Raw genomic sequence first — 238637 nt, forward strand, 5'->3', positions numbered from 1 at the left:
TGCCCAAGAAACTACAGTCAGTGGCTTCAGTTAGTGGAGGTGACGAAAGATACTCCTAACTCCTGAATCCAAATGAGTGAGTTTTAAACAGATTCTAGCCCCGTTTGGTTGTTATATAGGGTGAACTTAGTTACACGTGCTACAGTGTATTTTGTAGCCTGCTGTAAATATGGTTACTTTAGCTGTAACAATGGGTATTTTAACATGGGAGTCAGTGGGGATCGACTCACTTTGGGATCCAGCCTCATGTGGCCGTAAGAGGAACTGCAGTCCACTTCTGCACTGGCTTCGTTTTACAGCCCTGGAGGTTGAGGCTTGGACTAAAACGAGCCTCCTCCACTGCAGCAGTATGTAAATATGACAGAGGATAATAGGAAGCTACAGAGCAGCCCAGGGAAATCATAAACAGTGTGTAGGCTATGCTTAAGCGACATCGTTTAATCCCAAATTTGGGCAGCTGAGAAGAGAGAGAGTAAAAGGAGGGGGGCAGACAATGGAGGGGAGAGAAAGGAAAAAAGACAAAGGAGGAGAAGAGCGTGGGATGATAGGGACGGTTAAGACAAGGGGAGCGCACACACACACGCGCGCGGAGGTGTGACGTCAAACTGGAGCGTAGCTGACACGCTCGCCCCCCGGTGCAACTCGCTGACCAGTCTCCCGCTCTCTGCAAATCAACTCCACGCGGGTGCTACTGCACGCCCTTTAAAAAAAAAAAAAAAACAAAACACCGTAGGAGGAGTAAGAGGAGGAGAAGGAGAAAGAGCCAAACCCGGGAGGTCTCACGCGGAGAGAGACGGCTCGCGGGAGGACGACGAACTGGAGGAGGAGGAGGAAGGAGGCTTCGCTCTCTGTCAGCCTCGCGCGCACAGCACGCGGAGGCAGAAGGCATTATTTACTGGACGCTTCCCATGGAGACGCTCTCCGTCTCGCGCGCCGTCCTCTCAGAAAGAAGCGGGTAGGATTGTGACCGAGGGCGGCTCTCTCAGATCTCACAGCCAGGTGTTGCATCCCCCCCCCCCCGTTTCGATGGGGAGGCCTGAGGAGGGTTGAGTGGCTCGCGCTCTCGACTTTAATCTGGAGTCTCGCGCGCAACAACAAGTTGATATTTCTGAGTCGTCGCCGAGTTTCTAAGAGAACAAGATTTTTGGATGTTTTTTCGTGTTTTTTTGCTCCTCTCTGAGTTGCTGACCTCACCGCTGTCTGGATCTGTGTACTCGCGTGTGTGTGTGCATGTGTAGAAGACAGAAGACTGGAATTAATGTGAATATTCGTGCTGCAGGCGCAGATAGGACAGCCATGGCACGGTAAAGCGGACCGAGCTGTGCCAACGACGCACGAGCCATTTGGAAATCTGGTCTCTGTGCCGCGTGCACTCCTCGTGTCCCCGCCTCGTTTTTCCCGCTCCTGGATTGCCGCGGCACCCCGATGGTGCGGACGGTTGGTGGCTCGAGCTTGGACACGCCACCCGGTGATTGTTGTTGTTATTGTTGTTTTGAGACGCTTCTGACGATGCGCGCGGTTCATCTTGGAGATGTTTTTCCTTTCCAGTAGGATTTCTGTGCGGGTTTTTTTCGTTTTTGGAATCGTTCGCGCGACAATGACCTCCAACCCAAGAGAGAAGCACGCGCCCCCAGTTCAGTGCGCACGAGAGGACGTTGTCTCCCCCAAAATCGCCGAGCTCCTTAACGCGCGGGAAGGGTGGGTTACGAGCCTGTAATCAGTGCGGCGAAGACACACACAGACAAACGGGACCAGCGCGCGCGGTGGCAGCTGCCATGGAGCTGTCAGAGGTCCGATGCTCCAGCGCGAGCGAGGAGCTGTACACCATCAACAAGACCCCGAGCAGCAGCAACAACAGCAACAGCAGCGGCAGCGCGCGACCCAAACGGCTGCTGTGGCAGAACGCGGTGCGGCACATCACCGAGCAGCGCTTCATCCACGAGCAGGGCGGGGGAGGGGTGAAGGGCATCGGGCCGGACGAGCCCTACGACCCGAGCCAAGGGGCGCGGAAGCAGTCGGCAGGGCGGACGTCGGTGGGAGACCGGCACAACAACGGCGGGACCAAAGTGTTCCCGGAGCGCGCCAGCAGCGACCTGGGCTTCCTGCAGATCGACTGCGCGCCGAGCAACTCAGACTTCTTCCTGAACTGGGGCTACACGTATCGGGGCGTGATCTTCCCCACGCTGCGCAACTCCTTCAAGTCCCGCGACCTGGAGCGGCTGTACCAGCGCTACTTCCTGGGCCAAAGGCGCAAGTCGGTGGTGGTGATGAACATCCTGGACGTGGTGACCAAGCTCACCCTGCTGGTGCTGCACCTCACCCTGGCCTCCATCCCCATGGACCCCATCAAGGGGACGCTCCTGGGCTTCTTCACGGGCATCGAAGTTGTTATTTGTGCCTTAGTGGTGGTGCGAAAGGACACCACGTCGCACAGCTACCTGCAGTACAGCGGCGTGGTCACCTGGGTGGCAATGGCCACGCAGATCCTGGCGGCAGGGCTGGGCTACGGGCTGCTGGGCGACGGGGTGGGGTACGTTCTCTTCACTCTGTTCGCCACCTACAGCATGCTGCCGCTGCCGCTCACCTGGGCCATCCTGGCCGGCCTGTTCACTTCGGGGCTTCACATCCTGGTCCAGCTGCTCATCTCCAAGAATGTGCAGCTCTCCAGCAACCAGGTGAGCCTTCGACATACCCTGCTTTCACGTCTCCTCCATTCCTCTGCTCTGTCTTCTTTCGTTTGCCCGAAGCAGCTGCTTTATCTTCCTCTTTCTCCTCCCTGAAACTTTATCTTTTTACGGAGCGCTGATATTTACCGGAACTCTCAGCTGTGTGATGATGTTTCACTTTCCAAACCTACAGTCAGTTTATGTGCAGCTGGCACGTGTGTTTTCCCGTCTTTTAGAGCGCACAATTACAGTCGTAGACTCCACGACCAGGTGTGAATTTACCTGAGATGTTTTGTGTCGCCTGTGCTTCCCCGACTCTGGCTCAGGTGGTTTGATTTTTTCGTGTTTTAATAATGAAATGCGTCAGTTTTTGACAGCAGCCTGGTGTGACTGCCTCAGAGTGCTGCAGGTTTCAGCACCAGGAGCTGTCCAACACATACAGACACACACACAGACACACACACACACACAAAGGAGGGCCTGAAATGCAGCTGAGCTCCACATAGGTTTAGCGCCCCCTGCGGGTGAAAACAATAACTTTAATCTTTTTTGGTAAAAATGCATCAAATTCCAGGAGGTCTTTTAGAGTCAGATGCTTCATATGGAAGTGTGCAGGTGAACAGCCGAGAGGGTGATATTTCTAAATGTGCTTGCCTTTGATTGTCAGACTGTCTTATGGCACCATCATCATATATGTCTGAGTCCCTGAAAGCACCAAGAAATGAACACAGAGCTCTCAGAAAGCTTCAAATAACCGCAGCAGTCTGTCAACATCGACTGAAGAGCTGATCATCAGATGTGGAAGTAAACAACGCAAGCTAATGAAGCAGAACACGATTCTGAGCAGTTTTGTTGCTACTTAGTATCTGATTGATGGCGAGAGAGTGAGCGGCATGTTGCTGTAATCCATTAGTGGCCTGTCGTTGAACTTTCCCTCGAGGAGGGAGATGTTACAGCTCAACTATTTGATTTCTCAGCTCGTTTTGTGGAGTCTTTGCTTTACACGGCTCTCGGTTTACAGACTGAAACTTAAATTCTATTTCAGTTCAGTTTGTGTTTGTGTTTATAAGGTAAAGACTCTACAATCTAAGACAGACAACACTAACAATATGAGCATCGACACTGGGGAGGAAGAACTCTGTTTTAGCTATTTGCTGTTACATGTAGGGGGTTGATGAAGAAACGACAAACAATAAACAGAACTATTAATCATAGGCAGGTAAAAATAGGTGCCTCTGTTCTGTCGGAGGTTCCTTCCTCTTAAAAGGGAATTATTTTTTCCCACTTTTTCCCAACTGCTTGCTCATAGGGGGCTGACTGATTGTTGGGATTTTCTTTCTAACTTTGCAGGGTCTTTATCTTACAATATAAAGTATCTTGAGGCGAATGTTGTTGAAAATATGTATGTGAAGTTGAACCAATTTAATTGAATTTAATTAAAAGTTTGGATCTTAAAAGTAGACAGGGTGTCTTCTGAACCCAAACAGGAAGCTGCTTCCGCAGGAGCGGAGCCTGCCTCCTGTTCTGCTTTTGGAAATTTCAAATCAGTTGCTTATTTGTTTGTTGTGACCTATACAGTCAAAAACCTTCAAATCTCAAAGCTGGGTCCATGTTGCTGCAGTAAAGAATCGTTCCAAAATGTCCAGGCTCCACATCCAGTTTGACTCCCAAATGAAATCAATCATAATTTTGGTGAAAAATGTACAGAAATCTGCCCATAACGTTTGGTAATCCTGCTAACAAACAGTCAGACAGATAATCTGAACCACTGAAGCTTCTTGAACCTCTTTGGCAGGATTAAATTGTTATTTTGAGATTTATGCAGGCAAAGGGATAACTTTCTTTTTTAAGTTTAGGGATTTTATGAATTGATGCAAAGCAGTCAGTGAGTGTGTCCTGGTACTGGCGACCAAGTGCTAACCCTGCAGTAATCCACAGTAATGTGCTGAAATGATATAATTGCAAGTTAAACCTTTCACTGCATGGTTTGCACACTAAAATATTTGACTCCCTTTTTTCTTTTATCTCGTTGAAAAGCTCAGGAGGTATCGAGAGTGTTTTCCATTAATCAGAAAGCCAATGATTTCATTCAGAAACTGGCCCTAACATCACTGGTGCCTCTCTACGATAATGTGGTGTATTTCTACTATAATAAATGCAGTGTGAAGAAGTGAATGTGGTTTGTATTGCAGCACTTTGTGTGTTCAGTAAAAAAAAGCTTTTAAATGCAGTCCATTTGTGCTTTGTTTTCTTCCTGTTTGCTGTCACGAGTGAAAGTTCAAGTCAGCGTTGTTATTCATCAGTTGAATTCTGACAACGTGGTTTGTTTGGTGCTAACAGAGTCTGAGGATTGTCGTGTGAGCGCTGAGATAAATTGTTGGGTTGGTCAGAGGTTTTCTTCCACATCCTGCAGACGTCCCTGAACTGTTGGTTTCGGTTTACAGACGACCTGCTCTGCTCGTTTCTAGGCCCATTTTGTCCATTCGTGGACGTCACCCTCCCGCTAGATCAACATTTCTGATTGGCTCCCATCATATTAGGGACATCCATTCAGTATGACATCATACCGAGGCAAGAGTAAAAAAAAAGTCTGAATCCTGAGCTGCTTTTTTGCTCACTTTGATTCAGTTTCCTCGTTATTTGATACTTGGTTTAATATCCATCATTGGAACAGTTTATATATGACAGAAAACCAGGAAAAGCAGAACGCAGAGCTTAAAGTCTCTCGCTTTGGATTTGTAAATGGGAATCATTTTTATGGAGAACTGTCATAAAGTAAGAACGGCATAATTTACATACTTGTTGTTCTTAGAAACCTTTGTGTCAGTCCAGGAGTCATGTTGCTATACTGCAAATAATATGATTTTTGTTTTTATAGCATTGGTTTGACTAATCTGGCCATCATAATAACGCTTTATTTTAGGAATCAGCTGTTTAAAAGTCTGAAAGATGCATAGCTTTTGGAAATTTCATGCAATGTGTTATCAATGTGTTATATTGTTATCACAATAGGTTCCTTTGTAAAAAAAATGTGTGTTTTCTCGAAGTGTGTAGTGAGGAGCAACAACAAACATCAAAGAAGCAAAAACAGAGATGCTGCAGATGGTTGTGTGTGCGCTGGTAGACGCTCTCACCTGAGGTGGATTATTCAGTGAGTTTAACTGCCTGTGATTATGAGTCTTCGGTCTGATGAAAACGTCACACAGCCTCTCAGATGTGTTTTCTTTTGACTTGACGTATTTCTTTTAAGATGAGTGTGAAATGCTCTCGAGTGCTGTGCACATCTCATTTCAGAATTAGCTCCTCACATCAGCAATTAGCTACGAAATATATTTTATAAATCAGCCGTCAGCTCTTTCATGTCTGGCAGATTTCCCAGAGTGACTTGTAATACTTGAAAGGAGCGTAGACGAACATGTGACGGGCAACTCGATGAAGAGCTCTTATACTTGGTCTTGAAATGCATTATTTTAGGGTTATGCAGAAACAAACACACAACATGAAGCCCAAAGCTACAGATCAAAGCGCATACACACAGCGTGTCTCTGGTCTGGAAGGATAATTCAGGTTAATTTATAATGTGTCCACTGTGGCTCTGTGCTCACTTTTCTGTCTTCACCTCTGTTGGAAAGATTTGGGGAAACATGGGACTCCCTGCAGCTCCCAGTAAAACTTGCTTAGACAGTTTATGGAGTCTGACTCAGAGATGAAAACTGAACATACCCCCTGCAGTAGGGCAGGGAGATTAATTGGATTTTAATTTTAATTAAGATTTTGGCTTCCGATAATGAAAACAAGATGATTAGGATAAAACAGTTTTTCCAGTAATTTTTTGCTAAAAATCACAATATTGTCTTGTTATAAGCTGCGGGGGGAGGGGGCTCTGAAAGCTTCACTCACAGTTTATTTCAGCTTGAGCTGTGATGCTGGAAAGAAAGTCATCAAATCTGTAGCCTGTAGGCTTATTGTTACCTTTTATGACTTCGGCTGAGGAGTCATATTTGTTACCCATCGGCTGAAAAAGGCTGCTGGGGTATTGTTGTTACTCTGCTGGTGAGCTGATGAGCGGGTGGCGTGGAAAGCCAAGTTTGTCAATGAGATAACTCGAGAATGAGGCGACATAGGAGCTTCAAATTGATATCCCAGGTTCAACTACTAAACATCTCGGACAAGTTTGAAACTAAGTGACCTCAACCTCAAGGTCAGAGGTCAAGTTTTCTGCTATAACTCAAAGCTACCACAGAAAAGAGTAAAAACTCAGGTCAGAACATCAGCAATCAGCAGAAGTGCTGCTTCACTGACTGCAGCTGGATTCGTTACTATCGATGACTATCGTGCTGTTAGCCACATTCAGCTGTCAAGGACGTATCGTACACAAACTCTGCAGCTTCTTAAAGTTTTTCTGTGTTCAGCAGTCGAAGGGAAACCACTATATTTGAAATAAGGTGATGATTTGCACTTTAAAGTACAATGTGGCACAGTTTGTTAGCTCTCAGCTCAGCAGTTCTCAGTATTGGAAAGAGGATTAATGTTAAACTGTTTTTTATCTTCTTTGTCAGATTCGGGTATTTCAGGCTTTATAAGCATCATTACGTATTTTTGTTGTTGCTTGAGCTCTTTTTAATTTCACATTTTGTTCTCTTGTATAATAAAAACTGAGCTAAACAGTTAGTCGATCATTAAATTGGCTTTTTGTTGCCGATGGTGCGGACCTGCTTTTGTCCATCATTATGAATTCACTAACTGTGTATGTGTGGTTTGGACTCCTTAGCTTGGACAGGTATATATATATATGTGTGTAATTTTCACAGTTTTAGATTTGACTTTAACTTAAATGCTTTGAATCTTTGGCATTTTATGGTGATGATACCATTCAGTGTTTGAATGCTTTAGAGCTCGTTGAATTATCTTTCTCAGGTAATTCTTCGGTGAGCTTCTTTGACCGTTTGTTAGCAGAATACATCTAAATTATAAACAGAGACTTGCATGTATATTTGATCATAGGTGAGGCTTTGCCCAACTTAAAAGGGATTATTGTTCGGATTTGACATAGATATGCATCCTGGAAAGAGTGACATTACCCCAGGAATTACTGGAAATACTGGTTTAGGTGAGGGAGCTACCTGCTTACATGTCACCCACTCGATAGCAGCAAATGCTCTGATGCACTGGAATATTAGCTTTACCATTCCCATACTGGTGCAATCTAGTATCTCACAGGCTTTGTGCTATAGAGCTGGCGGGTTAAAGACTAGCCAGACATCCACCCCTTTCGGTAATGTTTGGCAGATTTTGGGTGCATGTGTGAAAATGGTTTTAAAAACAAATGTAGTATAAATGTAGTCATAAATGACTGCAAATGCATTAGAGACACTGAAATAAAACAAGGTCATCTTTATTTGGTTTGTTCAAAGGCAACAGTAGGAGAATAACAGCCAGATGTTTAAAAAGTCCAGTCGCTGGATGCAGCGCATGGTCTGCATGCGTCTCTGGAATTCTACTGGAGGGATGAACCTACGGCTGGTCGATAGGGAAAAAACTCTTATTGCAATAATGTTTTTAGTATCAGTCGATATCGATAAATATAACCGTATAAATAAAATCACAATTTTTTTTCAGGCATAAGGTTTTTTTCTTTTACTCCTGAGATTTTATTCCAACCACACGATTGGTTCAGCACGGCGCTGTTCTCATTATCATTGGCCTTTTGTGTTGTCTGTCAAAACGTGGATGAAATGAGCTCCATTGACTTTATGTTGATCATGTTTTTTATCACTGTTGAAGGTTTCACCGTCCAGCTTTTCATGGGTCCACAGTCCCCTAAAGAAGGTGTTAGGATACAGGCTGGCACTCAGAACATGACTGTACTGATGTTGCAGTGACCGTAGTGGACCCAACCCACAGCGTAACAGAGCCTCACTGAAGGGTCAAAGATTTCGTTTTCTTAAATTTGTCACTTATAGTAGCTCACAGACTTTTTGGGAATTCTAAGTGCTGCAGCATTAAAGCTCTCTGAGCATGCTCAGTGAGATTCATGTGATCTCGTGTGAGGCCTTATCTTCCCACTGGTGTAAATGGCCTGGTACTTATTGCCAGGGATTGAACCACCAGCCGTCACAGGCTCGACCTCGTGAGCTGCTGAATGCTCGTGCCTCTGTGTGGCTGTGTAGCTGACTAAAGCTGTGCAGCTGGCTGTAGGCTGCACTGACTGGCTGTTGTTGTGTAGCTCAGGGTGCATTTCCCAGCTCCCCCACCCGGCGCGGTTCAGCTGTCGCTCTGCTCGCTACCACCGAACCAGCGAGCTTTTTCTGTGTCGGAGGTCGATAGTTTTAAAGAGGCTGCTGTAAGCTGGATTCAGAGGCTGATGCTATGCTTTGCAGTAATTGATTACAGTTTAATGACTTTTCAATAAAACCTCTGATATTTCATAGACTCAGCAGGCCATGAAAGCTTTTCCATTCACTTCTGTCAATAGGTCATGGTTGCACTAATCACTTATCCCCCTTCAGTAACTCTGGAGCAATACTATAACATGTTTATCACATTATGTTTTTAGCTTGATCCACTGCTTATAAGAAAAACATTTCTTTGATTAACAAGCTTCTTGGGATTTCTAAGAAACCATGAGTTAGAGGTATATCAGACATACTGAGCGGTAGTAAGAAAAAACTGCACAGATTTAGCACTAGCTTTATTTTAGATTCAGCTGAGTGTTACACTAAGGCCAGTAAATTACAAGTGAATAGTCCCTGTGCTCTTATTTTGAAAGTTTAGTCTTTCATTTCCCTGTTAGAAGACTGGGTGGGTGCAGCGGTGCATGTCCTCATCATTCAGCTGCCATCATCGAGTCACTGAACTTATCATTTAAATGATTTTATAGGATCTTTTTGTATATATATGCAAACACATCGCTCCAGCTTTCACTCCCTAACCACCGAAACACAAAACAGAGCGACAGTGACTGTCAATCAGTTATTTAGTCAAAAGTTAATAAAAGATAATGTAGCAATTGTTTTGCCACAATTTATAATGAGAGTCAAATGTTTGATACTTTTTTACGTTTCTTTTATCATTAAGCTAAATTTGTTTGGGTTTCACAATATTTGAAGACATGTTGTCAGATTAGTGAATCAGGAGATCATTCAAAATGCAGACTCACGGGCAAGATGGTATCAACTAAAAACAACCTTTTTATTGAAGGCGAAGTTACCATGGTTACTTCACCTTCACTAAGTAGCAAAAACAAAGTCCAGGAATAAACATCATAGAGAGATGCTGGGAGCGGTGCGCACAGGAAACAGGAACTATGGGAAACAAGCGTTATCAAGACACACAAGGTGATTAGGGAGGTAAAAACACCAGGGAACACAGCTGGGACCAATCAGGGAAAGGAGACGGGAGAAAGTAAATACCATGTCCACGAGACAGAAGACTACCAAAATAAAATAGGAAGAACTCAGGAAGGGAACATCACTGACAGAAACGTAACTACACACAGGGAACAGAGAGGAGACAGGAAAGGAACATTGTAACAGAAACTGAAAGACAAGCACAAAGCAAACTAACAAACACAACAAACTGAAGAACATCAAAAAGACCTGCAGCACACATCATGAAGACTGCAAAAACATGGTGATGAAGAGGTTTTAATAAACCAAACCAAAACTCCTCAATACTCAAGAAAATAATCAAGAAGTTATTTTGTAGCTCTATAAAATAATTTTTGCGTAAAGTTGCAAGCTACAAAATGATGGTAATCTGGATCAAACTTGTTTTTGGTTTTATTTTACTGCCTCATTAAGTGTCTCAGTGATCAAACCTGTGGCTAACAGGCGTTGTTTTTATCACATATTATCTCGCCAAAAGACAAATTAATCGTTTTCTTTACAGGACTTTAAATTGTTCAACCCTCAGATTTCTGCCTCAGTGTAATGAAAGTCTGAGTTACTGACATGCAGGAGTGTTTTTGAAGTTCAATAATGACTTTATTAAGTAGCTTCCACTCATGCTGTGATAAGTCTTAGCTTGTGTCATTATTATAAGTGTTATCTCGCTGGAAAGTCAGCGGGCCGGATGGATTAGTTTAGCGTGGCGAGTTTGTATTAGTTGACCTCTGAGATCGGCGCCTAACATGTTTCGTCTTAACTCGGCTGCAGTGACGTGGTGGCGGTGCAGCTGGATGGACGCAGCAGCAGAGGGAGGATTAGGACGGCTCATACTGAACTCCTGGGGTTAGGAAGACTCGACACGCTGTGAAATTTAACATCCTGAACTCAAGTGGTGCTAATCTGCTCTTATTAATTATGTTTGCGCGAGGATGTTGTGAACAGAATATAAAATCCAGATCAACAATTATACAGAGAGAAGAGACAATAAGGGAATGAGATTGGATGAAGGAAGCTGAGGATTTATCACACTTGCCAGAAGCACAAAGTTAAATAGGTACAAAAACATTTCAGTGGCTTTTGAGGACATTTTGTGAGGTGGCTTGTGGTTATGAGAGCATCTCATCCTTACTGTAGGAAGTAGTCTGGTGGATGGATTTATGATACGTGCTGATTTATGTTAAAGACAAATGAGGACACAAAACTTTGCATATAATAAACTGAATTCTTTTAATGACCAGTAGGGGGCAAATCCTGCAAAAAATCATAATGTATAGAAATCTATGACCCCACCTGTAACTTGATCTCTGACTCGAGTAAACACTTTCCTGACATGTTTATGGTTTCAGTCGCTAGTTTCAAGTCCTTGTGAATAGAACATGATGCTAATTTTTCAAATGATTTTACTAGTTATTTATTACTAGTCTTTAGGGTGGGGCTACCGAGGGATTTAAAAGTCTCCAAAAGTCTCTTTGTCACTATTCACCACTGAATCTTTCTGTCAGACTCAAAACAACTTCCATCGATCCACCCCGGTCTCTTTAGAGTCTCGTTGGGCCCCTGTTGGCCCCACATCCTTTGTGTCCCTCCTGTCGAAGGCTGTGGTATTGACTGCTGCCTTTCCCTTAAAACCTTCACACCGTCATGCCCCATCTTCTCACTGTCTAAACAATATACTCATATCGACTCGTGGCTTTTTTTCCCCCCCGCTGAAAAGACTCCAAGCAGACCCAATTCTGGCTTTCCAATCATGGCTGTATTGACAGCTGCCTTTGTGCAGAGGTCATTTAGTCTTCTTTCTTGCTGTTAAATGAACAGGGGCATCAGTAAATAACAGATTAGCCTGTTCTGGCCAGTGAAGGAGCATGCATGTGAATGATAATGTGTGTGTTTGGGTGTCAGGGAAGAGTTTGCATGGAGCTAAGAGTGTTATAAAACTGTCAATAGCACTGTGTCTTATTTTCTCTGTTCACACACACACAGCGAGAGCTTCGTACCCGCCGATTAGCTGTTCTCCCGCTCGCTGCAGCTTCCTCTTTCAAGGTCAAAGTCAGCTTACCTAGAGCGCCGGCTGCACGGAGGAGATAGAGAAGTTTGGATTTCATACCGAGACAACGTGCATGCATTTTCTATCCCTGAGAGGAGAATTTTTTGTCTGTTTGAACACTCAAAAGGCTTTGAATGTTAACAACCCTTTTCAAAGACATTGGCTTCATCTCTCTCTGCTTTCATTTACATTTTTGATTTTGGGCGTTACGTAAGAAAGCGCTGATCAGGTTTTCTGTGACTGCATCTCGGTGCCACTGGCTGATCACGACCTCATCCGCCGATTTGAGCCAACCCATTTTCTACAACATAAAAACAAAGCGCCAAATAAAAGCTGTTTGGGAAAAAGTGTAATTTCTCACAGCTGCGTCTGCACGTGGAAATAAATCACAGGTTTTACCCCCACGCAGTCATTTTGTATATTACTGTGTGCGCTTGATTGAGGTGGTTATTCATCTGGTGCCAGCGGTGGCTCGTTGGAAGGTTTTGACAGCAGAAGCAGGATCGGCTCTGCCGTCTGTGTCCAGCCTGAAGTCATGAAGTGGTGTATGAATAGCAAGCGAAGTCATCCTCAAATGTCCTTAAACAAAAATGTAAATCTTTGTATTTCCATTACAGAAGACCAGATTATATATATCAATACATATTTATATCAAGATATATAATGTTCATATATTAAAAAGGTACCAAAATGAGCAATATGGATTGCCTTAAAAATCGGGGTGGGTTTAAAATATAGATTTCGCTGATTCAAATCGATTTTAGCTTGAATAAAGTGATATCAAATCATTAAATCCTGAATTTTTAAATATAAATGTATTTTTCCAGAAATGCCACAATCTCAGGTAAAAGCTGACAGAAGTATTTCAACAACCACCAAACAGCTAAAAAAGCAAACGATTAAAGAGCAGGTAAACGGATCCTCACAAAGATGTAAACACAAAGCGTGGATCGTTCACCCGACGGCACGTGCACAGACACGCCGACAGCTCACAGATTCTGTTGCTGCAGGTTTCGTCACTCTCTGACCAAAATTCACTGAACCAGCAGCAAAAGACGATCGAAACTACGCTTCACATTTGATAAACATCATCATAAATTCCCTCTTACTTCGGCTGTTTTGCTTCTACCATGATAAAAAATATAGATATGTACTGATACTGAAATCGAATCAAATCAATTATAGAAATCCGTGACGAGACCCAGCCCTACTTCAAAGCTCCTTTGAAAAGATGTTTATAAAAAGTTATTCTTCCACTTGGAAAACATGGAAGATATTCTGTGGAGTCTTTTCATCCGTTACCTCCATCTTTGTTTTCCCAAAAACAGCCAGGAATGCCCCCTGGCAAGTTTCAGGAAGGTGATGGATATGTTAATGCAGATGTGTGAACTCATTTAATACATATTTAAATGTGTATTATGTGACAAGTTTTTTCACATTTTAAATGCTGTCTGAATTCTATTGTGCCTTAAAAAATTAGCCCATCCCCAACTTGTTGTTAATATACTTTAAGACAGACCTTCCCAAAGTGTGGGGCCCGCCCCCTAGGGGGGGCGCAGAGCCATTGCAGGGGGGGCGCGGCATGAAAAGGGAAAAAAAAACAAAAAAACAAGGCTTGGACACTGCTAGCACGGGCGCTCACACAAACGCAAAGCAGGAGATGAAGCATCGCTGAATATGTTTCCAAACCAACTTCATTCTAAGCCAAAGACTAGAAAATATGGTGAAGCAAATCTTCACCTGCACAAGTGCTGAGGTAGGTCTCCCTGCAGAATTGGTTTTCCCTTCGTCGGGAGCAGCGCTGGGCTGTTTAAATCATGGACAAACAGGATCCCACATTCTTGATTTGTAGTTCACAAACACTTGTTGTAATGACTAACTACTCCTGACATTTTGGAGATGTGAGCTCTTTATACAGTAAAGTTACAGTGGGATACCAATAACATCAGGCTGATCCTGCCACGATTTGTTCAAATCACGGACAAACAGTATCCAACAGTTGTTTATGTTTTTGAACCCATTTTGCAGAGGGATTTTTTGAAAAATGTATTAATAGCAATGTTGAATATTATTACACAGGAAAAAAAAACAACTACATGTAAAATAATCACACCGTGACGCCTCTGCTTTTCTAAATGGAGGGACAGTAACTGCGTGTGTATATGTAAGCGCGTAAAACTGCAGACAGTCAGATTAACAGTATTTTGTCTCTATCTGCCATTCTGCAATTCATCTCATGTAAACAATAACGTGGCGGACAGCTGACGTGAAAAAAGGCACATACCTTTGACGTTGCGTGACGAACTCTGTATTCCTCGTCCACACGTAAACGCAAAAACGGAGGTTTAAAAAAATCTTCGGTGATTCGAAACGCCGTTTACGTGTGGACGAAAGGTCCAAACGCACAGAAACAGCTGCGTTTTCAAAAATACCCGTGTAGGTGCGGACGCAGCGTAAAAGAGTTAGTAGTTTATTTTCTTACTACCTGTAATTTATTGCAGATTACTTGTATTTGTGTTTACTGAATGTTTAGGTGTGAAATAAACCGCAGTGGAGTTTGAAAACAAAACATGGGTGTGTGTGGTTGGAGGATGTGTTTGTGTTTGTGTGGGGGGTGTTAGGTGGGGTGGGGGGGGGATTTTCTTGTAAAACATAGGGGGGCCTAGCAAAAAAAGTTTGGGAACCACTGCTTTAAGATGACTTCTTTTTTATGGATCTTGATGAAATATTTGAGTATGTGAGACTTCTGCGAGCCCCCAGATGCCTCAACACATCGCTGCTCCCAGTTTTAACATTTAGAAACACCCGATAATGTTATCTGAGGATCTGAGCTCATTAATGATGAACATCAACAAATGACTTGCTCCCTGACACAGACTATCCAGTATACACACCGTTTTCCCAGCTGCAGTACAAGATACGTGGCTCACAGTATAGTACATACAGTATAATCTTGCAGGATAACAGTACAGGAGAGTCTCATCACTGTTTCGACTGACGGTAGCTTGCACTGTATGCCAGCAACGCTGCGGTTCAGGGCCTCGTGTCATTAATAACAGTGATGTTATGCAGAGGCCCTTTACCCTCGTAGCTTTTAATACAGTAGATTCCCACAGGCTGAACTTCTGGGCAGAACCTTTGCTTCTCCGAACCCCCGAAGAGATTGACAGTGATGGGCAGCCATGTTGATCCAGACACAATTTCTGCTATGTGGAGTCATAGTGACCTCATAAGTGTTGCTGTCATCTGTCGCTTTCCTCTTTCTTTTGCTTTTGCAGACATTTCCTCCGTGTGCAGTCAGGCGTCTTCAGACTGACTCAGCTCGCTGAAAAATATTTTGGAGGGAGGAGGGGTGTGGGGCAGGCGGGCACAGAGGGACGAATCACTGACTCCAGCCTTCCCCCAGCCACCCCTCGCCTCCCTTTCACCCTCCTCGGTGGTTTCATGTGGTTGATCTCAGACAATCTTGTTGTTACCAGACACTGCACTCAGCCTCTCTTAATATTTGATGAAGGATCAGGGCCATCAGTTGCAGCTTTTTGAGCTTTTAATGGCACAGTTTTCCGGTGGCATTCTTGTGCAGTGACCTTCCAGGCGTTGCTTAAAAATGACTTGAGAAGCAAAAGCTTTTACAGTCTTTCTGTCTCATTGCTCTGTCTGCAATGCTCGCTGAACTCAAGGGTTTCCATCAACTTAGAAAGCAGCAAAAGTAATTACACATGTACTGTTCAAACAAGATGAGGGGACTATTTAAAGTAGGGAAGAGTGTAATTCTTGTAAAATAATTTAAGACGTCCTTAATTTGCATTTTTTGCATGTGGGTCAAGTGTAGGGATGGGTATCGTTTAGATTTTATCCGATACCGGTGCCAAACCGGTACTTTTGAAATGGTGCCGGTGCTTAAACGGTGCTCAAACCGGTGCTTAAAGAATGGAGAACACAAAATTGGTCCAAAAACCTCATGTTCAGCTGTTTTTTTTGTAAAAAGATAACAATGTTAGCCTTTTCTGCAGCTATGGGGCATATATGGTATCACTCTTGGCTGGAAGCAGTGCTTAAACAATGGAAAAAACACAAACTTTGTCCTAAACCTCTCATGTTTAACTGTTTTCCACTTTTTCTTTGGTCATTTTAGCCTTTTTGTCCAGGGTGAAGGGAGCATCTGCCATCAAACAAGAAGACAGCCGCATGTTGCTATGATGATGTTTGCTAGTTCACCTTACATGCATTAATGTAATAACGTGGTTAGCCTACTCAACGTAAATTACACACGAACAACATTAAGCTACTCACGCAGAGAAGAACGGCTGCTGCTGCATCATCATCCTCATCATTTCTGCTACACTGGCAGGGCTAGGGGCCAGGACTCTCCTCTTCGGGTTTTTGGGGGATGTTGCTAACTCCGGGTCCGATAACAGGCACCACACCCGCAGTAGATGTGCTCGGTGTGAGGTCTCGCAGCAAGCTATCAAATACGGCGCATTTCTCGGCTTTTAAAAAAAACGCTATGCGTCGCCAGGTGTTTCATCGGATTTGAGGTGTTACCTCCTTTGACAGTATCACAGTATCAGCTTAAAGCACTTAATCTGTAGCTCTGCTCTAACAGAACGTACGTACCTGGCCCCGCCTACTATCCTCGGAAACGTAAAATGATTGGCTAGAATCTAAAGTGTACCACAGCTCAGGAAAAAAAAGCACCGAAATAAAGCACTGAAATGTGCGCTGCTTTTCGGTCTGGTTACTACCGTTTATGTCAGAACGGTAATAACCAAATAAGTGATGACGTGATGAACCCTGCTGCAGGGTCCAAACTACTCTGTGTTTATTAAGGCTGTCGAGGTTTTAACATGTTTTAATGTTTTGTATCTTTGTTCTGTTTAATCAGAACAAGCCTCTAAATACAGTCAGTGATCGCTGTCTCTCTCGGTTTTTATCATTTTAAAGCTCAGTTTAAAACCTTACGATGTAACTACAGCCCAGCCCACGCAGCAGTATATTAATGACTAACCTCTTTGTGGATGGATCATCTCAGTTGTTCTCCTGACTGAAGTTCGATCCGTTTACAGCATCCTGCCATGCGATTGCATTGCAACCGTCAAGAAGCTGCTTCAAGTATGTGTCAGCAAAGCTTCTGTAAACACCCAGAGTTGGACCAGTAAAGGTCAGAGTTTCTGGGGTAACCCGTACCTCTTTATTTGACAGCAATGTGTGAACATAGTTTTGGAAATTTGCATCACAAGAACCGGTTTATACAGAGAGCAGCACAGCCTTGTAGTTGAGAGACTTTCTAAGAGGTTCAAGGCAGCAGACTAATACGAGCTATAACACATTGCTTTGTCTTTGCTCAGGTTTGTTTAAAGACAGGAAAAAATGAAGACCTTTATGTTTGCTCTGGCTCATTTCCTATAACAAACTTCACTGGAGGCAGTTTTGGCCTCGGCCACCGTTTGTCACCTTGTTGACTCCTCCGGTCTCGTCCTCAGTAAGACCAAATGAAATAGTTTGTCTGGAAGAATTACTGCCCCTGAGTCTTGGTTCGATACGAAGCGATAAAAAAAAAAGACACCTCGTAGCGACTCATTTCCTCCTTTCTCTGCTTTCTGCTCCGGGCTCTTAAACCTATTTTTGTGAACTTTAAGTGCCAGAAGAGTGTCCTGACCTGATAAATCACACTAGCAGCACAGCCAGTTCTGAAAGTGCCGCCAGGGAACATGGGAGGTTTTCATTTTTACTCCATTTCACTGAAGTTTGTTCTTTTTCTAAACTTTCACTGAAATCTAAACTGAAACGTGCCAGTTTTGCTCCAGAGTGTTGCACACCGACCTTCAGAGTTACCTGCGAGTCATTTCTAATTTCTTGCCAAACGCTGAGTCAGCACTCACCCTATTCCTGCCTCCATTATCAGCCAGGCATTCATCTCAATGAAGGCTTCTCTTTGTGTTCCTGCGTCTGAACTGCTGACTGAACCTAATTACTGGTTATTATATCTTGGCTGGTAAATGTAAGGCAGCAATTCTAAAACATTAATTTTAATTAATTTTAAACTCAAAAAGGGTTTTGGACACTAGTTGCAGAGTGTGAGCAGAATGTGCTTTTGTCAGTGTGTCCATGATGCTTTTCTGGTTCTGATCAAAGAGTTTTTCTGACCCCAAACCAGTAGTTTCAAAGTCAACAGAAGGCAGTTCACCTGCAGCTTGCAGAAAGATACAGAAAACTAAAAGCCCCAGTTTGATGCATGCAGTGCTTTACAGCTTCCAGTTTATAGACATGGGTGGAACAATTAGTCATTTTATTGCTTCATGCAAAAAAAGGAAAGAGGAGGCTGTTTGTTTGTGAGGGGCTCAGAGTAGACCTGCTGCTTCTCCACACTGAAAGGAGGCAGCTTTGTTTTGGTCACAACCAACCTGGAGGAGACCCCAGGGTGGACCAGGTCATGCTGCAGAGATGAAGTCTCTCCAACTAGGTCTGGAAAGCCTCGGTGTCTCTCCAGGAGGAGCCGAAGGAAGCAAGCTGCCCCTGTGGCAGGTAAGCAGGAGGACATGGATACAAAATATGATTCAACCTTTGCAATCTTGCCTCTGTACAAGAAACAACAAGAAAGAGCAATATTATGGTTAACGTTTTATTTACATGCCATCTGTATTTAGCTAACTTAACTGGATAATGTGTGTGAATCTTTGGCAAATGAGTGGAAGTGGGATGCCAGACTGCATTTGGAGGTGGCACCTATCGCTGACTCGTCCTGTTAACTACAACAAGCCCGATAAAAGCTACAGGCTGAAGCATTAACAGCAGCACTTGTTCTCTCAACATGGGATGGGCCACGATTGTTAAAAAGGCAGTTTGCTCTGCATGCAACGATCGGAGTTGGGTTTGCTGTCGCTGTGACGCTGACTCGGACAGCTCCACTGGGCGTCGGTGATTTATGTCTGCTCAGTCCGCTTCTGTTTTCTTCTTTGTTTCTTTCCTGGTTCCTAGCGAGCGAGCTAACGTAGCACGGAGGAAGCTAATAGCATAGAGTCAGCAGCTTTTCTTTACATGATAGCAGCAGTTCACCGCTTACCTGCAAACTGCGGTCATGCGAGGGGATGTTGCTGTCAGCTTCTCACTGTTTTATATTTTGTGGCACTGACACAAACAGAAGCTGTTCATCTGCTCGTCAGCTCCTCTCTGTGTGTGTGAGGAGCTGCAGACAGCTACTCACCTCAGTTATGTTGATTTATATTCTGAGATGTATTTCTATTTCAACATCAGGCTGAATGCACCGATATTTCGTTCTGATGTGCTGGTGTATGTCCCAAATCACAATAAAGTGGCTATTCTGCTTTTTTCTATCCTATTTTATTTTAAATTATAATTGTCAAACTTTATTCTTGTACAATTTGTCAGGCAGCAAACACACGCTGGCTGCACTTCGTGGCTCCAAAATGGATATTTGTTGGATCTAAATGCTATTAAAAGTTTTCTCAATCATAAATGTGTTTTTAAAATTCTGCAGATAAAAGCCAGATCCCTGCTCGTCGTGCCCATTAGTTCTCCAAAAAGCATATCTTTCTCCCCTTGAAGGCATCATCCTCAGCTGGCTGTATTTATTTCTCCTGCTGTTCCAAAGCTGGTGTGATATGCATCAACATTTGCCCTGTTTGAGTCTGAGAGCATATTGAGTGAGGTTTTAAGCTCAGAGCGAGGGCGATTTACAGCTTATTCTTCACATCGAGGATGATTTCAGCCAGGATTACCTCCCAGCGGTAATCTATTCATAGCACCGGAGTGGCAGCCAGCATCTCTCGCCGCTCTCCTCTGGGGTCAGCGTTTAACGAGATTAATGTTGGATTACTGTTATCTGTTTGAAATGTGAAAACGGAAGGTGTTCAGAAAGGTGACTCTAAACGACAGACGTGTCCAAAATGAGAGAAGAAGAAAGGAGAAAGAAATGTGATGATAACAGGATACATCGAAACTGATGTGATGCCCGAAAACCGTAGAAGGGAAACATCACAGTGAGACTGTGAGATGTTTGCTTTCCTTTAATTGGTTCTTAGTTGTACGGTGGCCACCAGGGACAAACTTTGCAGAACAAGCAGCTTTTAAATGTTTCTGGAAAAAGCTTGTTGCCGGTGTGGCTGCATCTTGTATTGATTCATCTGTCAAAGATGTTTTTTTCCCAGCATTTGGCCTTTAGCCTGACCCTGAATCTCTGCCTCCACCTCTTCCAGCAGCTCTGACTGACAAAATGTTAAAGTCAGCTCTTTTAAAAAGCTCTTCTGGCATTATCTTAGCATCAGCTGCCCTCCAGGAAAAAATGGAAACCGATCCTGGTGCATTTAAGTTTAACCTGATCGTTGGAGGCTGACTTTCAGTGCAGTAATTTTACTTTTTATTCTGACGTAACACACACCAATGCCTTAGCAACATCCTGGTGGAGATAGTGAGACCGCCAGGGTCACCGTGGATGGTCTGCCCGCCCAGCAAGCGTAGAAGGCGACGGAGGGAAAGAAAGCAGAAGAGGGGATGCCGGTCGGGCTCAGACGCTAGGCTACGCAAACATCCACACCGGCCAGCACTTCCGAGCCTTTTCCTATCGAACGCCAGATCCATCACCCACAAACTTGACGAATTGGAGCTACAGATAGCCAACACAAGCTTTGCACGTAACTGCAGCATTATTCTTATTACGGAGACGTGGCTTCACCCGCTGATTCCCGACGCTGCAGTCGAGTTAGCAGGCCGCACGCTACACCGGCATGACAGAAACAGCAACTCAGGTAAAAGCAGAGGAGGGGGGCTATGTGTTTACGTGCATAACGAGTGGTGTTGTAACAGTAGGATCATTCACACGCACTGTTCTCCTGATTTGGAGGTTCTGGCAGTCTCGTGCAGACCTTTTTACATCCCGAGGAAGTTTACAGTAGTTATTGTGATAGCTGTTTATATACCGCCGGATGCTAACGTTAGCACGGCTCTCAGCCTCTTGCTCAACACCATAAACAAACAACAGCTTGCCCACCCCGATGGGGTTTTTATTGTCGCCGGCGACTTTAACAAAGCGTGCTTCCTAAATTTGTCCAGTTCGTGGACTTTGCTACGAGAGGAGAACACACTTTGGACCATGTCTATTCAAACATCAGGCATGCTTTCAGAGCGACACCCCTCCCCCACCTGGCTGGATCTGACCACCTCTGCATGTCCCTCACCCCCACCTACACCCCCCTGCTGAGAAAAACAAAGCCCCAGACAAAGACAATAAAAACCTGGCCTGAAGGAGCCCTTTCTCAACTGCAGGACTGCTTCTCAACAACTGTATGGGATTTATTCTCCAGCCACAACCTCCAGGAGTACACGGACACTGTACTCTCGTACATCAGGAACTGTGTTGACAATGTCACCGTCAACAAAAGGGTCAGGGTGTTTCCAAATCAAAAACCCTGGATGAATAGCGAAGTGCAATCCCTCCTAAAAAGCCGCAACACTGCCTTCAAGTCAGGGGACAGGGCTGCGTATAGGGCGGCCAGGGCAGACCTGAGTAGAGGCATCAGGAAAGCTAAGGCTGCCTATAGGAGGAGGATTGAAGATCACTTTGCTGACAACGACCCCAGAAAAATGTGGCAGGGGATCAATCACATTACCAACTACAGAAGCAATAACCAGGCAACATCTAGGACTGATGCCTCACTGGCTGAGGATCTAAACCGTTTCTTCGCCCGCTTTGAGACGACCAAGCCCTCAGCTGCCACACCACTTCCACCCGCCCCCAGCACTGGCACACTAACACTCAGGGAGCATCAAGTGAGGTGTGTTCTAAGGTCAGTGAATCCCAGGAAGGCGGCAGGTCCTGATGGAATACATGGAAAGGTTCTCAGAGCATGTGCTGACGAACTGACCGGAGTCTTCACTAAAATCTTCAACCTTTCCTTGTCATCAAACACCGTCCCGCCCTGCCTCAAAACCTCCACCATCATCCCCATCGCCAAGAAGACAGCTGTGGCCAGCCCAAATGACTACAGGCCTGTTGCACTTACGCCTGTAGTGATGAAATGCTTTGAGAGACTGGTCTGTCAGCACATCAGGGCCGGTCTGCCTCCCACTCTGGACCCCCACCAATTTGCCTACAGGAAAAATCGTTCCACCGAGGACGCTATCACCATAGCGCTCCACACTGCGCTGAGTCACCTGGAGCACCGAGGAAGCTATGTGAGAATGCTCTTTCTGGACTTCAGCTCAGCATTCAATCATATCATCCCGGAGATCCTGGTCCAGAAACTGTCTCACCTGGGACTCTCCACCCCCATCTGCCTCTGGATCAAGGACTTCCTGACAAATAGACCACAGTCTGTCATACTCGGCCCCCACCGGTCCAGCACCATCACACTCAGCACCGGGTCTCCACAAGGATGTGTTTTGAGTCCCCTCCTGTTTACGCTCTACACATCCGACTGCTCCCCTACCCATCTCTCAAACACCATCATAAAGTTCGCGGATGACACCACAGTGGTTGGACTCATCTCAAGGGGGGAGGAGTCGGACTACAGAGATGAGGTCAACAGACTGACTGAGTGGTGTTCAGTTAACAACCTCCAACTGAACACCACGAAAACTAAAAAACTTATCTTGGACTTCAGGAAGGGCAGAGCAGACCCGGCCCCACTTTACATTCACGGGAGCTGTGTGGAGAGGGTACACTCCATGAGGTTTCTGGGCGTGCAGATATCTGATGACCTCTCCTGGACTGCAAATACTACAGCGGTGGTTAAAAAGGCCCAGCAGCGTCTCCACTTTCTGAGAGTGCTCAGGAGGAACAACCTGGAGGAGAGGCTGCTGGTGACATTTTACAGAGCCACCATAGAGAGCATCCTAACGTACGGCATAACAACATGGTATGCAGGGTGCTCAGCTGCAGACAGGAAAGTACTGCAGAGGGTCATCAACACAGCCCAGAAGATCACTGGCTGCTCTCTGCCCAGCCTGGAGGTCACTGCAAACTCTCGGTACCTCAGCAGAGCTGGCAATATCATCAAGGACCACTCTCACCCCAGCAACCAACTGTTTGAACTATTACCGTCAGGCCGACGGTACAGGTCACATAAAACCAGGACAAACAGATTCAGGGATAGCTTCTTTCCCAGAGCTATCACCGTAGTAAATAAGCACAAAAACAATTGAACCTATTCCATACCGTCACTGTCATTATATTATGCTGCTATTCATACTGTCATTATATTAATGCTGCTATCCTGTATATATTGTACATACTATTGTTTGAGTACTTACGATTGTTTTTTTTGTACTTTTTATATTTTACATTTATATTTATTATTGAAACTTGCACCAAGGGAGTGGCACTCCAATTTCGTTGTACTCTGTACAATGACAATAAAGGCTATTCTATTCTATTCTATTCTATTCTAACTCGACATAGCAACTGCACTACCCACTGTTGTCACTATGTTTCACATTAACAGAGTGTGCAGGAGTTTTCCATGTTTTGTGGAGGCCCTGCTCTGGATTTGATCAAATTGAGATAGACTTGTTGGTCAGTCCCAGTTTTCTATTTTGTTATCTGGATAATTGTATAATTTTTCTTTTGCATGCTTTTGTCCATGTTAGGCTCTCTCTCCATCTCCCTACACTCATATTTTAAGTGCAAACACACAATAAACACAATTAAAGATGGATTTGACTGATTCATGTATTATTTGGTCGATGTAACTGAGTGGCCTTTGATAGAATTACTGTTTCAGTCTGCCACATTTGTTTCCTTCTTTTGGTTTTTACACAAAGGGCAACCAAAGGCTGCTCAGATATGCAGGTTGCAACTTTTTGGGCTGTTTCTGCCTTACGATTTCTTTTTAAAGTGCGACCTTCTAATACCAATTTTTGCTGATTCCAGTTTTATAATTAAATGACAGCATATACAAACAAAAATCAACTTTCCTTTAATGCACAATATTATTGCTATAACAAAAGAAATGATGAAACTTCTTCAGAGGATCTTCTCTCATTGAAACAACTGAAGATAAAATGTTCTCTTTATGGAAATAGGTATAATAAATGACTGTAAATGAGTTGCTGTACACCCACCTTTACCTGACAGATCTTATCTTACCCAACAAAAGCCAGCTACTTACACCATCTCCAGTATGTTGAACTTCACCAGATAATGGGACAGCAACCCTTCTGGCTTTTTCGCTCATCTGTTTGTATTTTTGCCTTTTATGTCCTTTGATTCTTTGCTAATACCGAGGCTGCTGGCTTGTGGTTGGTTGGCTCTGAGGTTTGGATAGCTTTAGCTTTAGCCTTAGCCACATTGCCCACGGTAGCTTCTTTAAAAATCCCATGTTGTGCTGTGTGAGGGTTTTTTAAGTGTTCCCCCGATGCTTTACTTTGGCAAACTTTCTTCACTCGTGGTAAAAAGCTTCCACACTAACAGCATGTTCCTGCGAGCGTGCACGTCAGTATTTGCTTGCATCACTGTGCGTGTGTAGAACATGCATGAAACTCACGCGCTTGTGGTCGGACATGTAGGCTTACCATCCAGGCAGTAGTCAGGGCTGAGAACAGCCAGTTCCAGTGAATCTCTGGTAGCTGCAGTATAAGCAGGGAGTAACAGGCAAAAACACGTCTGTGTGAGCTATACTGCTGTTAATACTCGTACACATTCTACAGCACAGGCAGTTTAAGAGCTTCAGACTGCAAACTGAGTTTAAAGCTCACAAAATCAAGTTACATCTGTGGGTTTTTTTTTATCGTGGGCTTTGCAGTGACTGTCATGAAGATGAGCAGTGACGAGTTCAGAATATAAGTCTCATAATTACTGATTGTTCCTTTCCCAGTTAGTCTCCTCTTAGCTTCACAATTAAAACCCGAGCTTGTCATGACTGTGAAAGCAGGGAAGTCAGAGTGAATCCAAGCAGAGCGGTCAACATTTGCAGTGACGTTGCAAAGCTCACTGTGAAGTGAGTTCGCCTCTGGGCAGTGTGCAGGTTAACGTGGTATTGCACAACAATGACTGCATGTCACGTCTGATCAGACAGGACAAACCGTCAGTGTTTCAGTGAATAGAAAGAGCGTCACAATCAAACGTTTCATAAGAGGAAAAGAAAATGTGGGAATTGTGTTTCGCTAACTGCTAATCTCCACTCACCAGCAGTGTCTAGCTTTGTGTTTCGCAAAGTTACTGTGTGTTTCAGTGTGCACATCCTTTAGATATGTTTTATTCCAGTCAGAAGGAGCAGCGGCACACAGCACGTGTTTGTTATTGTCTGGTGTGTGTGCTCGGTATCTCCTGGGAGGACTGGTCTTTAGCAGCTACAGTATCACAGACTATTCCTCCTCTCCCTCAGGCTGTTGTGCTCAGGCTGGCGAGCTGCCCTCAGGGATCTGCTGCCCTGACAGTTCAGGGAATAAACCTCGGCTTGGCTTATAGGAGCAAACATAGCTGCCCACTCTGCTAAAAATATGTCTTACATCACGGGGTGTTTGGCTCTCTGTGTAGCTGATCAAATCAGCGTTTTTTCATGTTTTTTCAATGGATGCATTTCCTGTAAAGGTTAACGGGAAGATTCTTGGAAGACCTGTGCATCGGCTACAGAAAAGTATTGATGACTCCTGATTTATCGAGAAGACGGAGGGCAACAGAGGAATAACTGTGGCCTGTCAGTCCGACATATACACACCAGCTCTCGCTGTATTCAGGCTTCAGTCCCTCAGACGTGTTTGCTGCCATAATGGCTGCTTTCTGCTTTTCCTCCTGCTTCTCTCTCTGAGGGGAGAAAGATGTTACAGCCATGAAGTGACATTAAAGAGACGAGCATGCTGCTGTGCTGCAGGCTGAGCTGTAGGGAAATGTCAGGATCACATGCTCAGGAAAGCTTTGCCAAAGGACACAGCATGAGTAAGTACACGAGCATTGGTTTCTCTGAGGCCCTAGAGGTCAGAGGTTGCTGTGGTCACATAATGACTATAATAACTCTGCATTGGGTGAGGTAGTTCCTTTCGTTTAGTTAATTTCTTCCCACGAGGAAGAAATAACTTGATTTTTGAAAGAGGTTAAACTGACCTTTGTTTACGTTGGTGAACTCGTGTGAAGGGCGGAGAAAGAGAAGCCTGATGCAGGTCGAAGAAGTTGAGATGGGTCTGTCACTCCCAGCTCATACTTCACCAACATGCAGGGTAACTGGAGAGGCGGGCTTTAACCTGGAAAACGATCTTTCCTAACCCTGACTGAGTATTCAGTTCAATTCAGTTTTATTTATACAGCCCAAATCACAACAACAGTCGCCTCAAGGCGCTTTATATTGTAAGCTAGAGCCTACAATAATACATACAGAGAAAAACCCAACAATCATATGACCCCCTATGAGCAAGACCTTTGGCGACAGTGGAAAGAAAAAACTCCCTTTTGACAGGAAGAAACCTCTGGCAGAACCAGGCTCAGGGAGGAAATGAAAACAAACAAATCTGTAAGTGAAATGAACCAAAGTGGATTTTTTTGCTGATATTGATCTGCTCATCCATACAATGAGAATGTGCCGACCGCTGAAAATGTGAAATAGTTACGATAAATTAAAATAAAACAGTCTAATTTCCAAAACACGAATCAGTAATTCAGAGGCCGTTATCTGAAGAACTGCTGTGAGAGTGCTTCGGCTCATTAAGGTTTTTTGCATTAATCCTGAGAGTAGACTAACAACTAAAGGCTTCAGATAGATGTAGTGTCATGCAAACAGTATCAGTAATATAATCCTGTCAGAGGAAATGTTCAGAGCTGTAGACGCCAGTGTTTTGGCACAGCTGGATTTTAAAATGACGCATTCCCTTCGTAGCGCGTAGAAGCTGCAGGAGCTGCTCCTTCCTGCCTCTGCAGCCTCCTCTCTGATTAAAATATGCAAACTTAATCCTGCGCTTCGTCATCGGGGTCGTTTCTGATAACACGTTCAGAACATATTGGTGAATATCACAGCTTTTATTGTTGGCTGGTCTAACACACACACGTTCTTTGTCACCTTAGTCATAAGTCCAATTTACACATGCAGCAACAGACAGGCTGTGATACCAGCAGAGCCAAGAAGAGCTGCAGTGAGACTGACGTGGAAACGTGTCTGCCAAACCAGCTCAGTATCTCTGCAAGGTTCTCAGCTGCATAATCCGTCATGTATGCTGAATATACTTTAAATACAGAGATCAAATACAGGAAACAGGGCTAACGTTTTGTCATTTGTTGTGTGATTAGATTCACATTACGGCACGAAGCAGAGAGACGTTTCAGGTGATCACAGGTGAAGAAGAGGTGTCAGAGATGAGAGATCATATCTCCAACATTAAACAGTCCAGTAAAGGCTCTCCCAGCTTTTGTCATTGTTTATGGTTTTACTGGTTAACCCTTTCATGCATGAATTATGACAACCTCAGTCTGGATTTTTTTCGTAAGTATTTTTATTCATCTGTAGGCATGAAAAAAAGATTTTTGAACTTCATTTTTTTAAACATGTACTTTTCAAAGAGTCTTTTACATTTCCACTTAGGTGGACAACATCACCTTTGTGGCAGGGTATGGAGTGACACATCAGTGTGCAAGTATACCATCAACACTGACATCGCGCCACTATGGGTGAAAGGGTTAAAAGTGATGTTGGTTTTGGATTTGCATTTAAGGCTCGCTCTCTTCCACAGCGTGCCTTTTATCCTGTCATCCTCACCCCAAAACGGGTTCAGCAGATCGCTGCTCCTCCCTCAGTCTGGGGTTTCTTCCTGTTAAAAGGGAGCTTTTCTTTCTCACTGTCACCAAGTGCTTGGTTGTTGGGCGTTTCTTACAATATCAAGGTGCTTGAGATGACTGATTAGGTGAATTGAACTGAAGACCAATATCTGTGTGAATAAGTTATAGTCACACCAGCAGACTGTGAGTAGAAATGAGAGTTATCCCAGGTTTAGGTAAATCTTGTCACATGCAGCTCCTTGTATAGATGATAAATAATGATTATTGTAGAATATTTGCAGGAGTAAACACAGCTGTCTGATACACAGTGGGATAGGTCAGCAGAAGCTCCATTCATATTCTTGCCTCACTCCTCGTATCACACGCCAAGCAGACATTCAGTTTGTTAGTTAGGCAGAGCTTCCTGCCTCTCCCTCTGAGATATCAGTGCCCTCACTCACCTCACCATCCTCCTGTGGGATGTATATATAACATATTAGTTTGGAAGTTGAGATGGGTCTGTCATGTAATGTGAGTAAATCATGTGATGAGTAAATCCAAATGCGCATTGTGTGATCGAAACAACAGTTCTTTTTTTAAATATTGTCTCATAATCTACAGAAAGTCAGTAAAAAGAGCTGCAAACTGAAATAACCTAAATTTATTTACTTAACCCTGCAGAGGAGAAATTTCTCATCGGCAGTGTAGTGTGTGTGTGTGTGTGTGTGTGTGTGTGTGTGTGTGTGTGTGTGTGTGTGGATGCTGGTAGGAGGAAACGTCTGCAAGAAATAAAGGTCAAACAAAACTCCTGCCAGATGGAGCGAGGAGAGAGCGAGCACACCCGGCCCTCAGATGTAGTAATGAGTGAAGTGAGCTGAAGAAAACATACACATGAGGACCAAACAGAGTGGGAGGGGCCATCACAATATTGGATTAGAGAGAACCCCCCCCCCCCTCTCAATACACACAGGCATACTGTTTAAAAGAGGCTTTTATTTCACCTCAGATATCCAAAATACACAGAAATAAAAATAAGCTAGTTTAAGAAATAAGTGGGTCTAAAAAAAGAGGTCAACCAGACTAAATTCCACTCAACAAGTTCTTAAGATTTCCCCCTTTTTCATCAGGTGTCGTCCTTATGAGGAAATGAGTTAACCCTGCGTGTGTGATTGATGTGATGAAACTACCAAACTGGTATTTCAGTTGTGCGTCTGCAGTTACACCCCGAGGGATCCAGACGTTCCCTATGAACAAACACTTGGTGACACTGGGGAGGAAAAACTCCCCTTTAACAGGAAAGAGGACAGAGGGAAAGAGGGATCTTTGAGAGGGGAAAATATCTTATTATGATTTGGGTCTCTATTTAAATACAACATCATTTTTTGAATAATATAGAAAATATCTAATTGATGTCTAAGATTGATGTTTATTTGTTTTTTGTTTTTTTGTAACCACATTCGTGCGCAAACCAGCCGACCTCTCGCACGTGCTTCCTTCCCGTTTTCACTCGGATTGTCACAGCTCCCAAGAAGTGAGACAGTTGTCTCTGCTCAGTGACACCACATATTGCCATGGTAATGAGTCAGATGTAGGTCACACGTCACGGGACTCGTATTTGGAGCGCAGGCCCGTGTGGTTTAGGATGGAGTGGACTAAAAGTGGCTGAGAGCGGCGTTTTGACGAACGGAAACGTTGCACCCGTTTCACGATGCCTTCCTGCGTCGGGACGGTCTGAGCTGCTCTTTCATGTCAGTGAGCGAGTCTGAGGACAGCATGAAGGCTGACAGCCTTTATTGTCTTTCCCAGGAGTTAACGTTACCTCGTGGTTTCATATATATTTTGTTCTGCTTGAATTTAATCAGCCCATGTGTGGCTCAGCTTGAACAGCAGTGAAAATGAGCACGCGGCTCTATCACGCCGTGTTACACAAAGGGGACGTCCGCCTACTTAATTTTTGTGACTGCGCAGACTCGTCTGCAGGAAATTTACATTTTCATTACACTTCAAGCAGACTTCAAAGGAAATACAACAGGAATGTGACCCACCCATGGCTGCCTGTGTCCGTGTCTGCAGCAGAATATGATCAAGTGATCTTGTTCTGTTCAGCAGGCTGTTTGGGTTCATGACATCATACAGAGCCTTTTCTTAAATTCGGAAGAAAAAAAAGTGTTTAGAGCAGTTTGAAATCTCTGGTCTTTGCTCACAGCATTACTTATACATTCATGCATTCGTTATCTTACACTTAGTGCAGTAGTTGTAGGCCAAAGTGGATAATCCAAATGCACAGACTCCCCCGCCTTATGTCCAACCCCAGTGGCTGTCCTCGTCATGGTGTTGGGTCCGCGGGGAAGCAGATGCATGTTTTTTGTTCAGGCTGTGCCCGGCCGAGCCTCCTGAATCCAGGGATGGGCACCAGACACTTGCCTGCAAGTTCCCCTAGTGGTTCTGGCTGCAGGAGGAGGCCCCGGTTTTCTGCTTCCAGGCGAGGATATGCAGTGCTGGGTGTTACAGATCACTGGAGTTTCTTGAAATACTCTCTCTCTGTTCCCTCCCTTGAGAACATTTTGCCCTGAGAGATTCTGCCAGGGGCTATCGGCCACAATCCCGCTCCAAGGATGCCAGGGACCTATCCACCACGATAGGCAGTGACTCGTCAGGCGCATCCACACGCACTGACCTCATTATTTGAAACCGTTTAATACAAATAATGTCTAATATGAATCCACCATTAGAACAATGTGTATATGATAGAGTCATTTTCTCTCCCTCTAAATCACCAGCTTCTAACAAAACTGACCCGGGATCTGTCATAATAATCAGTCCTGACCATTAAAGTTCAAGATCCCAGCCCTGCTATGCAAAATAAGACTGTATAATAGAAATGTGAGATATAGATGTTTTGATAATTGCTGCTAATAAACAAAATATGTATGATTTAGTCACAAAAATCTGTTTTTCAGAACCTGCTGCTCGGGCTGTAGCAGCAGATACTTCGGTGAGGTTTCCCACTTGGCAGCAGAGTCAATACGAGAACTCTGCTAGAATAAAAACCCTCACACTCTCTGACTGAATCATCTCACGATCATTTTCTAATTTGTGAAACATGATGCTGGCACCACTTGTGATCTGTGCAGGGCCCAATATTCACTTATGTCAAACAGGCCCTTTGAGCAGCGTGTCTGGCAGTCATGTTATTAAATGAATGGGGAGCAACTGTTAACTTTAATTTCAGTGGTGGCTCTCACACTAAACCCATGTTAGTCTTTGCTACACATCCTCACCACTATGTGTGGGAGATGCAGCCCCCCCCCCCCAAAAAAAAAAAACCCATCAAAAACCCCAAAAGAACAACGATTCCCTTATTTTCCATCCATCCATCTTCATCCGCTTCATCCCCAGCTCATTTCTGCCCTTATTTTCCAATTTCCTTAATTTATTACATCTACTTTGATGTTTGAACACACCTGTTCTTGACCAGACAATGAAAAACAAGGCGCCGCCATCGTTAATCACCTGTGATTAGGGCTGTTTATGACCAAAATCTCATATCCCGATATAAGACATCTATCGTATGATAACGATATAAATCACAAAAATTTTACATTTTCTGTAAATTCTGTGAATCTCGGGCAGCTCGACTTGCGTGAAGTGTTTCCAGCTGGGCGTCATGTAGCTGGAGTCGAGTGTTTTAACCGATGCATGAAGCTATACATTTTTAGACATAAGTTGTAACGGCCGCCGTTTTCTTTGTGAGTATTTATTACACGGCGTGCTGCGGGGAAAAGCCTGTTCTAACGTTTGAGTCTAAGGTTTACTTTTTAGCACCTGACGGCTCTTTTTTGCTTCTCACCCGTAAACACTCTGCATCTTTCACGTGATTCGGTTTATTTTGAAAGGTCTCAACAGGATCTTGAGCTTTATTCTGAAAGGTTTATGTGGAAAATAAACAAGCGGACACGCGATGGTTTTACCGTTGTTGTTGCTAACGGCAGCGCATAAAAACAGGCGCTTGTCCGTCCGTAGTGTGGTTATATTGAATATAAGAGAGAACTTTAAGAAATTAATATAGCCACTACAGTGACCATCAAAACGATGAAAAAATATTGCCGAAAGCAGTTTATTTTGCGACAGCACGAAACAAACGATAGTGTCAGGGTCCTGGGTCTCCTGACCCAGCGTTTCAGTTCTTTGTAATTTTTGTATTATTGTACTTGTGTGAGTTTCTATGGTTTCTAGTTTCGATCCCTTGCCCTTCATGTTTCTCTGTCCCCTCTGTTCTGTGTAAGTCTGTGTCTGCATGTTTGAGTTCCCCTCTGTGTCTCTCGGTTCTTAGAGTCCTCTGCCTTATGGTTTATGTCTGTGTTTCTTAGTTGCAGTCTCCACTGTGTCAAGTTCGCGTCTCTGTGTGATCCTTCCTGTTTTACTTTGAAGGTCCGTGACTTATGTGAATGTGTCCTGCTTTGCTTGTCTCGTCAGTTCTAATTTCCCCCAGCTGTGCTCTCCTTCTGTGTCTCATTCTCCTCGTTACTTCCCAGTGTATTTAGACCCTGTGTTTCTCTGTGTCAGTGTTGCGTCGTACCCTCAACAAGCTGTGTGTGTTTTGCCTCCGTGTTACCAGTGTTTTGTTTCCAGCTCTAGCTCTAGCTCTAGTTCCAGTTCAGTATTCTGCTTCAGTGTTTTAGTCCACCAGCGTTTTTGTTTGTCTTTGGGTGAGTTTAGTTAGTAAGAGGTTTTCCAGCAATAAAGCTGCGCTTTAAGTTGAACTTCTGTGTCTGAGTCCTGCATTTTGGATCCACCACTCCTGCTTGCCCGCCTGCCACACAGCCAACCATGACAGATAGAGTAAAATGATCTGAATCTTGTGCTTCAGTGATACGATCGTGGTGTTATGGGGCTATAACAATGTTTATGGAGGTCTGCAGGAGACTGCTTGTCGGTCCTCCTGTGCTGCTCCATTTACAAAATCCTGGAAACGCTCCTGCTGTTCTGGCTCATTTCTCTCCTGACTGGTACTTTGGGGGCACGACAAACTCAGACTTTGTAATTCTCTTGCAAAATTTCTGTTGATGATCTTTTGAATCTGTGTCTATTTTAGACAAAGGTAGAAGTTAAAATAAGCAAAGTTTTGGAAACAGATGAAATTTTTAATAAGCCAACACCGATGATCATAAAACGATTGCTCTGGGAGCTTTTTCGTAGATTGGCTGGAAATCTCCTTGTTTGATTCTGCTAATTACTGAATCTCGTGCTGTGCAAAACTTGCAGCAGCACCCTTCATCTCTTCAATGATGTTGAAATCAGGTTCTTCGAGTGAGCAGAGGTTTAATTAAACTAAAGCCGCCGTGCCCAGACATATTTGTATCGCTGGAATAGATGCTGAACGTTTGTCCACTGAACAAATACACAAAGCTGTAGTTTTGTTTTTCTGCAAATTTCTGTGCAAACATCAGATGCCGATGAACTGAGGCCGACCTAAACACGTCATATTTCAGATGTAATATCTTTTGACAGGCCTGTGTTGACTGGAGTATGTTCATCATGTCTGCAGAGATCTGCGGATCTGAGTTAATCGTTCGCTGTCCTCTTCCACACGTCTGAGCTGCAGAATAAATCCCTTCATTTGGCTGAGGGGTGCTCTCTGCACAGACCGCCGCCGGCTGCAGGGGGTTTAGCTCGGCCGCTCTCAGCCGCCTGCTCCTCTCGCATGTTTTCATACAGCTGTCATCAGATACTAAAAGCAGGTTAAACTGAGGCCTCCACACCTTGTAAATCTGCCTGTGCTGTCGTGACGTCTTCCTCTGGTATCCGTAAGTCTCCACCATGAATGTAAAATGAGAAGGCCAGCTGCTGAGCAGGAATGTAATTGATAGCTCTGAAATATTGATACGGGGTGGGTGTTTGTGTTTCGCCTCGTGGCAGATCTGGCAGTCTGCCCGCTCCCTCGTCTCGTTGGGTTAAACATCAGCGCTTACTGATTATCCTGCTGATGTGACAAGCTCACACGTTCCCACGCTCATCCTCACCTCACTTCTTCCCTCAGCACGTCACAGATGTACATTTTTGTCTCGTTCTCGGCAGCGTGCGTGTCTTTGTTTGGTCTGTTTTTTGATCTTGGGTCATTATAAACTGTCTCTGCAGAGTCATCCATGGATTGCAATAATGCCTGACTCCACTGTAGAAAGAAGGAACGGCATCTTAACAGTTAAGACACAGTTTTTTAGCATTAGCCTTTATCTTCTTGTCTGCTTCTTGTAGTGTTGCTGTGTTATATTTGTGTCGTATGCCAAGAAGCTTAGTAAAAAGACAACAGCACAATTCAGTTCACTTTCATTACATAACGCCTGCTGCCTCAAGGCGCTTTGTTTTGTAGGATAAAGAACATTGTAACAATCTGACGACCCCTTTAAGCGAGCGCTTGGCGACAGTGGGAAGGAAAAACCAGGACCAGGACCAGGCTCAGGGAGGGGTGGCCTTCTGCCAAGAGAAAACAGCTCGTTTACAGTAACTGTTCATTAAAGTCTTATCAACAAGTGTTAAACCAAACTGAGCGAGGGTGCGAGAGAAGCCGACAGGGATGGCATCATCATCACTCACATCACCAAAGAGAAGCTGTTGGTGTCTACGGAGTGAAATGGCTTCAAACTGCTGATCCTTTACTATAGCTGTAGCTTTGCTACACATCCTCACTTCATCCTAAAATATAAAAAAAAATGGCATTAAAAATAAATAAAAGGAAAAGTAACTACGTTTCACACAGGGCAGGTAAAACCGAAAAAGGACAAGACAAGTCGACACTTATATAGCTTTTGTTGTGCAAACACAACACAGTGATACTAAGAAGGAAAACTGACAGGAAACACAGCATCCACATTTCCATCACTGTCAGCGCTCTTGAACACAAACAGATGAAAACTGCTTCACATGGTGACCATGTGACACCTCCACACTTCTCCTTGGAGCACTGCTGCTAATGCACAGTAGACACAGTTTCTCACACATAGTATTTGTTTTGGCATTTTGTCCCCAAAAGGGAGTGTTGGTCCCCACAAGCATAGCAGCATGGAAGTATAGGAGAGCAGCAGGACAGCCTCACCTGCCATGAACGCTGCAGCCTGCTGTAAGAGGTGAACAGAGGCGTATTGGATCATAATATTTTCCTCGTTCTTTTTCACAGTTTTTCTTGAGGCCTATAAGACTACGAAATTGTCCATCTGTTTTTATATTTGTAAAATTACTCACTGCTTTTCAGTCACAAACACACAGCCAGGGGGAAAGTGAAGGAGAGAAGATCAACTAGAGCAAATGTACAGTTTCATTAAGCTCTCGTTTAAAGTCACAGCAACAGACTGAAATGCACTCCGTCTGTTTTCTCTCTTTTGATGACTTGAAGATTAGTGAAGCTGAACAACACATGCATATTTATTTCCTGAACTCGTGTTGTGTGCACACATGCACGTAGCCTTGCACATCCATATTCCGGGTGCTGGTTTTATACACACATAGATGTGAAAACAGGCAGATTTACTTGTAGACAATCCTCTTATTTTGGAAGTTCCATCACTTTTATCCAGCTGCCCCCATTCCTTACGGTTTTCCGTTTCCCTAAAGCAGGGGTGGGGAACTCCAGGCCTCAAGCGCCGGTGTCCTGCAGGTCTTAGATGTGTTCTTGATCCAGCATTGATTTAAATGGCTAAATTACCTCCTCAACATCTCTTGAAGTTCTCCAGAGGTTTTGCCAAAGGTTTCTTCCTGTTAAAAGGGAGTGTTTATAGAAGGTCATATGATTGTTGGGTTTTTCTCTGTATGTATTATTGTAGAGTCTACCTTACAATATAAAGCACCTTGAGGAGACTGTTGTTGTGATGTTTGGTGCTGTATAAAAAACAATTGGATTGAATTCAGGTGTGTTGACCCAGGGTGATATCTAAAGCCTGCAGGACACCGGCCCTTGAGGCCTGGAGTTCACCTCTGCCCTAAAGGCTGACCAGGTCGCTGTCACAGTGTTCCTCAGTGTCTCTCAGCTGGCCCTCCAGGGAGTCTCTTGTCCCAAAGCTGGATGGACTCGCTTTAACCAAAGCTGATTCCCGTGCACCACAATGGGTGCAGAGGAGAACGAGGACTGTCGTTGCCAGCTGCGGTCCATGAAGGTAGAGTTTAAGACCATTGGCGGAGAAACAGCTGATTTAAATTGCTCGGTTATTTATTTGCCAGTAAATAAAAGATCACAAATAAAACCACATGAACTGAACTGAAAGGCGAGCTCCCAGATTGGACGCCTGTCACAGACATGAGCGGGCCGGTCAAAGACACAGATATGTGTGTTTATTTGTCACGGTGCACGGCCCTTCTCACGGTTAAATCAAATTGAAGACATTATGTTAATTATTACTAATATTAACCCTGCCTGATTATTTTCCATGTAGCTGTTTATAAGCAGCGCCTCTTCCCGGCCCAGCGCTCCTAATGAGGTCTTGTTAAAAACATCCACATCACTGGCATTTCCCTTTAATGAGTGCACCGGCGGTTTCCATGCTGATGCCCTTTATGGCAAACGGGCGCTGCTCTTTTCCAAAACAACATGGATGCCGCCACAGCTGCCGCAGCTTACGGGGGTTTTAATTTTTGTCTCCGTGGGAGGAGCAGAGGCCTTCGGGGGGGGCCGAGCAAGAAATTGAATCAATGCTGAGAGCGTCCTGGGAGAGATTCACAATAACGCACAGTAACACACCGTAATGCTCTGTGAGATACAGTGATAAGCCTCGGGGGAGAAGACTGGCAGAAGGATGGCACTGCATGTGTGTGTGTGTCGCTTAAAGGAAAAAAGCCTTTGATACTCCTACATGTTTTCAGTTTTTAATGTGAAAGTGCCTACAGGAGGTTTTTTCCACACAGGGTTTCCTGCTGCAGTATTTGAAGCGGAGGCGGGTCGAATCAACTGAATTAATGACGAGAAATTTATACAAGTTTTAGCGAATGCAAGCTTAAAGGCTCCTTTTTCCTTAAATGTGGGAGCGTTGGTTTTCTTGGATGCTTGAGCTTCGTTGTGCAGAATGGTGTGCAGCATGTTAAAGCTGCTGAAGATGGAAAGATTCTAGAAATTTAAGGCGGTTTGTGATGATGATCAGGTGGGAAGTCAGTGCTGGTCAACTTATATAAGCAGAGATTTGGAGACCTGAAGTCAGAAAGCACTGAGGTGGATCTGAATTGAAGCCAGAGACAGCTTCACATCCTGTGTTCTGTATTGTTTTCAGAATCAGAATCAGAATCAGAATCAGAATACTTTATTGATCCCTGGGGGAAATTATTTTTTGTTACAGTGCTCCATTTTAAACCAACATTAAGACAAGACAGACAATACGCTAACTAAGAATAGTACAATATATACATATATATACATACATACATACATAAGTCACTTATAAATAAATAGCTGGAAAAGAAACATGTGTAGTTGTAGCAGCAAACAGTGTGTTAAGTGGATGCGTTGTACAGGGAGATGGCCACAGGCAGGAATGATTTCCTGTGTCGTTCAGTGGTGCTTTTCGGTAATCTCAGTCTCTCACTGAACGAGCTCCTGTGACTGACCAACATGTCATGGAGTGGGTGGGAGGTGTTATCCAACATTGTCTTTATCTTGGACAGCATCCGCCTCTCTGACACCACCTTGAGGGAGTCCAGCTCCATCCCCACAACATTGCTGGCCTTACGGATCAGTTTATTAAGTCTGTTGGCATCTGCGACCCTCAGCCTGCTCCCCCAGCATGCAACAGCATAGAGGATCGCACTGGCCACCACAGACTCATAGAAAATCCTCAGCATTTTCTGGCAGATGTTGAAGGACCTCAGTCGCCTCAAAAAATAGAGACGACTCTGGCCCTTCCTGTAAAGTGCTGTGGTGTTTTTAGCCCAGTCCAGTTTATTGTCAATGTGTACTCCAAGGTATTTATAGTCCTCCACAATGTCAACACTGACCCCCTGGATTGAAACAGGGGTCAAGTGTTTCCTGGTCTTCCTGAAGTCCACGATCAGTTCCTTGGTCTTTGCCACGTTGAGCTGCAGATGATTCTGCTCACACCACGTGACAAAGGAGTCGACCACAGCCCGGTACTCTGTCTCATCATCCCTGCTGATGCATCCAACCACCGCAGAGTCATCAGAAAACTTCTGAAGATGGCAGGTCTCTGTGCAGTGGCTGAAGTCTGTGGTGTAGAGGGTGAAGAGGAAGGGGGAGAGGACAGTCCCCTGTGGTGCCCCTGTGTTGCTAATCACCTTGTCAGACACACACTGTGGGAGACGTACATATTGTGGTCTTCCTGTCAGGTAATCAACAATCCAGGACACCAGAGAAGCATCCACCTGCATCGCTGCTAACTTATCACCCAGGAGGGTCGGCCTGATGGTGTTGAAAGCACTGGAAAAGTCAAAAAACATGACCCTCACAGTGCTCGCCGGCTGGTCCAGATGGGTGTAGACACAATTGAGCAGGTAGATGATGGCGTCCTCTGTTCCGAGACGAGGCTGATAAGCGAACTGAAGGGGATCCAGATGTGGTCTTACTGTTAACCTGTTATTACGGGGCAGTATATACATGTTCCCTGATACTGAGCGTAGATTTTTAATAGTGATATTAAGGTATTTTAAGGACTTTTAAGGAGTCTAAGTTAGGCTACTGTTAACATCAGTTTTTACATATAAAACAAGTTACTAAATCTGTAAAGAAGCCTTCAAAATGGTAAAAAAGTCAGAATAGAACCAGGGGAATATATTTCACCCGTTTCTTTTAGTGCGTTTTCTTTAACTTGTTCTTTGTGCTGGAAGTGAACGAGAACAACAGCTCTCCGTCATGGTGGTGGAGCTGCACGTGTGCTCCTTTTGTGTGACACAGTGCGGTGCTACATTAGCGCCTCCTCCCATCACAGCAACCAGTCCTGAAGTCTTTACTGGTGCAAACCCTGAAGCTTCAGAGTTTGACACTAAACTTTGAAGCTCGTCCAGCACACTCAGACTCTTACTTACTTGCTTACAAAGCTCGAGGCAGCTAGTTAAGAGTACAGTACAATGTTTATGTTTTTACCCCTTAATCCTAAAAGGCTGATGCGAAGTTGTCATCGCCTGCTGGGCTTGGCCGGGCGGGTGAGTGGCTAGTTGGCATGGAGACCCAAGTTTATGAATGCACTAACTCAAGAATGGTTTCAAATCGCAGTTACTTTGACATTAAGGTCAAAGGTCAAGATTTCTGATAATCTTGTGAATGTCTTAACTCTGGAATGAGACGATGTAGGAGTTTAGGAGGCTGAGGGGGTACCAGTGGCAGTCACCGGTATATTTGAAATGTATTTTCTGGGAATTTACCATTATTCTTTTAAATGGAGATATTATCTGAATTTCAGGAGCGGGACCACACCTCATTCACGCCCCTTCCAGCCTCAGGCTATATATGCCCTCTTCACCAATACCTGCTGTTCTCATTTTCATGCCCCTCATTAGTACACCTTCATCCTTCATTGCTCATCGTAACTGAGGATGTGGTCCCAGATAGTGACACGTGTTGCTCTGTTTGACCACCGCGTCTCTTACGTTTTAAACAGATCCTTGTTTTAGGTGAAACGTACTTCTGACTGTCCTTCGGGTCTTTTCTGAGCCGGTTTTCCTCTATTTTTGTTCAAGATCAGATTCAGATCAGATCCTTTGCTTTGTTGGATTTAAATTTGACATTGGCGGGGTTGGCAGGGTAATGACCGACTTGGCTATTTACATTCACACATTTGTTTGGTCTAGAAAGGTTCAGGGCTGTAGTGCTAATGTGAAAACCACATCAGCCTCAGTTAACTAAATGACAGTAATTATTCATTGTATATATTATCCAAGGAGGTTAAATGGATGCCAGACATTATTTATTTGGGAATTTACAGTATTCTGCACCACCTCCTCCTTCTGCCAGGCTCTCGTCTCTGTTAACACCAATCCATCCAGATCAATCCAGACGGATGGAGAGGATTTCGGGCAGTTGGGAAAAGCACCCTTATGAAATGTCAACTTGCTCTCTGCAAAGCAACCCTGCTGTGAAAAGCACCAGAAATCAGAAAATCCCCTCTTCATGCTCCATTTTTTCCTCTTGAAATGTGCTCTCACTGCAGCAATTTCACTGCAGAGGAAAACAGCGGCAGAGCACTTCTCTCAGCGACAGAGGACACCGAACTGTCTTTTTGAGGTTTTTATCATCTGTGACACAATTCTGCCTCAAGTGTGGGAGCAAAAGCTCTCAGTCTTTTATTTTTGAAAAAGACAGACAGGCGGGGAGCAATGAAACGGTTTTAAAGCTTTTTGATCACTTTGATTTACAGCGTGCTTTGTGTCAATGAGACTCATCTAAGCTGGAAAGAAACATTTAAATGTGGTGTTGTTCAGATTCCTTTCTCGTTGACCTTCTTCTTCATCTTCCTCTTCTGTCACTGCAACGCTTCTTCACTATGTGCATGTATCTGCAGCTCCACATTCAGCACCCTGTGTCTAATATATCCACTATCAGGTGGGGTGCAGTGGGAGGAGCCAAGTGTGGGGTGATCTGTGGCAGAAAGATATCAACAGGAGGGAAAGGGAAAGGCTTAAAGGGTGGTAGTGAGACGTGCTCTGATGTATGGTTTAGAGATGATGGCACTGATAAAAGGACAAGAGGCTGAGCTGCAGATGTCATGATTTTCATTGAGAGTAACCAGAATGGACGAGATTAGACATGAGTACATCAGAGGTAGGGGTGGGCCGGTGGGATAAACGGTATACGGTAGAAATGATATCAATTTGGCCAACGCTAGAGATTTTGACTATACCGTCCTACCGCGATAGCGCATGTTGATGGTGTCATCAAACTGCGCCTGTTTTGGTCGAAAGCATGGCAGCGGCTGCAAGCATGGAGCTTACAGGTGGGAGGGAGGAGGAGGTGCTCATAAAGAAGACCGGTGCGACGTCGGTCACATGGACCTGGTTTGGGTTTAAGCAGTCGGATGTTGAGCAGAAAAATATCATCTGCATATTATGCCGGTGTTCTGGGAATCTATCCTACCTCACAAACCATCCTACCCCTTGTTTATGCACGTATGCTGCGCATGCGGGTAACTACAGAGCCCCGCAAGGGACATGGGAGAAAAAAATTACGATGAACTTTTGCGAGATCTCGCAAAAGAAACTCGGAATTCACAAAAGTTGAATTCCAACTATGGTGGCAGCTACTTAGTTGTAATATTACTCTTTCTGGGTCACAAAATAAACTTTTAAGATATTTTGAGGCGTGAATGTAGTTGTATAAACGTCAAATATCTGCTCGGTTTACAAGACATCACATATTTGCAAAAGTGCTGCGACGTTTCCGGAGATCTGACACCCACCATGTCGAAGCTAACGGGAGGTCGAGACCTACTACAGCCGGGAGGAACATCGCTCTCCCGGCACATCGTGCCTCGGCGCGGCCTCCGAAGAATGCAGCTAAAAGTTTTGCGAGATCCCGAGTTTGTTTTGCAAGATCTCGCAAAAGTCCATCTTAATTGTTTTTTTCTCCCATGTCCCTTGCGGGGCTCCGTAGGTAACAAAATCCCCAAATTTAAATCATTTTTTTAACCCATTGTGAATATTTCTTATGGTTATGTTAGGGTTTGTATTAGTCACAAGTCGCCGTCAAATTATAATACGGGTAGGACGATTTGCCGAAGTTGGACGGTTTCTCAGACAGTAATAGTGAAGAGAGGATATACAAGTAATTTGTTTTATCACCTTTAAACGGAGCACCTTTTTGGAACATGAGGAAAGCCAAAAACTGCGCTTTCCACAAACACCTGTTCAGTTAAATGGAAAGAAAAAAGTGGCCCTGCACACCAGCAGACTGATATTTTCCAAGCCTTTTCCAAAGGCACTGAGAAAACAAATCAGCGGTGGATATCACAAATGCCATTACCGTGTAGTTGTGGTGCCGTTTCTTAGAGTGGAGAAAAGCGGCTTTAACGATATGATTAAGACACTCGATCCATGTTGCGAGGTACCTGGCTGCGAACATTTTAGCTGAACTGAAACACCCAAAGTAACATTTATTTAAAAAAAAGTTTTGCACAATAAATGTTCTTAAAATTCATTCTGTACTTTTTTGAAGTGTGTTTATTTTTCTGCAATGTATCTGGTATGTGAGGGACAGCTCAGGTTAAATGATTTGGAGTTAAAGTCAGAGAGCCTGAGATGGTTTGGACAATTGCAGAGGAGGGACGGTGGTTATGTTGGACAAAGGACGTGGAGGATGGAGCAGCCAGGCAGGAGGAAGAGAGAAAGACCTCAGAGGAGGTTCGTGGATGTAGTGAAGGAGGACACCGAGGGTTGGAGTGACAGACGAGCATACTGGAGGAAGGGTGAACGTGATGCAGATGGTCCGCTGTGGTCCTAAAGGGAGCTGCCAAAAGAAGAAGAAGATCTGTTAATAAATTAAAGAAGTAAAGGCATCTGTGTTGGTGGACTACACACACTATACATCACATAAACACAAACCTTAGACGACCTCGAGATTGCACAAGAAGCTGGAACCATGCTAACCCTGAAAGGTCGAAGTCATCGCTGATGTTATTGGAATACGTCATTTTGATTATTTTTGAAGAGTCTTTCCAGTCAGGTGACAAAAACAATAATCACAGTGACACACAACAAAGAATCTTTTAATGTCGGGGTCATCCCGATGATGAGCTCAGAGGGCTAAAACCTGTATAGACCGTAGACTATATAGAGAAAAATGTGCCTGCATGATGATGACCTCAGTAAACACGTTCCTGATGATTTACATGTACAGCATGTTTCCATAGTCTAAATCATGTTAAAGCAGATCATAAACCAGGCTAAGGCCTTATGGTGGATGTCTGCCAGCCTCTCAGTCCCATCCAGCCCTGATTTAAAACATCAAAAAAACCCAAAAACTAAATGGCAACAGGCCTCGAAACATAATGTCATTTTCTACATACAGTCCATTATTACGTTATCCTGGAGTTCTGGGCCTTGGAGATGTACCACTTTTTCCAGTTGGTAATTTGTCTGAAGATGTTAAAAGGCACAAATCTCATCAACCTGGCTAATAATATTGATTTATGGATCAGCGGTGTTATCAGTATCCTGCAGGTACTCTACATGGTAATCTTTGTGTGAGGAAATAGAAGCCGTCCTGTGTGACCTTTATAGAGATACTGTAGAGGGTAGCAGATGCTCGAGTCCTGTCCAGACTTGCCCGTGACTATAATTACTCCCCATGTACACAAACCCTCTGAGAGTACAACAAATAAACACTGTGTCATCCAACTGAAGTATGATAAAAAAAACAAAACAGTTCAGGTAGAAATCCTTGTCCTGTTTGAAGAGCTGTTTGTGGAAGTCGGGTGAAAGCTGTGAAGGGTTTTCCTCTGTGAGTGTTTTTAACGTTTGCATCATGTGAAGCTCCAGCAGGTAGGAGGAAGCTGGTCAGGCGGCGGTGAAATCCCTCGTGCTGCTCAGGAACACGCTCGTGTTGCTTACTGTTACATCAGCCCGACGTCCGATGCTTTTAACGGGCCGAGCCCTACATCACTTTATGTGCTCACAGCTGATGAAAGCTTTCAGTGTTTATACTGTCATCTTTCACAGAAATTTCAAAGAAGACGCTTGAGTTTAGTTTAAATGTTACACAGCTGCTCTCTGGATTCCTTTTTTTAATTTAGACTATATTCAAGTCTCCCTTAACGGTAGATTCATTTGTTCAGCGAGTACGCTTTTTGTTTCCATAGTTAAATAAGTTTTTACAATGAAATTACTTCATAAATCTAAATTACAGTCACGCATAATATGAAATATGAAAATTTACAGTTTTGGCTCCCTTTCCAGTTACAGATCATCACATTTCTGTACTCAGAGTTGCTTTTCATATAAAGACTTACAGTGTTCTGAATTTCTGGATTGCTGTTGGGTGTCAGAGCAGAGTGCTTTAAAGTTTGCATGAATCAATATTTTTGTATCAGGATGGATCAAAGACTTTATGTAATGGATGAGAGTTCAGTTAGAGAAGCACGATCAGTTCTGCAGAACTCGTTAACCTTTCCCATTGAGAGAAGATTAACACAATTTCAAATGATTATTATTAATGCATCTCCTGCCAGTCCAAATCAGTTCTCTCTGCTGCCCCCAAGTGGCCAAAAATGAATAATTAGTGCTTTAAGCTAACGTAGGCGAGGATTCCTTCATAGCCAAATCAAGATACTGACTTATCTTGTTATGTAGCCCTAATAAAACATAGACATAACATAATATTTTACAAATCTTTCATTTGAATATGTATTTATATCTCAAACATATTTTATCCAAACATAGTCATGATGTAATTAATGTACATGTCAGACTGGCTTCATTGGTTTAACCTGCACTTAACCTAAAGCTCTTACAGTTCAGAGCTCAGAGTATTTAAAGTGTTTGAAAGAATACAAACGTCTCTGCGAAAACCTAATTTACTGATACATATTACATGTTTGAGTTTATTCTAATGGAACTATCAGTCCTTAGAAGGTCTTCATAGACGGTGAATAGACATCGGTACATGTGAAGCAGGAGTTTGAATGTTCACTCATTCCAGAATTAATGTTTTAGCACCTTTCTTACCTGCTCAAGTACCAGACGGTCTGATTGCTGTTAAATAGATGTCATAGATCATTGACTTGTACTGGTGGTTGAAAGCTCTTTGGTGTAACAGATGATCAGTACCTGTCTGGGCTCACCTGACAAGTGACATATGGTTTAAAACACTAAAGATGAGGCCAGTGAAAGTGCTCAGCTCTTAATGGCTGACATCACTGTGGCTGTCACCAACTTTTACAGTAGTGGCTCTATTTTTGCTTCTGCTCCCTGTAAACAGAAATCATTTGTACACTGTGAGATAAAAGTTGTTTGAATGAGGGATCTCTGACAGACGAGTTATTGTGACTGAAAACTAAACCTGACAGCGCTCCTGCAGTTTTTCTGGACTTCCCCTCACTGATTTGATTTCTTGCCCATGACAGACGTCAGTGTGACGTCAAATCCCTTCAAACTCTCCAGCCTACAAGGCCTTTAAACCATCTCACTGTATGTGCCTCTCTCAGTTTATAACTGCATGAAGTCTCGATGCTGCTCCTGGGTCACATCCAGCTCTAATGGTAAAAATAAGTGACAGACTGTGTAACATATCACCACAAACATAAAGGGAGATTGTGACAGTTTGCAGCACCGTCACAACTCTTCAGATTACACCACGGGGACTGCAGCGAGCAAACAATCCTTTCATCGTGTCACATCACCTCGGGCCATCATATTTTATTGAGTACTATGTATGCATCTTAAAGTACTCTGAGGTCATGGCGTCCTCTGTACAGCTCTTCATATAACTTTTTGCTAAAGTGATTTATTTTAAAAAATGCATTTCAGATAAAGCTGTAAAATGCGTCTCAAAAAGAAAAATATGGACCTGCTGCAAAAAGTTGGCAAGAAAAAAAATCAAATAAGGTGCAAAAAAAGGGAAGTGAGCACAAGATAACCAAGTGGAGAAAAAGACACGGAACAGAAAAACCATAGAAAACCAACTCGATGCGACAGGGACGTCACAGTGTTACTGATTTACTTAAAGCTTTGATCTGAATTCATTTCATTGAGTTTGTCAGTTTCCATGCAGTTCCACATGTTAGCCTTCAGTACCTGTGGACTCGTCAGGCTACGGTGGCACATTTGTAAAGGACCATTTTGTTCTGTGTGAAAATAATCTCATGTGACTTCCAGTGTGATGCCGGTAGGACCCCCTCCCCGATCGCACAGCTGGAGATCAGCAGGGTTCCTCTGTTGAATGTCGGCCTCCACCCCCCCCCCTCTCTCTCTCTCTCTCTCTCTCTCTCTCGTCTATGTATTTCTAGTTATTGTTACAATTAAAAAAATTAAATGGCAGATACCAATGTGCACAACTTCCTTTCAGTGATTTCTTTAGTCACAGTAATTAAAAGTCCCACGTGGTTTTTCCTATGTTGGAAAAACTCAGAGATGGTTGAAAACTTGCATTGCTAAATGTAACCGATCTACTGTGAGACGCATCAGTGATGACGTCACTTATTTCTACAGTCATACACTTTATTTATACTTGGCAGCCGACAGGTCTCGTTTATGAAACGTCCTCACTAATATTGGGATTGAAGTTTCTCCAGGAAAAACTTTTAATGATAAAGTTCTTCTAGTTGTTATTAAGGATTCGATTTTCTCGTTGCAATCTTTTTAATTTGCTTTTCAGCCTCTTATTTTTTAGATGAATAGGGCAAAAAGCTGAAGATTTTCCTCAATGTTGTTGTGTTGAATACAAAGATAATCGATATAAGATGATAGTTTGTATTTTGTGTTACAAACTGCTTTAAAGTCTGTTGTGATTTTTCCCTGATATTTGTTTTGCACTGATTTGAAAAGATGCTCTTTTTTTCTCTTTGATAAATGCTTGATGAAGATCTTACAAATTGAAATGTTTCTTTTCATAAATATTTTTAGAATTAAATATTTAGTTGGAGAAAAATATTGTGCAGATGTTTCCCCCTTTTCAGCCTAATTAATAAAGACATAAAATTGCCTCAGAATATTTGTAAATATAAACAAAGAAGCTTTGAATGTTGGTTCTTGCACTCCAAAATTTGTCAACAAGCAAATCTCCTAATCCTCTCTTTTTGTGTGTTCTAGATAGCAGCTCAGGCTGTGTTGTTCATGTGCATGAACACTGCTGGGATATTCATCAGTTACCTGTCTGACCGTGCTCAGCGTCAGGCCTTCCTCGAGACGCGGCGCTGCATCGAAGCTCGGCTGCGACTCGAGACAGAGAACCAGAGACAGGTGAGCCGCAGACAAGTTTTTTTTGCCTCCTGCAACTTTTCAAGCTTCGGATGATTTGTTAGTCACTGTCTGTGCTGTGTTCTGTTTAATACATTTGCAGCAGTTAAATTTTTCTGTGTGTTTTCACAAGACACTTAAAGAATGAAAGCAAGTTTAGGATGCGTGTTCAGAGCCAGGTTTGAAGATTTGTGTGAGTGCTAGCAGCAGGGCTGTAGGGACAGCTGTTTGCACTCCTTTAGTATCACCACCAGGTCAAAATGCTTGCTTTACAATCTGGATGGACTGGAACACAGTTTGGCTCAGATATTCAGGACACCCAGGATTAAACTCAGGCTGTTTGCTCAGTTTAACGACCTCTGAACTCCTGCATGTCCTCCTGAATCGTCTCTGATGTCTTCCTCTTTCTGTCCTGCCCTGCAGCTCCATTGTCGGTATGCTTTGCCCAACATATCCACTATCCCTCATCTGCACATGTCCAAACCATCTCAGTCTCGGCTCTCTGACTTCATTTCCAAACTGCTCAAACTGTCCCTCTGCTGTACTCATTTCTAATCCCGCGTCTCCGGCCTGTGCTCGAGCTGATGCACACCATCACCACATCAGACAAATTCTGAATCTGTGGTTGAAGTATTGGAAGTGTTGAGAATCCATCATGGTGGTTTATATGCATTCTAAATGTGAGCAAATCGTACCTCAATACCGTCAACATGCTAGCACTTGCTATTGTGTGCATGGCTAGCATGCTAAATGCTCCTTGTAGACTTGTTTAAGTGCTGTTTGCTCAGTGAGAGTTCATACGCCGCTGCTGAAACTATTTCAGGTTGACCCCTGTTTGAACTCCAGTGAGAGATATTGGGCAGTGACCTCTAAATGACCTTCACAAACCACTGGTGCACCACAGCAGCAACGAAATCCTCTAATTTACAGCAGAATGATGTGTGAAGTGCACATTTTCACCCTCTGCTGCTTGATGCTGAAGCTCAGCGTGAGGCGACTTTAAAAAAAGAATCAAAACAAATTATGGATTTTAGCTAACAGGGCCGAGTGTTAGCAGCACCGCTAACGAGTCCTCTGAGAGCAGAAAAACATGGACGCTGCATTGATTCAATGCTGTCACACATACTGTGTCTCTGTGCATGCAGCCCCTGCTCCACACACACTTAACACGCAATCTAATAAGACAACACACGCGCTGTGAGTCAGACAAACAGAAGGCACGCACACATAAGCAAACACACACACACACACACACACACACACACACACACACACACACACACACACAGTGGCAGATAGTGTTGTGTATGCGCTGGAGTGGACAGTGAAGCTCTGAGAAGCCACAGAAAGCTTTTACAGTGGTCATGTTTCCTGGAAGCCTCTGGGCTGGCTGTAATGGAGTAAGCAGGGCCCCGCCCCTGAAAAGAACAGTGTAATGACATCCAATCAGGCTCTGTTATTTCTGTTAATGTGTTCCAGGAACATAGTGGCACATTTCTGGTTACAGCATCTCTCCAGAATACTGTAGGGTCTTCATTATAGCGCTCTTTGAGGCGACTGCTGTTGTGATTTGGTGCTATATAAATAAACCTGAATCGAACTGAACTGAAGATTGGATCATACTGCTGCAAGCAGAAAACCAATATCTATATTTTTAGATAACTCACAAACTTCCTGTTGTTGATCAGTAAACAGTGAACACCGCATAAGGTTTTGAGTTTAGAAGGATTCGTTTTGAATTTTAGGTTACCTTTGGATTAGGGTTCTGTTATTGTTTCCTGTCGCTTCCCTTGTCATTTGTTACGTCAGCGTTGTAGCGTCTGTGCCTTAGCGCTTTGTAAACACTTTCTGGACTTTGTGATTTTCTGGACTTAAAGAATCATTATTCTTTAAGCATTGAGAATGCTTAATGTTCATTCTTGTTTCCTGAGTCTTGCATTAGGGTTCACAAATGTTTAAGACACGCAGATGGTGTTTGCTGACTGGTGCACTGCTAGAGTTTTAGTTTAGCAAACATTGGACAACATCAGATCCTCAAAAATGAAAGCTTAACATTTGGCTGTCTAAAAAATATTTTTCTGTTCCTGACAAGAGTAATGAAAGGATGTTTCCCTGACAGCTGCAGTGTAATAACTCTAAAGAAAAACAGTATTAATGAAGCAGTAATAAGCAGGTTATAATACAGATGAACTCAAAATTAGCCTCCATCCATCCATTCGCTTCCGCTTATCCTTTTCAGGGTCGCGGGGGGCGCTGGAGCCTATCCCAGCTGTCATAGGGCGAGAGGCAGGGTACACCCTGGACAGGTCGCCAGTCTGTCGCAGGGCTAACACACAGGGACAAACAACCATTCGCACTCACATTCACACCTAGTGGCAATTTGGATTATCCAATTAACCTATCCCCACAAGTTGCATGTCTTTGGATGGTGGGAGGAAGCCGGAGTACCCGGAGAGAACCCACGCAAACACGGGGAGAACATGCAAACTCCACACAGAAAGACCCCGGCCTGATGGTGGAATTGAACTCAGGACCTTCTTGCTGTGCGGCAACAGTGCTAACCACCGTGCCACCGTGCTGCCCTATAAATTAGCCTTTACATTGAAAATCCACCACAAGGTCCATGTGGATCTTTGGTACAGTCTGAATGAAGACAGACGTTGTCAGTGAGCTGCTGGAGGGCTTCAGCTTTCAGCTAAAATCAAGCTTCACTAATGACTTTCAAAGCTGATCTGACATTGAGTCCGCTGGCTCTCAGCTGTCCAAACCAGGGTCCCTGTCCAGTGGAGCAAACACTCTGCAGCCCCCTGTCCACACACAAGATTTTAGCATTTCTAACATTTTGTTATGTGTCTGAGATGACTGCGGCATTCTCAATTCATTTACTATTTCAAAACCCCCTTGCTCTTATTTGGAAAGATCAGTCACTGCTAATCAGATAGCCTTCCTTATTTTTTTCCTACTTATCCTCCAGATAATCTCACACCAGCTGCAAGATTATCTGCAGGATAAGGATTAACAGGAGAGGTGGCTGATTATATTGCTCAGTTATTTGCCACAGAGTACTTTGATGAATATATGTCAAAGTCTGTCTCCTGTAAATTTACTTTACCTTTATTAACCGGGTACAAATACTGTAAATGAGCGGCCTTTGTGGAGTTTGCATGTTGTCACTGTGCCTGTGTGGGTCTCCCCAGGTACCTCCCGCCTCCTCCCACAGTCCAAGGTTAGGTTAATTAGTGATGCTAAAATACCTAAATTCAGCATACGTATGCTGTCTTTGGAAATTCCACTTAAGTTGAAAATTTCAGCAGATTTCTTTTGTTTATGTTTAACATGGGAACTAAGATTACTGTCTTGATGGCAAAAGGAGTTAAGAGAGGGAGAAGAGCTGCTGATAGAGTTTCCAAAACATAATGTAGTTAATAGAATTTATATTGTAATATTTTATCCCAGAGTACTGCGACAGGAAGCGGTACTATTTGCTCAAATGGAGCTCCTTGTGTGATTGCAGCAGGAGTTTGGCTGACGTGTGATTGAGCAGCACAGACACATTGCAGGGTTCAAAGGTTCAGTCTGAATTCAGGACGACTCTGTAAAATCCACATTTCTTGCAGTGAGACTCCACCACCAAAGCCCGGGGCGTTTGGTTGCGACGCAGCAGCCGAAGAATTAGCAACGCTTCACTGAAATGTTTGTCTGTCTAGACCTCAATTTGTGGATGCACTGCTCTGCTTTCCAGCACAGACACCAACACAACAAAAACAACAGCACAACAGAGGCGTGCCGAGAGCAGGGGGCGGTGCGTGCTCAACAACACAAGCACCTGCTCTCCTCTTACACATTTCACACTCAGCTGATGGTCACGTCCACAGTGGTGTGTCAGAGAGATGAGCTGTCCAATCAGCTTCTGCTCTCCATCACAAGCTGCAGGATCCCAGTGACTGAAACATAAACAACAATATAGCTGAGATTTTGAGTGATCATGTAGCTGGATGCATGAATTATCAATATGTTATTATTCTTTGCTAAAGATAAGGGGTTCTGTTTTTGTTATGATCCCTTTTTATTTTTGCATCGTATCTCTTCCTGTCATGTGTGAGTGTTTACCTCTGGATACTTCAGCTGCTCTTCAGGTTTGGTTTAGTTAGCTTGTTTTTTTCTGCCACTGCAGCCATAAGCTTGCAAAAAATACTACATAACATTAACAACTGTCAGTGCTTTGCTGTTGGGTCCACTCAGGACTTTCCCCTCTGAACTGTGTCAGGGTGATTAGTTATGTAAATAAAAAGTATTGTTCGGGGTGCTGGTACAGCTCACTGTATGCTGGGAGGCTACAATGTAAAGTATGAGGTGTGTTCTGTGCACCGTTATGCACTGGTTTCACTGGTCCAGCCCACTTATGAGCTAAGACGAGTACGATACCCCAGTTTTAAAAGTTTGTTATCATGAAGACGACAGTTGTAAAGTGTCATAAAAAAGATGAAAAGAAATAAAGAATTGTTGAAGAGTAATTTTTTGATTAAGGTATTAAATCAATGCAACAGGAAGACCACCTGATTAGATGTGAACAGGTTTCCATGACAACAGATGAAACAGTGATTAGCTGGGAGCTTGGATGGATGTGGGTTTCAAAGTGGCTTGCAGATGCACAAACGTGGGGACTGCTAGGATAACATGTACATTATTTTCCATAGAGATGTACCGTTTGGATGTGTATCAGCTAAGCTAACAGCTGATGTGGACTGGCATTTTCCCTCCTCTGGACCAACTTTTTTTATCGTATGTTAAGGTTCAAAATGATTAGAGTTCATGATATTTTGATGGTTTTCTTTATTCTGATTGTGGTGATTTTTATGTTAGAATTTGCTCCGATGCTTGTTTTTACGTATTAGATGACAATCTTTGTATAACCGCTGCTTCATTATTTACATGTCTTTCTACAGCAACGATGGAACTGTTGTCATTGCTGTGATCGCAGCAGAGGACGGTGTCGCTATCTCCCTCTCTCTGTGCGTCTCATTGCTATTATCCAGCCTCAGCCAGCCTCTCTTTGCACTTGTGCTCGGGGTCTGAAGAGGCTCTCCAGGGCTCTCAGACAGCATCATGCAGCTTCACTGAGTGCACATAAGGTTGCATTTTTATTTCTTACTGGAAAACTCATCTGTGAGCCAAGCAGGGAAGAAAAACAAGTGTGCTGTCTTACAGTTGTGACTGCAGAGGAACCGTGCAAGCTGATGACAGCAAATGTTCTCAGAGAATTATAGACGATCTAGTGTAACGTCGAGGTGGGAATCACCAGACACCTCACGATACAATATTAAAACAATACTTGACTCTGTCAATATTAGTGTGATTTGTTACATTTTGCAATATGCTGAGTATTTGGACTAAAATATATTGCAATTTATCACCTTTTTTTTTTTTTACTGCAAATTACATCCTCAAAGTTAAAATGTATCAAAACCTGTTTTATCCAATAAGATAAAGTTACCTCACTTCAGTGTTTTCTTTTTGGTGCCAAATGAGATTATCAAGAATGGCAACATTGTCACTAAAACCAACAAATGTTGCCATAAAACGGAGTCGGTCTGTTATCAGTCTGTGATTGAATGTGGTCAAGCCAGCAATTATACGCAATCTGTTTCTGATAATACAGCAAATACAGTGATAAATCATTGAAAATCACATATCTGCTTCCGTCTAAATAGACAGAAATTGAAATTTAACAGAAATTGACATTTAACTATTACATTTGCACTTCACAGCCTTCCTGTTCTATAGGAATATAAACCAGAATACAACCAGCTGGCAGCCAGTTGAGTCCCCTCATGTTGAGCTCATAGACTGAATCATTCAGACTGATGGAAACATTTGTGCTCATTTATAAATTAAACACCAATTATTTGCAAACCTTTTACAATCTTTCCAAGCGTGACTGCAGCCACTTAGAGAAAGGTCGCCTCCTATCATGCGACCTTGCAGCCCCGTTATTCGTAGTATCCTGGCATATTTGAATGTATCTAATCAAATATAAATATATTTTCCCTCAGCCCGTGTTTCAAGTCGTAGAGTTTTTGGGAACTGTTTGCAGTTGCGGATTAATCCATATTTGGAGCTCTTTGGTGAGTAATTCCAACAGCAGAGTGCTGTATGTGGGGCTGAGTCATAGTGAAGCGCGGTGTGCATTCATGGTAATGAAAGAACATGATGTGCCCACGTGCAACCATCATGTTGTCTTCAAGATTTACAGCTCTTCAAATGGAATATCACTTTAGTCTCTATCACAAATTCATTCCAGTGAAAATCTCACCAGAAGACACACCAGAGAGAATAAAAGGCAGATCGCCGCTCTAATGTCAAAATTCTGTGCAAAATTTCTTTCAACTTGTTTATCAGATTGGGAGCAAAACTAATCTCCCGCCTCGTGCAGATTTCCTCTCGTGTTTTTAAACAGTGAGTCTTTAAGATGTAGAACAGGGCCAGCTGGTTCGTTCGGAGCCTTTCCAGCTATTAGACTTGTCCCTCTGTCATCCCTTTGGCGTAAAATATTCCAAAAAACCTGCAGGGCTTTTGAGCATGTGCATGTCGTGTACTGATGTCACTGTACGTGACGTTCTGGTTGGTTCTAATGTATTCAGTATCTGAAAGAAGCAGTTGCTTGGCTCTGGTGCGGCTCCCCGAGGCCAAAAGAATCCTGAGGGATGCTGCATCGCTCCCACTCCAAATCTGTTTCTGCTTTAGCCAAGTGGCACCGTGTCAGTACAAAAATCACAACACAAACTCTTTTAATTGTGATGTTCCTGCGAGCGCAGAGGCTTTGGAGGATCCTGCTCGAGGAGCTTAGGCTGGCAGAGCTCAAGCCATCTTTTTTAATTCATTTCTCACACACACAGCCCCTCGTGTAATTTCTTTTTAAAGGCTTTATTTCTGTTCCTTCGATAATTTACTGTTGATGTTCTCTCGTTTATTATTGAAACATTTACATACATCAAACATAGTTTTTGAATTTATCCATAAAAAAGGCTGTTTCCACTTTTTAGCTGTAGTTCAAAGCATTTAGTTTAAAAGTGAAACAATCTAAAGTAATGATGTGAAGAGTTTACCTTCCTTCCTGTGTTTCTGGACGTAGATGCTGCTGTACTAGAAGAACTCACACTGATCAGCGTTCATCTCAGTGCAAGCTGACATCAGCTGATGGCTCAGCACTTCCTGTTTTCCATATGTTGCCGTGTAAGGTTGGGGAGATCCCAGGACAAACCTTTGCCTATAAACTGCTGCAGGAGTGTGTTGGACTGTTAGGTTTGAGCTAATAAAACTCAAAGTTGTGGTTCATGGGGTGATGGCCTCGTGCTTTTACGAGGGTTGTTTACAGCAGAGTGTGAAGTGGCTGGAATGAGAATTAGCGCCTTTAAATCCGAGGACCCGGTTCGCTCAGAAAAGACCGTCCACTCTGGATTTGAAGGCTTCAAGTAGAATTCAGATATTTGTTGTTATTCAAGCAGCTGACTGTGAAGCTGAAGCTGTTGATGTACCGGCCTGTGAACAATGCTGGCCTCACCTTTGGTCACGAGCTGTGGGTGGTGACAGAAGAAATAGGAGCGCAGATAGCAGTGTTGGTGAGCTTCTCCTGAGAGGTGACTGGGGTCAGCCGTAGACACAGGGTGAGGAGCTTGATCATTCAGGAGGCTCTGAGTAGCTCCTACTGGGAGGAGACCCCAGGCAGACCCGAGGCATGACAGCTGACAGATGAAGTGTCTCGTCTGTCTTAGGAAAGCATCAGAGTCCTCCTGAAAGACCTGGGGGAGGCATCAGGGGAGAGGAAGATCTGAACACCTCTGCTTAGTCTGCTCCCTGTGGACAAATTAACGGGTGGAAGTGCCAATCACAAAAACAGTTCAATAGTCAATGTTTTTTTAACACATTGTGATTTGTCGGTATATGCAGATGTTATGTTATTGTTCTGTATTGTGTCTTTTTGTCATTTCAAAGCGATGAGATGATTCATTTTTCTCCCCAACAGGAACGACTGGTGTTATCAGTCCTGCCTCGTTTTGTAGTTTTGGAAATGATCAACGACATGACAAATGTAGAGGACGAACACCTCCAGCATCAGTTTCACAGAATCTACATCCACCGCTACGAGAATGTCAGGTGAGGGTCCAACAGCAAAACACCTGTGTGTGCCCCGATTAAAGACATTTGAGAGTTTTTGCTCTTAAGAACAAAACTGTGACATTTACGTAAAATGTGCAAAATCTGACATCACAGAAAATGTCATCCTCATTAAGTATCATAACTTTTAAGAAGTGAGCTGGATATTAAAGTGACATTTCCGTATTTTATTCAGCATTCTTTTCGCAGATGTTAAAGGCTTCACAAACCTCTCCACGACGCTGTCAGCGCAGGAGCTGGTGCGAATGTTGAATGAACTCTTTGCACGCTTCGACCGCCTCGCACATGTAAGAGCTTCTCATCCCAAATGCATATGTGCATATAATCTGATTTTAGTCTTGAGATTTGAATTAATTTATTTTCCCATTAAAAATATTCGCTCATCTGTGCATTAAAGGATTAATAAATCACATTTCTTTAGAGATACCTCTTAGCAGATCCAGGAACAGTGTGTTCTGGATCAGGTTAATAACCTTTACCTAACAGCTGATTACCTGTCTGTGGTTAACTTTTGATTTACTTTCACTTATCTTATGAACCTCCTCTGAAAATGGCCCAAACAGCAACGCCAGCTTGGCCAACATTTGTAATGTTGTGTGTTGACTCATAGCGTTGACTCAGGGTGAGTCTGGATGCCTCACCTCAGCCACGGGCCACATCTGTCAAACACTACATCACCTGATCTTATGACTTATGGCTGATTATGTGGAGACTTTTTGTACGATGGGACTCAAATTTTGTTCAAATATTTGGTAAACTGTGTTAGATAGAACTGTTTAGTGAAAGTCAGCTTTAAAGGCGACCAGTTTAAACTGATAATCTCATAGATCCTATAATGTTCAATCAATATTTAGATTGAAACACTTTTCCCAATATATAGTTTGTGAACACTTGCTTTATGGTTAAGTGAAAGCAAACTCTGAGGATGTCACTGTGGATGAGGGAGGTGTTTTTCCACAGCGTCGCCAGGTGTCGCTCGTGGGGATCATGTGATCGTTGGGGTTCTCTCTTTGTTATTGTAGTATATTAACCTTGCTAAATGCTAAAGAGTTCTATAAATGCAGCTGCAATAAGCTGCATTGTTGTGGCAGACTTGCATCTTGCTAGCTAGCTGGTAAGGAACTGCAAGGATAGCTTCTCAGCTCCTTTACTGCCACCTTCTGGCAATAGAGTGTACCATTCAAGATGCTGGTTAAAAATACATGCACATACACCATAAATGGTAACATAAACTCTTTAATTTTTGCTTCTGTGTGGCAGGCTATCACTAAAAACTATTTTCCCAGTTGTATAAAAATAATTACTGAAAATGAAGCATAAGAATAGACTTTGCAGCTCTTCTTTTTCCACATTGTTTGATTGTGCGTGTATGATTTTGGAGCCCAGAGCTCATCTCTTCTGCGACAGCCTCTCATGGCTGTCGGGACTCATGAAAACTGAATAAAGACGCTCCAGTAGAATAAATATTTATTCAAAACAACACAGTGAATATCTGATTCAACATCCACTGTGTACGACTCAGCTGATATTAGATTGCAGAACATTTCAGACTGTCACGCTTGGGCGGTCGCAATTTCACAGTCAGAGAAGGAATTCAGAGATAACCTGATATGTTTTCTGTGTTTTCCTTTTTTTTCTTAATTTCTACTGATCTTTAATTCTTATTTCAGGTATAGTCATTGCTTAGGTTTTCTGCCTTTATGGTTATGGTGTTTGTCTGTTTCAGGAGCATCACTGTCTACGAATAAAGATCCTTGGAGACTGTTACTACTGTGTGTCTGGTCTGCCGGAGCCTAGGCCGGACCACGCCCACTGCTGCGTGGAAATGGGCCTCAGCATGATCAAAACCATCAGGTGCTGTCTTCTTCTACTGTCCTTTCTTTTTAACAAAGCTCCTTGTTGTAGGGAAAGGCTTTTACTGCAGCTGTCATCAGTTGTTTATGCCTTTAGTTTTACCTTAAATAGGTGAACAGTAGTTCAGTTGATTTCAGATCAGACCACTTGTTTTCCATCAAAGACTCCTGTGTTGCTTTTACAGTATGTTTTTGGTCAGTCCACTGACTCACTGGAAGCTGGAAGCCATGCATGTCCATGCAATAGATTGATCTTCCTGTCTTACTTTGATTTCTCTAAGTAACAGTGCCAGAGCTTTTTAATTTATTTTTTTAAAATTCATTCTGGTTTCTAATTTCGAGAGTGATCACTGGTTTGCAGATTATGCACTAATATGTTGGATATCAGATTGTTCCCTGTACTGTAAAGTCTTTCTTGGATGGCAGGCTTGGATAAATATATGTCTTCCTCATGTAGAAATGCTTTTGTTATCTACCATGGAAAGGATCCTGCGATCATCCACCGCTCTAGGTCTGTTTTATGTTGCATCGCTCCTCGGCACATTCTTCTTTTTCTTGTCTCATCAAGCTTTAAATTTGACGTCTCTTAATGTTGCTGCGATCGCTCTAGTGCATTTGTTTTTTGTTCGTAGCCTGAGGATGGCCTGTTTCACTGGCACAGAGAGCTCTCTACATTAAAAGTGGATCTAATTCCAATATTTTTTAAGAATCTGCACTTTTTGATTGAGTGGTACTGATATAAATAAGCTATAAGTTAGATGTAGTGTTTTAGCTATTTTGTCACTGATTTTTCCTCCCATTTTATAAATGCTGACTTTTGGCCTGGTCGTGATTTATTATGGGATTGAGAGGTATTAGCATGCAGTGCATCTTGGTCTGCCCTAGATTGCCAGGATACAAAACGCCAAAATCGTCATACTGACGTTTCACAACAGGATTTTCTCTAACCAGTGAGGGACATGGGTTAATACACCTTTTAAATAGGTGTGTATAAATACACATGTGACTACGAATACATTTTTAAACCTTCTTCTCTGTAACTTTAAAAGATAAAACATGGTAATAAAAAAAAAGTACGTTTATTTTGGTGCAGCGGGAGAGAAACCCTTTTAAATCAAAGTCGAGTTTGTCTGTTTTTGTATGAATAGAGCAAATTCATGGTGCAATGAATTCATTGTAACTGCAGGAATCATCTTAGAAGAATAAATGTCTTTTACCCCGAGGACTGTCCTAGTATCTGTTCTGCTTGGAAAAGCCTCCCTGCAATATTTGCATGCAGCTGTGTTTCAACACAAAATCAGTATCAAATAATGTACATTTGAATTAACAGATGCATTGCTGAAATGCAAGAAAACATGTTTGTAGTGCTTGTATTGTATTTTGCAACACACAAAAGGGCTTTATAGATCTTTGTATCAGACTGTGAAATGAGTAGTTCATAGGAAAGGAGAAAGAGTCAGTTCTTCTTTGTCTAAAAGGCTCACAGACGCTGGAGTTTGTGCTTTGATTTATTTTATTTCAGTGATCCTCGGTGCTGCTGTAGCGTTTTAACCCCTTGCATTGATATAAGAGTGAGAGAGGAGAGGACTGATGTTCAGAGGAAAGAGACAGATTAGGGTGGATAAGCTGTGAGATTTGTGCTCAGTATCATCATGTCAAGATGGTGAGCTGTGCACACTTTTTGCTGCGACACCAATCAGTTTTGCAAAAGCTGGAATAAGAGGAGATGGGTTTGCTTATATTGTCCAAATAAAGCAGGTTTTTACTTGTTTCTGAGGGATTGTAAAGCATAAAGGTGGGACCACATTGTTCCCGACTCGTCCAATAAACAGAGGAAATACTAACCCCCTTCCTTAAAAGTTGGAACACCTTAAAAAGTGAATAAATGAATGCAACGATTTGCTGGACTTTTGGGAGGGGAATAATATTCCACTGTTATCTGAGAGGAATCCAGCTGCTCAGCTGTCCGTGGTCTTATTTGTCATAAATTTCACTTAATGGTGTTTCTGTTTGTGAAAGGTCTGGACTGCAGCGAGCCATGAAGCTGTGCTGTTGGATTAGCTCCAGTATATGATTTAGCATTGTCTTGTTGAAATGTGCAAGGCCTCTCCTGTGACAGATGCTGTCTGCACGGGCACAACCTGTATGTACCGTTCAGCACTGGTGGTACCTTTCCACATGTTCAACCACCATACCGTCAGAGTTTCAGGCTTTTGAACTGAGTGCTGATGACGAGCTGGACGTAACTCTTTAGTTAGTTCACGATGTTCTTTCAGCTGTTCGTTTTTGGCACCACTTTACTTTTCCAGCCTCTTTTCCAACTTTTTTGCGACATGGTGCTGCCATTAAAGTCAAAATGAACTAATATATTTAATGTAATAGTGAAATGTCTGAGTATAAGCATATATGTTTTATTGTGAATAGAATATGGGTTTATGAGATTTTTCAAAGCATTGCTTTTATTTATGTTTTACACAGAGTCCCAAATTCACAGTCACAGTCGTCAGTAATCAAACACGGTTTTAAACACTGCTGTGTTGCAACTACATGTGGTGATATAATCACACAAAGACGATGTTGGTCGAGTTTACAGAATCCAGCTAATGTTAGCTAAGCTTGCACCAGTTTCCTTCTTTCCTCGTATTTGTTAATGCAGATTCTGGTCACACGTTGCTGAACAAATGCATGAAGGCTGAGAGTAAGCTGACAGATTCTAGTACAGCATCTTGTCATACTGGTTTACAACTTCCTGTTACACAGATTGAGGCGTTGGTTACATTTTTGTGAATTTCAAAAATTGTCAGTCCTCATTGTACATTAAAACTAGGAAGACATGTTAAGCCGTTAGCAGTTAAGGCAGTTGAGGTGGGAATGTTCCAAGGTTTCTGTATCTTTAGGCTATTTTAGCACATCCATCGCAGCTCAGCAGGGGAGCACAATCAGGGAGTACTAGTACAAAGAAACCTCACAGAAAAAAGTCCAAAGTTACGATGTGAAGCTCTCACATGACACCTGGAGGTCTGAACCAAATGTTTGGGAGGATAGAAACAGGAGGCTCCGAAGACAGTTCAGTCTGCAGAAATTCTCTCTCCCTGTTTTGATGTTTATCGCCGTCTTTTGTTGAGGTCAAGACTCAACACAAATCTAAAACTAAAAGTTTGTCTGGTTCACCAAACACTGCCAACGTCTTCTTAGATGGATAGTTTGTTCTATCCATCCATGGCTAACAGTTTTTCTGTTACCTAGACGGTTAGATTTTATTTCGAACATGCAAATATAACTGAAATAACAAGAAAAAAATAAGAAAAAAACTTAAAAACACGTTTTCATGAATATCTCTGTCTACACAATGTCTATGCTCAAAAAGGAGTAGGATGAAGTTTACACTTTTCCTGTTCCTACCCCCTAATTTCAAATTTCATTACTTACAAATTAATATTTAGAATTCGACATATTGTCACCCTCACATTACTCAGTCATTAACAATGTACAGTAGGTGTGTTTACCTCTAAACACTGCTATAGACGAGAAGATGGGATTTTCAAATGAAGGTGTTTACAGCTGAATGCAGGGACAGAAGTGGAGACAGACTGCACTGTTTGTTAGGCACAAAAACACACAAGCGAGTATATCTCCTCTGACCTGCTCCTGTTAGCACTAATCAGCTGTTAGTGCTGATTTGAAACCTCAGCAGGACGTGTTCACAGAATTACCTGAGTCTCTCACAGTCTCGGTCGTTGTGTCCTTGGGTAAGACACTTCACCCGTTGCCTACTGGTGGTGGTCAGAGGGCCCGGTGGCGCCAGTGTCCGGCAGCCTCGCCTCTGTCAGTGCGCCACAGGGTGGCTGTGGCTACAATGTAGCTGCCATCACCAGTGTGTGAATGTGTGTGTGAATGGGTGGATGACTGGATATGTAAAGCGCTTTGGGGTCCTTAGGGACTAGTAAAGCGCTATATAAATACAGGCCATTTACCATTTACCATATAATAAGGTTTATGCCTGCCTGTGTGATACGGCCTGTTTAAGAAGTCTGTGCTCCAGTTTTAGCGAGTGAAATCCTCGTGTGTTACTCGTCTCTGACGTAGCACTAAGTAGCACATCTGTGCATGTCGCCTGTACATCTTATAGATACAGCTTGCTATTAGCCGACAGCCTCATGTCCAAACATATTTCTAATAAAAAAATTAACATGATGGAGCCGAACCACAAACACAGTTTTAAACCCCTTTCAACATGTAAATTAATCAGAACGGGAGCTATATTGAAATGTATTGATTTTTTTGGTATAGTATTTTTTTCTCTCTCTTATTTTCTTTTCTAAATGTACCTGTATATTGTTTACATGTTTGAAATAAATCACCAATCAAACTGTGGTGTCCAGAAACAAAGGATGGTGTCACAGAGGCTACATACATTTTTTTCCATTTAAAATCTGTGATATTTACAAAAACCCTTTAACTGATTAAAGAACAGGAGACCCCCTTACTGCTGCAGACACGAGGTCGAATGTGGTGTGTGCGGAAAACTTACAGATTGGGGATGATCAGGACAAAAGTCTGTGAAGAAGCCCTGCTACTTCCAGATGCCACCCACAGATTTCCATTAAAATCTGTTGTCTTAATTATTATTTACTCTACGTCAGCACTCACAGCGCTTTATACAACGCATCTCATTCACACATTTACACAAGCATTTATTTTCTGCCTCTACGTCAGAGGTGTTGAACTCCAGGCCCCGAGGGCCAGTGTCCTGCAGGTTTTAGATCTCACCCTGGGTCAACACACCTGAATCAAATGATTAGTTCATTATCAGGCCTCTGGAGAACTTTGAGACATGTTGAGGAGGTATTTTAGCCATTTAAATCAGCTGCGTTGGATCAAGGACACATCCAAAACCTGCAGGACACCGGCCCTCGAGGCCTGGAGTTCGACACCTGTGCTCTACGTGCTCTCTTAGACGGCAGCATCTCGGGGGTTCGCTATGTTGCCTGAGGATACTTTGGACTAGAGCAGCCAGGGAATGAACTACCAACCTTTTGATTTGTAGGTGACGTGTATATATATATATATATATATATATATATATATATATATATATATATATATATATATATATATGGAAAGAACTTCCTGGCAGAGTCAACACAGTATCACAGCATCTTCATTCTCCTCCTCCTCTTCGTCGTTAGCTGCAGGTTGTTTGTTAATTTCTACTCCAGGTGTCGTCTAGCAGCTGACTGACTTTAACCACCTGTCACAAACACCCAGGATGCCTTTCACCTCACATTCATTGCGGCTCTTATGAAGCATGAAATAACGCCAGGAGGGAGGAAGAGGCGTGACAGGCCTGTCTGCTCCTCGGAGGCTGTTATCAGCTGCACTCTGTCCTGCTTTTATTGTGTTTCAGGGAAAAATAAAGTACGAAATGAGAAAGTAATTTATTAACAGGTGCGACGAGTCTACAGAAACAGTTTTACCTCTTTTGTTGAAGTGCCACAGATATGCCTGAACTCTTTTGTGTTCGTTTCTTGGTGGACTTGAACGGTGTTTGCCTGGCAGCATTATCTGTCTCCGTGTTCTGTGTTTCTTTAGTTTCACCAAAGGTCAGTTTCATGTATATTAATCTGCTGAATTAATGCCGTCAGTGTTTTTCACAGTACGACCCAAAGTGACCCCTGAAATATTTTTAAATTAATGCCAGACGTGTGCCCCTGAAGTCAATTAGATCAGCTTTTTTAAACTCAAATATACATACCTGCGTGTAATTTTACACTTTTTTCAAAATCATCCATTGTTACCTTCATAACCTTAATTCAGTTTATTCACAGCCTCACAACGCTTTATTTTCATTGTATTTTCATGCTCATGTAAGTGGTCCAGTCCACTTACACACCACATTATATATTATTTTGTATTCTGAAACAGTTAAACATGTTTCAGGTAACTTTTGAAATGTATTTCTGGGAGTATTTGAATGGACTGTGATTGTAAATGGATCTGGGAGTGACTACATGCCTGGTGTGCAGTCAGGGGAAGCCCAAAACATTGTTGAGGGGTGTCAACATTTTTTACATGGGTGAAAAATTCTGGGATAAGATTTGTTGGTTCATCTAAATTCACAGAGCAAATCTTTTAATTTTGTGATTTTTTTTAAAATTCAAGGTACGTACAGTACGGTACATCAGCTACGTCAACAAAGCTAAATCACACGCTGGCATCATCTGTCATGATTTTACATATAATAACACAATAAAAATAATCTGGTCCTCACCAGGTCTGATAATATCACCTGGATGAACAGTAACACACGACAGATTTCACCATCTAATTATTCATATAAGCCAGAATGCAGAAACAGTGCATGAGCTCACAGCATGATTCAGCATCTTCTAGAACAGGGGTGGGCAATTCCAGGCCCCGAGGGCCGGTGTCCTGCAGGTTTTAGATCTCACCTTGGGTCAACACACCTGAATCACATGATTAGTTCATTACCAGGCCTCTGGAGAACTTCAGGACATGTTGAGGAGCTAATTTAGCCATTTAAATCAGCTGTGTTGGTTCAAGGACACATCTAAAACCTGCAGGGACACCGGCCCTCGAGGCCTGGAGTTGCCCACCCCTGTTCTAGAAGCATTTTTAGCGTTAATAGCTGTATGACTGTATCAGTCTCTCACATCGGTGTGGAGGATTTTTTGACGTAACTTCCTTTCATTGAGTTTAGTTAAACTCTCTCAACAGCGTGTCACAGCATTTCAGTCAGATTGAGGTCTTTGAGTGGAGCATTGCAAAACCTTGGTTCGTTTCTTTTTCAGCCACTCTGCTGTAGATTTGTAGATGTGCTGCTTTTCTTGTGATCTTTGCAGTTTGAGACCGATGGCATTTAACTCTAGGGGCTGTGGCGTGCCAAGGTCCTGTTGCTGCAAAACAAGTCCTAAACGTCAGCCCTCCACCACCGTGCTGACCGTTGGTATGGGGTGTTTGGTTAGTGTTCTGCCCTCCCTGTACGCTGATGCCCAGTTTGGCAGATAGATAAACAGTTCTTAAAAAGGAGAGGCAAAGGCTTCCAGTTCTCATTGCAGGGTTTATTTGTCTCCCTAATGAAGGCACTGTAAAAAAGCATATATTTCTCATGCTCCAGTACAGCCAACTTCAGAGCTAATATTTTGTGTGCTGGTATCAACTTGGCCAGACTCCATGAACTTTTCCTATATTTACTAGAGAAACTTGAGTACACAAACCCGCTTCCTCCCCCTAGTGGGGTGGTGGAGCTACTGCACCCAGCAGTGGCAGCACAGTTAGTTTTAAATGTTGTGCTTTACATTATGGATAAACTTCTCCATTTTGGTCTTGTTCTTCCAGAGCACAAACCTTTACAAACCTAAGACTTCCATGTTCTTTTTTCCCGTTCTTTGGGATTTATTGCAGCCGTCAGTAAACCCTGTACTGGCACAAAGCAAAGCTGTACAGCTAATCTTCTCTTTCCACTGTATTAACAAACATGGAGCGGCTAGCCAGTCAGTTGCAACCTCTGTCTGTTGTTTGTTCGTTCTTCTTGCCAAAAATCGGCTAGTTTTCTCCGTTTCTTCTCAGTACATTAGTTTAGCACCGTAGTCCTGATTTATATAAGAGTACTATGCCAAAAATTAACCGCTTTTTTCCCGCTTTCTTCCAGATACGTGAGATCACGGACGAAACACGACATCGACATGCGTATTGGGATCCACTCCGGCTCGGTACTGTGCGGCGTGCTGGGACTCAGGAAGTGGCAGTTCGATGTCTGGTCCTGGGATGTGGACATCGCCAACAAGCTGGAGTCTGGAGGCATCCCAGGGTGAGGAAACGGAAGGAATTTTCTGTGGCTGTTTTTATCTCCAGTTGGATTATTGGCAGTGGACAGACGGAAAATTCACTCACATAAAACATGGCTCCAGAGAAAGCAAACGGATGTTTGGTAAAGATATGTCATGGCCAGAGCCGAGCAGGAGATGCGATTATGCTGAGTCCCTCGGTCATTTATTTTTATCCACCCTCATATAGTTTTTAAAAGGATAGTTTAGTGGCATAATATGGGAATTTTTTAATCTTCACGTTCCTGTTGTTCCTGTTTGACCTTAAAAGGCAGATTATTTCTCTAAGTACTGATTTAACATTTCCTGCAAGCATCTTTTCCCATAAACTTCTATATAATCTGACTCGTTTTTTCACCCGTCACCTCGTGCTGCAAATTATAACGGAAGCAAATTTGTATGTCTATGTCTGTATGTATACATGTCTGTATGTATCGTCTCCTTAACAGGTGGGCCAATCGAGCTCGAGCATCATCATGTATATAGTGATTATTAACATCTATATGTATTAAAAAAGCATTTATTATAAATCCCAGTTCTTTTGATTTTTCACATTCATCACCCTCCTGTGAATGTGATGTTACATTCTACATTAGTGTTTGTTTCATGTCACGTTCATGTTTGTCGCCCATATGTTACGTAATGTTCATCAAATGTGTATCTGAGGTGGAATTTTGTTCCAGTCATCACTAAATGCATCTCCACTGGTTGCTGAGCCTGGTTCTGCCAGAGGTTTCTTCCTGTTGAAAGGGAGTTTTTCCCCCTGTAGGCAAGTGCTTGCTCACAGGTGTGATCTGATCATTGGGATTTTCTCTGTGTTACTGTAGGTGTTGACCTCACAATATAAAAAAGATCCTCAAGAAAAAATCAGTACCTGGTGAAGAAAGTGAAACATTGAACAGCAAATGTTTTTCACAGGAATTATTTATGTCATGGATTCACTTCAGTTCAAATGAATTCTAGTCAAAGCGGTCATCTCAGAGTACATGTAAGGGAAGATCCTGCAATTTTAGCAAGAGAACTCCAATGAGCTGCTCTTGATGTGATGGTGGGAAAGAAGATTTCTAATAGGATGAGGCTCAGGGAGGGGCAGCTTCGATTGGCTGGGTGGGTGAAGGGAAAGAGAAAATGAATAGAGAGACCACAAATAACACACACAATAAAACACAAAGTACAGGAAACAGAAGACAAAAGCAAGACAAAGCCAGAACTGAATTATGGATTTACATCTAATCAGCGACATGATTACATTGTATCTAGGGATACTTCTTTCCCTTTGGGCATGATGTTTTTATATATATATATATATATAGCCATTTTTTATCTTTACTGGATAGTAAGTGCAGGCATTAAGTGGGGAGAGAGCAAGCACGAAGCAAAGGACTGTGGGTCAGACTTGAACCCAGACCACTGTGGCCTGTGGTTACCTTCTCACCCACTGAGCTAAAGTGGCAAAAGATGTTTTAAATATGTATGTTTTTTCTCCATTTCAGGAGGATCCACATCTCTAAGGCAGCTCTGGATTGTTTAAACGGTGACTACGAGGTGGAGGAAGGCCACGGGAAGGACCGCAACGACTTCCTTCGCCGCCACAACATCGAGACGTACCTGATAAAGCAGCCCGAGGAGAGTCTGCTCTCCCTGCCGGAGGACATCATGAAGGAGGCGGCCAGCTCGGCCGACCGTCGAGCCAGCAGCGCTACCTTTAACGAGGCCTCGTGGAGCCCCGAGCTCCCCTTTGACAACATCGTGGGGAAGGAGAACGTAAGTCCCGCCACTGCTTGTAATTCAGGTCATGATGTATGCACTTTATCACCCTGCCAGAGAATGTCTGTCTTTGCAGCAAACTTCTTCTGCAGTGATGATTAAACTGTTATCTTTAATTCTACGTTCGGGGGAGGGGAATGAATTTTATCTGCTCGTTAGCTAATGACATAATGACCCCATTTCTGGGTTCAAATGTTTCCTTATGATGAATGGGAGTCTCGTCTCTTTAATATTCTCCAGTGCTCTGTTTTTTTTTTTTTTTAAACTGGCACAAGCCCACCAGACCTATTTAATTGCCATTCTCAGCCTGGTTTCTTCTCAGCCTGGTAGGACCCAGGTGCTGCTAATTAAATGCCCTTAATTAATTGATCATCAGCAAGTGTAAGCACCTCTATAAAAGCAGTTTGTTGGTCTGGAGCATTCAGGCACGTGCAAACATTACAGCACGAGTGAAAATCCTCGCAAATTCATCCCATAGTCAGATCATGCAATGCTCAGAGACATGCACAAACCTGAGTTTTTTCTTTCTTTTCCTGTCATACAATATTACATTCATGACAGTACAATTAGAAAAGATTGAACAAATATGGCTTGTTTGGAAGTGGAGACGTTTGGCCATAGCACTTCATACAGCACAGACGGTCAGCGCGGCGCTGCAGGGGTATTGATTTGGGCTTGGCCCAAACTGAGTCATGCAACAGGACAATGATCCCGAGCACAGCAGCAATGGCTGAAAAAGAAAATGTTGCGAAGGTCCAGCCAAAGTCCGGACCTCAAGAGAGCTGTGCAAAAATGAAGTGATGCTGCAAAGAAGAGTGGGACAGATTTTATCCACAGAAACTGATCATTTGATCAAGTTATTATCAATAAAGGTTGTTGATTAAGCTATTTAATCATATGGCGTGTCTAGTTTTTCGCAGGACTCCACGTCATATCAAAACTGTACATAAGCTAATCCTTGACAAGTTTTCCAGCGATGTTAGATTCAACGTTAGAGCAGCGACTTTGTAAATCCTCGTTTCATCGACGCCTGAATGCTAAACTTTACTGTAACACCTGTTAGAACAACCACACGCATCTTTTTATTGGAGCTAAACAAATTTGGACTGTTTTCAATTGTCTGTGCTTGTTTTCGTTTTGGAACTGAAGCATTTGGACCCAGAAATGAGTGAAGATGCCAGACGAAGCAAGTAGATGGGAGGAAATAAACTTCTGTTTCATTTTTCCTGATGATATTTGGACGACTAGAATACTCTTGGCCAGCTTGTTTGCTTTAACTGAGTTTCACTGCAGGATGAAGTTTTTTGTCACGGCGGGCGTTTTTTAATTTATTTATTTGTTTTTTGTTTACAGTGCATGGGATCTTCGCAGTTGTTTCGCCTGTTTGTTGGTTGCTTTGTCCTTTTTGGGGGGTTTTGTTTTCCTGGGAGCGAGTGGACAGCTTTCTGCAGAGAAAATGTGTTACTGTGGTAACGCATCACTGCGCGCCAGCCTTCTTTTTATTTTTTATTTTCGGATGACGAGCTTGTGATTGTGTGGCCCATTTTAAACATCCTCCTCATTTCTTCTTCATTTGCTTGCCTGTGACAACAAACCAGCCCCCGGAGGGGTTTTGTGTTTTGTCTAAGACGGTTGAATTTGGAGAGAGTGATTGAAGGTTGAGCTTGTTTCACATTTTCTTTCTTTTTTTTGTTGAACAATGTGGAAGGGAGAGGGAGAAAAACTAACAGCTGATGGATGTTTGTGACAGTTTCAAATGGTGTTCAGAGAGTTTCCTGTCAGGAAATATCTGAAAATATGTTAGAAAAATGTCCTTAAAACATCAGACACAGGCTGATGAATGCATCATTGTTTTTGTTTTTTTTACAGTATCATTTAATGCAGTTTTCTCTGTTTGCACCGTTCACAGATCCTTTTGCCTCTATAAGGAGCTAACACACCGGTTAGATATATAGTCATAGACTGAGGAAGAGAGGCGTGCAACTGCAATGAAACAACATGATGGCGCTGTAAAGTCTGATTGCTGTGTCTTGTGAACACTGTTGGGCATTTACCTTGCAGTATAAAGCCACCTTGAGGTGACTGTTGTTGTGATTTGTGCTGCATTAATGAGCTTGAACTGAATTAAAGGCAGGATTACGTGTTGTGTGCTGCCAGGTTCATGGGCGAAGGCGAGGCTGTGTGGTTCGGGTAAATTGTGAAGATCTTTTTAAAGGAAACTTCTTAATCTGCTCTTGAGTTGCCATCTTCAGGTCTTTGAAAGACGTTTATGCAAGAAAAAAATGAAAGATTTGTTACTTATCTTTTCTTTTAGAAGATTGTGCTGTTTGAGCTATGTTGCATTGTGTTGCATTAGTATGCCTGAGTAAGGCTACCAAATGTTGAGGGCATTACATTTTAAGTGTGCGTGTTAGTCCCCATAGGGAAATAGTTCCTCTGCATTTAACCCATTCACCCAGCGAAGCAGTGGGCAGCCACCAGTGCAGCGCCCGGGGAGCAGTGTGTGGGGACGGTACCTTGCTCAGGGGTACCTCAGGGTAGCCGTTCAGTGGAGTCGAACCTCCGACCTTCCGATCATGGGGCCACCACTCTACCTACTGAGCTATCCCTGCCCTTACATGGACTACGTTGCATATGAAAATGGTGTGATACCTTTTTGATGAATTAAGTACCAGCGTGACCTGCACTGAAACCGAGACGACTCTGCTCTTGTGCTGCTTTAATTGTTGCGACATCATTGGGCTGCTTTTCTCTTTCTCTCGGTGTTTTGTGCTCTGCAGTGATTTGAATCAGGCCTAATTAACCATCAGCTTAACTGAGTTCTTTCCTAAATGAGGTTTTAAAAACACCCCAGATATTTTATGCTGAATGCATGTGCTGTCTATATCCAATAGTACTGATACCTGAGAGCAGAGATGTCTTTGAAAAGTAAATCTGGAATGCTTCGACGACAGGGTCATAAAGTCTCGTCTTTTAATGACTGACAGACACAACAGCGCTCAGCTGTAAACGACTAAAGAGGTGTTGTTGTCACCCTGCTGGGTGGGTGGTGTGGACACCCCGGTTTGTGGTTACTTGAGAACGAGCCAACGTAGGATTTTGAAATTACACCACAGGTGCAGCTACTAAAAATCTCAGATGAGTTAGAATCTCTGTCACCTCGACCTCAGGGTCAAGGTCAGTTTTCCAAAACTCTTGTGAATGTGATACTCCTGAAGGAAGTGTTATCATAGGTGCATCTACTGGGAGGCTGATGGGTAACACTGGGGACCATGCTTGGAGTCTTTCATGATGTGCATGATGTTATTAGGGGGGAGGTTTCAATTTCTGGGAAAAGACGGTAAAAAAGATATTTGCAGCTGAAGGAGTGTGTGTCCATTTCACAGCCTCACCTACACCAGCAGCATCCTTTGTTTTGTCCTCTTTACAGTTCTGCACACTGGAGTAATATTGGGAGGGGGGAGGCAACTCTAAACAGTGGCGTCTTCTGCTCATGCATGACTCTTTTTTTATTCTCAGTCCTGATCCATGGCCTATGTTGTCTGAAAGGATCATAAGCAGGACAATCTGCCTTAAAGTGGAGATTTCAGATTTTTGTATATGACGTGATGGAGAAATGAAAAATTCAGAGCTCTTCTGTGTTGCATTTGAGCTTCACGTGAAAGGTAAAGTAAAAGCGGTGATTAGTGAGCATGAGCATTTCAGCGTTGTGAAACTTGAGCTGTTGGATTTCGTTCTGGCCTTCATCTTGGAGGAGGAGGTGCAGTTATTCTGATGTCTCCTTAGCTTTGAAGTTTACATTTTCTTCACATTTCGTATGTATTTTTCTGTGTATCAGTTTGTGTAACCACTGCTGACTGAGCTGCTGCCCATCTTTGAAGGCTGAAATATTTAAACTTCATTCAGTTCATTTTATGTCAAGTCAAGTCAAGTTTATTTATAGAGCACATTTAAAAACAACCAAGGCTGACCAAAGTGCTGTACAGTAAATACAGATAAAAATACAATAGAACACAATTTCGTAAAACACCTCGCTGATCAAATAAAAAATAAATAAACAAATAAATTAAACCTTTCTAAAAGCCAATGAAAAGAGGTGAGTTTTAAGAGCAGTTTTAAAAGTTTCTAGGCTTTTGGAGAATCTGACGTGAGGAGGTAAACTGTTCCACAGTCTGGGTGCAGCCACAGCAAACGCCCTCTCTCCCTTTGTCTTTAATTTATACCTGGGAACATCTAAAAGCATCAGATCGGCTGACCTCAAAGATCTCCTGGGGCGATAAGTACTAAGGAGTTCTGACAGGTAAGAAGGTGCAGTGCCATTTAAAACCTTAAAAGCCAGCAGTAAGATTTTAAAATCAATCCTAAAAGCAACTGGGAGCCAGTGGAGAGAGCAGAGAACCGGAGTGATGTGGTCTCTTTTTTTTGAACTGGTCAACAGGCGAGCGGCAGCGTTCTGCACCAGTTGAAGGCGATGTAGACAGGAACGATCTAGGCCAGCATAGAGGGAATTACAGTAGTCCAGCCGTGAAGTAATAAAAGCATGGACCACTCTTTCTAGATCGTTCCTCGTCTGTGTTTTATCTTTTTCTTTGTTCTTGTAATTGGAAAGGTTCTGCAGAGTTTCCTTGTAAACACATTTTATTTAGTTACTTCCAGGTGTCTGATGTATCACAGTAAATGAATGTGAGCTTGTTTTGCTGTATTACACCTGACAGTGTGTTAGTGTTAATGTAGATGAGGGTGCTCGGTCTCTGCAGCAGATTAAACTCTGACCGTTGTCTTACGCATACTTGGACGTATCTGCTGTCCTCCCACAAACAAAGACATGTCATCGTGCATGATGATGGGAGGGGGATTAAGAGTGCATTCTCAGGCCACATTAGCATTCCCAGATTGCTTTGATCGGACGAGCTTTTTGTGTCCAGCGCTGCTGGCCGACACCCAGCACCACAAACATGCCGCTTGGCGAGGACTCGTTGTTCCTCCATCACAAAGTGAATGGCACCCTCCTACAGCTTCTGCTCCAGGCCGTCGAGCTTCACGTTTCATCAGGATAACTGGAGAAGGCGAACAGTTAGCCAAACAGTTAGCTTAAGATTTCATGTTAAACACATCACCAAGCCATTTCAAAACCCTGCAGAGATAATAGAGATAATGAAGACTTAATTTAGCATCAAACTTGAAACGTTTAAAAGACATTTATAGAAGTAGGCTGTCGACCGCATGTGATGCATCAGTGTCTGTGTTTTCTCCTTCGTCTCTTTTAGTTTCTTCCTGTTTGGCTTCCTTTGTTTTTATTTACTGCAATTGTTCTCTTCCCTCCTTTGTTATTTGTCTGATTTTCTCTGTGCTGTGTACTCCAAACGTGGTTTTGCTCTGTCATCGTTTTCCTTGTTGGATAGAAAATAGACTTCTTTTCCTGTCCTCCTTCTCTCTTCCCAAATGGTTGCAGCAGATGGCCCCGCCCCTCCCAGAGCCTGGTTCTGACTGAGGTTTCTTCCTGCTAAAAGGGAGTTTTTCCTTCCCACTGTCGCCAAAGTGCTTGCTCATCATATGATTGTTGGGTCTAGCTTACAATCTAAAGCATCTTGAGGCGACTGTTGTTGTGATTTGGGGCTGTATAAATAAAATTAAATTGAGTTGAATAGACTGATTAAAGTTCCCGTGTGCTTGTCTGGCTGGCTGTGATTGAGTGCACTCAAGAACGTTAAACACAAACTTGACAATTTCCTTTTGATTTCATGGACATTCAGGTCATAAATTATACATTACAATTATTATAATACATACTATTATAAATCATAATATGTATTTAAAAGTCCAGTCACAACAGATTGCAGTCTAACACTGTATATTCTACACGTTTTTATGAATACAGCGCTGTTACAACATGCGATGGTAATGCCATATTTTCGCTCCTTATGTGAACAGTGAAATGTGTCTCCGCTCTCAGCGTGTGCCAAATGTGCAGAGCTGCAGTTTGATTGTTTCATCTCCTGCAGCTCCGAGCTGACAGCAAACTCTGCAAACTCGCCTCCTGTGTATATGAGGCTGAATGCAGCAGGAGTTTACAGCGTCTGATGTAAGCGTGTGTTTGGATGCAGAGGAATGGTTTTTCTGAAAAGTGCCACTTGGTTTTTTTTTTTTCTTCTGGCACAATGAAAGCCTGTTAGAGAAGTCAATTCAAACAGTGGCTCTTTGCATATCAAAGGCTCCTCGGAGGAGTTTCAAAGCATCTCTTTAAAAAAAAACACTTTTATTTTCTATTGCGTTGCTTTCCTTGGAGCTCGAGTTCTCACTGCTGGTTTTCTGTGACCCCCGTCCTTCACTCCTATTGGTCTGATTTGGCTGGCACGATACTGGTGCACGCCTGTGTCAGTCAGACAGGAAATAAAGGGACTGCAGTACAACAAGAAGAGTTCAGTTATGTCTTGGCTGCGTCCATTGTTATGACATGAATATTTGAAGGCCGATAATCGGTGTAAACGTGACTCGCCACCGCATGGTCAGCGTTTCTGGAAATTAATCACCGTCTTGTTAAGTGGCCGCTGCTTCTCTGCTGCAGGGAAATAAGTACTGTAGAAATGAGCCGACACAGTCGGATGGCAGTGGTTGACGTAGTCGTGAAATTAAATCAATTAATTAGTGTTTATGGACACTTGTCTTCATTTACTTGAACATTATTCTGTATCAGACCAGTCTAGCATCAATTCATTTGTGTCCATGTGCATGAAGTTAACATTTTCCACTTTTGAAAGGTGAAAACGTCATTTTGCTGCTCACGCGAGAAGCCATGATTCAAGTCCCACACAAGTTCTATATTTTTAAAATGTGTTCTTACTGAAATGAGAGTAAAACTACTGGATTAGATTAGAGATCAAATATAATGAATTTATAAGCTGTTTCATGGGTGAGTGAGGGTTAGTCCTTTCCTCAACAATTAATAAGGCAGAGAAGTAGGAATGCATTTTTCCCAGGAGGAATATAGCACCAGGGATCACACGGTCAGTGAATCAGATGTGATGTGAATCGTATGCTGTGGCTTTAACAACCCAGCTGAACATCTATAGAAGACTTTGGACCAACCACCACCATCAAAACACAGGATATGGGGATAATTTTGGACCAATGGTGTCCATCCCTCTAGCAGTAATTCAGAGAATCCACATGAAGGCCCGACACCTTGTTAAGTGTACTCACACTAGGAGATCTGTAAGTCCAGGAAGTTTGACAACTGCAGCTGCTGCATTTCTTCTGTGTTCTCATCATAAACTTTAAATAAGTCAATAAGGCAACTAAAGTATACTAAAATCTAACTGTCCCGTTAGCTTAGAAGCTCGTTTTTCTTGCTTTAGTAGCCGATATTTAAACAAAAACACTAGAAATACTCAGCCTATGTTTGACTCTTATGCTAAGATTGAATGACTGACTTCTCTCACCTGCAGTAATCTGACTTTATGCTCCTTTTCTTCAGCCAGGACGCTGACAGCAGCTTTCACACTGACATGGGCACTAGGAGCTTCCATTAACTGTACACAGCTGGTTGAAGACATGCAATAACACATAATAGCAGATGATTCACCGATTTCACAGGCAGCTGACTGAAGCAGCAGGTAACAGCTCTGTGCTGATAACTGTTATAAAAACAGGATTTAGTATCTGCGGCCAACCATTATCTTCCAATTATCCTGTGTTTTATTGCGTAAGACACAGATAGCCACTGAAGAAATGACATCATATCCTGTGTGTCACTGTGATTACGGGAGCTATCGTCCATCCGGGACTGATTGCTATCATGAAACTCAGAAGATTCGTCGCGTGCCCTGAAATCGTACTCGGAGCTCCGTGTGGGCTCTGCGCCGACTCAGTGGCTCTGTCTCTACCTCTTTCATGCTTCACTGTGTACCTGCCGGCGCCCGTGATGCACAGCACAGTCGCAGTGCTTTCGCCTCGAAGGAGCTTCTGCGTTTCCTTAGAAGACCCGGTTACTCCGAGTCCCCGCTCTGTGAAATCCAGGCCAGAAAGAAATGGGTTCAGTTTCATGTTTCATTTCAGCTCTGCTCAAGTCTCACGTCTGCATTTGAAATGAAAGGTGGCTCAGCCGACAGGGACGCGCGGCAGCTTGATCTCTTTCTAGACGCTCCTCCCTTGACCTAATTCTCGCTACCTTGTTTGCATGTTCACTTTCAAGGCTCGCCGAAGGCTAGAAGCAGTCTGAGTTTGTGCTCAGTGCTGCTGTAGTGACTTAAGTCATGCCAGTTCAACTACAAAGCAGTGTGCAATCAAAAGTCTGAAGACGACATATTCAGCTTCTCCTTACGTTAAGTCATGTATACACTGCAGTAGCGGTAAATGCTCATTAATAAACATGGACAAAAACTCCATATGAGCAAAAGTGTCATCGTGCTGCTCTAAATGCTCAGGTTTGTTTTCTTTAGTTTCAAAACCACTAAGCTGGTGTCACGAAAGCACCCAGGTCGTGTTTTGATGCTCAGCTCCAGGCGTGAAAACCCAGACTTCAATAATCAGCTGGTGATGCAACAATGGCGACATCCATCTTTCATGTATAAACGATATTTGACTAGGGCACTTTTGTGGGAAAATCCTCTGCTGATTTATGTCTGCCACTTTTATGTTTCAAATTATATAATGCTTTGTGAGAAAGGGCACACCGTCACATCAGTGCCACAAAACAATGGTGTAAAAGGAAGTTTGAATAAGTACAAAGGTCCCTGTTCTGTTGTCATATGTTGGTCTTTGCAGCAGTGTGTTCTGTTATTAATGTGTATACATACATGTAACCCCCGCTGGCTCGATGCAGCCAAACACTGCTCGACGACTAATCACTGTAGCCAGTCCAAAGACGGGAAATGCCAGATTCAGAAGCGGTTGCCCTTTAGGCTGTAGACTTCCTGAGGGATGTGCATGCCAGGAAAAATCACAGCAGCACGGCTCATAGCCCTGCCCCCTCCGAGTTCTTCTCTCATTAGCTGAAGACTAAGGCTCGCTATCTGTATTGTGGAATATGAAGTAATAGATTCAGATTTCAATTTAATTCAATTCATTTGTATTTATACAGCACCAAATCACAACAACAGTCACCCAAAGATGCTTTATATTGTAAGGAAAACCCTACAATAATACATACAGAGAAAAACACTATGAGCAAGCGCTTTGGCGACAGTGAGAAGGAAAAACTCCCTTTTAACAGGAAGAAACCTCTGGCAGAACCAGGCTCAGGGAGGGGCGGGGCCATCTGCTGCGACCGGTTGGGGTGAGAGAAGGAAGAGAGGCAAAGAGACTGGCTGTGGAAGAGATTAATAACAAGTATGATTCAGTGCAGAGATTTCTGATGTGGATTTTTTCTGCGATACTTGTTTTTTACAGAAGAGTGTTTTGTGTTTTGAATGGAGTTTTCACAGGTAGCAGAGGGTCAGCTTCATCCAATTTCTGGAAACAGGTATGCGTAACAAGAGAAGGAAATTCTTTTGTGGCTTTGATCTCTTGATGGTGGAAATCCTTGTTTTAAATATTTAAAATGTTCACAGCTTTCCTTTAAACTTCACAGGGATTCATGTTTGAAACCAGATTCTCCTCTAAAGAGAGGAAACCTAAAGAAAACATCCAGCTCCAGACGCTGATGATAAATTAACTGTGCGATGATGTATTTCAGCTTGTATTCATTTTTTCTGCATAAAGTCTGAGTTTCTACCTAGTGTGTTTTTTTTCATGTATTCTGATGAAGCTGACATTTGCATCTCTCTGGGCTGCATGTGCAAAGATAAAGAGTGGAGTAGTAAAGTGTCTTTTATGCTTGTGAACAGGATGAAAAGAGTGAATCAAGAGAACCTTACCTTTCAAAATAAAACACACAGTTACATTATCAGTGCTGCAGGTTTTCAGCAATCTTGCATTATTATCATTGGAGCTCATCTCTGTTTCATTTCTTTCCGGCTCAGATGTTTGAAGGTTAAGTGATGAACAGGTTTGCCAAGTGACGGCTTGATGTTTTAGTTAGCAGAGGTGTCAAACAAAAGGCCCGGGGGCCAGAATCAGCCCGGCAAAGACTCCAGTCTGGCCCACTGGGGTGCCATTGGAAAATTTTAAACTTTGGACTTTCACTGGTATTTTCAGATGTTTTACAATCTTTGCTACTGAGAAATATACCCCCACCTCGGCTTTAAAAGGCTGACGGACAGCAAGTGGGTTGGTGGGCGGGGCATTCAACTTTGCATACACAGGACTATAGTATTTTCAGGTGACCTCATTGTCAAGGTTAAAGGTCAAGTTTTCTCTTTTAAACATGATCACCTGAGAAAGGATTTTCAAATTAAAACAGCACGAGATAATCATGTTTAAAAAGTCATCCCTGGGCAGCTGTTATGAAGGGGGAAGTATTTAAAGTAAACCCAAAGCAATTCTGTGTCACGCTGTAAACAAAATTTATTTCTGAAGTAAAGTTTGATCTATTTTTCAGCCCCCTGGTACTTGCTGCGTGGTCATCCATCATCCAGGGTCATTTTAGTTTGAAAAAGCACCGATTTAATCAGATGTGGATTCGTGCAGCTCAGAACAGAAACCACGCTCTAGTCTCTTCCTGTAAAGATTTATGTTTATGGGTCAATAAGCCTTTTTATTACTTCTGTGCTGCCTTGTTTATGCATTTTATGGCATTTACACCAAAATCACAGTGTGGACATAAAACACTCCCAAACCCGATCTGAGTTTGTGCTGTAAAGCATCACAGCTGACTCTGTCTCTATTTAACAGACGCATGGAGCATGTCGCATTCAGACATATCGTCTGTATATTTTTCCCACATAAATGAGCTGAGATTAGTCTGAAATTAGCTGATAATAAAGTCTGCATACCGTCACCTCACCTGTCTTGGGCCTGGAGTGCGTAGCTGATGCTCATCAGCCAGTTTCCTCATTATAATGAAACCGCTCCAAATATGTTAATGATTTGACACAAAGGCCATGCGTTTTCATTCATATGCAAAAGATGAATTGTTGAGCTCAAGTTCAGTTTCAGCTCCGATCTCTTCGCTGTGTGCTGAGAGCAAACAGGGCTGAGCTCACAGTCACTGTTCTCCGTTGTGGTTTTTATTATGCAGACAGAACTTTTCCTGATGCTTTTAGTTTGCACCTCATTTCCTCCTACCTGCTAGGTTTAAGTGCAAGCTCTTTTATTTCTGAAAAAACAAATGACATTTCAAGTGACAACTAGAAAAACAGTTCAGTTTGCAGATAAGTAAATAGACTGTCAACAAGTCCACAGTTTTCAAGCTCAAAGGCAGGAATGGGGCCTATCCTCTGGTGAAACTCTCGATGTGCCGCTCGACTAGGGCTGCTCAATTAATCGAATTTTAATCACGATTACGATCTGGGCTTTCAATGATCATTAAAAATGACTGAGCCGATTATTAGCCCCTCCCTCGTGCTTTACTCTCGTGTGGCAAATCGAGCGCACCTCTCTGCATTTCGAACACGCATCACAACAATTAAGAGGACCCAAGGGAAGCTCGGAAAGCTAAGCAGAAGTTAATTTATTTTTTATATTGCAAACATTTGCACTGTTATCAGTATTTGCACACTATTTTATATTATTTTTTAAAGTCATTATTCAATACATTGTTATTGTTAACCCTTTAAATCCCTGTAGAACCTGAACCGCGTAAGCTAGCGCAATAATTTGTTTTGCATATGAAACCGGAGGAGTTGTACTTACATCTGATGCCATCAGCTTGTCCTCGGTCACGGTTTCCTTCCACATAAAGCTTTGCAAAAATTGCATAAAAAGTGCTTGCAGGAACAAAAACATAATATTCCAGAAACACACTTTGCCGATCCGATCAGCTGTTCGTAACACTTCCCACATTGAAAAAGACGTCAACGTGAACTATCACATGTCCGCCATTTCCTGTCCGAAACCGGAAGTGACGTCATTTTCGCGGAAAATGTAGTTTTTTACTTGTAGGCCTTAAAAGACTATACTGGTGTTTTTATAAGTCATGTTTGACTTTTCTGAATAGTTTCTGGGATGCTTAGAACTCGAATTGCACTGCTGGAAATAGTTTATTTTGATGCACCTGCTGTTTCCTTTGCAAATTTGCATCATAGGATTTTTTTTTTCCTGCAGTATATAAAAATAGCTGTATCTCCAAAATAAAACTATGAAGACACTCAAGATAAATTTCCTGTGGTGGGAAACTATTTTTTGCAACTTTTTTGTATTTAAAGTTTTGAGGGATAAACCTCTTAAATTTCTCCAAGTAGAAATATATGTAAAAAAAAACAAAAACGATTTTCAATTTTTTTGTAGTTTATTGCACTTTTTTGCAATTAATGTAGTTACTATGGACTTAATGCATACATATTATTAAAATATGGGCTATAACAGTTGTATAGCAACTTGAAATGCTCCCACAAATGGCACTACAGCATGTAAAAAAAAAAAAAAAAAACATAAGCTCTGGCGGACTTGATTCTATGGTAGGTCTTAAAGGGTTAAATAAATATCGTCAAATAATCGAGATCTCAATTTCAGTGAAAATAATCGTGATTATCATTTTTGCCATAATCGAGCAGCCCTGCGCTCGACGATAACAGCCCAAAGTGTGCGCGTGAGATAAATCAAAGGAAACAATCTGAGCTGTGTGGTGGATCAGAGCCCACTGAAAACACAATCTTGGCTTTTGCCTAGCTGCCCACAACAAAAATCTGAAGGAGATCCGGTGTGCTGTGCAGAGGCACAAGTAGAAGGCGAGGGAACAGGTCACAGAGGGAGCTAAAAATAGCAGCAGAACACAAGATACTCCAGAGGTGCACGAGAGTCAAGATTTTAGTCGGCCTCAAAGCACATTCGTCATTAAACAGAGGACTTCTTCTGAAGCCTGACGCAGTCAGACAGGGTCGATAGTTCAGCTACACTCTCGGCTGAATCCAGGAAAACACAAATAAGAAGGATTGTCGTCACTGTAATCTGAGGTTTACCTCAATACAGGCATTTCACCAATAAAGGCATTTCCAGCAAGAACCTCAAACTTTAAAATACAATTACGTTTTATTTATTATTAATTATAATGAATAATTAATAAAACGTTCACTCTGTGGTTGTGAGACGTGAGAATCTTTCATCTGACAGTAAAAAGTGATCTTGCTTCTCGTGAATCATGAGGCACTGTCTGATAGACCTCTAAATTGCTGTCATTTATAAGCTCCAGGTAGCTCTGATTGGACTCACATTTGCATGTAATGACGGTCAGAGGAGCCCTGACATGAAACACAGAAGAAGAGGCATCCGCTAATGAAGGTGTTTGTTTGAGAACCTTCATTTAGAGACTGAAAACGAACGTTTAATGATCTCTCTGAGCACGATGGATGTCGCGCGTTAATGTGTTGAATGAAGCGAGATGAGGTGAGACGTTGGATCGGTCAGAATTGGTGAGAAATGTTAGAATTTGACTACGTCTCCATCATCATTAATGGCTGCCAGCTCCACAGGTTTCAAACACTTCAAAGGGTAATTTGTAATATGTGGCTACTTAATAATGATGGGTAGCTAATGTCAATGGGCCTGAGAAAATGACTCTGATCCTCATGTGTGACCTTCATCGCTTTTACCTTTGGAGCCAACATGTCGTCTACGTCAGGATGGGCTGTACAGCTGAGAAAGAGTCAAAGTGGAGGCTGAGGTCATCGATAGAGAAAAAACACCAAAGGAGGACATGTGAGGAAGAGGTTAATTTCCTTTTTCCTACGAGCGATCCTTGATCCTTGTTACAATGACACTCAACAGCTTGTCACTGTAAGCTGCTGCAGTTTTACCCTTGAAGGAGGGAACTTAACTGTAGCCTTGAGTTTGTAACAATTTTTAAACCTCTGGGGACAATTTAATTTGTACCTTGATGCAAGGATACTGTTACGACCCCCTCTGCTAGGCGATAGGAGGGGAGAAACATACACAAGCCCTCTCATGAAATCAGAGTAAATAAGGGGTTTTATTACGAACATTGAACTGAAAACCGACAGGGCTGTTCAACAGACCACCGGGAAAACAATTAATACACAAAGAAAAGAACAGGCAAGAGTAAAAGCTAAGGGTTAACTAAAGTGGGCCAGCAGACACAAGACTGTAATAAAACTAAGGTCAGCTGTATATCAGAGTTTACAAACAGAGTTCAAATATTAGGCAGACGAGGAGGACACAGCATGTTCACGTCAGCGCAGCAGTTGCCCACCAATTTGCACTGAAGTAAAAGAGACCATACATTCTTTGGCCAGTGTAGTCCACCTGCAATGCGCTCAAACACTGTGAAATAAGAGTCTACCTCAGTTTCTCTAAATGCTGGGACTAATGTGATGTGCCTACTTACATCAAAGCTGTCTTCTGGCTTCTTCTGGGATGGTAACTGCGGGGCTGACCGAGGTGTAGGAGGACTGGCAGATACAGCGGCTTCCCTCTCTATCTCCAGAGCCCTAACCTTTAAGTGCATGGCATCCACCTCCAACTGCTGCTTTTTTAACTCCACCTCCTTTATGCGCAGTGTTAACTGCAGCTCTTCCGCAGAAGGGCCAGTTTGAGAAGGGAGATTTTTCAGTGGGGCAGGAATACCAGCAACAGCTCCCAGCTCAACTCCCTCTGCAGGACCTGGCTCACCAAACAACCCCCTTTCATGCAGTTTAATACACAGGAGTTCTTTAAGCTCCTTTTTCTTTGCATTCAATGGCACAGTCACATCAAAGAAATTGGCAATAAGAATGAGGTCATCCTTTTTACATCTGTCCAGCTTTTCTTCAGTTGGGCCTAAAGCGAAATCCTCCAATTTAAATTCCATACTAACACACACCCTCCCACACAAGAAAAAACTGCCAACCAGAAAAGTAGAGCTAACCAAGAACACAGGTAACCCACCTGCGACAACGGCAACGAACAAAGAACAAAGAACGAGTCAACCCGACGGAAAAAAAAAGGATGGACGAGCCCCCAATGCAGAGGGGGTCGTAACTATACAAAAATGGCCCTCTTATAAAAAAAAAGGTGCACAGTCTGCAGAGCAGTGTTTTTGTTATTCACACAGACACTGAAAGTGTGTCTTTAAAACACTTTTCTAGCCTCACTGAAGCTTTATGTGTCTCATATCTAAACAGTGGATCCTAAAACTAATGTGTTTGAACTGAAACCCAGAACTAACTTGCTGTGAAGTGATGTTCTGCCAGTGATACAGAGTGTATGTCAGATTGTAATAAATGTGTCCCACATAACTTAAACCAGCGGTCCCCACCCCTCGGGCCACAGACCATGAGTCGTTTGGCACCGGGCCGCGAGAGTTGAGGCTCGGGTGTGAAATTTATGGTTTTCAGGGTTTTTATCATTTTTATCATTAACTCCGTTTCCCTGGGTCTTTCCCGTGTGTTGTGAATAAATCTTCTTTTTTTGGCACCGATACTGATTTTGATTTTTGGTACTGATTTTATTTTGTTGTATTTATCCACGACACCTTAAAGGCCGGTCCGTGAAAATATTGTTGGACATAAACTGCTCCGTGGTGCAAAAAAGTTTGGGGCTTACACGGTAAAACCTGAACATCTAAGAGTCAAATTTATATTTTACCTAAAATTTTAGAGACATTTAAAATTTAGACAAAACTGTGCCGACAAGTATTTTAACACCTTTGGTACATATGTGAAACCTTTTCTGGACCTTTGAGGTCGGACATTTAGTCCTTTATAGTTTGTTTTTCATGTTTGTGCATTTACACAGCCTGCGTGAAACTCTGTGTTTTACTCCAGTGTCAGCTCTGGTATGGGCTAATAGCCTTTAAATGAATAAGTAAATGATTCATCAGTTGTATCTTTTTGGATCTGCATGCTGGTGACCTCATGAAAGTATAATCAAAATAACTGCAGAGTAAATCCGGATGTACTGACCTCGGTGTTTCTACATTTGTAGATTTGGCCGTTTTCACAGTCAGACTGAAACGTCTGTAAGCAGAAATGATCTCACCCGAAAACCTTTGGGGGGGAAAGCCTGTAATGATTCTAGTAGACTTGATTTGCAGAGGATGAAAAGGGTTGCTTTAAAAAGAGAGTTATGGCAGCTTTTGACCTTGGATATATTTTAGTTAAAGGAAGGCAGAGTGAGACGGGAAGCGATGAAGTGGTAAATTAAAACCCGAGGAGACCCTTGTAAAGAAAGAGCCTTGCGCTGTTCAATTACCTTTTTATAATAGTGCATATTAATGTCTTGCAGGGTTGTCTGGGGTGAGGGTTTAATGGAGTTTAACTTTGTTTCTGGAAAGTTTTGAAGGTTATAATAATAACAGGTGGAAATAAATGGTTGCGCATTTGCTCCGCTTGTATCCAAACCTTTGTTTTCTGTCCTTCATTTCACGATTTGCCATTTTGATTCTGTTTTCACGTCCCGCACATGAGTTACAGCTTTGTTATAATGCGTGCTTGTTTTAAGAGCTTTGTCACCACTAACCCGAGTGCAAAGTGAACCTGCTGCAGGGGTGAATGGAAGATGCATGACTTGCTCTGAAGTGTCGGTCTGATAGCCGATGTTGCATTTTGGTCTTCCCTTTTCTTCCTTTTCCTTAACTTTCTTTTGTGTATGTACTGAATGTAACTGTGTGTCTGTTCTTCTTTTTCATTTGTAACTTGAATGAAACCAAAAGGGGGACAAGCAGGTTCATTCTATGTGCATGTGCTTTCCCTCTAGACTCTGGCTGCCCTAACGAGAAATTCGATAAATCTGCTTCCAAACCATCTCGCACAAGCTTTGCATGTCCACTCTGGTCCTGAGGAAATTAACAAGCGAATAGAGAGCGCCATCGACTTACGGAGTGGCGATAAGTTGAGAAGAGAGCATATCAAGCCTTTCTCACTGATGTTTAAAGACTCCAGCCTGGAAGAGAAGGTAGCTGGGGTTTTAGACAGATAACTGTTTTTTTCTTTCTCTCTCCCTCCTCATATCTTTTCCTAAATGACGACTTTCAGAAGCAAAACAATAACCAGCAATTTTTTATTGTCCCATCATGAGTAAGCTAAAGGCACATGAGGTACTACTGTGGGATTGCAGGAACAAAAAGACTGACATTTTGTATTTTACTGTCAATCTGAGTCAATTTAAGATTCCACAACTTTTAATGACTTAACAAAAAAAGTTGTGTTTTTTGGGGGGAGGGGATACGATGCACTGCAAAATAGATTTAATGTTCAAGGATTTTCTTTTAGCTAAAGACTTACTCATCTTTGTAGCAAATGGACTCTGAAGTGTGCCACCACAATAATTAATACAGCAGAACGTAGAATGCAGAAGGTTAAGCCAGACATTGGCGTCGACCTGGATTTTCTCTGAAAAGCTCTGAAATGAAGCAAAACAATGAGCAAAACAAGAAAACTGACGCCACAGAATATCTATCAGACATCTAACCAACATCTAACCCTCCTTCCTGTAGCACACAGGTAGTGTTTGGGATTTAGGCTTCATCACTCTAGAGTAAAAGTAGGAGAAGCAACTTTCTTGCTTACCTCCTTCCTTACATTGGATTCTTTCTCCTCCACTGCCTGTTTGCAATTAGTTAGCTAGTCAACCGCTTTTGATTGTAAGATTGCACAATTCACCTGCCTCCAGACTGACTGTAAATGATCACCCTTTAACTCATAAATGCAGACAGATGTACACATGTAAGTCTGCATCTCCTTGCAACAGGGAACACAACTTAACTAGTTGCCAACTGTTCCGCTTATACACCTTGGTTGTCGAGGCCCGGGGCCATTTTGCAGTTAAACTGCTGTCCTGTGGCAACTATGTTGCTATTTATGGAGGAATTTATGAACTTAACTGAACTCGCTTCATCTTATTGTAAGTTTATTGAAAGTTTTGAAGTTAGAATAGAATAGAATAATCGTTTAATTGTCCCACTAGGGGAAATTTGGTTGTAACAGCAGTTGCTTTGAAAGCAGCAACTGATTGCAGTGAAAGTTGTTGCAGACCTCGTTTTATCTTCAAAGCAGCCACTGCAAGTTTGTTGCACATGGTCACAGTCGTTTTGATTGTGTCATGGTCCCCAAACACTGTTTTGCCTCGTGTGGCTGTAGCATTAGCAAATGTGTTGCATATAGAGCTGGGTGTCTGATAAGTATATATCCTGCAGGAGCATATGCTGGGATGGTGGAAGGCTTCAAACAGCAGGCCGTGTTGCAAGGTAGCAGCAGAAGTGACATGTCAACATTTTCAGCTTAAAGCTGTGAGTGTATGTTTGGCTCGTAAATGACTTTATAATCAGTCAATAATTAATACATTTGAGTTAGTATATTATTATCCATAATTCCATTATGCAATTTAAATGAAAGAAAGTGAAATTAAATTCTTCTAATTAAATGTATTTTAGGATTCTTCTCAGGTTTATATGTTCAAACAAAACAGGTTAAAAATATACAACAATTAATTATTATTCTGTTGGCACACTTCACACTCCGTAATAACAACACAATCAGCTTCATCTCTAACATTACAGACTAACTCTGCATGGCATTAATATCTTCTGTGAGTTAATGTAACTATTATTCTCACGCATCAAACACGTGTAACTGTGACTCATGTTTGACGTGCTTCAAATCTGATGAAGGATGTGAGATTTTTTTTCTTCGCCAAGCTTCGAAGCTGGATGAAACATGATGTTTGCCAACACCTGGAGTCCAGTTTCCACCTTCAGTTTACTCATGACCAAACGTCCATGCCGTGGACCCCTTTTACAGTCCTGTGGAAAAAGTTGACAACATATTTAACTCTATTTTTTTTTCTTTCTTTTTTTTTACAGGAGCACACTGCATTCACTAAAGGAAAACAGCATGACAGGAAAAAATATGTTTTTTCTCAAAATCCTGACTTCCATATCCCATAACTGCAGCTGAACGTGTCATAATGATGAGATGTTTGAAATATTTATTTCTGTTAAATGTACTATATGTAATACTAGAGTGTCTACATTAGGATTTATTATTATAAAATTTTATTTATTGTTACTTTTTTAATCATCTGTGGTATGTCGTTTAATGTAGTTATTGTGTTAGAAACTACACAAAAGATTATTTACAATTCTATATAAGCAGTAGTGTCAATAGTCAAATGACCTTTGATGAATTAATCTGCATCATACCTTACTATTTAGCAGTTTGTGATTTTATTAATCTGAAAACAAATTTAAAGATATTTAAAAAGTGGTTTTGTGTTTTATTTCGTCTTTAAAAGAAACAAACTCAAATACAAACATCTAAACGGGGTTAAACACAGCTGCCAGTTTTCATTGCCGTTATCATGAGATATGGAAGTTGGAAAGTGTGTCTGTGTTTTCCCGCCTTTTCTTTAGTGAATGCAGTGAACTTCTGAAGCTTTTGGTCCCTTTTTACCCTATTTTTTGTTACATTACTGAGCTCACTTTGACCTTTAAGTTGACTTTCGTTTTGCCTCTCCCTCTTCACATTTGTGTTTCCCCTTGAATCTTACGTTAAAAACTTTTTCCAAGAATCTATTATTATTATTATTATTATTATTATTATTATTATTATTATTTTGTTGCCCTCTTAACCTCTTTAGTAAATGTGCAGTGATTTGCTGTTGGCCTCCCTCATCTTTTTTTGCCAAAGTTGTGACAAAACGTGAAGCATCCTCTTGCTAATTTCCCAGCACCCTTTGAGAAAGAGACAGAGCGAGGACGGGGCAGCGGGGGTTACAGGGTGGGAAGTTTTCAGTGAAACAATTCAGGGCAGTTTGGTCAGACTGGTGACTCAGGTCAAGTTATGTTCGTGTAACTCGGCAGAAGCCACAGGATCAGAAAATTAAAACGTGTTAACGTGTAGACTTTAAATATTTTTAAATTAAATATTTAGAAACAGTAAAGTATTTAGAAGCAATAATAAATATAGCTATCTGATGAGACAGTGAATACTACTGTTATGATTGTGCACTTAGTAAGCTAATTAGCATGAGTACGCTAGCATGGTGCTAGGCTAGTGCTAGCTTAGTGCTAGCTTGGTGCGCTCCAAAATTCAAAAACATCTTCCAAGTGTTATGAGTAATGGTTATGATTAAAACAGTCAACTAGTGTTTTAATATCTCCCTTTGTGTACTTGTTAAACAGGCTAGCGTATCTCTTTCTGTTTTTAGTGTAGCAGCCAAGCTAGTCTTCTTATTTAAGAGAACAGGTCGTTTTATCAAACATTAAGAAAATTCTTGAACCTTTGGCCAGGTGCAAATAGTCTGAAGGTTTCCTCACAGGTCTGGATTACTTACATTGATTGCTAGCATAACTATACCAGGTTTCAGAATATAAAAATTAGAAAGTAGGTCTATATGTAAAATACAGAGAAAAAAGTAGGAGAAAGTCAAAAAGGTTGAGGCTTTTAGAAATCCTTATTAGAGTTTTTTATTTGGTTGAGTTGTTAGCATTGATACTTTAGGACTAAAAAGACATTTGAAAGAAAAAGCTAATTAATTTGATATTATTCCTACTGAGTTTTAGCTTTGCAGTCTGCTTATTTTGACACGGCGTGCATCGTTTTCGTCTCTGACTCTGCTAAAAGCTAGCATTGTGCTTGTGAGCTTCGCACCTTCCCCAGGACCCCACAGCTAACCCACCAGCTCCTGTCTCTCTCTAACGCTTGTGTTTGAACCGTGGCATGCATCTGTGGCAGTGTACTGGCGTGTTTCAGTTGCATTTTGATGTCTTCTCTGTTTGTCTGAAAACTTGTTTCTCGTCTTCCCCTCACCTGCTCCTCCTCCTCCGTCTTCTTTCTCTTTGTCTTCTCTTCATTGTGCAGTATTCACAGATGAGGGACGAGGTTTTCAAATCCAACCTGGTGTGCGCCTTCATTGTGCTCGTCTTCATCACAACCATCCAAAGCCTGCTACCCTCTGCCAGGTAAGAGAGCAGATATTCAATAAAATGATCATTTCAAAATGCGCAATCTCTTAATTCTGCATGTGTAGCAGCTTTTGCACCTTCAGTGTAAAATAGGAACTTCCCTGACCCTCTTGGTTGCGTCTAAGACACTGGGGACTGATTTTTATGTGGGTGTAGCACCAAAATCCAATGGATACACTGTTTATGTTTGCTCCTGAGCTCCACAGTCATGGACAGGGCGCATATGGATTATTTAGTGAGGCGCAAATGCAAAACAGTAGATTAGAGATTACAGGTTTTACAGTTCTACTACTGCTTATGCTTACTGTCGCCATCTTGAATTGACTTTCCGAGTTAAAAGTCCTACCTGGGGGGCTGTTCCAGATGGAAATCCTGGGGAACTTGGAAATTCTGACATTAATCTGTACCGCACCAAAATCATATCAGAGAGGAAATGCTAGCTGTCCAGTATGTTCCATGGTGCTTGTTTATGTGTAAAAACATGGGTCATGTTGAGGCTGGAGGCTATTCTAAAGGTCATAGGGTGAGAGGCAGGGTACACCCTGAACAGCTCACTGGTCTATCACATAACAAAACCCTGACCTATGTAGCCTTAGTATATGGGTTAGCATTCTCTGCTGCACACAGCTGTAGATGCTCATGTCATCTGTGAGAGGTTAAGGACTTGGGTTGAGTGAACAGATTTAGGTTGTATTTTAAATGTAAAGGTTGAGGTTTTCTTTTTTTCATCATGTCAGAGGTTTAGAGGGTGGGGGGGAGTGGGTTAGGTGAAGGAAAGAAGAGAAAGGAGGCAGAAACAGCTGCGTTATAAGCGTATCTTGCCTTGTGTTGTCTCTGTGACTCTGACTGTGAAGGAAATCTTGTGTGACCAGGTCAGCTCGAGCAGAATCACAAGCTTTTAATGAATCTCAGCCGAGGAGAACAGAGTAAGGTAATGCCAACTGACAATCTGAAAGCCGCTTTGATACCTGCCTGCATCTATAGAACAACAGCACACAAGCTTCACTAAATACAAGAATTCTGCAGGTTTGTGTTGTCCTCAGACTCTCTCAGGAAATATTCCCCTGCAATGGTGCTGCTTTCAGGTCCTTATATAAATCATCATTAACTCACGTGAATGAAAACCAAACAAAGAACCAGAGTCATAGCTGAATATCTGGTTAGTGTCCAGATCTCAGTGTAAGTTTAAGCATTATAAAAACTCCTACCTTAAAAAAGAATTGGTCGCACCGGACAAAAAAGCAGCGGCCATTTTTATTCGGTTAGCGTTGGCCTGTGTTGTGTTATTCTGTAAGAGCACCACATACGTTTTCAGTAATTTGCCCGTTTTAGTTCAGTGGTGTGCCTTGTTTTCCAAAACTACACCTACTCTGTGCTAATAGCGAGCCTTCAGTGTTCAGATGTTCGTTCAGTAGATGACCATATGGAGCTATAATTGATAAAAACAAAACCGAATACACCAAAGCCAGAGTGAAAAGTGAAAGCAAAAGTCATTAAATTGATGTTTGATGTGATGGAGATACTTTTCCAGCAGGTGACACGTTTTAAAACCTTTACCAGTGTGTGTGTGTGTGTGTGTGTGTGTGTGTGTGTGTGTGTGTGTGTGTGTGTGTGTGTGTGTATTCATATCTTTGTGGGGACCAAAAATTGGAAGTTTATTGTACTTGTGGGGACCAACAGCTCTTATGGGGATGTGGTTTTAGTGTCAGGGTTACAATTGGTTATGGTTAGGTTTAGTGTAAGAGTTAGGCATTCATGTTTCATGGTTAGGGTAAGGGGCTAGGGAAAGCATTATGTCAATTAGATGTCCCGAAAGATATAATTACCCGACGTGTGTGTGTGTGTGTGTGTGTGTGTGTTTGTGTAAGAGAGATTTTTTTAGGCCACACGTTGTACATTGTGGAGGTGGACAGTGCCATTGAGTGCACACTAACATTAACCTCCTCTGCATCCCGCCCAAGTGGCAGCGCTATCAGTCATCTGTGATCCCACATTGGGCTGTTAGGAGTTTAGAGCACATTTCCCAATCCTAATTGGTATTAGGATATTGGTGGTAGCCCTGCGTCAGACTGAAGACCTGTCCAGGGTGTACCCTATCTCTCACCCTAACACAGCTGGGATAGGCTCCAGTGGCCCCTGCGACCTTGAAAAGGATAAGCGGAAGCGATTGGATGGATGTAAAATTTGTTATTACATAAAAGAAGAGCCCAGACCTGTTGTACCATCTGTTGATATCTCGTAATACAATACGTTTGAAGTTTTGGACATACATAATATTTTTTTGTTTCTTCAGACTATTTTTCACTTAACCCTTCATGCATGAATTCAATCTCAATCAGGATTTTCTTCTTCAGTGTTTTTATTTATCTTTAGGTGTGAAAAGATGAATAAAAATACTTCATGTATGAAGGGCTTAAATAACAATAATTACAATGCAACACTTTACACATCTATAGTAACATTAAAGGACCAGTGGGTGGCAGGGTATGGAGTGACACATCAGTGTCCAATGTGGTTTATGTGCAAGTGTGCCATCAACACTGACACAAATACAAGAAAACAGCCTTTGAATAGCTGTCCACTGTAGTGACCAATATGCGTTACCATTTTTCACAAGCTTATTGAAATGCTCAGTAAGCTCGTGACATAAAGAAAACAAAACATCATCCATGTATCCAATTCCTGGTCACAGTGCTGCTGTCCCAGCTCTTATATGGCGAGAGGTGGGTACACACGGGCAGCTCACCAGTCTGTTGCAGACTCACAGTTACACATCAAGCTTATTTAGAGTCACCAGTTCATCCAACATGCTTGTTTCTGGACCGTGTGAGGACGCAGAGAGAGCAGACACGGGGAGAATGTGCAGACTCCACGCAGAGAGCTCTCGGGCAGTCTGTGAGGTCAAACCTGGGACCGTCTCACTATGAAGCAACAGTGCTAGCAACTGCACCACTATGCTGGGCTCACAATTAAATATATTCAAATTATTCTTTAAAAGTCAGCTTGATTACCTGTTCAAATAAAGACTAGTCCTAAGCTGCAGTGTCCCACTGGCATATTTATCATTGTGTTTTTGCAGCATGGTAACCATGGTGATCCAGTTCTCGGTCCTCATCATCCTCCATTCCTGCCTGGTCCTAGTTACGACAGCGGAGGACTACAAGTGTCTGCCTCTGGTCCTGAGAAAAGCCTGCTGCTGGATAAACGAAACCTACGCGGCACGAAACGTCATCATTTTCGTCTCGATCCTCATCAACTTCCTGGCAGCCATGATCAATATCGTGAGTTCTTTAGTTATTTTTATAGATATATTATTTAAAACATGGGGTCAATGTCTGTCTGCAAAATAACTGTCAGAATGCATCAAATATGGGAACGCTACATGGTTAGTACCGTAGCATTTCTTCATACTTCGGGCAACAGCACAGTGTGTGTGCGATTTTCTTTATAAGTGTGTGTTTGTGGTAATGAAGAAACATTTCACCTACTTCAATAGCATGGTTGCTAAAATGTATTTTAATGGGTTAATTAAATATGGAGCTTCATGAAACAGAGGAATACGATGTAGGCATCTAGACATGGCTGATTTGATGGTGTGCAGTACCTCAGTCCATCCAGTGGGGTAAATACAGACTACAACACTTGACTTCGTACTTGTTGGAAAGCACAGTGGTACGACATTTAATGCCAGTTGAGAATTCCGTTCCAAATATTTTCTATAAGATTGAGGTCTGGACACTAGCTAGAGTATTTGGATCATTCGGATCTCCTTTGTTATCTTGGTGGTGGGTTTTTGATCCATGACCCATCTTCAGTGTTCTGGCTGAGGCAAGAAATTTCTTGTCAAAGATTTTATGCCACGTGACTCCGCCCATTGTCATCCTGTACTCTTAGCAGAAAAACAGCTCAGTGTAATGTTTCCACTCCCATGCTTGGCTGCATGTGTTGGGTCGAGTTGACTTTGGCTCCATCTGACCACAGCTCTTTCTGCCAAGCCTTCTCTGAATCATTCAGATGTTCACTGCCAAACTTGGGACAGACCTCTACATGTATCTTCTTCAGCAGGGGGCTTGTGGGAACTGCAAGACTTCAATCCATTATGCCGTAGTCTGTCATCAATGGTGTTCTGGGTGACTGTGGTCCCAACTACTTTCAGATCATTAACAGGCTCTTCCTGAACCTTTGCTTGATGTTCTGTCTTTCTCCATTAAAATTAAAGACTTTGTTTCTATGTGAATGAGCAAACTTACAAATTGAGTAGGGGATGAAATAATTAATGTTTAACACCATGCATTGCATTTTCTTATTATTTTAATCAACTAGGAACATCCTTGTTCTCACTCTGTTGTTGTAATTTATTAATTAAATTTTTGAAATACATATTTTTATTTTTTTTTTAATAGAAGCTGCTAAGGTACGTTGGAGATAAAAGCAACGAGCATACAATATTCTGCAATGAAGTAACCCACTCAACTGCTTAGTTTGTAAAGTATTTGTTCAGTTGCTTTATTTAGTCAGATTTTAATTACCTACACATCTACATTCCCCCCCTCCTTCTGTAAGAATCCTGTGTTGCTGCTAATTCAACCCTTCAGGTCTTCTTCAGTTATTCGTGTCAACTGCATCACTCCTTCTGTGCAGGAGAAATTTGGTGTTTTCCTGCAGAAAGTTGAAATCAGCTGTCGATTTCTCACACAACTATCTTGAAATATTAAAAGCGTGATGGAAATTTGTCTGAAAGGGAATGTGGGGTATTTTTATGCAGATCCTGCATCATTTAAAACTGCACAACAACACTAATCCACCCTGTTGGTCTCCCATAGCTGTGGTGCGACTTCGACAAGTCCAGTACCTTCAGGAACCAGACGTACAACGAATCGGCCTCCATCCCAGACATCTGCTTCTACCCAGAGGTACAAACTAAATGAGGTGTCTGAATTTTGCAGTCGGGTCCATCTGTTGTGTCTTTTTTTTTCTTCCCACTTGTGTGACAGCGGCAAACTGATGAATTAAACATCCTCGACATCTGCTCGCGCCCAGAGGGAGGTCTCGCCTCAGACAACGCTACGACTGATGGAGCCATCAGAACGTCACGGAGAAAATATCCATTATGTTGTTTTGCTCACATAATATGCAGCTGATTGATGAACTCAATAAGGGAGCCACATTTTTATAGCTCCGAGCTCGGGTTGACTCATGTATTGTTGCATGTATACATCATAAACGTATTTCCTCCTGAGGCTCATGCGCGCAAATAAGACCTATTTTACACACATAAAGAAGAGTTATTGACTTTGTTTTAGGCCGCACCAGAACGCACTCCAATATTAAATTAGACAAAAACTGATGTCTGTGCCAATGTCAGAGGCTTTTGGTGCAGTGAGCGGGCTGTCAGATATTTCATTTTTATAAAAGGGCACTTTACCAACTTTACACATAAAGGCCATACTCATTCTCATCTTGTGATAATGGAGGTTTAATGTGGAGGAGCTAATGAGTTCATAGTGATGCCGTAAATGTTACTTCAGTTTGGAGACAGAAGATTGGCAGCAGGAGGTTTGTGAGCAGGCGAGGGAGTCCACCAGTGAGGACAAAGGTAAACACAGAATGTTTTCAGGGGTGAAGAGTCAGGATGATTTCTGCAGCTGCAGCAGTCATCTCTTATTAATTAAGTAAAAGTGTTACACACGTCACTCTAAGTGCTAATGCAGGCATGCTAACAGGTATGCTTAGTTTAGTTTGTTTGCATGATAATACAAAATGTGTCCCTATTCATAAAATCCGTTCATAAAATTCCAGCTTGCCCCGTGTCCCCTTCAAGCTTGTCTCTTGTCAGATCTCTGAACATGTCAAACGCCTCAAATTTTCAATAAACTGAGTCGTAGCATCTAGAGCTAGACTAGACGAGGAGGAGAGCACAATAGTGGATGACATTGTAAATCCTTTGCTTCTGAAGGTGAAGAAGGCCTCACCCATGTATCCTGGGTCAGGATGCAAATGTCGTAGAGGACTACGAGTACCTGGTTGTCCTCATCACCAGCAGGCAGACCAACACAGAGGCTGTTCAAAAACGAGGGAGGAAGCTTGTGTTCACTGTGTGCAGCAGAGTGATGGTGCTTTTGTATACCTTAATTCTGGCAGCTGCAGCGTACTCTGCTGAGCACCATTAGGAAATCTTCCTCTATGATTGGCTGCAAACTGGAGACTTTGTTTAGTGACTTCCTCTCTATCACAGCTTTCAAACTGTTATCTATCAAAGATCACTCTGATCAACCTCTGCACCACATGCTAACATCCACTATATTACAGTATGGATATCTGGCAGAGATTCACCAGTCACTTATTATTATAATTAATAATATTATTATTATCATTATTATTTGCCACTTGCCCTGTGAGCCCGCTCAGCTGGGATAGGCTGTCCCAGCTGAATGGGCAGATGTTGAGTGGAGACCTTTTCAGTGCACTGTGGGCTACGGCTGTTGCACTGCAGTTCATTCAGAGGTCATTTCCTCTAATGTTTCCCCTCTGATGCTTCAGGACTTTACAGTAGTACTGTGCTTTGAAAGTCTGACCATGAGGGATGAATTCAAGGTGCATGAAAAAAGAAACCACATTGTGCATCATGTGTTGATCATGCTTCTCACTTGAATTATAGCGATGACACTTGAGTCAGCTGTACACAGAACTTCATATCTGCACAAGTTTAGGTCACGGTTTCCTGCAATGTATTGCAAAACTACCCCACTCTACTACTACTGACGATTCTCACACATGTAAAAATCGGCTTGGAGAAAACTGAAGAACCAGGAAAATGTTATACACCTTTTTTTATATATATATATATATACTGTTTGTTCAGACGACTGGATGTCCATCCACTTGTGTCCACTTTGGTGTGTTATATACATATAACACATCTATATGGTCTCGTCTTCCTCCTTTTCCTTCTGCTCTATTGAGCTGCTCACATGCAGCGCTTCACTTTTCTGTCTGTGCTGGCACAAAATTATTGCACCATCAACATTATGGGAGGTTGGCAGAACCTCAAGAATCGAGTGAAAAATAAAATCCAGCCGAATCACAACGTCTTCTACCAGGTCAAACAGCTTTCCAGTCTCAAATCCCAGTTGCAAATGGTCCAAATGGGACTTCTGTGTTTAAAAAGAGCAGGAGCCCTGGAAGCAGTAGAGCGGTCCATGAGAAGATGACTTTGAATGGATATTGATGAAATTTGAATCAGTTATGTTTTTCATGTTCATCTGCAGAGTCGTGGAACTTTTCAAGCGTGTGTTTGTTGACAGATATTTAACACTGAGTGCAGCTGTGGCTGATTGGAGTTGCCAACATTTTTAAATACATTATTGTTCAGATGAAGTTGACCATGCGTTTTAATTTTTCACAGTATTTTGTATTCACTGGAGTGCTGGCGATGGTGACGTGTGCGGTGTTCCTGCGACTGAACTCCGTGCTGAAGCTGGCAGTGCTGCTGGTGATGATCGCCATCTACTCGCTGCTGACCGAAGCCTTCTACACGTCGCTGTTTGTTCGCTACGACACCGTCCACCACAACACAGAGTGAGTGCTTAGTGGAGGACATCCTCGTATATTAAATGCACTGTTTGTCTTTTTTGTTCAGGTGAGGTTTTATTCTAAGAGCAGTTTGTCACGGTCATGTGTCACGGTCCGGGCTCGGTGACCCAGGGGTTTGTGTTATTATTAATCTTTGATTTCCTCATGGTTTAGGTTTTGTTTATGTGCTTCCCTGCCTTCCTGCCCCACATTTCAGGTCTCTATGTTCTCTGTCATCCTTACCTCTGTGTTCGCGTGTTTCCTGTTTTACTTTGAAAGTCTGTGTCCTATGTCTGCTTTGCTTCCTTTGTCTTCTTGTGTCAGATTACCCCCAGCTGTGCTTCCCTCCTGTTTTCCATTCCCTCATTACTCCCTGGTGTATTTAAGCCGTGTTTGTTCCTCTGTCTGTTGTTGCATTGTACCGTCACAATGCTGTGTGTTGTCTCTGGGCTCCTGATTTCCATTGTTACCTCCTGTCAGCTCTTAGTTCCTTTGTTTCTATTTTCCTAGTTTTCTGAGTCTTAGTTCTCTAGCTTCTAGTTTTATGTTTTGCTTCTTGTATTTAGTTTTAGACTTTTTTCCAGCGAGTAAAGCTGCCGCTTTGAGTTTAGCTTTTTGTGTTTGAGTCTTGCGTTTGGGTCCTCATCCTGCCTGCCACACAGCCTAACCACGACAGAATGTGCCTGATGCCATGTGCAGTCAACTACTGGTTAGATTTAAAAAGTCCTGCTATCACTAAGTTGAAACTATCAAGGCTAAAACTGTTTTTTTGTAGCTGGTTGTAGGCATGATTATATCTGCTGTAAGGCCGGACAGTTTCATATGGGAACCTCTCTGGATTGACTTCGTTTGTAGCCAGCCTCTAGTGGACATTAGAAGAACTGCAGTTTTTGGCACTTCCGCTGAGGTGCCTGCTTGTGTCAAGGTTCAAATCAAGAAGCTCCAATGTGTTAGACAAGACAGGCGAATGTGAGGAAATGTGACCTAAATACTACGAAGGATCTGCTAAAACAAGCTAACAAAACCAAACTTTTGGGAGATTGATTTTGAGGTCCTTTGGGGAAATGACAGAAAATCTCAGGGGAAAAGAAAGTAAAGCCCAGTTTAGCCAGTATTGTTTGCTCCATATGTAGAAATCACACATATCCCTTCTTTTGTAAAAAACAACAACAAAAAACACAGATCTGTTACTAACAGCATTTTTATGTTCATTTTTTTCCTTTTACATATTTGTCACATTATTGTTCAAATGTCTATAATGACATATTTTACCAAAAAATAAATGCATTTGATTAATTGAGTATTTTGCCTGTAAAAGTTAAATATTTCTACAGCCATATCTCAATGACAATGAAATGAACTCAGAGATACATTAACGTATACCTGCATTAATCATCATCATCATTTTCAGTTTTAAGTCTTTAATTTTATAAATAGATCAAAAATGCGAACACTTTGACATATATAAAGAATTCGTTTAAATGAGCCTCTTTCTTGTAAAAAGCCTGCGTATTTACAGAATCCCATCCTGGCCCGACTCCCTTAGCTTGCCTGCTTTTTCATCTCCGTGACATGCCGGCTGTGTGTTGTGGGCGTGAGTTGATTTACTTCAAAGTGCTTGAAGTTTTCCAATCTTTGTGTTGTTTCTATCGTAAGTGTGCCTCTAAACTTTAAAAAGATGATGATTATTTCTACCAAAATATGCACCGAGTCGTGAGCTTGTGTTTGTTTATTTGTGGGTGTTAGAGAATCTAAAGCTTTGTATTTGTTTTCCTCTGGCATCACTGCACACTAAAGGCTGCACGCTACATTTTGCTGTCACAAGCTGATCCTCGGCAGCGAAAACAAACGAGCTGTTATTTTTCGCTTGTTTTGAGATTCTGGCTCCTAACTCGTTGTAAAGTGCCTGGAGCTCCGTCTCCACATCTCTCTGAGCTGTTGATCCTCAGCGAGCCTCAGATCAGCCTCAGATCACGCAGAACATTTGATCCTTCTACGGTCTGAGCTGAAAACAAAGAATCGTGAGATTAAGAGAAAAAAAGTGTCGTCTTTTCATATTTTGCTGCAGTTTGTGTTTAGATCTCAACTTTAATGGAGAGCAGGTTTGTCACCGGTGCTGGGTTTCGAATGTAGTTTTTGTGAAGCAATATTTAGGTTATTACAAAAGAACATGCTGTGGATCACTGTTTATCATACTACATGTTTATTTAGGTTATTAAGAAAAAGTTTTCATGAAAATGAAAACCAGAAGAGTAAAAACTGAATGAAAATGTGACCACCTTTCATTAACAGAATGTACTCAGACAGGTTTTGCCTGGGAAAAAAAAATCAACACTAATGTAAAACTTTAGAAGAGAAGAAACATGAATAATTTATATTTGTGTTTTATCAAATGGTCAGAAATGCCCAACAAATGCATCTTTAGGGTAACATAGGCTCAATGCTTTTAATGTGGATCGGTTGTATTTATGTGCATAGCCAGTAGGGGTGGATGATATAGACTCGAAGTGATCTCACGGTATCATTCACAATGATGACATTTATGACAGTATAGGCAGAAAATACAACATTTTATCGATGTTTGCAGCTTGGAGGCAGCAAAATGTATCACTGCAAACAACATAAAGGCTGTTTCTATTCTTCATTTCCAATGAGCTACTGTTACTGATGCCAGCAGCAGTATAATAGTACAATAGCAATGACACAGCATAAATCAAACATGAGTACAATAAGTGTTTTCAGTTGAAATTTTACATAACTCAAAGTCTAACATAACTACTTAAAACGTTAGTTTAACAATAACTAGAGTAACGTTATTGTCACAGTCGTGGAAGCAGACTGTGTGGAGTGAGGAGGACCCAAGTGCAGACACACAAAACGAAACTTTGATTTAACTGAGGGAGAGCCGTTTGTTGCAGGCTGGTTAAACAGTCCAAAATAAAAAGGCAAAGGCGAAACTAAACGTGAGAAAACTCTTAACGTGAACATGAAGACATGGATATATGAAAACCTAGAAACATGGCAGAGAAAGCAGGACGATCGGACAAGGAATGAAGAGAACTCACAGACTAAATGCACACAGGAAGTGATCGGGGAAAGTGGAAACATGGGGAAACAGCTGATATGAATCAACAGAATGACGCCACAGGAGAAGTGAAACTAAACACACTGAATATGGAAACAACAGACCCTTCACAATAAAACAGGAAACATTATGAGATGCAGACATGACAAGAGGAGCAAGATTAACATATCCTCCTGAGAACGGCTTTTTATGTCCTCTGCTTTTGGTCTATAACTTTTGTGTTATTTGAGCTACCCTTCTAAGTCCTGATGTGCTCAACAGAGGACATCCTGGCCTTTTCAATAATATTTCATTTGGTTGGGTGGCCTTTTTTAGATCTAACGAGGCAGGAAATTACAAAAAAAGTTAAACTGAGGGATACATTTTCCCTCGGTTCTCAGGAGGATATAATAAAAGTGCAGTTGAAATGTTTTCTACCTGAGGTGTTGTTTCTTGGGTTGAGCTTTTAAAAAAAGCTCTGCTTTTCAGCCATGTAACTGCAGGAGTACTTTCCATCCGCTATTTGTTCTTCCTGTCATATGGAGCACAGCTAGCGAGTGCTCCAGCAATCCTTGGTCAAGTCACTTTACTTTTGGTCTCGTATCGCCAGCTACTCATATCTCACCATCACATGCCTTTGTAGCCTGGTTGTACTTGTTTTTACGATGTGTTTTTGCCTCGTTGGGTAAAACAAGTTTATTGTTTCCATCTGTAGCTGAAATAGGTTAAGTGTCATGTTTAGTTGGAGGTATGCTCTCAACAACAAAGCCAAACTACTTCCATAGTACTGAAGAAGCTCCCCTTTTCCCTAATTGGCACTAAGTAACAAATAAAATCAGTAAGTAACAAATAAAACTCTAGAATTTCTCTGAAATTCTGGAGTTTTATTTGTTACTTACTGATTTGTTAACACAATTAATTGTTAAACGTCGACCATGACATGCCCCAAGTTTTTTTCCATTAACATGCCTGTCAAACAGACGAACAAGGGCTCCCGTTGAACAGACTCTTCTTTCTTCTCGTTCCAACAGAAACTTCCTGGGAACCAAAGAGACGTCTTTACTCCTGATGGCCATGTTCCTCCTCGCCGTGTTTTACCACGGCCAGCAGGTAAGACCACGCCAGCTTTAACTGTGTCCTAATCAGTGAAGGAATGGCAATTTACACATTTAGATTACTGATTCATCACCTATGAGTGGATTTGTTATGGGCTGGTGATTGAGTTAGAGGACTTCTTGGCTAAATATTGTTATTATCTACACCCATGCAGCTGATTTTTGTGTCTTATCAGGTGGATTAGCTTGTTTTTCTAAGCATCAAAATGTATGATTAAAGGTGACTGAAGGGCATGGATAAAAACAAAAACTGTGACGGTTCCTTTAAAGGATAGTAACAGAAATAACCAGAGTACAGTGGGCGTGAGGAACCCAGCATCTTTCCTGTTGCTATGCAACGGTCTAATTAGAGTTATCAGCTAACGTGAAGTAAAAATAACAGAAGAAGATGACAAACAGTTGGAGTTCAGATGTGTCCAAACATGATGACATAAACGGTTAACGACCTGCCACATTTAACTGGCCTCTGAGAAACTCAAAGCAAAAAACTGTCATTGCATCCTTTAAAAATGTGAATCACTCTTCCAGCTGTGGATGCTGTGGAATCTCAAATACTTTGGTTCCATACAGATGAGGTGACAGCCGTAGCTGTAAGCATTAGACATCTTTGCGTGATGACCCAGAGAAGGCAGGGGTAACATAAGACTGATGTAGCCATGGTGATGTCAGCCGTAGGTTTGTGAAGTCCTGCTGTTAATCCTTGAGCTGAGCGTTTTTGCCATCACCATCTTGGTGCTTTTGAAAACAGACCAATGAGGTGTGGATCTGACTGTGAAATCACACTCTGACTGAATAACCAATGAGCACGTCCTGTATAATCCTGCTTATGAGGAGTCTTATCCGTAACTGAGCCCTTAAACTCCTCAGTAAAGTGTTTACAGAGATCAGGGTGGAGGGAGGTCTTCTGTAGGACCTGAAGTCTTGTGTGAGCCGTATGCATCACCACCTGGCGGCCACTGAAAACAATGCAGGTTTAATGCTTGAGAAATTAACCTTCAGCCCAAAGAGGTGAGAAAGATCGGGGTGTTTAAGCCTGAAATGAGTTCTTTTGAATCCTCCAGTTCTGTATATGAGGTTTGGGCTGAATCTGCACTTTACAGGAACCTGGGTGGTGGCAAGACAGTTCTAAGCAATTTGTATTTACCTCTTCTGGGTTTCTTGAATGCGGTCCAAGTGTAAGAAAGAAAAATCACTTTGGTTAAACCTCTTGCTGCCTATAAAAGCTGTGACACAGGGCTGTGGGTAGAGAACATTTTAATAACCGAGCCTTTAAACGCATCTGTAATAACACAGGAAACGTCCTGCCAGGTTTTATGATTGCATAATAAGCGACCGGAGTGTTTCTTCAGCAAAGCAAAACTGGCACAGACCACTTTGTTTACACGTCTGATACATTATACAAGCCATTTCTATAAAGATGCAGTGAGACTCAGTGGCCTGAAGGAAACCGGTACCACTGTGCCGCTTTCATGCTCTCGCTATGGCAACCTTTGATCATGTAGTTTAGCAGCTCGGCATTGGTCAGAGACGGCCGTAATTGAAGGTCTTTTGTAGCCTCATGAAAGTAGAAAGCAGCTGTATTTGAAGTCATGCAGTGGCGTATTGATTTTCTCTGGGTCAAACCACTTGTTTGGCAAAGCAGAGACAATGACAGCTCACAGCATGAAACACTCGCAGCGCTGAAAAGCTGTTTGTGCCAGATGCATATGGCCAAGGGAAAAGAGAGCACACTAAAAAGACTATTTACCCTTAGCAGGAAAGTCCAGCGTGCAAAACAGGATCCAGCTGTTTTTTTTAGTGCAGTGTTGATGAACTAAGTGGCTCCGTGTTTTCTGCTAAATACTCCAAATTATCTTTGGGCAAAGTGGATAATCGCTGACAGAGGAGCACTTTTTGTTTTCATTTTTCATGCTTAAGCTCACAGCAGGGGTTAAGTTACAATTTTTGTGGTATATTTTACTGTTTCAAGTTTTAAGTTCAAAAGGCAATCTCAGTGCTTTCCTGTCTGTTTATGTTACAGTTACGTTCCAGCCAAAGACATTAAAGCAGGATTTTGTCTCAGCGTCGAGCAAGACGTGGATCCAACTCCACTAAGCATAAAAGGATCCTTAGATCCTGTACATGTTCAGTCCTTTAGTGTCCAGCCTGGAAGCTTTTCTCTGACAGTAAACACAGGCTGTCTATAACAGCTTTACATACACAATGTGATGTTTGCAAACCCTCAAGCTGGAATCTAGACTTCTGGCTTTGGCGATTCAGGAAAAGCAATCAGTACTTTTCCAGTGTGGTAACTACAGTATTGCGGAAAAGTCACTTTATATTTTACTAGGAACATGGCAAAGCAGCTAGTTATTAGAATATATGCAAACATGCATGGGTATATAATAGTGCTGTCAGCGTTAATCTCGTTAAAATGACGTTAACACCAGAACCAGAACCAAAACAGAGTTTGTGCAATTCTAACAAGCTTAAAAGTCAATATTTGTTATGGCCACCTTTATTCTTCTACACAGTCTGAACTCTCTGAGCCAGCTTCCGCGTCTTTCTTTAAGTAGTCTTCAGGAATAGTTCTGCAGGCTTCTTGAAGGACATTTAAAGCTCTTCTTTGGATGTTGAGATTCAATGCGGCTGAGGTCTGAGGTCTGGGGAGGCCAGTCCATGATGGGTAGTTTTGATTTTACTGGATTGGATTGGATTACTGCAGTGTTTGGGGACTTTATCCTGTCTTTCTTCTCTGTCCCCAATCGGTTGCAGCAGTTGGCCCCGCCCCTCCCTGAGCCTGGTTCTGTAGGAGGTTTCTTCCTATTAAAAAGGAGTTTTTCCTTCCCACTGTCACCTAAGTGCTTATTCATAGGGGTTCATAGGATTGTTGGATTTTTCTCTGTATGTGCTATTGTAGGGTCTACCTTACAATATAAAGCGCCTTGAGGCAACTGCTGTTGTGCTTTGGCGCTGTATAAATAAAATTGAATTGAATTTGCCATGCTGAAAAATGAACACAAAATAATCCCCGACATCACAGAAACCATGGCAGAAGCTCCGTCATGTTTTACACTTGGGGTAGAAAACACAGTTTATTTTGGGATCAAGTTTGCCGTCTGTACGAACCTGTGACCACTGACATTAACATTAATTTACATAATGCTTCAAAAAAACCTGCAAACATTTTCAATATGTTTGGACTGCTGTCAAAACACATGTCATTACCAGCATAACAGCAGGTTTTTCACCCCCATTTTCTATCTCATTTCTACTTTGGCAGCCGCTGGAACTAGAAAATACAACTGTGGCGTTAGTAATTGCACACAGGTTGGGCTGAGATTGGAGAAATTTCCCCAAAGAGCAGCAACAAGAAGCACGGAGCAGTTCTGACTAAAACGGACCAAAATATAGTGACACGACATTCTTTTGACTCACATCCGCTCCTCTGCCTACTAGTAATCGACTCCAACAGTAATCAGAAGTCTCACGTTTTCAGAATGGCCCGTGGTTTGTGTTTGAAGCAGAGCTCCAGCAACAGAGGCACACAGTGATGAAGCAAAACAGAGGTAATAATCGTTACGCTGAACAATGGCGTAATGAAGCTCTGGAATGAGAACAGGGCTGAAAACCCACAGCCCTGTCGTCCATTGTTGAAGAAATGCATGAACACAGAGGGTGTTAAAACATTAGTTAGTGCTTCTTTCACAAAAGACACTTATTGTGCTGTGGAGAAAACCCTATTAGAGCGGAGAGATGAAGGAAACTATTTCAGCCTTTTATTCGTCTTCACAGCCTCTTTCATTACGAGAGTTGTGGTTTTATTCAGCGCTCGTTATCTCTGACTGCTGTGTGTAATGTCTTCCCTGTAAAAATTTTCTCACCTTTTCCCTTGATGGTATCTGGAGCTGCAAGTGTACAGCTCATTATGCGAGCCCGGGAAAAAAGTGCTGAAAGTTAAGAAAAAGAAAGAGTTTTTGCACATTTATACAATAAGACAAGTTAATGCATCGACTTAGCAAATTTGGCTACTATAATATGTTTTTTGTTGTAGGTAGTTGATTATTGCATCAACAGATCAGCAGAGGAAACTAAGCCAGCAGCCTTTTGCGTAATAAATTAATGGTGGAAACACTGAAGCCAGATGAGGTTGTTGTTCATGAGTGCTGCTTCCTGTCAGAGCCGTAATTACATTATCAAACACAGCAAGCACGAAGCAATTCGTTACAGCCATTCAGAAAAAGCTCTTAATTTGAAAGGATTAGGGATTCTTCTTTTTGACACTCCAGTTTTCTGCTGAATAATTTTAAGACTCGAACATTAATCAAGGCCGCACTGCTGGCAGCAATAATACAACACAAATACAAGAAGAATCAAATAATAGCACTCACGTGTAAACCTCAATTCATTACATTATTTCACTGGCTCCAATATCTTCATAAGCTTTCCCAAAATAATAAGCGTCTTTATGCTCAGTCAGTGTAAGCATCGCTCAGTCTAACAAGGATATAAAAAGGACGACAAGGACAAGGAAGTCGTCATCTGACTGCAAGTAGTTGTAGCCTCAGTCTCGGGCTGTTCAGTATAACGATATATATCGGATGACGATATGAAAAAATCTATCGTTTCATTTTACGCTATCGTTTGTTTCATGGTGTCGCAAAATAAACTGTTTACGGCAATATTTTTTCATCGTTTTGATGGTCACTATAGTGAATATAACAGAAAGTTCTCTCTTTCTGTTATATTTAAAATAACCACACTACGGACGGATAAGCAACTGTTTTTACGCGTTGTCGTTAGCAACAACGACGGTAAACCCAGCGTGTGGCTCTGCTGTCCGCTTGTTTATTTTCCACCCAAGCCTTTCACAATAAAGCTGAAGATCCTGTTGAGATTTTTCAAAATAAACTGAAATGATGACAAACAGAATGACCAAAACAAAACAAATCGAGGACCTTATTTCTAAACGAGGGGCTCCCTCTGCAGCATGGACATGATTTGGTTATGAAAAGTCTGACACGGACCTTTACTATGGAAATTATGCTGCAAACCGGTCCCCACCTCAGACTCAAACATGGCAAACCTCTTTTACCACCTACGCAAGAATCACGTGAAAGAGTATGGAAAGAGTTTATGGATGAGAAGCAAAAAAGAGCCGTCAGGTGCTCAAAGTAAACCTTAGACTCAAACATTAAAACTGGCTTTTCCCCGCAGCACGCCGTGTAATACTCACAAAGTAAATGGCGGCCGTTACAACTTATGTCTAAAAATGTATAGTTTCATGCATCGGTCAAAACACTCGACTCCAGGTACAGGACGCCCAGCTGGAAACACTTCACACAAGTCGAGTTGCCCGAAATTTACAGAATTTACAGAAAATGCTACATTTTTGTGATTTATATCGTTGTCGGGACGATAAATGTCTTATATCGGGATATGAGATTTTGGTCATATCGCACAGCCCTACCTCGGTCTTAAAACAACCATTTCAAAGTCATCAGGATCAGAAGTTCATTGCAAATGGTCCCAATAATTTTCCCAATAACAGTCACAGTCGCATAAGAGTTGGGATGTCTTAGAGTCAAGGGTAAAAACCCTCTCTGTGATGTACAATATTAATGATCTAAAATGCTGTGAAAAAGTGTTTGCCCCCTTTCCTGAATTTTTAGTTTTCAGCATATTTGTCACACTAAGATGTTTCAGGTCATCAAACTAATTTTAGTGTTAGACAAAGATAACCCCTGTAAATACAAAATACAGGTTTTAAATCAGGAGGAAAAAGGAGAGAAAACACTATCCAAACCTGGCCCTGAGTGAAAAAGTAAAACCTAAAATTGATTGTGCCACCCTTGGCAGCGAGAACTACCATCAAGTGTTTGTGATAACTGGCAATGAATCTTTCACTTCGCCGTGGAGGAATTTTGGCCGATTCTTCTTTGTAGAGTTGTTGTGATTCAGCCTCGTTGTGGAGTTTTTGAGCATCATGCTAAAGCATCTTGATCTGATTTGAGTCTGGAGTTTGACTAGGCCACTGTTTGTTTTTCTAGCCATTAAGAGTACTGGACTCCAGATTATTGTCCTGCATAACCTGAGTGATCTTGAGCTTCAGGGCAAGAACTGATGACTGGACTTTCTCCTTCAGGATTTTCTGGTAGAGAGCAGAATTCATGGTTACATCATTTATAGCAAGTTATTTTTACATCGGATATAACGAGATGCAAACTTTCCAAAAAGTTCCAATTTCCTTCCATCAGTCTACAGAATATATTCCCAAAACACTTCGGGATCATCAAGATGTTTTTTGGCAAATGTGATATGAGGCTTTGTCTCCGTTTTGGTCAGCAGTGTTTTCTCCCTGGAACTCTGTCACAGATGATATTTCTGCCCAATCTCAAGAACTCTGACCTTAAGTGAGGCCTGCAGTTCTTTTGAATTTGTTCTGGTTTCTTCTGTGACCTCCTGGATGAGTCGCTGATGAGCTCTTCAGTAAGCCAGCCTCTCCTGCGAGGGTTCACCACTGTTCCAGGTTTTCTCCATTTGTGGACGAAGAGATTCCAGCGAACCACGGTGAGAGACAAAGCCTTAAAAATGGCTTTGTAACCCTTCCATGACTGATAGTGATTTTGTTTCTCAGCTGTTTCTTTAGATTGTGGCATGATGTATTGTTTTGAGATCTTTTACCCTACCTCTGTTTATTGATTATTGGATAACTTCTAAATAGTTTTAGACAATAATCTGGCCTGGGTGTGGCTAGTGAAAATTCTGTTAATGATTTAACAAGAAGAGCAATTACTTTTTCAGATAGGGCCAGGTAGGTTTCAGTAGCTGTTGCCCCTTAAAAATGAAAAGCAAAAAGAACTGCAGTTTGTATTTACTCAGGTAATTGTTGTCTAACATTAAAATCTGATGATCTGGAACAGTTAAGTGTGACAAATATACAGAAAACTAAGAAATCAGGAAGGGTGTAAGTACTTTTTCATGCTCCCAAGCTCAAATATTCAAGCAGCTTTGATGTGGCAGATTTTTGAGCTTCCTGACAAAACCCAACGAGAGATTTGTGCCTCCTCCTGGTCTTCAGATGGGATCTTGCTTTGTTAGGCAAACGTGTAAACCAGTCCACTATGGAACCACTTTCACGTACAAAATGACATTTTTTTAAATTAAAAACTAATCGAGGGCTTATTGTCATTTCCAACAATGCGTTGTGAAGATTTCCAGGTGGTTGGAGCATAAAGGATAAAAGCCATTATTCTGACCTCACACTGAAGGCCAGTCATTGGACCACGTATGATTTAAACCAGAGTAGCCATCAGCCATGTCTGTCCCCCCTCTCCAGCTAGATTTAGCTGAAAGAAAAATGACAGGATTATTGTTTTTATTTTATTTGTTCGCCTAAATCTTCTTTGTTTAACATCCTCATACATTTTAATGCTCGTCGGGTTGTTGGGCTGTCACATTAAGGTATGTAACTGTATAAATGGAGATTACCTGCAGTAACCACAATGTGTGAGGTGACTGCAGCTCCTGTACTGAGTAACGTGTTCGTTAGAACAGGAGAGCGAGGTATTTTCTGTACAGTTAACAGAAGCCATCGGTGAACAGCGGAGGTCATGTTGGCTAACGGCGGAGCGACCCGCTCTTTCACCGGGCGCCATCTCATTATCCCACCGACTAACGGGGCTGTCAGGCTTTGCATTCGTAATTAGAAAAACAGAAAATGAGATTGGAGTTTTTGTATTCACTCATATGATTAAGTGACTAATTGTTACCGCGATTAATCACAAAACGGTTTCCGCTGAACGCTGGAAAGAGTCGCTTAAATCCTCGCAGGCTTTTCAGCCGGCCCTCAAAATTAGTTTTTTTTTCTTCCTCTCATCTGCAAGTATTAAGTAAATGGTGGTGACTTTTGTTTGTCTCTAATGTATTCAAATGACTTGGTATTAACTGTGCATTCAAAACATCGGTTTGTGTTGCTTATTAGAATCCTTTTTCTGAGCTTCAGATTGATCGCACCCTCATGTTTTACATAATTGATCTGGCTTTTAGCAGATTTTTTAATTTAGCCACCTGATCCAGAACTGCGGCTCAGCTTTTTCATCATCTAAATGAAATAAACAAAAGACTTTCCCCTGAACTTTGGTTACACGTTTAAGCAGTTAAGTGATTAACAAGTGCCTGTTTAGGCTCGGGTGAGAACACAGACAGGATATGGATTTCCTGTTTTTTGGAGGTTGGGGAAGATTTGGGGAATATGTGGAGAATAAATAAATACATTTTTATTTTTAGGTATAACAGATAACAAGGATAAGGATGGTTGGGACCATTTCTCTCTCAACTTCCATCACATATGACTAAATCTCAGAAAATGTTGCACGGCTGCGAGGGTGTTTTCATCAGATATGATGGACACCGTCGGTAATGTAAGTAAACGACCCAACCTGAAACCAAGTGATAAGACCACAAAAGAGAAGCACAGAAGCATCTCATGTTAAATAAGCACAGAAACGTGTGGTTTCATCAGGTCCCATCATCCTGAGGCCTTTGGTTTTGCTGTTCTGCTTTATAAAGATCATTCTCCTTGTTTGTCTCTCTGTCTTTTTGTCCCTACCTGATCCCCATTATCATGGTGCACTTTCCCTTCTTTGCTACATGCCTTCATTTTCCTTTAGCTTCCATCAGCTCCTTATTAAAGCTCACATTTTGTTGGCTCTACTTTTCAGTTTTGGGGTGTCTTTATTCCATTCCTCTTTAGAATTTTAACAAAAGTAGAAGAAAAGAAAAAGATTTTCAGGGTCCTCTCCTTTGGTCTTATTATTATTCTCTGTTGCAGGTTTGATTTCTAAAGACCCATCGCTCTGAGTATATCACTCTGTAATTTGATTCACAATGTTTGCAACTCATGACTTAAAAAACTGATTTTCTTTGACTTTTTCTTTTCTTTTACCAGTAGGAGAAAACAATACAATTACTTTAGTGATTGTATTGATATTTTCTTGCTGGTAGAAGAACAGCCAGAAGGCATAAACATCATTTTAATCCAGTCTTCTCCACATCGAACATCCAAAATGTCTTGTTTTGTCCACAGCCTCTAAAATAACTTGTTGTTAATATATCTATGTACATTTATGCCAGATGTTGTGCTTTTTTGAAGCTTGTCTGTGTTTAAATCTTTTGTTGGAAAAGCAATCATATTACTATGTTTAGTACCGAGGAGATGGTGGTGTTGGGCTGCCACAAACGATTATTTTGATAGTCGACTAATCAGATCATCATCCACTGAACGTAAAACGTACAGCTTATTGCACCAGCAGCATCTGCTCTTATATAACTATCATTAGCTTACAGCTTTAAGTGTTTAAGGTCTGTGCTAACTAAAAATAAAGACAAGATGATAGTTTATTAAATTTTAATGAAATTTGCAGATTGTTTCAGTGAAGTTTAATAAACTCCTTGCTATCTAAAATATAACAGGACACCGGAGTAAATTCTCGAGCATCTCACACTTCTGATAATCAGCTGTCTGCTTGACGTTTATTCCGCTGTGTAAAAACTATAACTTTAATCTCAGACAAACCGATTTACTCAGGAACAAATAAAATACTGAAAAAAAGGCAAACAATAACATTTTAAGTTATCTAAGTGACTTATATATCATGTTTAACCTGAGTAGCGATAGACGGCGGTGGGTTTGAAAATGATCTGCCGGAAGTCTGGTGTTCTCACGGCTCTAGTGACCTAGCCCCCGGCTAGCTATCGAGCTAGTGGGTAACAGACGTCTCCGAAAACGTCGGAGTGCTTTTGAAAATATGTGGTGTCCTGATAAACTGAGCAGATATTTGAGGTTTACACAGCTACATTCTCGCCTGAAAATATGTTAAAAGTTTTTTTGTGACCCAGAAAGAATAATAAGAGTAATATTAAAACTAACTAGCTGCCGCCATTGTTGGAAACTGAGCTGGGCTGCGCTATGAATTCTGGGACACAGCTTCTTCTTCTTCGGGGTTTAACAGCAGCTGGCATCCTTGTACATGCAGTGCTGCCATCTTCTGTTTCAGTCCGTTATTACACTCTTAAATCCTGCTACTTATTCCTGCGTCTTTTGGGATCTTACAAAGCTTCAAACGACGCGTCGACTATTAAATCAGTCGTCGACGATTTTGATAGTCGACTAATCGTGGCAGCCCTACAGTGGTGTCAGACGACGTATATTTTCATTCACTTCTTTTTGACGATTTAGTTCCTTCGGTGAAGTTTAGATAACTTGAGGTTAGACTGAAGAAGACGAGTTTCAACCCGTGGTCTTCATTGTCAAAATCAGACAATTTGTATGTCGAGCCAACCCCCTGAAGCTGAGCTTCAAATCTCCTTAACAGCATGCAAAAGTATCACGCTATTTCAGCCTTGACTTCAGAACGAGGGCAATAATTAGGCATGGCCGTAAGGGGTCACTTGTCAGGCAAACATCAGCGTAGGTTGTTTTAATCGTGTGAAGAAGCAGCGCTGCTGTTTTTCTGCTGAAGAGTGCCTTGTTTGTTTAAAAAAAATAAGCCTGTGTGTAGATTTGGAGAACTGGGCTATGCAGTTTGGTGAAGCTGTGTTCAAGTCTCTGTATTTTAACCCTTTAAAACCGGTCAGAGCAGGCACGCTCCGTTTTGCGTAACTATTTTTAAATCCCGGTAGCACTGCAACCACGTGAGCTAGCGCAATAATTGTTTTTGCATATGAAACCGGAGGAGTTGTACTTACATCTTATGGCATCAGCTTGTCCTCGGTCACAGTTTCCTTCCACATATAGCTTTGCAAAAACTGCATAAAAAGCACTTGCAGCAAAAAAAACCATAATATTCCAGAAACAGGCTTTGCCGATCCGATCAGCTGTTCATAACACTTCCTACGTCCATCAGCGTGAACTATCGCATGTCCGTTATGTCCTGCCCGAAACTGGAAGTGACGTCATTGTCGCGGAAATGTAGTTTTTTACCACCAAGGCCTCATGAGCCTATACTGGTGTTTTTAAAAGTTATGTTTGACTTTATGACTTTCTGTGTCGTTTCTGGGATGCTTAGGACTCATATTGCACTGCTGGAAATCGTTTATTTTGATGCATATGCTGTTTTTTTTGCAAATTTGCACTATAATATTTATTTTCGTTTTTCCTGCAGTGTATAGAAATTGGTGTATTTCAAAAATAAAACTATGAAGACACTCAAAATAAATTTCCTGTGGTGGGAAACTTGTTTGTGCAACTTTTTTGTATTTACAGTTTTGAGGGATAAACCTCTTAAATTTCTCTAACTAGAAATATATGTTAAAAAACAAAAACGATTTTCAATTTTTTTGTAGTTTATTGCAATTTTTTGCAATTTATGTAATTACTATGCACTTAATGCATGCATATTATTAACATTTAGGCTGTAATGGTTGTATTGATGTATAGCAACTTGAAATGCTCCCAAAAATGGCTCCACAGCATGTAAAAATATAATATAAGCTCTGGCGGACTTGGTTCTATGGTAGGTCTTAAAGGGTTAAAATACATCAAAATGGTTTACTGATATCAGATCTCATACACTGGATGTTTGAGCTGGTATATGCACAAAGTACAGTAAAATTATGTCGGGCCAAAGAAGATCTTCTCTGCACATGAAACAGATGAAGTGTTTAATCTGCAAACAGCCACAATGGCATGAATGATTAAAAAACACATTAATAACTCATCCAAATGATTTGTTTAGTAGCCTGAATGAATTATACGAGTGCAAGCATCCACTGGTGCTAGAGCACACAGTGGCACTCCGAACTAGGGTTTCTGATTTGTGACAGTTACTGATCTGAGGTGCTCTGCCTTCATTTTTCTGTCTTCAGTTGGAGTACACAGCACGACTGGACTTCCTGTGGCGTGTCCAGGCCAAGGAGGAGATCAACGAGATGAAGGAGCTGCGAGAACACAACGAGAACATGCTGAGGAACATCCTACCCAGCCACGTGGCCCGACACTTCCTAGAGAAGGACCGGGACAACGAGGTCTGTGCAAAAACCCGCTCACACCAAAAGTGGTTATACGAGTGGTTATGTTGGTTTTTAGCAAAAAAGCGGTTGAGTCGATCTGGATCTGGAGGTGGGGAAAAGTTCTTTGAGTCATTTCGTCACAAATACACATCAAATTGAAATATGAAAAATTGAGAGGCCTCCAGTAAACCAAAACCTTTGTGATATCAGCAACTGCTAAATAACGGTAATCAAATTTTCATTGGCTAGCTGGTTGGTGTCTGGGAATATGCTAGCAACAAATCGCCAGAGGGATCCGCACCCAGTCTCTGGGCCTGTGTGACTGTGGCTTCCTGTAAGTGGGTGCTCTGGTCACAGATCTAAGCTCTTGACGGGCACTTTGTTTTTGCAGTCATACTGGTCATGAGACAGAATGCAGGTTTCAGACACGCCGTCTGTGTTTTATATACACTATGTTTTTTTCCTGTTCCTCTTTCTCAGTATTGTATTAACAACATATTTGGGGGGTTCAAACTAAAAGTGGTCTCACTTAAAATGAGTTATAATTTCTTAATATAACTGCACCGTTACAGTTATTAGGATGCAGTGGGTCAAGGCTGAATCTGATTGTAGGGTGGATGCTTGCAGCAGACGTTTTGGGTCATTGTACTGTTGTCAAATTTTATTCTTCTCTTGATTCAGAGTAAAGTACCATTTCCAGATCTCAGTTCTCTCAGCTAGCATTTGTGAATCACAGCCTGTTATTACCTTCAGGAATGATGAAGTAGACACAGGTTGTTTTTTAGGCCACTGACAACTCGAAAGATTAATGTTTTCAGTAACCTGTCAGCAAACGATAGGTCACATCTGAACATTGGACTGACTCAATATTTAGTGGTTTTATAAAGCAGCGTCTCCTTTGCACGCTTCGCCTCATTTTTTTCACCACAGACCTGCTGAAAAATGAGTCCCCTGTGTTCATTACAGTTCGTTCGCCGAGTCTCGGTCTTGCTGCCTGCAGAGAAAAGAAAAGGCAGTGTAATTGCTTTTCAAAGACTTTACAAAGTGAGAATTGGTGGGGCGGTTCATTCAGCCAGAAATCTTTAGAGACCTTTTTTTTTTCCAACCCATGCATTCGATTTGATTTTAATAACATGTTGTCTGTCTGTCAGCACACATTGATTTGTGTCTCTGGCACAGCGGTGACTCAGCTGCCCCAACTCTGCAGAGAATTAAACTTTTCACAGTCACTTTTTGTTCACCTTATCGCTGCCGCTCTTCTTCTGGTGCTTTTAATTGTCCCCAAGGGGAGATAAAACGAGAGCACAAATTTACACTCAGACTTACCACTAAATACTCGTTAGTAACAAACTAATAGAATTTAACTCAAGATTTGTATCACACAGCAGGTCGTATGATTAGAAAGATAATGCCAGTAAAAATGCTTTCAGTGACTTTCAGTGCAGGTGAAGCTTCCAGGCAGCTGCAGCAGCTGCTGTCTGCATGCCTGTCAAAGAGGCCACGCTGCTTACTTTAAACTTTCACAAAATCCAAACAGGTGAGTTAAAGATCACTGCATCATCACAAAGGAGAAATTTAGCTGTAGAGGCTGTAAACCTGTAATTTGATCATGAATTGGTTCTCGCACAAACACAAACTTATTTATTAGGAAATTAGTGATACATAAGTGACAGTCTAATAAAACAACAGAATTTCAGTCACTGAAACAAAAGCACAAACCTGCCACATGGTCTGTAGCAAAAAACAACTCAACATTAGTTATGAAAAATCCTCCAAAAAGCACCAACAGCACAAACACAGCGGTGAGATCCAGTTTAATGAGCCAAGGTGAAGCCAGGCCAAGACAGTGAGCGGGTACAGCTGCACACATCTGGACAGCTGTCAGTCAAAGCAGCCCTGCCCCCAAGTCCACTATCCAGTTGGATGAGTTATAAATAATAAACCATCATCACAGTTATTATATGACACTTTTTAAAAAATATATTTATACAAAGAATCAAATACACACAATGAAAGAAAATCAATGGGTGGAGAGATGTTATATAAAGGATTAATAGCAAAAATCACCTTGATAAGCAGACATCAAGCATAAAGTTGCAGGAAGAAATTCTCCAGATTATGACCCATCTTGCAAGTCCAGGAGAGTAGGGCTGGGTATCGTCACTGATTTCTAGAATCGATTCAATTCCGATTCACAAGGTCCCGAATCGATTCGATCCACAATTCGATTCGATTCGATTCGATTTAAATCTGGGAAATTTTGACAGTCGGAAATATAATTCAGATCAGAACATTTACATATTTTTGTATCTATAAAAAGGAAGCTGACACTCTCAAGACTTTATCCAAGGTGTGAGCATCACAGCAGATGCCTTTGTGTCAAAGTAGCTGAAGATAAAACACAGAAAAACATGAAGGTGATTTTCCTGGCCTGGGATTTTATAAAAATATTCTGCAGTACATCAAAAACGAAAGAAAACCATTAATTAATGAACATTACCTCTGACGTTACAGCGGTTTTATTACAGACACAGCATTTTGCATTTTGAATAATTTTAAAAAGTTTCAATTTGTTCAGTACTGAACAGCAGAAATGAGGTTTTCTTTTCGGAAGAATGTAAAAGGGAAAAAAACAGCTGCCGACAGCCTGTAAACAACAGTAGACTTGTGCATAACAAGCAAGCGAATAATGAAGAAAGCGAAACTGTTCGAGAGAGAGAGAAGGGGGGGGGAGGGAGAGAGGGAGAGAGAGAGAGCTGCGCATCGCAATGGAAGCAAAACAGTAAAAGAATTCATGACGATGTTTATGTGAAGCGTTTGGATCTTCTTTTGCTGCTGGTTCGGTCAATATTGTTTGGAGAGAGATCAAACTAACAGCTTTAGAATCAGCGCATAAAGGGCGTGAACACAAAGCGCGGACCCGGATCAGCGAGCTGTCGGCTTTCAGCCCCGACTGTGAGAAAGGCGACATCTAACTGATTCTGATCCGCTGTGTGATTAAGTCTATGTGCAGAATCCGTGTACCTGCTCTCATTTACTGTTTGGAGGTTCTTGAAATTTTGTGAGATGTCACCAGAGATTCTGGCATTTCGGACAAAATAAATTTATATTAAAAAATCGATTTAGGATTTTAATGAATCGATTTTACGTTATCCAAGCCAGAATCGATTTTAATCGATGAATCGATTATAAAAACCCACCCCTACAGGAGAGGTTTCCAGATGCCCTGAGAACTGCTCAGAGACTTCCCTTTGCAGCAACGAATCTTTTTGGAACAAGGAGGTGATGGGGATTTCCATTCTTGTAAGATTTGCCTCTTTGCAGCAATCGTCCCTATCCCCGTGTTTCCTTTGGTGAGATGGAAGTGGCCTATCAGAGGAGCCAAAGGTGGCTAGGGTGCAGTCTAGTTGGCCCAGGCCTCCCTCAGACGGTTGGCATTAACCGGAATAACAAAAACTTTGGCGAACTGGGAAATCAGAGGTTTAGAGGTTGGTTGACCAAAAAAGATAACAGAGAATATGATTTTTAGGTTTAGCGTTAACATCGGGGATAGACCCACGCATAAATGTCTAATTTGTAGATACTGAAAAAGTTTGAGCTGAAACAGCGCAATCCCCTCCTTTTCCCTTTGACACTTTTTAACTTGAACACTATCCCTTATGATAAAGCCACCGTGTTGATATATCGATCAGAGATTATTACGTTAAGGTTATCTGTGTTTTTGCTTAAAGTGCAGGAAGAGGTGACAACAAAACAGCTTCTTGATGCTGTTTTTCTTCCAGTCGTCCATTCTTCGTCGCTCTCCTTCACCAGCTCAGTAATACCTGATGCCACTGGTCTGCAAACACACCCGTTATCACTAGTCCTTTCAAATTGCTGTATTGTCCTCTCTTGCCTCCTTGATGATCAAATCTCCAATGTTCCTTTGCCTTCCAAACAAAGGTCGAGCAACCTATGAATTATGAATGTCAGGAGAGGAGAGCCGATATCATTCTGCTTCTAATTAAAAAGGACACGATTAAAAATGCATCCATTAGAATAGTTTGACTTCTAATCACTTGTTGCATTATTAATCAGGATGTTTGTTGTTCTGTGATTTAGATACCAGAGCACTGGGTTATTAATAGGCTCCCACACCCCTGAGGAGGTTTTGATGATCTTTGGAATCAATTAAAACTCAGCATCATTTATTCCACCAGGTAGCTTCGTTTTTTTGAAGGTTTTATTCCTGAGTGTGTCAGTCGCTTACTAAATGGCACTTCAGCAGAATTTAATCTGTTAAATTTCAGTAACAGCTTCAGTCAAGTTTTTATTTTGACACCACATTTTTAGTTTCTTATTCTCGTCAATTCATGGATCATTTCTGAATTCTTCTTCGTCTTCTAGTAAAGCTTTTATTTTGAAACATTTAGAGGAAAATCGTATAGAATCAAAAAGGATCCCAAAGTAAAGTTGAAGTGAATGATTGAAATGCAACAAAGTGTTTGAAAGCAGAGTGGCTGGAAACACACTGAGAGCTGTCATGCAAATTATGGCGTGTTTCTGAACGTCTTCGAGGCGTTTCGAGTACAACTGTCAGCGTTGGAACATTAAACTCATGCCAAATTTCATAATGACCCAAGTGGAAAATGGAGTGGAAAGTGAGGAAGTGGAAGTGGAAAAATGAATAAATGTGACTTCAAGGAAAGACAGAAAAACATATCTGTAGAAACAAAGGTTTGCTGCTTCAACGACACTTGTTTGTTACAGACACTTGTGCATCAAGCTAAGTGATTGGTTGATCCAAATATTTTTGGCAAAGGAAAAAGAGGAGAAGAAAATGATGGTCTTAAATAACATCTTTGCCCCTGTTTTTAGACTAAAAGTTCCTGACACCTCCCCCATGTTTTAATGTCATCATGGCAGCAGACATGCTGCATCAGTGCCGGGGCAGCCAGCACTCGTCCTAAAGCATGCGGCTAACCGCGCGCTGCCCTCCGAGTTCTTAGTGCTTGGAATTCTTTTGCCTGGAGGCCTTTCTGAGGTAATCTCAAAAACTACTGCATCTGACTTCAGTGACTCATAAAAGACAGTTTCGGATCAACATCAGATCTATAGCTCGAGCAGAACTTGGCTCCTGGAATTATGATTCTAAGCTGTAGCTGATCATCACGATGAGATAATCAAACAACAAACTGTAGATAGACGGAACATCTCTCTGCTTTAAATCAATGTTAACATTTTTATTTGGGGGTTTTTGTCTGTACTTTGGAGGCATAAGTCGCCATATTTGTATGAGAGAGTGATGGTGCAATGCTAAATGCATACACGAACCCAGCAGCAAGTCATTTGATATGTTATTATTTTATTATTTTTATTTTTAGCACAATTCAAAGTAAATGATGACTGCAGCATCAGGAAAGGGACAAATCAAAATGCATAACACTGATGGTCACCGCTAAAGCCAGACATGAATATGTTGGGCTCAACGTGAGTGTCCACCGAGATTACAACGTCAAGTAAAGTTTAGAGGTAAACAGCACTGAGAGCACAGTGAGGATAAGTGAAAGATATCAACTTGTAAATTTACATGATTGAATGATTTACTGAGGCAGTGCTCTCCATCGAAGACAGAAATGATGCAAACATTGCCCCCCAGCTATATGAAATTCCACACACCTCGAAGCAGAAAACGTGGTTAACAAACAACACTGATAACCATTTATGTGATCGCCACCATCTCCGCCTGGGGTTTTAGGGATTGTTAAAAAAGCTAAAGAAAGCCCGGCTCTGTCGAACTGGCTCCACAGTACACCCCACTGAAATGTACATGTTGTGCTGAAATAATTAAATTTCATTTCTTCAGGGTTTGACATAACTTGGCTAAATATAGGTTATTCTAATCCAAAACATTATGATGTTTGTGCATCACCCAAACCTCTGTAAACGCCCGGAGATGCACAGTATAAAATATGATGTCAGAGTTGCTGTCACAGCCCGTAAGCATCATCCTCAGCAGTGTAGCCCTGTAGTCTGTGTTTGTGTTTTACATTCCAGTTTAGCTCTCATACATTTTATTATTCTTAACCCTTATCAAGATTTTTATTTCTTTATTTAATCTAATTAAAAATTTGCTCAATGGGATGAGAAAGGTCTTTTTTTTCTTCAGATCACAGATGCATGATCCAATTTAAGTACTAAAGTGAGCTGAATACTTAATTGGAGGTGATGGAGTGTTGATGGTGGAGCATTACTGCCTTTAGTCACCCATCTTTCTATTTAGTATTAGAAAACTCCTCCTGAAGTATGTTAGGGAGGCTTAGTTTGCAGGAAAAAGTAAAGCCCAAACAAACCTCGGAGCTCTGGCTGCCCTGAAAAGGCACCGGGAATAACCGAGCAATTAAATTAGTTCGACTTTTACTGAGTTCCACTTTGAAGGCGCTGACATTTGACTGAGCTCATTAAGCTTGTATGATTTCACAATAAAGTCAAAGGCTTATTTTTATAAGTGTGTAATTACATTAAAATGATAACAGACAGAGAGAGTCACCCAGCTTCTCCTGAATTATTACCTCCAAATGTTGAACTCTGGACAGACGTTATGTTTTCTAGCTCATCATTAAAATGCCTCCATAATGGCACAAAGAGCAACTGTGTGTGAGGACATGCTACTGCATGTCAGCACGCCTCCCGCCCGGTCACGTATCAACAGTGCCCCCTAGTGATGAGCACTGTGTAATGCACAAAACTGTAAGGTAATGATTGCTGCTGTGCGGGCTTTTCGGTGCTTTGTTTTAAAGCTCCAAAAAGTGTTTTACCTCCAAACTTCCTGTCAGGGATATGATTGACTACAGCTGACAGCTGCTCTGTGGAAACATAGAAAGGCTTTATTTGAGAGCACTCACCAACACAGAGACTATTGGAAAAATCCAAGGAGCTCAGTGCAGGTCTGAGAAAGTGTCATAATCCAACATCATCCATTCAAACAACGGCACAGGTTTTATATGACGTGTATCCTCTTAGTTTATTTTGATGGTCCAAGACAATCCAGGAAGAACTGAGGCCTCCAGAACATCACCATCTACCGTCAAGTGAGTCACATCACCATGAAGTGAGAGAAGCCCCTGATACTATTAACTGCAATTATTCAGCTCCACAAACTGCACCAATCAAGCTGGTTCAAATCAGCTGATGAGTCGTTATCTTCATTGGCAAATATTGCACATGTCACACTATTTAAACTACACGTTGCTTTTGCCTCTGCAAGCCACTTTGCAACCAACCTCCCCTCAGTCCCTTTCTGTGACTCCCTCTCTCCTGATGTTTTTGCCTCTCAGCTTGAACTTTAACTAAAGTGTTCTTGAGAGAGCTAAAAAGCGGACGATAACCTGGAGCACAGTCTGTTCTATTACAGTTCTCTGTTAGTGTCTTCCCTTAGATATTACAAGTGGAGTGCCCAACACCAAAGTTTAATTTCTGTTTTCATTTACTGGAAGAAATTCAGAGGGGATGAAAGTGGGGCAGTGTCACATTTGTCTTGTGTAAAGTTTCACTCAATTCTCTGGAGAGTAAAGCAATGATCGACCTGCTGCTATAATGTCATCTGTCAGCCAGACGATTGTTTGAATGCGTGGCCAAATTCACCAATGCTTGGTTCTGCAGTATCCATAGAGACACAAAACAAGTGACTGAATGAAGTTATCTTGTTTGTGATTCAAGAAAACGTGACACCGTGAGCTCACTCGTGACGTGTTTACCCACAGGAGCTGTACTCGCAGTCCTACGATGCCGTGGGCGTGATGTTTGCCTCCATCCCAGGCTTTGCTGACTTCTACTCCCAGACCGAGATGAACAACCAAGGAGTCGAGTGCCTGAGGCTCCTCAATGAAATCATCGCTGACTTTGATGAGGTGAGACTGCAGATTTTCAAGTGTGCCCACTTCTGCTTCAGACAAACATTTTAAACATGCAGAGGACCGTCTCTGATGTCAGCATCTTCTGTTTTTCATGAAAAGCAGATCACTTCACAGCGGGTTAATCCGAAGCCAGAAACAACGAGCACACTCACATACGTGCACAGGTTATCAACAAGCACTGATTTCAGACAGAAACGCACCCGCACAGGAAATAAACACCACAGACACAAAAGCTTGTGGGTTCCACTGATATGAACCCAGATATTAGCTCTCATCCTGTATTGATTTAGCTTTCATGATACAGGGAGGATTTTTAAGCTTCCGTGGCAGCTGCTCCAGACTTTCTACACGAGTTCAAAACAGACTGAAGTACAGAATTACTGCGACTGATCCACCAAAGCAGAACTGTAGAAACAGTTACCTTGTTGCATCAGCAAGAAGGAACCTTCAAATGAGAAGAAACCAGTTGATAAAAGAGCTGCTCAATAAGTCTCCATGCGTCAGATTCAGTGTGAGTTAGGATGCTTGCAGAAGTTTCACAAAACTTTGCACTTTTTGGTTCCCTGTGGACAGAGTTGAAGTCTACAGGAACTCGTGGTCCTGATCAAGCCTCTGAACCGAAGTCTCTGACAGAAAATGTCAAAGTCTCCTAATAAGCGCAGAGACAGGCAGACACCAGCTGCGCTCTCTGCTGCCTCGGGCCACAATCCTCACTCACTTTCCCTCAAAACAAGAACAGACCTTGCAGTATGAGCCCACGGCAGAGGGGCTCTCACTGCAGATGACAAGATCAGAATAAATGGCTTCGTTTTAGGGGACAATTAGCAAAGAAGTGAGTAAGATTTATTCATCAGTCTTAACAGGAGAAGACCGCTGTGTAATCCATTTATTTCAACAAAGTAACTGAATTCTAATCATCACCTATTTAAACAGTAACTGTAACAAAATGCAGTCACTCATATTTTGTATTTTAAATACGTAATGCCGGTACGTGTATTCTGTTACTCCCCAAAACCGCATTTCATGTTTGGTGACACGTTGTGCTTTATTTAGTCATGTCTCAAATCTTGTTGTAATTTGTGGTTTTGTTTAGTATTGCAATATGCAAACAAATACTGCTACTTGCCAGATAGTAGAGTGGAAAGCCATGGAAAACAAAATGAGAAAGCTGGAACAGGTATCGACTTTGATGAAATGCTGCCTGCTGAGGATTTGTGTGTTTACCAGCCAAGAGCAGCTCTGACAAAGACAGAGGCTGACAGAGTGAGGAGGAAATAGCTGTTGCCACATCAGCTTAGTAATTTACTCAACTTATCTTCACATAGTGCAAAAGCAGAAACACAGTGATGTTCAGTTCAGTTTTTTAATTCAATTTAACCAGTAACATGAACGATTATGTCCCCGAAAAAGGTTCCTGGGAGAAAAAACATCACGGAGCCCAAACTCCGTTATCCATGACAGGCGGTGGCAGATGGAAGGATTAACAGAGCTGGAGCTTCTTCACTTGTTGTGGCTTCGGAAGTAAAATATTTGCAAGAACAAGAAAGCAAACACAAATGTTCAAAGTGTCTCTCTGACTTTACAGCTGCTGGGTGAAGACCGATTTCAGGACATCGAGAAGATCAAGACGATTGGCAGCACCTACATGGCCGTCTCTGGTCTGTCACCTGAGAAGCAGGTGAGACCCTTGGGGCCGGCTGTTTTCTTTACTTTACATGAACAAAATAATTTGTATACATTAAATGAAAATTAAAGGTAATTAAGTGGTTTTAAAAATAATACGAAGATTTAATGAATCTGATTTCTAACATTCTGACGTTTCATTTCTCCAAACATGCTGGTTAGGATCCTCACACTAAGAGCGCCATCTGTTAGCTAGTTAAGTGTAACTTTGCTGAAAATTGGTTGTTTGATCAAAGTTTTGCAGCATGGCTGGAGTCAGTACCACATGTGAACTATTTTGCTTCTTGTAATTTGGTATTTTGAGGCAGAAGTACTAGAAAATATCAGAGGACTTTTCAGGCTGTGTGGAAGTAATTAAACTAATAAATAAAAATAATGACAGATCCCAGCCCGTCGCATCTGTTCGAGTGGAAGCATTAGATCGTGTGCCTAAAACCTTGAGTGAAGGCTTCAGTATCCACGGCAGTGAAAAGAGTTTTCTGACACAGTTCATCTCTGATGCGCCTGCCCTGCAGCTGGTCCTGATGTTCAGCTGACTCAGACCCTTCTGCTCTCACTCCCACAGCAATGTGAAGATAAATGGGGTCACCTGTGTGCGTTGGCAGACTTCGCCATCGCCCTCAACGAGAGCATCCAAGAGATTAACAAGCACTCCTTCAACAACTTTGAGCTGAGGATCGGTAAGAGCTTTGATGACGAAAGAGTAAAGTGGGTAACATTTTGTGGAGATCATCTCAGTCTAAACACTCAGAGTGGAGTGGACTCAGTTTTAATTTTCAATGACAAACACCAGAAAGCTGTGTGAAGACAAGTGGGTAGTAGTTTCTGCAGTGCAGGTGAAAGAAATAAAAGCAAACAAAAAGCATTTTTACCTTTTAATGTGGCTGCAGCACAGAAATAATGTTCTCAGTGTCACTGCATCAACCTGAAATCCATGAAACTGAGAAAAAGCAACTGGTTGAATTGTTTCCTGTAGAAGCAGTAGGGTGTGCTTAGTTTTACCTTGTTTTTCAAAGGACTTCATATACTTTCTGACAATAAAAAGCAAAGATCAGCTGTCTCAAGGCAAACTCAACATCGAGGAGTGCAGATTGCGACAGCAGACTTCTTCGGGTTCTTTCAGTCCTTAAGTGCAGAACAACAAGTACACAAAGAGTCAGATGCTAATCAGTGCAAAATAAAATGAGAAAACAACAAAACGCACAGCTGGATGTTTAGTTGGAGATTCACTGACTTTTGGAGTCTCAAGTGGCCTTTTAAGGAACTGCAGTTTTTAGCACCTCCAGATTTGCATCATTAAAAATGAAAACAAAAGCAAGAAGACCCTTTTTGTGTTTTTAATAAAAAATGGTTCAGCCCCTAACAGCTGGTCCTGTGTGTTTTTGGCAGGTATGACTCATGGCTCGGTGGTGGCAGGCGTGATCGGTGCCAAGAAGCCTCAGTACGACATCTGGGGGAAGACGGTGAATCTGGCCAGCCGGATGGACAGCACCGGCGTGAGCGGCAAGATCCAGGTTCCCGAGGAGACCTACCTGATCCTGAAGGAGCGCGGCTTCGCGTTCGAGTACCGCGGCGAGATCTACGTGAAGGGCATCAGCGAGCAGGAGGGCAAGATCCGAACGCACTTCTTGCTGGGCCGCGTGCAGCCCAACCCGCTCATCCTGCAGCCCCGCAAAATCACCGGCCAGTACTCGCTGGCGGCCGTGGTGCTCGGCCTGGTGCAGTCGCTCAACCGGCAGAAGCAAAAGCAAATCCTCAACGAGAACAACAACTCGGGCATCATGAAGGGCCACCACCACTACAACCGGAGGACGTTGTTAGCACACGGTGGCTCCGAGGTGGGAGGGGGCCATCACGCTGAAGCAGCTGATAAAACTGAGCTGTCCTGAAGAGCAGACTGGAGTTTCAGTTCCACAGATCTCTCAGAGGCAGGGCTGCTCGTCAGCCAGAAATAGTGCCTGCGGTTGAGTTAAACCTAAGTGGGCGGAGCTAAAGAACATTTCTTTCTAGCATGTTCGCAAAAAAAACACAACAAACAAAAGTCCTTGAGGAGCTGTTGCAGTTTAAGCTGCTTTCAGGTTCTGAATTGTAAGTTTATGTTGTACTGAATAAAGGCTGTTTTCTGAAGAGCTACGTAGGCAGGATTCAAATCAGGAATGTCATCTTATCTCCCAGAAATCAAAAAATGCACCAAGAGTGAACAAGAAGGAAAGGCTTCAGTGCTAAACTAAACTGAACACGGCTCGTTAAAGTTTAAATCTACTACTTGTTTAATCTTTAGTGTTACTGGTTGGAAAACTTCAATGAGGAGCTTGTTTTAAGTAAACTGAGATGAAAGCAGTTTTTCCTCATTTTAATCTGAAATAGTCTTTCAGGAGATGCAAATAAATACCATAAAATATAAATACATTCCGTTTGTCATGCAACACCACGTAATATCAAGGAGAACAGGTCAACAGGATACAGCAGGAAGTTACTGATATTCTCCTCCAACATCCATCCTTCAGAGAAGTTAAATTATTTCATGCACATTTTAAAGGTGTTAAATTTGTTGCACTGAGTTTGGATGGGCCTGAATTTTAGTAGTGATGTCACTGCGAGCACTTTGAGTTCACTATGTCATGATTTTTGCCCCTCTACACATTTATATCACACAATGCAGCTGTAAACGCAGGAGAGCACCAGATCCAGACTTCATTCCAATACAGCGATGACTGAATTAACCTGCTGTGAACATTAGCAAACTTATATTGACTGAGCAGCTGTTCTTTTAAACTTTGTCATAGTTAAGATGTTGAAAAAGATAAACAGAGGCAGACTAGTAAGACACATTAGCTTACTTAACGACTGAACTGGCGTCAGTTCAAGGCCTGGAGTACACTGGTGGAAACCCTAAAGAAGATGAATCAGAACGAGGTCTTGCTTAGTTCATTGACAAATGTGGTTAAAGCCTTTGAAATGGTTACAAAGCAAACTGCACATCATGTGATATATAAATATCATGTCACTGCATCATTGCTATAGCAACGCCATGCTTTTACGGTACCCAGAGTGTACAGTAATGAAACAAACCCAGGTTTGTCTGAGGGCGGGAACTGACACAGCATGTTACTTTACAAAGTACGAATAATTTTACAGCAAAATATTTGCAAAAAATCCCAGTTCCTGCTAAAGGTGGAAACAACAAACAAAGTCACACCATCCAGCACAACCAGGCTATGAAGGAGAGGATGCTAGCAGCTGATGACGTGTGAGTGAGTGTCACTGGAGCACTTGCTAGATACACTTAAATGACAGGAAGAGAAAATGGAAGTTACTGAACTGGTTTAAAAGCTTGACTAAAAATACAACATCCAGTGTAGAAAATATGTTTGAGTTTTATATGGGAAATACTGTGTGGCTCCACTTACAAGGTGGACTTACTTTAGTTGTTGTTTGACTAAAGTGTTGAGCGTTTGCTTTGATTTAAAATTTTTAATGTCACAATTGCTAGTCTTGGTAGTCGAGAATCAGTCTGCCAGGACCTTTGCTCCTGGACGGTGCCCGGCACACATTGCACTAAACCCCTACGGTGCCTACGGGTGGTGGGCCTGCAGGAGGATGGGCCCATGTCCCTTTTTTGGGCTGTGCCCGGCCAGGCCCCATGGACTAAGGCCCGGCCACCAGATGCTCGCCCTCGAACACCTCCCTGGCTCCAGGGAGAGGCCCCGGTAACCCTATCTCTGGCAGGGTGAACTGTTCCCTTGGTCTTGTACTTCTGAGGGGGTCACCCTTGGATCTTCCAAGGGTGAGAAGTTCGGCCATCCGGGAGGGGATCAGAGTAGAGCCGCTGCTCCTCCACATTGAAAGGAGCCAGTTGAGGTGGTTGGGGCATGTCCCACTGGGAGGAGGCCTTTGGGTTTCCCCCGGATAAGCTGGCAGAGGTGGCCGCGGAGAGGGAGGTCTGGACTTCTTTGCTAAGGCTGCTGCCCCACGATTCAGCTCCGGATAAGCGGAAGAAGATGGATGGATGGATTAAAATTTCCAGGGAACACATGACGTAGACTACTTTTGTGCTTAGGTTTGACTTATTCTGGAACTACTATTACACTAAAACGCTGCTAGCATCTGTGCTAGCAGCAGCAACTGGTAGCAAGTCATCAGTGACAGCAGCTCGTTTGTTTACTTACACCTATAAATACTGCTGCTTGCAGCAACATTCAGTTCAATTTTATTTATATAGTACCAAATCACAGCAACAGTCACCTCAACGCTCAACATTCAGCATTTTATTCCCTATAACATCAAAAGTTGCAGTTTTTCTTAAAATGTCAATGGAATTTTGAAACAATATCACCTACCCCTACTTAGTAAATTCACCTTTGCAGGTTATGTAATACCTGCTGCAGGCTTTACACTCTCATACTGGTCTACATGTGACAGTTATGCACGAAGAAAAGCCCTGACCCCCAAAGAATAAGCTCTGCAGCAAATGTGCACTCTGCAAGCTTCCAACTTTGATTGTAAATAGAGGACTGGCGTAGCTACCAGAGTGTCACCCAGTGGTTTGTTAATTCTGACGTTTAGCTTCCATCAACATCTGTTTTTATTTTTTAAAAGCCAGATATGATGATGTTTGGATGTGAAGAATGCAGGGTGGAAAGTTTCAATCGAACAGAAGCTACTGTAGCCTGGTTAGCATCCAATGGCTATACTGGAGTTTGACTTGTTAACAAGTCTGGTCATACCCCTAGTAATGAGTTAAATTTTACAGTAGTCCTTATGCTCTGCAGCTTCACTGAATTGGGTACATGAATGGTTCCTCTGCTGCAGGTCCTGGTAAAGGCGACCCCGTAGCTCACAGCAGCTTTCCAGATCACAAGAAAGACTCCATCACTGCCATCGCCAGCTGCAGTGGAGCGCTGGTTCGAGTCAGCCTGACTTCAAGACAAAAGTCTTTCAACAGAAACCTGTCCAGTGAGTCTGCCAGCACGGGAAACACGAGATGTGAACAGGCCAATTGCTAGCTGGTTAGCTACAGCTGAATTTTCAAAATAAGGGTTTGTCCACTCAAAACAAGAATGGTGTCGAAGGGATGAAAAAAAGCTTTAAAAAAAAGTCACCAGATAAACTAGGTCAGCCATTGAAGTAAATCTATACTAATAATCTAAATTATTAAACTAAATATTTTTTCCTTCTTTTCTTTTTTTTTTTAAACCAGGTTGTAAACATGTAAACGTGCTGATTTTTCCTGTATGGAGACTGACTCACCTTTGAAGACAGCCTCGAGTGGTCATTGGAGGAATTGCAGTTTTTGGTACATTAGCTTCGGTTCATTTTTCAGATGCACTTGGCTTTAAAACTTTGCCAGTGTTTTAAAGAGGAATAAAGGGCACTCAGAAAGTTTTTCAGATCTTCAGGATAAACTCAACGCATTTTGGTGCGAAACACTGAATGTACACAGAAAAGCAGGCGCGCAACCAAGAGGTTCACAGATCTGCAGCCAAAGAGAGGTGGAAAAAACTTGCTAATCTCTGAGGTGATTATTGGAATTAGCATTGAGGCTCTTGCTCAATGCTAAAGCATTGAGCATTAGCATTGAGGCTAACTGGATTATATTGTTGTGGTGAACGAGCCTGCTGACCTTTCAACATCATGAATGTCATGTAAAAATGAATGAAAGTCACTTACATGTTTTCACCACAGTGACTTCTTTTCATCGTTCTAGGTTTACCAGGTAGCCCAAATGTGCTCAGAAAAAGAAAAAGAAAATCTCTGGCCCCTCCCACTTTGGGTTAACTCAACCAGTGAGATCATTTCTGGCTCCTGAACATCTCTGCTTTTGATGCATGTTTGAAGAACTGAAAGTTCTCTTTGGAGGAGAAGGAGAAGAGTAGGAGTTGGTTGTGGTTGAGGTGGGAAGGAAGGAGGGAGGGAGACTCATCCACCCTCACCCGTTCGATATCCGTTTGACCGATCCCCTCGGACTGTCTGATGTTCCTCCTGTCATTTCCCCTTTTTCATGTCACCTGACTCCCAACCCATCCCTGCCTATAAACCCCGCCCTGCTCTGACCCTCGCCTGGTGTCGATGTTTCTTTTTTGTATTTCTTTTATATATGAGAACACAATAAAAAGGGGTCTAATTTTTTATACAAACCATGTGTCTGGTTGCCTTTTTGTCCCGTTTCCATGGCTTCCCATAAGAGGCAGGTTTAGATACACCCTAAAATGAAAGTCGAAATCCAAAGGTTTGTGGTGCTGATTATTTATCAACATTTGGTTATTACACAGATGAGCTTTGACTGAGGATTAGTTAAACCAAGTGCACTTCAGACATATGTCTACATTCGTTGCACAAAGCCAAGCACAAAGGTTAGTCAGTGATCGTCATCGAGTCATTAGTATTCAGTATTTCTAACTGAGGGAAATGTCTCAGAGGTTTCTGTGTAACTTCCTATGATGTAGCTGGTTGAATGAAAAGGAAAAGTGCTTCAGTCCTTCCTGTGTCACCTCTTAGCAGAGGATACACCAAACCATCATTTCTGAAAGGAAAGACCACAACACCATCACGTAATTCATAACAACATCTGTGTGTTACGAGGTCGTTTTCTTCTGTGAAGCACTTTGTAATGTGGCTTTAGAAAAGCACTCTATAATTACAGATTATGCATTTTATTAAAACGATCTGAATACATTTAAGATTTGATTGTCGTCTTATTGCCAGCCTTTAGGATTAACTAATTAATTAACCCGACTTAAAGGCAGGAGTCAGACTGGATCGTCTCTCCATCAGGAGAAAATAGGAACTAATCTCATTTCACGTTACTTTGTGGGCTCGTGTTCCATTTTCTTTAAAGTTCCAGCGTTCCAGTGTGAGGCGTCTTATTCTCTGTAATATCAACCAGTTGCTATTTATTTTTGTAAAAGTGTAAGCTGTATTATTCTAACCCTGAAGTGTCTTTATGAGACCCGTCCCATCTTTTGAATGCTGATGTTATTGAAAAGAGACGGCATTCAGTGCGTCTCCAGAAGAACAGGCAGGTTAAAAAGTATCTGATTCCATTTCCACATCTTTTTATCTTCTTGATTAAAAAGGTTTTGATGAATTCTTCCTTCTCTTCACATCTGACAAGCGTGAAGTGAAGAAGTTGGAAGTGAAGCCAGACTGCTGCACAACCCCAAACCATCTGGACCCCGGCTGAGCTCAGCTGATGGTCGATGATCTGAATCAGAGCTGATCGTCTGCTCTGTTCAGACACAGGAAGGATGCTTTACTCTTCCCGTTTTAACACAAATACCAAACATCAACAGGATGTAAGAGCAGCTCTTTGATGTTTTACTGTAGCGGGGAGAATGAAAGTCTTCAAAAAGACACTGTCCAAAAGCCTGCACACTCACAAAATGCCCCCCAAAATGTAGGAAATGTTAAAGACAAAGTGGCTCTGGGACAGAAACCTCAGCACACTGATAAGTAAGAAGGTGTTTTCAATGATCCCATTAGCACAGCTTGTTAGCTGATCAAGATTCAGCTGACTCCCCACACCCACTCACTCACCTGTTCCTCATTTTCCAACCATCTCTGTGGATTTATAGAAGCCCTTTCCCACCCACCGCTGTGTTGCCCTCTTCTACCTCCACAAGCTTTCACCCTCATCTTTCACCTCCTACCGTGACAGAGCTGAGCCTGCACATGTTTGTGGCTTTGTGATGTCCTGTATTCAAGTGTAACAAGGAACAAATAGATGAGTGGGTAAAAAAGTAGTCTGCTTTCATCCAAAAATGTCCTCCACATGCAACAATCAGTCCTGTATTTAGTCCCTGAATCCAGACGAGTGCCATCAAGGAGCTGGTATACAGAGACATATCAGATTTATCGTCTTTGGTGTAATTTGAGGAAACTGAAGATTATTCCCCATGTGTTAATCTTCATTTGTGTAACACACGATTTTCTTGTGAATAAATGAGTTCTGACATCAGACATGAATGTGAAGAAGCAGACAAGAGAGCAGACTGCTAACTAAAGAAAACTCTGACGGTGTCCTTGTCTGTGCACATACACAATCCTGTAAATCAGTGGTGGAAATGGGTTTAGGAACAAATCACAGGCATCCTGCAGTTTGCAGGAACATCCACTTGATGGCGGTATACACCCGTGCAGACTGACTCAGCCTTAAACACACACTTGCTGATTGTGTGGCTGCAGAAAGATTTAATCTCTTTCTTCCTCATTCCTCCCTGCTGATACAAACTGAACTGTAACTGTAACTGAAGTTTAAAAAAACCTACATTTAAAAAAATATTTTTCCTAAAACCACTAATTAAACTTTTGAAAAAGAAATTCATTCTTTAAGCATACGCTGTACATAAAAGACAGACATAGCTAGCTTGACTACAGGATTCCACAACCCAATATTGGGTTGGACTGCAAAGGCTAAAACTGAGCTTTCAAACATCATCATCTAAGGCTACGTTCACACTGCAGGCGCATCAAATCTGACTTTTTTGACCCTATGCGCCCCATATCCGATCATGGTGTGACAGTTTGAACGGCACAAATATTCAAGCTAAACTTGAAGGGTCGTATCCAATGTTCCCTCTAGAATAAAGTTACGTTGAAACCAAGCACACCATTGTTTTTCTTGTGACATTACCAATAAGTTTGATGTGTCACATGGCCCTCTTCCTATTGCAAAAACAAAAGTTGTAACCAAGTTGGCCGACTTCTAAATGGCCACCATGGTCACCACCCATCTTGAGGAGTTTGCCCCCTCACATATACTAATGTGCCACAAACAGGACTTTAATATCACCAACCATTCCCATGTTATTATGGTGTATCCATATAAATGGCCCACCCTGTACAATGTTTGGTTTTCTTCTTGAATACTATCATTGTTCATATTTACTGCTGGAAGAAACGGTAAAAACGGCGTTTTATAAGGAAAGCACTCTCCGCCTGTGAGCAAAAACAAAATAAAAACAAAACAAAACAACCAGCCTTTCCTATTGGTGGAAAAATGTACCATGTCGACCAATCAAAAAATGATATGGCAACATGGCATTTAGTTGTTTAGGAAGGGGGACGTTTCAGGAGTGGCGGTGTTTTGAGATGTGAGAGATTTGCGACGTTTAGCTCAAATCTTGTGTAGTTAGTGTGTAGTGTATTCAATAATTTTGTTGTGTGTGTCAGAACAATGAGGCGACTGCTGAATGTTACAGGTGTTACAGCAGTGAAACATCTCCTGTTGTCAGGCCTGCAGGTATCAGGCTGTTGTTCTTTATCTCATAGTGGACAGAAATTATTTTTTGGAGTGGCACAAATGATTTGTGTGGCATCAAATTTGATGCAGAACAGCTGATTGTTCTGTAAATAGTTTGAAATGTTTATTTAAAAAAACACTTTTGCTGCATTTTTAGGTAAACGGCTGCAAAAAACGTTGTTTGCATAACTCAGTTACTTTTTTGAAGAAGTAACTATATAATTAATAACCCAACATTGGTCATTATTTACTGTATTTTGCAGACGGAGAGTTACAGACTCTCTCCCAGACCACAGACTCAGACTCATAATACAAGTCAGATTTATTTAAAAAAGAAAAAAGAAAAAAAAAGAAAGCTGGATTTTCCAAATTGGAGTTCAAGTTATTTTTACTTCCAATAGTGTTAACATACTACACAGGTCATGAACAAGATTTTTTTAAACTTTCATTGTAAGTGGGCTAAAGCAGCTAATTAAAAGTAGTCTAACATAAATGTAAAGGCTGTAATTTGATTATTTTAATAAACATGTAACTTGGATGGATTCGATGCTGGCATGACCACAGTGCACATGTCTGCTGTTGCTCACAGTGGCCCAAGGGACGCTCAGGGAGTTTGTGTGTTCGCTCAGACACGTGAAAAATTAGAGGGAACATTGGTCGTATCGTAACCGGGCTGTGTTCGAGTGCATTGCCAAAGAAATGGTTGAACGAGGGCACACAGCCAAGTTTAATGAAGCTGAAGATGTAAACAAACAAAACGGACGTGGTTGAGTCACCTGCCCGTTTTATGATGAGCTTGACCGTTTTGGGCTCTGTAGCCGCCATTTTTTATTTCCGTAAACAGAGCGCGTTGTGTGTGACGTCTTCTTTTGCGCATGCAGGCTGCTTCGAGGGCCGTGAACCGTTCACACTACAGCGCGTTTGCTGTCACATTTTATTTGTAGTGTGAACAACCAGACAATCGGATTTGATCAAAAAAATTGGAATTGAGTATTACGACATGCAGTGTGAACGTAGCCTTAGTGTTTCTGAGTAGAACAGAGGAACAAGGTGTGTTAGGGTGGAGACTCATCAGTCAAATGACATGCTTGCTCTAAAGCAGGGGTGGAGAACTCCTGCAGGTTTTAGATGTGTCCTTGATCCAGCACAGCTGATCTAAATGGCTAAATGACCTCCTCAACATGTCTTGAAGTTCTCCAGAGGCCTGCTAATGAGCTAATCATTTGATTCAGGTGTGTAGACCCAGGGTGAGATCTAAAACCTGCAGGACACCGGCCCTCGAGGCCTGGAGTTCTTCACCCCTGCTCTAAAGCATCGCCTGTAAGGTGTGAGGACCTCAATTTATAAAAGAATCACCCTGTTGTCTTATTACAATAAGACCTGAAGCCAGCAACAGAGACACAAACTAATCAGGAAAGTATTTTAAGTGAATGGTGGATTTCTTTTCTCATTGATTTCCCTGCAGTGAAACTTTTCCTTTTCCAATCAGAGGAATATCAGGATGGAAGGACAGCTCAATGCGTGGAGCACTGAGGTGTGCTATTACTGAGCCCCACGTGTTTCTGGTCCTCAGTAACAACAACACACTCATACCTACAGACAACTCAAATCACCAGCTAGCCAAACTCCACGCATGCCTTTGGATTGTGGGAGGAAGCTGGAATGAATCCGCACAGAGAAAAGACTCCAGGCTGGATTCAAACCCAGGACCTTTTCACTGAGAGGTGACCCTGCTAACCACAGTAGCCAGGTTGCTTCTCCCCCAGGTTTTTACTCACATTTATAAAACAAACACAAGTCTGTGTGATTTTTATTTTCCCTCGCTTCTTTGTTTCTCCTGCAGAAGTTTCTCCCAATGGTACATGTTTGTGATCGCTTCCACACACTAATTTGCTTTTAACACATTTGTGTGCTTTGGCCAGGCTTTATCAGCACCACGAAGGTAACGTGGCACAATACAATAGTGCGGATTGGGAACTGTGTCTGTTCCAAGTCTGTTTAAGAGTCTTTTATACCTCCAACGCTTCTTTGCTTTGACGTGATTTTTGTTTTTATCATTTTTAACCACTAGGGGCCAGGAAGAGACCAAAAACGGATCTTCTTGGTTGTGTCAAAATTCTAGGACCCACCAAGACAGAGATTTAAGTGTCATGTTGGCAGCTCAAAAATAATGTGGTTAGAAGTGCAAGCTTAAAATCTTAAAGCTTTTATCTTTTCAATAAATGAAGCCCTGCACTCATCAGTCTGCAACCTCCAGTAAAATGTGTAAATTTAATCTCTGCTAAGATGTTTGCACAACCAACTGGCAGCAGCATCACGACTGAAAGGTGATGATAGCAGCTGAAGCCATGCAGCTTAATTTGGTGTAATATTCACCCACAAACTGCTTCAGGAAAATCAGCAGATTCATTACGGCGACAGCACGGAAACTAATAAACTGTTTTAATCATCTCAGATGTTAAAAAATCGTTGCATCATGAAATCTCCTTTCCCACTCTTTCTGCCACAAATGAATGTTGCCACAGAGACATCGCCGACGAATGGATTGTTAAATCAAACGGGAACGACTCGGAGTATCTGGTCACCACGACAGTGACGAACACGAGTGCGGTGAGTTCAGGACAAATTGATTGTTTCTCTCATTTCCCTCCCCCGTATGGATTTTCTGTTTGACATGAAGGAGGAGGAGGAGGGAACAAGGGGAGAAGCAGAGATGTGGAGAATGGAGTTGCTATGGTGACAGGGGCACAGTGAAGCGTGTGTGTGTGCGTGTGTGCGTGTGTGTGTGTGTGTGTGTGTACACAAGTTTGTTGCAAAAGCTGGATGTCAAGCTAAATGGGGGTGACAAAGATGTGGTTCAGGGACTAGAAGCAGCTCTTCAAAGGGTCCAGTTTGGCCCACTTGATGCTCAATGAGGTGATGTTATTAATCTCTCATATTTTTAGTGCTGTGCAAAGGTATCATAGTGTATTAACACAGGCATTAAAATGTCTTTACAATCCACTTAAGTCACTTAAATTGTAATAATTTAAAATGCAAATTATTTTTTAGGCCTTGGGATTAGAGGGGTCCTTGACTTGAAGTTGTGGTTTCTTGTGCACAGTTCTGACACCAAGTCTGACGCCACGGTTCCCAATCAGAAAAATGTGGTGTGTCCACTCTGGAATAAGAATGAGCTGCTGCCTCAAGTATCCCGGGTTCTGTTCAGGAGTGAAAGAGGGAAGGAGCGAGTGGGAGATCGACTCCCAGATGGACTGGTGCTGCTTCTGCAGAGATGCAGATGCTGTCCCGTTCTGTCATGATGAAAAGAAACTGAGTGTGAAAGCAAACCTGTTGATTTTCAGGTCTGTTTATATTCCCTCCTTCACCTGTGGTCAACAGCTCTGGCCAAAAGAACGAGACTGCAGTTTCAAGCAGCAGAAATGTGTTTCCTCTAAAGGTCGTCTGGGCTCAGCGTTACAGAGGAGTGAGGAGCGGGTGCAGAGACGAGCTGTTATTCCTCCATATCAAAGGAAGCTAGTTGAGGCATCTAACTAGGATCCTCCCTGGATGCCTCTTAGTTGATGTTATTGTATCCGATCTTTAACCATACTGGAGTGTGTGCATGATTACTGCTGTTGTAGTCCGGTGTTTATATGTCTGCTTCCTAAATTCCCCTGATAAATTCCTCAAGCAAAAGGTGGGTACTCACTTTTTATATCAATATTGTATGAATGCAATATTGAATCCTTATAATTATTGAATAAATCTCAAACTGCACAATGACCAGTTTCTCTCTGAGGCTATCCCTGATTACTTCTTGAACCAATGTATGGCACAAATTATAACATTAATGATTAATCAGTGTTTATATTAAAAAATGAAGTGGTGAGAGCAGATCAACAGCTTCAAGCAGGTCTGCTGTCATGAACTGGATTTACATATTTTCAGAACACCTCAGCATTCAATTACAAATTGGTTGTTACTGATTTAGCATCAGGTTGTTTCCAATTTGATCCTCAGTGAAGCAGCTGATCAAATCATAACTGTTATTTTGGCTAAAATATACCAGTAAGCGCGCAGGCGGACACGTGGTGTTTCCCTGCCTGCTGTTGGGAGTTGTTATTGTTTCTGAATATTAAAAATAAGAAACACTTGAGGAAAATTTGATTGCCTAAGGCAGGAGTTTGATGTTCCAGACTACATCAAAAAGCAGATTTTCTTTTATCAAAAGAAACTCCAAGGAAAATAAAAGTCAGAGTTATGACAGTAAATTAATTAGCTTAGAACAAGAAAATCAGACTTTTGCCTCTAGCGTTCATCTTAATGCAAACAGTTTGATAACAGAGCTTTCTTTACTTTAATTGTTCTGCACCAGTAACACCAGCCCTGAACATTATTTGCATTTGTTTTTAAAAAGAGCATTGTGGAAACTTTTTTTCTTGGTTCAAAATCTATCACAAGGTTTCCAGGAGCAAACCACATCGATACAGCGGCTAATGGATGGATAACGGATTTCATTATCCAGGCGGCTTTAGCTTCAGGGGGTCAGAGGTCAAAACAAGAGTGGACCTCCTTTTCAGCTCTCAGAGGTCTCGACCAAACACAACCACCACGGTACTAAAATCTACGTTCCTGTTGGCTTTAGTCGATACTGACTGGTTAAAATTCCAGCTGATACTTTATGAACAAACTGTTCCAGAGGAAAAACACTCCAGCTTGGCTTCACGTGGTACACGAGGTGTTTAAAGAGCACACAACATGATAACCCATAATCAGGACTGCACTGACGGTCTGTTATTAATTTTTTAAAATCTTTTTAAAATCTTTTATGAATTGGAGATGGACTCCAACCCAGGTCCCTGCAGTAGCCTTGGTGTAGAGGTTACCTGCACAACTACAGGTGAGCTCTCGTGGTCCCCCAAAGTATTGTTTTAATGGAAAGATGGGAGAGCAGCGGAAAAAGTAAAAATTCTTTTTTACTTTTCTCTCCAAACACAGATCTCAAAGAGTCAATGTTGTTCATCAGATGAACATAATTGTTGAATAAATGATGATGTTGATCGTTGTCTTCAAAATTTCTGGGCAGGTAACCGATATCTAACAAGAACAAAGACTACAGCGTCCTGGGTCAGAAAGCTACACACAGCTCTACACGCCCATTGCACATACACTTAATAACAACATTGATAATGTACTCTCTCTCATATCACATCACTGCACATGCATTTAACAACAAAATAATATACTTCTATAATATGCTTCATAACCGTTTTAGACTGGATGGAGCTACACCACCTTTAACTTTAATCCTTAACCACAGACCGCAAAAAATGTGAATGAAGCTTCCGGGTCATCAAGCTAATCGTCGCGGGTCTGCAGCTGCAGACCCTGCATTTATTTGAGCATCTGCGTTTGGGTCTTCTTGAGGCAGGAAGGCGAAAGAACGCAGAGGTATACTAACCTAAAACCTAAACTGGGGAAAAACTAATCAAAGATCTAAAGAACCTACCACGGGAAAACCTACAAACCATGAACACGGAGAGACGAGCAGACGACCTGACGATGAACAAAGGAAGACAGAGACTTAAATACACAGAAGAGTTACGAGGGACTAAACACACTGAACATGGACCATGATACTATCAAAATAAAACAGGAGCCACTGAGACGAAGACTAACACATGAGCTTGACACCGGAGGAAAGTCAGACAAGAGAGGGAGCGGGGGAACACGAGAGAGCACACATGAAAGCATAACACAACGACGACGCGACACAGAAAACTGGGACTGACACGGTGATGAGAACACACGGGCTGGGAGTAATATTAACTTACATGAAAACCAACGACTAAACTAAATGACAAAACTAACACTTTACAAAGAAATCAGAAAAACATTGCAAACTCAAAATGCCCGGTCGAATGACCCAGAACCAAGACACTGACACACTGCTTTAAACCGGCAATTTCTCTGAAAGCCACCAGGTGGCAATAGCTGTTAGCTTTCTGTCTTGGCCTCTGTAAACACTTTGCCTTTTCTTACTTTTAAAGTCATACTATATTTCTAAGTAAAGGGCTTTCTGTGGTATGTAGCTAGTCACTGGCTAATTACTTGTCAGTCACGTAATCAACATGGTGACAGTGAAAACAATGTCACCAAGAAGTGATGTCACAGTAGTTATGTCAATCTTTCATCTTTCTTTAACAAAAAACAAATGGATTAGTTATTAAAGAAAAAAATTAACTAAGGAGGAAATTAACTATAAACTTTTTTATGTGAACGTGTTTATTTCTTCTGTAGTTAGTTAGAGGCTTCTCTATAGGCACTCGTTTTTGGAGCGAGCCTCAAGTGGACATTCGAGGAACTGCAGTTCTTCACACTTCCACACTGGCTGCTTTATTTTCATCCCTGAGGGTTGCTGTTTGGCCTAAACTGGCTACCATACAATGTCCCTGTCCAAACCTGTTTTTCTTTGGTCATCAGGAATGTGAGTGAAAATGTTTAATTTTCTCAATTTTGCTCCCTGAACGAGCTGCTGCGGCTTACATGGGCATGGCCTTTCACTGTTTTATGTAAAACACACACACACACACACACACACACACACACACACACACACACACACACACACACACACACACACACAGTCTGCCTGTGGCATCGCAGCTGAGCTCACATTATTACCTCAGAGCCCGTTGTCCACACCAAATGAAGCAGCCAAGTTGAAACAGAGTCCTGAGACGAGCATTTATTCACAGTTAATAAAACTCTCCTTTCAGCCCACATGAACCCAAACACGCTCCATCCTTTCTGTTAAACCAGGACAGAAATAAAGACCCCTGCGAACACACATGCATTAATGCAGAAACTGTTTAGATCAGCTCAGCTTTTCTGCATCAGATGGTCCCCGTGATTTAAGAAAAAAGTCAAACTAGCTGAATATAAATCAGACGTCACTTACACTATGGCAACTGCCGCCAGTGATGCTCCTCAGCTGACCGCAAGGAGCCATCTGCCATCTGGCCAGCAGGCGAGGGAGAGGAGCGAGCACACACAGGCTGACACACACACACACATGTGGCATGTGTAAAAGCATGTTGGTGTGGACTCAAACAATGACCCACAACACAGATGTACAATGTGCTGATTAAAGAGCACAGAAACCAAGAACTACACACGACTAGCGTACAAAGCCAACATTCAAAAACACCACAGTAGGATGAAAAATGTTTTTAGCTTTGATGTTTTTGTGTTCATGACAAACAGCGCCCTCTCTGTTCGTACCCCACAGCAGAATCCAGCAGACTCGGCTAATGCAACAACCTTTTTAGTGGGTTCTCCGGATTTACTGTGGGTTTAATCTTGATATGCTTTGTTAATCATAACCACGCCTTAAGATCACATCTCTACCACATTTCTATTTTCTCTTTTTTTTTTTTTACCTCCTCTAATTTGAATCACTCTCCTAATAAAACTATACTGGGAATTCTAATAGTCCATCAAAAAAGGTGCACCAGTACTGGTGAGAGAAATTCTAGTATTTCAGTTTTTGAGACTTGCTAACCACCCTTGCTAGCATGAGCTGATAACACCAGCTCTAAAAAAGCAACATGGCCAAAAACGCTAATGCCGAGGCTTCGAATGGATTCTTCAGAAAGCAGTGACGTTATGGCAGTAACATCCATCTTTTATATACAGTTTTTTCTTTATCCCGCCTTGCTCGCTGAGTGTCTGTCTGCTCTGGCTTTACATCATTCCCCGTCTTACATGATTTAACTGCCTGTTGTACAGAGTCTTTCATCAGTTGTTTGCATAGTCTATCTTTCACCTTTCATGTCTTTTCCTCCTTTGTTTCTGCTGCTTGCTTTCGCCTTTGCTCAAAATGTTGGTATGCCTAATCGTTGTTTTTAAAGGTTTTTTTAACATCTGGCCAGCGGACAGCAGTGGGAAAAATTTGGCATTTGGCTAACACCGGCACATTTGCAGCGATGATGATGATTAATGTGTATTGCACCTGAGGGATACAGCAATTTGTGACCTTTTTAGGTAAAGTAATATACATATACATGTACAACTTCATGTATGATAAACATCCTGCAAAGGTAAAATAGAATCAGACATTTCATCACAACATCAAATCAAATTTATATCCAGAGAGCGGGGCTGTCAGTTTATTCACGCTGGGTATCCTTTTGGATTGCTCGCCATCCCCTCCGTGTGTGTGTACATCATGGTGGTAATGGTGGTGTGTATGTAAGCGGTGGTGGGGGGGTTGCTGACCAAACACACACACACACACACACGTCCCTACACTTCCCCCCCGGAGACTGAGCGCCCTACATTCAACCATCAAACCCACTGTTACATAAAGCCACTACTGCCACACAAGCCAGCTTGCTGCCTGTTGCTAGGCAACAAGCCCCCGAGCCCCATCATCGAGTCTCGCTGGGCCACGGCTGTACCTGGAAGTGCTCAAATGGGTCAGTGAGGACAAAAGAAAAGAGACAAACTAGAAAAACAAGGGAAACACCCCCCCATTAAACATGTCTGTGGGATTGTGCAGATCTGCGCTCAGCATAATGTGCATAATGAGGTTTGTGAGTCTGGGAGGACGGAGTGAGGGAAAAGGAGGGAGGAAGATGATCTGTGGAGTTTCTGTCAGAAGACTTTTTTCCCTGCAGAATGAGACAGCAGCTGTCTGAATCTACAGACTTACAGCACAATCGCTTCAAAACCTTCCAGAGGTTTTCGTTTGTGCTGGGGATTTGGTAACTGTGGAGGTAAATGCACTCATTCATGTTTCTAGAAATACAAATTAGTAACAGACTGATAGAATACTACTAAATTAGGTGCTATGCCACATGGCAAGCTATACAGTTATTTGCACTAACACAGTGAAGACGTCCGTCTGTGTTGGCAAAACTGTCAGAGTGGCAACTGCAACATTTTTAGTCTTTAACAAAACAGAACCAGATACAGAAACTTGAACTCTTTGCTCTCTCGAGTCTTTTCCAGACGTCACCATTCTCACTGTGAAATGCCTCTTTTTCATTATCATGCTGTCCAGAGTGCAGATGTAGTTTCATTAAGCATCAGATTCACATCTTGCTGATAAAATGACAAATCCAGTATTTTTTTTTCCTGAAGATGATGAATGTTGGGGTTTGATCAGAGTTCTTGTCCTGCTTTGCAGACTGGGGGCATCCAGAGTTCACATCAATATTCAGTATAGCTGGCAAAGTCAGTAATTCTCTGTATAGGAGGCTGTAACTGCAAATCCTGCATTAAATCCTGTAAAGGATCAAGACGGCAAATGTAGCAGTATAGCAGTGGCTCTGGGGTAAATGTTCACACACCATAAAAATGCCTCTTGTGGATTGTGGGTTTTTTAAGGTCATGCCACTACTGGTTTTAATATTGAATGTTTTAAATTATGTAGCTGTAGTCAGATGTTGAATCTTCAGAAGCTGGAAAACCAGTGAGGGTGCAGATGCTCAGATGAGGGGAAAGATTTTTGGAAGCTTTCTTGTTTCTGGTTGTCCGATCGCTTCAGAACTCAGAGGTGTGAAGATCAAGTTTTAAGGGACTCAGTGTCAGTGCAGTTTAAAAAATAAATAAATAAACTGGAACTAAAAATAAAATGGCAAAAATATGAGAATGAACCAACCGTGGATGCAGAATATCCAAAATGTTAATGCATCCTTACTGGTAGAGCTAAAACACCAAACGTCTGTGAAGGTTCTCAGTCATCCAGGTCATCGTAGTCAAAGGAGCTTGCAAAGCTTCACAATGAACGCACCCGAAACTCTGGCTGATTGGGACCCACACCCAGTTTCACACCTTGGCTCAGGCGATTAGAGGATCATCAGGGGGTCCTTTTGTCCCTCTGTGGGGGGTCACTCCCACTAGGTTTATATCTGGGACTCTCCACCATTTGACCTCAGAACTGAAGAAGCTTCTCGGATGAGAGGTGAAACGTCTTCAAGTAACTTAAAGAAGTCCAGACGCTTTTCTTTGCAAGCTCCTTTGACTAAAACACCAAACGTAGCACCACACACAGTGGACGTGTAGTATTACACACTTTTCTATTTTCTGGTTTCCCCCCACGCTCCAAGAACATGTATGCTAGGTTACCTGATTGTTCTACATCTCTTGTAGGCGTGACTGTGACCACAAATGATTTTCTGTCTGTCCAGGGTGTGCCCCACCCCCCAGTGTCAGATTCCCACCCCCACATTCTCACCCTGGTGACCCTGAAGGGGTTAAGAAAATGAGTGGATGGATGGAAAGTTGGAGAAATGTCAGAAATAAAAACTGGAAAGTAAAGTTTCTGAACATTTGCAACTTGTTGAGCCTACAGCATCGAAATCTGGCTTTTCTGTATTTGTGTATTCACAGCGTCACTTTGAAGCATCCGCCATTTTAATTTCAGGCATGACGCAGCAGTCAGCAGCCTCCTGATGACACCACTTCCACACATGAAAGCTTCTGCTGGGATTTAAATACACTCTTAATGTCGAATTAAGACAGACATTTGGAATCAAAGAGCATCCTGTCATAAATCCTTAACTGACCAATCGACAAGCATCGGCAGTTTTATAGGAAAAAACTTGTTTCCCTGTAAGAATAATGACATTTTATTTCACTTATTTCAGCCATTTAACTCCATTCAGTCCTAATAAATGAGAACTGGCTTCTAAGCACCTCCTCTTGTGCCTTTGACTAAACTGAAGCCAATTTCGTCATAGTGGGATCAATAGGCTTGCCTAGATTCTGTCTGCTGAAATCGGTTGGTGGTCCTTCCTCTTCTTCCAGCTGGTGAACCCTGAGGACAGGGGTCAGCAACCTTTAACACCCAAAGAGCCATTTGGACCCGGTTTCCACGCAAACGGAAACTCTGGGAGCCGCAAATACTTTTTGACATCTAAAATGAAGATAACACTGTATATACTGTTTTTTACCTTTGTGCTTTGTGTGAACAACTAAGGTGTGTTGCTTATGAAACCCATGAAGTGCTACAGAGAAAATTACATTTTATTTGTGTAATTAACACATTTTGAACTCAAAATGTGTTAATTACATAAATAAAATAACAAAAGCAAAGACACCCAGCTGAACTAAAATGATCCAGCAAACAAAAACTGTTGTGAGCCACCACCCTTATATCGCCTTTGGGCTTTTGGAGCCTTGATCTGACTTTTAAAAAATAATTGGGAAAAAAAGCTCTATGCTGATGAAAAATAGATATTTGCAAAATTCTGCCTAAATATGTATTTTACCTGGTTACTGTGTGTTGCGGGGCGTGGTCTGCAGCGTCGGGTCTGCCGTGGTATGTTTACAACGGGACTTCTGCTCCTGAACCTCTGCGCACAGCGTCTGCAGATCGGGGCTGTACGAAGTCACTTTCATCTTTACGCAGGACTGTAAGCTGTCGTCTGTGAGGCGTGAGCGCTGTTTGTTTTTAACATGGTTCACAATGGAGCTGCTGACATAATGTGGATCCAAGATCCATAATTGGCCTGCCTGGGGTTGAAAGTCTCGATAAATGCACGGCGTTTCGGTGGGTACACCGGCTTCCGCGAGTGTGATGCTTATTTTGAGCGATGAAAAAATAATAGAATATAATTTTATTTTTATATTTCAATATCACAATAATCTTCCAATTTAGAACTACAAGTTAACAAAGAACTAACATAAATAAAACACACTTCAGCTAAATACTTCTAATTTATAAACCACGCGCAGCCGCACTGTAAGGACTAAAGAGCCACAGGTTGCCGAGCCCTGCCTGAGGAGAACCTCTGTGCCATTATAAATACACCTTCTGAGTACTTGTGGTGCTCTGTAAGTTGCCATATTTGTCATTGTCACTCTAGTGTAAATGAGACTCTGCAAGTTGGCAATCTTACACATTTATTGCAAGCCCCAGAGTGTAACATTAGCTACAACAGAAGTAAAATATCAAGTTTAACTGCATGTTTGTGTAACAGTCGGAGTAAAGATGGATTACAACTGTAAAACAGAAGAAATAATGAGCAGAGGAAACATAATGCTGTTCCCCGGGTGAGTCTTGCCAGAATTTATTCACACAAACACAAACAGCTCTGCTTCTTTTGTCAGTAAACTTCGGCGGGACCCTGTGCATTCGGGACTGTATACATTTCAAATGTGCTTTATACTGTAAGGTAAGAGAGAATGAAAACCCCAACCATCAGATAAACCCCTATCAGCAAGCACTTGGTGACAGTGGGAAGGAAAAAATCCCTTTTAACAGGAAGAAAACATTTGGCATTGTTAGCCATCTGCAGCAACTACTTCAGGGGGTGAGGGGAGTAGAACAGGGCACAATGTGGAAGACAGCCCCAGATGAATAATAATGATTTAATGCAGAGGGGTGTAGAAACACACAGAGAGTGAAAAGAGGTGAGAGAAGAAGAAATGCTCAGTTAAAATAAATAAACAAATGAAAAACACATTTTTCCATTTAAAAAATAATTTAAATATGTCTTGGGCGAGACACTCCACCCGTTGCCTACTGGTGGTGGTCAGAGGGCCCGGTGGCGCCAGTGTCCGGCAGCCTCGCCTCTGTCAGTGCGCCCCAGGGTGGCTGTGGCTACAATGTAGCTGCCATCACCAGTGTGTGAATGTGTGTGTGAATGGGTGGATGACTGGTTGTGTAAAGCGCTTTGGGGTCCTTGGGTACTAGTAAAAGCGCTATATAAATACAGGCCATTTACCATTTATCATAATAATATCTTAGTATGAAGGAAGAACATTTATATGTTTTTATATGAGCAGATAGCTACATTTATTTATTTATACATAAAACAATAGTGTCCTCATCACACACACATGTACTACAGTGTACTTATTTAGTGTGGCAGAGCTTCAGTAGCTGAGGTAATTACACTGCACATCATAACCACGGCTTGAAACAACGCAGCATAAATGTCACCGTGTTTATCCGTTTGATGCTTATGACCTGTGAAACAGGAGAGCGAGCATGCTTGAATCACAGCTGTGTCCACATATTATTGTGTGTCACACATGACCCACAGTACACACAGGACTCTGAGAAAGTGCTACATGTTGTCAACTTTCATCTGGGATGGCCTGAAATCATCCACCCTCTACCCGTCTTAGCAGACCCTCATGTTGGACTGCTAGTCACTCTTTTAACTCCTACTCACAAACGGATCGCTACGCTGCCTCTCTTAATTATTAATGACTCACTCATCAATGTTTGATTTCCCAATTTACGATTCAGCATCCACACGCGATTCTATCTCATGATATACTCTCTTTGAAATGCATACAGCCCCCAGTGTGCGGGGTCCCGAGCCGCGATCAGGAGGAGGGATGCACAACAGAGAAACAACACAAAGCTCAGGACTGGGTTTGGCTTCTCTTGAAGCTTATTGCTTTCTCTGCCCACTGGAAAAATGGTGATTTTAGTTTAGCAATATAAATCCAAAATCCACCTGGGTGGGTTTCTTCGGGGGTTATACGAGTGGATTACTTCCACATCAATGCCTGGATATCATCTCGTTACACTGCAGGTGATCGTTTTACTGAGCAGAGAGATTAGAAACTTTTACTCAAAGACGTTTACCTGAAATCACTTTTTGTCTCCACTTTACTCTTTTCCTTCTCTCTCTGTGGCAGACAAAAACAACACAGCAACCCTATTAATATGATACCAAAAATAACTTCTACTTAAGATTTTGTGACAACAATCCCACCGCGGCGTATCATCATACCAGCCGAGTTGAAAAGCGCTGAAAATAGTTTCACTCTTTGAATTTCTGTCACTTCTCAGCCCATAAACCTCTTAAACAGAAGCAGTCGGGGAAGAGTAGCACCCTGCATCCCAGGAGAGACACTCGAGGGAGAATTTGTGAATCTAGGACAGTCGATGGTGCTCCGGTTGACTGACACAGGCAATTGCATGGCAATCTGCTGTAATCACTGAGCTTAACTATCTATAATTCAGGAGAGCGAGGGCCGGATGATTCAAAGGACACGTGCTGCCTTTCTTTACAAACAAAAGGAAATAATTTAGCAGCACCTTCAGTCTTGCTCTGTAGGGACGGAAAGCGTCTGAAAACAATGTACAGCAGAGGGAAATGAAAAGAAACAATAAATTAGAGCTTCAGCGAATCTAGTGTAGGAAGTTTTTGTTACAGCTGAGATGGACTTAGACTTTATCAGGGTACTACAGAAGTACCCTGATAAAGTCTACAAAAGTGCGTTAAAAACAAGCTCTAATAAAACAGTCTGCATGCATGCTCAATCATCCAGGTAAGGAAACCCTAAAAGGTGATTCTGTTCATCTGGACCAGGAGTGTCAAACTTCAATCCTCGAGGGCTGGTGTCCCTGCTGCAACACACCTGAATGCAATTAGTTGGTCATTAGCAAGATGCTGTAGAACTTGTTACACTTTCTCTTACCGTACATTACTAAATCTCCATTTGCACTATTTGCCTATTTGCACTACTCTGCCTGGTTTACACTCAATGTCACTTACCCATTATATTGTATATTGTATAGCTTTCTTGTTATATGTAAAATTGTATTTATTTAAATTTTTACTTTTTAATTATTTTACTTGCATTTTTAATCACTTTTATATTTAAATATATTTAAATGTTCATTTGCTATTTATCTAGGGATTGAGAGTAACGCAATTTCTATTCTCTGTATGTCCTGTACATGTGGCAGAATCGACAAATAAAGTTGACTTTGACTTTTTTTGACTTTGACTGCATGCTGAGGGGAGAATTTAGCCATTTGATTCATGTTGGAGCAGCTCATGACTGAGTGAACACGGTGCAAGTACTTTTAGAAGTACAGTTTTCCAAACACTTGATTTAAATGTATGAGAGGAAGGTTATTCCAAAGCATCTGCGCAGCAACAGAGAACGCTTGGTCTCCTCTAAGTTTCAGCCGTGACTTTGGGACCGAAAGCAGCAACTGCTCAGCTGACCGAAGGGAACGAGTGGGGACGTGGGGCTTCAACAAATCAGACAAATAAACAGGTGCCAGACCATTTAGAGATTTAAAAACCAATAAAAGGACTTTAAAACGGATCCTGAATTCAATTGGAAGCCAGTGTAAAGACGCCAAAATCGGAGTGATGTGATCAAATTTTCTTCTGCCAGTTAAAAATCGTGCTAATTGCAAGCGTGACAAAGTGCCCTGCCCAACCCCTATTAAAAGAGAATTACAATAATCTAAACGTGAGGTAATAAAGGCATGAATAACACTTTCCAAGTCACGCTTGGAAAGAAAGGGCTTAACCTTTGATAAACGTCTGAGGTGATAAAATGCTGATTTTACCACCCCGTTTACATGGTCATCAAAGGTAAGTGCAGAATCAATTTTAACTCCGAGATTTGTGATCAAACTCTTTAGTTGGGAAGTCAAAGCTGCAAGATCAACATCCGGAGTATGAGAAGAAAGATTTGGGCCAAATAAAATTGCTTCTGTCTTCCGATCATTAAAATTTAAAAAGTTTTTTGCCATCCATGCTTTGACATCGGTAGTCAAGCAAAGGTCGAGTTGGGAGACTATCAGAATGATTAAAAGGTAAGTAGAGCTGGCAGTCACCTGCGTATAGATGGAATGGCACTTTATGTTTCCGGAAAATCGCGCCAAGAGGCAAAAGGTACAGTGAAAACAATAACGGCCCAAGAATAGATCCCTGTGGCACACCCCAAAGCAGAGGGGCCACAGAGGATGAAGCCGACCCCAACTTAACACAAAAGGTCCTATTTAAGAGATAGGACTTTAACCACAAAAGTGCTAAACCAGAAATTCCCACACAGTGCTGCAAGCGGGAGATCAGCAAATCATGATCCACAGTGTCAAATGCAGCGGTCATGTCCAACAAGACCAGCACTGCATATTTACCACGGTCTGTCGCTATCAGGATGTCATTCATAACTTTTACGAGGGCGGTCTCCGTACTGTGGAATGGCTTAAAGCCGGACTGAAAGATTTCCAACAATTTAGAGTCATTCAAGTAGTCCATCAACTGAGTATAAACAATCCTTTCCAGAATCTTACTAAGAAAGGGAAGCTTAGAGATGGGTCTAAAATTTGATATGACTGAACTGTCTAAGCCTGGTTTCTTAAAATGAAAGTTATTGAAGATATCTGCCCAAGTGCGTGCCTGAGGCATCACCAAGATGGCTACCTAGTGTAAAAACCTGCTTCTAGACACAGGTTTAGTATATTTTTTTAAAAAACTGTTAATCTTTTTGAACAAGAATAACATAAAATCTCTTAATTTCATTTTGTCGAATGCTGAGATTTGCTGTTTTGTTTAATTGTACTTTTATTATTTAGCAGCTGAAGGCAAAGATAAATTTATCGAGCTTCCTGTTCTGCCTGCCACTGATTGTTTATGACTGCTGATGAATAAATAAATGAAACTAAATAAAGTTGTATTCTCTGCTGTTTCTTCCAGAGAGAGGAATGCACTGTCTCCACTCCTTTCCTGTTGCTCTTGTGTCTCTGGGAATATACGTGACCCCACTTAATCTGATCTGACTGAACAGAAAGTGGGAAAAGTCCTTAGATCAGCTTGCATTTAATGATAGCCAGTGAAGCCTTAAACTCTGCAGTAGTCCAGCATTTTAGTGTATAGATTCTTCTTGTCTGATCTGTCCAATATGTTCAGCTTTACAACACAAATGAGACCCCACTTAGCCTCACATCGATTTGATCTTAAATACATAGTGCCAATCACAGTGCAGCTGATACTGGCTCAGATCAAAGATAAGATACAGTAAAATGAACTTTATTGATCCCAGTGGGCAAACTGGGTCAGATAAGGGCTGAAAATAAGAATGAATCCAGTGTGACAGGTGGGCATCTACAGTAGTGACACTACAACATCAAAGCCCGATTTAGATGAACCATATAGAGAACTTGGAAGCGCTTGCATTTTAGTTTCTTTTTCACTGCTGTGAGCACGTCATGTGTAATGTGACTGTGCTGTACCTGATTGGAATTACGTAATAACAACACGGTTTGCTTGAACATGATGAAGCTTTTTGCTACAAAGACTACAATAAAAAGAGCTTTATGCTTTGACACTTTTATTTTAAACCACTCACCTTCATTTGAAGTCATACTGAATAAAAAACAGAGTCTATTTTGTAAATCTTGCTCATACCCTGTTTTAAAAAGGAGGCTTATTCATCAGACTGTGAAACCATGTGCTCATGAGCTAATGTGTTAGCACAACCATCCCACTCTTTCTCACCATATGGTTCTCTTTGTTTTATAAAATGTAACAAAGATGACAAACATGCATGCCTCAGAAACCAATAAGTAATTCATTAATTTAGTAAACTAGCTAACTATGCTTTCCTCAGATAGTATTTTACCTGCGAAAGCAAGCAAGTTAGCCACATAGCTGCATCTTTGCTCTGCTGCCTGAATCTGATGGTGACTGTTAGCTGATAAAGAAACTTGAAACTACAAACTTGCCAGCCAGATTAGCCCACAGTAGGACAGTTCTGACTCATGTTTGCAGGCAAGTCAGCGTCACAGCAAAAGTCCTGCAAGAACAAACTGGGCTCAGGGCCCAGGAAACAATCCTGGGGCTCGGTCCAAAAGCTTTTTAACATTTTTACAATATTAATCATTTGTTTAGTAGGTCTGCAGAGCATAAACCATCAGCAGCTGTGTCAGGACTACAATCTCATGTCCTCGAGGAGGACCTGGATGCTAATGCTAATGCTACTAGCCTAGTTCAAGCATCTCTGATGAGTGGTGAAAGAGCAGCACTAGCACGACCAGATACTTAGAAAATGTTATTCTAGGGGAGGGAACTTTTCTACTGATTATTTTAATCAGTAATAACATGAGAAGTTTGGAAAGGTTAGAAAAACATAAAAGCTTTAAACGAAAAGCAAGACTGGAATATTGGGACCTTCAGCTCTCAAAGTAAAGATAAAGAATCTCAAAGGTCAGGTGAAATTGCTAACTAATCTTACCCTGTCATGAGCAGAAGGGATGGGCGAATGCAAATTATAACCCTGGTGCTGCAAGTTTAAAAGTCAGGGGCTCACTAGAGGCGCTGGCATTTATCCTCTGAGGACAACGAATGTCTGCACCAAAGTTCACAGTCTTTTATCAAGTGAATGTGGAGACATTTCCACCCAAGCCGATTGCTGAACTGACTGACTGACAGGCTGACGCTGGCGTTTCTTTGCCACGAACAAGTCAAATTTAATTAAACTTAATTCTGCAGGAAAAAAGCAGATTCAGCCGGTCTGTTTGCTGTCACTCTTCCAGCACATGGTGACACGAGCAATCTCTGTTATTAGTTCAGCTTCGACGCTGCAGAAAGTTCTAGCCTAATAAAAATATTTCACATGCAGATTAAGAGTCTTGTGTTTCCGACAAGCCGAGCAAGAAAAGATCAAAGATTTATTCTTTTTTAATCAAAACCCACTCAGCCTCTGTGTAGTTTCTCTCACTGCTCCTCAGACTCAGAAATACTGCTGTTGTTGCTTAGCAACCATGACACCCATGAAAATATAATGAACAAAAGTGAGAAGATGCTGTAATCTTTGTGCTTCCTGCATTGAAGCAGACTGAAAATAGAGCTTTTTGAGCGACTCTGAAATTCAGCAGGCTGAACAGGACACATCAATACTATCACATGTCTACAGTCAGTAAAGCAAATATACACGTTCATCATGCTGCAAACTTCCAATCCCTGATGTGATATGTGACTGCAGATACGTGCTTCTCCAGCAGGTCTCTGCTCAGGTTTGTGTCACCAAAGCGTAAACTGTCTGAAGGTGAAAAAGCATCATCTGCGCACAGTTTTCTCCAGACTTCACAATTTTAAGGTTGGATGATGGATTTTTTTTCCGTTATGTTATCAAAACAAAACAGAAAATAAATTAAATAAATCAGCAAACGGGCAGTTAACACAACTGCTTAGTCTGTATCCACATAAGCGTCAATACATTACACCTGCATTCTGTTTAATGGCCAGCAGGGGGCAACTCCTGTGGTAGCAAAAAGAAACCAGACCGTGTGTGTTGGTAACCCAAACTTCATTCACGACTAAGTCCATCAGAAAACAAAAACATTTTGATAATAAGTTTATCATCTCAGCTGATTGTTTTAAGTCTTCATCAGACTGAGTTGAGATCATTGGCAACTGTGACAGTTCTCATTAAGTCTTAGCGGGAAGCGCACTAAACCTTCATTATTTCTAACAGCCAGCAGGATGTAACTTCTTTGGCTGCAAAATCTGATTATACAGTTCATGAGAAACGACTCTTCTGCTCACTCGAACTATGACTTCAATAAAAATATTGTGATTCATTTATTTTTTAATCACAAGTTCAGTCCGGACTACTGTAGTCCAAAAATGGATTCCCAATGTGCAGTAATCTGGACCCTCCCCACAGCGCCCAGCAGAGCACAGAGCACTGCTTGTGTTTCAAAGTGGATCCTATAAATGAAGGCAGGCTAAAGCAGCTTAAAAAGTGCACTCTGAATGAGATCTGTTAATTGTGTAAATGTGTAGAAGGCTATCAGCTGAGCCTTAACCTGATTGGGTAATCTGAGATCAGATGGAAATGTGGCTTGGCTTGACTTAACGCCCTGACCCGGATCTTTTGCTATGCTCAGTTTTTAGACATTATGGAATAAAATATGAGATTTGCTGCCTTCTGATTGACTTGTTGTGATAATATTGGGCTGAATAGCGGCGTCAGATTTGGTTGTTGTGAACAGGGCTTGGAAATGTTCTGAAAATTTGAATAATATTATTAAAATGTGACTTTAGGCTACGTGTTGTAACTGTTCCTTCCTCACAGATATTTTGCGTTAATAAGAAGAAAAAAAATCCAGCCCATGAATTAATTTCCCTTCATGCTAAGCTATGTTAACTACATCCTGACTCAGCAATACGTCCATACTTGACATGCTGACACAAGTCTGTTATGAAAAACAAATATGAAAAAAAAAATTCACCAACAGTGAAACAGCACCTCAGACTTACTGTTAATCTACTGAGACATGTGCTATTTGTTTATATTCCTCCTGAACCCTGGAGGAGCAATGATGCCTGACTTTGCAGCACAATTGCATCTGCAAGTTTAAGTTGATGTGTGTTCTGAAAATAGAAAGTAATCAGAAAGTGTTTACATGACACATCTCGTTCCACTGAAGTGCCGATGAAGACCTAACCACCCTCTTTGAGATGAGAATGAGATTGCTTTCTGAGTGCGCCACTGTATTAAGTTCTTATAGCGATTATTTTTGACATTTAAAGTCTGTGTGTGTGTGTGTGTGTGTGATTATGATCCAGCGAGGACCCAGACATGGATTGACATGTCAGACACGGGGGCCTCGGGAAGGACAAGCTGCTAGACTGGCTCTGGGTGATGGGGTGGGGAGGTGGGGGGGGAGTGATGGTGTTTGGCTTGTCAGGGCTCAACCCACATCCAAGGAACAGTCTCTACACACACACACACACACACACACACACACACACACACACACACACAGATGCTGTCTCACACACACCTAACAGAATGTGACAGGTCTGCCTCTGAACAGTGTCCCTGCCACAAAACAGAGTTTTTCAGTATTTGTCTTTTAGCCATGCTAGCAGCATGACTCCAGGAATAGCAATAGATAGCCGAATCGCTACTCTGTTTTCCAGCTTGTTTCTGTTATTTAAGTCTCAATCACGCCGTAAAAGGCTAAAACCAGAGTCTGTATGTAAAAGACGGCTGTAGCAACCATAACATCACTCACAGGTTTGAGGGCTTTTTAAAGCCTCATGTGGCCACCAGAGGAACTGCAGTTTTTGGCACTTGACTAAAACCTGATAAAGAGGTTAATGTCAACATATTAGCATGTTCTATAATTTGTTTGCACATTATATGGTCACAGGTCAGCACCAAACTTTATAAAGAAGATGGACTTTGAACCCCAAAACGTGACACTAAATGCAAAATGCCTTAAGCCTGCAATTTCTACGATGGCCAGCAGGGGGAATCCTGGCAGAAATTATTGACTCCTGTTTAATTTGTTGCTTCACATTTTAACTGGGTTTATTATTTAATATATGAACGTTACACTGACACCATAAACCCAGTTAGAGTTAAATATATCATATGTGACATCCTTGTAAATGGACTGACTCCTATACATAGCATTTTTCTACTCTACCTGAGCACTACAGCCACTCCTGTTGGAGTGTGCACTGTCTCTACACGAGTCCACTGAAAGCTACTCAAACATTTTAGTTTAAGTGATTAAAAAAACAGACAGAATCTAGTGGTGTTACAACTTGCACAAGGATGTTGCGTGATTTCCCCAAATTTCTCTCAGAAGAAAGAAACAACAGTCATGTGTTTCATTTACCAGGATGCATCCATGGAGCGCTGTTTAAAAAAAGATTTATTTTAACTTCTTTTTTTGCTTGAATCGGACTCGACATCCACTTTATCTTAGTTTTAAGGACTCAGAGGTGCTTGGACTTGAATTGGAGTCGTGACTATAGCATTAAAGGCTCATCACTTTTGAGGAGATATATTGCAGCAGAGAACGCTTCATAGAAAAGTGTATGCCAGTACAGCACTAATATGGAGACTTCTGCTACTTTCAAAGGTCACTACTGTCAGGATGGGTTGTACTTTGTCAACTCTGCAAATTCATGTTTCGAAGTGGAACTCAGAGCAAAAGAAGTGAGCAGATTTTTCACTTTTCCCTCTTCAAGTAGTGATCCCAGCCTGTCAGAAATATTCTTTCACTGCCATTTTCTTGGTGCGTAACAGGCACAAACCACGATGAACCTCCACAAATGCACGACCACATTAATGCTGAGGGAAGACGTTGGCTTCAGAACCACTCTTGACCTTTTTTGACACGTCACATCCCCGTGGTTTGTTGCTGTACTGGACACCCAGTTGAAGACCTCACACACTGCAGATGGCTGTTTAGCAGAGCTCCATTTTCTAATCCAAGCTGCTCACGGGTCTCAGGGGCGAAGGGCTGAGCGAGTCGATTGGTCTCTAAGTGGAAGACAAATTGAAGGTTGTTGAGGCGAACGAGCCAAAAATGAAAGCTCTCTCTCTCCCTGAATTGCTTGTTCTAAAAATGTTGCGATGGCCGTCCTCAGCGGGGAGAGTTTGCAGCTACCAGAGCAGAAAAACAGCATTAACTGCCTTCTTAAATGTTCATCTGGAAGCTCTGACCATGTATGTGAGTAAGCACGCTTACATAAACAGGACTGTAAACCTAATGCAGCTATTTTTAAGCTACTAATTGAGTTTTAGGTAACAGCTGGATTTGACTTTAACCTTTTTCCACATGTAAAAGTGTATTTTAAATAACTGCAAGATATTTGCACAAAACGAGGATGGATTGTTTCTGTTTCCCTTCATGCACCATATTTACAGTATGACTAAAAGCTTTAAGAACTGTTCTTTTTCTGCACAGTTTCATCTATTGCTTAATTTTTCTGAACATTTTTGTTTCATATCTTATTTTGTGAATTATAAACACTACTGAGGTAGAGAGAAAAAGGCCATAACTGGCTTTAAATATTCTAACACTATTCTAAATCGGAGGCTTGCGTGAAGAAGGGCAGCCAGTGTAAATCAAACGTGGAGATCCATCCACTCTGCTGGAGGAACCAAAAGTACGTCCATGTCTTTGACTTAGAATTTGTGTGTGTTGTGAGTTTGTGGTCTGCATGAGAGATTTATAAGAATGAAAATCTAGAACACATTTTCACCATTAAAAATACATTATTATTGGCAGACACAGATTCTGTACACCATGTTTGTCGTTGTTAGATTATAATATTATTTTATGCCATGTTATACCCCTAATTAAAGATTGTGAATTATTATGTAGTTTTAGTTTGCATTATTCTCCTGAATTAGAAGAAGCTGATAACTATTGCATTAGTTAAACTGATTTGCATTACATTAAATTGCTGACTTGTTGTGAATGAATGATATTGTTTTATGATGCATTATACTGCTGAGTTATAAGAAATCTAATTTGTCTGAGTAGAAGAGAACAGAGTGTGCTGGAGTTTTCTGCCCCATTTCAGCAGGAGCAGATAAACAGGGAGCCAAGGTCGTAGCTTAGGCGCTGTGTGAGAGAAAGCATGTGAATGTTTAGGCTTTGTATGATAAGGTGGAGGCACCAGAGGCTATAAAAGTTTGAGCAATGCTCCACCATTTTGAGATTTTGAGGCTGTCTGCATCAGTGTCCATCTCCCACGTGTGTGATCATTAAATCATCGTTTGACTCAACCCGACCGGACCAGTGTTGTTATTGTGGTTTTTCTCTTGTCTCCATCCCCAATATTTTGAACCTTAACATCGTCCTACAGATATCGATGCTATGTAACCTACTGAAACGTCTTTAAAAAGGCATCAGACCCAAATGGCTCCGAACATCAACCATGTTGTTAGAAGAGAAGGTGTACATAGTAATTACAGTTGATACCGTAAACTGAAACAGTGGAGTGGCTGTAGCTCAGGAGGTAGAGCTGGTCATCTAAGAACTGGAAGCTTGGTTCGATGTATCCTTGGGCAAGAACCTGAACCCCAAGTTGATGCATTCATCAGAGTGTGTATGTGCGTGAATGTTAGATTAAAAGCTCTTGAGCAGAGAAAAACACAAGCGCTGGTATGAATGTGTGTGTGAATGGGTGAATGAAGGTTGTTGCACAAAGAACTTTGAGTACACAAAGAGTAGAAATGCTCTACACAGGAGTCAGTCCATTTATGGTTCAGAATATTCGATCGTGCAGACTTTGGTTTTCAGATTGTCGATGCGCTGATGTCACCCCGACATGCACCATGTAAACATGCATATATCTAACAAACGTGACTCAGAGGCACTGCTGTGTCTTCTTAGAGAGCAATAAATTGCCAAGTATCAGGTTGCCATGACAATCCAGTCAATGAAGCCCGCTGACTTCCCTGTGAGGGGGGGGGGACCAAAGAAAAAAACAAAAACAAAAGCAGGTGGCCTTGGACAAGAGACGTGAAGGGGTGGGGTGGGGGGTGAGATGAAAATTATAACAATCACAAAGCTCCAGTCCCACTGTTTTCCACACAGAGCCTGACGGATGCACAGACGCCCCGCTGGGCAGGAAGGAGAGGGGGGATAAAAAAAGACACAGGGAGCTGGAGGAGGCTCAGCTGACAAGCGCCTCTGACAAAGTGAACGTGTCACAGCCTTCCTGCTGTTGTGTTGAATTTCTCCTGCCGTTTGACAAAATGCATATGAGCTGCCGGAGCACTTGTTGAACTCATTTTCTCCTCCCAAAAAGCAACATTTTGACATTTTCACACTGCTTACTGCTTAAAATGATTATGAACTTGTGCAAGAAGTTAATAAAATGCATGCTTATTAAAGCTGAGGAGGCTGTGGGTTTGGTTTGATATGATTGTCTACAAAATGTTATAGAAATATCTGCATTAAATTTATGCCTGTGACAGTTTTGGGCCCAACGTAAGCAATTAATGTTTGTCAATCTGCATTCTTACCCCTTTGAGATGATCACAAGGATGTTTTTAAATGTCCCCTATGATATCTTCAAAAGTGCTTAATAAGATAACATTGTCTTGACCTTAAGATAATCTCTTAAAATAATGATGCATGGTGTGGAAGGTCCTGGTCCTGAATGCCCCTGGAAATGTGCAGTTTTTACCTTCCCTGGTGATTTGAGACTTGTCTGCTATAACAAATCCTGCAGAATCTGGTAGTACACTGTTTTGCTCACTGGCAAGATTTTTTAAATTTTAATAGTCTAACATCCCTGTGCTGCAGAAACACCAATGGGGAGAGGGTGAATTATATATCAATAATAGACATGGAGATGGGTACAGCAGACTTTTCAGAAAAGAAAGTACTTTCCAAGTCCAGGGACCTGTGTGGCCTCTTCCCTCGTCTCGGTTAAATCGGATATCCATCAGAAAAGCTATGAGTGTAATCTGATTTCTTTTGTTACTCGGACACATAGAAAAGGCGCACATGTGTCTTTCTTTCCATACTTATGTAGAAACAGCTGTGCGAGGCATAGCTGACCACTGCGCCGAGTATCTGTAACAATATAGAGCAACATGGGAGCAGTCTGAGTTAAAGAGAACATAAAAGCATTTAGTGCTCTGCTTTTTATACTCGTACTGTACACAGATAAGGTCTGTTCCCATGTGGACAGTTGAAAGCACGTTTTTAGAGCAGGTTTCAGCCAAAATGTGTTAAAACAGACCTCCATACTAAACAGCTGTGATGGTAGTTTTTCCCAGCCTTTGAGCCACTCACGCTCGGCCCATAGAAGCGTCGCTGTGATTATCACAGTGTTTTCCTTCCTTCAGTACAACCATCCATCCACTTAATTTTCCACTCATCACTAAGGTAACTGACCCTCAGTGTTTTGGTTAAGTATCTGAGTGTTTCTTAGTGTTTACCTTTTCTACTTGTCTTCGTGTGTCTCAGTGACACACCCGTGTCCATCTGCAACACATGTAATTTAATTCCTTTTTTTTTGTTTTCCAGCACTTCATTACTGCTCAGTCCTCAGTGTATAAATAATTTCAGCTCGTTTGTCTCTGTTCTCGTCAGGTCATTTACCCTCCTGTGTCCATCACCTATAATCCATCATTGTGCTTCTTGTCTTCGTGCCATTTGTATGTCCTGCTACCCTGATTTGTGGTTAGTTTATTTTTTGGACTTTTCTTACTTTCACGGTTTTTATGGGCGTTTTAAACAAACCTTTAGTTTTGCATTTAGTTTGTTATGCTAAAATAGCCTTATTTTGAACTGAAACATATCAGTGGCAGGTTAATATACTACACATTTTTGCTGAAGAACATACATAACTAAATCTTTATCATCTGATAATGTTATGCTAAAGGTTAGCTAGGTAAGGCGACTATCTTGTCTTTGGTGAAATATAGTGGTTTGTTAGGGTTAGACTGCACCAGCCTGAAGCCTTGATTTCTGCTAAAGTCCAGACAAATTTTGGACCCGTTCATCCACCCCAACCTCCTCCCTATATGGCTCTTCAGCAGCACTTCTTCCAGTGCTTCCATATAATTACTAAGGCCTCCACAGGGCAATGAACACACACTGTTTTATAGTTCACCAAGCAAAACCGTTTCCATAAAATCAGCCCATAATAACAGTCTGCAAACGCTTCATGTCTCAACACATGTATTAGCCTACTCTTCATGTTGTTATTATTGTCTTCATGTGTGTTAGAATCCACTGAAGTAAATGTTTCTAGCACTTGTTTTTAGTGCGGAGAGAGATGAGCTGTTAGAGAGATGAACACTGTCTTACAGCTCCACAGTTCTCCCTGAGGAGGAGTGCAAATGGCTCTGACAAATGAGATTCAATACTGGCATAAGAAATAATCTTATTCCCATCATTTACCACGAGCCCAAGGAAAGCAGCAGTGCACATATTTATTTTGTATGCAGGTACAGAGAGACGTTACATGAGAACAAATGTGCATAAAATGCTGTACCGACCTTCTTCCTGTTGCACTGCATGTATCAGTGCTGTGTTAGCCTTTTTTATTTTATTGACTTGTCTGTGACGCTGACAAATTTCTGCACATTTGTTGCACTTGCCGACTTAAGTGATTTGAATTATTCAGTGGACACGTTCTGCATATGGAGCAGAGTACTGTTGTGACCATTTCTGCCAGGCTTACATGTGGCTGCTGCTCTTTCAAACATAACGTTTTTCACCCCACCCCCTCCAAAAAACCCGGTCCCCTTGCACCATCCCCAGTGCCTAGTATCATAAATGCTTATAGTTCCCATCCTAACACCCCTGCCCTACTACTATTTCTATTCAGATTTCCATTAATATCCTTCCCCCCTCTCCTTTTCAGCATTCTCATTACTAGTGTTGGTCAAGTTACTTGAAAATAGTAATTTCTTACTAATTACCGATTACTTCTCCAAGAAAGTAATCCTGTTATTTTTCTGATTACTTATTTTCAAAAGTTATTGAAAACATGATGCACAACCTGAATACATAATAAAGCAACAGACCTTTCAGCCCAGTTCTATTTTTTCTGCATAATCCATCATATTAAATTAAATCAAATGAAAAAGTCTCTTTTTAAAAATTCTTTTATTAGTTTTAATCTTTTAACTTCATGCACATTGTATCAAGCAAAAATTAAATTATATGCGAAGATCTTTGACTTGAAGACATTTGTCGAACATTTAAACCTATTTTCTGCATAATCCATAATATACGATAAAATAAAATAATGTTTTGTGTTTACACTCTGCCACATAGATGCAAGTAAAACACAGCCACAAATAAATTAAATGAGTCCTGTTGCTCTTAAATCTATTTTCACCTGTTTAGCAGGAGTGGGGCTGGTGGAGGTTTACCCACAGCGGTCATGTCAGTGGGGGGATCTGTGAGTGTCACATTCCCGTGGCAGCGTGCTCGGTGTTGCTCAGATTTGAAGTTTATTTTTTCTCTGTAGAAAGAAGTTTTCTTCCCACACAGTGAACAGCGGATACTAATGTTTTTGTCACTTTTTACGGAATTAAACTCAAAGTAATGTGATTACTTCCACACTTTAAAGGCTGCACGGTCGCACTCTCTCCTGCACTCCATGTTATCCATTGTTGATCTGCACACAGCTGTTGCCACAGACGTCGCACGCGCTTACATCATTGTCATGAGACACTCTCACAAACAAAATCACAGCTTAGTAACGCAGTACTGCAGTGTGCTTACGGGAAAGTAACAGTAATCGAATTACTTTTTTGCAGCAGTAATCCCTTACTTTACTTGTTACTTGAAAAAAGTAATCCAATTACAGTAACACATTAATATTTAACGCATTACTGCCCTTCTCTGCTCATTACTATCAAGCGGTGGTATTATTATTATTATTACTAATGATATTATTTTTTTATTATTACTGCTATTGTTACCATTTATTATTGTTATTACTATTATAATAAATATCATTATTGTGGTTTTTGTTGTTGTTGTCATCATTGTGATTTATTAATATCTCACTTATCCACATCAGGCACACAACCGCACAATGCATTCACATAAATGCAACTCACACAATTTTATGCATACATCTACTCATCCTCTCAAATTTCAAATTGCCAATATTTACAACAGGTTCTTTATTATTGTCGTTGTTTTTGTTTTGAGCTGTTTTGGTTTTTGTTCATTTTTTTGTGCACATTTTGTCATGACAGGATAAACTAATCATTAAAAACCAGGCAATGAGTTGGCAGAGAAACAAAAGTTGAGTTTACGTTAAAGTAGCGTTCCACTGAGACTCTTTATGTTAATTTCCAGCTCCATATGTGTTTTTGGACGGGTGGTAGAGTAGCTTTGCATGATTCACTTCATTACCATATACTGGACCAAGTTTCTCATGTTTATGAAACATGTCATTTTAACTTTTTTACCTAGAAGCCCACTTTCTCCTGATTGGCTGCTCTTCATTCAGTGTCTGGTCACAGTGCTTCTGAGCACTTAACATTTTGGACTTTTCATCTAGGCTTCTTAAGAAACTAACCCCTAAAGTAAAGATGAGAAATATTTAATGCATACAGAGTGTAACACTTATGAAACCGTCCATACTTGTATTACAGATCAAACTTCGCTACTGCAATACCCACATGATGTTAATGCTCTGTTCAAGTCTGCTATTCAGGTGGAAACTGTAGTATTTAAAATGGATTCAGGTAATGAATGTGCTGAAAACACATCTGAATAATGTGGCTTCAATTTGTTCATGATGCAGTCACGATTAACGTGATCAGGCCAGATCGAATTATTTTTTCTCATCCAACCTTCAGTGAAGTATGAACGCCCCAAAGACCTGAGGAACAAGCCAAACCTTGGTTCTGCAAAATTGTTACACAAATCAGATAAAATGTAGATACAAAATATCTTTCAACATCAGACATTTAGCACACATTCGCACTACAGACGGTTCAGCAGGTCCATGAATGCAGGCACAAACTGCTCACTGGATCCACCGTGAAGAGGTTAAAGCTGCTGTACTGCAGTCACTACGTTATTATAGGTGGTTATATACGCTTATATATGTTCATCATCATCAAATCATTTTTATTCTGCAATTTTTTCGTGTGTTTTTGCTACAGTACACTGTAAATGAGCAGTCACATGGCTGTGTTTTTAATGGCAATAAAATCAATGAAAATGTTTTAACCTTGAAGTTAGAAGTGAAGATAAATCCAAACAGCTAAAGCTTCCCAGTCCTGTCAGTCTTTAATCTTCTGCCAAACTTATAAAATCTAAATTTGGAAAGCAGTGAGAGGACAATGGGTTCATTCGCTGTGGAAAAGAAAGGAAGCTGAAAGAGGCTGTAGCAATATACTCACAGCACATCGGCATTTGATGAGCTGATTTAAAATCTCATCTCTCTCCATCTTCACAGAAGTAAGAAACTGACGTGCGCTCTAACGTGGACAAATGAAGAAACTGTGCTGCACCTTAATCTGTGGAGGTTTTCTGCAGACATTAACATCGGCGGGGAATCGTTTGACCAAATCTGATCTTGAGCTCTCTTCTAAGCTAAGAATAGCAGTGCCATCACATCAGGTGATGTAGTGACTGGACTGGACACTTCATAACAGGGCTTCACTGACCAGGGGATGACGCCACGGTGGCTGCATCCATCTTTTCTACAGTCTGTGCTAATTTTTCAAATGATTTCATCAGCTAATATGATTCAGCTATTTACATTATGCCATGTTTTATTTGATCAGTTAATAGCATCAGATGATCCAGAATGGCATTCTGCACCTTCAATGAATGAGAAATCAGATATGATTAAGATTTTTATAAACACATAATAGAGTTAAAAGAGCTAATTTTACATGTGCTACAGCCTGGCATTGCTTCCAGTGAAGGCATGATGATGGTAGGTCAATACTAAGAAACTGATGACACCCCACAGCTTGCTTATACACTTAACACTTCCTTTAGACTTTTTAACTTAATGCTCTCATGTGTTACCGAACATGCCAATAAAGGCGTTGTTGCAGCATCTAGCTGAGGGCTCTAGTTTCCACTACAGAAGATCGCTTTGCACAAACCAAGTAACATTTATAATTGGCAGGTCATTTCAAAAAGCTCCACAAATGTCAGAAAACTCAAATTATGCAGTTTGGACCACAATAAATGGGGAACACGGTGGCACCGTGGTTAATACTCTTGTCTCACAGCATGAAGGTTCGCTGTGTTCAGTCCACCATCTGGCCACGGCCTTTTTCTTTGCGTGGGTTCTCTAAGGTTACTCTGACTTCCTTCCACAGCAACAAAATGATGTGATCATAAGTTGTAACCTAATGAGCATGCAGTTTCATTCAGATCGGCCCCTCATTCATCACATTTTGTCACAAACGATTGGCTGCGGTGAAAACACTCAGAGTTTGAAAGCAGGACTTCAGAAGCGTGGGTGATGCCACAAAAGCCATGTCCATATTTTATCGTGTCATGCTGTGATGATGCCTAATGTTAGCATTTTACTTTATGCATGAAGAATCATAGTTCTGGGTTGGCTTGGAAAAGAACATCATCCTTGCATCACTCCGTAGGACTCAAAACTGCCAACATACAGCAGAATATAGTGATTGAATAATTTCAGACTAACCAATGTTGTGTGTTTAATTTCCCCTGCAGCTGCTCCCCCAGGCTGAAGCTTGTTATGTAAGGGTTAAACCAGACAGTGCAAGATGTGCAGACTGCATGTGTGTTTGTGTGTTCACATAGCATGCATCTTCAGTCCTGTCATTATGTGTTTGTGCGTTCACATCCATATGTCCCTGCCTCGTTCTCTCAGTGAGTCTCCACATGCTCCATCCATCAGCTGCTCTCCCATATGAAGGCAGGAGTAGGGTGGAGGGGGGTGCTCTACAGTGGATGCGCTTGTGCCTGTTGCTAGGCGAGAGCCGGCACCGCGGCTGCCTCCGCAACCAATCGTGACAATAGAAGAAAGCTCCGCACCAATGAGGCGGTTCAGCGAGGTGGTGGGCCGATGCTCGGGTTCTTCTTCGTGGAGTTTTTTCCACTGATTTCTCAATGGGGTTGTATCGTGTCGGACATCAAAGCAAGTGTCTGGAGTTGTTTTCAGCCCCCTGCGCTTTCTTTCAGCAGCAGTGGCATCAGGTTCTTGGTTGTGGGCCGTTAACGGCGACGCCTCCTCACAAGAAAGCTCTGCGGAGTCTTAAAATGATTATTAATTCTGTAAATTACTCTTACGCACTCGCATATTCCTGCTGACCAAATATGTTCTGTTTGATGCTGCTTTTCAAAAAGGTTCACCATCAATACTCGCTTTTATTTATTTTTTAAAAAAATCATAAAAACTATTTTATCATCTAAAATAAAAAAAATGTATGTATATTATTTATAAAATAAATAATCAGATAAATAAACACAGCTGGTGTAGGTAGTCAGTAATGGTGTAATTTGCAGACACTAAAAGTTCCTGAATTTCTTAAAATATGTTTCAGAATCAGAATCAGAATACTTTATTGATCCCTGGGGGAAATTATTTTTTGTTACAGTGCTCCATTTTAAACCAAGTTATATATTAGTTTGTGCATCATTTACATCATTAATGTGAAATGATGCCTGTAAGTCTGGTATTCTGCTGGTATCATGTTCAGAAAGTAAGTGCAGATTTGTTCAGCTACAAGCACTTTGGCATCATTAATATACCCCTAAACTAAGAAATAATAGTTTTGACATGTACTTGTTATAATACCGGTTAAAGACTGTTACAGCTGGACAAAGAGCACATGAAGCACTAACCAGTCAAATTGGGGGTGGGGGGTATCGATGCGCTGCACCTTTCATGTTAGTCAGTACTGCATATTAATGAGTTATAAACACATACACTTTTTTTGTCCTGTCTTAAACTGCAGTCACTTCCCATCAGTTCATGAGCCGGCACATTAAATGTCAGCGCATTGTTAAAAAATGTGCACATTACAGTTTCTAATTCCTAATTTTTTTAAAAACACATTTCTCCCTGGACTAGTGCTGTTTTCTAAGGAGCTTGGAAAGAAAAGCGTCTGGACTTCTTTAAGTTGCTTGAAGACGTTTCACCTCTCATCCGAGAAGCTTCTTCAGTTCTAAGGTCAAATGGTGGAGAGTCCCAGATATAAACCTAGTGAGAGTAACCCCCCACAGAGGGACAAAAGACCCCCTGATGATCCTCTAATCGCCTGAGCCAAGGTGTGAAAGCGGGTGTGGGTCACAATCAGCCAGGGTTTCGGGTGAGCTCATTGTGAAACTTGGCCAGGGGGTCCTTTGTCCCTCTTTGGGGGGAAACTCCAGACGCTTTTCTTTCCAAGCTCCTTGGACTACAATGACCTGGATGGCTGAGAACCTTCATAGACACTAGTGCTGTTTATTGATTTAGACTGTTTTGGTGTGAGATGGCAAATTTCAATCTTATTTTTTCTCCGTATTTTGACACCCACCTTGTGATTATGTATGACTCACTACTTTTAGCTACTCTCTAATTCACAGAAGGTCACCACAACTGGCAGCTTTACATTTTTGATTTGATAGATTTTTGCACTGGAGGCCCTCGTGTCTCCTCTGGGGATCAAACTAGGATCTTCCGCTTGTTAGGTGAACCTATAAAGCCAGTACACTGTGGAGCTACAACAGCAACAAAAGCTACACTGAAAAATCAGCTTAACCCAGTTACTTGCTTCAGTTAGAATAGCCAGTATATAAAAGATGGATGTATCTTCTAGTGCAGAAGTACGTTAGACCTGCAGTCTTTCTAATGGCCAATAGAGGGCGACTTATGTGCAAAAAGGCATCATGAAAATCTTTTAATAAGCACTTAAATCTCTCCCTTTGTTCTCTCTTGACACTTTCCTGATGAGTTTGTTTTCTTAATTGATAGTTTCATCTCTCTTTGAATGCAACATTGTGTTAGTTTTATTAGAGTCAAGAAGTACAATATCATCAATCAATCATTCATATCATCGAGTATCTAAGAGCGTGCAATGTCCATCATTTCCACCTTGTATCATCTAGGTCCACCCTGCTCTTGTGATACTTAGATGCTGATGGTTAAAACACTCAGACGTGGCGTTAAAATTTGGACCACATTCTTCTAGGCTGATGCATGAAACTAACGGCAGATTTTTGGAACACAGAAAAGTCGGTACCACTTAGGCTGTAGAAACATCTGGCGCATCTTAATTATAAGGCAACTGCGTCTCACAACAAAACAGCTTTGATTTAGACGTAGGCTACATCCACACGTACACGGGTATTTTTGAAAACGGGGATTTTCCGTTTTCATTTTACAAAATAATCCCGTCCACATGTAAGTGCAGAAATGAAGGAAAGCGCTGCTAGGAACATGCCAAAGCAACAGGTGGCGATATATTCCTAACCTTGCAGAAATGTTGGCCAATCAGAAGTCTAGAAGCCTCGGTGGGAAATAGTAAACAAAGATGGGGCATAGAAGCAAAACTGAGTCGTATGTGTGGAGGGACAGTAACTGTGTGTGTATATGTAAGCATTTAAACACCGCAGAGAGTACAATTAACAGTAACAGTATTGTAGAAATTCATTTCACTGAAACAATAACGTGGCGCACACCTTTGACGCTGCGTTTTCTGCATTTTCTCCGTTTTTCTCGTCCACATGTAAACGCAAAAACTGAGTTTTCAAAAATATCCACCCTAGCAGGCGTTTTAAAAATCTCAGTTTTCAGTGACCGAAAACGCCGTTTACGTGTGGACGAAAGGTGCAAACGCATAGAAAAATCTGCGTTTTCAAAAATACCCGTGTACGTGTGGACGTAGCCGTAAACTGTCACTAATATTTGCCCCAGCAAATGTATATTTAGATTGCTGCTACATAAGAAGACTCCTTCAAACAGTGTAGATGTGAAGCTATCTGAACATGTGAACATGTCAAACGTGTTAACAGCTGTCACAGAGTCTAGTTTGGGAGAGTAAATATTTCAAATTAGCTCCAGCAGCAGGCAGGTTTCATGAATATTTGTGTTCTGGCGTGTGAGCATCCTCAAAGACAGGAGAACACATCCTGTAATTATTTTCAGCAGTCGTCTCTTGTTGTATTTTTCCATCACTGTTCATTTTCTCTGGAGTGAGTCTAACTGCCACCCTCGTTCCTTCAGCGGGAAGTGAGCGCCAGAGCTAAACTCGCTTTAAATATTTAACACATTATGTAAGGTTACGCAAGAACGAGGGAGACTGGGGAAACATGAGGGAGATCATGGGAAGCACTGAATATTTTAAGAATGCCCTCATGCTTCGCTGGCTCCAAGAAAGGGCTAAAAATTGTGGCAAAAGCACATTTACTCAACACTACTTGTACTTATTCTTCTAATAAAAAAAAACTTGCCGAGTATGTTTTCTTGGGGGTCTGTCTGGTCTGGATGACTCACTCTGAGCTCTTAAGTCAATGCATGGGTTAAAATGATATTGAAGTCATTAGAAAACAAAACTTTAATGAAAGAAGTGACGAGTAAAAAAAGTGAAACGTGGTTAAAATGTTACCCAGTAAAACAAAATACACAAAAATTGTGCTGAACATCACCACTGTTGATGACAGCAGGGTGTCAACATACAACTGAGCAGGTTTAGAGGACCAGTCCACATTTCCCAAGCCTGAAGGCTTCATGTCAGGTGAGTAGTGAGACTGGGAGTAACATGGACGTCCACTTTGTCACCCTCCATCATCGTCTGATGGAGAACATTTAGCAGAAAGGACCTGAAATGTGCTGCCACAGAGGGCACTGAAAAACATCACCGCCTGCCCCATGCAGGTGACATGGCGCTCCGTGCTTTGTTGACTTCTGAAGCTACTTTCAGCTGCTCCCTTTTCACAGTGAGGCACCACAGTGGGCAGCTCAGCATGTTTGATTTGGCAGACTTTTACAGTGGATGCCCTTCCTGGCATAACCCCAAATGGAATTTGTGTTTGCAGCTGGAAGTGAGTCAGTGAAGCCTGCCAAGCAAATGTGTAAACCACGACGCTGTGGAGGTGCACACTTTCTGGACTTCTGAAAGTGAAAATAAAGGTGCGGGATCACAGTTTAAGCACACAGGAAGAGACTGAGCGTGCATTTTAGAGGCCCAACCAAAAAGGCCACTCCTGGAACATTTTGATCACACTGTCATGGACGTTAAAACAGGGGCACTGTTGTGCAGTACTAATGATAATCTATTTAGTACGACTGACAACACAATAGAGGATAAATGTGTAATCAGGACTAATTACTCATTGCACATTAACCACTGAAAGAAAAATCATGTATTAAGTCCCTGCAGCAAGAATAATGATTTAAGATGCTCGTCACTTTACTTTCGGTATAGAGAGCAGCTCTGTGCCAGTGATTGACTGCGATGTGCATTAGTGCAAACTGAACATATGATTGTTAGAGCCCAAATGCGACGGCTATCATTTGAGGAGGTGTTGGCCGCTGTTATAGTGACTGGCAGGCAGAATAAAGGGATTATAAAGAAATATAGAGTATTAAAGAGTTAATGACGGCTTGGCTCATTTATATTGAAAGTGATTCAAAGATTACCTGAAGGAGTCGTTCTTAAAATGGTATATGGAAATGAAAGCTTTAATTTCATAAAGTGCCGTTTAGCTGTAATGAAAAAGTGTGTGTTAATGTGAGAGATGAAGAGCTGCTGGTCCAGAATGAGACTGCTGCCATCTGAGAAAGTGACACCGACTTATTACAGAGTGACTGACAGCACAAGATAAAAGCTCGCTGTGCCACTTTATAAAGGGAAATACTTAACAGACCAAGGATTTAATCTATGGCTTGTAAAATAAGGGCACTTTACAGAGTAAATCATGTCATTTATAGAGATTAACTGATTTTAAGAAGTGTGTGCACAAAGCTGCAGTAATTAAATCAGAGCCTTTTTAAACGCAATCATCTTGCTTGCTGATGTTTGTTTGCAGCATAGTTTTCATAATTTGTGTAATTTATTTTCTATTTTATTCCTAAAAGCAATAATGTTGAAATGTATAGTTTAGTCTCACTAAAACAAAAATCCAGTAAATATCACAGATACCCAAAATATTCAGGCTCACTTTTGTTTTTTCCCCCTCAGTCGTTTCTGTTTGGGAGCAGGGCTGTGATCATGGAGCTCCCAGCCTTGTTTTCTTCTAGTACCATAAACAACAATCGCAGGAAGGCTTGGGGAGCTGCTGGTATGACTATAAATCCTCTGCCTTACATCAGTGGTCTTAATTTAAACTTTTTTTTCAGAGATGGATATTTTAAAAGAAAAAGACCACAAGTAAACAATGCAGTGCAGTAAATGCACCATATTCAAGTCTGAGCATGTCAACAGAGCAGCTACATCACAAGTACAGCAGTGATGGTGGAGGGACGTTTAAAGCCTGCATTCACGTTCAGTCTGTGAGCTGAACAGAGAGTGAGCGCGACAGAATCACACATTTTCACACACACACATGTCAGGTGTTGCTATTCTCACGGGGACCTCCCATTGACACGATACTTTCTCTAGCCGCTTACTGTAACTCTAACCATCAACACGGTTCCGGGTTATTTTGACCCAGCATTTTCAGTTTCTTGTGTTTTGGTATTATTCGATACGATTTATGTTCTGATTGTCTAGTTGTGCTGTTTTGATTATTATTATTATTATTATTATTATTATTTTAGGTTTCAGTTTAATTCTAGTTATGAGTTTAGTTCTTAGTCTCCACTGTTTAGTTAAGCCCCACACTATGCTGTGTGTTTGATGTTTCTGTTTGTTTCCCAGTGTGAGTTTCTCAGTTTCTAGCTTCCTGTCGCCAGTTTAGTTTCTAGTTTTGTGTTTGGAGGTTTTGGTTTGTTTTTGTAAAGTCTATTTTCTGTGGAGAGTTTTTTCCAGCAACAAAGCTGTGCTTTAAGTTTAACCTCCAGTCTGTGAGTCCTGCGTCTGGGTCCAATCCTGCCTGCCACACAGCCAAATCATGACAGCCTAACCCTAACCCTTGCCCTAAACCTAATCTAATTGTAACCCTGACACTATAACCACATTTTGAGTCTCAGACATACCTTCAAACTTGTGGGGACGGGCAATTTGTCCCCATATGGAGCTGTTGGTCCTCACAAGTATAGTGACATTTAAGTTTTGGTCCCCACAAGGATATATAAACATGGTAGACACAGACACACACACACACGTGCTAAATTAAATGAAAATTGAATCTTACAAGTACTTGCTGCCATTTGGAGTTACCACTTCATTAAGAAAGACCTTTTGTGTCCAGTAAACTATTCCCGGTGAGCCAGATTCTGTTTGTCTGATTGGCTGTCATATTTCAGTATAGCTTTTGTCATAATACACAATGTAACTCCTCCATATTCATCCAAAAAGCAACACCAGTGAAATATATCAAGTTGTCATTTCCTAAACATTACATGACATCCTGCTCTCTCCCCCCTGAGCCTAAAACACGATCACCATCACACGACTGTGTGGCGACAAACATCGTAGCAGATTGTCCCCGACAGCCACAGAGGCGAGTGCCGGCAGATTTGGTGCATTTGGTCCCAAGGTCCCCTGAATGTGGGCATCTACCAGTCAAGAGGATCTGACTGATCTTCCACAAAGCTTCGCCTCCATCTAGCTCCATGTCTCTCTCTCTCTCTCTGATCCTCCCCCACACGCCTAGCTTTGAAACGCTGAGCGATTGAGGCTGGGTAAGGACCTTCTCACAGTCAGCGAGCTAAATGACACAAACTCTTTGAAACCAGCGCTCGCACAGTTCACCACACAGGCTTCAAAGAACAGTCGCATCAGATGGAAAGAAACAAAAGGATCCACGTGAGCGACAGGGAGGGACAAACTCACAGCTTCTTGATATGAGAGCGTGTCCTCACACTCTGACCTGTGGTTAGGCAGCAGTGCAGGTGATGGAAAACAAAGAAAGCTTTTGATTCTTGGTACATTTTTAACCCTGTACAGAAAAACGGGGAGAAAACATTGTAAAAGAAAATGATATCACTCTAGAATCTTTGATAGAAATCTATATAGGACACATCTCTGATGTTCTAAGCTCACACAGACTTATTTTGTCTCCTTATCTGGAAGCAGCTGAGTTGTCCTTGTGTCTCATCGTGGAGCCGAAACACTCAGAGTCACCAGCAGACAGAAGAACTCCTAAAAGCTCCACTGAAACAAACCTTTATTCGAGCCTCCTCATAAGACGCCACTTACTACATGGAGGGTGATCATAAAACATCTGTATACTGTTGTCCCCAGCTGATGTTAATGAGCGTTCCAGCTGTGTGGCAGTGGGCATACGTCACATCATAGTAAAGATGAAGGTAAGTGACTGTTTTCTTTTATTAGTATGAAATATATTTAAGGTGGGAGCAGCCACATACATAGAGATACATAGATACAGTGTCTGGACTCAGCCTTACATGAAGCAGACACACTGCAAAACTCTGTGAAATGTACTTGTGATTCCATATGTGCAGTTTTTATGCCCTGGTGGTGTTTGAAATCAATGTAGAGGTTCTCTTCCTGTTGGATAAGGGTTTATTTTCTGCAGGCATTTCCAAAACATGTGCTGAGTGACGAGACTTGCACAGTGTGGACAGACCACACAGCTACAGGAGCTGCTCTGCCATGGAGACCCACACCGTGAGCACACTGCAGTTATTGAGTCAGCACCCGGGTCTCTAACTTCATGTTGTCTGTCACTTTGACTGAGTTGTTTTGGTTCATAAACATATCCAGTTCGTAATGATACCACTTACACATGATTGACTGTGGGACATCTACAAAGGGAAGGGATTTAACAAATTGACTTGCTGCAGCGGTGTCATCCAATTACAGTACCACACTCAAATTCAGCGAGCTCGTTAGAGTGACTCATTCCTTCACAAATGTTTGTAATGGCAGACTGCATGGCTAGGTGCTTGATTTTTTTTAGTGGTTAAAATAAGTCTTCCTGTAGTTTCTTTAGCAGTTTTAGAAAGCATCGATTTAACCCGAAAGTAAATTCTTAATTAATATTTAATATTTGCATCAATCTTTCAAATGTTTTAAAAATGCCAAGACCTTTCTAACAATGCAATTTGAAGTCTGTAACTATAGTGACCAGTTTGCTCAGAGCTGATAAGCAACGCTTGCTAGATAGCAGAGAAATGGAGAAATGCATAAAACTGGGTCTTGAACAAATACTGTAAGTGTTTCAAAGCACAGAGTCTGTGGTGCAGAGAGTGTTTCAGACTTTGAACAACAGCCTGACTTACAATAGAATCGCTTGTTGTGAATGCTGATAAAGACCTTCTTATATCCTTGGAAAGAAGGCACAACTCCCATTATGGCTTTATAAACCTGGGACTCTCCACAATTTGGTCTTAGAACTGAAGGAGCTCCTTGGGTGAGAGGTGGAACTTCTTCAAGAAACTTAAAGAAGTCCAGCTGGTTTCTAAACTCCTTATATCTCCATAACCTGGGTGACTGAGAACCTACACAAACACCTTTTTATATTACTTTTTATATTATTGTGCAAATTAAGCCTTGAACAAAGCAGACAGCAATAATCTAACACATTGGTGAGGTTTTCTCTAGTTTTGATGATTGTTTAGCTGGTCCAGGAGTCTTAGAGCATTATGAGCTTAACTCTGAAATCTAAGTTAAGCTGTAGGAAACCTGAACAAAGTGACACAAGGAACCGTGATAGAGTTAATATTTGAAATATAACATGAATTTTGTGCTTTTTAAACTTTTGATATTTCTTGTTTCGTCAGATTTTACCTCTCAAATTTGTTCTTATTGTACTGACACACCTTCTACTTTCAGCTCATAACGATGTCACATCGACACTTGCAGAAGTCCTCAGAATGTCAGCTTTTTACCTCTGTAATTATTGCATGAGTGACTCTTTTCCCTGACAGACATGATGAACCAGATTTTGAGAGAAAATAGCAGCAGAGACAAAAGCTGAATTTTTTCTTCATTGTTCCCTGTTCATGCAGTTTTCAGCCTCTGAAGCTTTGCAGCCAATGGTTAGTGCCACAGGAAATCTCTCTCTCTGTGTGTGTGTGTGTGTGTGTGTGTGTGTGTGTGTGTGTGTGTGTGTGTGTGTGTGTGTGTGTGGTTCTGGTTCGCTCCACACAGTAAAGGTCAGAGCTTCTGCTTCTGAGCATTTTAATATTTCTGACAGACAGAGAGACAGACTTGGCTTTGCGAGTGTTTTCAATAAAAACTGAAATAGAAATGTCAGGATGCATCCGACTGTTGAGAGGCTGTTATTCCAGGGGAACAAAGAACTAATGTGTGTGTGGGCGGTTTAGTGTCCTAGGGTTGAGATAATTTCTGAAATAGTGGCATATTGTGGCCTTTAAAGTAATTTCGATATCATTTAGACACCATGTACTGCTGGGATCACGCCAGCAGCAACTCCCATTATTACGATGAGTAAACAGCAGTCTTTATCGGTGGAGCTCATATTCATCATTAAGAGGTGACTCACTAAGGATTACTTGCCCTCAGCTCACCATTCAGGACTCATAAAGTAATGGTTTGTGTCTAAAATCCTTTTGAGTTTATTCTTATTAACTAAAGAAAGCAAAAAAACAGCGGACTGTAAAGCTGAAAGTTCAAATAGTGACCACACAAAAACAATAAAGAACAAATGTAGGTCACTTCAAACTATCACAGGATCCACAGCTACAGTTACTGCAATCCTCTCCTATGAGTAACACGTGTGTTTCAATCCCAGGACAGTCACATTTACAGCTTCACTACAGTCAACAACAACGCCCAGCCTAGCTTCTGATGACCCTGCTGTTCACTCCAAAATTAGAAATCTTTGATTTTTAAAAATTTTGTTGGTATTTAAATGAAGGAAACTACCCAGGAAACCTCCGTGGCCCCTGAACTGTTGTTTAGGCGTTTTCTGGTATTTCATGTATTATGGATAATCTTGTATTTTGGTTCTATATTGTGTATTATTTAGTCTTCTAGTGTTATATGAGGTTATTCTGATTCTGTTGCTGTGCTTCTCTGTTTCCCCGTCTTGCCTTTGTGTTTATCTTCTGTCTTTGTGTTAAGCTTCTATGTCTTAGTTCAGGTCTGTGTTACTCGTTTCCTGTTTTACTTTGATAGTCTATCATCCCGTGTGCACTGTGTTCACTTCTGCCGCTTTTGTCTCAGTAGCCTGTTATTAGTTTCAGCATAGTTCCTGCTATTGCCTGTTCCCGTGTGTGTGTGTGTGTGTGTGTGTGTGTCCTTCCCTGAGTCGCTGCTCCTACGGTTGTTATGTTTGCAAGCCCTCAGCAGTGAAGTTGTTTTGAGTTTTATGCTTTGTCTTCCAAGTCGTGCACTTTGGGTCCGATTCCTGCCACACGGCTGAGAACGGACACAAACTCATCAGGATGTGCAGAATAATCTTTACAAAAGATGAAACAGTCACTGCATCATCAGCAAACATCAGAACAGTTGGTGTTTCTCAACATACAAGTTATTGTCACAGTACTGTGTCTTTGACCCAGTGTTTTTGTGTGGGCTTTATTTCTATTATTTGATTATTGTAATTCATGGGTTTTGGTTCTGCTTGTGTTATATTTTTAGTTTTAGTTAGATTTTGGTTTCTGTTATTTTGCCTTTCTCACGCCTTGTCACTTGTGTCTCCATGTTCCCTCTGTCTTTCCAGTCAGTCGTGTCTCAGTCTCAGTGTCAAGCGTCTCTGTTTTATACTTCCCGTTTTACTTTGACAGTCAATGTTAATTCCTTTGTCAGTGTATTCTGCTTTGCTTCCTTTGTCTCATTAGGTCTGATTAGTCCCAGCTGTGTTACCACCTGTTCCCCATCCTCTCGTTGTCCTGCCTGTGTATTTGAGTCCTGTGTTTCTCTCGTACCCTTCCCCTGCTGTGGTTTCTCCCTTTGTGTCCCTGCAGAAATGCTAGTTCACAGTTACTTGCTTACTTGGCTCATGTTTCGTAGTTTCTAGTGTCCAGTTTAGCTTCTAGTTTTCATGATTGAGGTTTTGGTTTGTTTGTTGTGAGGTTTATTTCTTATGAAAAAGTTTTTCCCAGCAATAAAGTCCTGCAGTTGGGTCCTGCATCCTGCCTGCCACAGCACACATTGACAGTTATACACAGTATCTCCACTAATACTGAATATTCACACCAAAACAATCTGGATAAGAATCACTACGGGGCAGAAGAATAACATGCATATTAAGTCTTTCTCAAACTCTTGTCATGAACTTTGCGATAACTCTGGCACTGGCGACTCTCAGCTGCCACTTCATTACCTCCCCTCTGTACAGCTCTCTGCATGCAGCCTTAGCTTAATGGTCTCTAACCACTTTTGCTTGTTTCAGGCCGTCCTTACCACCATCACTTTCCGTATCTGCCCTGTTTGTAAATTTCTTACTTTTTATACAGTGTCTGCAGAAAGATTGTCGCGTTTGGGAATCTGTCTTTGTTCAGTGCATAAAGCCCCTGAATATTAATGCAGCAAAGTCCTTCATTTCACCAGCAAAAGCAGACAAACAGAGAATGAAAACATCCATGCTATGCATAAACAGCTCAGTAATTACTTGTGAATTTGGCAGTTGCGAATCAATTAATGTGAAGTTGCTCTGAAGTGCACTTAGTTTTAGTAGAATCCAGAGAGGGTACTTCCACATGCATGCATGATAAATTTTGGCCGTGCTGATACGCTGGTATCCGGGTCTGTTTTTTCTCTCCTTCAGGATTGTGTGATCCTCTCAGATTTCTTTCACCTGCTGGTAATTGCTTCATTCTGTGATTAGCCCTAACCTACGCCCCGTTTCCTAATTAAACTTCTTGAACGACTTCTCCTTTTGTCAGATCTTACTTTTGGTTTCTGCGTTTTTAAGCCATTTTCTGTTTTTGTCATCATTTGTTTACTTTGTGACCTTCCTCTGTCTCCTGTGTGCTCTCATCACCCTTCATGACTAAAATAATCCTTATTTAGCTTATACTGGACCCTTAGATCATTATTCACCCCAGACAAATTGTCTTTGCTCTCTTCCTCCTGTCTGTCTGCTGTGATGGTGTGTGTCAGACTGGGAGGGTATGGAGTCAAACCTTGAACTGCGCCTTGTTTCCAATCAGTTTTTGCCATATTTCACAACTCGTATGATGTCAGCAGGAAAGACGGTGCTGATTACCAAGACCGGGGAAAAGAATGCGAACCTGCACCTACCTACATGAAAAAAGTCATTGCGTATTTGCTTTGTGATGTTTACACAACTTTCTGCTGGGAAACTGGAAGCTGTCCTATCTCAGGTGTCCCACATTATCTCACATTGTTCAAGGGTTGTACTCTGTCCATTATTCCTGATCTGAACCAACACCCTGAATAGTCCATATCAGGTCATGAGCAGGCTGTTGTTGTGTCATAGGCCAACTTCCGTCTGATTGGCTGTCAATCGGGATCAAAACGGCAGGTGGGGTCTTCACAGCTGACAGCTGGAGCTGTGGCCTGACATCACAAAGGAACACGTTCTCTTTCTGCCATGCTATCAAACCAATCAGACCTGGCATAAAATAATCTGATCATCTAGTAATATAAGTACATAAATTAATATCCTTCTCCACCTTCAAAACAATCACCATCACCAAAACTTCGTCCATGTAAAATGTGTTTATTTTGACCTTTTTTAGAGAACTTTCAGGTTCAGGTTTATACATTCTGAAGCCAGTCTCATGCAGTTCCTATTTCTGTACACCTTATCTAGCCTTGCTGTGGCCTTAGCAAAGGCACGCGGAAGGTGAGAAATGGCATCTGAACAGGTGTAAATCACAGCAGCGATATTAAGCCTTTGATTTACAGCCCTCGCTCCCTCTGAAGGAGGAAGAGATAAAGACATCAATCATTACCTGTGGGCAAGGGTTTGGTTTCTTTATACTTCTTTCAGGTACCTCATCAATATTTTTCTTTTCTGCGTGATAAGATGGGTGGAATTATTGCTTAGCGGGAGTGCCGTGACCCCACAGACACTATGTAGGTGGGCCTGGTGTTATCTGAATGAACTCGGTCAGCTCGAACGACACACAGCGTGCTCAAGCGACACACAGCGTGCTCAAGCTGTGAGCCTTGACATAGCTTCACATTGTGTGCTCAGCTAAGAATTTTATAAATGTGTAGCTATTTATTCAAAAGCCTTTTTTAATCCTGCCATTTGGAGTCAAAGAGGGAATCTTGAACTTGCTTTTTTGTGTGACCAAACTCCGAAAATATTTCATCTAAAACTACAACAAAGACAGAAATCAGAACATTTAGGATTCTGGAATCACAGATTGTGTAAATGATTTAAATGTGAAATCATTTAGACAGTGAATTTTCTCTTTATTGATTGATTACTCTACTAATTTATCAATAAAATGCCTGTGAGCTGGATGAAATAGGTCGATTTTAGGGTTAAGTGTGCACGAACAGAAAAAGCGGGACTCTTGTTAGAGAGCGATGTGCCAGATTTTTGAAAGGTTATTTTTGGCAAATTATGCAAACTTTCCTTTGGATTTTTTTTTTTTTTTTTTTTTGTACGTCTGTAGGCACAGTTTTTATGTCCAGGTGTAATCATTGACCTTTCATTTATTTGTATGCTCTAAAATAACTGAACGTGACAGCTCCCAGGTGTTTCAGGAAGGCTACTGAGTGCTGAGATCTGCTTTAGAAGGACTGAACTGAATGATGAATTGCACTGGACTGTAACATGCACGCGTCTTCAGCATAAGTTGCCATAGTGATCTAGGTTAAAAAAACAGAAAAGCTGCATTAGTGACACTGAAAATTGCTTTGGGCTGCATTCAACCTCAACAAAACCAGCTGTTACGTCCCCGTAGCAGCTTTTTAGAACACACGTCAGTGCTGGTTTACATTTCCTGAAAGGCGCACCATAACGTTGCTCCTTGTTTTCAGATTGAATGTGCCTCGCATTGTGAGGTGCAACAAAGGGACCATAAAACCCTTTATAGAGTTTGTATGATGAGCGTGTTCACTCTGTTTACAAATCCAGAGTTGTGCTTTCGTTGTGAGAAACGGTGAAATGAAAGATCTGACTTCTATTCTTTCTTTCTAAAGGCCAAAACAAAGCATTCAGAATGTTTCACGCAGTCAACAGCTTACATGGTTCACCTGGTCAGTTTTGCCCTCCAGGCCACAAAAGCTGCTTTCACTGCAATCGTTGCTCTAGCTTCTTTTCCTCTTACTCACCCGTTTGGTCATAAAATATCAGTTAACGGGGTTTCAGCACCTAAACTGACATCTTGAAATGAAAACTCGTTTCATGAGTAATATTTTGTCTTTTTATAGACTTTTATTATATTTGACTTCCTGCCTGTGCTGTAGTAAACAGTCTGTTTCATAACAGACTTCAGAGGATGGTGCATCCATCACTGATCAAACCCAAATTTCACACTTCCTTAAAATAATTCTGTTCTCGTCTTACTGTCTAACACTTGGGAAGCTGCACATGCAGTGAGAGCCTTTGCTCAGATTTGCCTGCAATGGGAAAAGGTGATAGAGGCAAGAGGCGAACAGAAGAACTTGTGAAGAACACATGAGTTTCTCTTTGGCAACCTTTTGATACTGATGTCCAACACAAGTGATTATATATAACGATATAAATAATCCTAGAAATAAAAAACTGACCATCAGATTTTAGTGTTTTGTGCAGATGTTGCTCCAGTGCTTTTCTCAGTGTTGCATGCTGAGTTCTCGGTCTGACCCTTGCAGATGCTTTTTGCTATGGAGAGTAGCAACAGTCTGCATTTTTCCATTTCTTATTCTTATTCGCTGCTTTGGATCATTTGTGTATTTAAACATGTGTGGCCTTTTTTACCTTTGTGCATCCCTCTAATGCTTCCTGTAAGGTCCTGTGACAGTTGTTGTGATCAACATGTGGCTTAAGGACAGCAGTCGTTAACCTGACTTAATATGGATTTATTTATAGGCAGGTACACCTCTACAAAGCTTTTAGTGGATATTTTAGCACAGGGGTATCAAACATAAGGACCAGGGACCACAGTTGCCCAGGTGAAGATTCCAATCCAGCCCAAAGGACAGCTTTGGAACATGTGAAGGAGGAGACCTCACCTGTGGCCTTTCATACTACAATAAAGTAATAAACAATTCAATGACAGAGATGGTCCTGCTTTTTTCACTATGGGCTATGGAAATATCAATTTTATAAATCAATAATAAAAATAGAAAATCTTCTGTGAATTAACAAAAATGCTCCAATTACAGGATCGTCTGGCCAATCAGCAATCAGAATTTTCTGTAATTTTACACATTTATTTTTCAGTTTAGGCCCAATGAGTCACTGCTTTTACCTTTACTACAACAGGGTTTCTTTGTAATATAGACATGTTGTTGAACTCAGTCTTCTTTTTCTTATACTGACATGTGTCAGAAAAGAAATGTGTAGTTAAACAGAAATGGTACTTTAATCATCTGAGCTGTACATGGCCCACGATGTAAAATGAGTTGCCTGCCTTAGCACACACCATTTATATATTTTCTGGACTGTGATTTCCTGTTGTGTTCAATAAACATATGAAATCTAAAAAGACTAAAATAGTGCATTACTAATAGTCAGATCGGATTTGTTTACAATTAAGATCAACATGTTATCGCTGTAGAAATCCTGAAATCATTTTGAAGGCTTGAGAAGTTCTAGTGAACGCATGTTTGTGATGCATATAAAGTCTTCAGACTAAACTGATTGTATCACAGAGATACCTGATGTAATTTCCAACCTATGAAACCTAAAGACGTAGAATCAGTGTTACTTTCTAAGCTTGCTTGAGGATAGCTTGAGATAAGTTTAGAATCACTAGATACTCTGTCAGTCGAACAATGAAATATGGCTTAACTGACCTTTTTTTTTTTTATCACATTCACAAATGTACTTTCACTTTTTAATTTCTTCTTCTACAATAGTCCTAACGCTGCATTAAATTGTTTGTTCAAATGCTACTATGTAACAATAACGTATCAGCCTCATTGGCAGGTGTGACTCTGATGTGTCTGGAGTGCATTTGAAAAAAATTGCATTGCACAGAATCCTCAAGTCAATTTAGTACATTTTATTACTGTTCCACCATTTATACAAGTACATATAATTTTGAATGCATCAATTTCCATATCATCTTTTTGTTTGTTTGTCTGAACGTGTGGTGTGGAAGTAGCAGTGATGAAACATGGGATGAAAATATCAACTGTAGTTGCCATGGATGCAGACTGAAAAATTATTATTTTTTCCACTTGACCAAAAAGACAGGACTACAGGTTCACCCAACCACGGACATGCAAGTTACTGAGTCAAGAGAGGAAGAAAAAACTGAGCCAAGTGACAAGCGGCGCTCCTCGAGTGTTTGTTTCTGCTACGGTTTGACGAGTGCTGGGAGGAAAACGCTGAACGTCACATGGATGGAACTGAAAAGTGGCAGATGGATGGCTGAGATGACTAAATATATATATACATATACTTACATACATGCAAAGGTGGAAAGACGAATGTTGGTTTGAATAAGCCAAGCACAATTTTGGGTTGCTGGTACCTTACTTGACTGTTTTGTGCAAAAGCATTTAGCTCAATAAAGTCGTACTACTTCGTCCACTGTGTTCATCATGAAGTACAATCTAAAATCTGAGCTTTCTTGTCCTTCACGTTCTTCCTTCCATCTGTCCTGCTGGTTTTCTTTCACTGTCATTTCTTCCTTTTTCATCTCATATGATAATCATCAAAATGTTTCTACTGTAGTATCAATGATAAAAATCCCTCCTTTGTCTTTCCTGGGCCAGTGTATTCTATTTTCACTAGTTTGCACTGAGAGTGCTGCATAACTGCACTGTGCTAAAGACACAAGCAGCATGACGCACATGCACACAGGTTTAGTACAAGACAGAGATTTGGGTTACACATAACCAGTGCATTTAAAAGTGATGCTATGGGGTCTTTAAACGTCCACATGTGGCAAGTTAGAACTGTCTCAGTATCACCGTAAACCTGCACATGTGTGAATCTGAATGGGCTGGTTTTTGCTGGTTGCTGAGAGTTTAAGGATGCTCAGCTCTGTAAAACGCTGTAATGTCACCTTAACTTTTTTAACCAGGTAATTCATTAGTAGCGGAGGATGGGTGGAGTTAACACCATGCCGAACAACCGCCACGTCCTACTCGCACAAGTGATGAACACGACTGAAAAACCAAGAATGGAGTCAATACCACAACTGCTGCTTTCTAAGCATCCATCTCTGTGCAAGATTACTCCCACTAAAAACCCTTAAAGGTCTCCATACATGCAATTTGAGCCACACTGTGCAATGTGGTTCTAATACACTTGGGTAAGACGTCATATTTGATGCATACTGTTGTTGGCATACCCACTGGATCACGTGCCATTTATGTCTCTTCTACTTTCTTCTATGCTACATCGTCCTCCCCTCGTCCATCGCAACTCAACCTAAGTCTCTCCTTTGCTGGAATCCTAAAGTTTTGCTGTGGAAGTTTAGTCCCAAGCTATTTTTGTTTGCAGGACTCCACTGCCATGACCAAAGATATCATGATCCTTTCAAAGTCTCACACTGTTTACGGTTTTACACCAAAGTGTTTTGGCTTTTAAAAAAAGTTCCTCAAGCGGTGGAAGCTGGGTGTTTTCAAAAGTGTGCTTGGTGTTTACAGTAAAAATAAATTTGGGTGGAGACATCTATCAATATTGCTAGTTTTTAATGTATCAAAGGTGTACTTTAGTACTTTTCCTTCCACCACTGCACAGATGTACATACATGTAACCTATATTTCCAAACAGTAAAGGAAAATGCACGAATGGCGATAATGACTAAATCAGAGGCTCCCTTCCATGTGCAAGGCCTTTCCTTCCAGCCTTAGAAACATGGACCATATTACACTGAATTGGTTGCTGATGGCTCTGATCGTTTGCTGAAATCCTGCCTCCTGCCTGTTCTTCAGTGGTATCAGACTGTTAGTGGTGGAAAGCTACACTGATTCAAAACCCAGTAAATCAGACCTGGGTCAAACAGCATTGTGAGCGCTCTCGCTTAAGGCCTTTTCACTGCTTTGATACCAAAAGGGTGAGGTTTGCTCAACAGGGCAGACTGCTTTAGTGCTGTAAGGTTTGCTCTGGTAGGGCCATTAAACTTGAATATGAAACGGCTCTACTAGTTGGATAGTGTCTTTTTTAACTGTTGAAATTTCCGTGTCAGGAGATTGTATGTGAGCATGTAACAATTTTATTTCAAAGTAAAAGAATCCACTGTTGACTTTTTCAGAAACATATTGTGCTGCTAATACTTGAATCGAAAGTGTATCTTGCAGTCAGTTTTACACCCTTTTACTTTCGCTAAGGAAATGATTTGTCTTCCAGACAATCACAGGATGTTTGAGTGCCAGTCTTGTCTATTTAGGTTACAAAGGCACAACTGAGCATTCACTAACTGAGCTCTACCCATGAAGGAGCAAACATCACCTTCTTGGTATTTTAAGCAAGTTCAAACAACCTCTAAGATGTGACCGTACTGTCTACTTCACCCAGGTCAGCAAAAGATATGTCTTTTCAAACAAACAAAAAAAACGTATACGATAATTTTTACTCTAATTTGTCTTCAGATTTTGCTCGAGGACGAGAGGCTTGCATTGAACTTTCTAAGAACATTTTAGAGATCTTTTCAGCGAGGCTTTGCAGATTATCTAAGCAATACAAATGTTAAAAAACCCACTTAGTTTACTAACAATATAGCTAAGGGTTTCAGTACAAAATGTAGAAGTTTATCTGAAAAATCCTACAACTGTTTAATGTCTAATGTTGTTTTTTTCTCTGCAAAGCCCACCTTTACCAACCTTGCGAAATGCCTTAGAAAGCCTGAAAATTCCCAGTCCTCACAATGAATCTCCAAGTAAAAGCTCTTCAAAGAAAGTGGGATCTTTTTAGAGAGAAAAATAGGAAGCAACACAACCCGACAATACCACACACAATCACGCACGACCACAACCACGACTCCACAGCACTGAAAAGCTGGAGGTACCAGGCCAGAGCCAAAATCACAATATTCTGACGAGGAGGATGAGAGGAAGAGGGAGAGCCGAAGAGGGGACAGATTCGACTTGAGTCCAGCTGGTAAGGTGTTTTCTTAACCTCTCCCCTTCCCTCCATCAGAACCCCAAAATTTAGACGTCCACAGATCGAATGCAGGAGCCTTCTGTGGGCTGACGTGGGAATCAGGCCAAACTTTGTGGGACTGTATGAGCGAGAGGAATGGCGGATAAATGGCGAGGCGTATGGCCGACATACACTCGTATCAAAGTTCAAATACTACGGCAGAAAAAAAATAGAATAAAACATAACAATAATAATAGCAATAATCATCTGCAGCGGTGGGAAACTTCTCCAGGTGGTTGCTTCAGTCCTCCTCGATCAACAAATCTTCATCATTACAATTATTATTATTATTGTTATTATCATAATATGGGTGGACTAGTAAATTTCTTTCTTTCTTTTTTAATCTTCATCGTTGTTGAGTTAGGTAATTTATTTCTTCATTTCCGAAAAGTGGCTGTCCATTAATCTTGAACTGCTACGGTTTGATCCTTGCTTGGTGCCTCTGTGGCGTTTGCCTCCTTGGGAGGTTCGGCGGCTGGTGTTGAACTAGGAGCAGGGGTGGCCTCCTTTGCTGGGGCGGGAGCTGCCGCTGCCTCTGTAGGCTTGGGGTCGGGGGAGGCAGCGGGGGCCGCTTCGGCTTTGGCTGCTGGTGCCGCAGGGGCCTCAGTCTTTTTGGCGTCGGCCTCATCTTTGCTCTCGGCTGCAGGGGTGGGTGCTGCGGCCTTAGCCTCGGCTTCCTTCGCGGCCGGGGCCGATTCTTTGGCCGGGGCAGGGGCGGCTGGTTTCTCCTCGGCCTTGGCGGGCTCTGCGCTCTTGGGCGCCTCCGTTTTGGGCTCAGCGTTGGCGGCAGGTTTCTCTGCCTCCTTTGCGGCAGGAGCTGCGTTCTTTTCCTCCTCTTTGGGTGCCGCGGCATCAGCTGCTGGCGCCTCCTTGGCTGCCGTGTCATTAGCTATCTCCTTAGCATCACCGGCAGCTGGAGCCCCGTCCTTGTTGTCTTTCGGTGCTTCGCTCTCCTCTGCTGAGGCCCCCTCTGCTTTGGCATCCTTGTCTTTAGCCTTGTCATCGTTTACACTGTACCCCTTCTTCTTTTTGCTGAGCTTGCCTCCCATTTTGTATCACTGGCCTCTGAAAGAGAAGGAAAAAATAAGACTTTTAGTAAAAGTAGATATTATATCACAGAGAATGCATTCAGGTGAAAATGCATTAAAGCTATAGCAAAATGTATTAACAGCATGTCAAACAACCGCTATGGCATTCTGTCTGAGACGTATGTGTGTTGTGTTAGAGAGATATCGCCTTAAGTTAAAACTAGGCTGGGTTGCACTTTCATGTAATACCATGTTAAAGCACTAGGAGGTGCAACGAGTCACATTTCCCAGAAATCCAAAATCATCCGCACCAAGTTTTATTCAGGCTAGTCTTAGCTCAATGTTTGTGCACTAACAGAAACCACAGAACTGCAAATGGAAGAAGCATGGATCTGGATCATATTAGTGAGAGGTGTGAATGGGCGGGAACTCTAACCCTGTAGTGTTGGAAGGCATATAATCAAAGACCTGGAAGGGAAATATGAGGTGTGTAGATGCATTGATTGACCAGCCAAAGACCGGAAGTTAGATCAGATTCACATTTACTTTTTAATTAGAGTTTTTATTTTTAGCATTGAAATTTCAAATATTTAAATTTTCTGAAACTATATTTGTTTGGCATGTGGCTAAAATGCAATCTAACCTGAGTCCCAAGAGATTTGCCAGAATCGGGTGGACATTGAGAGGTTATGAGCTAATCTTCATAAGCTATTGGCCACTGAAAGGTTGTTGTTTTGTTGCACCATCAGTCTTCACTTCTTATTTGAGACAAAAAGTGCAAAATCTGGACCGTGTAATGTGTATGCAGAAGCCACGCATTTCTGGAAAACCAGCTCTCAAATTACTTTTTTAATGCATTCTTTCAGCATGACCCACATGCCCCCCAGAGAGAAGCACAGCATGATATTTTCATTTTCCACATATTACAACAGAGAAAAAACTAGATGAAGTAATAGTCATCGGAATAATTGATGTTCACTGTAAGAAAAATGCAGAAGCCTTTAAACTACAAGTCCAAAAAAGAGACCTCGCTCATGTATTCCATCATCCTGGACAACACAGAATAGGCACATCTAGTTTTTCAGCTTTCAGATCAGGAACATCTAATTATAAGTGTACAAAAGAGCTTTCAAAGCTCAGATGCCAGCAGTAAGAGGAAATTCAAATAAGTTACTGAGACAACACTCAAATCAAACTGTCTCTTAAGTTCCTCAAATGGCTGCCGAACATGGCTAATTAAATTCTTATCTTGGTTGATGGGAAAGACTATTTTTGCAGAGAAGTAGACATAAAAAAGATCTGTGTTTGACTGGGTAAAATAATAGTTGCTGTTTTAGTGTGCAGAATGAGATTTCTGGGGTTAAATCTTCTCAGTGCAGAGATTAGTATCCTATGGGTAGTGATAAAGCGAGAGAACCGATACCAAGTATGAGTTTCTGTAATTCTGATTAACACGAATTAGCCATACAAGTTCTGCAGTTTGTCTCCCACCTGACTGAAATGTTTTCAGTCTTTAGAATGACCAATTAGTTCATTAGCCTCATATCACCAGTAGGCACACTCCTCAACCTTCTAGCCGCCTGAGTAAGATGTTATCATCCTAGTGGCTCCATGTTGTAGTGATTAATGCATGCACCTTACTCATGGCAGACAGATCCCTGGTTTAAGACCAGGGAGAGACACAAACCCAGCCTCAGGGGGTCACGAGACAGTATGCTCCTGGTGCTGATCCCAAGACCGGAGTAATGGAAAGGTTGTGTTGGGAAGGGCAGCCAGTGACAAATCAGACAAGTTAATCTGTCCCCTGTGCTGACTTCGGAAATAAGTGATCAGCTAAAAGTTAACTCTTTGTAGGATAAAATAGTTTTGAAACATCCTCAATACCTGGAGAAGAAGCTGTCATCTTTTCTTAAACCCAACCAACCCAACCAACCCAAAACCCGATGCAAGATACTGGATGTCAAACCTAATGCAACACAAGCTAAATCCAACAGATGAGCCTTGAGAAAACTATGAACACTGCCTCATATTACAGCTCCTGCATATGAATCAAATGATCACAGCCTCAAAAGAAGGTCACCAACTACTGGTGCAGCACTTTTTTGCCCGATAACAATTCATAATGTGAATACAATATTGGTTGATAATGTATGAAATGGGTTATCTGTCCTTGATCATGTATCTCATGAAAATTAATGATAATAGAATAATAAATAGCACCTGGTAGAGAATTTCTTTCCTTATTTTCTGTCATATATCTCATCCCAACAGTGGATTAATTTGAAAACATGGTCAAAACTTCAATGTAATCCTTTTTAATAAAGCCTGACCCCCTGCCACCTTTAAGATGAATCTTTGGGGCAACAAAACTGGCTGATGAACGTTTTCATACCCAGCATTTCTACATTCAAGTTATTCATGAATAAATGAAAATCTCAAATTGTACTGCAGGAAATTCTATCATCAGGATGGAATATTTCCTTGAAATACTCAACCAGGATGTGAAGCACACAGGGAATCTATAAAAAAGGCTGGTTTGGAGCGCTGTAAATCACCAGTCACTAAGCAGGCAGAGAAATGTGTGTGTGCAGGCTCAGTACACACCCCCACCCCCATAGACACACACACCTGCAGATTCCTGGCTCAGTCTTTCAGTTGAAGATTTTTTTCACGAGTGTCACCATCTGCCTGCTTCATAGGGGAGAGGACTTCAATGCCACAATGAATCAAGCTTATTAGGAGCAAAGGATCAAAGATGGAAGCGTGTCGGATAAGATCCCTCTACGCCGATGATTAAAATAGAGAAAAAGAAAGTCGTAATTTTATTAAGCTATTCTTCTTAAAGCAGTTTGAATTCATCAGTGTATGTGAAATATGCAATTCAGCTGCCTTACCAACAAGGTAACGGATAAAGATCACCATCTTAGAAACTTAAATCAAGAGGCTATGTTACGTTACGTGTGCAGACGTTTGCGTTGCCTTTTGAGTTTTACCTCCAGCAGAATGTTTTTGAATTGGCTGAGCAATAAAAAAACCCCCAAATAATTATTTTCTTTTTAAATGATAAAAAAAACTGCCCTCTGTTACTGAATGTCTCAAATGGGGCCATGTTGACGGACCGACTTCACAAGACCTTTTTATTATTCCTCAGTTATGTGGTTAACGCCAAGGCGTCCTCTTTGTGCTGCCACTTGTAAAAGTGTGAAATCTGTCAAAACGGCTCTGAACGCAGACGTGACCTTTTCCTCCCAAACAAACCCGACCACTGAGAGACTCTGCCGGCTACTCACAAATTTGCCCTGCGAACGGGCCGAGCTGACGGTGAATCCACTCAAAATGCTAATCGCCTTGTCGCCACTGACTAAATTACTCCACTATTCACGCAATGTTCCTGCGGGCGTCCAACAGTTGGCATCTGCCAGGGCCAACGTTCCTGCCGCAGCTTTATACGACCCACAATGCAAGTCTCTCTGCCGCATCACATCATTTGACTCCCGGCTTGTGCTGCCAGTACAATGACTCATGATCATCAGGCAAACAATGGCTATTCACACGAAAGGCACGCTTTCTCACTGCTGGGCGTGTGGTTTTAGTATTTGAAGAGCTGGGGCAGGGCTGAGACAACCAGGAGAAAAGGCCCCCAGCTGACAAAAGACTTAATTTAACCTGCACACTGCAGTCACAGAAGCACAAAAGCAAGTGTGAATGGTCCGTTATGACCTTCCAACATGGCTTTGTGTTGACAATAACATCAGTGCTTAGGAAAGGTGGCCACTTCTATCTTAGTGGCTTGAATGGAAGTAAAAAATGAGCAACTAGAAGGCAGAGAGCAAAGGTCCAAAAAACACTGGACAAACTTCCAAGCCACACATAAAAAGAGAATCCTTTGTTATTTTTATCAGTTCATCTTTACGCCGATTCCTTGACCTTTTATTTCACACTCTGCAAGGATTTGGAATCAAGTATCTCAATCCACTTAGACACACTTTCATTGTTACGGTTGTAAGAAGCTAATCTTCTAACTGTGGAAATCCCTGATCTCATCACTGTGAAATCGCTTCTTGTGCTCTGACCAGGGTTGATCTGCATTTCCAAATTTCATAACTGTGTTTCGAGATGAGAGAGACTTCACTGGCTTAACTGAAAATGTGTTTAATAGGTGAAACTTTAACCTTTGCGACAGACTAAAAACGCGACAGAGAAGTGAAGGGTACTCACTACATCTGGGGACTCCTACAGTCGCTCAACAAATTGCCATCATTGGATTCTTTTATCTTTGCCCAACAGGAGTCATCCCAGGACTCTGAATAATCTGATGATCCTTCATGACCAAGAGTGGGGAGTTAAAAACTCATTTTTAACAGGAAGAAGCCTCATGCAGGGGACGGCCATATGCCGCAGATGGTTGGGTGAGGGGAAAGGGAAGAGTGTAATTTTACTCTTAAGTTACTGGAATTGTTCAGTCTTCGCCACTGTACATTTGTTTCCAGAAGATGCTGACAAACAGCAAAAAAAGGCTTTCAAGCTCAGCTAAAGTCAAATTAAAGACGCTATTGAAATCCCATAAAAGAACACTGAGCAGTCAGCATGTTTAAAAAGCAGCCCGTAGAGACCTCAGCAAACGTCGATGCATCTTTCTAAGGTCCATTTATTCTTCCTGAGACTGCACACACCCAAGATTAACACACCTGCGCGTTTCTTCTTCTACTATTCCCCACTGTGTTCAGCAGTTGCCTCCTTTAGCCACAGACTTTCCAATCCCTCAGCCTCTCGAGCTGCTGAGTTAACAATACCCACGATTGATTACAGCAGCGGCGCACGGCGAAAAAGCATTTAAAGATTATTAAGTGACGATCATGTCCGTGTCTGGCGAGTCAAAAAGGCGGCAGAGAGGTTTAGGATGAGCAGAAGTCCCTGAAGGAGCAGATGGCTGAGCTTCTCCAGCTCTCACCATCTCTGGCGAGTCATCTGTCACGCCCACACATCGACACCACTGCTCAGCTCTGCTCCACTTTTCTCCACATCTTTGCTCCTTTATGCTTCAGCTACAGTCTCCACATAATGCCACCTGGATCAGACATGTATAAAATGCGGCAGTTCTAAAGAGATACTGTATTCCTCTCTACTAAATATCTGAAGTCCCTCTTTTGTCCCTCCGGTCCAGCAGATGGCGGTCTCCAGGAGGTCCCAGGGTCTCCGTGAATCCGCGCCCTGAGAGCAGCAGTGAACCTGCCGGCCTGGCAGGTTCTGCGTTCCTGCCATCCAAGATGACACGTTAAAGGTTAAAGCTGTCACTGTCCGACGCCCTGTCCTGCTCGGACGCTCACTCTGCTGGGAAATCAGCTTGACAGCAGAAAACAGGAAGAACTGCAGGAGCACTAATGGCAGTTTGGTGTTTTTAACCTTTATTAAAGTGAAGAAAATGAACTTTTTTGTGCAGGATGAAGGACAAAAATGGCTAAGGTACAAAAAAAGTACAGTAGTCCCCATTAAATAGATTCCACTAATTCCCCTCATGTTATGAACTTGTATTCCTTCTATTTTTTATCCCTTACATTTCATTAAAAGTTCAAAGAATTCTGACAATTTCTGTTTTACATTAGTCAATTTTTGCTTTGTGATTCATTAAATGTCTTATTTATTAATTTGTTTATTATTTAATTTTTCTCCTCTGCAGTTTATTTGTAGTTCTGGCCCTCTACAGAATATTTTATTCAGTTTTCTTTTAAATTGTATGTACACTGAAGCTAATCAGATGATGCAAAAAAAAAAAAATCCTATAAATTAGATACCGTATGTGACACAAAAGGAAAAAAAAACTGACTCTAAGGAGAAAAATGCATTGTAGTGATTGCATCACTTGCTGTTTTTCCAGTGAAACTGACATTGAGGACACAGTTCTGGTTTCACAGGACACACTGACAGAGATAGCATCCTCTCCCTGAGGACAATAACAGCAGCTTCTCGTCCTATGTCACACTGACCTCCATTTTAAAACAGTTCTGCGCCATCAGACTGAACAGATCTACGAGTATGCAACAAGCTGCTGCAGCTATCTAATTCAGCCGGACTGCTGTGGATTTAGACTCTGTTGCTGCTCGTTCAGTCAGACTTTTATTCCCACCCATGCTACTTTTTTTGTGCCGACAGAAACCTTCTGTAGGGGGTCAAGGGTCGTAATTTTTACTATAATTTGTCACTGGTCCAACAAATGCCCAACAACAGTTTGAGAAATGGGTGGTTTAGGTGAAGTATCGGCCATAAATTTTACACGAATGTAACACTATAATTCACAACACAGGCCTGAGCACTGCCTCCCGCTGCCATCCAGCTTGCTGATTTAAAATGACTGATTCACCAATCTGCAGCAGGAGAGTGCAGGAGGCTGAGCGGACAGGCAGAAAAACTGGAGCAGAAAATTTGGCCCAATCACACACACAGACACAAATAAATGAAAAAAAAGCTCTCTGCGCTGGGATGGAAGAAAGAGAAGGGAGCGGAGGATGCTGGGAGTGCACAGTCAGAGGAGCCTGAGTCGAGGTATTCAAGTGGCTGACAGATGGGAGTCCATGACGAGGGTTTTAAGAGACAAAATTTTCACATTGCACTGATACGATTTTCCCACAGCACTGGGCTATTTTAAAAGCTCAGTACCCCAGATCTTGACGAGCACTTCCACATTCGAGTTAAAGATGTTGCAAAAGTATGTTCTCCCTTCACTCCCACCACACGCTCTGCTCTTTTATTTCAGCCTGAATGGATTGAATTTGCACAACGTGTGTCAAAGCTACAGCAGGACCAGCGGCTACGGCTATTTTTGTCCAACAGTAAACACTTTTCATTTTACTGTAGCTTCCAGCTGTGTGGTTATTTTCATGTGTCTGAGGCAAAATTAAAAAATAATGTTCAAAGGTGCTACATATAGAGAATATATATGAAATATAAGATGTGTTTATTCTAAGTTCTACGAAACTAGTCAAGTTAGCTTCGGTACACTGCTTAATGAAATATTTTTCTATATGAAGACATTAAACAATTAATTGTTTAATAGAACAGATAGAAGGACAACAGCACTCATACAAGGTACATGTTGGACTCTCCAACAACACCGTAAAGTGCATGACAGTAAAAAGTGCAATTTGATAGTCCTTTACAAAAGTGACCATGCACACTCATTTATGAGGAAAGCAGTGCTTGAATGTCTGATGAGCAAGTATTTTAAAACTGCATTCTTTCTAATGGCCAACAGAGGGTACGACTTGTGGTTGTATAAGTCTATACAGTCTCCTTTGTTCTGTGACCTCAGTAAATACTTTCCTAATGGATTTATGGGCTCAACCTGTACTATATAGCCAACATAAAGTTCACGTTGTAAACTACAGTCCTGATTGTATTACAATAAAACAGGATTTCAAACACCTAGATCACACTCTGAAAAACTTAGGACCAATTAGTGACATCTTTGTTTAAACAATCTATGAAAAGAACTACAGATACAGTAAAATAGTCAAAGAAAAGTACAAGTCATAACCAAGGTCATCCTAGCACACTAAGACTAAAGTAATACAAGGTCTACTGAAGTTTTTGGTTAAATGAAAGTCAAAGTTAAACTAGAGTTGAGATAAAACTAACTAATAGAAACAATTTTGCTTTAATTTCTTTAAAAAAAACTTGTGTAAGAACTTTCAAGCATATATACACCTGTATGCTGATGATACTGTCATTAATACTCATGCTCACTTCGTACATGCCTTGGACATGAGATACACTGTAGCAGGTGACTTTGGGTGAAAGTCTTTATTCTGTAATAAATGTATTTAAGACAGACATGTATCTTATGTCTTATGAAATTGTCATTCATGCATTTGTTTCATCTCGTCTGGACTATTGTAATTCTTTGTTTACTTGTTTATGTAAAGCCTCTTTGGAGCGTCTGCAAGTTGTTCAGAACGCTGCTGCAAAGCTTCTGACCAAGTCCTCCAAGTTTTCCCACGTCACACCCCTGCTGATTCAGCTACACTGGCTCCCCGTTAAATTCAGGATCCAGTTTAAGGTTTTGACCTTGACTTTCAGGGCCCTGCATGGACAAGCACCAACGTATATAAGTGAACTTTTGCATCCATACATTCCCAGCAGGTCCCTGAGGTCATGTGACCAGGGCTTGCTTGCTGTCCAGCACACGAGGCTGAAAACAAAAGGCGACAAAGCTTTTGGAACTGTGGCCCCCAGATTGTGGAACTCTCTCCCTTTGAGCCTGAGATCTGTGGACTCAGTGGTCGCTTTTAAAAAACAGCTAAAAACCCATCTTTTTAAACTTGCTTTTAGTTGATTTTTATTTTTAGGTTTTAGCTTCTGTGAAGCACTTTGTGATTTTTATCTTGAAAGGTGCTATATAAATAAAGTTTTACTTACTTATAATTCCAAATTAAAACGATAACTGCAAAACCCAATTAAAGTTTACTAAATCAAAATCAAATCAAATCACTTTTATTGTCACATCACATGTGCAGGCACACTGGCACAGCACATGCGAGTGAAATTCTTGTGTGCGAGCCCCACAAGCAACAGAGATGTGCAAACACAACAACACAAACGAGCAAAATACAAGAATGGCCAACCTGAAACTAATAAATATATGTACAATATATAATAGTGTATGCATTTCTGGATGTGTATACTAAATATTTTCCTACGTGTGTGTGTGTGTGTGTGTGTGTGTGTGTGTGTGTGTGTGTGTGTGTGTATACACATTTTTACAAATTAAATAGTAAAAAAATAAAAAAATAAATAAAATAAATAAATAATAATAATAATAATAAAATATATAAAATATACAGAGTTGAATATGTGCAAAACAAGTGGCATTTATATACAGTATGGAGTGCATAATGTTGAAGTTCCAGTAGTGAAGCTGAGGTGTCTATGACGTGTTCAGCAGTCTGATGGCCTGGTGGAAGAAGCTGTCTCTCAGTCTGCTGGTACGGGACCGGATGCTGCAGAACCTCCTTCCTGATGGAAGCAGTCTGAACAGTTTATGGCTGGGGTGACTGGAGTCCTTGATGATCCTCCCCGCTTTCCTCAGGCACCGCTTCCTGTAGATGTCTTGGAGGGAGGGAAGCTCACCTCCAATTATCCGTTCAGAGCACTGCACTACTCGCTGGAGAGCTTTGCAGTTGTAGGCGGTGCTGTTGCCATACCAGGTGGTGATGCATCCAGTGAGGATGCTCTCAATGGCACAGTGATAGAAGGTCCTGAGGATGCGGGGGCTCATGCCGAATCTTTTCAGTCTCCTGAGAAAGAAGAGGCGCTGCTGCGCCTTCTTCACTGTTTTGTTTGTGTGTACTGACCACGTAAGATCCTCAGCCAGATGTACTCCAAGGAACCGGAAGCTGCTCACTCTCTCCACAGCAGCGCCGTTGATGGTGATGGGGGTGTGTACTTCTCTGCACCTCCGGAAGTCCACTATCAACTCCTTTGTCTTTGCGACGTTGAGGGTGAGATGGTTGTCTTGACACCAGTGGGTCAGGGCGCTGACCTCCTCCCTGTAAGCCGTCTCATCACCGTTGGTGATAAGACCCACCACTGTAGTGTCGTCCGCAAACTTCACAATGATGTTGGAGTTGTTAGTGGCTGTGCAGTCGTAGGTGTAGAGTGAGTACAGGAGAGGGTTCAGTACACACCCCTGTGGAGCACCAGTGTTCAGTGTGATGGGGGATGAGGTGATGCTGCCCAGTCTGACCACCTGGCGTCTGTCAGGTGGTCAGACTCTTTACTAAAAGAGGAATTACTGCTTATTCTAACTTCTGTAATTGAGCCACTGTTTATTTTGTCAGCAGAGAGTGGATCATTTTGGGTTTTAAACTGAGGCAGGATCCGATCTAAACAAAGTCGTCACTTTGTTCTGGAGAGCAGTTTAATTACCCAGAGTACACACAAACTGCCCACTGCTTATTCTGGCCTCAGGCTGAAGACACGCACACAAACATGTGCATTGAAACAAATGATAAACACACATGCGCAGGCATGAATAAACACACACTCACATTCAGTCCTGTTTAGACAATCAATCCTCAAATTGACAGAGCTTGAGAAAACTCCTGGGCTGGAAATGGTTATTGATCAGTGCAGCGGGACCACAGAGGGCCGCTGTGTGTTCAGCTGCTGCTTATGAGTCAGAGGACGCACTCAGCAGAGATTAAAGCCAGCGAGACGCTTTGAGACGCTTCTTACCGAGACGTTTAATACTGAATACAAAATCCATCCCGACGCTTTGTTGGCTGCGGAGGAAAGCAACGGCAGACAAAACAAAACAGAACTGAAAGCGATTATGTCCATCTCTGTGGATTAAGTGGCATTTTGCTCTGCTAAATCCTCTCCTCCTTAGATGTTCACATGACCTCCATGTCTGCAAAAGCTGGCGCAAGTTTGTGTGGAAGGGAAGCGACTCGTCACAAATTCTCTGCTTGTCACGTTCCTGCACATTTCAAACATTTGGATTCGAATGATGACCTTGGAAACAGTCAGATGTTATTTTTCATGAATCTACGAATGAAAATTATTCTTTTCAAAATGCATGACTGAATGTGTTCACAACACTGTGCTGAGTCTCAGAGATCTTTGTATTGAACTGGAAAGATTTGAGAACCTTGATGATCCGACAATCCCCTATGAGGAAGCACCTAGCAGCAGTGGGGAGGAAGACTCCCTTTTAGTAGGAAGAGATCTCTGGCAAAACAAACCTCAGAGAGCCATGGGAGAGAGGCTGGAAGGGGTGTCAGACCTATAAAAAACCCGGCTAACTGTTTTGTAATTTGTTTTACAAAAGTGACCCTGTCTTAACTGGTGCATCGATTACAGTATCAACCATATGAGCTGTATTTTTGGTCATTCCCTTGTGATTTACTCCTCTGTAGAAATAAAAAGGGAGCCCGGGAGAGATAAAAGAAAAACTGCAGCTTCATTTGCTGCTGATGGAAAGAAATATCAGAAGCAGCAAATAAAATAAAGCCTGCAGGCTTGTCTTATGAGCACAATTATTTCCCTGTTTCTGTTTTTGATTTCTCTTCTCATTTCATTCTAAGAAACTATAATACAGACTTGTCCTTTCTGCATGCACCGACCTGTAATAATTTTGTCATTCCATCCTGATTTACTGTGCAACGTGGCAAAGCCCCTGGCCTTGTTTCTCCTGTGAAACATTGAAAAGATTTTACTGCTGTGTGACACATCCAGGTCAGCCTCTCAGGCTCTGTTAAGTGATGAAACAGGTGCTCACAAAGTTTCAGCGGCTCCAGCAAATTACCCACAGCTCTCTGCAATACATACATTTACCAAGACAGCTGATGTAACCACAATTTCTGTTTAGTCACTTCCTGTTTTATTTTGGAACCCAAGTGCTTGATTGCATTTGACCTTTTAATTCTTCTGCTGTTTTTCAAAGTTTGCTGTTCCATTTCATTCACCAACTGTCAGCGGTGACCCAATCAACCTCCCCCCCAGATATACTCTCCCCATTTCCCCTTGTCACTTACCAGATTGTCTGGTGTCCCTCAGAGTCAAGCTTTCAATTAACTGCCAAGTTTGCAGCCTTTTCTCCCCTCTGTTTGGAAAGTGTTACTTTCCATGAGTTTCTAGTCAACGCTCCCTGAGAACGACCTTTTGTCTTTTTCTGGACTTCGCTCTTTCCCCAACGCTTGTCTGTACATTGACTGATAACCTGTAGGCCATTTGATTAAAGGTTTGGTTTGAATGAAAGGCTTTAGTGGCATTTAACCAAAAGCTCATGAATAATTCTGGCATTTTTTTGTTAGCCTCATACCTTTCTGATTTTTTGAATTGGTACACTCCTGCAAGATCACTGAGGTCTGTGGATCAAATGCTCCGAGCTGTCCCAAGGCCCAGATTAAAGCACAGAGGAGACCAGGCCTTTGCTGTGACTGCTCCTAAACTGGAGAACAAACTGCCCCTTCCCATCAGGACCCCCCCAATATTAAATATTTCACATCTTTAATTCTCACAGCTTTTCTTTGTTTTTGGCTAAATTACAAACTGGTCAGGAGAGTTGATTCAAATGAAATCTTGACATAAGTACCTTAAAAAAAATGTCATTTATTGTTTTTCTAACAAATTCCAGTTCAGTAAATCTATGTTCTTGGATGTGCTTTACAAAGACATCATGCTGCGTTGCAGATAAAAGAATGATTCCCACTCTTGTCCTCAAAGAGAGGAATGCAGCTAATTAATTTAACTGTGTTACTCTCTGTTAGCAGATACTTGAAGCCACGGTGTTGGAACTGGCATAGGTTATGTCAGTGCGTCCCGTAATGTGGAAACTCCATCTTTTCTAGCAGTGAGTGAGGCACAGCTTGTTGTTTGTGTCTCATCATCATCTGATTTCCCTTCGTGTCCGCTTTGACCTGACTTTGATCATTTGTAAAGTTGTTGCTTTTACACTTTTCACCTCTGTCAGACGCACTGCTCTCAGAAATGATTTGTGTTGCAGTACTGCCACAGGGGGCGGCCAAAATGACTCAGACACAGCTGTTGATTATAGAGTAGAAAAACAAGTCATATCGCTGCAAGAGTATGACAGGAATATTTTACAAAAATCTGTCAAGCTATCAAAAACACCAGTAGCCCCAAAAGTCTACTGGTGTGAATGACAACAAATGTTCTGGTTTTTAAAACTACTTAAGGTGACAAAGCAGAAATGTACTGTCATAGCCTCTAGTCTGAAGATGTTATGAGGTTATTGAGTGCATAACGGCACATGAACACAGCACTGCACCTGGTTACTGAGGCTACTTGTAAAAAGAGTCAGTTCCACCAACCCTGCGGTGAGTATGACTGATTGGATTTGTCAGACGCCTTCGCTGCCTTGGCCACTTGCTCTGTTTTCACAGACAGATAAGAGACTTGAGGAGATCCAAGGACGAAAGACAGCGGCTCGTCACTGAACCCCAAGGCGTGTTTGATATTTACATGATCTCAAATCCACCACCTCAGCAGCCAGACACAGACAGTTATGTCTGACCGGTCTGCCTCAGAGGAGCTCTGCCTGAGTCATTCTCAGCCACACTCAGGACTTCAGTGATTTCTGTATGAATACAAATGACTGTCTTTCCTATTTGGAATTCATTCTGGAGAAATTCATTCATGTGATGGCATTCAAACCAAATGCTGACAATACTAAAGAGCCTCAGGTGGATCAGCCTGTGAGCTGTGATGTCCACAGGGACGTGCTTCAGTCTGCAGCCCGGTGAGGAACTGAGTGAAAAGCATGAACCGACTGCCCCCCGCATGGTCTCTGGGACACAACATGAATTAAGTCTAACTGTCACAACTTGTTGTTGACAAGCTATACTGTTAACATAAAGAGAAAGCACGGAGAATCCTTCATCTGACCAAGCTTACATGAGTCCAATCATTACTCCAGTTTCATCCCTGGACATCAAATACCGATGTTTTGTCAGACGAGGTCACCTTTTGCTTTTATCTGATCTATCCGAAACATTTAAAATGATATTTCAAATATTTCTGGAGTTAATTTTCTCCACATCAAATGTTTAACTTCAGGAGTTTAACTTCATATGTTGCTTATCCTTACTTTTACAGCTGAAGACTTGGGCCATTTTAAACCTGTTGACGTGTAAGAAAGTCAAATCAAAGCTCCTAAAGACATGATTGTTGAGTACATAAGACCTGAACGAATGACCGGATTGCTCTTGTGAGGTAGCCGCAGCATCACATCGAGGACACGTTCTCATCCCAAGGCGCCAGATGTTGATGGTGTAGAAGAAATACATACCAGAAAGATTTTGGGACGATATTAAACGCCAAAAGATGACAATCGTCGTTTTAATTCCAAAGAACTCTTAATTTGAAGTCTGGAAGTTTCACATTTTATGACCACATCAATGAGTTTGTTGGGTGTTCACCTTCAGTCACTGGTTAGGTTTAGAGATCAAAGAAAGCTTGATGTGTAAACAAAGAGTTTCAGGCTAAGATATAGATGGATGCCAAAGGAAATGAGGATTACTTAGTGAGTTTAAATGTGACACCAATGGTTTCTTTAGGAGTTAGAAGGGACACAATGGCACAAATGCCAAAGAACACCTTTCCGGTTCCAGCTACTTTAACAAACTGGCACTGTGGGAGGAAAGTCTATAATGACCCTCTGTATGTACTGTTCAGTCAGCTCAGCTGCTATAAAGAACCTTACAGTGTGTGTCAATATAAGTCTTGACACTTTCACAAGAAAAACATGTTTGGGATGAGTTTTTACAGAATGTGCATCGATTTAACTTTCCTGCCTTGTTCAAACATCATAACATGCTAAATGGGACTTCAATGATTTAGCAGCGTGGAGAACTATGGGGGCCTACAGGAACAAAGGCGTCTTCAATACACCCTCAGAAATCCACACACAGCAAGTAGAAATATCTTTGGAGATCCTTGTGGATTGCATGAATACCGCCACTCAAACCACTATTGAACTTGAAGCACTCAACACAATCCCGATAGCTGACAAGTAGGGCGCAGTTTCAAAGGTTGTGTGGAACCATCAGTCTGGAAAATGTATGTATAACATTCAACCTTTGGTCTCCGGCTTTTGAGTCCAAGTTAAGAGCTCACATGTGAGACTTTAGCTCCATTAGCTCACAGCTGATCCAGATAGTGTTGACTGCAAGTAGGAGATAGTTAGTATGTGTAACGGGAGGTTTTGGAAAGTTTATCCTGAACATAGCATAAAGAAATCACTCAAGGTTGCAGATTTTCCAATAAAAATTGTCAAAGTCATTTCATACAAAGTCTGGATCTTCTCAAAAGGTTAAATGCACTTGTTCTGCTTTTGCTTGTTCTCTGTCATATACATACTGCTACGATGCTTGATACCCATATTAAAAATGACCGAAGTGTATATAAGAGTCATGCAAAACAACTCTAGCAGAATCCAACAATAAAAATATGGATATAGCAATAAGTATAATGAATCACCTTCAGGTGACAGTTTCAAAATGAACAGCTTTATCTTCAGCTTATTTATAGAAGTCATATATAGCGGATATTCACAGTTACAAAAGTGAAACGAATAATCATCACACTTCGGAATGACTCAGTAGGTTTTGGCTTCAGAATAGTCCGAGCAACACGAGAATCTAATGAATGCACTGCCCCTACTATATCTCAAACAGTGGTGGAGCATACTCCAACTCCACTATCTTTACTGAAGCTGGAAAGGGTAGTCCTTCTCCTGGAAATCAGCTGTGAGCCTGAGGGCTACAATAAGCTATCAGAGGTGGAGAACTTGGTTCACTCCGGCTGCAGAGCGCAGCAAGCTCCTCTGTTCCTAGCTGCTGTCTAAAATGGTGGCGCCGAAGTTCATCCAGTTTATAAGAGGCAGCTCTTTGTGTCACAAATAAATATTTGCAAAGGAGAAATGGCAGACATGTCATATAACTGTGAACACTTACACCCCCTTTCTTCTACCATCTCCCTTCTACCACTACAAGCAGAAATCAGTTTTAAATCTGTGGGAAACAAAGTGGACTGACTTTATTGGAGCAAGCAGAAATACAGTATAAAACCACGACAGACTTAAATCATTCAAAACATTTCTGAATCTGTTGCAAGAGAACAAAACTGATCAGGAACTGAGTAAAATGGCTGCAGAGGGAAATGGTGAATTTTATTGGGAATAAAACTGCAGTGCAAGGCTGTCAGAAATGCAAGCGATAACTGTACTCCAGGTCAAACCTAGTGAGCGTACAGGGAGGGATTACAAACACAGGAGTAGGCATGAAACAGCTCCCAATCCAGGGCTTGCTTTAGACTCTGCTCTCAGATGTTGGTCTTTCTTAGCATCTGAAAAGACCTTTTGCAACAATTTTTGGCAGACATGTCCGAGGAAGACATCCTTGAATCGGGTTTTTATGGTCGTGGTACCATGAAACACAATAATATTTCAGTTAGCACCGACAAGCAACCACTTAAACTTGCACCAGTTAAATTAGATCCTTTTTTAATGATAAGATATCCGAGGACAGAAAGGAAAAAAAAAAAACTTTTTCACTACAAGCTGAAAAGTGTTGACTTTTAAACACGAGCTGTGCTTGATAGTTTTGTCATTGTTTACCTTCACCTGCGCTAAGTACAACATATTGTAAAGATAAGACAGGAGAGCTGACAAACATGCATTTCAAAAGCAAATATGCAGCTTATCTATATAGGCTGAAGGCTTGGTTTCAATGGCAAACACGTCAGAGTTAATGCAAGTGCCTCTTTATCGTCCACAAATATGTAGGCGAGTGATGGCACATTTCCAAAATTTCCATATTTAGTTCTTGCAGCTCATTCAGTATTAAACCTATTTGACAAAGGTTTTTAGAAACTTTGTATTTTCCCTCAACAGATATCACGAAGTCTCTTACTTTTCTTATATTTGCTCTTTCTGCATCAGCCAGAAATTTTGTCCACAATAAATAAGCAATATTCATGGCAGGCGCAATAAGAAGTATTAAAATAAAAGCCCATAATTCCAACACATAGCATAAACATCTGCTGTTTAACAAAAACCTCATCCTAGCAATCGTTAGTTTAAGGAACTGCAGGTAAAAAACACCAAAGTTAGAGCTGGGATAGATGTGGCTGATGGTTAAATGCTTATTACCAATAAACTTGATGAATAATTCATTAAATTATCTTCAATTCAAAGTGCTTTAAATTATACAGTCACTGAAGATGCTTTATATTGAAAGCAAAGCACCCTACAACATAAGACAACCTAAATGGTCAGATGACCCTCTGTGAGGAAGGGTGTTTCTGATGGTGGGGAGGAAGATCTCCCTTTTAACAGGAAGTCTTCTTCTAATGGTTGTCTCTTGCAAAAAACAACAGTTAAACAGCAGGTGGGTGGAGTTCTGTACTCACAACCAGTATGACTGAGATGACCATATTGAGGATATTGACTCTCTGACATGTGACAGAGCCAAATGTAGAAAGAAATGTACAAACTAATTATTTACAGGTGTCCGTTCAATATATCTATGTGACAGAAAATGAATAAAAGAAGTTCCTTTTACAACATATTTTTCAAACCTAGACCTCAAGATAACATCTTACGTCCAACCCAAGTTTCAGTTCATTCTTTTAATTAATGAATTAAGTTTTAAAAACCTGAACCACCATTATAGAACAGAAATTGTCTCCACCCATGCAAAACAACAGTGTCAGCAAAACTAACAACAAGAAAACATACTGGCAAGCGCCAGTGCTACCCTTCAGACTCCTAACAGACATACAGATGATTTCAATTTAGAAATCAAAATTCATAAAGACCTTTGTGTGTGTGTGTGTGTGTGTGTGTGTATGTGTGTCTGTGTATGTGATAAAGACCTTAAGTGACTTAAGGAATTGCAGCTTTAGTGCTTGGGAGGGAAATCAGAAGGTCAGAGTGGACAGATTTCAACTTTAAACCTGGTTTCTTATGGCCATGCAGACATAATTTGACATCATTTGTGTTTGGGCCTGTATCTAACCAGACTTGAATGTATAGCAGCTTCAAATCAAAACATTTAACGTTTGCAATTACCAGAACTTGAGACGTTTTATGTCTGGTCCATAGAGAATTAAAAGTTTTTCAGAGGACTTCATCAACTCCTGTTGCTTATATTTCCATAGACTTGCCAAAATGTAACCTGACTGTAAATATGCTGTGATGAACTGTACTCACTGAACTGCATGAACATTAAAAGTCTCCTTATTAACCAGCACAGCTGTCGAGATGATTAAACAACATGTCAAGTTTTACTCTTTAACATGCATGGCTGTTTCCAAGCATCTCAGAGGGCTTTAAATGCGACCTTGTACATTCTCATTATGTTAGTGTTACATGGTTTTTTATTCTGAATGGCAAAACTCATTTCACCACCGTGTAATTCTAATATTTGTGCGTAAATCTGCGTGTGTGCAGGTGATTTGTCGAACTCTGCACACACACATACACACACAGAGTGCTGAAAAATGTGTGTGTACTGTTTACAAGTGCATTTACATATATTTATGAGCAGTACCAGCAGCTCATTGCAGATGTGGATAGAAAGACTGCAGTGCAACCAGAACATAACTGCAGTTTATTGGCAGGAAATCAGACTGCTGTATTTCCTCCGACAGGGAATGGATCCAATTTCAACACACACACACACACACACACACACACACACACACACACACACACACACACACACACACACACACACAGCCATTCGTCGGCATGAAGGTTGCCATGGAGAAAACAACAACCTGCAGCATAAAATGATTAACGTTAGATATTCATGAGGAATTCCCAACAGTCAAATCATAAATACACGTAACCACGACAGTTAAAAATAATTTTTTATTTTAAAACCAAAGCCAAGCCGCCTCCTTCTTCTTTTTTTAACATTTTAAATTCTTGTTAGAATATTTTTGTTATCCACCCACACGTGTCCTCTCTACACTGATGACACTTACTGGCACTATATTCCTTTTCTAGTTTTTCACTATCAGTTTCAACATTTACCCTACAACACGTTCTGGACTGTATGCAAAAATACAGAAAAATGACACCTATTGTGTTGACGCTTCTGGGTGTTTCCTATATGGATTGCCACAGCACGTTATGTGCCTCCACATCGCCCTAACTCTAGCACGTTTTTCTGCCACACTGTCCTCCTTCAGCACATCCATGAACCTCCTCTGAGGTCGCTCTTTCCTCCTGTTCAGCAGCTCCATCTTCAACATCCTTTGTCTAATATATCCACTATCCCTCTATCTAACTTAAACCAAATCAATGCTAAAGTTGAGTGTTTAGTCCAGGGGTGTCCAACTCCAATCCTCGAGAGCCGGCATCCTGCAGGTTTTAGATCTCACCCTCGGTCAATACACCTGAATCAAATGATTAGTTCATTACCAGGCCTCTGGAGAAATTCAAGGCATGTTGAGGAGGTCATTTAGCATTTAAATCAGCTGTGTTGGATGAAGGACACATCTAAAACCTAAAGGACACCGGCTCTTGAGGCCTGGAGTTGGCCACCCATGGTTTAGTCCCACAAATATCAGAACCGTATATCAAAGATGTAAGTGGCAATCAAGATATTACTCAGCACTGTTCGCAGAAGTAATCATATTTGGTAGAGGGGGTGGACTGTTATCAGCTAATGCTAGCTGGCTTGGTTAGCAATCTGCATTTATAGACTTGCTGTGCAAAACTCGCAGACACACAAACCTCATTTTTCTCCTCTTATAAATTAGTGCATTAACTACAGAGGACATAGAGGATTCCAATTAGCAAATTTATATAGAAATTAATTTCATATTGTTGTCATAAAGTGAGCTATAGAGACCACTGAAGGTGGCTGTAAATATGTTTATTTGTAATTGCATGCTAGATTTAAATTTTGTGCCCTATTTGTATTTTCCTGTGCGTTGCCAACCTGTCACAGTCCACCAGAAAATTCAATTCAATTCAATTCAATTCAATTTTATTTATATAGCGCCAAATCACAACAAAAGTCGCCTCAAGCCACTTCATAGATACAGAGAAAAACCCAACAATCATATGACCCCCTATGAGCAAGCACTTTGGCGACAATGGGAAGGAAAAACTCCCTTTTAACAGGAAGAAACCTCCAGCAGAACCAGGCTCAGGGAGGGGCGGGGCCATCTGCTGCGACCGGTTGGGGTGAGAGAAGGAAGACAGGATGAAAGACATGCTGTGGAACAAAGACAGAGATTAATAACAGATATGATTCAATGCAGAGAGGTCTGTTAACACATAGTGAGTGAGAAAGGTGACTGGAAAGGAAAAACTCAGTGCATCATGAGAATCCCCCGGCAGCCTACGTCTATTGCAGCATAACTAAGGGAGGATTCAGGGTCACCTGGTCCAGCCCTAACTATATGCTTTAGCAAAAAGGAAAGTTTGAAGCCTAATCTTGAAAGTAGAGATAGTGTCTGTCTCCTGAATCCAAACTGGAAGCTGGTTCCACAGAAGAGGGGCCTGAAAACTGAAGGCTCTGCCTCCCATTCTACTTTTAAATACTCTAGGAACAACAAGTAGGCCTACAGAGCGAGAGCGAAGTGCTCTAATAGGGTGATATGGTACTACAAGGTCATTAAGATAAGATGGGGCCTGATTATTTAAGACCTTGTATGTGAGGAGCAGGATTTTGAATTCAATTCTGGATTTAAATGATGCTAACACACTGAATATGAGTGAGAGCCCGAGCCAGCCTAATGCATTGCTTTCCAGAATTGCGGTGTGCTCCAGCCACAACATCTGCATGTAAACAGAGTATCCCCAAGACGCCTGTTAAAATTTAAATACGACTTCACAGTTTAGCTATGGCTATTGTAACCATTTACTTTTCGATGCAGACAGGTTTAATTTGAGGCAATAAGGGGCTGCTGTTTGGCAGGCATCCATTTCCTGGGTGGCCTGATGGAAAAGCTGCTTATGCCAAAACCATAAACATAATAAATACTGTACAAACAAAGAAAAATTAAACTGAAAGGTTTCCAAGAAATTAAGATCAGATGCCAATCCGTTCACACATAAGGAGAACAGTGGTGCACGAACAGCTGATGTTTGGGGCATGTGTGGTTCTTGTAGTGCTAATCTGTTACTGGCTTTGTTTTAAATGTATTTTTAAATGACATTTTAATGTAAAACGCCATTATAACTTGTCAACACAATTCAGTCACAGGATATTTGTTCCCACCCTGTTAAACAGAATAAATTACGCTTGACTTTTCATGGGAAAATGAGATCTAATACAAGTGATTTAATAACCAATCTCAAAACAACCATGATGACTAAGGATTTTAAATCCCAGATTTCAGCAGTGTGCTGCAAACTGGGAGGCCTGCTGGGTCCAAGATGGCCCTCATTTAACCTAAGCATCAGAGATTTCTTTTTTATTATATATTATTTAGACAGAAAAACAAGTTTTTAAATGATCTAATGCATCTCATTAAATAAGAACAGCTCAAAAGAGTCAGAAATACAAAGATGTGAAAAAAGGGAAACCAGAACTTCCTCTTTTCTAAAGCAGCTGTAAGTTGTTGAGGTGATTACTTGTGGTAACTGATATTTCAGCCAGCTCTAACACGCAAAACAACAACAACTATGTGTTTGGGTGCACTGACACAAACTGTCCTGCATCTTTATCGGCACGACTTTTTTGCAGTAGGACGCAGGGATTGTGTCTGCAGCCCTGTGCTGTTGTGTCTTCAGTGAGGATGCATCGTCATGGAAACCAAGAAAATGGAGCTTTGAAACAAGTGGGTTAAAATACAACAGCTGTTAGAGATGAACCCAAACTGTTCACCAGGACCTGACTGTGACAGTACTGCATACATAAATATATGGAAAGTTTCAGGGATTCAGAAACTCTATTAGTGTGACAGAGTGTGAGTCTGCACAAGGCCACAGCACACACACACACACGCTGTAGCAGCACAACTTATATGTGCGTAGATAAACAACACTCAGTGTTTATTAATGAGCTTTGTGGATGTTATGGCTGAGAAATATGTGACTTCTGACCAGCCCGCAGCTTTTCTAACACACACACACACACACACACACACACACACACACACACACACACACACACACACACACACACACAGCCATCCGTCAGCATGAAGGCTGCCATAAAGAAAACAAGAAGGGGCCCTCCTTCACAAAATGTAAGCTGTATGTTCACATTCAGAGAGATAGCTCTGCATCGAGTTTGGATGTTTTTCAGCAAGTCAGCGATAAAGGCAGGAAAATGTAGACGTTTAAAAAGACAGAAACCCCGGACGATAGAGGCCAAACACAGACTGGGTGCTTCCTCAAAATGTGCCCAACTTCTGTCACCTGATAAGGAGATTAAACCCAGTAAGATAAATAAAATATGTAAATTTAAATTTCAAACAGAATAAATCACAAAGAATGTACATCCATCATAAAGAAACGAGAGTCGTGCACGAGGGTGAAAATAAGACTTGCAGTGTGTTACCTTAAAGATAAATTATTCACAGTCATACTCGCTACACGTTAAATTAAATTATCACCAGAAACAAACCACAAGCCAAATAAATCCTGATCTGAATCACTGAGTTCTGACTTTAAACGCAGGAGGGTGAATTTAGGCTGTGATGCTAAACCTGTTGACATTTCTCAGCTTCGGGCTGCTCTGAGTCATCGGTTGTTTATGACAAAACATGCGATGTAGAATATGCTCAACTAGACACCACAGGGTGGGAGTTAAAGAGTTTTATTCCTCCCTTTTTGTGCTGTTTGCAGTGCACTGGGTCACCGGTGACCTTGTTTTAAAGCCGTGAATATTTCACAGAGAGGATGCTCTGTATATTTAAGAAACCTCATTTGAAGTCATCCAGCTCCTAGCCATAAGTCAAGGGCGCTTCCTGTGTAAAACAGAAGTTACTTTTCCTCTTCCCCGCCTCTCTCTCCTCCAGCGCGGGCCCAGGGTCACGCCATATTTGGTGTTTGCTTTGAGCGGTACCAGATGGGCGGCGTTTACTGCATCGGTGAGGTTCAGATGGTGTCGAGTAAGCTGTCAGTCGCAAAATAAGGTCACAAAGTCACCCACCTCGTACTGTTAAAATGGCGCAAACCGCACAACTGCCACCTGAGCCGGATACCACAAACCATGAATCAGAATTTATCAGGAAGTTCATAAAAAGGCTAAATCATCTGCTCATGAGACTCCTTCAGGAAGGGTTTAAAGGAGTGATTTACTTACTAAGATGATAACAGATCGTAATGTCCTGGGAAAGAGTTGTCAACAGTAAAGCTCAGCAGTTTACGGGATTTGCAGATACTAAAAGAATCTGTAGTTCATCACAGATGGTTTGAGCCCAAGAATGCTCAGGGCTAATATTTATACAGTTAATAAATATGATGTTATCGTTGTTGTTTTTCAAGTTACTGCTGCACTGATGACGACATCGCAAGTAGAGGAAAAGTATACTTTTAATAAAGGTGTATTTTAATTGTGAACAAACTGTAACATTGACAGATTGAGTATGAACATTAAACGACATGTGAAACTACACAGTACCAGGCTGGACTAAGATACAGGATGACCAGTGACTATCACCTACTAAGGAGGCCTGTACTGTGAGAATAGATGGTGGTTCACCTCTAACCAGTTACATGCTTACAGTGCACACTGGGAGCATATACAAAACCAGCACCTACTGACCAATAGATTTTCTGGAAAACAGCATCACCCTTCATGGAAGATCCTGTGGACCTGAGTGTGCATACAACACCGTCTTACATCACACATGATTGCATGAAAAAAATACATTAACAAAATATATAATTATTTTTGACTCTACCTTTGCCTTAAAAAGCTGTGATGCTGAGAAGTCTGTTTGCCTATCTTATTGAATCATATCTGTTATTAATCTCTGTCTCTCGTCCACAGCATGTCTTTATCCTGTCTTCCATCTCTCACCCCAACCAGTCGCAGCAGATGGCCCCGCCCCTCCTGAGCCTGGTTCTGTCGGAGGTTTCTTCCTGTTAAAAGGGAGTTTTTCCCTTCCCACTGTTGCCAAAGTGCTTGCTCATAGGGGGTCATATGATTGTTGGGTTTTTTCTCTATTATTGTAGGGTCTGCCTTACAAGATAAAGCTCCTTGAGGCGACTGTTGTTCTGATTTGGGACTGTTTTTTAAAGAAAAGACCAAAACTAAAGCTTGATTTCTTCCTGAGCAAAAACTACAATCACGGCTGGATGTTATAATTATTTGGTGCAGCTTTCAGCTTTTTAAAACACTTTATCTGCTTATCTGCTCTTGTCGTCCTCTCCTTGTCTCTGAAATGGTTTTAAGTGGTCCTCCCCATGTCACCTGGTAAATGTCATGTTGTGACCTCATCATATCAGCACCACCTTCTACATTTAGGCTTTTAACTGCTGCCCTTCAAAATCCAGACGCTGGCTGAGGATAGTTTTGTCTGTGAGCAGCATTACAGAATCTAGAGGTCAGAGCGGTAGCACCTTTGCAATAAAACACTCTGTAAAGTGACTATAAAAGAATGAAAGACCTTGAAAGAAGTGAGAAAGTCCTCCATTTCTCACCAAGTAAAAGTCCTTTCGTATTTTCATTTCGTTGTTTCTTTCTTTTCTGATTTTGCTTCCCACACATTCACTTGCCAAATCTCAGTCAAACTGACAGAAGTTCAATTTAAATTCCTGTCGGGAGTTTCCCAAAGATAAGACGCATCACGCTGAACTGCGGGGAAATCTACAGACGATGTTTTGATGGAAACCTCCTGGGCTTGAAACTTTCGATCAAGGTAAGAGCGAAATCATTTCAATGAAGTGCCGTAATGGACAGAATAAAGAATAAATGGCTAAAAATAAAGTCAGACTGAGGGAAATGTCTGATATTTCTCCTCTATGTGATTATAAAGTTTTGTGACCCAGCGTTTTGAGTCTGTATTTTTGAGTTTCTTATGTTAAGTTTGTGATTGTGAGTTCTTGTGTAATTAATAATTGGATTTAGCTGAGGTTTATTCTGCTTTTTGTTTCATCCATGTCTTGGTTTCTGTGTTATGTCTCCTGTCCAATCTGTGTTTCATGTCTGTGTTGTGTCCACGTTGTCAAACTCGTGTCTACATCTCTCCATGTTTCCTGTTTTATTTTGAAGAGTCAAGTGTTTCCATGTTCATTGTGTTGTGTTTTGCTTCCCCCTGTGGCGTCATGTTCATTTGTGTCAGCTGTGTCTCCCCAGGCGTTTCTACTTCCCCGATTACCCTCCCGTGTATTTAAGTCCTCTGTCTTCTGTTCTTTGTCGGGTCATCTGTTGTCAAGTCTTGTCAGGTTTTACTCATGTTCACGTTTCTCGTCATTGGTTCGCATGCTCTTAGTTAATCTTAGTTTATCCCAGTATAGGTTTCAGTTTAGTTTTTCCCTCGTTTCTTGTTTAATATATTGAGCCGCATTAAAAGCTCGCTTTATGTTATACTTCATTTTTCTCCTGCGTCTGCATCTTGGGTCCACTTCATAAACACACAGGTGTGTCCCGCCGTGACAAAGATGGACATCGCTTCTATGTGTGAAATGTGAAATCAGAACACAAGTGCCTCAAGCCTGTATTCTTTCTCACGTACAGCAGGGGGCAGCACCTCTGATTGAAACTAACTCAGTCTATAGGAAAATAAAACTATGTCCTATTTGATTTATGACCTCGGTGGATAAATTTGAGTTTATATTTAAAAAGTTAGATTCAAGATTGATCCCAAAAAGATTTTCATGTTGTATCATATTAGTCCAATGACCCCAATTAGTGGGAAAAGGGATGACAGGCAGGGTGTTCACATTAGGGCGGACCTATGTCCTAAATATTGCAGTCTGACTGATGGCCGCAGTGACAATAACAATGCCTAATAACGAATAAAAGGTCAAGGCCGCTGGTGTTAAATGTCAAATGGAATTGGAAATCAGGAAGATAAACTGTAACCATGTGATGTGTTTGTGGAAGTTGGCTTCCTTCTTCATTTGTCTTTATATACAAAGTGGAAGCTGGACGCAAACTTGAAGAAGAAGCTGCTGGGCTGTCTCGTAAGTTTGCTTTCTTGCTTCCTTGTTTGGTTTAAGCGATTTCCATCATTTATCCTGGACTCCTGCCAACAGATTTTCACAACACTTATTTTCCTTCCCTGTTCATGTTGTTGTGAACTTTGTGAACCTGTCAGTGTTGGCATTGGAAATAGAAACTCTAGTAACTCTCACATCGAATCCTTGTGAAAATGAAGCTGAAACGTTAATGAGCGCTGGTGGAATCTGGAGCGAGAGAGCGGTAAATAATCTCACGTCCTTCTTAGTGGAGTTAGATTTAATTAATGCAAAAAAATAGAAAGAGAAATGTTTCAATTAGTGTCCTCTGGCTCATTAAAGCTGAAGAGCAACTAAAAAGGGGAAAAAACCCACTTATTTGGCATTTATTCGCGTTTTTATGAAAATTAAACTTAAGTGGATGTTCCCAAATCATTTTTCCAAAAATAGCAGCAAAGTCCTCACAGGCCTCTCATCCTCTGGGAAATCATGGGTCTCTGGGAATAGAAAGTGGAGCGTGTCCACACAAAACAGAACATTTCCTCCTGCCAACACTATCATTAGCTGCAATTATTTCAAGTGAGATTTTTTTCATCAGGAAAAACAAAATGCTGAATTGGTTTATGGAACTCATTCTCAAGAATAATGTGGTGGATGAAACGGCAAATATCAAAACGGCTCAGCTGACCCGTTTTGTTCATGACAAGCCTTAATGTGTGTAATAAAAATGCCACAGGAACTGGAAACCCCCTGTTCTGACTTTAACATGTATTTCCTTCCCATCAAACAAATTCTCCTGGAACAGCTAAAGGCTGAGTTCAGGTTAGTCACTTTGCTTCTTCAATGATTTTTCTGTCACCACTAAAACTTCATAGAAATTTCATGACCTCTGCATGGTTGCCATTTTGCTGCAAGTCTTTCTGTGCATATTCCCCTTAAGTAGCCCAAACCACATGGGTCAATCTGTTTGACTGTGACAGTAATGACCACATTTTCTTTAAACCCCGATGCAGTAACACGACCTGAGAGGACCCTGGGTGTCTCCTGTCTCACAAGAAAATGGCATGGCTAAAAGTAATTATCTCAAAAGGCCAAGGGGGTGTAGCACTGTCACCTATAGAAGCTTTTAGCAGGAATATTTTATACAACAGGAAGACACCAGCGCTATTTTTTTAAACGTGTTAGTTTCATGCTTATATTTCATCACCACACTAGAGACAGGATAACTCATCTTTCAAAAATAAAGAAAAGGGTAATGCTGGTTTTCTATCAGAGGAAACCGCTAAGTGATAAGTAAGTCCTATGTGAATAGTTTTTATATTATGTGCTGCTTCCTTATGCTCTGTCTATGCTTTACTGAATTTATCAGCGAAAGAATAACAATCATTGTCTCAATATAAGCAAAAATAATCATAGAATCAATACAAGGGCTCAAAAATTCCTGGAGGGAGATTGTAGAAAGTATTGGAAAACAGTGGAGTGGAAAATCTAGAGAAACAAACATGTTTCCCCTGAAAAAACACAAACAAAACAAAAACAACCCCACAAAGGCAGTACTGATTCACTCTGTTATGCAGATGACACACTGTTACTATAACTAGTAATGACAGAGAAATATAGAGATACTTTAAACAAGACATCTTTTTTTAAAGGTCTAAGCTATATAAATCGAGGTTATTATTAATATTATTGGTGGTTTGGTTAGGTTTGCCTTTTTAAATTATTAGATAATTGTTTTTTACCCCCCCCCAAATAACTTTACCTTTTTAGCTAGTGCTAAGTGGCAATACCTACATCTAAATATTAATTTCATATAGTTAGCAATATGTGTAGACATGTTTAAGTCTGGCTATGAAATCTAACTAGCTTACCTATGCTAATATTTGCTAATGTTACAGATCTGCAGCATGTCTTTGCACCACCAGCTGGTAAAATTAGGGCGCACAGACATTCACCACACATTTAATTTTGTTTGAAAAGGAAACACATAAGTCTGTAAGAAACATGTATTTTTATTTCAGTGAGACACTGATCAATACTTCTGAGCAGAGCAAGTCACTGTGTCTTTAAAGAGTGGTGACACTCTAAGAGCACACAGCAAACACACAGACCACAGGGAGATAAAGTTGGTTGTGGGTTTAACACCGACGAGTCTTACACACACACACACACACACACACACACACACACACACACACACACACACACACACACACACACACACTGCAGACAAATAGATGTGACACCGTCGCCTGGGCACAGACAGACATCAAGACATTCGTTCTGGTTGGTTGTTCGGCCTGTCAGAGTGACAAAGAGTCTGATGAGGTTCCTGAGTTTCACTGCTTTCTGACATTACAGCGAAAGGAGTGAAACTGGTTGTGTGCACAGATAACAACTTCCTATATACAGCCTCGTGACTCATCTTTACGGGGAAGCCAGATAGATATCCTTATAGAGGAATTAAAGAGATAAACAAGCAAACAAAGAAACAACAATCATCTGCGGCCAGGTTATTGCACATTTTCAGCTCAGCAACATTTTTCTATAAGACTTCTGTTTTAATCATAAATTATTTTCTTTTTAAATTTAAGTCTGCTTTGAAGCATCGATTTGAACATGTCGATTGCTGCCGCATTATTTATTGTAACCACGTAAACCTTATCTTGCCAAAAGGGTAGTGAGCTACAGCTGCTTGTTGCTCAAAGCAGCAAAGCCCTAATAATGCGTAACAATAAGTCTTAATTTAATAAGTTACACAAACATGTATCACCAGTACAGCTGTCATAATGGAGGAAAACAGCTGCAGAGAATATGTGTTGGGCGTTTTTAGCATGTGAGTCTGTGAGGATTGATGCACTTTTGGAGGCAAGGGGCCGTTTGAGGAACTGCAGCTTTCGACACTTCTGTTTTGGCTTCTTTCTTCAGCCCTGGTGGTTACTGCAAGAAAAAAGCCTCAAATGTTCACGCAATTAAATACAAATGGTACCACAACTAAACATATTCTAGGGGTTTCACTTCATTGCCACCTCAGAACTTTGTGTACATGTTTGTTTGTTTTTAGCTGATATGTGAATTTAAATTCAGCTCTTTTGATTTTGTAAACGTGATCTTTAAAGCACTGAGATAGGAACTCACAGTATGAAGCAGACTGCCAGTTTGCGTCCTGATTCGGAGCTTTATATTTTTATTTTGTCTTTCACGTTCTCTCAAATATGCACCTGAAGGCTCTTCAACATGGCTGCAATGGCTGCTTTGCTTCAGACCATAAAAACCACTTGATGAAGTCCAGAAAATATACGCTATTTATATTAAAATACACACATCCAGCGTGTACCGCTGTGTGTATCTCTGAGACACATGGCGTTTTGGCAAAGCGAGCAGCTCAAAAGTGCTGCATTCACTGGCCTACTGAACGTTGCACTCATAATATTTGATGTTACAAAAAGCGAAATTCCAGCAGAACTCCTAAATACCATTTTTAAAAAATGCCCTTTTAAAGAGAAACAAAAAAAGCAGTAATTCAGCAGAAACCCAGCGTGCTTACAATGCAGAATTCCTCCACATGAGCCATTATGGCCTTCACAAATCAGAAATTCCACAGCTGCATCCCCTTCAATAACGTATCAGTGTGAACATAGTGCACGAAGACAGTGATAATTGAAGCGCTGAGCTACCCACTGCCTTTTCCTTTGAGTGGAGCTCTAGATGCTGCCAACTCTCTGAATGTTTTCAGTCTGGCATGCTGCCCCTCCATCTACTAAATCGTGCAATGCACTGCAGTCCACTCAATCTGTCAAAGGCACTGAATCCTCTCAATTAGGAGAGCTACAAAGTGTAGCCAAAACACCCCGGTGTTTTCATACCAGTGAATCTGCCAAAGCAATTTATTTATAATACCAATTTATTAATATTGTCTCTTGGTTTCAAAGGAGAACCACGCAAGCTAAGGAGCGAATCCCCAGGGCCTGTGCTGCCTCTGGGAGCTGCAAACATTCCAGTCTGGAGGAAATAAAAGTCGTTTTATTTTGCTTGGTATGAATCTGGACAGCAACGGATATTCATCGTGTAGAAAAAGCTACAGAATAATAAAGAGCAGTCGGTACATCAGAATGCAAATCAGCTGGTGTAACTGCAGAATATTAATGATTATGTGTCCTTTCCCATAAACTATTCATATAAGCAGTTCTTTGTAGCAGTGTGAAGGACTCCATATGGGAGAAAGAAATCCAGAGTTTAAACTGTAATGGAATCAGGTCCACAAGACCCGGATCTTCAGGTGTAACATGGAATCAAATGTGCAGTTATTTTGAGCATGTTCATGTTTCTTAACGCTCACACCTCTGCAAAGATCTATTTAGAAATGTGTGAACGTTTTACAGCACTTGCATTCACTTGTAACCATTTTTTCACACGCTTGTTTAAACAAGACAAATTAGTTTTAAAAGATCTCCGATTCCACGTCCGCCTTCATGTTTGTCAGCGTGTTATTCGTCTTACAGCTACTTCCCTCTTTACGTTGAAGGTTAGTGTTTATCTGTTTTCACTTCCTACCTTTGTTCCGCTTCCCTCCTTTCCCTCCTTTCTGTTCTTGTCTTTCCCTCTGTCTTTGTTGGATTGTCCTCCTGTTTTTTTTCTCTAGTCTTCGGTGTCCGTTCCCTTCTTTTTGACTTTTCCATATCAACTTCTGTCAGACTATCCCGCAGTCTGCCTGTGCCTCCTTTGGTTTCTTCACCAAAGCAGTGCATTAAAATCTCTTGTTTTACGCCCCGCCTGCCTGCATTTGTGTTTGTTTGAGAATTCCAACTTTACAATTAAATAAGTCCATCTCTATTGGGACCTCTAATAAATTACCCCCAAACTACGTTAAAAACCTACACATTCTACTGAGTGTCTGTAAGATGGCTGACTGACTGTCTTGGTCAGTACAAACCGTTCTCACTTCCTACCAGAGCGCTGTCTGCTCCCTCCATGATTTATGGAAAATAGTCTGCACCAACACAATGACCTGTCTTGTATTACTCTTACAGAGACGTGGTGTGTGTGTATTTGTGTGTGTGTCAGGAATCAGCTGTTCTCTGTTGTCTTTGTTAATGTAAATGTTTGACGGCTTTCAGCTAACATAATGCAGCTTGTGGCAGCCATATTGGATGTTCTCAGTCTTTCATAATAAGAACAGCTGAGTGTTTATTCTGCATTATTATTGCTCTACTTTACTGGACAATGCCAGTTTGTGGCGACTCTGACTCATGAGGGAGACTGTGTCATCTACCAATAGAAAAGTTGGCGGTTTGCTTCCTGGGAGAACCTCAAGTCTGCTTTTCAAAATGTCCTTGGGCGAGATAATGAAGCCTGGCGTGTCCATCAGTGTGAGTGTCAATGTTAGACAAGGTAAGAGAAAAGCACTTGGACGAATCTGTGTGTGATTGGGCTACTAAGGCTTGTAGTAAAAAGCTCTATATAACGGTGGGCTTAAAGAAATGACAGATGTACAGCCCAACATTGTTGTTTTGTAACCAGTTTCTCTATAAAGGTGACAGTGGGAAAGAAAAACTCCCTTTTAACAGGAAGAAACCTCGAGCAGAACCAGGCTCAGGCAGGCAGCCGTGCTGTAAATGTATATACATGTGTATGTACAGTATAATAATTGAGAGGGGAGCTCCCTGTCACTGTCATGTCAGTCACACAACTGGTGAAGTGAGCTCAGACGCTCCCTCACCTGCAGTTAAAATATTCTGTTCACGAGGGGCAGCCAATCAGGAGGAAGTTTGCTTAAAGGCAGGAAGAACCGACTGTAGTAGAGTCTGCTTTCATTTATCCTGGCTTAATATGGACTAATGGTCCCTGGTTAGTAGTCTAGACGCAAATTGAAACAGCATTTGATTCAACGACGTCGGCAGGAAGCTTGACGGGTCGATTGAACTCAGTCGTTAATGGTGTGCAAACAGAAAACAACTTCCAACTGCACTGCTTTGACCTTGTGTCACAGTGGAACAGACCGGCTACAAGGGCATGAAAATATGAATTAATGAGTGAACGTGTTGGAGGAATATTAACGACTGAAGTCATTCATCTCCATAAATATAGTCCGTTCTCTCCTGGGCTCGTCCCACAGAAATTATTATCGAGTCAGACTCAGAAATATCAATGACTTTGTTCAGTTTTATACAAACTTTGTTTCTCATTTCTGGCTGAGCTGGATGAGCTACACTTCAAATGGTCATTGTTTTCTATCTATGGAATATTGTTGCATTAGAGCCCCTCACTGAAGGCCATCCATCCTCTCTGACAGTCCAAATGGCAGCCATTTTAAGCAGGCATGAACGTCGTACACGTTCAATAAGCTGCAAAGTGCACATCATAAACCACAAAACCAAAATGAACCCTTAGCAGTGCTGGAGATGGTGCAGGGTGGATGTGCTAGTCCTCTCTGTCATTTCAAAAGAACAGTTCCCAAACTGTTGTGACAGCCGGCTCTATCTTCCACTCCATCACAGGGTCCTGCCAATAATCCTTCCTCCCAACGCACACCGCCGTCGCCGCCCGGCCTCAGATACACGCTGTTTAGAAAGGAGACTTCAAGAGCTGCAATGTCCTCGGTTTGTGCAGATATTCAAAGGAATCGTGATCTCGTCTCTGCATCTTTCATCATCACTGGTGCCTCTGAATTTAAATGAGACAGCCCGCCTGCCTGGCAGGCTGGGACGTTTCCTGACTCAAGCCTGGAAGAAAAGTGCACCAGCCATATACTTTGATTACTTGCCCATCTGTGGCCTGACATACCTGTGGTGAGGTCTACACAGAGAAAACACTTCACAAATAACAGGAATCATGAATATTCAGTTTTCACATTGAAAACTCATTCAAGTAAGTCCATAAACTCCGTGTCATAACCATTGTTTGTGATATTTCGTAACGAGTAATAAAAACTTTGTGTTCCCAGCTGTGTTTGTATTTTATGTTCATATACTGCGGCTTTGTTCTGTGATTATTTGAATGCCTTCCCCTTTCTTTATTTTGTTAAGCACACATAAAACTGGTAGTGGAGTGCTGGCAAAGATTGTCTCATGCTAATAAGGTACATGGCCAGAGGTTCCACTGTAAAAATGTTGAAATACTGATTATATTATTGCAATCAATCATTGCAAAATAGCTGTGTCTGATTCTGTTCCTGCTGTCACACCGTGTTGTATTTTTTAGATCGACAACTGACCATATTTGGAAAAGACGGGAGTGCTACGATATATCTATAAAGCATATAATAGTCTGCAGAGGTGCAAGGAAACAATACACAAACCTTCTAATTAGTGTTAAGTAAAAATGCTTGAAAGGCACGAATGTCATGTTTAGGCATTAGCTGAGGAGAGGTCACCTATCAGCTACAGCTGCCTGTGTCACCGTCCACCTGTCAAAGTGATAACACCCTTAACTTTAAACTTAAATCGAACAGGAGCGCTACAAAGGAGTAACTGTACGGGTATTATTAGCTAAAGAAAGCTGTAAACAAGCTGACGTCATGACTCGTGCACATTTTAACCTGGTGATCTCTGGGGACCGACACACCAGAGTGTCGGTGTTAGAGGAAGTGCAACATTTTGCACAAAAGTTCTTGTAATCAAGACTTTACTAGTCACTGAGTTATGTCCGGCTGATGTTCACGAAGCAGTTGGCCAGATGACATCGTGGACACTGGCACAAGTTTCACTTATTGTTTTATTTTTAAATGTAGCCAAACTAAACAGGAATGCTTGGATCCACTGATTCAGACCCATCACAGACACGATGAACCAGGAAGAATGGAAATCTGGAAGCCCGAAGTTCCATCTCACCGCAGGCACAGCTAAAGGTTACGTTAACCGATGCTACAATTGCTCTTGATTGCTTTGAGATTTGTGCTGATTGAGTACCCAAATTGAGTAATTACATTCACATATCAAGTTTAGCTGACACTGAGCAACTCGCAGTGAACGTGACATTTTCCAGATTTCCTTTATTTATTTATTTTTTGTTCCACATGTTTTTATTTTATTTGAAGAAAGATTTCTTGACTGCTTTTCTCCCTTATTGGTAAGTCACACAACTATAAACTTCACTTCCCATGTGTGCTTGCATGACAGAGCACAGGTGGGCTTTATTTGATCTCAATAAAGGCTCTGAGACAAACATTTGCAATGATGAAGATTTATTTACCGAAAGCTTGACTGAATTCACTGGAATTAAACAGGAAGCAATAACAAAAGTGCCCCGGCTCTTTAATGAACAACACTGAGTAATGTAACCTTAATATAAAGAATTTCAGACACACAGCTGGATTGCAGTATTATTCTGTAAAGAGGTGCTGGATAAGGCTAATTGCTGCTTATCTGTTTCCTGTGACACTTCCAGCTCCAGAGAGACTACAGCAAACATTCTGCTCCTATCACATCTGTACAGAGGCTCCATATGGCTACCAAAGCTACCCGGGGATTGTTTCGTAGCAGAAGATTTCTTTGTCTTGCTTTCAGCCCAGCATTAGAGAGCTCCATCTCTGGTGTCAATCAATACAACTGCAGCTCTAAGCCCACCACTAGCAGCTCTGCTGTCCCTGTGTCCCACACCATCTTCCTTTCCATCTGTCTGCACAGATCCCTGAGGTCCCTCCTGGCTTCCAGACGGAGCCAGACATGGTCCAACATCAATCAATATTTCTGCAGGGCTGTGCTGATGAGCAGAGCTCAGAGGGTTTCTTTTTTTTTTTTTTTTTACATCGAATCAGAGCCAGGTGACATTTCTGAGAAATTTCTGGGAATGGAATGAAAACTCCTAATGGGAAATGGCTTTTAAAATAGTATCAGTTGTTTTGCATGTTTCAGCTCATTAGCTGCTAATTGGAGACATACTCTTTTACATGAGTGACTATCATTAGATTTTACTTTAGCTTCTTATCTTTTAAGCCCTAATTGTTTCCCATTTATTTAAGCAGGATAAAATTTGGTTTGCAAAGATTACAAAGTTACCTGACAGCTTTAATTCAGTGAATAAGATTTCACCAAGCGATAATCTGACTGAGATATCTCAATAAATATATGATGAAATGTTTACATTCCTTTGATATTTGACCTGAATCTGACCTCAGTCACGAGTGCCAAGCCTTACAGAGCAAAACAGAGAATTTACTGATGGATTCTTAAATTGCCGCCTTCAGGGGTTTTGTGCAAGGAGGTCAAAGTTTTGTGTCTCTTCGGTCATATTACAAGACTTAGAGGGCGGCTCAGTCCATCAGGAGTGAGGACAGAAGCTGTCTGATATAAAAATCCTTTCAATGCTTTACCCCTCCTGCCTCTGCACCCAGAATCGAGGGTAATAACTCCTCGCTGCTTTCTGGAGACTTTTCTGTGATGTTTATGATCCCCTTTACCAGCTAGGCCTGAGTGCACAGGAAAAGCATAAAACCTTCTCCAGAATTAGCTTTAACATCTTGCCGTAAATACGACGCACAAAGAGAGAGGAAGATTCGCTGAGACGTTTAAAGGAGGCAGTGAGTTCACAAGCAAAAGATGAAGTCACTTGAAGTACTTGCATCAAGTAACAGCACATCGCCACATGTGGGTCATGTGACTTTGGTGAACAATCTCCTGCCTGGCTTCAACCAGAGCTCGAACTGTAAAAAAGGAAACTGTGGTTGTGACCTTAAAATGGCATCAGAAACGGGACTCTCTGAGTAGCAGTAAAAGCAGCTTCGGGCTGATCTCGAACAACAACTGCATCCATTTCTAACACTCATAGCAGAGCTGCAGACTCAGACATCCACCCCAGCCTTGTTTTTCTCCGTCTGTCCGTCTGCCCAGCTCGGCTAAACTGACCTGCTCAGCTTTGGATCTGCGGCTCGCAGCCAAACGCCAGTGGAGTGAAATTTGACGTGGCGGGCGTTTGCTGTCTTCAGCCACAACAGTGAGACAGCGAGAGTGAGAGAGAGGGAGGGGGCAGCCCTGGAGTGAGTGGTGCTGGGTGCCAGGCTAGACATGGAGGCAGGACAAAGTTGACTCTCAACTCCAGCTAACCCCGAGAAGAGCCGGGGGGGTGGGGGTGAGAGCACCAGCGAGGATGCGTGTGTGGGGGGGGGGCACCCAGAGTCTGGATGGGGTCTGCTTAAAGTTTCTAGAATAAGAGCCAAATTATTGAATTAAAGACATGATCACGCAGCATCATTACAAATACATTTTAATTAGATTAGTTATAATCAGACTGTTTATTTGATGGTTGTTGTTAAAGCTACATCTAGTATATGATTACATTACATTGTATTAATTAATTATTTTTGAATAAAACACTAAAAAAACAAAGCAGAATACTTTATTTAATCTAATATTTAACTGAATTACTTTATATTTTATTCTTTTTTGCAAAATAAGTTCATAGTTACATGCATGTAATCCAACACATGGCAAAATATGCAAGTAAATTCAATAAACGTTCATATTTATAAAAACAAAATTAAGTCAGCCAGTGTGTTATTTGTTGATGAGCAATAAACACCAGGAAAATGTTGGGAAATAAACAATAAATTATTTAATAAATGTAAATAAATTGTGAATAAACTATTTCTGCTTTAAAAGCTTCAGATGTGGTGAGACAAACCACAAATATGTACAGTGCTGTAAAAATTCTTCACTTCCACCTTGCATGCATTAAAAACACACACATCTCCACCAGCTTACCGACGTCTCACACATCCAACACATGGCTGAGGATTTCAGACAGGCCTTTGATTACGTCTCGCACTTCAGGAAAAAAAAAATCCGGCGAGAGATATTCTTGTAATTTTCTTCTCGTCATCAGTTTGTCTCTCGATGATGGGAGCTGACAGAACTGGGACCGCGGCGCTCGCGCGAAGAGGCCGAACACCTCCGAGTCTTCACTCTGTTGTACCATCTCATTATTTTCAGACTCCGTCCCTCGACTGTTTAAGATTCACGCCAGGAACGGCGTTTGGTTTGGTTTCCAAGACTCGGCGGGCCTTAAAGGTTTAAAGGAAAAAAGAGAGCGACGGGGAGGAAGGAAGGAAATGCTGACGGCCTGTGACTGCCTGTGACGGCTGTTCGTCATCCACAGTTCTGAATAAAGTTGGTACTTTTATATCTCAGGTTTCCTGCGAATGTCAGTCTGTGTGCTTCCTTTATTCTCCTTTGTTTCTCTAATAACTGCCCGTTATTTAAATGCATCACAGTGTTCGTTAACGCTACTTTCAACAGAAATTTCAATTGAAACAGTCTCCATGTTAACATCACTATGCTAACATGCCTTAAATGCACCAGCATGCCTCTGCTTACTGTGTTCAGCATCATCGATAAGAAGAAGGATCCGTTTCATTTTGCTGCAGAAACTGTAAGACACACGAAAAACATCAACAGTGAGGATCTGCTGGGGCCCGGTCAGTGAGCAATCTTAGATTTTCTGCTTTCCGTCAGATAAACACAACTCTGACTGCAGACACATTTGAGCCAGTTGTAGATGCTTCACAGTTAAACGATCTCTACTGGCTGATAATAGTTTGAGATGCTAACAGTTGGTGCTTAAAGGTGCTGCTTTATGAGCATTCAGGAGAAGAATGAACATCATCAGAATCCTTAAGTTTATTTTTAATTAACGAGGCAGACGTGTCCTCGTCTGGCTGTAGAACAGTTTTCTTATTTTTTTTTCTTAGTTTATCGCCTTCTGCTCACACAGAAGCAGCTGTGGTATTATCACAACTTTGCACGTGCAGCAACCGGACATCAGCGCGCTGAATCCTCCTTTGGGTTCTTTGCTGGCTGGGTGCTAAGGCAGGAAGCCAATTTATAGGTGAGGGACACATGAAACTAACAGGCACATCAAACACCTTTCAGCTGGTTCTCTTTTAGGCCATTTTTAGTTGTCAAGTTTTTCCTGGCTTATAGATTTTTAGCCATCAGAGCGGCAGCGTTTCTTAAAAACAGCTGGACCTCTGTGAAGAGCTGGTGTCACACTCTTCTCTTTTACAGTCTGACATGAATGAAAGGCCAGATTATTTTTTTACCTTTTCACACTACACAGCAGATTGTGCTCAGTTGCACTTGTGGGCTAAAACAAGATGGCTGCCGCAGACAGAGCTGTGAACGTCTATTACCGAGTTCACACTGGCCTGTAAGTCACACTGAATATCTGAATCTGGAAATTCCTGCAGTTAATAACTGACTCTTGCATAGAAAATCAGAAATGCTTCTGATATCAGTCACAGTCTTTAAATCAGGAATGTGACACTTTCTGATTTCCCCGGGATTTGCTGTTCTGTGTCTGTTGTTTACAAACCTGAAGCCAGAGAGGGAAAAAATGACTTCCTTTCAATGGCAGAGTTATTATTATATAACAAAGCGACATCTCTATATAAATGTGCCCATTTGGCTGATACAGGTGTTAATAGAGCTGGAAATACCTTCACAATGCACTGTCCCTCTTTCATAGCAATTACTTAACAATAACAGGTGCCGCTTTTCTAGCCAAGCTTAAAGTGAAATTGTTGGGCTATTAAAATCCCATAGCTCTGAAAATGTTATCGCCGTCTGCTCCACTTTTAGAATCAACTCGGTCTGCTCTACAGATAAGAGGACAGGTCGTTGGAAGAAATATGGCCGCACTGGTCCTTTATCTGCCCTCGCCAAATGATTCTACATCCACAAGGACACCCGAGTGAGTGAGTGGATTTGGGATTCAGCAGAGAGCGAGCCGAGACGGCCGAGTTCATTCCTGCCCCGTCGGGGTACATATCAGATAACGTTGTCGCTTTCGGTTTGATCTGTAATTTCCTGGAAGACGAGGAGCGATGTGACAGATGGCGCTCACGGTGAAAGAGCTGCCGAGGACGAGGACATGTTGGGGTGCCGTCAAACCTCCAGCGAGACTGGAGAGCGGGCAGGGACACGAGGAGGGGCCGGCCGTCGCTTCTACTTCTAGTTTCCTGCATTTTCGCTGCAAAAAATCCCCTGAATGCAAGACAAGAAGACCCCTGAGGTCAAAGAGTTTAGCATTTGTTGAATCACATTAATGTATATTTTGGAGCCTCGCTCCTGCCAGCTCACATCAGATGTTTCTGCTGCTTTCTTTAATAATCAATTAAAGGAACATGCAGTTTTTGTAAGAAAGACCTAAAAAGCACAGATTTATCCCCAGCTCTCTGTTGGTGCTTTAAAACTGGCAGCACTTTATATTAAGGTAAACCTACTCACCATCAACTCTTTGTCTGTTTGCAGATTAATCACATGTTATTAGCTTTTCATTTGTCGTGTATTACTCCCTTTTTTGCGCAACCCTGTTCTACGAGAAGCAGGTCATCAACTTAAGCATTTCCCCTCTAGTTTCTTATAATTACTGTGTAATGTTACCAAGTTAGGAAACTGCTGAGCATGAATCACAATCATAATGTGTTACTTGCTGTGGGGTTTGTGAGGTCAGGGTGGTGGGAGGGCTCGAGCCAATCCCAGCTGTGATAGAGGCAGCGTGCACCGTGGACAGGCTGCCAATCTGCTGCTGGGCTAACACCGAGAGGCAGACGAGCATTCACACCGACAGCCAAGTCAGAATCACCAATCACCATTTACACTTAGCAAGTTAGCACTTTCATATGATTTCAGTCAATATTACTATAAAAACATCTGAGCTGATAAATGCAGTGTGCACAGAATCCTTTTTCATTTCTGACTTGTGTCTAATCTTTTCATCTACACTACTCTGTTTTACGGCTTTATCTGCAGCTAACCCTAGCATTATCTGATGTTTTTACTGAAACTGCACCAACTACAAAATAATAACGCAATGTTAAATGTCAACAAAAATTAAATGTGAAAAGATTTATCCATAGACCAGAAGTCGGTACAGCGATCAGCATAAAAGTAACCTAATTTTCATCTACAATTATGATGATTTAATTCCCAACCAAGCAGATAAAACACACAGATGACATGACAGATGTGTCAGCAGTGGGGCGTAGCAGAGCTACGAGTCATTTCTTCTCATCACAACATCTTTTGCAAAACCACCACGTCCAACTGCTGTGCTGCACTTCAGCAGCATAAATAAATGGCACCAAAATAAACTTTAAGCACAAGTTTACAGCCATTTGATACACATTCATGCTTCCTTTAACAGGAAATTGAAACATCTGACTTCCTCATTCCTGACAGGCCAGAGGACCACACTGATGGACATCGAGCGCCTATCGAACGGAGGCAGCGCGGCCACACGAAGATTCTCCTCAAGTTCAAAAGTTCCTACTGTGAGGAAGCAACTATTCCTGCTTTCAGTGCAGCTCGTGGACTCGTTATGGAGTCAAACTCTCAGCCAACACTTAGCATTTATACCTCCACACTGTTGTGAGCTGGTCTGTCAAACAACATAAAAAACTGTCTGTTAATGGTGGCTGCTGTCCAAGAAATCCACTTCTCTGTTTTGCACTCGTACAAAAGAAAAACTATGAGCTGTCATCTGCAACAGCTGTTCTAGTGTTATAAACAGAAAACAGAGCATTTAGCATTTCTTTTGTAATTATAACACAGTGGCATTAAACTAAGGGTTCACAAACACTAGCACACTAATGAAGTCCGCAGCAGTGCTGTAATAAATGTTAACTCTGTGCCATTTGCCTTTTATTTATTTATAGCCTTGAATAGAGAATTGGACAGGATATGCCGGGCCAAAGGGAGTGAGGCGCTTCAACAAGTGGCCTAAAATACGCACGGTGACACTGCAGTTACATTTTGTCAATGTCAAACTCCTTTTATGGTGATTTCTGGGGTTTTAATAGGTGGCATTGGGCTGTATTGTACGGTTGCCTTGCAGATGAAAGAAACCACAAATGAATGTTCCAATGGAAAAGATTAAAGATTAGCAGTGGTGGGGCTAGCAGCAGAAATAGTAGCAGTCAGGGTGAGATCTCATCACTGCCCAACAGGAAACGCTCAATATAACATCGAGTGGGAGTGATTATGGTTAACTGGGTGATGGGTTAGGGGGGATGTTTAAAATACTGTATGCAGCAGGTGTCAGCTTAGATTTCAGGTGAGCTGTAAAAGCAGGACCTTGATGTTTTAGGTAGACTACCGTGATCAAAGGGGGATGGGATACAGCACAGGATGCAGATAAAAAACATGCAGCTGACTCAAGCTGACTGCCTGAACTCTTGATCACTTTTAAAAAATATATTTGTGAACTGCGTGAATACTGACACAGGCTTTCAAATCACATGGGACTCTATGGGGGATTTGCTTTCTTCTTTTAGAGTCAGCCTCAAGTGGACATTAGTGGAACTGCACCTTTTGGTACTTCTGTCCGCAGGCTGCTGTAAGGATAAACCACAAAACCCACCACATTAATGCAATTAAATGCAAATGATATCACACGCAACTAAATATATCCTTGAGGTTTCAGTTCACTGTAGTCACGGTAACTAAAACATACTTCCAACCTGCAAAGAAGTTGTCATCTTGCACTTCCTTAAAAATGTAACCCAAGCTGCGTTCAAAGATAGACACAGTGTTGTGCAACACGTAACCAAATGATTTCAGCTTATTTTGAGTCCTAAAATCACATTTTTATTAAGCTGGGTTAATGTAATTACACCATCTTTTCTGAATGTCTGCTAACGCTAAAGCAGACGTAACCTGCAGCTGTACCCATTACACAGCTTCTCGCACACACACACAGTTGTTCATATGTGCTACACAGCTGCAGCCTCCCATTGTTCTGCTTTATCTCCGCTCCCTTAAGTTAACCAGCCTGTTTCTCCATTACACACAGCATGATGCCTTAATTAAGACTGATGCAGGATTGTGTGAAAGTGATCCTGCTGATCACATGACCAAACAATGAAATAAAAAATAAATAAAAATCATATAAAGAGAGACGGACCCTCTAAGACCTGCAAATTCATGTAGACAAAATGTCCCTCACCCCCTCATTATCAGTCCCTTAGTCTGTCAGGTACACTGCAAGTATGTGGACACACACTGATAATCACCTATGACTCATCGTCCGCTTACTTTTGCATGAGTACACGATGTGTGTAACACAGACAGGGGTGGGTGAGGTATCATTGCTTCGTGTCTGCTCTCCTCTCCGTAACGTATTCACAGTCACACACTGAGCAGCAGACAGCGGCGGTAACCGATGAGTCACCATCCTAACTTCTCATCAGGTTGCCGTTTGTCTCCATCTGGCAAAGATGAATGAACAGAGTCGGGGATGAATTTATGTCAGCCAATCAACAGCCAGACAGGCAACACGCATGATCGTGGCTCAAGAGTTGGGAGTTCGCCTTGTAATCGGAAGGTTGCCGGTTCGAGCCCCGGCTCGGACAGTCTCGGTTGTTGTGTCCTTAGGCGAGACACTTCACCCGTTGCCTACTGGTGGTGGTCAGAGGGCCCGGTGGCGCCAGTGTCCGGCAGCCTCGCCTCTGTCAGTGCGCCCCAGGGTGGCTGTGGCTACAATGTAGCTGCTATCACCAGTGTGTGGATGGGTGGATGTGTAAAGCGCTTTGGGGTCCTTAGGGACTAGTAAAGCGATATACAAATACAGGCCATTTACCATTACTACAAGACCCCCATTACCATGGTGATCCTGCAACACCACTCATGAGGAGGTTGCAGTAGCAAACACAAACCGAGGAGTGCAAAGCTATGAGTATTCAGAATTTTTTACCACTGCAAATGACTGGAAATCTTTACATTTAAATTAGCTGTGGGACTTTCTTATGTTCACAGGGAGGGGGGGGGATCTTCTTACAGGGAACCTGCCGTAGTGGGCTGCCGTGTTTTCACATGAGTCCAGATGAGCCAAGGCAGTGTCCAGAATACCAGAATATGATGGAAAACACAGCAGGATTAAACGTGCCTCAGGTCTAGATTGTTTTATGTTAAACTGATGACCAACATCTCATTCAGGCTTGGAAAGGTAGAAGTAAAGGAGGAGGAGTCAGTCAGTTTCAATCTACAACTTCACTGCTAGATGTCACAAAGTCTTACGTACTTGTCCTTTAAGCACCGATCACCAATTATTGGGAAAATTACAGAAACCAACCTCGTGTCTGAGATGTTTTCTGTGAATCCAATCTGATTGTAAATCTTAATAAAGGTAATATTTCTCCCAAAAATACCCTCACCTGTAATAAGAGTCATTCAAAGGACAAGAAGTATTCCCAGTCACATTTCAACCAATCAAAATGCTCCGTATCATTTTTTTTATTCAATTTGATTCTATTTAATTTTATTTATAGAGCACCAAATCACAACAACAATCACCTCAAAGAGCTTTATATTGTAAGGTAGACCCTACAATGATACATACAGAGAAAACCCAACAATCACATGACCCCCTGTGAGCAGCACTTTGGCAACAGTGGGAAGGAAAAACTCCCTTTTAACAGGAAGAAATAGCATTCTCCTATTTAAATATCTTTAAATGTTTTGTTTTATTACATCGCTGGTGCAACATCAGCACATGAAAGCTCATTATTGAGTGTCACAGACAGAAACAACACGAGAGTGTAATGAAGACAGATCACACCAAACATAAAGCAGTGTCTGGGTCACTGTGTAGGACTGTATAGCTGAAATGCACATCTGTATTAAGAGTTTCTACATCCCCTGACGTGGTCAGGGTCTCCTTTTACTTGTATTGTCAGATGGAGGCACTTTTAACAGCACATCTACAACACAAGCAAACACATCACCTAGGTGATGCGGGTCCAGCTCTCTTTTCATGTAGAGGAAGTGATGATTTGTTTCCAAGTGCCTCCGTTGTACATTAGCACTCTGGCCGAGGGCTAACATCCTCAGCCAAAAACAAACACTTCCCAGATCTTGTCTGCTGACATTTTAAGCAAACTGTCAGCTTAGGTAACTATTCATGGTGTGTTCCACACAAAAAAGCAATCAGAGCATTTAATGTGTCACCCTGTAATAAATCCCACCATCCTGAGACTATAATATCAGAATCGATGGGATTCATTTTGAAAAAGGCGTTTTAAACCATCTATCCCTCATCACAAATGTCATTATTGTCTGTTTGAATTCATACTGAGGCCGTGTTTGCAAACGTGCAGAAATAATTAATGACGAGATGAAAACAAATGCTATAAAATCTCTATATGTTAATTATGGAATATCAGTGGATATGATGTGAACATGCTCATCCATATTCTTAAATTCTAATCTCACGCAGAGTTTCGTAAACCCACTCTGTTGATTAACCCCGGCCGCCCACCCACCAAGACCAATTACACTCGCTCCCTATCTGCTATCGCCTTTGAAGCATCAAACTGTAAATCTTCCCATCACTGGGCAAGAGTGGAAAAGACAGTGAGTCAGTTTAGAAATGGAAATTGTCTCTGCATTCATCAGTGATTTCCTACAAACTGCTGCTACAGTAAACTGTTGTTTGATTACGGCAACAATTACAATCACAGTTATTTTGGCCACGGCTGAGATCACAGTTAACGGGACTGTTTGTGGACTGACTGGGTTTATTGAACGCATCTCTTTAACTGTTGCAACGTACCCTTGAAATTTGATTGTAATTCATCTGAAATAGGAATGGAAATATAGAAAGAAATGAAGTAAACACCAACAGGGTCAGAGCACTGTTAGGAAACGCAGAGCAGCACAGTGCGAACGTTATCTTCATTATCTTCCTTTAATAATTGTTAAAGGAGGAAAATGTCAATGAAATCTGAATTGGACTAATTTTACAACCCTAGGTGTGACGCGCCCTCGCTGCACACCTTTACTTGCTGTGTCAGGTAAAAGGTTGATTTCAGCAGTAAGTCAACACAAGCAAAAAACTCCCACAGACTGCAGATTCCTGTATGTTGACTTCAGCTGTTGGTGGGCTCAGAGCTGTAAGACTGAATGTCTATGAATGTCCTAACTATCTGTTGCTACAGTGCATGAACTGTGCAGGTGACAGTTTGCCAGAAAATCATTAAAATTGTCCAACAAAACCTTCTTTAAGCAAATAATGCTGTTTGTCATTTCTACATCGGTTTCATTGTGATTTCAGGTGAAGTAATTATCATAATTAATCATTACAATACCCGATTAATCAGTTATTTCAGCACATCGCTGCAGCACAGTCCAATTCCGATACAGCACCACCACAACTGAGGCGCCATTCACACACAAACCATCATCCGCACACACAATCCACAGCGTCACATCACCGAGAAACGGAGGGGAAAAAACACGCAGACAACCCAAAATACACGCGCACAGACACACAACCCCTCCTCGTCACATTTTAATCGTTTATTGTCTTTTTTTTTTTCACGCAAATAAACAACTAAACCAAAACCCGAAAGACTGTCCTCCTCCTCTCCATCCTATTGATACGCAAGGTGGCATCTCTCCCATCCACACCCTACACCTAATGCGCATGCGTGCCGCGGCAAACAAAGGACCAGGCAATTAACCGGCGGGGTACGGCTAATAAAGTTTGACTCGCTGCGTAAGCAAACCGATACATTCGAGCAGCGGCAGAAACAAGAAGACGAGTGAAAAGATGAACTCTGTGTTTGTGCGGGAGAGAATGCAGCTTAGATTCTCCATCAGCCACCCCCACCCTCCTCCTCCTCATCAACATCATCCCACAGAGGCTCCTCAACCCCCCATCCCTCCTCCATACTCCTTCTGAGTGCAATAAAACGAGAATATGAGATCAATAATTCATCTGAATCATGACACGGACTGATGTGGTTAGAGAGTGCATGTGATAAGAGTCACTGAGTGCGTGCATGTGCGCGCGTGCGTGTCGCATTCAGGCAGAACGGTGTCACACCTCCACAAAGACAAAGAGGTGGGGCGAGCAGAAGAGCACTCTTCTTATTTCTGGATGTTCAACTGTTTACTGGCTGCGAATTATGAGGGGGGCACCCCCACCCCACCCCCGAGCCCCAAATCCCCCCTCCCCTCTGCGGTGCGGAGCAGTCTGTGGAAATTATATAATCATAAACGATATCAAAGCAATCAATAAATAATAAAGAGCACGCTGCTCGATCGCACTTTGAGCGCTGTCGAGGTGATTTTTGCTTTTTTCCCTCAATAAAAGTGAGAAAAACGAGACCGTGTCTGAGCGCGTGCTCTCCCAGACTGTACACACCCCTTTTTAAACTCGTGCACATTTTGTCGCCAGGAAAAGAAAAAGAGAAAAAAAAAGAGCACAGAAGAAAACAGAATTTTACAGTTTCCTAATTTCTCCCTTTCTAAAAAATATTTGATTTCCTTCTTTTTTCACGACATCTCCACGTCCTTTGTCTCATCCCCTGCACTCGCTCCGCGCGGCTGTCCAAACGGAGAGATGGGAAAAGACAAAAGGAATAAAGAAAATAAAAGAGCCACGAGCATGTGAGCGGCTCCGTGGGGCAGTAAAAGAGGAGAGTGGGGCGATGGAGCAGCTCTTACCGTGTGCACTGAAGTTCCGACACGTTCTCTGCGCTCCTGGCAGCTTCAAGCAGCGGCTGCTGGATTTTTTTGCGGCTTCTCCTGCGCGCCCAGCGGCTTGTGCCTGCTACACGGTACGGCTCCGCGGCGATCCTCCGCCTGCGCGCACACGCATCTGAACGCACGTGCACGCGCGAGCGGTGTGCACTCAGAGCAGCAGCGTGAAGAAAACGTACCTGTTCCTAACGACTCGCTTTATTAAAGCTCTGTGGTGCACGCGTCTTTATTTTCATTTATTTCTTTAGGATCATAAAACACTTAATGCTGCTTTATGATCATTTTATCACTGCTGTGCTGCTGCATATGTGTGACCGAGCGGTGTCTCCAAACGTGAAGCTCATTTTTTTCAATCCTTCACACAAAATGATTCATTTTATTTTATTTATGCATTTAGTAAAAAAAAAAATTACTCTGATATTGTTAGGAACGGAAATTTCTCTCTGCGCTTCTTTTAGTTGCAATACTTCATTCTTGCGCTCCGTCTTTCGTCAGTCGTTGCTTTAGAGCGCCCCCTGCTGTTCACTTTATTCACGTGTTTCCGAGGACTTGTTGGTAGGCGGGACGCACCTGTTGATTCACAGACTGAAGAAACTGTCATCTGTTTATTGGACCAGATTTTACAAAATAAAAATGAAAAAAAAAAACTCAACTTGTTTCACATTTTAGGAAAAACTGTTGACTCCAAAAAATGTTTACCCGCTTCTCAATGCTCCACTGTTTATGTTTTAATGTTTAATCTCTGAGGGCTTCAGAAATAGTAAGTCATTGTATTTATCTGTATGTGTTTACATCTGTTTAAGTACAGCAGAAAGGTTTGGTGAATGTGTAATAACCATATTTTCTGCACGGCATTACCTAAAGTTTGACACTAGATGGCAATGTTTGCAAAGAGTTGATGCTCCACATAAAACCAGAGCTAAAAAGTTAGTTCATGTCAAATAAAAGGAGAGGGGCGTTTATGTTGTAAAGCTATTAGTTTCTCTTCAGAGACTTGCTCTCCTCTCTGTCACAGGGGAATCTCATCCTTGTCAGTGTCGACAGCAGGGCTGTCACATCACAGTGTTTGCAGGTGAACTTATGAGCTTTAACAAAAGGCTTTGAAAAGTTTTAGTTTTTGATTCCTTGAATCATTTGAATTCAGGATTTTCATGTGAACTGTTCAAAGTAATCCTTCTTAAAAAAAATAATTAAAGAACAATAGTAATTAGTGGTTGTAACATTCGCCTTATCTGTGAAAGATCACAGATTCAAGAGTGGTCGCAAGCTTCTCTACTTGTAAGGCAGCAGCTAAAAGTATGTTTCTATTAAAGAAAAACTCTTATTTATCGTATAATTGGCCTTGGTGCAGCTCCTCACTTCATTGTTCTTCTGTGATCAACAGGCTTTTAGTGCTTCTCTCTGTAAGCCAACTTTTCTCTGATTGGCTGCTTCTCATAAGCAGAGAGTCAGAGTTGTTTGCCCGAAAAGATCATATTAAGCAGATCACATGTCACTGGCATCATGCCGAGTGTTTGGCTCACAAGGATTACTTGACTTTATTCTGACCTATTTTATTTGAAAGTAGTTGTGATGGTTAATGTGAGCATCCATCACTGAACTGTATAAATGTCACAGAGAAAAAGGAAAACCACAATAAGTCCACTTTAAGTGCATTTTCATATCCACAACTTAAATGTGTTGTTGTTGCCTCTGCAATGTCACACTGAGACTCAGCAGTTTGTTATCAACATTTCAGCTCCTCCAAAGGGATTCCCATGGTGAAGACCAACAAAGTGCAGCCCCCTCCCCTCCCTCTGGCAGGAAGTGTATTGGGATTAGGGAGAGGTCAGTTTGTTCTGGGAGATGCAGTGACCCGACTTACCCGGCTGTACCTGACCCCTGCACAGAGCTGCTGATAAATCTTGCATGTTCTCAGATGATCCCACTGCCTATGAACTACAAGTGACCCTTCACATCCCATAGTCCTTCCTTTCTTTCCCAACATTATCACATACCACCAACAGGAGGGCAGTTTTAAGGTGGCCTGCACCTTTTGTACATGTACGAACTCTTTCAGAGTCTTTTGTGAGGAATAAAAGAGTATCTATTCTGAGCATCCTTTAAAAAACAACTGGGTCCAGCCAACACTGAGTGCAAGACAAAGAATGCCAGACTGAAACATCGCCAGCAGCAAAGCCAAATTCATCAGGGTCAGGTCCACAAAGGTAAAGGTAGTTGCATCTCGGCATCACGGTTTTGCACTCCTGACTTTTAATTTGAATGCCACATCGCTACCATCTGCTGCTCCTGTGCCACAAGGGGTCACCACAGCAGGTAGGTAGGAATTGTGTCTCTGACAGGAACCAGCAACCTTTCATGTATGACATAAAGCATATTTAGCAAATGGCTAAAATCCTACCCAGCCCTAAACCTACACCTAAACAATTTCCTGGCAACTTGGTGAATGTCAGGAGGTTAAAACTCTTTATTTGCATCATTTTATTTTAATCTCCTCGCTTATAAAATTACCGCACATGTAAACAACTCGAGAACAGACCTGCAGTTCATAACGATGCGTTTGATGATGAGAGGACCAATAAACAGCAGTTTGACAGTATTTGGCTTCCTGTGCCAGTTTTTTCATTTGCAGATGAATCATCCACTTGAGTGCACTTCCACACCTTATCATCTGGGGCCGAGCAGCTGCTCATTGGTGCACAGTGAACTGGAAGATTAACTGAAGTAAAGATATGGCCTGAGGTTAGCAGAAGAAATGCTTTCAAACATCAGAGTCGAGTTCAAAAGGAGCTTTGAAGCATTTGGTTTTGATGATGTGGTGAAGATGAGTCACGACAGTCAAACCGCAGTTAACAGCATTATGTAAGCATTAATTATACAGCACACAGTTTCCTGAATGTTGTTTAAAAACATGATAGAAAATGCTACACGAACTCCTTTTGCTTTCTCAACCCAAATAATAACTGGGGAATATTAAATTCACCCAAACAAGCACTGAGCTTTATGTGATTTATAAGAGTCCACTTCTTCAGTTTCAGTGAAGCTAACATAGAACTTCTGAGATAGACTCATTAGAGAACCTAGAGGAAAATTTGTGATTATGTTTTACACTGAAATGTGGAGACTGAAATAGTCGTTTTGTCCACATATTTAGGGTTCGAACAGATTAAAACAAAGCCATCAAATCAAACATTTTCAGCCTGTTATGGCTACAGCAAACCTTTAAGTTACAAAATAGTGGGGAAAATTAATTTGCAATCTCTGCTTTTGAAAAGGGCACGGTCTTTAAAACAAACCTGCCAAAGAACTCTTACTGTTTCAAAGCGTTTGCGGGACCTCTGCCTCTTTATGAGGGCTTAATGGTAATAATCAGGCTCGTCACGACCTGCCCGGACTGAAAGAGTTTGCTGCATCATAATTTGCTGGTAAGCAGTTAAGATTAGATTTAGCCTTCGGTATAATCACGAGGAGGTGGAGACAAGCTTGACTGAAAGTAATTATCAAACCCTGTCTCTTTTTCTCCTCCTCTCTCCTTTCTTATTTACTCTCAAGTCCTTCAGAAGTTTCAGGAATCCTTGGAGGAGACTAGTGGTTCTTAAGGCGGTTCCATGTCTGTTTGATGAGGCTTTATGGTTATTAATGGGGGGGTTAGGAGTCACTGAGGCTAGTTTAATAAGATCGAACCTTTTTTTGGTTAACCAAGGCAAAGTGGTCCTTCACATAATACAGCAGTTTGTGTTTTGTGGCCTAAAGTGTGTAAATGTAAGAATATTGATGAAGGTTGGGATTAAAAATTTCATAAATAAAACTGTGTTTACTAAAGATTTCCTCAAAGCACCTTGTACCGTATGTGTGATCGTACCAGGCCAGATAAAAGTGCATCGTATTTGTCTTTTTTGTGAGGTTTTTTTAAAAACCTCCACAACATCAGTGTTTTTTTCCCTGAAAAACGTCAAGGAAAGAAAAACATTGTGATTGTGCTTTGTGAGCTTTTGCAGCATTTTTCTATTTGCTGACGTTTTTTGAAGATTCGGTGCATTTGATTTCCCCACCACCGTATTATATGGTTGTTTACTGGTTTTCATTAAAAACTTTTTTTTTTAAATTATTTTGAAATTTCTTAAAGTTTGTTGTTGGTTTACTTTTTTGCTTTTTTTGGGTTATTCACAAGTTTTATTTGTAGGTTAATACTTGTTTCATTGTTTTGTTTTGTTTTGTTGTTTATCTTGTTAAGTTAGTCAGGAAGAACTGTAGGGCCATTTTTCTATAAATAAAGAGACTGGTATAGGACCAGCATGCACTGGGGTGGGCCTATGTTTTTTTTCCCCCAGAGCAGGAGAAACAGCAGGAAGCAACAAAAATGGATCCTTGTTATTGCTCGCCAAACTGGATGAATAAACCCTAAAACGCAACTTTCAAGTTTGACAGTGGACTTCTTTTGCCTGCGTACAAAATGTTACCTCAGTGCAGCAGTGGCTTGTAGATTTTAAGTCCCCAGTCTCCCTCGGAATGCTGTTGAAGCTCTGCCGGAGGTGTGCGTTGAAGATCTCGCGGACTGGGGCCTCTGCTAGACGTTCCCAGCACACCCTCACTACGTGTTTAGGTGCACCGGGTCTGTCCAGCGTCCTCCCCCGCCACCTGATCCAACTCACCACCAGGTGGTGATCAGTTGACAGCTCAGCCCCTCTCTTTACCCGAGTGTCCAGAACATATGGTCGCAGGTCTGCTGATACGATTACAAAATCGATCATCGAGTGCACGTGGCACCAGGACCTAGAGCGTCCTGATGCCACGTGCACTTATGGACACTCTTATGTTCGAACAAGGTGTTCGTTTTGGCCAAACTGTGATTTGCACAGAAGTCCAATAACAAAACACCGCTCGGGTTCTGATGAGGGAGGCCGATCCTCCAAATCACGCCCTTCCAGGTCTCGCTGTTGTTACCCACGTGAGCATTGAAGTCTCCCAGCAGGACAACAGAGTCTCCAGGTGGAGCACCTTCCAGCACCCCACCCAGGGACTCTAAGAAGGCTGGGTACTCTGAACTGCCACTCAGCACATAAGCGCCTTGAGGCGTCTTTTGTTGTGATTTGGCGCTATATAAATAAAATTGAATTGAATTGATAAGCGCAGATGACAGTCAGGACCCGTTCCCCGACACTAAGGCGCAGGGAACAAACCCTCTCATCCACCGGGAAAAACCCCAACGTACCGGCAGCAAGCCGAGGGGATATTAGAATACCCACCCCAGCCCGCCGCCTCTCACCAGGGGCAACTCCAGACTGAGACAGAGTCCAGCCCCTCTCCAGGAGACTGGTTCCAGAGCCCAAGCCATGCGTAGAGGTGAGCCCGACTATATCTAGCCGGTACTTCTCAACCTCACGCACTAACTCAGGCTCCTTCCCCACCAGAGAGGTGACATTCCATGTCCCGATTGCCAGTCTTGGCAGCCGGGGGTCAGTCCGCCAGGGCCTCCGCTCCTGGCCGCCACCCGGCACACAATGCACCCGACCCCTATGGCGCCTCCTGCGGGTGGTGGGCCTGCGGGAGGATGGGCCCATGTCCCCTTTTTGGGCTGTGCCCGGCTGGGCCCCATGGACTAAGGCCCGGCCACCAGACGCTTGCCCTCGGGCACCCTCCCCGGGCCTGGCTCCAGGGCGGGGCCCCGGTAACCCTATCCCGGGCAGGGTAAACTGTTCCCTCGATCTTCTCTTCATATGGGTCTTCTGAATCACTCTTTGTCTGGTCCCTCACTCAGGACCAATTTGCCATGGGAGACCCTACCAGGGAGCAAAAGCCCCCAGACAACATAGCCCCTGGGATCCCTGGGACACACAAACCCCTCCATCACGATAAGGTAGCGATTCACGGAGACAAATTTAGCAAACCTTACATTAAAAATTTAGATGCTTTTTATTGGTTAGAGCAGTTCACACAATATTTTTATGCGTTGAGTGAAAAAAAAATCAGTTTTCCTGATTTGTGTGCACAGTTATAGGAACACTGTTTTTATTATTATTACACAGACAACAACAGGGTGCATAAACATAAAAACACATCACAAAATTGATAAGAATTAGAGTGCAAATCAACAAAAGTGACTCAATGACCACAAAACTACTAAATTATGGATTTGAAGGCAAACACTGTGCAGACTGTTTCCTACTTTAAATCTGAGATTACTTAATGAAACAAGTTTGCACAACTACCCATCTCAACATGCAGGTAAACGTACATATAAAAATAAATGATAAACAAACGTAACGTTAAAAAGCTGTGCACATATTTAGAGCACTGTTTGCATTTACAGTATTTAGGACTTTCTCAAATGGCCGGAGTTACCTGATTTTGCTGCTCCTCGTCTCTTCCAGTGTTTTATTTTGCCACAGTCAGTCTTCTGCTCTCTCTGTCTTCCTCGCAGCATGATACCGGTTGGAGGATGTCTGTTTTGGCTTCACCACTGACACAGTCCTGGAAGAAAATAATTCCCAGTCCGGTTATCTTACATCTTTAGGAGAAGTCTAAAAGAGTCACAGGAAATGTTTGTCTTCCTCATCCTGTTTTGGGCACTTTGAAATTTTAAGATGCTGGCAAAGCATCAAACAACAAGAGAAAAAAATGACTCTTATAATCCTGCAGTATTGGTAAACCAAGAGATGATCAGTTCCAGATTTCAGACACATTTCTTTATTTCCTCTGTCAACATCCAACATTGTCTTCTAATTTGTCTCTTAATAAGTTGATTCTCTAACACTAAACACATTTTTCATACAATTTATTATTGATTTGGTCCCCTTGTCACATAAACTACATTGTCAAATCCAAATCCAGATCATAAATCCAGATTCACATGATGAAAGGATTACAACAATGGACACAGAGAGAATCGCTTCTCTGTTTTACACGAACATCTGCAAATTCTGGCCCATGGCTTCTTCAGCAGCTGGTATTTAAATGCTGCGTAACCTTTGATTTCCACTAATGTCCGACTGAGGTTTCGTTCCCATGAGTTTTAAAATCAATCACAGAAAAATAAAAATAACAACCTGCAGGGCTGAAAAATGAAGTCAACACAAAAACACCAAAAACTGCAGATCCAGGTTCTCGGCGGTCTCTGTGGCGTGTTATAATGATTAGCTTTACAGCAGAAATATGCATATTTTTAACATGGTTTATTTATTTTCTCTATATGTAACTCATGTCAGCTCTTAGCCGACATCAAGCATTGGGTTGACAATGATGGATGAGCTCATCATGACAGCATCACAACATAAACGATCGACACACAATTAATAAACACGTGCTGTCGGAGAAAGTCCAACATTTACACCTGAAGTTCTAAAACAGGTAAGTGTGAGAGTGTATTAGTGAACGGGCTGACACATGCAGAGATTACACCGCTAAGTGCTTCAGCAGCTTCTCGTCAGTCAAGAGAAGGATCAGTCTTTCACTCATAATCAGCGCCCACATATCAAATCTCACAAATTCTTGACACAAAGGGTCAAGACCAGAAGTCGAGGGATGTTCAGGTTAGTGTGAATTTGCAGAGGTGGGCTGAGCTCAGTGCTCCCATTAAATCCAGTTTGACCCTGATTATGAAATCCTCAGGAGCTTAAAGACCATCGCTACAGGGAACGAGTGTTACTTAACCTCTGACACGGCCGCAAATTAGAGGTCAAGGGTTGCTGAGATGACAGAGTCCAGACAGGTGACCAGCACCGGCGTCTCTGAGAAAAATAGAAGCGAGAAGGAAGTGAATGAAGAGTGTAGAGCTCGAGGTATGAGAGGGAAAACTAATCCTTGTTGCTCCAGTCTCATTTGATTTCTTGAAAATCCTCCATCACTGTTCTACATTAACACAGAGAAAACTACCTGAAGGCAACAGCGCAGTTTTAAGTGCTGCCCTGCTTCCATTTACTGATCTTTGGACTCATTCAGACACGAATTACTGAAACAAGTTTTTGTATGTTTTATTTCTAAGTAAGCACTGATTTGACGAAATGGGAGAGTAAAAACTTTTAAGACATTTAAGCCGATGTACATTGCATTGAATTAGGACGCGCCATCACTAATGACAATTAAGAGGGTTAAAGTTGAAAGTAATAGTTTTTTGATTGATGAAACCACATTATTAGCACTATTTCCTTGTTTGTTCCCAGAGGAAATTTTTACCAGACGCCTCTGAAAAGCAGCAAGAGATGTTAATCGTTCGAGGGTTCGAGCAGCTCTGGCTTAGAGGCCTTTTTTAAACCCCTTAACTTCTGGAACTATGTGCAGTACAGCTGTTCATCAATCCACCAACAGCTGAGTCTGACACAACAGACAGACGTGTTAATAGCATTTTGCTCTTTTCAGCTACCCAGAATTTAAAAAATATTGTATCCTAGTACCCAAAAGCTCTTGGTCCAGCATTGGCCTAAATTCATCATGCCTGGCGTTTGTGAAACAGAGTTTCATTTGTTCCAAAGCTTACATTGGCTGGATCTGCAGTAACTCTCAGCCCAGATCAATGTATGAGTCAGAAACCTTAAAATTTCCCAAATCCGGCAGCTTTGCATGACTTCTGGTGCAAGAACACACTCTCAGCTGTAGACTTGCCAACATACTTGGCTACCTTAATGGCCTTTTTGCTGGAATATGTGGAATTAGCTGGTTAGTGCATTCCTGCTTCACCTTATTCAACTTTCTCAGGATGATATGTCAGAAATCTATTTTCTCCTTCTTTTAAACCGCATTATTTCTTCTTCTTTTCTGTGGTTGCCTCACATTTTATTTCCACTCCTACGTGAGCTGCTGACAGTCACAGGATTGTGCACCACATGCATCATTGTGGTTTTGGTATTGCACAAATTTAAAACAAGCACACAGTAATACAAAGAGTCCACAGTGAAAACATTTCAGAAGCACCTTAGAAGTTGCCTGCATCTCACGAGGTTATGATTAGAGAAGCAGCTAAACTCTCTTAATGTAGCCTGAGAAAAAGAAACCTCTACACCAGTGGTTTGCAAACATTTTGTGCCTAAAGTGCAGCCAAAACAGACGAATGCACTTTTGAAAGCAAATTTATTCACTGTGAAACATCGGCATTTTTTTAGCTTTACTTCTACAGCAGTATAGACTTTACCAACATTTCCTGATCAAACACTTTTATATAATCCAGGAAACAGTTTTGCTCCCTCAGGTTCAGGTCCAGCACCATGAAGTAAGCCTTTGCTTTCATGGGAAACGTTTAGTTTCAGTGTGGCCTTCTGCACCAGGTCAGAATTAGTCATCTCGTCCAAAGAAATGATGCTCTCAGGCCACAGGGTTAGCAGACTCAGGTTCGCTTTGGCCAAGCAGCAAAACGGTTTCTTTTTTTAATGTTCTCCTTTTGAGTTTTGGTAACTCTTAGAGTTTAGGGACTGCTGCTTTGACTAACAGGTGCTCTGACATGCAGGTAGGTGTCAGTTAGGCCTCACCACTGAGTTGACTCATTGAACTCAACCTCATCAACTGTATTATTGGCGCCTTTTAGAGTACGTTTGAGGGAAATATCTGATAAATGATATGGCTTGTTGTAAAGTACAGACCATTCAACAGGTCCGTGCACCAGCTTCTAGTATATTCTAGTATTTTAATCAGTCTGTTACTAATCCCTAATTAGCAGGTGTGCACCCATACAGTTTATGAATGTGGCTTCTTGAGCAAGCCAGCAGGTGATCATTGAGAGGCTCAACTCTCAGGTGTCAAGGTTTGAGCAGGCAGACCGTGGGGATGTGGGGAACTAGGACCCAAAACAAAGAACTCTTCAAATGAAGCAGTGTCTTTATTTACAGTGTTGCAAATATAAACCACAATAAATCCCCTTGCGCTCTCCCGACTCCCATGCAGTGTCTTTTCCCAGTGTCTGTGCTCCGAAAGTCTGCTTCCTAGTGTTCCTAGTACCCACGCTCACTGCCCTCCTGTCTCTACACTCCTGCAGGAAGAACACAGAGGCAGCCGTTAATACTTCACACTATGACAACCTCACACTAACAGACATCTAGCTGGGAAACTGACGGGAAGTCTCACGCAACGATCCAGCGTCGGAGAGAGCTCAACCACACTGCAAAGTAGCTCCCCCAGCGAGGCTGATCAGCTGCAGGTGTGTGTTATCATCCTTGGGTGTGGCCAGCCACCTGGCAGGGCACACTCAAGCAGGGAAACCAGGGACAGCACAATACAGCAAATATACACAATACCATGGTACGCCCCATCAACATATAAATAAGCACAAAAGCTGCTCATGGACCCCGGGTCTGATGACCCAAGTCCCTGACATCTGGTCCATTTACAGTCACTTCTGCCTCCAAAAAAATAATGTCAGCAGCCATAACACTAATGTTGACGCTTCAAAACGCAGAGCCCCTAAATCAGAGGGTTGTGGCCATGTCCTATACGTCTATAATAGTAAGTAAATGTCTTCAGGTACAGATAGACTACATTTAAAATTCATCTATTACTTTGTATTTGAATTTGTGTATTGCATTGATAATGTAGCATTGACACAAAACCTCAAAGCACATCTGGGTTTTCTTAAGACGCACCATTTAAAAAAAATACAAACGTATTTTTGAATGGTGGGGTTTAGGACCCTGAACCTGCGGGGGTTAAGGGTCATTTGACGTGGCTATAAGTTAAGGGAAAACCAGACACAGACACAGATGTGAGGGTTGTGTTGTTAACCTGTAGCTGGAATGTTAATGTTTGACCGTTTAGCTCATTACATGTTTATACAGACTTGGTCTACACCGGCTCACAGATACAAAGAACAAAAAGGCTCCTAAACCAGTTTGTTGGAAATGTGACAATTTTCTGCTGTCGAGTATTCGTCATCGCTGCTGTATAAACGTTTTTGCTTGATAAAAACCTTTCTCTGTGTCTTTTGGGCTTCCAGTGAACTCCTTGTTTCAGAAACTGCTGAATATTTAGAAATTTGAATGTGTTTTTGATGTTTAAACATTTCGCTCAGTGACAAATGGTTCTTTTTAACAAACTGGAATATTATCAAAACCTGCAGTCTGACAAATGGTTCTCATGGCTTGGTGTGATTATTATACTGGGGATTTTGAACACAGAGTAAATATTGAGGTGAGATCATTTCTTATATGCACATGAATGTTTTACTTTTTTAAAAGAAACAAACTTTACATTTATTTTTATAAACATTATTTGATTCAGGTGAGTACTAGTGTATTAAATGAATATTTTATGTTATCATCTGATGTTATTTTACACTCTATTCAGTTTCTGTTTCTCAGATGTAGTTTAATATTTAATATTGCTGTTTTCACAGTGGCCACATTTATATAAAAACTTACTTTGAGAGTTTTTGCTACAGGACTTTATACAAATTTCTTATGACTCCTTTGTAGAAATGTACCATAGGATATACCATAATCAGAAAAATGCTCAACTTAATTGTTTTTATTGGTGATAAAGCCCAAGTTAAAT

General features: G+C 41.8%; 2 protein-coding genes across 3 annotated transcripts; one reads left to right on the top strand and one right to left on the bottom strand.

Annotated features, from left to right (window-relative positions):
* The first annotated feature begins 603 nt into the window (after positions 1-603).
* Positions 604-123751, top strand: adcy8 (adenylate cyclase 8 (brain)). 2 transcript variants are annotated; one of them, XM_004569457.3, is made up of 18 exons: positions 604-2675; positions 46519-46668; positions 54689-54819; positions 55016-55127; positions 56567-56694; positions 64366-64524; positions 66034-66304; positions 83033-83230; positions 87136-87236; positions 90319-90520; positions 92063-92152; positions 94645-94817; positions 98907-98985; positions 110838-110996; positions 118724-118870; positions 120462-120554; positions 121125-121239; positions 121949-123751. In XM_004569457.3, the coding sequence occupies exons 1-18, from the start codon at positions 1776-1778 to the stop codon at positions 122446-122448; spliced, it is 3708 nt and encodes a 1235-aa protein (XP_004569514.1). In that variant the 5' UTR covers positions 604-1775; the 3' UTR covers positions 122449-123751. The 2 variants fall into 2 exon arrangements, with proteins under 2 accessions (XP_004569514.1, XP_004569516.1); XM_004569459.3 differs by lacking the exon at positions 83033-83230 and having other exon boundaries at positions 605-2675.
* A 53187-nt stretch (positions 123752-176938) lies between these two features.
* Positions 176939-227284, bottom strand: basp1 (brain abundant, membrane attached signal protein 1). The gene is made up of 2 exons (XM_004569455.3): positions 227130-227284; positions 176939-181110 (listed from the first exon to the last, which is right to left on the bottom strand). Exon 2 carries the CDS (start codon positions 181092-181094, stop codon positions 180447-180449), a length of 648 nt encoding a protein of 215 aa, XP_004569512.1. The 5' UTR covers positions 181095-181110; positions 227130-227284; the 3' UTR covers positions 176939-180446.
* Positions 227285-238637: the final 11353 nt, after the last annotated feature.

Source organism: Maylandia zebra, linkage group LG18 (genome assembly GCF_041146795.1).
Source record: "Maylandia zebra isolate NMK-2024a linkage group LG18, Mzebra_GT3a, whole genome shotgun sequence".
Taxonomy (NCBI): Eukaryota; Metazoa; Chordata; class Actinopteri; order Cichliformes; family Cichlidae; genus Maylandia; species Maylandia zebra.

Bases quoted from the DNA above. Each gene is read 5' to 3' on its own strand.
- adcy8 (XM_004569457.3), top strand. From the start codon at position 1,776: ATGGAGCTGTCAGAGGTCCGATGCTCCAGCGCGAGCGAGGAGCTGTAC. The intron at 56,695-64,365 runs GTGCTGTCTTCT...GCTTTCTTCCAG, and splicing joins AGCATGATCAAAACCATCAG to ATACGTGAGATCACGGACGA. The intron at 66,305-83,032 runs GTAAGTCCCGCC...CTTTCCCTCTAG, and splicing joins ACATCGTGGGGAAGGAGAAC to ACTCTGGCTGCCCTAACGAG.
- basp1 (XM_004569455.3), bottom strand. From the start codon at position 181,094: ATGGGAGGCAAGCTCAGCAAAAAGAAGAAGGGGTACAGTGTAAACGAT.